Raw genomic sequence first — 288,358 nt, forward strand, 5'->3', positions numbered from 1 at the left:
GATAGATTCGAATTTGCGAGGAATGACTTCTTATGAGTCATGACAGAGCGAAACTCATGTCGATGACAGCAGCGAGACATCCCTTACTCACGCACAACCCATTTCTGACGACAGGGAGAAGGAGAGGTTGAAGTGAGGAAAACACGCTATTCTTGTTGCCCAAACCGGGAGCACGGCCCAGCGTCATTTCCGAAGAAACGAAGAGAGCTCGAGCGCGCTTCTCTTCACCTCGATTCGACTTCCCTTCCCCTTAACTCATCGCTCGCCTCCAAGTGCGGCGGCACGCGACACGAACCTAGCTCGTGTAAAGTGGGTGTGCTAACGAAGCCCGCCATGCATGGCGCAACCTTTCACGTGCACCTCGCCTGTGACGGCTCGTGCGACCGGCTTTCCTGGTATTCGACGTGACGTGTGCTCGGCTTATCGGCCAGCGGCGCGGATCCCCATTGAGCGCTGCGAGCCGCGCGCGACCCGATCTTCCACACTTTCAACAAAGCCCCGCGCAGTGACGCTGTGGCCCGTTCCAGTATTCTTTCGATTCAATCTTTTCTGGACCCATAGTTCTGGGGTTGTCTGACCTTGATCATCGAGTTTCCTATAAGTACATTAGGGGGAACTCTGCTCTGGTGTCTATGAGAGCTGCAACGCAAGGAAGGCACTTCAGCTATAGCATGGGAATGATGGGTAGTACACAAACTTATTTGATCTTTTTTGCACCTCACTCTCTTGACAAGCTCACCACTTCAAATCAGGTCACAAAGTTCACTATGGTTAGTTTTTTTTATTATTCGAAACAAAACCAAAACACAGTAATAAACAAAGACGCAAGTGCGTTTGAAGCAGCAAACACGAAGGCTAGGCAAATCCTTGTACTACCCATCATTCCCATGGTGGATGAACGATCGCAGTGCCAGAGTGCCCTGTAGGTAATTTTAGGAAACGCTATGACCTTGACCTCCACTACGGCTGAAAGCGCCACAATCTAGCATTTGCCGCTGCTGCGAAGCGACTGGCTTTACCAAATATGGCCATTTGCGAGTGCAATTCACGAACACTTACCCAAGTATTGTGTTGAAAAGACGGCTTCCCGATGTGCAACTTTCATATTGTAGGTGCGAGGAAGTTGCACGCCAGCTGCAAAAGGTCCTGTTAGGTCAGTTTATGTTCGCTGACTGTCATACTAGAGCGGGGATCGAAAAGTTGCTGAATAGCATGACAGCGTGACGCAAAGCCCATTGCAGCACCTCTGTTATGCAGCTGTAATAGTGTCTTCCCGTTCCGATATCGCGTTATTTCTCCCGTATTGGGTCCATATTGCCACATGGTTTGCTTGGGCGAGATCGAGGTGTGAAAGAAGACAAAGACGATCTCTCTGAGCCGCTGCTTGAGTAGTCAACTAAACGAGCCCATTTTTTATCACATTTGTCAAGAGTAACGTGACAAGACTGGTGGAGGTGCTGGGTACAACGTCTCACAATCCACCCGATGCCCAAGACCGCGTCCAGCAGCCGGAACACAAGCCCTGCACCCGTGGACACTCCTGTTCATAGAGTAAGCCGCCGCCAACGAGGCCTACCGCCTGAGACACCAACCACTGACGCAGCAACTATGACTTCGATACAAGATCCCATGCAAGCTCCGACACCTTCCACGCCGATCTACTGCACCGTCCAGAACCCGCTGATGCCTAGCCCCTTTCACGGAGAGCAGCTTGAAGATGTTGACGACTGGCTGAGTGAGTTCGAACGTGTCGCAGCGATCAATTACTGGGATGATGCCGCGAAGCTCCGGAACGTGTACACTTGCCTGAAGGACGGTGCCAAGACGTGGTTTTTGAACAGGGATGATGTTCTGACATCTTGGCGCGAGTTCCAGCGTCGCCTCCTGGAGACCTACAGGAGTCCCGACCGCCGCGAACGGGCGGAGCGTGCACTACAATCACGCATCCAGATGCCCAACGAGACCGTCTCGATGTACGTCGAGGACATGACGCGGCTTTTCAAGCGAGAGGATCCTGCTATGGCAGAAGAAAAAAAGTTGCGCCACCTCATGCGTGGTGTGAAGGAACAACTTTTTGCTGGTTTGGTGCGCAGTCCCCCCAAAAGTGTTGCTGAGTTCCTCACTGAAGCGGCAACAATGGAGCGAGTACTGCACCAACGGTCTGCCCAGTTTGACCGTCAAGTGAATGCTGCCTCAACTCCCGAAATTTTCGCCACCCCTGGGAGCAAGAGCCCCGAATGGATTCGCGAGATCATTCGATCTGTCGTCCGGGAAGAAATGGAAAAGATGTACGGGACAAGGCAAATCGATGTTGGTTCTATCACCAGTGTCATCCGCGACGAGGTCCAGCAGGTGCTGCACGCCCATCGTTTTCCGCCCACGTCGGTTGATCCGCAAACGGCTCCTGTGTCTACTGACAGTCGCCGTCGTACGTACGCGGAAGCCTTGCGATCTGCCACTCCTCTTTCGGGTCAAGGAGTTCCGATCCAGCCAGTGCCGCACGTCCCGATCCAGACAGTGCCGCAAGTCCCGATCCAGACAATGCCATACGTTCCGATCCAGACAATGATGCCGTCAGTCGCGATTCAGTCAGCGCACGCTGATTTAGACATCGATAGTCGCCGTGCACCGACGCGCAAGTCTGATCTCTGGCGTACGCCAGACAGACGACCCCTGTGCTATCATTGCGGTGAGGCTGGTCACATTTACCGCGAATGCCCATACCGGCAACTTGGACTGCGTGGATTTTCCGTCAATTCCCCTCGTCCCCGAATTGATCAAAGGCCAAGGGATATTGAAGAGTATCTCGCGCAACAGCGTGCACCCTTTACACGACGGCAATCGCGGTCACCATCTCCGAGGAGACCCACAGCCACTGGGCCACGTTTCGGGGTGACGGCACGGGAACGCTCCCCGAGCCCTCGTCGGGAAAACTGAAGGCAGCGGCCTTCGGGGGCAAGGTCGCTGGGACTCGAAGTGCGGAAGACCTCTCATCGACGCTTGCACGCAACGCCGAAGGCATTTCGTCAGAGAATAATCGCGGTGCCGAAGAAACGCCGACATCCGCATCTGAACCTAGTGACCGCGTGTCACTCGACATACCTGTGCTGGTTGACGGTCTTCAGGTCAGTGCATTGGTAGACACTGGTGCAGACTATTCGATCCTCAGCGGGAGGCTAGCGAAAGATCTCAGGAAAGTGATCACGCCGTGGAATGGAACGCGAATTCGAACAGCTGGAGGACACGTTGTAACACCGCTGGGTCGCTGTACCGCAAGAGTGAAAATTCGTGCGTCAACGTTTGTGCTCAGCTGCCTCGTTCTTCGCGACTGTTCGCGTCAGCTGATTATCGGCATGGACTTCCTTCGGGAATACGGCGCCATCATAAATCTCCGTGAGCGCATCGTTACCTTCTCGACTCAAGGCGCAACAGATCGAGACGCTGATAACTGCCGTAGACTTTCGCTGCGTGTTGCTGACGACAGTGTGACGCTGCCACCTCGAGCAACTGTTCCCATCGAAGTCACTTGTGAAGACTTCCAAGACGGCGACGTGGTGGCTGAAAGCAACTTATCACTCCTGCTGCTCCAAGGTGTATGCGCCGCCCGAAGTGTTGTGCGCGTCCGTGACGGACAGTCAACGATACTAGCTACGAACTTCAATTACGAGCACCGGCATCTTTTTCGCGGAACCACCCTAGCTTATGGAGAACCTGTTGCCGACGTCACGGAGTGCTTCGCGTCCGAGGAAACGCATGAGGATGAGGAATTTCTAGACCACATTGACATTAACTCGACGCTGTCAGACGAGAGAAAGGCTGCACTTCACGACCTTTTAAGGGAGTTTAGATCTTGCTTCGCCTCTTCTTCTAAAGTCCGTCAAACACACCTCACGAAGCATCGAATTATTACCGACGATGACGTCCGCCCCATCCGGCAGCAGCCTTATCGCGTTTCTGCCAAAGAACGTGAGGCTATTCAGACACAAGTAAAAGAGATGCTCGATGACGGGATTATTCAACCATCCAGCAGCGCTTGGTCCTCGCCAGTCGTTCTAGTGAAGAAAAAAGACGGAACGCTGCGATTCTGTATTGACTACAGGAAGCTTAATAGCGTCACAAAAAAGGACGTCTACCCGCTTCCACGGGTCGATGACTCCCTCGACAGATTACGACGTGCGAAGTATTTTTCGTCCATCGATCTAAAGAGTGGCTATTGGCAAATTGAAGTGGATGAACGAGACCGAGAAAAAACCGCGTTTGTGACTCCAGACGGACTTTACGAATTCCGAGTTCTTCCCTTCGGCCTCTGTTCTGCACCAGCCACTTTTCAGAGGATGATGGACACAGTTCTCGCTGGCTTGAAGTGGCAAAGCTGCCTTGTCTACCTCGATGATGTGGTCATCTTTTCCGAGAGCTTTGAAGAACATCTGAAGCGTCTCAGAAAGGTTCTGGAAGCCATTCGCACAGCTGAACTCACGCTGAAACCCCAAAAATGCCATTTCGGCTATGAAGAGCTGAAATTCCTGGGGCATGTCATTAGTGCGGATGGAGTGCGACCTGATCCAGACAAAACTGCTGCTGTCGCCGCCTTCCCTGTTCCATCAGATAAAAGAGCAGTACGCCGTTTCCTCGGCTTGTGCGCGTATTATCGCCGATTTATCGCCAACTTCTCTAAGATAGCTGAACCTCTTACGCGACTCACCCGAGATGACGTACCCTTTACTTGGGGCGCAGAACAAGATACAGCGTTCACAGAGTTACGACAGAGAATGCAAACAGCCCCTGTTCTTGCCCATTTTGATGAGGACGCTGCTACAGAAATTCATACAGATGCCAGCAACGTTGGACTTGGCGCTGTCCTTGTACAACGACACGGCGGCGTTGAGCATGTGATAGCTTACGCCAGTCGTACTCTTTCTCGAGCTGAGACCAACTATTCTACGTCAGAAAAAGAATGCCTCGCAGTCGTGTGGGCGACGACCAAATTTCGGCCTTACCTCTACGGTCGTCCCTTCAAAGTGGTGACTGACCACCACTCGCTCTGCTGGCTGGCAAATCTCAGAGATCCATCCGGCCGTCTCGCACGGTGGAGTTTGCGTTTGCAGGAGTTTGATATTACGATTGTGTACAGGTCAGGACGCAAACACGAAGATGCCGACGCGCTTTCTCGAGCACCTGTGGGGAACGCTGTCAGGGACTCCGAAGATGAAGATGCCTTTCTCGGAGCAGTTAGTGACTCCGAATTTATGTCAAAGCAGCGGGCAGACGATGAATTACGCCCAGTAATTGATTCCCTGGAAGGCCGCAACTCTCAGGTCCCTCAACACATTGCTCGCGAACTGCCCTCTTTTTGTCTAAGAAGAGGCATTCTTTACAAGAAAAACGCCCGTGGTAGCGACAAAGCCTTCCTACTCGTTGTTCCTACCGACATGCGTGATGAAATCCTCCTTGCGTGCCATGACGAGCCCACGTCAGGACATTTGGGCTATTCGCGAACTCTCGCCCGAGTACGCCAACAGTATTACTGGCCGCGACTATCAACTAGTGTACAGCGATATGTGAAAGGCTGCCATGAGTGCCAGCGCCGCAAGACTCCGCCTGTGAGACCCGCGGGCCTGCTCCAGCCGATCGCACCACCACGGACACCATTTGACCTCGTGGGAATGGACCTTCTCGGGCCCTTCCCTTTGTCGTCCTCTGGGAACAAATGGATTATAGTTGCGACAGATTATCTTACGCGTTATGCTGAAACAAAAGCGTTACCCCGTGGCACGGCCTCTGAAGTCGCGCAGTTCTTCGTGCACCAAATCGTCCTACGGCATGTTGCCCCGTCATGCGTGATTACGGACAGAGGGACGTCGTTTACAGCACGAATGATGGAGGACATTTTTAAACTGAGCTGCACAAGTCATCGAAAAACAACGGCTTATCATCCGCAATCCAATGGACTGACAGAGAGGCTTAACAAGACCATAGCGGACATGCTGTCAATGTATGTGGACGTACAACATAAAACCTGGGACGAGATTCTTCCATACATAACGTTTGCTTATAATACGGCAACGCAAGAAACAACGCGATTTCCGCCTTTCCGACTTGTTTACGGACGCAACGTGCGAACCATGCTCGATGCTATGCTTCCGTGCGACCAAAGCAATGAACTTGCTGAAGATGCTGAGCAATACACTCAATACGCCGAAGAAGCTCGTCAGCTAGCTCGCATAAACACCAGTCACCAACAAGATGCAGACGCACGACGTTACAACCTCCGCCATCGAAATGTCACCTACCACCCTGGGGACCGAGTGTGGGTGTGGATCCCTGTCCGGCGACCAGGCTTATCCGAAAAGCTCCTAAGTCGTTATTTTGGACCGTACAAGGTTCTTAGACGAATCACAGATCTTACCTACGAGGTATTTCCGGACGGCGCAGCGTCTTCTCGTCGACAGCTTCGGCCCGAAACCGTGCATGTCGTTCGGCTGAAGCCCTACTTCACACAGTAGCCCTTGTGGTTTCACGTGCTACGACATGCCGTGACATTGCGTTGCTGCTGCTGTTTGTGTTCTCTTGTGTTTTTATGCCTTTTCTTTTTGCGCTAGGCGCAACCGTTGGCGAAACTTCCTCATTTGCGCTGCGAGTAGTGGCACTCTCCCTCTTTTGGTTATCTATACCTGCGTGTCTATACCTTCCTTTTTTTTATTTACGAGCATCGAGTCGATGCTTTCAAAGGGAGGGACTATTGCCACATGGTTTGCTTGGGTGAGATCGAGGTGTGAAAGAAGACAAAGACGATCTCTCTGAGCCGCTGCTTGAGTAGTCAACTAAACGAGCCCATTTTTTATCACATTTGTCAAGAGTAACGTGACAATATATCCTCGCTACAACATCTAATACCTCCCCTACACACAATCTGGCTGTACTCGACGAGCCAATGGTCTGCGCCATAGACACTGCGAAAAAGGGCACATTCGTCAGCCCCGCAAAGAAAACAGAAAGGATAATAATGTAGAGAGGAAGATGTGTGTCGCAATAGGCCAGTATACTTTAGGTAAAAGATCCGAGCAAGAGCTGTAGACGCCAAGACTGTGATTCTTGTGTTAGTTTTCACCACCAGCCTTCACCGTCCGCGAACCTCCTTCTTGAGTGCTATAAGTCGCCAATAAAAGCCATTTCCACAATAATAAGTCACAGTTTTACAAGAACGGGTGTAGCAGTGAATATGACGGCAAGTTGGAATATCATACCAAATATGTGGTTAGCGGCTCACTCCTTTTGCGTGTGAACTGGTGTAACTCAACGAGAAACTTGGGGCGATGAGAACACTGCTACAGCGAGCCAAGCGAGCATCGTTCTCATTATGCCATCAACGTGGTGAGAACGCAACGTGCACAAAAGTATACGAGCAGTCTGCTGATCACTGCCAAGATACTGTGCGCACGACGGCAGTCAACTAGAGTTACTGTATATGCTCCCTACCTGAAGGTAGCATATACAGTAACTCTACAGGCGACCACGTCTGGCTGCAGCCGTTCCTGGCGGGGCCACTCATTCTCAGCTATGGTGACGACCCGTCCCACGAATCGTGGTACAGTGCCGAAGTGAAGGCGATTGCCCCGCCTTTCGCAAGAAATATAAGGATCTTCGAATATGTAACGCACTTCATACTTCAATATTACTGCTCAGCAGCACCGTGAGTTGAGGTGCATCTGGCCGGGTGTTAGCCGCAGAAACACCAAGCTATCAAAGAAGTCTGCTAGTCGCGCGGTTCACAATAGTTGCAGCCGATGCAACGTGGACGTGATCAAGGCCGGAATTCCGGTAAAGGCAAACTATAAAAGACCTGCCAGGAGTTCTGTCTGTTCTTACATTGAGCCAGAGACATTTTAAAGGAGATTCGTTCGAATTGTGATTTCGGCCTCCGCCGTTTCACGAATTGCTCCGCGTGGAACGAAGCGGCACCATCTTGCTTATGGTGACGTATAGTACGCAATCCCTCGGATCACATCACGATTTCGTCCTCCGAGTGAGTACAACGCCCAGAATCGAATGCGGCAAAAATACGCCTGCTGCTCAAATGTAAAACATAAAAGGAGCATATATATGCTACATTCATGACCGTCTGCCAAGTGTAGCGTGGCCCAGAAGCATGCTAGTAGCAAGCAACATCCTCGTGCCGAGGATCCGGCGATTCAAGCTCGCGAAATATATGAAGGGGTGTCTATAAAAGCAGGATCCATATTAAGGCGAAAGCCCTCAATATCTCATACTCGCGACCACCAGTGTCCATTCCCCTGGTACGGGGCATATTTGTGTCCTCTCCCCGCACCAGCGGGAGAATAATGAACCTTATGGGCTCTGTAACGCGGAAGGCGTCTGCATGATGCGCCAAGCGCGAGAATGCGAACGCATGCGCAATGGAGGCGGGTTCATGAGTGACTGAAATGAACTTTATTTGGTCCTGGAGAACTGGTCAGACACGCCTTCAGGGAGGTTCACCACAAGATGCTGGCCCTGGACACTGCTACATAAATCAACTTTAGCGCATGGCAACTAAACACAATTGACGTTAACCCGACGTGACGGCTGTATCAAAGGAGTACGTATGTAATATTTATAAAAATTGGGTAGGCAGCACTGCAACCGCTATTGACGTTTCACGAATATTAGTGTCTATTTGAAAAGTAGTTCTGAGACCTGGCATAGCTCTCTGGTAAAATGCTTCATTGCCACGCATAATGCTTGGGTTCGATTCCAGCTGAGACCCTGACAATTATTATTTACATTAGTCGGGTTGATGCTACAACTGTGGGGTATTTCTTAACAATCGCACGTTAAAATTACTCATGCGTGTTCTCGTTTCTCGGCAGACTTTAAGTGTCAATCACCTCTGGCACATACCCGCATACCAGCGGCACATACCCGCCCATGTGTATGTGCCACTGACTGGCGGGAAGTGTTTGACGACGTACGCGACGGAATTGTGACATTATTCATGTCTTGACCAGCGCGCCATGTTCGTCAAACCATTTTACCCTCCCCTGCTAATTTTGGCTCACGCCAAGGGGTGACCACGAGAGCACTCAAACGTAAGCGGATAGATAGATAGATAGATAGATAGATAGATAGATAGATAGATAGATAGATAGACAGACAGACAGACAGACAGACAGACAGACAGACAGACAGACAGACAGACAGACAGACAGACAGACAGACAGACAGACAGACAGATAGATAGATAGATAGATAGATAGATAGATAGATAGATAGATAGATAGATAGATAGATAGATAGATAGATAGATAGATAGATAGATAGATAGATAGATAGATAGATAGATAGATAGATAGATAGATAGATAGATAGATAGATAGATAGATAGATAGATAGATAGATAGATAGATAGATAGATAGATAGATAGATAGATAGATAGATAGATAGATAGATAGATAGATAGATAGATAGATAGATAGATAGATAGATAGATAGATAGATAGATAGATAGATAGATAGATACGCTTTGAGTCACAGAAATGTTTCGCCTTCAAAAATAAAACATGCAAATATTCCGTTTGCGTGCCATTCTACCAGAAATGTAAAAAAAGAGATGTCATAGGCAATCGAATGGCTACGATTTTTTCCGATGACACAGTTCAGATATTCTGATATATTAGCGGGGCAACCCAGCGATGTACACTGCGTGGGGTTGCACGTGCCTTTCAAGGTCTCATGTCGACCATCTCCACAGGGTGTAGGGGCTGTGATATTGTTATCACGTGTGATGCACCTTTTGTGCAGTTTTCTAACTATGTTATGCTATACGAGCAACCCGTTGAATAAGAAAGAAAAGAATATGGACCATCTCCTCTAAGAAAACCATGATGGGATGCGAAGCAGCAGCGGTGCGCACGCCGTTCACCCGGCTGAAACTGTCACTTACGTGGGTGCTGGAAGAACGGTTTGAAGCGAAACTTGGTGTAGCCTTTACTACAGTAAACGTTTCTTTGAAACGCGAAGACACGGGAGGCGGGTTGGGTTTCGTGTAACTTTCATGGCAGATAAACGCACCGAAAGAGTATTTCCGCTTGACGTTCGGTCGAGCGTTGCGGGTGGTCGAGAGGGTGAAGCGAGGGATTGTGGGGTCTTGTATCGGCGAGCGCCACGCCACGCTCTTGGAGTGAACGGACACGGCAGACACGGTAGGTACAAACCAAACAACATACATTTATTTCACTAATTTAGAACGAGGATATCGTCCGCTAAATTATTATACATCAATCGTAATTAACCCGCTAAGACATCCTTACACAATATTACCATACACTCCTTGACAAACACAATAACACGACAAACACACGATAACATGACAAACGCAATAACACACCCAAGGCGGCGTCGCCAACGCTTGGCTTACCACGAGGGCCCCCGACGCGCAGCCCGCGGCGCCACGCACCGGGGACCCACGCTAGAGACAACCGTTCGCGGCAACCGCCACGCGCAAAAGAGACTCGCTCAACTCTCGCCCGCCACCAAGGCTTGCCTTCCAACAGGGGTCACCACTGGCGCTACCACTCCACCAACCTTGATGATAGTGGTGATGGATGGATGGATGGATGGATGGATGTGGCTGTACCCTTTAGATCGGGCGGCGGCTAACGCCACCTAGCCGTAATACTTAGTGAACTAACCATTACATTTATCTTTTTTTTCCTTTAAATAATGAAGTGAGGATTCGTACTTCGCAGTGAAGGGTTTAATTTTCACTCGTGCCTTGACTTTAGCCACCAATCAGATAACCTCCTTCTAGTTAAGTCTACCCGCTTAAAGTCTATTTTGCCCTCGCTGTCCCTAAATCCCAGTGCTTTGAAAAACTCTGCGCCATCATCCTGAACTATAGGGTGAAGCCCTTTACAGAACATTATCAAGTGTTCGGCAGTTTCTTCTTCCTCTCCACACGCACTGCATACTGTGTCGACCCCTTCGTATTTGGCCCGATATGTCTTGGTTCGCAGTACTCCCGTCCTGGCCTCAAACAGTAGAGAACTACCCCGAGTATTATCATAGATCCTTTCCTTGGCAATTTCCTGCTTAAAATTTCGATAGATCTCTAGTGTGGACTTCTTAATCATGCCCATTCTCCACATGTCAGTCTCCGTTTCCTTCACTTTTTTCTTAACCGATAGTTCCTTTTGGTTTGGCCACCTGCTGTTTTCTAAGTATTTACCAGTCAACTTCCTGGTTCGCTTCCTCCATTTTGTATCGACATTCTTCATGTACAAGTAGCTGAAAACCTTCCTAGCCCAACGCTCTTCCCCCATTTCTCTCAATCGCTTCTCAAATTTTATCTTGCTGCTAGCTTCCTCGCTGCTAGGTGATCAACGTGAACACAACGCCACCTACCGCCCGGTGGTTGTAACCCGAAATGCGGCTTTTGGGCGAGACATGTGCGCTACGCGGCGCGAACAACTTTACAGGAAGTGTCAGCACCCCCACAAGGTGTGTTGCGAGCGGGTGTTGGAGGGATCCCGCAGGATGCTACGGGTGAAGGAGAGAGTGACGCCAACGCACAGCTGCGACTCGACCGACTTGACATCGTTCAAACGACTACGGTGGGAGGATCGAGACACGGACACACAGGGAGACACGCACCGGATGGACAGCGTCACACGGGCTAATCAAAGAGCTGCTTTGCATCTAAAATACAGTCGCTATGAACTTCGTTTCACCAAGTAGTGCTTGAAGTTAAAAAATTAAAATCAAGTTGCCTTCGTGTTTCACCTTCACTTATTTTTCGTCTATTGCATCTATTGGCGTTGCCTTGGCTGCTACCTTTTTCATTTATTTTCTTTCAGCATTTGCTCAAATATGGATGAGAAGATTTGTCTCGAGAGTGCCTGTTAAATGCTTGCAAATGCGCGGCTGTTCCCGTAGTAACGCTTTTGCAGAGAAGCTCAGCTGAACGCCACCATCGGCACTCCAGCTTCCTGCCTCATGCCCGAAATAGTCAGTTATACATGAAGTCAGTACATACACCTTAGAGCGGCGATGATTTGCACAAAAACTGTTAACTGCGAATGAAAACCAAGAGTACAGGGCAGGAAAACGACTATCTTCTTGTTGGATTGGATAAACATTTATTTGGTTCTCCAAAACACAGATCACTGTGTTGCGGGCAGCTCCCACGTGGGGACTGAGATGCCAAGCTCCTCAGCCGCCTCGCGGGCTTGGTGGACAGCCCAGAGCTGATCTGCCAAGAACGAGCTGCGGATTGCCGCCTCCCATCTGGCAGAGGTGATGTGCGATAAATGAGCGAATTTGGTGCACTGCCAGAGCATGTGTTCTAATGAAGCTATTTCCCAACAATGTGGACAAAGATTACTTGGGTATAGGTCAGGGTACATGATGTGTAACATTTTCAAAGTAGGGTACATCCGCGTTTGCAAAAGCCTCAATGTAAGTGCTTGCGGCCGGATTAGATTTTTGTGAGGTGGAGGGAAAATCCGTCTAGACAGGTAGAAATGTTTAGTGAGCTCGTTATATGTTGTAAGAATTTCCCGGTTATCCCCTTCACCGGTAGAACGCATCCCCGGGGAGGCGCGGTTGGAGAGTTCTCGCGCCGCCTCGTGTGCTGCTTCGTTGAGATTGGGAGGGGAATCGTTGATTTGTCCAAGGTGAGCTGGGAACCAACTCAGAAGATGATGTGTTATGTTCTTGCCTTGCAGTATTTTCAGCGTTTGTTCACAGACCGTCCCCTTGGCGAACGCCCGTAGTGCTGCCATGGAATCACTGTAGACGACTTCAATGTTATCCATCTTGAGTGCTCTGGCGATGGCCACTTGTTCCGCAATGATTGGGTCTTTCGTCCTGACCATCACTGAGTTGACGACATGACCAGCCCCATCGACTACCACTGCCACAAACGCTTTCCCATTGGCGTAGGAAGCCGCGTCAACAAATACGACCCCTCGTTCCTCGTTTGAGACTTGACGAAGTATAGTCCTGGCCCTCGCTACTCTTCTTCCGACGTTGTGTTCTAGATGCATGTTTCTCGGTATAGGAGATACCGTGATAGTCTCCCTGATGTTGTCAGGGATATCATTGTAATTGCGTCTGATTGCTATTCGGTGTTGGCCCAGCTCCTGCAGGATCATTCTCCCCGACCTTGTAGTAGATAACCTTGCAAACTGTGCTCTCTCTTGGGCTTCTGCTATTTCTTCGAGCGTGTTGTGTATGCCAAGCTCAAGCAGACGCTCGGTGCTGGTATGTATGGATAGGCCCAGGACCTTCTTGATAACTTTCCTGAGGAGCACATTCAGTGTCTCGGACTGTGCTCTTGACCGGTTGTGCATTGCTGCCTCGTATGTGAAGTGACTTAGAACAAACGCATGCATCAACCTGATGAGGTTGTCTTCCTTGATCCCATTTCTTTTGTTGGCCACTCTGCGTATGAGGTGCACCGCACTGTCTGTTTTCCGAGTTAACTTGGCTATAGATTTGCTGTTGGCGCTGGTAGACTCTATCAGCATTCCCAGGACTTTGATGGAGTCGACCCTCTGGATGGCATCCCCTTGATTTGTACGGAGGTGGATGTCTATCTGGTTTAACGGCTTCCATCCCCTGGGCTTCGGTCCCCGGCGCAGTCCGATAAAGCAAAAGTTCTGACTTACTCGAGGAGCACTTGAGCCCGGAAGGGCGAAGGTAGTCTTCTACGGTGTCAATCGCCTCTTGCAGAGCGCTCTCAATCTGCCCCTCGCTTTCACCTGTGTACCAGATGGTAATGTCATCTGCGTAGATGCTGTGCTTCAATCCTTCAATGCTCGATAATTTCTTTGACAGTCCAATCATGGCAATGTTGAACAGCATTTGTGAAATCACTGCCCCTTGTGGCGTGCCCCTTGCTTCTAGTTCGATTGCTGCGGTCTCGATATCTGCAATCTTCATCACGGCTTTCCGATCTGTAAGAAAGGACCATACGTAGTCATAGAAGGCTTTCCCTAGACCAAGCTTGGAAATTGCTTCGAGTATGAATGAGTGGTGGATGTTGTCAAACGCTTTTTCTAGATCTAGGCACAGAATAGCTGTCACGTCTCTGGTTTCATTGTCAATGACCTGGTGTTTGATAAGCTTCAATGCATCTTGTGTGAATAGCCCTGCCCTGAATCCAATCATATTGTGTGTATATATGTCGTTATCTTCCAAGTACTTGTTTATCCTGTGCAGTATGGCATGTTCTGCGACTTTGCCGATACATGATGTCAAGGATATTGGCCTCATGTTGTCCAAGTTAGGGGGCTTTCCTGGCTTAGGAATAAGGATCGTGCTGGCCAGCTTCTACTGCTCTGGCACCCTGCCTTCTTTCCATGCTGAATTGATCATATCCCTCAGGGTTTCAATTCAATCGTCATCAAGGTTACGCAGGGCCTTGTTTGATATACCGTCCGGGCCAGGGGCCGACCTGCCGTTGAGATCATGCAAGGCTCTTCTGATCTCCTCGATGTTAAAGTCGCCCTCAAGGCCTAGATTTGGCGTGCCCTGGTACTGTCTACTTGGTGGTGCCGATCCTCTTTTGATTGGGAGGTACTTATGCACGAGCTGCTGGACAACTTGCTGTTCTGTAGTGCGCCCTATCTCTTTATGCGAAATTCGAGCGATAACATGCTTTTGATTTGTTTTGGTGGTTTTTTCGTTGAGGAGATGCTTTAACATATTCCATGTCTTGCCATTGCGCATCTGACCATCGACGGAGTTGCAGATTTCGTCCCATTGCTGCCTCGATAGTGCGCGACAATGTTCCTCGACTGATCTGTTTACCTCAGCTATCTTCTTCCTCAGTCTTCGGTTCAGGCGCTGACCCTTCCAATGGTTCAGTAGTGCTTGCTTTGCCTCAAGAAGATGAGCGAGCCGGCTATCCATTCTTTCAACCGGAAAATTTGTGGTAATGGTGGAGGAGACGGATTTGATGTCATATTTAGTCTGTTTGACCCACTGCTCCAAGCCTTGTCTGTGGCCATCTTGTTCCCTTTCCGTCTTATCTTCCTGAACTTATCCCAGTCTGTGAAGTGGAATTCTCTCTGCTTTTTACGCTCCACGGAGAAGGTAGTGGCAAGAATTCAGTGGTCACTCCCTAGGTCTACAGCAAGGTTCATCCACTGGGCCTTCTTGATGTTCCTTACAAATGTAAGGTCCGGGGTGGAATCCCTGCAGCAAGATGTACCAAGCCTTGTTGGTAGGCTTGGGTCTGTGATTAGGGTGAGATCAAGTTCACTGGCACTTTGCCAAAGTCGATTTCCTTTCCCAGTGTTGTACTTGTAACCCCATGTATGATGAGGGGCGTTGAAATCACCTGCTATGACGAGTGGACATTCCCCGGCGATATTAACAGCTTTCTTTAGAACAGTCTTGAACCCTTGCTTTTGTTCCTTTGGACTGCTGTATATATTAAGAATGAAAATGCTCTGACGGTTGCTGGTACCCGGCACGATCTCTACCAAGACGTGTTCCAACCGGCCTGCTTCTATCTTGAGGTTGTGGGTTACGTGCGTTAGTTTGTTGCATACGAAGGTGCAGACTCCCCTCCCTTCAGTATCCCCTATTACAGGCCGAAATCCAGGCAACGTTGCTTGCGGTGAAAGGGTCTCTTGTAATAATATAATATGAGGCTTTTCTTGGCTGCTCCTGATATACTGCTGCAGGGTTGCCTTCTTTTTAAGGTAACCTCTACAGTTCCATTGCCAGATACGAAATGCTTCACGTAGCGCTGCCATCATGGTTATTACATGGGCGGCCAGAGCCTGATGCTGCACCTGTCGACAGGTTTGGAACCACTAGTATTGGTGGCCGAAGGGGTGAGCTTGGTGCATGAGGAGGCCTTGCTGTGTTGTGCAGATATGCTTCGACCTTTGTAATGCGCAAAGTCATATGCTCTTCCAGTGCCGCCACGCTTGATTGTAGCCTACCCATCTGCTCACTAAGATTGGCTACTACTTTGCTGAGCGTGTCAAACACCTCTTTCATATCTGACATGGTAGTTTGGTTGGCTTCCACGTGTTCTGCCATGACTGCCCTCTTTTTCGTGGTTCTCGAGTCCCCCACGTTTTCAGCCACAGGGACATCAACTGGCTGAGGCATTGGCTGTGAAGATTGCGCGCTGGTTAGCTTAGTGAGAAGAATTTTTATTTCCTTTAACTCAGCTGATAGCCTCTCATTCGATTTTGTAAGTCTCGCGTTTTCTTGCTCTAGCTGTGCAATTCTATCATGCTCTGGCAGCTTACCTGTCATCCCCTCTGCCCCGCCGTTGCGCACTCGCTCAGCCCAGCTGCCTTTCGAAGTAACTGCAGGCGTCCTCCCCGGGTGTGAAGCCGTGATCTCGAACTGAACGCCAGGCAGCTGGCCATTCGGGTGCCGCCCAGGCTGATCCCGACCCTGATGGTGACCTTAAGAACTCGAGCGCCCCCGTGATTGGGAGCGGGCCTTGGGTCTAGAACCTCTTCTGGAACGCGACCTCCCCCTGGAGTGGGGCCGCCTTTCCTGTTCTTGTGTAGTCTGGATGCTCTGGGTGCCGTAGGATGGAATAAGCTGCTGTCGTTGATGTCTGGACTCGATGTGATTGATGCGTTCCGGGCTTCTGCGGCTGCTCGCGATCTTTCCCAACGTCTGCGTCTGACGACGTATGGCACTAAGAACCTGTTCTTGCACTCCTTGTCTGCCGTGGGATGGTGACCGTCACACAGCCTGCATCTTGGATTGCACTGGTGCAGGCTATCTGGGTTCTTGATCTCGCAGCCTCTGCAGGTTGTTTCAGCTGGGTTCGGACAGACGTCAGACCGATGTCCCAGCTTTCCACAGACGTAACAAATATCGATGTTCTTGCGGTAAAGGGAGCACTGCAAAAGTGAAGGTCCATATCTCACGAATCTGGGCACCTTGTGTCCTTCGAACGCTATGATGATTGTCCCGGTGTCCTTGATTCTCTTGGCCTGCAGCGCGAGCGGGTTGTTCGTGTTCACAATCTTTCGGGTCAAAATGTCCTGAGTATCGCTTACGGGGATCCGGCGAATCACTGCTTTACAAGTATCGTGGGGTGCCGCGGCGTACGCGCTAACCTCGAAAACTTTGCCTCCAATGTCAATTTGCTTGACCTTGAGGTATCTTGAAGCTCTGTCTTGGTCCGGAGTGCTTGCCACCATAATGTTCTGCTGCAAGTTGGAACATATGATGTCCTGCATGGCCTCTTCCTCTTTGACGCCGGCCGCCAGTACTATCTGTCTGCCACGGCTCCAGTGCCAATTCTCGAGATATTTAATCCTCCACGTGGTCGTAGCACAATTTTGCTGAAGTCCTTAGGTAGTGGCGGCATGCGTCCAGCTCGCACGATTGTATGCTTGGTGTCATACCTACTACGGCTGGCTCGAGCGTCTCCTGCAACGCCAACCTTGGTTGAACCCTTGGCAGCAGGAACGCTAACCGCGGCTTGCTTATTCCTTGAGCGTCTCGTTTCGGCTTCCTTCCACCCCATGTCTTCCGTGCAATCCTCTGGAGATATTTCCTCTCCATCTACTTGGTATTCCATTCTCAGTTGCAGATACTGGAACGCGCAGAGCGTTGAGTCGCGTTGGCGCCGGGCCGGCGCATCGGCGACAATCGCCTCCTTGGTTAGGCTTAAATCCCCCGGTTGCGCAGCCGTGTAAAAATGTCCCAAAAACAGTTTAAAAGTCCACTCACCAGCACAAAGGTGGTATCTGCTGATTTCTTGAGAACTTAGGCACACGATTGGACTAAAAACTCGGCGACAAATTCGTGAATACCACAGGAAAGCATTCTTGAAAGCAGGGGCCGATCTTCGCGCGTCCGCACTGGTCGGCACCTAGAGCGTCTCCTATCTTCTTGTTCACCTGTTTGTCTTTCCTTCCTATGTTATTTATTGCGATAGCAGTTACATGGAAAGTCTCAATGGGTTCTTGCCGTCACCGTCGATATCACCATTGCCTTCGCCGTCATGCCCCGTATAAAGTCCAATAAATAAGAGCTTCAAGCACATTATGCCTTTTATTCACGGGTAATAGCGCGTGAGTGGAGGTGACGGACGTGGATGAAGCACAGATCAAACGAGCCGGCTCTTATCCGTCACTCAGACGCGCATGCGATACGATTTTATACCAGCCTTTAGACCAGTTAGACCAACCGTCAGATGCCCAAGCAGAGACGAACACCCCGCCCGTCTGAACGAGCTTGGAAAAGCATTAGTTGTTCAAGCAGCAGTTGTGAACATTGATTCTAAGGGTGCGGTCACCATCACAGGCGCGCGTGCTATCTCGCTATTTCGGCAGCCGCCAGCGGGCAGTTCGTATACCCTTCTGCCCGCTACGCTCTCAACGCGAAGAGACTGTGCGAAGAGTGTTCCTAGAGCAGCCGTATTCTTTTACAAGTAACAGCAGCATTTTGTAGAGTTGCGCGAGATCAGAACCTAAGCGTTCTCTGCCAGCCTCCCTTCGTATAACATTGCAATTTGTTGCTATTGCATTCATTGCTTCACTCTTGCGTTGAAGTGGTGACTTTTACTCTCGTAAGTGGACTCGTAGATGACAGGCTAGCATTACTGCAGTTGGGAAGCCCTGAAACATGCCTAATCATCAGCGTCATCATCAGCACTTTTTAGGGGCGAAGCTCTTTATAGCGGCACCCATTCGTCCCTCACAGCTGTTGTAGTGTGTAACAAGTATAACATTTTGACCTCCAAGGTGGTGCCGGTGAGAGATTTCTTTTGTGCGTTGTTGAACATTAAAAGATAGTGCTGAATGTAGATGCCAATGGCTGCTAAGGGGGAATGAGAGACAGGAGAGTTCGGCTTTTAGTTAACGCGCACGCTGCGAACTTTTTATTGTTCAACAACGCGCAGAAGACAAGAAAGAGTTGCTACGTTATACTCGCTGGGCGTAACTTCCTAGGTTTTAGAAAGGTTTAGCGAACGTTGGGCCGCAGTGCCATGAATACAGTGAACTAGTATGTACCATGAACTCTAGGTGGTTAAAGATAGGAAGTAGACACGAAGCGCAAGCCGTAAGAAAGCGTGCGTGTGCCACCTCTCGTTTAGTCCTTGGAATGTCCGCTGGATGGCGTACTTCTATATGGGGAATATATGATGAAAAGATGCGAGATGGTGGTACTTGGAGTGTTGAATAGATGGACGAATGGACGCACAGACAGATGCGTGGATGGACGCATGAACAGACGCAGGGGCGGATGCATGGACGAACGCAGGGACGGACGCACGAACAGACGCACGCACGGACAGGCGGATGGACGAATGGACGGTCACACAGACGGACGCATGGGCGTACGGAAGCAAGAACGAATGGGCGAACGAATGCTTCGCCCCACTCTCCATCATTCACTCCGTGGATATGCTGCCAAGTTTGTTTTTTTTTTTTCATATCCAATGCAGAAGGAAGGCCTCTTCCGATTACCTACAATTTATCCGCCCTTGCTTCAGCTGATTACATACATTTTATGCTTGATAACCTTGCCATTTCATCACCTCAGCTAACTTTCCGTCATTCTCGAGTGCGGTTCTTATCTTTTGGTATTGCGCACCGCGGAGCTTGCCCATGCTTCTATTACTTTTTCTAGTTTTGTTTTATTTACATTTTGGTTGATGTGTTATTTGGGGAGAGGGCATGAGCCCCCACGTGCACTAAGGTGACGTCCTTGTGACGGGATTTGATCGACTAAGTGTACTGTCCTTTCAGTGGACAAGCAGGCGAGGATTCGCCAAGAGTTGTGTAAGGGCGGAGTAACGAGGAAATAAGGAGAGGCCCCGGAGCTCTGCCAGGCGTTCTGAACCGGGCTTGAGGTGTTTGGCACCATCGGCTCTGCCGAATCCAGCAGGGTCTCCCTACAGAAGATGGTTCATTTCCAAGGTGTTTTTCTTTTCTTTTTTTTTGTAACGTTGATGTTCGTATTTATGTAACTTTTGTACAGTCTGTAAATACAAGTTTTTCTCAGCCTTCTAAACTTCTCCAGTGTTTCTGTTTCATCTTCAAGCGACCAGCAAGTCAATTGCTGCTATTGCATGGAACAGCGGCAGCACGTTTCGTCTCCCACTTTGCTGTACCACCTAGAGTGGTGCATGTCGGGCGCCGAGTGGTGAGAGTTGGTTTCTAGGACATCGAAAAGAACCTGGATTTTACTATAACTATCATTGATGCCTAACATCTTAAAACCAAGCTAAAGTTAACAAGGACACCATAGTAGAGCACTCCAAAAAATTTTGACTACTTAGGTTTCTTGAACGCACGCACAAATCTGCGCGTATAGACCTCTATCATTACACCTTCATCGAACTGCGGCCGAAATTCCATACTGAGACGTTCGGATCGGCAGTGAAAGTTTCGAGGAGGGTAGGAACATAGAGTTTCCTCATATACACTAGAGGCGCTAGTGTCTATGGGAGCTACAACGCACGGCGCTTCGGCGAGCATGGAAATAATGGGTAGTACACACATTTATCTAATTTTCGTACTTCTGGCCTGCTTCTGGCTCCGTGTGTGTTCGCGTCGCTTGAAGCTGTTTTTCACGAAAACATAAATTAGCAAATTTTCACCGTTTGCGCTTCACAACCTTATTCTTTTAGGCTTACCATTTTGAATCGAGTCAATAAGTTCAAAAGGGTTCGTTTTTTCTTTCAAAACAAAACCGTATAACCAGCAATAAACGAAGCCGCAAGTACGATTCGCCGCCCGCAAGTACGAAGACTAAGCAAATGTGTGTACTACCCGTCATTCCCGTGGTTGCTGAATGATCGCAGCGCCAGAGTACCCTCTAGTTAAATTTAGGAAACTCTATGGGTAGGAAGGTAAATCGTGGAGGACAATCTGACGTACGTCCGGTTTGCCATGCCAGGCACGAAAAAAAAATGGTGATGGGGGAGGGGGGAGATATTAAGCAATCAAAACTTAGAAATAAAAGACTTTAAAAAAAGCCCCTTCAGAGCGAACAGGCCAGCCCAACAAGTCTACAGTTGGCCACTGAGGTCAGTCGAATTCGCAAAGTGTAATAATGTCCGTGTCTCTACACGCACCACGCGTAGGAAGCGGTTTGATATTAAGAGATGGAGCACAAACAAGGCATTGACTGCTTGTTAGTTCCTGAACACTACATTATGCGGCGGTAGCTCTTTAAGTTGTTCCCCTAATCATTCAGCACGATTCTCTGCTAATAGGTACAAACTTTTGTGAATGTTTCGTTGTTTTAGCTGCAAGTATAGTAAGAATACTATTAACGAAACATTTGTGCGCAGACTGAGAACCAAGGGAAAAAAAACGAAGGATGCGACGAAAGTCTTTTAGCAGTATCCGATGAACTTTGCACATACCGTATGATCGATAAGCCTAGCGCAGGGCGGTGCTTAGTTGATTGAAAGAGGCCATACGAAAGAACCCTCTGTACAATAAATCTGCTTTAGTTTGCAAAGCATCCTTCCTTCTCATTTTAGCTATCAATTTCCGCCACAACTATTTCGTTAAGCTATGCACTAACTAACCCAACGTAATACTCTGCTGAAGCATACTTCTTGTACAGCGGATCCTTTCCTGCACCCTCTTTGAATCAAGCAACTACCATTCTACGTTAGTCTCATCGCTTCTACGTACATATATGCCATGCAAGGTTCATCAGCTATTGTTTGAAGACTGGCGCCTTATCCTGTCTTGTTATTGTTGTTTTTCTTTGCTTAGGCCGAACGTTCATACTACTCTAAACCAAAATATTCTATAACTCGCCGTATCTATGGCATCAACGCGGAAAAGAAAATGAAACACTGGATCTATAATAAGCCAGAAGACGTACAAACGCAACAACAAATACGAAAGATACATCACACAGGAGATTCATAAGGCAATCGCCGTGTGAAGCAGGCTCTAGAATGTTCGTCCTGCCCAAACATCCCTCTTGAAGAAGATAATCGCAAAGAGAGAGAGCAAAAGTAAGAAAATGCGGAAGGATATGCAAAACGATGACTTCTTCACGTATCGACCCCGATGCATGCACCCGATAAGGAGAGATACGCGAAGTTTGCGTCCGTCGAGTGAAGGGACCGAGTGCACGCCATACACGGTCGGCACAGCGAGCTAAGGAAGTCAAAATTTATGCAAACAGCCTATGGCCATCGTCCACTCTAGGGGGCACAAGGCAAATAAAGAAAACTCGAGACCTTTCTGGTACTTCAGAAACGTCTGGAACCAGCAGCTTTGTTGACAACGCTGGAGCTGCTTCAAAGCAGACGTACAGCATAAAAAAAATTACAATATTTTTAACTCGTGTGTCGCATATGATCCCGAGGACCAAGCAGTTGCTTGTCATTGCTGAGCTCAGGTCAGGGAAGAAGTAAAAATGACACCACAACGTTCGGTGTAGAAAGACAGCCCTTCATATTTCTCTGATCAAAAGTTGTGAAATTGGGCATCCTTCAGGGTACTCATATCTGAGGGAAGTAATAAAAGAATCAGTAAAAGTTTGCGGGTTTCATGTGTGTGCGTGTGCGTGTGTGCGTGTGTGTGTGTGTGTGTGTGTGTGTGTGTGTGTGTGTGTGTGCGTGTGTGTGTGTGTGTGTGTGTGTGTGTGTGTGTGTGTGTGTGTGTGTGTGCGCGCTCCTGTGTGTGTTTCGTGATAAAAAAAATAAGGAGACACCTGGAGGGCTTACGTGCGCATACTATCGTGACAAGGAGGCTCTCAAATAAATGCTGCGTTATCCTTCGTGGAAGTAGAATACAAGTATCAGCACTGTACATAAAGGAAGCGGTAGCTTTACGGAAGCGAAGCGACACCTGGCCCACGTGCGACTCCGCATGCGTCACCGTCGTCAACAACCGGGCGGGATAGCCTGGAATGCGTCTTCGAATGTTATCCGTGCGGGCGCTCTCCAGAACACGAAGTCATGTCAGAGTCAATCTCGAACCACGGAGGGAAGAGATGACGCTTCACGGCAGACTCTCGCCCTTCGCGTGGAGGACCCACAGACGCGTGACCCTCGGCGTTATCGGGAGCACGCAGTGTAAGCGTCGGTCAAAACAACGTCCTTAGGACCAGGAGTCGAGGACTGGAGAAGCCTCCTCTTACGTGCGCGTTGCGCGACAGCGCATTTGCGAGCGGCAGTTGACACAGTGAGCCCTCTGGTACGATCGAGACGCGAGAGATGAAACCACGTTCACAGCCGTATGCTCAAGAAGTGAACGCCTCACCGAATGCGTGGTCAATGGGCTGGCGAATGCAAACAAGCAAGCGTTTATCGTTAGGCAAACACACTCGTTCGGGTACAAATTTGGACCATCTGTGAGTGGCCCGCGAAGGCTGTTTCTGTCAAGTGCTGGAGTCGCGTGCATACAAGTGAAAAAAAAAAAAACTAACTAAACAGCGTGGTGGAGGTGTATGTTGTCTGCCTGTTATTCCCGGTGATACGCACTTGCTGCACGCGCGAGGAAAGGCTGTGAAAACAGGGGAAGAAAGGGAGAAACGAGCGATAAAAACGAGTCTTCCGTCAAAACGGGGGGGGGCAGGTCAACTCCCTCGAGCGATGCACCTTTGATGAGCTACTGCCCCCCCCCCCCTTTTTTTTTCGCACATGCGCGCCTGCAATTATGGGCCAAGATATTTACGTTGACCTGTGCTGCATTCCCGGAATATCTCGTTCCACTTAGAATTTCATCTTAATTTTCGCATACCACATAGAGCTGCTCACCAATGCACCCGAGAATCACTCCAACGCAACGACAAAAAATTGGCAGATCCCACGTACTGTGGGAATCGAGCATGTGCGAAGCATGAATGACGAAGGTTAATAGGTCACTTCGAAATCAGCGCAACGTTACGAGACGGAGGTAAGTTATGCCGTACATCACTTACATGTCATGATTATCATGTTTGGACGTTTTATTTACCTTCGTCATCTATTAACGTCACTTGATACCAACTTTGGCATATATGAAGCTAGCGAAACGGCCGCGAGCATGCTATGAGCGTAGCATGTAATCATGTTTTACATGACATCTATATCATATTTATCATGTTTGGACATGCCATTTACATTCGTCGTCCATTCACGTCATGTAATACCAAATTTAGTATATGTGGAACTAGTGAAACAGCTGCGAGAACGCTATATGAGCGTAGAATGTAGTCATATTTCCCATGAAACGCATAAGCATGATTATCAGGTTTGGACGTCTCATTTATCTTCGTCGTCTATTCACTTCCGGTAATACCAAATTTGGTACATGCGAAGCTATCGAAACGGTGGCGAGTGCGTCATGAAGGGCCCAATACAATCCGACGCAACGTTGACGAACGCGCAGGCTGGGCGCAGCGACGCCACGCTATAGCGAAACGCGAGCACTCAATAGCCTGACGCAAGGCGCGACCAGCGTCCGTCAGCGCGACCCGGGGGCAACAGGCGCGAAGTGCTACATGCTGCGTTTCGCGCCGACGACGTTACTTAGACAGCACAGCGTCTGCCCATAGAGAAATGTAAGTAGTTTTCTCTATGTTCTGCCTCACTTTGTGACGGAGGGACACTGTGCGCTCAAACGCGCATGTGTCAAAGCAATGCAGCGCAAGCCTGCAAATACATGGCAGGCAGATCCACAATGGAGGTCAGTGGGCACATTCTCTGATGTCTACTAGGGGGATATTGCCGCCTGGCGTGGCATTGCCGGCGTGACGCGATGAAACGAACGCCGCCGCGCACGCTCACCGGGTCACGTCGAAGTGTATCGGCGCCTTGAGTGGGGCGTTTATTATTGTTCTCACCTGCCACGCATCTCATGATTATCATGTTTGCACCAGTCACGTATACCTTCGTCATTCATTCACGTCCCGTTATACCAAATTTGGTATATGCAAAGCTTGCGAAACTGCCGCGAGCGCATCATGAGTGTTGCATGTAGTCATGTTGTCACATGACACGCGTGTCATGATTTGCATGTTAGTGTCTGTCGCTTGTATTCTCCATGCAGTCATCTCATACCATAGCAGTTTCGCAACATGTCATGTGAAAGAAACCACCGCAAGAGCAGCAAAATCATGAAATGTAAATCATGACATTCGTGACATCCATGTCAAGATTTTCATGTTATGACTAGTCAGATATGTTCGTCATACAGCCATGCTATGTCATACCAAGTTTCGTATCGATACCATTATCCAAACGGCCAGGAGAGCTAAAAGTCGTAAGCGGATTGATTGATTGATTGATTGATTGATTGATTGATTGATTGATTGATTGATTGATTGATTGATTGATTGATTGATTTGTGGGGTTTAACGTCCCAAAACCACCATTTGATTATGAGAGACGCCGTAGTGGAGGGCTCCAGAAATTTTGACCTCCTGGGGTTCTTTAACGTGCACCCAAATCTGAGTACACGGTCCTACAACATTTCCGCCTCCATCGGAAATGCAGCCGCCGCAGCCGGGAATCGAACCCGTGACCTGCGGGTCAGCAGCCGAGTACCTTAGCTACTAGACCACCGCGGCGGGGCAGATAGATAGATAGATAGATAGATAGATAGATAGATAGATAGATAGATAGATAGATAGATAGATAGATAGATAGATAGATAGATAGATAGATAGATAGATAGATAGATAGATAGATAGATAGATAGATAGATAGATAGATAGATAGATAGATAGATAGATAGATAGATAGATAGATAGATAGATAGATAGATAGATAGATAGATAGATAGATAGATAGATAGATAGATAGATAGATAGATAGATAGATAGATAGATAGATAGATAGATAGATAGATAGATAGATAGATAGATAGATAGATAGATAGATAGATAGATAGATACGCTCAAAGTCGCCGAAGTTCCCCCAAAAAAATGTTGTTGTTAGTGGTTCATGAGGAAAAGGAAGAAGGCACCTAATTTCTGTCTGCCTACAGGCGACACGGCGCAGTGCCTCCAAAAAATGCTTCGCATTTATTAACCCGGCTACCCCGGATGCTTCTCCTTTCCTGCGTAGCTTACATCGACGTGCCTTCCTCCAGAGCTCCGACAGCGGCACGTGTTCAACAGCTTCTGCGCACGCACAAACAATCGCGCAGCAGAAAAACGAGGTTGTCTCCCGTGTCCTTAGCGAGCCGCCGGTACACAAACGAGCCACACAAACAGGGGCACGGCTTGGCAGCTGGCCCGGAGCGAAGCGCCTTTCATAGCCTTTGAGAAGAGGACCTTCCCCTCCTTTTTGTCACCGCAGTCTCGATCTTGTCTCGGCCGACGCGTCGCACCGAGATGAGACACTCTCGGTGGGTTCCGAAGGAGACCATGGTCCAAATACCAGCCACCGAGGCCAGGAAACACCCCCTCCCCTACTCTTACCCACGTATCTCGGTTCCACTCGCTAGTCCAATCGCGTAATCTGTACGAGCAGGTGCCTTGATAAGTTTACTTTAGTTGTGCTTCGTGTTTATCCTCCGCAAGATTCACGCAGCGTCGCAGCGCACCACGCCCGTCTCATATTATCGCATCGTCGCATGGCTTCCAGGTTGCATGCGTTTATAGCAAACACCGCCCTCGCCCAGAGACCGGGCACGCGCGCGTCTAAGCCGTCGCACATTGTTTTTTTGGGGAGAGCGCGTGCGTGATTACGTAATCACGTGATACAAATATGCGCAGCACGAGGTCGATGGGAGGCCGAGAAACATACATGCGTGGAAGCTTGACGGACGGCACCGGAGCAAGTGACCGAGCTGTGCGCGCCGCCGCGACACTTGGCTCGTGCACCCTATCTCAGCTAGGATATTAGGCTACGAACAACAGATCCGTATAATATAGGAACAGATGCAAAACCTCCTAACCGTGACCTTCATTGATATGTGGGCTTCGACGTCCCAAGGAGGAAGAAAGTTAAAGCGGAAAGACAGAGAGGTTAGCCAGTTCTTAGACAGGCTGGCTAGCCTGTGCTGGGGAAACGGGTGAGGGGAATAAACGTTGTTAAAAGGAAACGTTGCGAAGAGAGAGAGAGAGAGAGATTACAAAAGAAATGCGACAGGGGAAAGGCAACATCAAAGAGTATAAGACACTAAAGTCTGTCTCTGATGACCTCCCAAAACCATCATATGATTATGCGAGACGCCATAGTGGAGGGTTTCAGAAATTTCGACCACTTTGGGTTCTTTAACGAGCACGCAAGTCTCAGCGCATGAGCCTATGGCATTTCAGCCTCCATCGGAAATGCAGCCGCCGCAGCAGGGATTCGATCCCGCGACCTGCGGGTCAGCGGCCGGGTACCTTAGCAACTACACCACCACGGAGGGGGGGGGGGGGGGAGGGTTAACCCCGACCTTCGCACTTTCAATACCTTCATCAACTTACCGTTAGCTGCAGACAACTTTGCATAACTGGCTTGCCGTTTGCTGTATGATGGTTCGAGTCACATCCATCGTGAGTTTTGTCTAAGGTGTACTATACTGAACAATTGATATTTCTGAATGGCCCAGTAAAAAGTCAGCGTATCTCGCGCTAATGTAGGAGCCGGTGATAATCACGCTTTCGCGGGTGCTAGATAGCTTTCACCCCTGTGTCCCAGGGGACACAGAAAATGCCATTTCCTTTGTAATCTCTAAAGACTTTACAGCATTTGTGTGATGCCAAACGTGCAAACCAAATGGCATTCGCCTTAATGTCATTCGTCGTCTAATACCTTCGCTAAAGCCCATTCGTCTAAGAAATGTGCACTCTCGCTGCCACAGCTTGCTAACTGCACTAACCATGAAGCATCTTAAATACCATCCAGCATGTCAAAGAGATTTTATGCATGGCTTTTAACATATGGCATGATATTTCCCAGTTACACTAAAACGAAAGGCACTTCAGAATTTCAGCTGCTTTGGTTTGACCGGCGCCGTGCGATAATGCTGGCTTCGAATGCAACTTGCAAATACACAAGGTTGATGTGATAAGTCGCAAAGTTGTGTCGCAACGTTGGACATTGTGCTAGCAAAACTAAGCGCATGTCTGAAAAAAAATAGCGGTTCAACAGCAAGTGCAGTTATTATACACGAAATACTTGTAGCTAGATATCGATATAACGTTGTCGTAGCCACTTTTGTTTTTAAACAATTCGGTGCATCGAAAGAGGAAGCTATCAGCGCCGCCCAAGTATGTAGTACACCGCTTTCATGGGTGCCTCCACCAGGACTCGCCACATTACGTGTATACGATCGGCCTAATCACACCGAGGTAAACAAATCCCGCCAGGACCCCGGCTAAGTGACCGGCGAAGGGGCAGTTATTGCCCGCCACGAGCTGGACCAGGAGAAGCCCGAGCCACACTGCATACCCTGACGGCAGGGCTACGGTGATGCCGAATATATTACGACTTTGAGCGGGATACTTGACGTTGTCGAGTAACTTGATCTCAAAGATGGCGCCAGAGAAGCCGAATATGCAGCGTTTGTAAAATATGGCGTCGACATGAGTAACTAGAAAGTAGTTGAGGCTGACTTTGAAGACGCCAGTGAGCGCGGTAAACAGGCAGACGACGCAGAAGAAAGGGACAGTGTGCATTTTTTCTTCGAGATTGATGCCCTTCCAGATGAAGCTCACCATGTTGTAGTAGAGGTGCAAGCTGTTCCCGTGCTTGATAACACCGTAGAAGATTCTTGGCCATTCTCCCGTGAATAGCGCGTTGGTGACACTGATACGGGCCTCCTCCGGCTTGAACCAGGGCAGGCTGAAGAGCCCCAGATACATGCACACTTGGACGATGACTATCAAAAACGTCGCAGGTGGAATGAAGCCCAGGCCCACTCAGAAAAATGCGTAACGCAGAAGCTTGTTGAACACCTCGTACACGCCTCTGGCACGTGTCTGTTGCGTCATACGTGCTTCTTTGAAATGCCCTGCCCACCATGCAGCGCCGATTCGGGGTCGTTATCGACGTTGATGCGCGCTCGCCAGCTGTCCGTTGAAGCGATGATGATGATGATGATGATGATGATTATGATGATTATGATGATTGATGATGATGATGATGATGATGATGATGATGATGATGATGATGATGATGATGATGATGATGATGATGATGATGATGATGGTGGTGGTGGTGGTGGTGGTGGTGGTGGTGGTGGTGGTGGTGGTGGTGGTGGTGGTGGTGGTGGTGGTGGTGGTGGTGGTGGTGGTGGTGGTGGTGGTGGTGGTGGTGGTGGTGGTGGTGGTGGTGGTGATGATGATGATGATGAAGATTCCACAGCCATGGCTCGTAATCATTCAGGGGGATCGGCCAAGAATCGATTACTTAAACAGTGATATTTTTTTAATACTCTATATTCAAACCACCCACCAGAGGAAAAAAAGGAAAATCAAAAGACACCCAAGGCAGAATGAAAGAAGTGCAATAATTGTTTGTCACTCGTTCAGATCAGACAATCATTCATTACCTTGAATAGGAATGAGCGTGATTAAACAAAGCTCCTGTTTATGTTTAAATATGTTTTTGCAGGGATAATAATCACGCAACTGAAAGCTTAATTATTTTACTTTCATTAAAGTATACTTGCAAACTGCATAGAAAACGTTCTCGTGGCTGAAGCCCAGATCGGAAGCACCAAAGAAAAGTAAATTTTCTATTTTGAAGTTCAGCCCCAGGCTAGCGAATGGAATGACTAAATGTCTTTTTCTGAGCAATTTGTATCGGTGACGTGATAAAAAATAGTGCTCTATTGTTTTTGATTTTGAACAAAAGTTGCATAGCGGTGATATCGCCAGACTAGCCCTATGTGAATAGAAATTTAACGGGGGAACACGACATCAAAATCTGGTTATTATGGCTTCCCATTGTCTTGTAGGATACCAGTTAGTTTTCCACGGAAATCTTAAGTGAGTAAATTCTGGTGTTGACATTATTGCTTCCGTAACGTCTGCACGAACGTTTTCTGTATCTTGGCGCAGTTATAGTGGCCACTTCGGGAAGGACTGATAGTGCTGGCCCTTCCAATGCTGCTCGTGTTAGAGAGTCGGCGATTTCATTTACTTCTAAGCCGCAATGACCAGGTAACCATACTAATTTCAGTAGCTGCAGCTGAGGAGGGACTAGCATAAGGAGCGTCTTAAAGGCCATCGATTTTCTTGACACCGTAATCGACGTACATACTGACAGGGAATGCGCGATGATCACCGCGCTATAGGCATTCAAAGGTAGATTCCGCAGCGCTAGAACCATTGCCAACAGTTCAGCTTCAAAAACTGGGGTGAAATCTGGTAATCTTAAGGAAAAAGACCAGTCAAGCGAATGGGAGTATATACATACACCTGTCTTTTCATCAATTACTGAAGCATCTGTGGCTATATTATTATTCGTTTCTGCGTGTGCAAGATAATGCTGCAGTCGGCTATTTAGGACCATATAGGATTGTTTTTTGGGCTTAGAGGGGGAAATCTCATCGAATTCTATCTTAAGATTCTGATTCGTAACCTGCGCCGCAATCACATCTTGAATTTTTACATTTATCCTATCTAGTTGTTTCTGGACAAAATCAATCTGAGGTGTTCGAAACCGTGGCCAATGGGCAAGAAAAAAAGGTGTCTGGGTCATTGATTAAAGCTTATTTAAATCGTCTTGGCGCATAGCTATCAAATTTCAGAAACGTCTGAATTGTTAGGATACGAAAACGACAAGGCAATGTAGGTAATCGTGCTTCCTGATACAAAACATTGTTTGCTACAAACCTAAGAAGCCTTAGACACAATCTCAATGCTTCTCGTTCAAGCATAACCAGAGGCTTTATTTTGTAAGCAGGGACACCTGAGAACAATACGACCCAAATTCTAGCATTGGTCGCATATACATTTTAAATATTACCACCATTGTGCTTCTGCGTAGACCATATCGACGGCTGCTCAGTCTACAAAGCATTCCTAAGGCGTTTTGTGCTTTAGATGCCATGCTTTCTATGTGGGGAGTCCAGTTTACGTTGGCATTATAAATTACTACCAAATATTTAAGAGATTCCACCTGCGGAATGGGCTCTTGTTTATAACATATTGAAATTGAGATGGGATCTGATAACGGGAATATCAATACTGCACTCTTATTTACAGTTAAGGTCATGCAGATTGCATCTAGCCATCTCTCCAGCATATTCACATATCTCTGTAGATTTTCATATAAAAAATATATGTCACTATGTGCCGCGAAAAATGCAATATCATCGGCATATACAAACACCTCCACGTCCAGGCAATGTGGGATTGTGCTCATTAATATGTTAAATAGAACTGGCGATAATACAGCGCCTTGGGCGACACCGCGAGTTTGTTTACACTTTGACGATGCGCAACCATCCTTAAAACAATAAAACTATCTTTCCCTCAAAAATTCCCTCACCCACTCCATTAAATATTTTGGGAGATTATAACTCTCTAATATGTCTAATACCGCGCAGGCCTGGAGTTTTTTTTTTTTTTAAGTGATTACGTTAGCAATCGCCCTACAGCATCACTACACATTACACAAAAGTTGATTGATTTGTGGGGTTTAACGTCCCAAAACCACCATATGATTATGAGAGACGCCGTAGTGGAGGGCTCCGGAAATTTTGACCACCTGGGGTTCTTTAACGTGCACCCAAATCTGAGCACACGGGCCTCGACATTTCCGCCTCCATCGGAAATGCAGCCGCCGCAGCCGGGATTTGAACCCGCGACCTGCGGGTCAGCAGCCGAGTACCTTAGCCACTAGACCACCACGGCGGGGCCATTACACAAAAGTTCGCAACTGTGTTTTCTCCATGAAGTCTAGGAGAGACCTATAATTCGGACCGTGCATCCACCACTGCACTTCGCATGTCCCGCTCATGGCGTGCTGGTCCCGCACTTTGCGTCAGGTGGCGTCAACGAGCCGCTTGTAGTAAAGTTTCACTTGCAGTCCTTAGCATGGCGCATAAAATATGGTTCAGGTCCGCTTCCGGCACCGGCGCAGGACAAAATAGACAGCTAGAGGTTGTGTTCGATGTGCGATGGGACATTTGTCGGGGCAATCCACTACTTCCTCGCTTGACTCATAGTCGATATTCGTGTAGTTTTGCGAATGCAGCCCGGTTTTTATCATATTCCTGTGACATCGTTCACACATCCAGTTTTGCAGAGTTCATTTCATTTGCGAAAACTGCCGGTGAAGATATAACTTTGCTTCGGATACACGAACTGTAGATTTCAGAGTCACGCACACCGCTAGCTATTAATGCACATGCAGAGATTAAGCGTGATTAGCCAATATGAATGCACCTTTTTCAGTGATTTTTGTAGCCAGAAGCGTCAAGACTTAGCAAGAACTTGTGGTGTGTCGGTATTTGTGTCCGTAGTGTCATTTTTTTTTTTTTTTGCGCTCGAATCGAGTCCGGCACCAACTAACCAGGAACAAGACTTTCTTTTGAGTAACTCGTTACGAGGTAAGGTGCGCAAAACCACTTCGGAAGCCTCACGTTGCGGGCAGTGTCGGCAAGTGCAAATAGTAATTAATTAAACAAGGACTTTTATTAGATACAATGTATACGTCACATTCAAAAAACCATAAAGTCACGCGGCACGGCTATATATACAACCACCTATCCGAGTACTTCTGGCGCCAAAGGGTCGCTCTTCTGACAATCGTCTATCACCCCCTATGAGGCTATCAGAGCGGCGGCTGTCCGGCCAGTCGGCCTTGGTGCTTCGAGTATCTCTTGTTCTTGACATAACCTGCGACCCAGTTGTACTTACAGCACATCCGAGACCTCACTCTCTGAGTCAGCGTTCGTCTGTATATGAGGCTCATCAGTCATCACAAAGCGTGACGGAGAAAATACTTTTGTTGTTGTTCGGTTGTTGTTATTGGCGATTGTGGCGCCTCCTATCACTCACGGAAGAAGCACGTTGACATGGTCGCAAAGTGTTGACATCTTATATAGTATGCAAATGCACTTCCGTAAATCGATCACACTTCTGAATTGACAATAAGCTATTATGTAAACTTGAGTCATTGATTAAAAAATAATAACTCGCACATGCCTTTACCGACTCGTCTATAGGACGAACGGAAGGCGAAAGTCACCATTATCTTCGAAATTAGGGAGATCACGGGAGTTTTTGTATAACAGTTCACGTTTTTCAAGGCAAGAGTCTGATGGTGAACATTAGGTTCTCCTTTTCAAAATAATTTGAAACAAAACCCAGAAACATTAAGCACGGGAAGCGACTGGTGGTTCAGTGTGGGCTCAACAATTACAGAGGGCAACGCCACACAATTCTTGTTCAACATGAACGTGAGCGATAGTTTAGTTTCGTATGCCTTCCCCACAAGAGAGCGTATATTGCTAACAAATAGCGACAAAAATATACTATTCCTCTTGTGTATAAGGCCTCCGCAGAAGATTCAACCTTAAAGGTGCACTGACACAAAAATTTCGTAGCCTCTTTTTTTTTTTTTTAATAGGTGGCGTATGACCCGCTTATCCCTGCTGCAAACCTGTACTGCGCTCTAAGTGATTATGATAGGAAAAAGAAAAGTGCCGCCCGTAACTGTGATTACACTACGCTTATTTATTTAGAGACGTTTTAGGGCGCCCAGTGTAAGTTTCGATTTCGAACACCGAGCTAGGCAGGAGCAGTTCTGGGGGCTAAGTAAACACATCACGTGACCACGCAAGACTGTGACGTGCGCGCCGCGCACGTGAGTATGCGCGAGCGGGCCAGCACAGCCAGCACAGCCGAAGCCCCAGGCACGGAGGGGGAAACGCTGTAGCGCAAAACGCGTGCCAGCGAACAAAACCTCGTGACGTAAACATAAAAGTTTGTACCTCAACTTGCCGCTTGTTGCTGAAGAAGAGGTACGCGTCGTCTGCAGCGAATTCCGTCAGTTTGTTTCCGCCATCCTGATGTAGCGACACAGCGCCGGCGAAGTGTAGGGAGAGGGCCACGCTAAGCTAGGCGGTGGCGCCCTCTTTTGCGCGGCCCTAGAGTGAGCCGTATGCTTCCGAAATGTTTTTCGCATTATTTCAGTAATTATTGCGATCACTTCATGGCTATTTCAGTTAAACATATTTTTTGCCATTGTTCGCTTACTTTAACCTGCGTTTGTTTGCGCCACAAAGCAACGCCAGTGCCTGAAATTGATAAAAAAACATGCGCAGGCGCAATGACAGTGCGAAGCACTGCGATGACACATCGATATTATTGCATGAAAGAAAGCGTAGAATCACACACAGTAGAGCGGAATCATTTGACTTGTGCATGGTGTGGTCTTGTGCTATAATAACGAAGATTTTTTTTTTTTTCAAGCTGTAACCCCCCCAGTTTACACGCCTTTTTGTAAAGAAGGTGCGATGGCTTATTTCTGAATAAAATAAGCCATCGCACCATGCAACGAGTGGTACAAACGTCAACCCATTATGAAGTTCTCAGGCATAATTGGTTATCACGATCATCAGCCAACCCACCACCGTACCACGGTGGTCTATAGTAGTTATGACGTGCTCGTTTGCTGACCCGAGGTAGAATCCCGGCCGCAGCGGCCACATTCTGATGAAGGTGAGTTGCTATAGACGCAGGGGCGGCGCCAGGGGGGGGCAAGGGTGGGCTGGAGCCCCCCCAAAATTCTCGCCTGCCCCCCCTATGCCCACCCAAGTGCCCGGAAGCATATATTGAAAACCTAGTAGGAGCAGAGCTAGCTTGCCCCCCCGGAGGAACTCACTTTTCGTGATTGCCCCCCCCCCCCCCCAGTAAAAACATCCTGGCGCCGCCCCTGTATGCCCGTGTGCTTAGAATAAGGTGAATGTTAAAAAGCACCACACGGTTAAGAATTGCCGGATCTCTCCAACACGGCTTCTTTCACAATGATATGGTTCTTCTGGAACTTTAAACACCAACAATTATCATCATCAACAGTCAGTATGAACAAAGTGCGCGGCTGCGTGGTGCACATAACATGCCTCTGGATCGAATCGGGGCTGAAAAGATGGCATAATTCAACAATTTCCACGACAGTTATCTGATGGTGGTGCTCTTTTAAGGGCGAAGCTCCTTAAAGCGGCCCCCGTTCGTCCCTCGTAGTCGTAGTCGTAGTGTGTAACAAGTGTTACATTTTGACCTGCAAGGTGGTGCCGGTGGGAGATTTCTCCTGTGCGTTGTTGAATAATAAAATGTTCGCGGCGTGCGCGTTAACTAAATGCCGAATGCTCTTATCTCTCATTCCCCATTAGAATCCATTGCCATGTACATTGCAGCACTATCTGACAAGAAAGGGATGAAAAGATGCGAGATGGTGGTACTTGGAATGTTGAATAGATGGACGAACGGACACATGGGCAGATGCATGAATGGACGCATGAACGGACGCACGAACAGACGCACGCACGGACAGTTACACAGACGGACGCATGAACGGACGGAAGCAAGAACGAATGGACGGACGAATGCTTCGCCCCACTCTCGATCATTCACTCCGTGGATATGCTGCCATTTTTTTTTTCCTATGATATAGCTCCGTTTCACGGTTTTTGTGCCAGCCAGCCCCAGGCTCGCGCAGAGTTCCCCATGGGGGAAAAACCACAAACCCCATGGGGTTTGTCCCATATGTAGAATTAAGTTATGTCGCAGCAACCACCTGTACGCAGCTGCTGCCGGCAATCGGCCTCCCGGGCCTGTTTTGTGCCCGCGGACTGCACCATCGGCCGGCGAATGCGAGCTCTCTCACGTTTCTACTGTCGGCGCTCCTCTAGAGTTGTCGGTGGTGGCGCGTACCCATGTGCAAGGTTTCGGGAGAAACTTGTGCGCGCGTGCTCGGAGCCATGGCTGTGACGGGTTGGGCGACGTCAATCACAACGCAGCCAATGGCGCGCGTTTGGGTACGACGCTGCGAACGACGTAACTGATAACGCAGCCAATGGGGAGCACTCGTGACACCGCTGCCAGACTGATTTTCGTTTCTCGTAGCCATATACAACTTCCAGTGTAAAAAAGCAAATTAATTGAGCGATAACGTGCTGATCACAGTGGCCTTCCTCTGGTCTATCGATTTCCTGAAGATGGGAAGTTCTGGGAATGCAACAGACTTTCTGCTGCCAGTATCGTTCTGAACTTGCACGATCGTATCTGAGAAGATGGATAGGGCAGGCTTTGTTTGTGCCCCACATGTTCCTCCCCAAACCTGGCCCCCTCGTACGCATTCGTACGCACCCAGCCGCGATCAATGCAAGATATTGACATATTTAATCATGCAGAACACATCGCTAGAAAGCAGTGGCCCAGAATATCATATTCCTGTGGTCAGCTTTTACCTAAGCGCCGGTGAACTGGGGATGCACGGAAACATCTCTGAGACGAGCGGAGAGAGAGAAAAAAAAGAAGAAAAAAAGACATGCACTTTGCACCTGTTTTTCCTGCGGGGACAGCCCCCAACCGCCGTCCGTCGGGTGCGTCTTATAAAACGTCGCCATGGCCGTCGCTGCCGAGATAAGGAGGGGTGGGGTGCGCCGGCGTTATCACTCCGCGAGTTCCGCGTGGCGACACGAGCAACTACTCGCTCTTAAGCCCTTATCGGCCCCGGCTCATTTGCTTTGAGGAAGCGCGCCCGGCTGCTTCCACAAGGACGGAAGGGGGCATCTAGAGCAAGATCCAGGTGCGCTATTATCGTCTGGAGTGTGTTTGACGGCCGCGCAGAGTCGACCGTCGTCGCGGCTTACCCCGACCGATGTGCGACACTACACTCGTAATACGCCGTAACAACGGTTTCGAGAAAGTATAAAAATGTCATGGCGCGTGCACGGTCTATGTCCAGAACACTCGAAGAGAGGGATGAAATCGAATTGCGTGCTGTAAAGGCGTGCATTCCAATTTAATGCTGAATTATCTTGTCTACAGTAGGATACAAATTAAAATGCTGAAGCACCTTAAAAAAGCGACATAGGAATGTGTCTAGCACAATTCCCGCTGAACTAAACAAACCGATGGGATAGTTCTAAAAAAAAGGGCGGGGGGGGGACGCAAGAAGCATTTCTTAGGCAAAAAAGTCACAGCTTTGCCACAAAGCTGAAGCAATGAATGCGACCGCACCAAATTGGAGTGTCACGCGAAGAATTACAATCAGATCAAAACGTGTCCCGTGTAGCTCACGCACGAATGGCGCACGAAACGTATACTCATAGGCAGAGATGAACACGAATAAGTGTCTCAGTTGTTACTTCACTGTGTCTGAAAAGCACGCCCTTTCCGCAACTGGAGACGGTGCAGCAAGTGCAGAGGCCTTTGTGCGCCCGGTAACTACAACAGAACGGTTCGGTGAAAGCCCAAAGCGCACGCGATTCTCTCCACCGCGAGATAAGCGCGCGCACGCGTGAGCATCTACCACCCCCTTCCCCTTCTGCGGGGCAAAGTACGGGAGGGAGACGAACGATCTGGCGGCGTGCGCTCATTGCGCCATCACGCTGGAAATGCTGAAAACACGATAGTTCCCCCCGTGATCCCCATCGGCAGCAGTAAGTAGTAGATGAAAATATCTTGCCGCTTCAATGTTGAAGGAAGTCCTCCTTTGTGGCTCAGTGCATAACCTCCTATATTTTCCTTGCCTGCCGGATGAGCGCAAAACGCCCGTCATCTATGACGGCGCCAATTCGTCCCGAGTTACTCAGCAATGCGATGTCATCAGCGAAGAGCAGGTTACTAAGGTACTCCCCATAAACTCTTATCCCTAACTGTTCCCAATCTAGGCCTCTAAAAACCTCCTGTAAGCACGCGGTAAATAGCATTGGGGAGATTGTATCCCTCTGCCTTACACCCTTCCTGATTGGTATTCTGTTGCTTTCTTTATGAAGCACTATGGTAGCAGTTAATCCCCTGTAGACTTCTTCCAGGATGTTTTTATATGCTTCATTGACGCCCTGATTCCGCACTGTCTGCATGACTGCTGACATTTCGAACTGCTACAAGGCCTGTTTTAGACTATTAAAAGCACTGGACTAGATACTAGACTGTAGGGTACTATGCTAAGTGGCTACTGTACACACGCACCACCTCTTCTTGTCCCCATCATCATCCTTCATCCCTCTTTCCTTCCTTTATCCCCTGTGTAAAGTAGCAGGCTAGAGGGAACTAGCTGAGGCCGACCTCTCTGCCCTCCAATTCTCACTCACTCACACTCACCAGTCACAATATAATATTGTTACGTACAATCCAAATGGTGTACGAATAACTGTTTATTGGGGCGAACTTGTGCCCGAAAAGTAGCGGCGTCTGTAACAGGCGATCAGCAAAAAGGGATCAATCTCCGAGAGAAAAACCCTCGAGCGGTGGTCCACTTCTTTTTCATCAAAATCCCGTGCTGAGGAAGCGCGCGCCGTCACGGCCTTTTCTTGTTTGATCATCAAGCCGCTGATCTCTTGGGGGGGCGCACGAACTAGCGCGCGTAGTTTGAATACTGCGTTCGCCTTGCGTCATTATCCCTCCTCCGAAAACGCATCGTCCCGATGCGTAAAAGCAGTGTTGCTGAGATGGTCTGAATGCGTGATTTCCAATGGAGAAATAGGTATTCCTCATAATCGGGTGTGTATAATTCGATGTTCATTGCCTGTCATAGTATGGCTTCATTCTGACTACATGCACGATATCTGTGCTCCTTCGGCATCTTGATGAGCTCACTTGTCCTTCCGGTGACACCTCGTAGTTCAAGGAGCTGACGCGACGAAGGACTCGGTAAGGGCCGAAATAGCGGCGCATGAGCTTTTCGGAAAGGCCAGGCGTCCGCACAGGAGTCCAAATCCAAACTAGGTCGCCTGGTGCGTAGTCGACTCCTCTCCGACGAAGGTTGTAACGGTTTGCATCCACGCGTTGTTGTTGTTTTATGCGATGTCGCGCCAACTGCCGTGCTTCTTCGGCTCGCTGAATGAATTCGCTGATGTCAGGCTTGTGCTCTGTATTGTCGCCTACAGGCAGCATTGCCTCTAATGGTGTGGTAACTACTCGACCATAGACTAGCTGGAATGGCGTCACTTTAGTAGTCTCCTGCACAGCAGTATTGTAAGCGAAAGTGGCGTACGGCAGTATCTTGTCCCACGCACGGTGCTCCAAGTCAACGTAAATGGACAACATATCGGTTAGAGTTCTGTTGAGTCGCTCGGTTAGCCCATTAGTTTGGGGGTGGTAAGCCGTTGTTTTCCTATGACTTGTGTGGGTAAGTTTCATAATGGACTGCGTCAGATTGGCTGTGAATGCAGTTCCTCGATCCGTGATAACCACCTTTGGGGCACCATGCCGTAGTACAATGTTAGTGACGAAAAATTCAGCTACTTCTATAGCCGTGCCCCTGGTGAGAGAGGCTGTCTCGGCATACCGGGTTAAGTAGTCTGTCGCCACTACTATCCATCGGTTGCCCATTGATGACGTGGGAAATGGACCAAGTAGATCCATTCCTACTTGTTCGAACGGAGACTCAGGTGGTTCAATTGGTTGGGGAAATCCTGCAGGTTTCAATGGAGGCGTTTTGCGTCTCTGGCAATCTCTACATGTCCTTACATAATGCTGTACAGCATCCAGTAACTTTGGCCAGTAGTGTTTTGTGCGGATGCGAGCCAATGTTCTACTCACTCCGAGGTGTCCTGCTGCTGGGTCATCGTGGCAGGCTTCCAGGATTTCGGGTCGCAAGGCCGAAGGAACGACGAGTAGGAATTTCTCCTTGCTGTGCTCGAAGTTTCTTTTGTATAAAACGTTGTTTCTCATGAGGTACGAGGACAATCCCCGGACGAAAACTCGAGGAACACGCACGGGTTGCCCTTCCAGATGCTTGATCAGTTTAAGCAACTCCGCGTCAGATCGCTGATATTCTGTCATGTCTGCGGTGCTCACGGCCCCAAGAAACGGAAAGTCGTCTCCATATTCCCAAGGTGCAGATTCCATTGGTGCGCGTGATAGGCAATCAGCATCGCTGTGCTTGCGACCCGACTTGTATACGACTGTTATGTCGTATTCTTGCAACCTGAGGCTCCATCTAGCAAGTCGCCCAGAAGGGTCCTTTAGGCCTGCGAGCCAGCACAACGAGTGATGGTCGCTCACTGCTCGAAATGGTCTACCATATAAGTACGGTCGGAATTTCTGTATGGCCCATATTACCGCCAGACATTCTTTTTCCGTCGCCGAATAATTTATTTCAGCTCTCGAAAGAGTGCGACTAGCATATGCGACCACTCTTTCCTCTCCGTTTTGCAGCTGCACAAGGACGGCGCCTAGTCCCAAATTGCTTGCGTCCGTGTGAATCTCTGTTTCGGCTTCTTCGTGGAAATGTGCCAGGACAGGGTGGTGTAGGAGTCGCTGTCGTAGCTCATTGAACGCCTCTTCTTGCTCGCTTGTCCAGGTGAAAGGCATGTCTTCTTTCGTCAGTCGGGTTAGTGGCTCCGCAATCTTCGAAAAATCTTTAACGAATCTTCTGTAATAGGCACAAAGTCCTAAGAATCGTCTCACAGCCTTTTTATCTGTCGGTCTAGGAAACTTTTCTACAGCTGCTGTCTTTTCGGGGTCAGGTCGAATGCCTTCAGAGCTAACCACATGACCGAGGAAAAGCAGTTCATGAAAACCAAAATGGCACTTTTGGGGTTTTATCGTCAGCCCTGCTGAACTAATCGCTTCGAGCACAGTACGTAGTCGTTCCACATGCTGATCGAAGGTGGCCGAAAAGATCACGACGTCATCGAGATAAACAAGGCAGGACTGCTATTTTAACCCGGACAGCACAGTATCCATCATCCGCTGAAATGTGGCGGGTGCGGAACACAGGCCAAATGGGAGTACCTTGAACTCGTATAACCCATCTGGGGTCACGAAAGCAGTTTTCTCGCGATCTCGTTCGTCCACCTCTATCTGCCAGTATCCGCTCTTGAGGTCTAGAGAGGAGAAGAATTTCGCGTCTCGTATTCTGTCAAGGGTGTCATCGATCCTTGGAAGGGGGTAGACATCCCGCTTTGTGACGACGTTCAATTTTCAGTAGTCAACGCAGAAGCGCAAGGTTTGGTCCTTTTTCTTTACCAGTACTACAGGTGAGGCCCATGGGCTGGCCGACGGTTGAATTACGTCGTCCCTGAGCATTTCTTCAACTTGGCCTCTGATGACTTCTCTCTCTTTTGGTGACACTCGGTACGGGTGCTGGCAAATAGGTCTAACAGATTGATCGACTATGATGCGGTGTTTGATGATAGATGTTCTTTGCACTTTCGATGACGTGGAAAAACATGAGGCGTACTCCCGTATAAGGCTCTCAATTTTTTGTTTCTGGTTCGGTGATAGGGCTGCTTCGATGTGGATAGATGCAAGTATGGAATTTATACCGTCAGGGTGCAGTGGTGCAGTCTCGGAAGAATTCAAATCCGTAATCGGAACGTAATCATGCAAGTGACCAACCACAGTTCCCTTCGCAAGGTGCTGCACCTCATTTCGGAAATTTGTCAGGAAGACACTCGTACACCCATCACGCAGTCGTACAATACCTCTTGCTGCACAGATCCCTTTCTCGAGTAATAGCCCAGTATTGCTTTCTGCCATTCCTTCATAGTCATTGTACACATTGCTTTTTACGGTGACAACGATGATGGATCTTGCAGGTACTGTTACATCATCACCTGCAATCTGGAGCGCATCGAATCGTTTTTCACTCTCGAAAGTCGCGATGGCGTGTTTCGTCGAGAACGAGACGCACGTTTCCTGCAAGTTTATCACTGCGCCATTGGCCTGCAAAAAGTCCATTCCGATAATTACATCTCTTGAACACTCCGACAGGACAATGAAGCTGGCGACGTAGGTGAAGCCGCGTATCCCAACTCTAGAGGTACACATGCCTGCCGGATCGATAAGGTGTCCCCCGGCGGTTCGCACTTGTGGTCCTATCCAAAGGGTCAGCACTTTTTTCAGCGTTCTGGCAAGTCCCCTGCTCATGACGGAATAGTCTGCGACTGTGTCTACTAAAGCATTCGTTTCGTAGCCGTCTATAATTACCGACAAATCAGAAGCGACGTTACCATTTCCGCACGTAGTCTCGTGTCCGTCATCACATTTTGAAATCGGCACTGGAGGTTGTTTTCTTGCGTCGGCAGCGGCCTTACCTCCCCAGGTCGCCGATTCTAGTTTTCCCGAAGCGGGCTTTGGGGAAGTCGCCTCGGAGAGTTTGAAGATGGGTGCGGACTTGGTGACCGATACCTCAGTGGCGCTGTCGACCGAGACTGATGCTGCTGCGAGGAGTGAGCCCCTTGACGCGTTGACAAGTACTCCTCGATTTCAAAAGGTCGCTCCCCATTCCGTGGACAGGCAGCGTTTACGGGAAAACCCCGAAGTCCAGCTCGGCGATATGCACACATCCGGTAAAGATGGCCAGCTTCGCCGCAGTGATAACAAAGCGGAATTCGATCAGGAGTGCGCCATATATCAGCTTTTCGGATCCTAGTCTCGGCTGGGGACGGCGTAAATCGAGGTTTCGGCAGATGCGTGCTTGCTGCGGCGAAATAACGTCCAGGGGCGGCGAAAGGAGGTCCAGGGGCGACGAAATGAGGTACAGGGGTGTTTCTCAGTACCTCGGCGTACGAGACTGCGGGCTGCATCGGAACTGACGCTTGAACAGGCTGGGCTTGTGGCTGCTGCTCACGGACTGCCTGTCTCACCTCCTCCCGAACAACTTCCCCTAAAGACGAGACCGTTGAGGGGTTGCCGTTTAGCTTCTGGAGCTCTTCTCGAACCACCGATCGAATGAGCTCTCGTAATACGTCGATGCCATTCCCGAAGGCTGCTGACACCGCGTCTACGGATGCGACGTTAACATCTCGATTGTAGTGCCTCGCTCGCTGTTGCAGAGTCTTTTCAACCGCTGTCGCCTCGGTGCGAAATTCAGCGACGTTCCGCGAAGGACATCGGAGCAAACCGGCAAAAATCTCCTGCTTCACCCCACGCATCAGGTGCCGAAGTTTCTTGTCCTCGCTCATATTTTGATCAGACCGGCGGAATAACCGGCACATGTCTTCCACATACATTGCGACGCTTTCATTGTTGCGCTGGTTTCTTGCCTGCAAGGCAGCTTCAGCTCTTTCCTTGCGGTCTGTACTCGGGTATGTGGCCAGTAGCTCTCGTCGGAAATCATCCCACGATCGAATGGTACCTTCATGGTTTTCAAACCACGTTCGTGCGCTGTCCTGCAATGCGAAATAAACTCGGCGGAGCTTCCGTTCTTCGGGCCATCCGTTGCAGTTGGCGACGCGCTCAAAACCCTCCAGCCAATCCTCGGCGTCTTCATGAGGATCGCCATGAAAAGGGTCCGGCGTCCGTGGCTCATCGACAACGACGTGCGTGGCAGCGACTGGAGACGAAACGGCGTGTGCGGCAGCGGTTGGAGACGACATTTCGGTACTCTCACCGGAGACAGTTGGAGACACTCTGGGCTCTAGTGGCAGGGGAAATTCCGGCGGCTCACCACGTAGACGACGGCTGGAGCGCTGATGAACTGGCGTGAGCTCAGTTGGTTCGACTGCTCGTGGTTCCGGGCTGCTTCCTCGAAGTCCAACTGGGTTTGGGATCATTACCCAGCACTTCCACCAGAATTGTTACGTACAATCCAAATGGTGTACGAATAACTGTTTATTGGGGCGAACTTGTGCCCGAAAAGTAGCGGCGTCTGTAACAGGCGATCAGCAAAAAGGGATCAATCTCCGAGAGAAAAACCCTCGAGCGGTGGTCCACTTCTTTTTCATCAAAATCCCGTGCTGAGGAAGCGCGCGCCGTCACGGCCTTTTCTTGTTTGATCATCAAGCCGCTGATCTCTTGGGGGGGCGCACGAACTAGCGCGCGTAGTTTGAATGCTGCGTTCGCCTTGCGTCAATATGATCAAAGGTGTGTCAACTGAAGTGCTACGAGTTCGGTTACTTTTGGCAACTTCAGCCCTCTTTCCAGCCGCTTTGCAGGCCCGGTGCACGAGACCTGGATTGGTCTTAAGGGAAAGGTAGTTGTGGGCAGCCTCCCTGTTGAACTCAATGACAAATGAGCATTTATTTAGTGCAGACATGTAATATGCTGAAAAATAAACAGAGTGTAAGTCGCAACGATTTATTTTGTGTGTCTCCCGTCAATGCACGGATACTTTGGATAACCTACAAATCCTAAGTTCGCTGCTAAAGCAACATTTTAAAGGGACACTAAAGGCAACTATTAGGTTGACGTTGATTGTTGAAATGGCGGTCCAGAAACCTGTTAGTCTTACTTTTGTGCAAAGGAAGGGCCTATCTTGAAATGAAATCACGTTTTAGTGGTCGGCATCAGGTTAGCGCACTTCAAATTACCCGCCTCAAGAAGCGGACCGACCGGATCGACTCATGTCACTGTAGTCGTGCACAACATTGCCCAGCCTTACTGCTCTAGTAGCAGCAGACTGAAAGCAGTGGGAGCTACAGCTACAACAAAAATTGATGAATTTCCCGCCATTGGCTTCAAGGTTGCAGACGTTTTTTTGTTTCAACTGTGCCCTGCTAGATGCTACAACCTGTCCCGTGTAACCACGCGGAAATAAAATTTTTGAACCACTCGCGCCATTCCCAGTATTAACATCCAGCGGTTCTTTTTTCCTTGAATCAAACAGAAATGAACAAGCAGCATTTTATTGCGTCTCTTGACGCACAGAAGGCTCTTTATTTCGTACAGTTCTCGTTATACCAGTGCACTCGTTATACCAATGTGCTGCAGCCGCTCTGCTCGCTGAATGCCTTCCACATGTATACGACGCCACTGCTTGACATGATGCTAACGGCAAGGTAAATTTACAGCCCACAGAATAGCAAGGGTGATTCATGAAGTAACAAGAGATCTAAGGACCAACAGTAATGATTTGTGGGGTTTAACGTCCCAAAACCACCATATGGTTATGAGAGACGCCGTAGTGGAGGACTCCAGAAATTTTGACCACCTGGGGTTCTTTAACGTGCACCCAAATCAAGGACCAACAGTAATACAGGATGATGAAGCTTGATTCAGAGTTACTCAATCAAATCTAGTTGCAAAACTCAGAGTTGCAAAATTCAATCTTCGACAAAGCAGTGCAGCTTAGCAAACTGATAGACACCTAGGAAGAATGACAGAAACCGACCCACATTGCTCCAGTCTTCAGTGACACTGTATCATTTATCCAAACGAGGGTTAGGAGTTGCATTGAAGAGTTTTGTGGCCGCAATATCATCTGCATAAAGTAAGCCGCAAACTTAGACACAGTGCTCGCGTCAGGAAACTTGCAGTTGTGTGGAACTGAAGTTTCCAATTGAAGACAGACAACCGATTAATGGCAGCAGTTCTTACTTTATATTTCTCGAACAAAATACGTTGTAAATAAACAACACTGCGCAAATGTATAGCAGCTGAGCCCCACAAGGCCAGCTTCACCGGCGATCTGCTTTGCCGACGCCTCTTCGGCCAGCCAGCAGGTGCTTGGGCCGGAGGCTAGGAATTGTGCGGTCGCCCTCTCCCTTTCTGGCCTGCCTGTTCATTGTCCGCTGAGCCTTCTTGTTCAGCTTCTTCACCTTTGTTCTCATCTGCAAATTCAACACCACAGCAATGATGAGAGACACGCACACACAAAGAGAAACACTACACCAGCGCACATGAGTAGCCGTGGAAAAATGACCCCAGAATTAGATGTTTATACAAATACTTGCAAGTCTCGAAATAAAAGGCTTAGAATTATCAAAAAATAAATAGTGATGCAATAAAATTGCAAATTCTGAGTAAGAAAAGTAGGAGGTGAAGATACGTGGTGGCTCTGTTGCCTTTACCTGAAAATTCATGTTCTTGTATTATTAACAAGTCAGGTTTATTTATCTTCGCACATAGCGTAACAGTTATTTTTACTACATTCGGAAGTCGATGGGTATAAAAACTGAAGGGGAGGAGGGGGGAGAGGAGACCTAATACTAAAACATATGTATATTAAGTGTTGAGTGCAGCATGAGCAAAAAAGACAAAATTTCAGGGGCGAAGCTCCTTAAGACCTCACGATGTCTGCTGTCTCCCGTCTGTCTTCATCTGTCTGACATTTCTGAACCATTTTCCATGTAACCTTCAACTTATAAGCAACAGAGGGCGTTGGTGGTAACCGTTTTGCATGTAACCTTCCACTTATAAGCAACAGAGGGCGCTTTGGTTAATTGTAGATGTGATGGCGCTGCTGTAAACGCTATATATATGACCACATTCCATACCACACACTCTCTTCTCTCATATGGATGAAGACGAACGCAGGAAAACGCGACGTGCTGAGTATCAGCGTCGCCGTTGATGGGAAGCTACCGCGGAGACAAAAGAGAAGGAAGCGGATGAAAAGCGGCGACGGCGACAACAAAGTTCTACACCACAACTAGGGCTAAGGAAGCAAAGGCTAAGCGGGAAAAACGCCAAGCTGACGCGCAGTTGAGACAACTCGAAGCGGATGCAAGGCGGCAATACCGACAAGAAAAATTCTACACCAGAGACGATAGCTAATGAAGCTGTGATTATGAAGTCAAAACGTAACCTGGAACTCGGAACATATGAGCTATAAAGAAGAATCACCGCTATATCACAATCGTTCTCGGCACTATATCCATGAATAAAAAATATATAAGTATCACAACCACAATCAGTCTCAGTACTATCTCAACTTTAATCACAATAATCACCTCCGAAAGCTTCGCCCCATATTTATCTTTAAGCAGCTTGAAATGCAGTGATTTTTTATGGAAACGTCGCAGGAAAGCTAGGCAAAATGCAAGGTTACAAAATGAAAGCAAGAAATGACATGGTACTATATAAATGAAATGATTATATGATAGCGCAAGTTGAAAAAACATGCTGGTGAAAATCTTTATCACACAGGTATCCATGAGTTTGAACAAAATGAATACAACAAAATCGAGACAAAAGTAGGCTTGTGCAAATATTCGAATGCTCCGAACACTCAAATGAATAGTACTGTAAACAAATTTGCTTCGATTCGAATTTGAATGGTTGAAAATTTTGAAGTATTCGGAATGAATGAATGTATGTTAGTGCGCATGCAAACCCCTGTGAAGGTCGTTTCACTGCAGTGAGGGAATGCTAGGCCCTGAAAGCATATAATCAAACGCGTAATAATTTGCATGCAACTTTTTGTAAAGGTGGCTTCACTGCATTAATGCAGTGCTAAGCCATGAACACCCCTCTAAAGGGGAAATCCACAGGGCCACCAAGCTTCACTTCATGGTTAGGCATGGTTAGATGAACATATTTTCCTCACATCAATTCATAATGTTTTAAGTTTAAAAGCTTGTTATTGTGGCTTATATGCTCTAAGTATAGTAAATTTTAAAACATAGCACATTTTACAGGTTGTCACTGGCATGCTAACGAAAGTCAAGTGTCCTGCTACCACTCAATTTCCAATTCTTTTGGACCAAGATATATGGCCTTGTTTCATGTATATATATATATATCTATATATATATATATTGTCGTGAGAGGAAACGATAGACAGGAACTTGAAGTGGAGGACTGTTTACTCAGCCACAGCTGCTATTCACTTCTTCTGGCCTGTGCTCGGCCGGAGCGGAGCACAGGCCAAAAGGGAGAACTTTAAATTCATAGATACCGTCCGGTGTAATAAACGCTGTTTTTTCTCGGTCCCGTTCATCTACTTCAATCTGCCAATATCCGCTACGGAGATCCATGGAAGAGAAGTAACGGGCGTGTCGCAGGGGATCCAAGGAGTCATCAATACGAGGAAGAGGATATACGTCTTTTTTCGTTATCATGTTCAGTTTGTAGTAGTCGACGCAGAATCGTAATGAACCATCTTTCTTTTTAACCAGAACAACTGGTGACGCCCAAGGACTAGTCGATGGTTGAATTACGTTGTCGTCGAGCATTTGTTTCACTTGATGACGGATAGCATCTTGCTCCTTCTGCGACACGCGGTAAGCATGTTGGCGCATGGGTTGCACGTTGGGCTCAGTGATAATTCTGTGCTTCATTAGAGGAGTCTGCCGGACTTTGGAAGTAGTGGCAAAACAGTCACTAAAGGATGAAAGGAGACTGAGGAGCCTTGCCCTCTTAGGTTCTTCCAACTGGCGATTGACGTTGAGGTGACTAGTCACGTCAGTATCGCAGCTGTTCTCAGTCGAGATCGTCGTAATCAAAGAGAAGGCGTCCAAATCATCCAATGCCTCCAAGTAAGCTATGGTTGTGCGTTTCGCAAAATGCCTGTGTTCGCCACCGAAGTTCGTAACTAAAACCGTAGTCTGGCCATTTCACAGTTGAACGAGGCTTCGAGCAATTGCCACTTCCCGATCAAGCAATAATGTCAGGTCACTTTCGGCGATGCCCGTAACCGACTGCTCCCGTGGACACTCAACAAGTACGAAGATACTACTGCGAGGTGGCAACGTGACGCAATCATCGACTACGCGTAAGGCCACGCCACGATGTTCGTTCTCGATGTCGGAATCTGGAGAAACACAGTTAACAAAACTGTTGAACAAATCACGCAGATTAATTATCGCTCCATACTCTTACAGAAAATGCATGCCCAAAATGACTGGCCGAGAACAATTGGGCAGCACAAGGAATGATGCTACAAAAGCCGACGCACAAATCTCAAGCCTGGTGGTGCACCTTCCCATAGGGGATACGAGGTGTCCTCCAGCGGTGATTAGTTGAGGGCCGTCCCACGTTGTCAGCAACTTGTGTAGACGGGCGGCCAATGAAGCACTCATCACCGAGTAATCAGCTCCCGTGTCGACAAGCACAGTCACTGGATAACAGTCGACAGAAACGGTAATGGCAGTGGACGTTCTGTTGGCGGTTTCACAAACAGGCTTTAACGGCATGTTGTAAGGCAGCGGCGGAGGGTATTTGTCGGTTCGCGTGACAGCGGCCTCACCTCCGGAGGTCGCCGTTTTCAGTTTCCCCAGCGTGGGCTTGCGCCACTGACACCAGGGGACCCAAAGGCGGGTCGGGCGCGGTGCGTTGATGTGGACGGACAGGGTAATGGTGACCGTGACTGTCGTCGTGGCAGGCCAGGAGCGTGATGACTACTTTCCAAGTAATCCGCAATTTCTTGTGGGCGCTCACCATAGCGTGGACAACGTGCATCTGGGTGGAATCCGTGTAGGCCTATTCGTCGGTAGTAACAGTCGCAGTACATGTGTCCAACTTCGCCACAATGGTAGCACAAAGGACGATTGTCGGGTGCACGCCAGACGGTGGACTTCCGCAAGCCAGGACGAAAATCGGCCTGAGAAGGCAGGCGATGGGCTGGACTTGGAAAGTGTCTTGGGGTCCCAGTAGGTGGATGAACAAAATGTGCCGTCGACGGCGTAGAGACGCGTAGGGCATCCGCGTAGGAAAGCGTGGGAGGTTTGACTTGCGATGGTGGTGCGGAGTGAACGAACTGCCTGATTTCGTCACGAACGACGTCTGTAAGAGCAGCGCTACTGGGAGGGGACGTTGCATGAAATTTCCGAAGTTCTTCGCGTACAACTTGCCGTATGAGTTCTGTGAGAACCTCCCTGTTATCACTTCCTGGTACAAGGGAGCACGCAGCGGACATGGCTGTCTGACGCTCATACTGCGACACCCGCTGCCGAAGCATGCGCTTCATAATTGTGGCCTCACGTATGAACTCGGACACAGTCGTAGGAGGGTTGCGCACAAGGCCCGCGAAAAGTTGCTTCTTAACGCCTCGCATTAGCTGGCGCACTTTCTTGTCTTCTGGCATGTGGGGGTCAGCCCGTCGAAACAATCGCGACATTTCTTCGACAAACATGGCGACGCTCTCGTTCGGCATTTGAAATCGTGAAGAAAGTGCCTGCTCTGCTCTCTCTTTCCGTTCGGGGTTACTGAACGCCTCGCGAAGCTGCCGATGGAATTCCTGCCAACTTGTGAATGAAGTTTCGTGGTTCTCATACCACACTCTTGCCGCGTCTAAGAGGGAGATATACACGTTCTTCAACTTCGGCGATTGTCCCAGTCGTTGATGGCAGCGACCCGGTCGAAATGGTCAAGCCAGTCTTCGACATCCTCACCGGCATCACCGTGGAATGGGTTGGGTGTGCGAGGCGTGTTGATGACACAGGGTACGCTAGCGAGTGGGTCATGCTCGGTTTGGGTTGCGGATGTGGCAAACATAGTCCTCACGGAACTTGCCAAGGGGCCGGGCCGTACTGTGGTGGTAGTCCTTGAAGGCGGCAGCTGCTTCGATAGATATCAGCAGATCCTGGTGCACTGGCGGTGGTTGCTTCTGGTTCAGGACCAGCAGGCATAAGGCGTTGCGGTACAGTACCCAGCACGTCCACCAGTCTGTCGCGATAGGAAACGATAGGCAGGAACTCGAAGTGGAGGACTGTTTACTCAGCCACAGCTGCTATTCACTTCTTCGCTCTCGTCTTCTGCCACCAACACAGCGTGGCAATATATATATATATATATATATATATATATATATATATATATATATATATATATAGCTCATCCCTTGACGTAGGGAGGACCCCTCCAGAAACTGTTGGAAAATAAATAGATTTGTACTTTTTGAAAACGCTTCCGTTGTGTTATACCCCATATTTTTTACGAATACAAACTGGCTTATTAGAATATTACTATCAGTGTGTGTGTGTGTGTGTATACACACACACACATACACACTAACAGGTAAACTTGGATATAACAAAATTGATGGATTTCCCCGGAAAAATTTGTTATAAAAAGGATTTTTTGTATGCAGGTTCGGTACGAAAATTCGGAAAATTAACGTGGAAATTGAACAAAAGAGGGACTGAAGGCGCAGCTAATTCAAAACACTTACTTTACAGTAGAAACTGCATTATTATTGCGATATCAATTTTATAGACAATCTCTGCAGATTTTTGCCGTCGCCGCTATGTTCCATAACAAGTCAAAGTTGATAACATGCCCCCGCACATCACAACTTTCACGAGCGGGTAAAAGTGCGCGAGCGCTCCTGAAGCAGAGATCAAATGAGTCAGCCTATCTCTATCGCCTGGAAAGTGCATAAGATAACATCTCCCGCATGTTAGAACTGCCGTCGAATGCTCACAGAAAGTGAACCACCAGTCTTGGAAACAACGCGGCAAGGAGGGGGGGGGGGAATCACTTAAGTAGCAATAATGAACTTGAATTGTAAGGGCGGTAGCGATCGCTGGCGGGCTTGCTATTTTGCGAGTATCAGTGTGGCTTGAATGCGAAGGAACTGTGTGAAAAGAGCACTTGTCCCTGGAGCGGCCACATTTGCTCACACCAGCGTATTGTAAAGGTTCCACGATATCGGATCCACAAGAATTGGCTGCCAGCCTTACTTCTTATAACATTACAATTTTTTGCAATTGCATTCATTGCATTGTATTCAACATGCCGTCGTGTTGTGAGAACTAATTGGCTAATTGCGAAAGCTACCAGCCTGCAAACTCGTGGCGTGGCACAAGACAGAAGCGCGTGACGAGTCAACTTTCGAAGATCCGTCTTCACCGTGGTCTCAGAGAGTTTATATCAGCGCCTAATCTGACATCCCTATGGAGGTGACGACACAGTTGTCCGATATTAAGAAAAGTCACAGTTTCGCTGCAAGGGCGAAGCAATAAATGCGATAGCAACAACTTGGAATGTAACACTAAGAATGGCAAGCACATCGAAACATGCAGCACGTTGCTCACACACAAATGACGCACAAAAACAACATACGCAGGATGAGAGCGAACTAAAAACATTTACCATTTCACACTCAACGCACTGTTAAGGCAAGAATGAGGCACGAAACGTAATTGCAGGTACAGATATGAGTGCGAACTAACAAGTGCCCTAGTTGTTACTTTGCTGTGTTTGTAAAGCACAACTCTTTTAGCAAACGACGCCTGTTCAGCGAGCGAAGCGATCTTTGTGTGCCCCCCGGCAAAACGCAATAGCTCCAGTGAAAGGCCGGCACATGATGCTCCCCACCGAAGGATAAGCGCGCATGCACAAGCATCTGCCCCCACCCCTCGAAGGGCAAAGTACGCGCGGGAGATAAGCGCATGTCGGCACATCGTGACGATGTGGGCTTCCAGAGCGGGCAGCTTTTTTCTTTCTTTCTTGAGTTTTCATATATATATAGATACGTTCACATATAGTACTACATATACGGTGAATGACGGCAGTGGCGGCGACGGTAAAAAACCAGCAGAGACTGTCTATATAATTGCTATCGCAATAAAAAAAAAAAGCAAAGCTGAACGTCATCGGGGGCGACACCATGTGCGAGCAGTGAAACTATGCACATGTGCATGAAACTACGCAGTGAAACTATGCACATGTGCTTAGTCCACGCCTACAGAACACGCCACACAATGCTATGCTCTTCACGCTCTGCGCTCTTCCAATAATAGCTTGCATACGGGTCCATATGCATACCATTGTTTCCTGTCCTTGTGTGGCATAAACTTTTGGACTTTGGCTAGTGTAAATGACAATGACTCTATGCAGACCCAAAAGCTTACTAGGCTGAAATGTTTTAAAGTAAACCTAATACAAGTCTGTTCTCGCCCGAATGCACGGTGCGATGCGTGGCTCCACCTCTCTGAGGAGATGCAACTTACTTGTACCGAATCTCGAGTACAGATAAACTGGTGTTAGCGTGTAAACATGAAAATCAAGTGTACAGTGCCATGTACCTGACTTTGGACATAACTGTTATTTGCCTTTGGAGTATCACTATTGAATATTGCACATAAAACATCCCAGTACGACAAGATACAGCTTTGGTGACATCGATAACGAACAAACAACCTAGAAGCAAGATAATTTAAAACTTGTTTGGGCCCTCCCATGTATAGGTAATGAGGTCCAGCAGAAAGAAAGAACACAGGCCAAATACCACAATGTTTTGAACTTTTGGCTAGATGCAAAGATGTATATGATCTCTCTCTCTTTTTTTTTCTCGTGAGAGAACCACAGTATTCTCAAATGTATTTTTCTGTGATCACGTTTGAGAGCCACAATATTTTGATTGAAATGCCCAAATAACGGAGCTGGCATTTGGTTAAAGGTCGATTGGAAGCCACAGACAACGGAAGCTAAAAGCATGTCACGCTTAACAAACAGATATAGTGTGGCATTGGTATATCATGTTCGAAATGTTTCCTAAAGTCACTCTCGCAAAATTTGACTGGCGTCATGTGGAAAAGCACATTGAGATCTGTAAAAATCTACTAACTGTCATGGAAGACAACATATTTCATTCCTTAATTACACATGCACTCCATAATAAAGTACCACTACTGTTGCTGACATTTAGAAACTAGGGACAACCAAAGGATTAAAGCAAACTCAAAGAAAATAATAATTTCACATGAAACAGTTCAAATCGCACATATCACATATTAAGAAAAATGAGCCTTCCTGTCATGACACAGCTAGCAAATTATTTTTACGAATTGGAATTAGGCATGCATGAAGGTCACTTTTTGTTTTGAAGTGGAACCAACTTTGAATGGTACCAATATCTGTACAGCAGTAAAGGTGTAAGTTGTAATTGGTGCAGCACGTCACGTTTTACAAGCTACATACCATACATAGTGCATATAAGCCTGTATAACATGTTTCTAAACTTAAAAATTTAATCTTATAATGTGGCTTTGCGACAGTACAAATTTCCATTGTATGGGTTACTTCATGGCATGTGTTCATTTCGAATACTCAGAAATTTCGAGTAATTCAAATTTGGGCCGAAGAGAATTTGAACATTGTAATATCCACTCGAACATTCACTTTTCCCTACTAAAAACCACACTGACCCTTATTCAGAGCTATAAAGAATGTTGCTCGGCCCTGTGAAACAATACTACTGCAAAGTTATGTTGCCCTGAATCCTATATATGAAAACTTCCGATAATTGTCACAAAATTTTGAGACCTCCTTGATAAGAGCCCACAATAATTTTTTTCCAGTCTGGTATGAGCCTAGTAGTTGCAGCCCTACTATGGCAAGGCTGTTGACACTTGGAAACAGAACGCATGCGGCTCACCTTGGCATCGCGGATACCCGATTGATCCCTTGGTGTCCTCGAGCTACTGCGCACACGACCTTCGCTGTCCTCCCGCTTCCTCTTCAAGGGTCTCGGTGTTCTCACTTCAGATGCAGCTCTCTTGAAGTGTGTCTGAATCGGGAAGAAAAAATGTTTATGACGCAAAGGGCTACCTACCATTAAAGAGCTCGCTTCACAGAATTTCCGTAGTCAGCGGCATCTCTGGTTGTGTGCCAAATGGCAGCATTAACAGTGAGTGAAAACACTATTAACATACACTAAAGATAGGAGCGGAATAGTGTTGGCAGTTTACGTCTCCACCAAGAAGCGATGGCTGGCTAGCGATTGGGAAGGCGTCTGCGTGCGAATAAATCAAATGTTTTAAGGAAACATCTTTTTTTTTACTTGTGCCCACTACAACTCTTGGATATGCAAGTGCGAATCCAAATGAGCACAAGAAAAAAGTTAAGAGAGAGTACAAGAAAGTTCAACTTATTTGGTCAACGTAGACTCTCTTTTATGGGTTAAATGGCTTCAAAAAAAAGTCATCCTCAGTCAAGACTAGATTCAATACAGTTCAGCAACAAACGAAAATGTCATCTTTCCAAAGATGATGAAAGCTTTAAATTAAGATTTCTATACGATGTGTACAGTCTGTCCCAGCAAAATCAGGCCAAGCTAATATTTAAAGTACTACAATGAGGCACTATGACATGACCAACAAGGTTTCTTGGTGGTGCCCTTGCAGATACTAATAAATATTCATTATCAGTGCTTAGTAATTTAAGAATATTAATTGTCAAATTAACTGCATAACTATAGACAGTTAAACATAAAATTCCAAATCGCATCAGGAAACGTCATGCTGAAAAATCACCTGTCTCCTGTGCGATTACCACAACTACTTTTTCTGTTTTTAAGTTTGTGAAGCAAAAGGCGAAAGAGGATGAGAAGTGTGTGCATGCTACCGTTGAGTGCATAAAAGGTGTTTACGCACATCACCCGCCCACACTTATCGCAGTTCGCAATGACCTATCACAGTACATTCTATGTTAACAGTGATCTTGCACTGAAGCTGCCACTTGATATTGTGTTTGAATGTGATAGCATTGAAGAGCTCATCCTGCAGAAATTCTGCTGTCAGGATCACTAACTGTGACCAAAAATTCTGAATAAATGCAAATAAACAAATATGTTCGGTTCAAGCAGGAATGTAAGCCAAGATGTTTGCATCGCAAGCAGGTGTTCTACCACAGAGCCACACCAAAGCTTGGAACTGCTTCGGAAACAATCGTTCACGAATGTCATGTAGAGAGAGGCGTCTCCTTTATGCATGTAAAAATGCACGGCAGAAGTGTAGAATCGCACCAGGTGTCACAACATGTGAAGTACGCAATGAGTGGCCAGCTGAGAGACTCGCCAGTATCAAAGCACGCAGACTTATTGATTAGTAAAGGTGAGCAAATATTCGAAAGTTTCGAATATTCATCAAAGATTGCACTTGCAATAATCGTATTCGTCTCGATAACCACATATTCGAAAATTTCGAATATTTAAACAAACTCGAATAGTCGATGTTCACAAATATTCGTTTGCATATGTCACTGTGAAAAAATCACAATTTTGTGCACTTGCAATAAGAGCCTCAATAGATCACGCAGTAATTACTACGACATCTGCGCGTGTGCGGTGATGCCTGCATGGAAATTCACGGGGGCGTGATGACGGCTATCGAAAAATGCGGCGGTACGACATTGCGACAAACCTACCAACCATAAACGTCTCAATCAATCTAAATCATGTACTGCCTTCCCGGCAGTACGTGTGGCTCGGTGATTTAGCGCACGACGTCTGCTGCCGCACCCTTGTGCGCGGGATCGCAAGTATGTATTGCTCGTGGAAACGAAGGCAACTCGCCGCGGCAGATTACTGATGACTCAGTAATCTTCACACCTTTACTGAGTTCCCTGATGCAAGCATGAATAAAAAAAAAAGTCAGTTTCACTGCAAGGGCGAAGCAATAAATGCGATACTAAAAATTAAATAACTCGGAATGTAACGCTGAGAAGGGCTAGCAGTTTTACAGCAGTGTCCTATGATCTTCTTCCACCAATATTCCGTCATATGATGGATGACGCGTCTAGAGGTTTTTAACTTCTCTTCCGCTACCCATGAAACATCATTCTTCAGGCGCAAAATGCGTAGCCAGACGTGAAGTAAGCGTACTTGTCTCCACAGTTCTGAACGCAGAATTTGGCAATACCGTATGACTCTTGCCAATCAAAAATAGTCAAGCGCGGTATTGCTATGCTCTGTCTGGGGTCTTCTCTCGAAAAATCATGCACGCACATGATGCAGACATCATTCGAGAACCAGATCCGGCGACTTGAAGCTGCGAAGTTCCCTGACTCGTGATTGACAGCTGTTTCCGAAGCGCTTTTGCTGAAAAGAAAAAGTGAAGGTACAGAGTGGCCACGGGGGAACAAGGAACTGAAACCGTAAGACCTGCAGTGATTCCTTATGTTCATAAGGTCTCCCACAACCTGAAAAAGGTAGCAGGCCGGTATGGGGTACCTGTCGCCTTTTTCGCGCCCGTAGAACTGGCTCAGCTGTGCCCGAGAACTGCTCGGGGGTTGGAGGCGAGCCGTCAGGGATGCGGCAAGAAACGTGGCACGATATACGGGAAATGTGCCAAAGGCGTTGTTTATGAGATTCCCTTTTCTTGTGGCAACTCGTACATCCGGACTACTGGGCGCTGCATTAATTAACGGGTTAGAAAGCATGAATTAAATTCAATGAAAGATGGCTTGGCGCATTTGCCTATGCATTGTAAAGCCTGCGGGTGTGCACCACGTTTTAACGAGGTTAAGATTCTAGGTGGAAAAAGGCATAAAACTGCGCGTGAGTTAATGGAAGCATATTACATTAAGAAGAAAAATGAAATTTGTATCAGCGAACCGTCGGTGACGTTGTACTTATCGGAGAAGAGATTGTTTGATAGCTGGATAGCGCAAGGCTGTGTGAAGACTGCGCATGTCTGTGTGTTGTTACTTAAGTCTGGATTTGCACCCAGTCTATTTTAGTTGGAAGTGCCGCTTGTGCTTGTAGTTTAGTGCTTCTTTACTTTGTGTGTGTTATTTTGCAGCCAAAGCATGTCAGTAAGCAAGTACCAATACACCGTCGATCAACCGAAAGCTCCGTGCCGTTCTTTTAGTTCTCCTGACAACGGGCGCATCAGGGTGCTCGAGGTGTACTGTATCGAAGGGCGAAAGGGTTTCAGGAGGATCGTGCAGCGCTCGTTGTCCCCAAGTGCTTGAGATCTGAGATTTTAAGGTACTGCCATGACGACACCACGGCAGGCCACTTAGGTGTCAAGCGCACATGGGAGAAAGTTCGTTGCCGATATTTCTGGCCGAAGATGTTCTCGTACGTAACCAAGTACATTCTCCTCACGATCGTGCTGCTATCAGCGCAACACAGCTTTCTTGATCGAAATATGGCGAGTGCACAGTCCTCGAGAAAGGAAACCGAAGCAAGTCAGATAACGAGTATTGCTGTCTAGTTAAAAAATGCTCCAAGTATTCCTATTTTTCTTAGTGGCTTGACCAGTTAAAACAGGGGAGAAAATGATCCATTAGAAACAGTGGAGAACAGGGGAGAAAAACTATAAAATTGTGGTTTTTCGAACCAATGTTGACAGTGTTGAAACCTGGATGAATTTTGATCATCTAGACTGCTTTAATAATCGCTTAGATTTAAGTAGACGGGTGTTAACTGTTACACAATCGAGCCAGTGGCCTCATACTCACTAGTCATCATGGAAGGTATGAAAGCTTTTTTTTAAGAGAAAGAAGATACAAAAGATTTGTTCAACATGTGGATTGAACCCAAGACATCATAGTTACAACCTCAACTATTACAGTCTATTGCTTTCTGGCAAGTATAGATGGTGACATTTTTTTTTTGTGAAATAACTTACTATAATAACAATTGTACTATGTATTTCCAACATAAATATATGATTGAGTGAAATATTACTGGTGAAAAAAAAAAACTTGCACCTCTTCATTATTCAATATTCGATTCAAAGCTATGTTCGTATTCGATTTGTATTAGAAAGTTTTGATATTCGCACACCCCTAACTATTAGTGATCTTTGTCAGCAACAGCTTAAACAAAGTATGCAATTCGTGGGCGCACAAGTTGCCTTTGTCGAGTTGTTAGAGGCCCTCTGCATGCCCTCTGTAACCTCGCCAGTGTTGCATACTTTCCAGTCGATGCTGAAATAAAGTTATTAATAGATGGGTGGTGCTTACTTAGCCAATTCATAAAGGAAAGAATTATAGTATAGTGAGCCCTTTGCAAATGTACTTCTAACGAGGCATTCCAGGTCAACTCGAAATGGTTAATATTACATGCACGAATAATTCTTTTCTCACAACACGGTATCAACTAAAAAGTAAAGTGGAACTAGCAATTGAAAAGGTGATGCAAAAAGGGCCCAATTATGCAATTGTGTTTTACTCAAAGAGTGTCCTCCAAGCTTTTTAACTCTGTATTGTGACCATAGTGATTTTCTATGTCATTACAGTCCACATGTTGACGTTCCAGCAGTTTATTTGCCATTCCGTGTTTTAGAACCACACGAACTTTGTCTATGCAGGCCGATGCTGTAATGAGACTATGGTGATGCAGTAATCACGTAAATAAAAAAAAAAGAGACCATTCTCCTTCGTGAAGATTTGTGACCAGTGGAGATGACAGCAGAAAGATCTCCCTTGGGAGCTGTCTAATAGACGCATAAGGATCGAATTTATAATTATGTTACGCATGACTTCTCGACACCCTCACCTTAGGCTGTGTGGGGATCTGAAGCGCGCACGCGACCATTTTGCGGGCATTCCGCCGTATGCCGCTCTCCTTTTCCCTTCCCGCGTTCTGGTAACGGCGCGTGGCGATAGGTGGCGCCACGCACAGCACGTGTTCTCGAAGGTTGCAAAAATCGGGAAACCGAGTCACGTGCGCACCGGAAAGGGTCTCTCATTTGTTGGTCTCTCCTCCCTTTGGGAACCGCTGGACTGTAGCCTGCCTGGGTGCCTTGGCATCTCCGGCAGGCGTGTTTACCTGATCTTAGCTTCGGTACCATACGCTAAGCCAACAGCAGTGCCTAGTGCTTGAAGTGGTCGCACCACACCAAGCCTCACTTGCCGTAGGCCTACGCGTACGAGGTTTGACCTAACTCTCGCGACCAGGCCCAGTGGCCATTGTGAGAGTGCGCAGCATAGCCGCGAGGGACCTTTTCCCAACCGGCGTGTCATAGCTCGCTACTGCCAGCTGCGACGTGCTCGCGGTTTCCCCTTATCGTGAATGTCCCCGTGCGGGAGCCTTTGCTCTCCGCGTCCCGGGAGCGGGCGTTGTACTGTTGTTCGGGGTGCCGCCAAAGGCAAAAAAATGTTTCGTGTATTTCTGTTAATTTAACACTGTCTGTTTTGCCATGCCACGCTAAACACTTTCTTAATGAGTAGGTGACGGAGACGCGACCCTGTGGCTCCCTAAGCCTGAACCCGCAGTGATCATCCGCTACGATGAGTAGCGAGGTCACCACAGCTGTTAGACGAATGTTTCCTTATCCTTGCTTATCGTGACATTATTTGGTAAGGTACAGAAATGTCAAATGCACCAATTCAAATGTTTTCATGTTTGGTTGACTCTCAGTAAATAGAAATCTCTTAAACTAAACTACTGCTTAAACGAAACTACTGCTTAAACGGAACTATTGCCTCTGCAGTGCTTGGTTTTGGGCTTGTATTCTGCACCCATGTTCTCCTCTCAATAAACGGAACTCCCGTTAAATGGAACATATTTTCCCAGTCCCTTCATGTTCCGTTTACTGAGAGTTTACTGTATACAGTGAAATCTCACTAGAACATACACACTTTAACGAACTTTCAAAAAATCCCACGCCGACTGCTAATAGTTTCACTTTAAAATTATTTCACTACTACGTACTTCAGAATACCGAACTTTTCAGAATAACAAGCGCTAATTTAGTTCCGCGTTATATTAACAACGCCTCAGTACTACGAACTCATGTTCTGAAATCCGTGGCGACCACCGGAGCGGTACCCAAGCAGACGACACAGCGAACGAACGCCTCGCTTCTTGGAAGACGCCGAACGCTGTGGAGGGGGAAAAAAAATGAAAGGACGATTTTCTTTTCCTTCTTTTTATTGAAATGCTGACACTGCAAGTTTACAAGCGCGGAGGAGAGGGCAACACGGGAGGGCAAGGCCAGCGAGGCAGAGGTACAGTGTACTAGAAGGAAAAGTCTGCCGTGCTGCGCCGGAAAAAGGGTCCTCCTAGAGATGATCGCTCCGCGTGCCACTAGAGAGTGCGGCTGACTAAAGGAGCGCTACGCTCGCTGCTGTGATGGCTCTGTGGTCGATTTGTGTAATGTTCAGTTTTTGTCGCAGCTTTTTATGTGATAAATGCCACTTAATGGTGAAATTCAGGCAATCTGCATAGGCACTAGCTGTTCTCTCACTATAACGAGCATACACAACAACACCCGACTACGATTCGGTGAGGTCGTTTACACCAGCCGAACTTGTTTCTTTTTGAAGCTACTAAATTTTATATGTAGTGATGTACTTTCAAATAGTGTTCGGTGAATTTCATTGTATTAACTTAAAGAGCTTAAATATATATTTTTTGCATACAAGTGTCTGTGTTTGGCCCTGTGTGTGTTGTATTTTTTTTTATTGCTTCGCATACTAAACGGCCGGGAAGTGTCGATCGAAGGCCTCTAATTCTTTCAGCTACAGTCGAGCCCGACTATATCGAATCCGTTTATATCAAATTATCCTGTATATCGAACAATTCCTAAACACGGTAAGTTTACATTTAGAATATATAGCAAAAGTTACTGTTTTATCGCACGAAAATAGCAACGACAACTGATATATCAAACTCCATGTGCCTCAAAAGTGCCCCAGCAAGTTTGCTTTCCCTCGCGGTGGCGAGGAAACCTACCGGCGCCACCCTAGAAAAAGTTGGTTAGACCCGGTTGTGCACGGGTGAACACCCCCCTCCAAGAAATGATCCTGGCCCGCTCGCAGCGCTTACAGCCAATCAGAGGCCGTCGTGCTTTCTTTGAGGCACGGAGGCGGTAGAAGTGAGCGCCATTTTTTCTTTCTTTATGCTTGTGTGCCTGCTGCTGCCGATTCAGCGTGGTCTATGGTGTTGCCCTTTGGTGCTCTGTGAACTGTATTGGCGCGCTGTCATCATGGCTCGCGCAAAAAGGCAAAATTTGCCGTTCGCCGCGAAACTCGAAATCCGCAATCGGGTTGAGCGTGGTGACAAAAAGTCCGACGTCGCCGCTGCGTACAAAATTCCAAGGAGCACCTTCAGTACTATCCTGAAGAACAAGGCAGACATCAGGGCCAAGTCGGACAAAAGGCCAGGTGCCTGTGGCGCCCGACGTGTGCGCGCTGCTGTGTACGAAGATGTTGAAGCGGCCGTTTACAAGTGGTTTGTAGACGTTCGGTTGCAAAACAACCCGGTGTCCGGCCCTATGATCGAGCAGAAAGCCAAGGACCTTGCTTTTCTGCTTGGCAGGAATGATTTCCAAGGCGGTTCAGGCTGGCTTCAGCGGTTCAAAGAATGGCACGACATCGTTGGCAAAGCTGTTACAGGTGAAAGCAGAGCGGCGAACCTGGACAGCGTAGAAAAATGGCTCGAAGAAAACAGGCGAGATATCGCAGCAAGATATAGAGCCCAAGATATCTTCAATGCGAATGAAACCGCTCTATTTTGGCAAATGTTGCCAAACAAGACACTTGCGTGTTGTGGCGACAAGACAAGCGGCGGCAAGGCAAACAAAGCTCGTGTGTCCGTACTGTTGATAGCTAATTTAGACGGATCGAAAAAGCTTCGACCTCTGGTTACCAGGAAAAGCACGGCACCGCGGTGTTTTCGAGATGCGCTGTCGCTTCCAGTTACCTACCGAGCAAACTCAAAAGCATGGATGACCGGGGAGCTTTTCAGCAGATGGCTATCGTCGTGGAATGATGATTTGGTAGGCGAAAATTGCAAGGTGTGCCTGCTCGTGGACAATTGTTCATCGCACCACTGCAGTACGACCTTCAGCAACATCGAACTGCATTTTTTGCCCCCTAACACTACGTCTGTACTGCAACCACTGGATCAAGGCGTTATACACGCAATGAAGGCCGGCTATCGGAAGCGCTTGGTGGAGAGGCTGCTGCAGAACCTTCGTGCCGGCAGGGAGCTTAAAATCGACTTGCTCGGAGCTATTTCTATATTGAGAGATCGTGGGCAGATGTCAAGATGGAGACGATCCAGAACTGCTTTAGGCAAGCTGGCTTCTGCATGCCTGGTGATGACACCCCAAATTCTGACAGCACTGAAGACACCGCAGGTGTTTTTGCCGAAGTTTGCCGAAGTTTTTGCCGAAGGAACGAGCTGGCAGAGTTCTCGAGTGCTATCGATGGATCGACATTCGACGAGTTCGTCAGTGCGGACGATGATGTCCCCATCATGGGCCAATCACAGGATGAGGATTACATTGCAAACGTCGCGCCGACCACGAGCCAGAGCGACAGCAATATGGAAATCGACGACAGCCTATTGCCTACATCTTCCAAAGTGATTAGTGCACTTGTGTTGGTCCAGTGCTATTGCTTGAATGTGGAAGGTTGCGGCCTCAGCTGCTTCGACTCGTTGGACAACGTGGAGGCGTGCGTGCTGTTGCAGGCAGCAAAATCGTTGACACAGAAAAAAATCCGGGACTATTTTGTTCCACAGTAGGGCACGCAAGTAAGCCACCATATTAATAAAGTACTTTTCTTCTAGTTTGTTATGTGTCTTTGTGTCAAAACCTATACCGAGCCTATATCGAATTATGCCATATATCGAACTAATAAACGTTTTTTGGCGAGTTCGATATACCCAGGTTCGACTGTACTGCCTCTACAGATAACTGCTCATTTTTTGCATTCATTCGACTCAAGCTAATTTTTACGCTGCTAAGCTTGGCTTTGGTTCTCAAAAGGTTACGTCGTATATTGCGACGACTTTGTTTTGTAAAGATCTTCTGAAATTGTCTTCTGGAAAGCTGATTGAGTATTAGCTTTCTCTGATATTTGCAGTGAACACAAGCGCTGAGGTTATTTAAAGCCTGCAGTTCTTCAAAGAGAACACCCCATTAAACGATGGGAATTCACCAGCTAAAGGCTCCATTCCCATGCCGGGACACAAAGTCAATTTGCTTACATTGTTTATCAGCAACTCTGCCTCTTCTCGTGCTACGAGTTCCTCTTGGTGCCTCTTCTTTCCTCTTATGAGAATTTTCAAGGGTTGCAGCACTTTCAGCAACTTGCTTATTCATCTGAATAAGCTTTTTCAATGCTACCTTGCTCTGTTCAACAGCGTCTGCTTTCAACTCGGCAAAAAGAAACGAGTCCCCAGACACACGGCAGGAAAATTTCCGACCACTCATTTGGAATCGTGAGCTTTGAAAATGACAGCCCTTGAAATTATTGGTCGCGAGCTTTATTAGCGGTACCGTCTCGGCCAACATAACTTGACATTCTTTGGCATTCCTGTTCAGGAACATCAACTGAACTGCCTTGATCAACGTCCTTCAACTCAACTTCTGACAACCTGTTGCCGTCACATCTTCGCTTCGGTTTGAGGAGAATCTCACTAAGGTTGCGATCCTTCCGTTTTTTTCGTCAGTGATATTGAAAGGTACTTGGGAGCATCAGGGAAAATTGTAGGAAAGGCATCTTTTGATAAGAGTGGTAGGTGTCTGGGGATCTCAATAACCTTAGCGTCGATAGTTGTCTTGAAAGTTCGCAGTATGAATGTTGCTTTGAAGTGTCACTCACAAACAGGGCTACTCTTGTCGAGGACTCGATCACCTCTCTTGAAGTTCCACGGCCATTCTTTCCGGCGATCAACTTCAACGGCACCCGAAATAAGGAGTGCGCTTCTTTACAGGAGCGGTAGCCGCTGTTACAATTTGGCACAAAGCAAAAGCTGTCTCGCTTGTCCCGCCATCTTCCAGCCATTTTTTCTCATTCTAGTAGACAAGTGCAAACACCACTGTAATTTCTTTACTCACGTACAGCAGAATCTTACGAGGAGCAGAGTTATTCAATGCGAGTAATATCGGCAACGACGAACTGGTCACGCCTAAACAGCCAAACTGACAGTGCAACATGTGTTGACACATGCACTCCTCTGGCTCGCAGCGTCCCCTAGCGCCTCCAGGCTGTACTCAACCTGCTTCATCGCTGCGGGAGCCCCCTCACCTCCATAGGAACATGCCTTGCACGGCACACTTCCCCTTCTAGTACACTGTAGAAGAGTGGGAGTTGCAGAGCGGGAAGCATGGGCATGGGTGCCAGAATTATGCGAGTGTGAGGATTACGCGAGTAAATACGGTAGTTTTAGCTTAAAATACTGTAGACGAGACAGCGCTAAATTTTTCACAACGAAAGCTACATGCCCCGTGAGTACTTGATAGCCGGCATTAAAGGTGGAACGCATTTTAGACTTACTTGCTAGAAGTTTTTCAATATGTCGCGAAGTCGCAACATGCGGCTGTAAAGGGTTAATGCGCATGTTTTCTCACTACATTATGTGCATTGTGTAGAAGAGTAAGAAAACCCCTTTTACTAGAGCTTTAAACCTTAGCTTTTAACCTGGATGGAACATAGAGAAAGATTACAGATTGCAGAGGGTTAAAAAGTGAGCAGTGAAACACGTGTTTGGCATAAAATTTTCACAAAGCCAGAATTTTCTTAGACGCGCGTCATTCTACATGTTAATGCTACATGTCCTGTAGATGGTTTTCATTCCTCCACCGATACGCCACCGTACAAATAGGCAGCAGCTGTGACACACTTGCCCTGACAGAGGCCAATCCATAGGCAGCTAGAGCTGTTGGTTTTGGTCTATGCGCTCAGTCTATATGGGTAGCAAGCAATCTGCTGGAAACTTAGCGTATCACAGATTTGCAGTAAAAGAAAGCAGCTTAAAAGCTTACCTTGCCCTTGTCGAGCTCCACACCAAGATCAGACATTTCCGAGCGCAGCCTGCTCACGCTACGTTCCCTCTGAAAAGAGAAAATAAGTACGGTGTAGACACTATTCTCAAGCGAGGACAAGAAGAAAAAAAAAAATGGCAGTTTACCTTCTTCATTATAGGCCTAGAAACCTTTGGTTTCGTGGTGTTGTCTATCTTCGAGTTGATTGCCAGAATGGCCTTCTTCTTTCGAATCCTGGGAAAATGTGAAAACAAGGATTCCAATGATAGGCAACATACCGTTACAAAATTGTAATGATTGACACACTGTAGATGCAACAGAATACAAAGAGATCATGCTTCAGCCCGGGAAAAAATTTTTGTCAACTGCATTCGTGCCCTACACCGTCGATGAAACATCACATAGTGGAGCCGATTTCAGATGTGCAACCACGCGTACATCATCATAAAGCTGTAAACGGTGCTGCTACTGCAAAGAAAAAGACAATGTTGTGGCTATGTTCCTCTTATTTGGCAATCTCAACACACTGCTGTGGCCACATCATTGGTCGATAACCTGCATGCACCTCTTTAAATGAATGCACAAAATATAGATAATAAATGTGTGCAATCATCAGTAATTCAGAAAGCATGCACCAATCACATCAGTGAGGAGTCATAGTAAAGCATTCAAGCAAATGTGAAAACTGCACTTAGGCATGGTCAACTGAGAGAACAGCCTTGGACTGTGTTACTGCCCCCTGATGGTCTTTCCTCACATTGTGGACTATATCTTCATGTTTGACTATAGCTTCCCTGTCTATAATACATGTTGAATTTTCACAACAGTAAAGACTCGTAAGGAGTTCTGGTTTTTTTTGGCCACATTCTAAACACCTCCATGGTTATGGCAGGTTACGGCATAACAGAGTTTCACAGAAGTGATGCCTAATGAAGTTGGCAGGCCAAAGCACCGAAAGCCAGCTAGGCTATTGGCATCATCCTCAATCTAAGAAACTACAAGCTCATGCAGGAGGATCTTGAGGCACAGGGTACCCACTCTTATCTATCATAAAAAATTCAGTCGATATACAACTATAGCTCTAAAGCTACAACGTAGAGGCACAAAAATCTGCCCATTACCAAATTTCGTTACAGCCAAACTGGCCAACAAATTGTAAAAAATTGTGCCCTTGGCGAAGTTTGCAAACAAAATCAACAGCAGAATCTCTCCCTAAGCATTCAAAGCAAACACTAAAAATTAATTCAGGTTACACGATTCAGAAAGAAATGGGGTTTAGAAGAGAAAACCACGGTGTGCTTACTGTCGAGCAAGGCTCCTGATTTCTTTCATTTCTTCATCTTCCTCGCTCTCGGGGAAGTCGTAGAAGCCTGCCTGCTCCCGTAACTCTTCCTCTGCTTCCAGTTGCTTCAGTTTCTGTCCATTGAATAACACATAACATCAAATATTAACCGAAAGAAGATACTATAAGAGCCTTTAAGTGCGACAGAAATTTTATACAGAGAGAGCTACGAGATGTGGAAAAAATGCGCTAGACACCGTAATGTGGCTTCTTGCATTTGAAGGCATTATTTAACTTATAATTGGCAGTTGTAGATGCTGAAAACAGCATCAAAAACTGACTGCAAGTCTCCACCCATAGGTCTCCATCCCTGTTTCTTTTCTTTTCCTCTCTGAAATGCTATCACTGAAGAAAAGCCTGGAAAGTGAGCGGCCTCACTCACAGCATCCTAAATGTGCGGCCGTTTATTTATTATTCATTTTACATATACTTCCAGATAGAACGGCGTGGTGGGATGAATTTTTTTTAACTAGAAGCTTTTCTTTTTCAGAAATGTGCACAGATTTCGGTGTAGCTTCTTGGTACATTTGGCTGGTTCTCTATTATCCCTTTCATAAATATGTGTTCCTATTCTATTTTGCAAACATGTTAACCTTACTAAAAATAGATATAAAAATATAGTTATATAGGAGCAAGGTTATAAAACTTCAGTGCCCACAAAGTCTCATAAAAATGAAGGAGGGGATATAAAGCTGCATCAACTGCCAGCCCAAAAGTAATTTAAAAGCTTAATAAAATACAATAAAACATGTTTGAGAAGTCTGCAACAAAATATTCATAACAAATGCATTCTAAACATCACTGTAATAAGAGATGCATGCCAGACTAAATTTCAAGCGTTCGCGCACCTCGAAAATTTCGGGATCAATGTAGTCGGCGATGTTGTGTCCTTCCCAAATCTCAGGAATGACGTCGTACTTCTCATCTTCAGGCAGGTCATATTTCTCTGGAGACGGAACAACAGACGTCAAGCATGAACAAATCCAACTCGCGAGGGCTTGCAAGAAGTACAATTTCCAATGAAACGTCCAGCCATTACTCACTCTTAAGATCCAATATGTAGTCATCCCCAAGTTCAGCCTCGATGTCTCGTTCCTAAAGAAACGAGGAAAGAAGAGCAATCGGCATAAAACACAAGATGAAGTCAACAAATTTCCAATGAATGTCTATGATTTACAAGCAATCAACAGAGGGTGAAGAAAGCCACAACTTGTAACCAACACTATGATAAGAAAATTAAATTATATATTACTTTTACACACAGAAACCTCAACTTGATCTCAAGACTATCCATAATTTTGTCTCATACCTCCACAAGGTGCACAAGGCGAGCCAAAAACTGAATTTCAATCACCAGAATTATCATTTTAATCTGCAGTGGCCAGAATCCCATAAATGCACTATGCATGCAAAACCACTAAGCTATCACATAGTGGTAACAGTTTGACAAGACGACGCACTACGTCCCTGACAACACCAAGTCTGCACTTGTCTTCATCAAAAGAATATTGGCACATACTCCTGATAATGCAGGAATCCTACCACGTGCTACTCGCATGTAAAGCATTTCATATATAGCTGATATAAGCTTACGAAACAAACATGTCTCAAGTTTTAAACAATAATGCTGGCCCTGTTATGATAGCCTGGCACCAAACACGCCATCACGCAAACCAGAATTCGCCAATGCTTGTATAGAAACGGGGCAACATATTACCTATAACTTGTCAAAAGAATTAAGAAGTAGTGTATTTACAAGGCTGTAGGTCGACCTATTTTGTCTTACTTTAAAATCCAAAGTTGGGGGGTCGACCTAGAATCGAAAACTAGTTTCGGTTGTAAGATCTTCGAAAGTGATATCAGCGTATTTCAACTAAGCTAGCTTTCCTGCATAGTTTTCAAGCACTGCCGTGAAGCCACGGCATACTAGTTCCTTTACAGGGTTAAAAAAAATAGTTTTTTTAGTGTAATGTGCTCGATTTTTGTCCCCACGCCCCCCCCCCCCCCCCCCTCGTGCGATTTAAGGTGGGTCGAGCGACATTCGAGTCGACTTACAATCGTGCAAATGTGGTAACGTGTTTTTTTTCCAGTTGTGCTCAAATGTGGCAGGCACAGCCATCTTGCAAATTAAGCAAGCCAGTGTACCTCAACGTTACATCAACCACCCAGGTATCACACCAATTTGTGAAAGCCTACATTCTAGCAAGCGACAAAGTATACTGGCGCTGGTCATTATCCTTTCAATGATTTACAAGGCTTGGACCTTATGGTAGCCTAGACAATTACAGGACAGAAATGTCACCAAAGGACAAGTACATGTTCAAATATTCGCTCCTGGTTCGGGCTTCTTTCATTCTGTCGCTGACAATCACATCATGAGTTCACATTCCCACAGACCCTTTTTCTGCTATGCATGCGAAGAAGGAGACAGTCAGTCGTACCAGTTTCTTTTTGGCTCCATCTGCCTCCATCTTCTTCTGAAGTGCCGCTTCAGGAATGAAGGGTGGTCGCTCCTGGACAGAAAGCACGCATTTTGTAGAAGAGAGAGGAACAGATTAAAGAATCCCCTACAGTGAAATTTTTGTTGGCGATTTTTTTTTACAGCAATTTTTAACCTTGTGTCTGGTAAAACCAAACTCGATTTGTAAATGCTGTGAAGTATTGCATAATTAATGTTAGTGTTGTTAACCGTGACCAATTTTAGTGTCACTTTGAAACGCTGGAGCAAGAGCACTCGAGATCCCGTGCGCTCAAGATTTCATAACGCTGAAAGAGCAGTTTTCGAATCGGAGTCTCGCATGTCGTACAGAACAACACTTATGTGGGAGCTTCATAATGAGTTGCCGTATTTACTCATGTAATCCTCGCACTTGCGTAATTCTTGCACGATCGTATTACCAAACAAAAATGAGATTTTTTTTTCAAGCGAGTGTTTATCGCACATCTCAAAATCGCAGCAGTCATGTCATCTGAGGAGGCGCCAGGCAACGCCCACAAGTTCAAATGCGGGTCACATCGGCTCCAGCTTTTTTCATGGCTGTGAAATGTCAGTTGCTTCGAGAGGCATCTGCGGATACAAAAATCTAAGGCGGGGGACACTTTCTCGAGATTTTATTGCCAAGAGTCTCTACTCCCAGCGTGTGCGAACGCTAGGCCTAGAGTCGGTGAGGACTACAGCCCTGCGCCACCGGCCGGGGCTGCGGACTGAAACTCATGTGGTGCGCATTCCCGCGATCTTCAAGTGACTCGATGGGAGTTTTAACCAAGAGGATGGAAGACATCAGACACAATGGAGACGCCAGTGAACTCGACGACAACGAAATCCCCGGCAAGGGTCCAGGCCAAGAAGACGATGATAGTACAAGCGGATGGACTTACGTTACATACAAAAAGAACAGAGACGCTGAGCGCAAGGCAAGTGATATGTACACCCAAGTCGAATTTCTCCCTGCCCAATCCATGCAAGGCGAGCCAGATGATTGCCAGCAGGATTCTGAACTCAAGTAAGATGCCCAAATTACCCGAGGGTGATGTGAGGGCAATCATAAGACTGAGAGACGGTCTGAATATCAGAGCCACACGCCCGGCCTTGTTAGATAAAGCTATCTACGAAGCAGCAGGCCTTACCAGGGATGATTGACTAACAATCTGTCCCAACCTCACGCAAAACATAGTTGTGGTCAGCACACCCGAAAGCGCTACGGCTGAAAGACTAAGAAGAATTAAGGAGATCCAAATTGAGAAAAAAACGCACGCCACGGCACCGGATGAGACTGCCAAAGGCATAATACGAAATGTGCCTCTGAAATACACACAAGAATACCTCCTCGAAGCCCTGGTTACCAATAGGAACCCATCACTGATACATGCAAAGAGACTTGGAAGTACAACGACGATTATATTCCTTTTCGACGGCTACAAGGTGCCGACATGGGTGTGTTTCAAGAGCACAATCACCAGAGTCTCTCTATATAAGAAACAGATAAATTTCTGTAGGGAGTATGGCAGACTTGGACACACACTAGACGTTTGCCCGCACCCAGAGGAAAAACTTCACGATGTGGCATGCGCGACCCAATGCAAGAGCAGGACGGCAAACCACGATGCAAACTTTGTGAAGAAGGTCACCCCACAGCATACTGGCTGTGCAGGGCTAAATTCAAGACGCCGTACATAGTGAAACAGCGTAGATGGGCAGCCAGGGCTGAAGAGAGAGATTTATCGTGTCCACCAGACGCACCCAGCCAGAAGCAACACCGCCAACAAAAAGCAGGGAAACATAAAGGTCCAGGTTCAGATCCAAAAAATATCTCTATCCAGGAGCAGACCCAGGGAGAAGATGCCTGCCAGAACCAGCCTCAGGGAGAGATTCATATCGCAAGGGGGTAGCCAGCAGCCCTGGAGAACTACCCACGGAACCGGCCTCAGGAAGAGGTCCCTCTCGCGAGGAGGGAGCCAGCGGTTTAGGAGCACAAGCAAGGATGTGAGTTTTACAACAACAAAGGTGGGCTGGTCAGATGGCAAAGTCGGGTGCGAATCGAGGCGGTCGAATCGTGGTAGAACTATAACTATCGTCATGTCATACCAACAAGCCCAATCTGCCACAAGTCCAAATCGTTTCCATGTTCAGTTAAAATGCTTGCTTTTTTTTTTTTTTTTTTTCGGTTGACGCGCCAGCAGCCATGGCCGCCGCGGACTCGCTGGTAGCGCCGGTACTGAGAGCAGCTGTGAGTGTGGTGTGTTTTGTGAATCAGATTGCTTTTGGGTTGTTTCCGAACTACTGATACCGTAAGTAAACAGTCTCGAACAAATTGCATAGACAGACTGCACACAAGACATATTTGTTTTCCGCAGCGTCACTAGCATCAGGGCTTGCTTTTTCCCGCAGATCCCGCAGCATGTTCATCACGGCTATTAAACGCATGTCAAGTTTTAATCCGGTCGGCTTATTACGCTGTTGCAGGTACAGCCGTACGTCACCGTTCATGTAATGACCAATTTCGAGGCTACCAACGGTAATGCCTACACGATCGATGCATATCGTTAGTAATTGCGAGTTTAAACAATCAAGTGCTCATAATATGCCACAGTCCGCTTTTTACCTGCAGCAAAAGTGGCGCAAAACGTGAAACAGTTGTTCAATCACTGAGTATGTCCTGTTTAACATAAACTGCCTAGTTACTTGACATTGCAGTGTCGGTTCGCAATGCCTGCCACAGATTTGCGGACTTTGTGCAGCAGTCATTCTCCAAAATACTGCACGTGTATAACTTGCAGGTGACCGTGGGTAATATTTGAAGCAAAATCAGGGAGATAGATATGGGGTAGTTGCAGTGCAAAACAAAAACCAGATTTGACAACATGTGCGTGGCTCCCAAGTGTATCACTGTGATGATACTGAGCAGCTTACTGCAATGACAAATAGAAAAAAAAAGATACATCACAGGCAGATGGTGCAAAAAAAAAAAAAAAAAAAACTGAATGTCCGTTAAGGGTGGCTTTAGTTTTCAATAAATTTCTGCAAGAGTATGTTTGTTTATGCCAAATGTTTTATTTGTATTACTTCCAAGGCCTGAGGGCACCGCAGGAGGGAGTAGAAAATTCAATGCACACAAATAAAGTAAACATTAGTAATTTCCTACTTTCCAGTGTTACCTATGTGGATGCGTGCTTCAAGGAGGATCAGGTGTTTTATTATAAGTAAGCCGGAACTAATGAATAGAGAAAGTAAAAATCCTGTGAATAATGTCACCGGGTTCCTTCTGTTGCAGCAATTTTTTTTTTATTTTTCATTGCAACCAACTCACTTTATTATTTCTCCGCTTCCGCAATAAGCCTTTCCTGTGAGTCACTCTTGCTGCCTTCATGTGGATGGCTTCAGACAAGCAACATGCATATTCACAATAAGTTTCCGGCAGTTTTTCTTAACTCTGGGTCCTGCTAATGTGATATTTTTGCAATTAAGCTCTTCCATTACTGTTTTATTAAACTTGACATATATTGACTTGAACACTCTGCGCTCAAGCGTAAACAGTGTTTTCAGAAACAGAAAGAAGAAAGTTCACCTTCATTAGTGAACTGAACTGGGCCGGTTGGTATGTACATTACAGAATGTTGGATTTAGACAAGTGGTACCAATCTGTTTAAAACTCGCAAGTACAAGCAAGCACTGAAAACTGCTGAAAACATGAACGGCAGCGTACGGCTTAGATGTGGCCATTAGAACGGGGATAAAACTATAACTATGGTGGTTAAAACTTAGGCATAAGCTAAACGCGTGTGGCAAAAAACGAGCTCCTCACGCTATGGAACCCCGCGGCTGCGGTTGTACGTCTCGCTCCAACGCGTGAATTTTGTCCGTCTACTACTCCTCGTAATGCCACGAGTGTGCAGATGCCACCTGTCCACGCAGTCAGCCCCGACACTGTTTACTTACCGTTTCAGAAGTTGGGAAGCAACGCCAAAGGCAGTCGGATCACTGGCATATTGACACAATGCAGCACCGCGATCACCCGCTCCTCACCGCGCTAGCGCGGCCGTGGTGACGGCGGCGAGCACAGACGAGGGCATCAGGCATTACGTGGAAATGACGTTTGCAGAGGCGGTAGCCAATGAGCGCCGTAGCAGACGACATGGGCGTCTCCCCTCTCTCTAGCGCGTCCTCCAGCATACGGTAGTCAAACACACATCCAAGTTCCCACACTGTCAATGTTGGTTCAAAAGACTACGATTTTATCGTTTTCTTTAATTTTCTCCCCTGTTCTCATGGGTCAAGCCACTAAGGGTATTAGGAGTACTACTTGGAGCATTTGTTTTAACTATACATAGCACAACTCGTATCTCTCTTGCTTCGGTTGGCTTTCTCGGGGACAGCCCGCTTGCCATTTTTTGATCAAAAATGCTGTGTTGCGCTGATGGCAGTGCAATCGTGACCGAGGTGTACCGGGCGCGCATTGATAATGCAAGGTAAGCGCGCGAGATAGATTATTACTGGTGTGAGATAGAAAGACGCCTCAAATACGTGTTTTTGTTAATGAAGCCACAACTCTCGGCGGCGAGGTCACTATTTTGCCGCATCGAAACCCCCTTCGACGCACTGGCTGCCGACGGCAGTAAACTGACGTTGGAAAAAGAGCAAGATTGTAGCAACAGTGTAACAGAGGGTTGATTGCAGGTGATGTTGTCATGTGAGTGCGATGTGCATATGACGGATTTTCAAAGGTGCTGTCGGAAACACAGTGGAATTACGCATTAATCTGTCCGTCACCTTTCGTGCACCGCCGTTAGCAACGGAGAACTACGTGATGATGCCATTGTAATGGTACCAAAAGTGCATGGACTTTTCTATGTTTGCCATTGCGCGGAAAACACTTCGCACGAAAGCTCATTCGCACGACCATATCTGCTACCACAAAATCATTTTGTAACTATGAAGAGAGTATACATGCTGAAGTAGTCGCACAGCTGACGGACGGCTCGTCAGGCTTCAACATGTGCGCGTACGTTTGTACGACGATCCATTAGCGAAAACTGGTGTGCCTGTACATGAAACGGGTTATCATCGTACGTCAAGCTGAGCGCGCCCCTACCTAGTTGCGCAAACTCACTCTATCAACGTCGTGCCTTGTAACGTATACGCGAGCATTTGCACCTGCGTTGAAATATTTTTATTGCGATAGCAATGATATGGACAGTCTCAGCTGATTTTTGGCGTTACCGCCATCCTGAACCATGTATGTATACGTATATATAAAAACTCCAACAAAGAAAAAAAGGTGCCGGAGCTCGGCACCCAGCTCGTCGCGATGCACCAACGCACGCTTATCTCCCACGCGTACTTTGCCCCGTGAATGGTGGCGAGAGTTAGGTGCTTGTGCGCGTGCTTGATTATCCTTTGGTGGGGAAAATTATGTGCCTTGGCCTTTCCCCGGAACGACTGCATTAGTTGCCTAGGCCACAAAGGTCACTTCGCTCGCTGGGCAGGCCTTGTTTGCAAAAAGAGCGCACTTTTCAAACACAGCGAAGTAACAACTGGGACACTCGTTAGTTTGCACTCATATCTGTATTTGTGATTAAGTTTCGTGCATCGTTCTTGTTTAAACAGCGCATTAAGCGTCGAGCTGTAAATATTTTTAGTTAGCTCTCGTCCTGTGTGTGTTGTTTTTGTGCGTCATTTGTGAGCAGCGCGCTACACGTTTGACTCTGTTAGCCATTATTAGCGTTACATTCCAAGTTATTGAATTATACTATCGCATTTATTGCGTCGCCCTTGCGGCGAAACTGACTTTTTTTTTCTTTGTGATCGGAGTACAGGACCCAGCAAAAGTGTCAAACATATTTCGTCGAGCCAATGCGACAGCGGCGAGTTGCCTTCATTTCCACGAGCGATACACACTCGTGGTCCGGCGCAAAAGGGTGCGGCAGCGGACAGTGTGCGCTTAACCACTAAGCCACACCGCTTAACCGCTAAGCCACATGCAGGCAGTACATGATTTAGATTTATTGAGATGCTTATGGTTGGTATGTTTGTCTCGATGACGTGCCGCCGCATTCGTCGGTAGCCGTCATCACGCTCCCGTGAATTTCCATGCAGGCATCATCGCACACGCGCCGAAGTCGTAATCACTGCATGATCTACCGAGGCTCTTATAGCAAATGTGCAAAATCATAAGTTCTTCACAGTGACGTATGCGAACGAATATTCCTGAACACTGAATATTCGAAATTTTGCAATATGTGGTTATTGAATCGAATACTACAAATGCAATATTAGACGAATATTCAAAACTTTCGAATATTTGCACACCCTTAATTAAGACTTATATCCACTCGGGTGCCGCTGTTATGGAATGATACTCAGCTTTCCAGTAATGTACGCTTACACTCACCACTGCATGCTGCAATAATCCCTGCCATTTTTTTGTTTCATGGATCTATGCTGCATCACAGTAAGTTGCATCACATAAAGTCGAGTTGTTGGCTTATGGCAACATAAAACACAGAAGACGAGGTGCAAGCAAGCTGTCGGCGGCCGCAACCGCACGACTCCGCTCTGAATTGTTGATACAGTACAAGTATGGTGGCACCATTTAGTGAACAAAACTACAAATTATTTTTCCACGTGCAGCAAATTACATAAATGACCATTGAGTCTTCCATAAAAGTAGTTGATATAAACATCACACAATTTCAGTTTGTTCATAATACGTGGAGACACTTGTTTATTATTAATACTGCGAGAATTGGAGTGTTTTAAACTGATATATTTAGCGGTTCTTTCAAATACTGTAATGACAACATTGACATGTTCCAAGATGTGAGTGCTTTGGTGGTTATAGATTTTCCGGCCCAGTTTTTCCTCTAGAGTCTGCATATTAACTCTATGAGCGGAATGATTCCATTCCTTCTTTCTATGCTTTTCACCGCCATTAGCTGTCTGCAATTAGTGGAAGTGAACCTGTGCTCCAACAGTGGGAAAAGCTACGCTATTGACCTATGGTTAATGCTTGCAGAGTCGTGGAAAGCGGTTACGCAACAGACCCTCCAGAACTGTTTTCGCCATGAGAGCTTCATACTGGACGCCGAGATGGCCGTCTCGCCCGGAGTGAACAGTGTGTGTGACGAACTTCTACCCACAAATGATGCCTCCGCCGATCTGCACATTGCTGGTGTTTCGATTCTAGTCGGGATAACCCTTGAGGGCTTCGCCGACGCTGACCTCGAGCTGTGTGCAGTGTTTAATCAAGCGTAGCACTACGTCAAACCGAGGAAGAAGAAGCGCCTCCTTCCACGAGGAAGTCCATGCTCACGGGCATTTGCAGCCAAGAATCAATCAAAACAGCTGAAAATAAATGTCGTTCATAATGGCCTCACTTCTTGCCAGTGAACCGTATTCCATTTTAACCAGTTTGGTGCCGAAGATCCGGGAACTGCTACGAGGGACCACGGAAGACTACGAGTGAACTGAACGCTACAGAGAGTCTTAAACCGAAGCGGACGTCGAGACAATCTCTTAAAACACCAGGATTATCAACGAGGTAAGAGCTCTTCTCGGCGATGCGACAGCCACCATCGATCAGCTTTACGCCATGTACGGACGTTTGAAGGCGAACAACGATGAGCTGCACTAAATCAACAGGGAGTTAGAGAGCCACATACCAGATGAAGTGTTTGAGGAAGAGTACGACACCATACTTGAATACGAAGACAACGCTAACAGCGTCATGAGTGAGCTTCACTCACGACGCTGTGTGTGACCGTATTGTTGCGGCCACATCATCAGCACCGGAGCTTCAGACTTCGTCCATAGCGAGTACCGCTGGAGCCTCTGGTGCCAAGCTTCCCAAGCTTACCATCGCCCCAATTGCTGGTGACCTGTGTCATTGGAATGACTTTTGGGAGCAATTTGACCAGATGATTCACCGGAATGGAAACCTCAAGGCAACGAACAAGTTCAACTACCTGAGGTTCTTCCTAAGGGGTGACGCAGCTTCAGCTATTGTGGGCCTGCCAACCACAGAAGCTTGCTACAAGGACGCCATCGACACACTCAAGAAACGCTTCGGAGACAGAACGAGACTGGAGTAGGAGTACTTCTCCAGGCTTCGTACGCTGCCTTCAGTCCATTCAAGTGACCCGACGGCTCTTCGCAAGCTGTACGACCAAGTCATCATCAGCATCAGAGGACTGGAGACCCTTGGGGTGAGCAAAATGTTCTTTTCGGCAATGTTGTGCGACGTATTGCTGCGGGCTTTACCCCACGATCTCGTTGTACAGTACCATCGGTCATGCGCCAATCGGTCAGCGAGCTACAGCAGTGATGAAGCCTCTAACACGGAGCTGGAACGCCTATTACCGTATTTACTCGATTCTACCGCGCCCTCGATTGTAACGCGCACCCGATTTCCACGACGAAAAAAAAAAAAAGTAAGACATCGATTGCAACGCGCACCCATTTTTCTCGCTGGCCCGCACGACCACACCACTCGAAAAAACGACTCCTTTCGGGAGCGTCTTCCATTTAAATATGAGGTACGGCGAAGCTTGTGCCCATCTGACGTGTAACAGAGCATTGCCGTCACTGTAGTTTTACCGTGGACCGATGTCAGCACGCGAACTTGCTTCGCCCCCTTCTTCTTGACAGTTGTGGTGCCAGGCATGTCGAAGTAAAGAGGCGTCTGATCAACATTCCCGATTTGCCCAAGCAGGTAGCCGTTGTTGTGCCGCAAGTTTAGGACGAACCTCTGAAAACTGTGAAGCTTTTCATCGTACTCCTCCGCAAAACTTTTCGCATATGCCCGGTCGCCTTCGAAGGAAAAGCTTTTCCTCTTCATAAAGTCAGTTAGCCAGCACCTGCTCGCTTTAAACTGGCTCCGCATTAGCCCTTTTTCTATTCTAAGGCTAACTGCATAGCCCGCACTTGGAGCAGTTCTGTCGCCACGGGCCGCCATGCCGCTCGCTGCTCAAGCACATACTCGCCGAGCAGCTCTTTAATTTGCGGAAACCGACCTTGTTGTGGTCGACTGAAGCCTTTGCGTGAAGCTTTGCTGTCGACAATCTTCTGCTTTTGTTTCCCCCAGTCCCGCACGCACGTTTCGGGAACTCCGAACGACCGCGATGCAGCCCGATTTACGTCCGTTTCGGCACACGCGATGACTTTTCTTTTAAAAGCGGCACCGTGGTTCACTCGTCGAGTTTTTGGAGTCGGCTCTTCCATGCCGTCGATGCTAATGCGCACCAAGATGACGAACTCCTGAGCACACGTACGAAGTGCCGCACATGGGAAACACATAGGCAGAAATGGCCGACGCACGTAGGGGGCGGCCATGGCAATAGAACGACCGTATTCATTTTTTTTTTTTTCATACTCCATTCTAACGTGCATGCGATTTATGAACTAGCTTAACCGGAAAAAAGGTGAGCGTTAGATTCGAGTAATTTTGGTAATCAGAGGTGATTGTTTGCTGTTCCTACTAGTTTACGGTAAGTTTCTTGTCTATCGAAGTGGAGAGCTTAGAGAAGAGCGAGTTCGCTAACCATCGTGGAAAAGACAGCCGTAATGAGAATGCGCAGAACAAATAACGGCGATCTCGTAGCTCAAAACCCACGTCCTCAGTTCTCCATAACAACACAAAGAAGGTACCTGAGAACTGTATGTTTTGCAAATCGAGCCAACATACCACGGAAGAGTGCTCGTTGGATCTCTCGCTACAAGAAAAGAAGCGCATTCTACCAGGGCACATGAGGTGTTTTCGATGCACAACAAAAGGTCACAGGGCATGTGATTGCAGGCGCAGGATTACGTACTCTACCTGTTAAAGGCGTCATGCCAAAAGCGTGTGTGATCCGCAGAAATTAAGCCAAAAGACACGAGAAATCGACAGGACAAATACCGTATTGACTCGATTCTACCGCGCCCTCGATTGTAACGCGCACCCGATTTCCACCGCGAAAAAAAAAAAAACGTAAGACATCGATTGCAACGCGCACCAATTTTTCTTGCTGGCCCGCACGATCACACCACTCGAAAAAACGACTCCTTTCGGGAGCGTCTTCCATTTAGATATGAGGTACGGGCGAAGCTTGTGCCCATCTGACGTGTAACAGAGCATTGCCGTCACTGTAGTTTTACCGTGGACTGATGTCAGCACGCGAACTTGCTTCGCCCCCTTCTTCTCGACGGTTGTGGTGCCAGGCATGTCGAAGTAAAGAGGCGTCTGATCGGCATTCCCGATTTGCCCAAGCAGGTAGCCGTTTTTGCGCCGCAAGTTTAGGACGAACATCTGAAAACTGTGAAGCTTTTCATCGTACTCCTCCGCAAAACTTTTCGCATATGCATGTTCCCCTTCGGAGGGAAAAGCCTTTCCTCTTCATAACGTTAGTTAGCCAGCACCTGCTCGCTTTAAACTGGCTCCACATTAGACCTTTTTCTAAGACTAATTGCATAGCCCGCACTTGGAGCAGTTCTGTCGTCACGGGCCGCTCTGCCGCTCAAGCACATACTCGCCAAGCAGCTCTTTAATTTGCGGAAACCGACCCTGCTGTGGTCCACTGAAGCCTTTGCGTGAAGCTTTGCTGTCGACAATCTTCTGCGATTGTTTCCGCCGATCCCGCACGCACGTTTCGGGACCTCCGAACGACCGCGATGCGGCCCGATTTCCGTCCGTTTCCGCACACGCGATGGCTTTTCTTTTAAAAGCGGCATCGTGGTGCACTAGTTTTTGGAGTCGGCCCTTCTACGCCATCGATGCTAATGCACTACTAGATGACGAACTCCTCAGCTCACGTACGAAGTGCCGCACATGGGAAACACATAGGCAGAAATGGCTGACGCGCCATGCCGACGCACGTAGGGGGCGGCCATTTTGGATTTGCCAATGGCAATAGATTGAACGTATTTTTTTTTTCGTACTCGATTCTAACGCGCATGCGATTTATGAACTCGCTTAACCGGAAAAAAGGTGCGCGTTAGATTCGAGTAATTACGGTACCAGAATACCGGCAAGTAAGCCAAGCACCAACACGACGGTATGTGCATCTCTAGGGAAGAAGCGACATACCCTCACAGGAGTTTATCGACGAGCGTACTTCTTCAGATGTTTCTGGCTTGGGCCGTAATAGATGTTGCATGTCGGTATGTCAGAGGTGTCATAGATGGAGGAAGTCAGCGCACAATCGTCACAGAGAGGCTATCAAAGCAGCTGAGGCTGCCATGTGTGGGATCCACTATCATTGCTCTCAACAATTTTGTAAGCAAGTCAGGTCGAGCAGCGCAAAGGCGGCGTGTTGTGCAGCTTCGATTGAAGAGTCAGTTTTCACACTTTGAAGTTACCTTGAAAGCAACAAAAATTCCGCACATATGCCAAGATATCGAAGCAAGTACAACATATTCACCATTCATCGCGAAAATACAGAGAGCTGGAAAAGACATCGCTGATCAACTACTATACGGATCTGTTGTCATGGAAGAAGGCATCAGTGTTCTCATCGATTCCGACCAAATTTGGACGGTGATGACAGGAGAGGTCACTCGATGCGCAGGCAATGACACGCTTATTGCTATGAACTCGAAGCTGGGGTGGATGTTTCAAGAAAACACCAACATGGCATAGGACGTTACACACTCACGGAGTAAGGTCTGCGTATTGAAAACCAGTGTACAAGAAAGCTGACGAATTCCTTAGTTCGTTTTGGCAACTCGAGAGCGTAGGAATAACAGATGCCGTCAACAGTGAGAGCAAGCTCAGTCCAGCACTCCAGCAATATGAACAGACTGTCTACCTTAGGAGCGGAAGATACGAGGTGACGCTGCCCTGGAAGGAAAACGTGGAGCTCTCGGACAACAAGCAAGTGGCTATGACAAGACTTTGGAAACTTCTCTCCCTACTGTCCAATAAGCAAGGACTCTTGGAGACGTATGACACAACCATACGGGAGTACCTACGAGCGGGACATGCAGAAGTTGTCGACCGGCCACCCCTGGATTCGTCAAAAGTTTATATGCCGCGTAGAGAAGTGATCCGAGAGCACGCACTCACCACAAAGGCCAGGATAGTTTTCGACACTTCCTCTCACGCAAAAGGGTGCTTTTCATTGAATGAATGCCTGAGAAAGGGTGATAACTTGTACCAGGATCTCGTGAAAGTATTATTACGTTTCGGAATGCACTGTATAGCTCTTTTTGCCGACATTGAAAAGGCATTCCTTCAAATTTCAATCGCTGAGAAAGACAGAGATGCCTTTAGGTTCCTCTGGTTTCGAGAGAAGGAAGCACTGCATTTCTCAGAGGAGGATATTCAAGAGTAGAGAATGACGAGAGTGCCATTCGGAGTGACGTCCAGTCCCTACCTACTGACAGCAACTATACTCCAACATATGAGGAGCGCGCATTCAAGCAAAACCAGAATCGCAAGACTTCTCAGTGAATCATTCTACGTGGACGATCTAGTGGCTGGAGCAGAGTCAGATGAAGAAGCACTTCAAATCTGCAGAGAAGCCAAGGAGATTACGCAGCAAGCAGGAATGACACTGAGGAAATGGACGACTAACTCGCATAAATTGATTATCGCATTAGAGCACGAGAAACAGACCGCAGGCGAGGAAATGGCTATCCTCTACGAGGCAAGTGTGAAAGTACTTAAAGTTACATGAATCCACACACAGATAATTTCACATTTTATTTGAGGGGCCTTCTCGAGTTTATGACAGAAAAATGTGATACCAAGCGGTTCGTTCTTCAAGCTGCTTCCAGAATATTCGACCCCATGGGATTTGTTGCACCATTCACCATTGCTATAAGGATCTTCTTCCAGAAGTTATGGACACGTGGAATAGCATGGGATCAGCAGCTACCTCCGGATCTTCAGGATGAGTGGCGTGAATGGGTGTATCAACTACCGCTTTTGCAGAATGTTTCCATGCCGCGTTATCTTGGCAGCGGAGCCAAATCACCCACATCACCCAGAGAGCTACAGGTGCACGTATTTTGCGACGCAAGCCCTTCGGCATACTGTGCAGCACTTTACGTCGTACCAAGCTGTTCAGCGAAGCCTGAATTGCTGATCGCAAAAGCCCGTGTAGCACCTATCAAGACAACGACACTACCACGACAAGAGCTTCTAGGAGCCTTGATTGGAGCAAGGCTACTTTGCTATGTGTCAAGTGCACTCACGGGCTTTGAGATCCACTGTATGTTGTAGTCGGATTCCACAATCACACATTCGTGGATAAAAGGCAACATGACGAAATGGAAGCAGTTTGTATCGAACAGAGTGAAAGAAATCAGGGAAAAAACAGATCCTTCTATGTGGAGGTATTGCCCTGGTCATGTGAATTGAGCAGACCTGCTCACACGTGCAGTTTCTATGGAGAAATTTTTATCCAGTAACATGTGGCGACATGGACTAGACTGGCTATGCGAATCAAAAGACCGATGGCATCAACCACCGTCAGAAGCTATCAGCATCGACGACCGGATGTCTTCTGAAATGATTGCCGTGCACATTGTGATATACAGTAAGACAACGTCGGTACCAGTCCTGGACATAAACAGTTACAGCAAAATTGAAAGGCTACTCAGGGTCACGACCTGGGTATTCAGATTCATTGAACGCTGCCGAATGAAAATCGCAGCGCACACTAGATTTCTAGTAGCTGAAGAGATTGCTGAAGCTGAAAATTATTGGATCAGGCATGTGCAGCAACAATCCTTCAGAGAAGAAATAAGCTCGATTCGGAAAGGCACAAGTGCAAAGGAGGACTCTATAATTAAAGACCTCAACCCGTTCTTGGATGACAACAGTATCCTTCGGGTAGGTGGGCGCTTGTAACACCTTGAAGCATCTTAAGAGGTAAAACACCCAGTCATCCTCCCGTACCATCACAGCTGTTGCAGATTATTGACAGTACGAGCGACACTGCGAAACTTTACATGGAGGCATGAGAGACACTTTGTCACAATTAAGAGAGCAATATTGGATCTGCCGGGCACGAACACTGGTGAAGAAAGTGATACACGGATGCTACTATATGTGCAGACACTTCAGTATAAGCCCAGGCGATGCTCCAACAGCTCCTATAGCACGCCATTGTTTGACAACGACGAACCCATTCGAAGTCACTGGAGTTGACTTTGCAGGACTGCTTTTTGTTGTGACTACAGCCGGGGTCGCAGAGGGCAAATGCTACATAGCACTTTTCGTATGTGCTACATTCAGAGCAGTCCACCTGGAACTGGTTTCGAGCTTGACTTCAGAAGCCTTCCTCATGTGTTTACGACGCTTTGTAGCATGAAGGGGTCTCCCTCACGTAATTTATTCAGACAATGCAAGAGCGTTCAGAAGACATCAAGAGACTTAGAGAAGCTCTGTCGGATGGTTTCCCAAGAGGACATATCAACATACTTGGGTTACAAGAGGATTACCTGGAAGTTTATTCTTCCCAGCGCTCCATGGTGGGGTGGATGGTGGGAGCGTCTGGTCTGGACTATCAAGCTTCCACTGAGAAAGGTTCTCGGCAAAGCTCGACTCAATGTTAAGGAGCTGACTGCTGTGCTATCGCAAGTGCAGGCGGTCGTGAACTCGAGGCCTCTCGCCTTTACTGAGTATGACAGTGGGGAACCTCGTGAGTTTACCCAAGCAGACCTCATTATTGGATGAAAACTTAAGGTGCTACCACAGGGCGGCAATGACACGCCAATGAACCAAACGCGCACGGAAGCTTTACGACGGCATGCATTTAGAAAACGGCTAAGTGAAAACTTTTGGAACCAGTGGACAAAAGAATATCTGCGTCAACTTCGATCAGCGCACTTTTCACGTTCTAGAACAACCAAATAAGTTAAAGCCCACCAAATAAGTTAAAGCAGCAGAAATCGCCATAGTCCACGAAGAAAAATTACCCCGACAAATGTGGAAAATTGCAAGGGTTCTGGAAGCCTACAGAAGAGCTGATGACCATGTCCGTTCGTGCAAGATCCAACAACAGCGAGGGGTTGTTACCACAAGGCCGATACAAATACCGTAATTACTCGAATCTAACGCGCACCTTTTTTCCGGTTAAGCGAGTTCATAAATCGCATGCGCGTTAAAATCGAGTACGAACAAAAAAATTACGGTCAATCTATTGCCATCGCAAATCCAAAATGGCCGCCCCCCTAATTGCGTCGGCATGGTGCGTCGGCTATTTCTGCCTATGTGTTTCCCATGTGCGGCACTTCGTACGTAAGCTGAGGAGTTCGTCATCTAGTAGTGCATTAGCATCGACGGCATGGAAGGGCCGACTCCAAAAACTCGAGTGCACCACGATGCCGCTTTTAAAGAAAAGTCATCGCGTGTGCAGAAACGGACGGAAATCGGGCCGCATCGCGGTCGTTCCCGAAACGTGCGTGCGGGACCGGCGGAAACAAAAGCAGAAGATTGTCGACAGCAAAGCTTCACGCAAAGGCTTCAGTGAACCACAGCAGGGTCGGTTTCCGCAAATTAAAGAGCTGCTCGGCGAGTATGTGCTTGAGCAGCGAGCGGCACAGCGGCCCGTGACGACAGAACTGCTCCAAGTGCGGGCTATGCAATTAGTCTTTGAAAAAGGTCTAATGCGGAGCCAGCTTAAAGCGAGCAGGTGCTGGCTAATTAACTATATGAAGAGGAAAGGCTCTTCCCTCTGAAGGGGAACATGCATATGCGAAAACTTTTGCGGAGAAGTACGATGAAAAGCTTTACAGTTTCCAGAGGTTCGTCCTAAACTTGCGGCGCAACAACGGCTACCTGCTTGGGCAAATCTGGAATGCAGATCAGACGCCTCTTTACTTCGACATGCCTGGCACCACAACTGTCAAGAAGAAGGGGGCGAAGCAAGTTCGCGTGCTGACATCGGTCCACGGTAAAACTACAGTGACGGCAATGCTCTGTTAGACGTCAGATGGGCACAAGCTTCGCCCGTACCTCATATTTAAATGGAAGACAATCCCGAAAGGAATCGTTTTTTCGAGTGGTGTGATCGTGCGGGCCAGCGAAAAAAAATGGGTGCGCGTTGCAATCGATGTCCTACGTTTTTTTTTTTTTTTCGCGGTGGAAATCGGGTGCGCGTTACAATCGAGGGCGCGGTAGAATCGAGTAAATACGGTACTTTACAGTCGTCTCCCGATAAATCGAAGTCGCTTAATTGGAAGTTTCGGTTAATTAGAAATGAGCAAGTGGTCCCATCAGTTTTGCATGCAATCGTATAGAAAAAAATGCTCGATAATTCGAAGTTAAAAACCCATAATATTGGTTAATTAGAAAGTTTTTCAATCGACAGTCTCGTCGCGACTGTAATTTTAAAGTAAAATGGGGAACTTTTCATATGCCAAAACATCTGCCGGACCGCGCTGGTGTCTTCGCCATCACTACTGTCCGCAGCGCCACAGATCTTGAAGCGGCAATCTTTTTAACGCTGGCGAATCGCATCGGCGGCATCGACTGACTCTTTAGTTGACTATTGTCGAGACTCGAGTGTGTCACCGCGTCACCCGCGCGCTGGGTTGATTCCACACGTGTTTCCGCGCTTCTGATTTTGAGTGTTGTGGTGGTGACGTACGTTTGATAATGGCAACTCGTGGCCCTTACCGAATGCTAGACCTAGCGACGAAAGTCGAAGTCTTGAAGGAAGTTGACCAGGGAGGCACCGCCAAACAAGACAATGAAAGAAAGTACGGCATTAAGCCTAACACGCTGTCGACTTTCATAAAGAATAAGCGCTCAATATTGGATGCGCTTGAAAGTGAAAAATTCAAGACATCGCGGAAGCGGATGCGCACCGGCGCCTACCCCGAGTTGGAGGAAGCACTGCTGATTTGGATCAGAGAGGCATGAAACAACAAACTTCCTCTCAGTGGTGAAGTCGTCACGGCAAAAGCGTCATCGCTTGCTGAAATGTTGGGCATCAACGACTTTGCTGCTTCGGATGGGTGGCTTACGCGTTTCAAACATCGCCACGACTTGATTTTTAAAAGCGTGTGTGGGGAGAAGGCGTCAGTCGATGAGGAAACGTGCCTGACATGGAAAGCGGGCAAGCTTCGCGAGTACCTCGAAGAATACCAGTCGGCAGACATTTTTAATGCAGACGAGACTGCGCTTTTTTATCGGCTGCTACCGGACAAGACCCTGACATTTAAAGACGACGACTGTTCTGGAGGCAAAAGAAGCAAAGAGAGAGTGTCAGTGCTAGTTGCGGCGAACATGACTGGCACAGAACGGTGTCGCCTGCTTGTGATCGGGAAGGCTGCCAAGCTTAGGTGCTTTAAAGGCGTGAAGACGCTTCCTGTGGATTATGCCTCGAACAGAAAGGCGTGGATGACATCCGATATATTTAAGGACTGGATCACCAAACTCGACCGCAAGTTCGCGCAATCAAGCCGTAAGGTGTTCCTTGTGGACCAATGTAGTGCTCACATGAACTTACCTGCCTTGAGTGCCATCCGTCTTGTGTACCTGCCTGCAAATACGACGTCCGTGTTGCAGCCCATGGACCAGGGCATAATAAAAAATGTGAAGGTATTGTATAGGCAGCATCTCGTCGAGCGCATGCTTTTGTGCATGGACAACTCGTCGCAATACGAGGTGAGTTTGCTTAGTGCCATCAACATGCTAGCGCGAGCTTGGACCCGCGTGAAAGAAGAAACCATCGCCAATTGTTTCCGGGCCTGTGGTTCCATGGAAAACTCGGGGGATGCTTCTCCTTGTGCGCCAGTGGAAGTGCAAACAAATAAGCTCGACGACGGTAGCTTTCGCGCCGCTCTCGGTGACGTCCGTTTTGACGAGTATGTCGCTGTGGACAGCAACGTCGAAACATGTGGTCCACTAACGGACAGCGAAATCGTGCAGATGGTTCGGCCCCATGACTGCATTCCTGAAAATGACGATGATGACGACAACATCGAAAATGAGCCACCACCGAGGGCTGCCGATGTAGCTGCGGGTCTTGCTCTTGCGCAGCGGTTTTTTATTGGAGAACACAACGCCGAAGAAGCACTTCGACACGTGTATTCCTTACAAAACTTGCTAGCCGCAGCCAGATTCGGCAAGCAGAAGAAGATGACAGACTATTTTTCCTCAAAACTGTCGCGCTTTTAAACTAATAAAAGTGCCGTTTTTAGTGCTTTTTGCTTAATTCGAAGTTCGTTTAATTCGAAGTTTTTTGCGGTTCCCGTGAACTTCGTAATAACGGGAGTCGACTGTATTTGCTCGAGCTGAACTAGCGACTTGGTGGCCGGGAGTATGTTTAATCAAGCGCAACGCCAGGTCAAACCAAGGAAGAAGCGCCTCCTTCCACGAGCAAGTCGGTGCTCACGGGCACTTGCAGCCAGGAATCGATCAAAATAGCTGAAAATAAATGTCGTTCGTAATGTTTAAGCCTCACTACTTGCCAGAGAACTGAATGCCATTTTAAACATGCAGAATTGACTGATGATGAAATTATTCGTCAAGTTATGGATGATTTTGACGAGTTCGACATCAAGATCTAAGAGGCAGCGCCTACACAATTAACGAGCTTGAAGTCGACAGCATGAGGTTAACTGAAATTGAAGTAGACGCAACCTCACTAAAACAACGAACAATAAAGCCAAGGAGCCAAGCGAGGCACAAAGGACATTATTTGTAGTATGTAACTACAGTTAAAAATTACAACATACGTGGAAAAGAAATGAGAAGGGACATATTTCCTTTTTTTTTATCAGAGAAAGAGTAGGGTGGAACTGAAGGTAGACAGGTTTCCATCCAGACAAAAAAAAAATAAAGGAAGGTGGAGAACTGTCTGACGACAACCCTTACCTTGCTGTCTCTGGGGGTGGGCATGGCAACATGCAGGCGGTTCAGTATGCCCTCAATCTTCCTGCCCTGCATCTTCACCTCCAGTCTGTGGGCTAGCAGGCGGTCGCAGGCCTCGTTGCGTACCTCGGCCACGCCTTCTTCAGTCACAGTGCTCATCTCCAGCACGGGAATGGACTCTTCAGCCAACTTCGAAAAAAGGGCCTGCAGAGAGATGCCCCGTGATGTTCCATCACTTGGAAGGAGGCAGTTGTTTTGCTCATTGTACTTAAGTAAATTAAGCCAGCAGACCAAATTTTCCTTTTAATGAAAGCTACTCCGGCTTGCACGCATTTGCAGGACCAACTTGCAGTACTCAAGAGTCCCTGCCCTTTGAGTTGCCGATGAGATTGCTTTATGTCAGCTGAGATTGTTAACCAACAGCAATGTAAATATGCTATAATCACATTTCGGACTAGCAGACTATGATGAACTAATTGTCAGCTGGGAAGACTTTGTTCAGACAAAGCCATGAAAATTTACTTAATAGTGCCACTGGGCTGAATTCGGTGGGTCACAAGGAAAATGTTGGAATTAGGAACTACATATGAGCTAGCAGATGCAGTCAAAATTTATGACATTACAGTGTTTGGTATTGCTATCAACATTTTCTTTTCATTCTTTTTTTTTGCTTACCAAACGTCTTCTTGCGGTAAGAGTGGTGTTATTGGCATTGTGAACTTGTAACTCACTAAAAAAAATGGTTTCTCTCTTAGTGCCTCTTTAAAGCTTTTTTCACCATGACTGAAAAACAAACTAGTGCCAGAAACCCAATATCTTAATCGAACATTGTTAATTTACTTGTTTATTATCACTTTGATGGTTATAATTTGCCACACTTTAATCACAAGGGGGTTTAGATGGAGTCATTACAAAGATGAGCAAGAAGGTTACACGTACCTTGGCTTCAGGCGCGAGATCAGCTGGCCTGACAATGTCAACCTTGTTGACAACTACAAGGAAAGGCTGGAAGCAAGCAAAATGAGGAAGAATGACGCTCTGTACAAAATATTCCTAATCAAAGAACTTCAGAAGTTGCACTTACCTTGTTTGCAAACAGTGGCTTGATGTTGAACAAGAGCTTCATCTGCAAACAAATGTGAAAGCACATTTTATAAAAACATAACTTGGCACTACTGATGAAGCATGGATGAAGAATGTGCAAAGCAAGAAGCGATACAGCAAATGCAGAGGAGCATAACACTGCTTAGGAACTACCGTTAAAGATACAAGAAAGGTGGCACGCTTCTGAGTGCGTTCATAACTTATTAGCATAGCAGTCTAGACAAGCAAGCATGATGGCGAAAGACACACACCTGCTCATTGCTAATGCATATGCACACAATTGCAAAGATGGCCACAGTGAATTAAAAGTGACATGCTTTTATCTGATGGCTCACTACTGTTCATTCCGGCAAGAGAAAGTGATATGTGAACCTCTACAATCCGTTCCAGCATATGGTTCACATGTTCATAAAGCTTACTATTCAATGTCGCCTACAGTCTCTCTTAACGCACTTCGGGAACCTAAAATTTACAAGGCACAAAGCTCCTAATAAGAACATATTTACTTGCAAATAGACTTTTAAAACCTGATCATTTATCATCCTTCTAAAACCTTCGCCAAAACAGACATATGCAGCTACTCTGATGACACTGAACCATCGTAATCCAGCAAAATGGATCCGTATTGTCCGAAGTCTGTAATATCCAAACCCCGTGGGAGGCGGGAAGGGGGGGTTGGTGCACGTCGCAGTGTGACGATGGCTTTGATATCACTCACCAGTATAGAAAAGGGTAGTTTCGCTGATAAAAGCTGAATATATTTGACAGCATGGTTACGAAAGACATCAGTCACCAGCAGCGGTTATTAAAGGGACACTGAAGAGATACAGTGAGTTGTTTTACGTTGATAAATCGCACTTTGAGAACTCTAATATTGTTTATAAGTTTCACTGTCATAAGTTCATTGTTAGTGGAGAAAATCAAGGTTGAAGTTTCACTTTGAAATTTCGTGTTGTCATCTTGGCGCATGATGCAAGAAATTCAACAATGTATTTTTCGTAGTTTCGCGACATTGGCTCAATAAATTTTTCTGAGACTTCTTATGCTAAGTCTTTGGCACCCACAGATTACAATATACTTCAACTTTATTGATTAGAAGCTACATAGGACCCAGTCGATTCCTTCAAAAATTGATGACGTCATAGTGTTTGGTGCAGGAATCTAAAGGTGGCGTCTCCACCCAGTTTATTTTCATGCGTTTTCTCGCTTACCAAGTGTCATGTCGTGGTAAGAGTGGTGTTTTCAGGATTGTGAAAATTGTACTCTACTAATACACGACAAAGCGTTTTACTCCTTAGTGTCCCTTCGACGAAATTGCAGTGCTAGTTCTGATCATGAGCGAGAGCCAATACAGTAGATGCAGGCACATTATGCGGCGCCTGGAGAGCAGCAAAGCTTAGCCCAATAATAAAGACTTTCCAGCAGGACTTCTGTTATCGTCTTGAATTTTCGCGGATAGGAAGGCATATTTGCTTGAATTGAGCCCCCTATTGGCCACTGGTAGCAGTTGCTTCCGCGTAGTGTCAGTGGCTCACTGAACTGCCCGAAATTAGTCTGACAGTTCTGAACTGAGTAGCACCAAGACAGTACTCACATTAATACTCTAATTTGACAGAGGAACTCACCTGCATGGAGCACCAGAACGTCTTACTTTCCAAACTTCTGTCACGATGCCTAACAACGTTATTGTAAGGAACGAAAAATGACTAACGCAAAAGACGAAAAAAAAATGTTTATTTACACTTCACTCGAAAAGAAAGTTGTGATAAGAGATTTGCCAGCACCCTTGTGCAATAATGCAATCACTTTACACCGCGTTTCAGTCAGCTGGAACACTCCAACCATTGGTATAATCAGAACACTCCAACCATTGGTATAATCAATGTCCTACACTGGCTTGGTTTGTCAGAAGCCACCAATGTTGCCAGCCACAATTTAAAACTGCCATGGCAATAGTGTGCAGACAGCAGCGTGGTGTTGCATTTGGCTGGCCACCCTTTTGCCACGGCTGCCAGAACAGAAGAAAGGCAACCGCCTCATTTTGTGGAGATAAGGAGCAACGGCAAGACGCCCTGCTGTTTCCTTGTGCTGGGCGCTGCGTGGCTGTAATTATTCTACGGGGCACCGCTGTCCTTCAGGTCTGTGCAGCGATGCGACACGTGGGGTCTTCATGCCCCGGTAAAAGCCACATTGCCGAGGTTCCGCAGATTACGGACGTCGGACCATCACGCTGTGCGTTTCTGACTGATGAGCCGCCGACGCTAAAATCAGTACCATATGTCCAGGCATGGCCCCTTGGAGGCGCCTAGACTACGACTGCCGTTCGACAAAGCATGGGTGGTCGGCCCGAGCGTTGAGAGGACAGACTCGTTTCACCCCGCTCAAGCAAGATTCGCCGAAGGAGCCAGCATCGCCGGAACCATAGACGTGTTTGGTTTGTGTATGTGTGTCAGTTGGGAGCGGTGTCCGCATAATGACACTCGTGTGTGCTGTGGGACATTTTATAGGACAGTGCCGTATGGACCTATTCCCTGATCTAGGGAGATGAGACCGTACTTATTCAGCCCTCACGGGCTGCTTAGATGGTTCACGAAGCTTGTTTAATCGAGAGCTTTTTTCAATGTAGAGCTTTCAAGGTAGAGCTGCAGGCCAGAGAGGCCGTGCCATGTAAATCATGTAAAAAACCCTCTCTACGAAGTTCAACCTCCTCCCGCCTCGACGCCTTGATCCCGAATTTCTGGTGCCGCAAACCCTAGTCCCAACAGTGGTCAAGCCTGTTGTCAGCCCACGTCAGCAGTCAACATGGTAAAGTGCGCTCCATGTGCGCAATTTCAAAGAAAGATACTACTGATTTTGTCCACTGTAGCCTACAGTCCCTTGTGTCACGGTCCATTAAAAGTGAACTTAAGTCTATTAATTGATACACAGACCAAACTCAGACTGATTAATGCTCCAGTGTATCTGAAAGTCTGTTGTACACGGGTCCGTTGTAGTGAGCATACACTGCAGTCATGACCAAATTTAGATTTTGTATGGTGTCTCACTAAATTTTTCACGCTGATCTAGACAAGTGATGTAGAAAATGTGAATGCCGCAAATGTTTCCACCATTCAGACAGCTGCGTATGCCCAACGTAGTATAGCAGGATAATTCCCCACCTCTTTCTAAAAGAAAGAAGAAAATTTACAGCATATCCACGAAGTGAATGATGATGAGTGGGGCGAAGCTTCCGCCCGTCTGCCCACTATCCTATCAAACTAAACTACACGCAAGGTGCTCCTCCACGCCCATCTAGTGATCACTTCACGTACTGCAGCAGCACAGTGCCATCTAGTAAATATTGTGAGAAGTAAGGGGTGGCTACTACAACGGAGAGACTGAGCCACAACATAAAAAGCTTCGCCCCTAAAAAAAAAAAAAAATATTCAGCAGCTGTGCATGCAAATATTGTTAGAGTCAAAAGAAACTCGCTAATACCATTGCCCAGTAACCTACCTGCTCTTCAATGGTGTGTCCGCACTGTTCCGAGAGGTCCATGAGATACAGAACACATGCCCGTATATGTGCAAGGGCTGTGATAGCCTGCATCTCAATGGTATTACGGTCTTCTAGCGGGTGGTCCAGGATTCCTGGAGTGTCAATCACCTGCCAGCGGATGTACTTGTAGTCCGTGTGTCCCACGTACAGCGACTTTGTCGTGAAGGCATAAGGCTGCACCTCTACATCAGCACGTGTGATCTGTTTGAGAGAAGGAGGAAACAAGTTTATTGGGAAACTTCCAAAGTGGGAGAAAGAGCCAGTAAGACGATCAGTCAAGTGATGGCAATAAAGGAACATTGTTTAATATTCTGGGGTCACTTATGCCTAATCCCCAATTTCCTTACGAGGCACTCTACAATGGAGAACTATGAATTACACTAAAACCTTGTTAATTCCAATGCAGTCACTTTTAAATCCCATTTAATTCGAAGGATTTCTGCAGTCCCATATGTTACTATGTAAATTTGAGTGGATAATTTGACACAAGCCCAGTCACCACAAGCCCATTCAATTAAGAAACTTTAGGTGCCATGTGTCAATTCCCAATCCCGATTTCGCCACAAATCTAGGGAAGTGACAGCCCTTAGGAGCCACAAGGCAATTCAGTGAGGCTGTACTAATGAATGACCACTGAGCCTCCCCAGCCTCTCTGCTGCCGGAAAAGATGTGCTTCATTGCAACACAGTGGTGACACGCAAGTAGAATATTGCACGCTTCTCGCCATGTCAGTGCATCACAAATTACTCATTTTTTCTGGGAAAAGAAAAAATAATAAAGGACGGACTGACTGAATTCACAATGTATGCAAACTTCTGATCGGTGCATACTCCAGCAATCTACACACTTGCACTGCTGGCATTGCTAGCAATGCCTACTTCTAAATCTTAGTTTAGGAATTTCAATAATCCTGTTTTCCAGCTAGAACAAATTTTATCACACTGACCTCTTCCTGGCAAAATAAGTTATTAATCACAACTAAGTCCCATTCTTTATTTTACCAGAAAGAACAGGCAAGTTATGGCATCACGACGCATTGACGCAATGAGGAACCGGTGACATGCTGCTCCAGTGTCACCACGGTACTGCAGTGCAGCAAGTCTTTTAAGCAGGGGTACATTTCAACTCTCTACAAGAACCCCCGTCACTTTATACAGCGAAAGGTGTTAGGAGATCCCAATAAGGGCCAACTGTGGTGCCGTAGTCGTTCACAACTGTCAGTGTCCACAACCAATATCATGTAAAATAAAAAGAAAACAAAATAATGAAAAATACTGAGGATAGAATGTGATTCAGATACGAGTTCTCTGCATGGCAGCCCAGTATTCTACCACTGAGCTATGCCATTGAAACTCCATTGCAAACTGACCCAATGCAGGCTTTAAAGAATCGCATGAACATGTGTAATAAAGTGTTTTAGAACAGTAAATTAACAACCAGATGTCGCACAATGCAAACTGCATACCGTAATTACTCGAATCTAACGCGCACCTTTTTTCCGGTTAAGCGAGTTCATAAATGGCATGCGCGTTAGAATCGAGTACGAAAAAAAAAATTATGCTGAATCTATTGCCCTCAGCATTCCCAAAATGTCCGCCCCCTACGTGCGTCGGCAATGAGGTCCTCCGTGTGCGTTGGCATGGCGCGGCATGGCGCGTGTGCGTCGGCATGGCATGTGCTTCCCATGTGCGGCACTTCGTACGTGTGCTGAGGAGTTCGTCATCTAGTAGTGCATTAGCATCGACGGCGTGGAAGGGCCGACTCCAAAAACTCGAGTGCACCACGATGCCGCTTTTAAAAGAAAAGTCATCGCGTGTGCAGAAACGGACGGAAATCGGGCCGCATCGCGGTCGTTCGGAGTTCCCGAAACGTGCGTGCGGGACCGGCGGAAACAAAAGCAGGAGATTGTCGACAGCAAAGCTTCACGCAAAGGCTTCAGTGGACCACAGCAGGGTCGGTTTCCGCAAATTAAAGAGCTGCTCGGCGAGTATGTGCTTGAGCAGCGAGCGGCATGGCGGCCCGTGACGACAGAACTGCTCCAAGTGCGGGCTATGCAGTTAGTCTTAGAAAAAGGTCTAATGCGGAGCCAGTTTAAAGTGAGCAGGTGCTGGCTAACTAACTTTATGAAGAGGAAAGGCTTTTCCCTCCGAAGGGGAACATGCACACGTGAAAAGTTTTGCGGATGAGTACGATGAAAAACTTCACAGTTTTCAGAGGTTCGTCCTAAACTTGTGGCGCAACAACGGCTACCTGCTTGGGCAAATCGGGAATGCCAATCAGACGCCTCTTTACTTCGACATGCCTGGCACCACAACCGTCGAGAAGACGGAGGGCGAAGCAAGTTCGCGTGCTGACATCTGTCCACGGTAAAACTACAGTGACGGCAATGCTCTGTTACATGTCAGAAGGGCACAAGCTTCGCCCGTACCTCATATTTAAATGGAAGACGCTCTCGAAAGGAGACGTTTTTTCGAGTGGTGTGATCGTGCGGGCCAGCGAGAAAAATGGGTGCGCGTTGCGATCGATGTCTAACATTGTTTTTTTTTCGTCGTGGAAATTGGGTGCGCGTTACAATCGAGGGCGCGGTAGAATCGAGTAAATACGGTAATTACTAGTGGGTTGTTAAATGCACCAACACATTAAAGAAACCTCGGGCATAATTTTTCATTGTCCTCTGCCACAGCATCACCAAAGTGCACGTAATGATTTACAAGTGTGCACCACGCTTCTCCAAATGACGAATAATGCCAGTTGTTGTGGACGCTTCCTTGCTATGCAAAAATTATAATGATCTACGGCGTAGTGGGTACCATGCAAGCGGGCTTGTGGTAGTTGCTTCAAGAGTAGTATTTAAAAAAAGGCTCTATAAGGGCTGCTTCTCAAGCCTCTGCTGTGAGTGTGCTGCGCCTTCCATGCTGGCATGGCAATTTCTCTCTCACTCTCTTTTTTTCTTCTTTAACTAGCAGTAGCAAGTGTTCTCGTTTCTTCAGGTTTGTGGAAAATTTAGGGAGGGGTATCGTTGAACAACATAACCCTTGTAGGCACAGCAAACAATCAGCTCTGATTACCGTAATTACTCGAATCTAACGTGCACCTTTTTTCCGGTTAAGCGAGTTCATAAATCGCATGCGCGTTAGAATTGAGTACGAAAAAAAATGAATACGGTCATTCTATTACCATCGGCATTCCAAAATGGCTGCCCCCTACGTGCGTCGGCATGGCGCGTCGGCCATTTCTGGCTATGTGTTTCCCATGTGCGGCACTTCGTACGTGTGCTGAGGAGTTCGTCATCTTGGTGTGCATTGGCATCGATGGCATGAAAGAGCTGACTCCAAAAACTCGATGATTGCACCACGATGCCGCTTTTAAAAGAAAAGTCATCGCGTGTGCCGAAACGGACGTAAATCGGGCTGCATCGTGCTCGTTCGAAGTTCCCGAAACGTGCGTGCGGGACTGGCGGAAACAAAAGCAGAATATTGTCGACAGCAAAGATTCACGCAAAGGCTTTAGCAGACCACAGCGGGGTCGGTTTCCGCAAATTTGAAGAGCTGCTCGGCGAGAATGTGATTGACCAGTGAGAGGCACAGCGGCCCGTGACGACAGAAATGCTCCATGTGCAGGCTATGCAGTTAGCCTTAGAAAAAGGGCTAATGCAGAGACAGTTTAAAGCGAGCAGGTGCTGGCTAACTAACTTTATGAAGGGGAAAGCCTTTCCCCCTGAAGGCTAACGAGCATATGCCAAAAGTTGCCGGAGGAGTACGAAGAAAAGCTTCAGTTTTCAGAGGTTCGTCCTAAACTTGCGGCACAACAACGGCTCCCTGCTTGGGCAAATCGGGAATGCCGATCAGACGCCCTTTTACTTCGACATGCCTGTCACCACAACCATCGAGAAAAGGAGGAGAAGCAAGTTCGCGTGCTGACATCGGGCCACGGTAAAACTAGAGTGACGGCAATGCTTCGCTGCACGTCAGATAGGCACAAGCTTCCCCCGTACCTCATATTTAAACGGAAGACACTCCCGAAAGGAGTCTTTTTCCCGAGTGGTGTGATTGTTTGGGCCAACGAAAAAAATGGATGCGCGTTGAAATCGATGTCTTACTTTTTTTTTCCGTCGTGGAAACCGGGTGCGCATTACAATCGAGGGCGTGGTAGAATCGAGTAAATACGGTGCTTTCAGTTAGGTATGCAAAGTTCTCTGCCCCCCATTTTTCGCATAATCATCGTCAGCCTGACTACACCCAATGCGGGGCAAAGGCCTCTCTCCTATGATCCGCCAATCGACTTGATCTTGTGCTTTCTGCTGCCACATTATACCTGCGATCTTATAATCTCATCGGCACACCTAACTTTTTGTCTCCCCCTCACCAACTTACCTTCTCTGGGAATCCAGTCAGTTACCCTTAATGACCAGCGGTTATCCTACCTACTGGCTACGTTCCCGGGCCATGTTCGTTTGATCTTCTCAATTTCAACTATAATATCCTTAACCCCGGTTTGTTCCCTGACCCACTCTGTTCTCTTCTTGTCTCTTAAGGTTACACCTATCATTTTCCTTTCCATTGCTCACTGCATCATCCTCAATTCAAGCTGAACCCTCTGTGTAGGCCTCCAGGTTTCTGCTCCGTAGGTAAGTACTGGCAAGATGCAGCTATTTTATACCTTCCTCATGAGGGTTTGTGGTAGATTACCATTCATAATTTGAGAACGCTTGCTGAATGGGATCTACCCAATGCATATCCTTCTAGTTATTTCACTCTCATGATTCGGCTCTGCGGTTATTACCTGTTCTATACATACACATATTCCTTTACAACTTCCAGCGTCGTTCCACCTATCACAAAGTGCTGTTTCCTGCCGAGACTGTTGTACATTACTTAAGTTTTGTGCATATTAACTTTCAGACCTACTTTTCTGCTTTCCATGTCCAGTTCAGTAATCATGAGTTGTAATTCTTCCCCTTAGTTACTCATCAATGCAATGTCATCAACAAATCGCAGGTTACTAAGATACTCTCCAGTAACTCTTATCCCTAATACTTCCCAATCTAGGGCCCTGAAAACCTTCTGTTAACACGCGGTGAATGGCATTGGAGAGATCGTGTCTTCCTGCCTCACACCCTCCTTTATTGGGATTCTGTCACTTTATTTATGGAGAACTATGGTGGCTGTTGATCCACTGTAGATGTCTTCCAGTATGCTTATGTAAGGTTCGTCGATGCCCTGATTCCGCAGTGCCTGCATTACTGCTGATGTATGTTTCATTCGAAAACCTGCTTAACTCGCGAGTTCTTCACTGTCCCAGTGACATTGAATTAACGAGGTTCTACTGTAGTTTTATCTGGTGTCCATTATGTGAATGAAAACTAATAATGCACATGTGTGAAGTCCTCACAGACAGAAATGCTACAATTTAGGGGTAATTAACATAAAAAAATACTATTGTTTCTATTGCCTTCAGTTCATGACATTAAGATGTAACTTCAACTCAACATTTACATCAGAGCCAACTTAATTTTCAGCGGCCAATTTAATAGCAACATGATGCAATTATCTCGAGCAGTTGCCAACCCCAGTCATTACACTGACTGTTTTGATGTCCCATTTAAATCTGTGAGGACAGTACAAGGTCACTAATGTCGCTGATAATGAGACAGCTAAAGACGAACCTCATCCAATAAGCGTATTTACATTGCCAACACAAAATCCTAAAGACGCTAGTAATCACATCAGCCTGCCTGCTTGCTGCTTGCACAAATGCATTTAAAAGAATTGGTAGTTGAATTTCAATGACAGCACTCAATTAGAAATCTAGCAAGAGTAAAGTCAAAAGTGGCTACATTTTACCAGCGCAAAGGTACTTTTGACTAAATGTGAATAATCATTACGGAGAGCTACATGACAAACGTGAATTACACGTTTCAAATTAGTTCTGTGCTTTACCCAACTGCAAATAAAAACATACATGATGGATGTGGTAACCAGTAGTAGTGTTTTGTGTATTTAATAGTAAACATAAATGTAGTGATCAATCAATATAATAGTTGTTGGTGTTCAAGTCCCAAAACGACAATGCGCTTACGAAAGTTGCCACAGTGGAGGGCTCAAGAAATTTTGACCATCTGGAGTTCTTTAATGTGCACCTATATACAAGCTAAGTATACAAGCATCTAGCACTTGTAGTTACTCAATAATCTGGCAACCTCAAGCTCAGCTACACAATGCTACAACACTGGGTCGCATACTATGCATTGTCCGACAACAATGCTTCATTGATCCTCACCTTGTTGATGAAGCTGGATTTGCCAACGTTGGGGAACCCACATATGAGCAGCGTCCTGGTGTTGGGATCGATGGACGGCAGACGAGAAAGGTGCTGCCTTACCTGCTCCAGGTACTGCAAGCTCTGGCTCTGTCTCTTCATGATGGTTGCCATCCTACACGAAAACCAAGTCCACTGCAGCCGCATACCACAAGAGCAGGACCAGTCTGCCACAACTTGTGATTTTGGCTGGCACAATTTTCGAGACATGTCAATCTGCTTCTTTCAGTGCACTTAAAAAGCAAAGAAAAGACCTAAGCAACTGCATGGTTAAAAGCTATTTCTAAAATTAAGTAGCAAAAATAAAAAGGCTTATCTCATACATTCATGATTTACCAGTGTGAAACCTGATAATGGCACAAAAAATTCTGACTCTTTGATTGTTTCTTCTTGCCCTTGTCTGATTGCTGGACGACTTCAAAATCCTAACAAATATTGTCACCATTTTTCGATATTTCAAAGTTGTAAGGAGCAACTCTAACATAACACTGCTTTATTTTCATTTACAGTTCTCTTTTTTTTTTGTTGCTTCTCTGAGGACTTGCAGGCTGAACAAGTAAGCAGACAACCGATAGCTGGACAAAAATAAGTATTAGCTCACCGTTCTAATTGGCTTAACAAGCCCGCAGTTTCCATAGTGTTACGAGTAACAACTAAAGTACAGTGTAACCCACGTTTCCAACATTCAAGGGGAATTCATTCAGCATTTACATGCACTGACCACCATGATTTCTATGCCAAAATGTTTGCTCACTTACCGACAATGTCACTTAAAAAGCATTCACCCCTTTTTCAACTGTTTAAGGCATGGGCACTGTGTGACGCTCTCACAAGAACATGCGGTCGAGCACTCAAGAGACCCTTTCATTAACACACCACCCAACAGTGAGCTTGTCGTCAGTTTCGATTTCACCAAGGGGTCTGGGATAGAATTCGTCATGCTTAGGGCGAGGGTACGTGACAAATCAATACATGTGCCAGTGTAATGCATGTAGCGCGTCTGCACGTGGCACCAGATGGCTGCGTCTCAGCGTCTTCGAAATCTGCGAATGAATGAAAAGTAGGGCAACTGACTTCGGCGTTGTAATGAGTGACCCGTCGACTGGGTGGACGAACAATCTGACATGGCTGCCGTACCAAGGAAGACGCTAGTCCATCCAGCTCCGACTTTAGTAGCTGGTAACGAGGAATATTGCTAGTTGAAGTAAGAGCTGCTGACGACCAGAAGTTACACCTACATAACTGTAGGAGCATTGCCAATGAAGAACACAATGGTGGCTGGCCTGCGAAACTAGGCGGGCACGCGAGACAGTAGTCTCAAGCGGCCAGTGCTGACTGCTTGCGCGTACTCAATGCCATACTACAAGGTGTAACATTGTAGAGATACTAGCGCAGACTTGGAAAAAGTGCGTTCGCACTGAAAAAACAGTTCTATGTTTTTACCGCCAGACTGTGATTTCACTTTATTTTTCTGGCTGAACAATACGTGAAGATGATTTGCTGGACAAGCACTTTATTTATAAATCCACCGCATACCTGCATGGCCTGGCGCTTTCACGACTACACTGACATCGACATATGCACTGCGCATGGATACTCGACACGTGTGTTCGCTTGCATCAGCCTTTCATACATGTATCACCATTCTTGTCGCAGTGGGGTTGTGGGTGGCATAACAAAACACAGCGCCTTCCAACTATCTTCAGTAACACCTTTCTGGCACAATTCACAATGTGCGAGCTTGCTGCCACACTACCAAAACGTCGTGCACTGGCAGTTGCAGAGGGTGGCCACCCTAAACATGGCAGCTTTGGAGTAGCTATGCTAAGGGCACTAAGGGCACCCTTTACGAAAAGGGTCTATTTCCAGCTTCACAAATATTCACTTGCAAAATTTCGCGCTAATGTTTTCGTGCAGTTCTGAATCTCGAACTTAGTGCGGATTTCCTACCACGAAACTCGAGGATTAGAGTAGTAGCACTCGGCAACCCCATGAATTCCCTGGCAATTGAGGGCTTGCCGAGACAGCTGTGGCGCCCACTTTTGATAGTGTGGGTATCAGTTGGGTCGTTTAGCGGAGTTTTTTTGCTATTGCAGGGTAAATTAGCATGATTATTATGTGGTTACTTTATTTTTTTTAGATTACATTAGACTTTGTTAGTTTATTTTGCACTGGTCTCGAGCTCTGTCTTCAACCTGTATTGACCCCTGCGGGGCCATGGGAACTGAAACACTGCATGAACAACAATTCAGGACCCTAAAGTGCTGCACACTAAAAGCCAAGTACACTAATCATTCCTATGTATCAACTCTACTCTGCCGTTTTGTTCATGCTACTGCATATTCACCTTCCGAGGGCTGCCCTCTTCAACTGCTTGCATCTGTAGAGGGAGTCGCCGTACTTGAGCAACCGTACATAATCCCTCGCAACACTGGGGGAAAAACAAAAAAAAAAGGTAGAGAGGAAAGTGGTGTCACCAACCACAAGTGCAAAAAATGTCATTTTATAATGAACACTTTTCATTTCACCATCAAGAGTTGTTATATAACTGAGAACAACATATAAACTTAAATGAAGGCAGTCTTGTTTTGATGCAAACTTTATGCAAACACTGCCAGATAAAGGATAACATTACATTATCATTGAGTTAAAATAAAAACTGGGTCCATATCTAGTATGGCTATATGCAGAGTAATGGAAAGCAAAAGCAGAGATTTTTTTGTGATTTCACGTATGAGTGCTGACATTCTACTAACTCAGTATGTGAGTGGGTGAAAGAAAAGAAAAACATACATTTAAAATGAACTATTGAACTTCGTAATACTTACTGGTGAAATCTTACGTTATTGTTAAATGCCACTCAACTATAGTCACGGCATACTCAGCGCGATCATGCGTTGATTTATCCTTACTTCTTACATTACATTCACTGAACTGTAGCTCACACGACTGACATGCATAACCAACTAGTGAAAACACATGCAACAGTAAGAAAACAACGAAACGGCATACTTGTCGATCAGGTGAAGCGCCGTGTTTATTTGGCCCAACGAAAGCTTGTAGTGATCCTTGTCATACAAGACGTTCATCAGGTCAGCGTAAAACGGATGAATGTCCTATGGAAAAAAAAGGACAAAAAAAATTAGATGATCAACTCGTTGCTCAACACGAACAAAACACACGGAAGTCACGAGTAATGTTGCACACAGAAGCTAACCTCCAGCTTGGGGAAGTCCGAGAGCAGCTTGCTCATGCGGTCATGAAAGTTTTGCTGAGTGAACTTCACTTTGCGCATGTAGAATTGTCGGATACGGGATATCTTGTAGTGCCGGTGAACGACAGTGGGGGTCTTTCTCTGTGTCTTTGACAAAGTGATGTCTATAAAATCCTGATGGAAAGAAATCGAAACACAATATTAGCAGCTAGACTTTGAAGGCCTTGTGACATGGCACAAGACGGGCTAGAGACATGCGTTACGAAGGCCCAAGGCAACGCAGTCGGGCTGTTAGGAAAATTATTTGTTCACTTACCTTGGCGGTTGGGACCACCCCGATCTTCTTAAAGTTATACTGCGCCATTTTCGAGAAAATATGGGGCCCACGTGCACTTTAACGCCGAGCACGACGCAGGACCCCCGGAAAAGAGAACACATAAACAGCGCAATGACGTCATACACAACGATTGTGATGGCGATTCAGCTATATTTTTTAGATGGAGTCACCTGCACATAATTCAAGCTTAATCTACATTGTTGTTTGAACCATGACCTACTACACTCCTGACCTGTTCAGATAGCGGGGTTCCTATGGGAGCGCGTGTCCCCGCTCTCGTTCAATCGCTCGCCGTAGGTGGCGCTACCTATAACCTGTTCGTCTGCTACTGTGCGGCCGGCAGGAGGGCGACGGACTGATACCATGCGTCTGCTTCTGTGACAAACTGCCTATACGTGTGATTGTTTTTTGCTGAAAAGGCTAACGTGTGCTATGTGTTACATTTTAGTAGTTAGGCTATACTGGTTGATTGACTTCTAAAGCTGTATATTTGCGTAGAAATGTCTTGCTGCATGGTTGTTTTTGCCATTCCAGCCTAAAAAAACTTCAATTTAGTATTCATAAAGCTTTTGACTAATAATGTACTCATTGGTAATAGAATATCAAACTGATTTTAGGTTGTTTAGGACGCGTCAGGTGAAACGCAGTGCCCCTGTTGAGCACTTACCTTGGACACTCGCCCTGGACAGGTGTTACACTTGTAGTCAATTGATAGAAGAGAATAATGCACATACGCCCACGGACGCATATCAAGGAGAGACACAGGAATTGAAGCTTTAACTCTTACTGTGACCTACACAACAAAAATTGTGCGTCAAATTTCGCTACGGGAGTTTGTCTGCTGGAACGGGGAGCGCTGGCCGATGCGCGTTTCTATGATTTTATATGTCCGTGCGATGAGACGATATGGTAAAGGCAGTGATGTGCCTATCGAGGGCAACACATTGCGACCCCAATAAAGTTTTTATCGTCATCATTATCATCATCTTGTCGAGCATAGTTAATAATAATAATAATAATAATAATAATAATAATAATAATAATAATAATAATAATAATAATAATAATAATAATAATAATAATAATAATAATAATAATAATAATAATAATGTTTTATTTTTCATCAATAGTTTGATGAAGGACAGCGGCAGGTAAAAGCTGCTCTTCGAAAGAGGCAGCTTGACATAGGCCCACAGACGCCTTTAGCACGACAGCACTGGCAAACAGTTAGCAATGTTATCTAAGCAACAATTACAAAAATATCAAGTTCAAAAATTCAGCCTTCTTGTCGTTCTCGTCCAGCATTTCCTGATGATGAAAGGGCAGTTGAAATGCGTAAATCACGCGCAAGATAACATACTGGAAGAAAGCGGAAGTGCAGGGGAGAATGGAAGCTTGACCCGCTGAAACATCGTAGAGCAGGGAATGCCGGCGCATCCAACAATTCGACATTTACGTACTGGACTTGCCCTTGTCAAGACAAGTTTAGATGTTGTGGGAGAGTGAGCAAACGTTCACACACACGCTACTAAAGGAGGCTGTTGCTGTCCTGACAAAGAATAGTGCACCTGATTGTCGAAACCTTGCATTTGGCATCATTCCTTATTCAACAATTCATAATCGCGAGAAAAGATATGCGTTTACTCTTAAGACAATAATAGATGTTTCATGTCACCACGTGGACATTCAATTGCAGCTATGCTACATTAATGAATTGCGCAACTTCAGACTTGCGTCATGTTCAGTAACCGGCCACCGACTCACACATACGGACTAGCGGAAACTGTTCACTTACACTTTCCAAACCATTCCTTCCTTTTTGAATGCAATGCTGCTCGCTCAAGTTTATAAGGCAGACATCACATGTGCGTCAAGCGTGGCTTCCTGTACGAGCATAAACCGATCGGCCCATAGCACCAACACAACACAGCTTGCAAATTACTGTCTTTCCAGTTGTCAGTCCAATGTCCCTAATTGTTTGCGACGACAGAAATTTGAACTCGTTGTTCGCAGGATAAAGGAATAAACTCGGGGTGCGCCAATCACGCAAGGGGGTACACACCGACCTTCGTATCTTAAACACTTGCTCATGTGCGCGCTTACCCACCAACCTTCTTTTATTCCGTGTCCTTATGTCAGGCCTACACCTTCGTATGACCAGAAAGATTGCCAGCATCGGCGTACACTAAAATGTCACGTAAATTTATATGAAGAAGAAAATCTATAAACAGAGTTTCTCTCGAGCAGACATCATGACAGCGGACTTGTCATCCTTAAGGCTATAATTGTATTTCAGTCTTTCAGAAAACAAGCCTGCTTGTCGAAACGCCGCCTCGAAACAACTTTGCTAAAACTACTGATTAAGCGAGTTGGTTCATGATTATTTTCAGTGTTTGTGTGTGTGTAAACAGCGATTAAAGAATGGGAACAACCCCTGTTCACAGGTTTTTTACTGCAAGCTTCCATCCTCCCCTTTCTGACGTTTCTTACAAAAAAGTATAGGGACACTAAGTTAATAGACTGATAAATGAGTACCTGATAATTCTCTATCGTTCCTGTTCCGATCATACGACTATTAGAACAGAAAAAATTAAGACTAGGTTTAATGTTCTGAGTTTGGCGAACAATCTTCGACACGTGCACGTCGCTTTATGTTGCGTCGCTCCTTGTGTACTTGGCCGCATTGGCTGAGAACATTTCTTTGAAACTTGCTACTTCAGACCTTGCATCTACTAACACAGCAGTCTTAGACATTACCTGAGGCCGTCAAAGTATGACGTCACTGCTAGCCGATGCGCGAGAACTTAAGGGTAGCATCGCCACCTTTACAATCTCTTATAGTTTCGAGAATTCCTTCGCTCACCGGACGTCCTCTCGTAGTACGGGTGATGTTGATAGAATTGACTTACTCCTAAATTGTTATTATGTTCAGAGTCATTTAAAATTAAGTGCGAATATAAAAGGATTAATATAACATTCGTCCACTGACGTAACTGCGTACCTGCAGCGTTAGAGCGCCATTCGCCTCGGCGAGGGCTTTCATCTCGAAAAAATCTTTCTTTAGCTTCTCTAGCTGTGAATGCAAATTACTGTTCATTTCTTTCAGCCTGCTGCACTTCCGCCGCAACGTCTTAGTTGCCGCGACCAGGGAGCGCATCTTCTTCAAACCGATCGACGTTTGCGACGTCATGGAGCGCCGCACTGGCCTCTTCTGGTGTTCCCCTTGTATAACTGAACTACAGTCCTCCATGTTGTCCTGACTTGATGGAAAATGCAACCACTCGGCCTCTTGTGCAGTTTCAATTGGGTTTTCAGAACTATATACTTCCCCAGGCTCCGCTGATGCTCGCTCTTCTTGAGAAGAATCTGCGTTGGACGTTCCCCTGTTAAGCCGAAAAAATAGCGAAGCATGACAGATATATTGTCCCGCTAAACGCATAAGGGAATACTGCTAACATTATTCTTATCCGTTGTTGTGTTAGACTTCAAGTTTTACTTACAGTATTTTTACTTGTATGGGTGCCAGCGTTGTTTCCCCCTGCGTTCGTTTTAGCCGCTTTTTCCGCGGCATTGGATCTTGCCCACGTGGATCAGGAGAAGCGGGAAATAAGGAAGGCACGGCTGTGGGCTTCAACATCTTCCTTTTCGTCACTGTTCTGTAATCTTCAGCGGTAAAATGCAGGCTGCATACCTTCGACCGGTCGCTGGGCTCCCAGCGATGCTTTCCTGAACCTTCATCAAAGGTAAAGGCGTATACGCATGGCTAGCAAGATTGCAAAATAACAGTCCATAACACCTTTTTTGTAATTAATTTTTCCAAAATGTAACAAGCCAAATGGGGAGGTTAAGAAAAAGCATAGCCACGATTTTATTCTGGGGAAGTACCTGTATACCCATTTAGTGCATTTTCATATTTTCTCGCAGCCTTTGTAAATGTCTTTTTAGATGACTACATTCGTCGATTGATGTTTAGTGATGGTACGTGGTCGAGTCCAGTGGCATACTTGAAGCCCTTTATTCGAAGAGCTCATTGGCTATACAAGGTTTCATAACAAAGCTGAATTTCCTAATGGCTGCTCAGTAACGAAGCGCGACCCAATACGACAGAGCCGAAACCGAGGCGCACTTGAGCGCCTTGGTCTTGGTTTAGAGCGCAAACCTCTAACCTGTACAATGACTCCGCCGTTGACGACGATGACTTCAGTGGTTTTTGTTCTTTTGCATTCTCCAAAACGAATCTTTGTCATGCATGATGTAATCTCAGATGCAGCACGCACATAAATAGAGTATCTGTCGCTGATTATTCCAGGTTCCTCATTTCGGTTTCACCGGCTGGGTCTCTTAACCCTCACAGAGCCGATGGGCTCATTGCACGAAGGACTTCAATTATGTCATTATACCCGACCGCCTGCCAGCCCTATATAGAGTGAACAGTTAATCGCCACATTTCGTTACCGGCGTAACGTTTCTAATTACCTTAAGTAAGCTTATACAGAAACGAACAAAGCTGTATGGGAAGATAGAGGTTTGAGATGAGAAATACATTTGACCAAATTCGGTCGCTAACTTCAGTGACACCCAGTGTTCAAGAGTTGTCCATCGCTAAACACACACACACACACACACACACACACACACACACACACACACACACACACAGAGAGACAAACTGTGGAGGCAGCACGTAAATATTTCATATCATTAATTTTTTTATGGATTTCGGCGGCATTTGTTGAGGCAGCCTTCGGGAAGGGTGCTCGAACCCCTCGCAACCCACCGCTACGCATTTTTACATAATTTACAGATTTCGTATATTTACTTTTTTCTTGTGTGCTATATTTAAATTTCTTGGCACTATTTGTGGAGCCTGCCATATTAGCCGCGGTACTTTAAAAAAGCTTTCATGTTTTTTAGCTCAGTGAATTAGCATAACACACGGAAATAAAGTTTACTAAAGCACCCTGGTGCTTCTTGCTAGCTTGCAACTCGTTCTGAATTGAAACGACTCTCAAAAACACAAGACTCACCTTTTCTTCCAATTGCCTCGATCCATTCTTCCCGTATGTCTGTGGCAGGAAACTCGTGAAAACTTACTTTACTTTGTTTGCCTTGTTCCGATTTGCAATATGGCACGCAGCAATACACCATACTTACATTTGAGGTGTCAGCTCATCTAAAAAAAAAAAACTGCACGCGGCCACTATTAGAGCTGACTACTGCAGCTATCTGCCGTCTGCAAGTTTCTGCACACGACCTACTGTGTTTCTGCGTATCTTCTGCAATTTGTGTATGCGTATCGTCTGGAACCATCGTGATTCAGTGTGAACAATGAATGCCTAACAATAGTTTTTTTATCTCGTTGGACTACGTTTTCATTCAAGAAATATTTTCATAATAAATTTTCCTTCATTTGTAGAAAAGTTCCCGTCTGCTTGCCACTGTGACCCTTTGTGTGCTTTTTTTACGGTTCTATTTCTGCTTCAAACGTCCACACGAATGCAGCCAACTCTGACGAGGAATCATATCGCTTTATTTGCCATATTTTACACATTCATACACAATTCATGCACAATAAGAACGATTTGCACTGCCACAGCGATGGCTGAAGCAGACGACAGCGAACAGGTGCTGCCTAGCGCCACGCCGCTCGTAGGTGACGGCCCTAGCGGCAGAAGGTATGAACTAGAACGTGGGCGCTGGAAGAGGTGCTCTCTGGGCAGGTCAGGAGTGTAGTAGGTCATGGTTTGAACAATACCAAAAAAAAACACTGAACACACAATCACACACTCTAAAAAATTGTCTAAAATATAAAAATTTTATAATAATAATGAAAAAAGTATTGATGTTGATTAGGGTTTTGTCGTGCCAAAACCATAAACTTTATGAAAAAAATCATGTCTAAAACAAATTTTTAAGCAAATAAAGCAGAACTTAAAATAATTTTGTTTAAGAATAAAAATAGTGAAGCAATTATGATTAGCATGGCACGTTTTTTTTTTCTATATATTACTGAAGTGATCGCTTTCGGCATATTTAGTCACATAGTTGTGTGCAGCAAGCTCTACCACAGTCTACGCTATAGAGCGTGCCTCCGGCGATCTTTAAACATGTTTTAATGATCGCTAAGACAAAACCAGTGGACAAAACAGAAGTGCTGAAACACGTAGCCTTAGGGGATACTTATAGGTAACGGCTGTTTCGAGTCCCGACTGTTGAAAGAGTTCCAAGTATTTGCTGGTTTACCTCCGTGTCGGCGCAGCAACCAGAGCATCCTGACTCAGTAAATTGCTTGAATAATGCATACTGCGAAGTGCTACGCATCTGTATCGAATGCGATAACGTGTACCGTAACCAGTATGAATCATGAACGGGAACGTATAGAGCTGTACATCACCTTTCTAAGGCATTGAATTTTTTCGCCCTGAAGAAGGGACCAAATCAGTCCCAAAACGCAGGGCTCCCTACAAACTTGAAGCCATTTCGACCTCCTAAACTTACCCAGCCAGACTTCTTTAAACAGGTCCATAGCGGCCCAAGAAACAGGACATCGCTAACAAATGCAGCTCGAGTTAGCACGTGTTCCGGAAGGCAGGAGAGCCCAAATCTTTCTGAATAGAACCTCCCCGCGGTATTTCGCGAGCGACTCGAGTGTCGAAGCACTTAACATTCAGCTCAAACTGTTCAGGGAGTCTGATTAGCGAAGTACGCAATCAAGCTATTATATAAATATATTACATCAACCCGACAACGCCCACTGCAGGGCCCCATGGGAAAACATCTCATTATTCGTCAATCAAAACGATAGTTGTAGCGCGGGAACAGAATGACAACTAAGAGGACACTAAGTGTGTTCTCGCGCTGTAACTATCATGTCATACCAACTAGCCCAAGCTGCCACACCACGGCAATCAACCAGGGCTTGTGCTTTCTGCTACTACGTTCTCACTAAACTCAAGTGAGTCTCCCCTATGTTGTTTCTTTTGTAGATGGGCTTTAGCCTTCAGCTTTTTTGCCCGACGAAGCGGCTAGAAAACGCTAACCGTCGACCTGGAACTTATATATCCCATAAATGCACAGCTGCTTGGTGCCACCAAACTACATTGACACAAAGGAGCCGAACTTTAAGGTTGTTCTAGATTTTTTATTAAAACAAATATGTACACATGCACTTAATGCATTATATTTATATATACCACGTGGAATGCCTAAGAAACAGGCAGGTTAACACAAAAAAACTTTATTTTGGTCAAACAAACACTGAAAAGTAAATGAAAGTTTTTAGACATGTACAAGTGGGTGAACACTTTTTTTTTTTTTAAACTTAGTCAACCTCCTCAATCGTTGGCCCACTTCCGGCACCTCCACCCGGTGCAGCACCAGCACCACCAGCTGCTCCTGCACCTGGGAATCCACCAGCAGGCATGCCACCAGCCTGGTACAACTTTGTGATGATTGGGTTGCAGATCTGCTCCAACTCCTTCTGCCGATGCTCGTATTCTTCCTTTTCGGCCAGCTGTAGTAATTGAGAAAGAAAAGGAGCGAAGTGGTCAGCCAGAACGTCCTACAAGCAACTACACAAGCTTTTAGATATTCAAACCTACCTGGTTGGAGTCCAGCCATTTGATGGTCTCCTGCACCTTGTCAAGGATCTTCTGTCTGTCTTCGTCGGAGATCTTGTCCTTGAGCTTCTCATCCTCAACTGTAGACTTGACGTTGAAAGAGTAGCTCTCCAGGGCGTTCTTGGCGGCAATCCTCGTCTTCTGCTTGTCGTCCTCATCCTTGTACTTCTCTGCATCCTTGACCATCCTCTCGATCTCCTCCTTCGACAGACGTCCCTTGTCATTTGTGATGGTGATCTTGTTCTCCTTGCCAGTGCTCTTGTCCACAGCAGACACATTTAGGATGCCGTTTGCGTCAATGTCAAAGGTGACCTCGATTTGCGGCACACCACGTGGTGCGGGAGGAATGCCTGTGAGTTCGAACTTGCCGAGGAGGTTGTTATCCTTGGTCATAGCCCGTTCGCCCTCGAATACCTGGATGAGCACACCAGGCTGGTTGTCAGAATAGGTTGTGAAGGTCTGTGTCTGGCGAGTGGGAATGGTTGTGTTGCGCTTGATGAGGACAGTCATGACTCCACCGGCAGTTTCAATGCCAAGCGACAAAGGTGTGACGTCCAGCAGCAGCAGATCCTGGACCTGTTCAGACTTGTCACCAATGAGGATTGCGGCCTGGACTGCGGCACCGTACGCCACAGCCTCGTCGGGGTTGATGGACTTGTTCAGCTCCTTGCCATTGAAGAAGTCCTGCAGGAGCTTCTGGATCTTGGGGATACGGGTGGAGCCGCCGACAAGGACAATGTCGTGAACCTGGGACTTGTCAAGCTTGGCATCGCGCAGAGCCTTCTCTACGGGCTCGAGGGTGCTTCGGAAGAGGTCGGCATTGAGCTCCTCAAAGCGGGCACGAGTGATGGTAGAGTAGAAGTCTACACCCTCGAACAAGGAGTCTATCTCAATGCTGTAAATAAAAAGCAGCACAATTAGAAAAGCAGGACAGGGCTATTAGCTTCAAGTGTACAAGTACCAGACATGTTTCTATAGACATAATCAAGGTCTCAATAGCATTTCCAGCTTGCTATGTCTAGAAATGAAGAGTTTTAGAACCGAGTAAACAAAAAGTGCAACGAACTAGGAGATGAAGGTAACACACGGTGCCAACTTTCAACAAATCAGCACTGTATGTGACGATTTATGTGCATCAATGTTCAGGCATATGTCGTATCAACTTGCTTAAGCTTACACACTGCATAGCTGTTAGAAATGTCAGCACCTTCTGGCAATTGCGTAATGGTCACAGGTGCCACAATGTCAACACAGCATGCTTAATGCAGTTGATTACCCTATATTGAGAAATGCAGCCTCCTATGCTATGTCACTGTCAAGGCGAGTGGGCTAGCATTAACTCCACACCAAGCTCTCATGCAGTCCACTACAGAACACGAACAGGAACATTTGGACCATTTAAACTAGTTTGGGAAGGTTGCGTCCAGCAAGTGTTGCTGCGGTATGTTACGCCAGACTCCACCCCTTTAATTATTACGCAATAACTCACACAGAACACTTATGCAAGACGGCCCTAGACAGAGGTGCAAGGGCACTCCAGCCTAACGCAGTAAAGAAAAAAAAAAAAAAAAGGAAACGCCAGCAACGTACCTGGCCTGTGTGCTCGACGAGAGCGTCCTCTTAGCCCTCTCACAGGAGGTCCTGAGACGCCGCAGGGCCCGCTTGTTCACAGTGAGGTCCTTCTTGTGCTTGCGCTTGAACTCTTGGACGAAGTGGTTCACCATGCGGTTATCAAAGTCCTCGCCGCCAAGGTGGGTGTCGCCGGCCGTGGACTTGACCTCAAAGATGCCGTCTTCGATGGTAAGGATGGACACATCGAACGTGCCACCGCCCAAGTCGAAGATGAGCACGTTGCGCTCGCCCGTTCCCTTCTTGTCGAGGCCGTAGGCAATGGCAGCCGCGGTAGGCTCATTGATGATTCGGAGGACATTCAGGCCGGCGATGGTTCCGGCGTCCTTCGTAGCCTGGCGCTGCGAATCGTTGAAGTAGGCGGGTACGGTGACCACGGCGTTGGTGACGGTCTTGCCAAGATAGGCCTCGGCAATTTCCTTCATCTTGATGAGCACCATGGACGAGATCTCCTCGGGGAAAAACGTCTTACTCTCGCCCTTGTACTCAACCTGGATCTTTGGTTTGCCTCCATCGCTGATCACCTCGAACGGCCAGTGCTTCATGTCGCTCTGGACGGCAGGGTCGTCAAAGCGTCGCCCAATCAGACGTTTGGCGTCTGCAAAATAAAACGATTATTGTAAGCGTCATAGCATGTGCGACAGGGTCGGCTCAAAAGACGTTACGAAAAATTGCGAAAGCACTGCCATGGGTAAAATTGAACGGGCGCGATTCAACGTTAACGGCGAAGAGGAAACAAGAAAAAAAGAAAATTGAACAATGCTTGTTTGAAGGCCGACTGGCAAAATGGTTATGAATGAACCATGCTGCTAATTATTCCTCCGCATGATGTAGCACACGGCGAGCGGCTCTGTATGAAGAACAGGCATACAGGCTTGCCACGCGGTGGTGTGCACAAAAGGCTGCCGGCACCACGGCGGGAGCGCCGCGCTAAGCCTATCTGCTCGTTTCGCCGGTCGGGCGGCCGAATCTCTCTAGGACTAGCGTCAAACAACCAGCATGACCAGAACTGTCAACGTAGACATTATTTTGTGACAATTTATGTTAAAGGAGAGGTGACTCACCGAACACTGTGTTGTTGGGATTCATCGCCACTTGGTTCTTGGCGGCGTCTCCAATAAGTCGCTCCGTATCCGTGAACGCGACATAGCTCGGCGTGGTACGATTTCCTTGGTCGTTGGCGATAATTTCGACTTTCCCGTGCTGGAAGACTCCAACGCAGGAATAGGTCGTTCCAAGATCAATACCAATAGCGGGCACCTTCGCCATGCCTGTAACGATGGGCGACACACAGGAAGAACACTGTTAAGGGCGTTTCCAAGATAAACTTCAACGAGCAAGGCCGAAACGGCGCGTAATCTCGTTCTACGACACGGGAACAACGACAGTTACCCACCTGTGTCCGAAATCCGCACTCAAGAATAAATATATTTACAACTGAGCTCGATGGACAAACTCGCTATCTCGTCTGCACGAGCAATTCTCACTACACAAAAAAGGCGACCAGTCAGTTTTATGCGGCTGGGATGTGACGTCATAAAAGAACCTTCTAGACGGTTCTTGCTCGACCAATGGAAACTTGCCGTGTCTCTGGCCGCATGGCGGGGAAAATGGTCTCACTTACCCGTTATGTTTAGTAGATCCACTCAGACCGCGCGAAAAACTACTATCACGTGATTCTTTAGCCGCCCTCAGTAACGTTGGTAGTGGCGGCGCAGCAGTCGTCGTTGTCAAGAGGCAAAGTGACTCACTAGCTTTTTTCGCGGTACACGGCAACGTTTGTGGCGTTTCTCGAAACGGTTAGAACCTTCCAGAAGCAGCCGTACAGCTTTGTTCGAGCGGTTTATTAATTTTTTTTCTTATGACATCTGCCTCAAGGCCGCTAACCGTATCGTCGAGAGAAACGCATGTGTGTGAAGGAAAGGTGCAACGCGATTAAAGACAGTTTCGAACGGTGCTTCATACGTGAAGAGCCGATCTGTTGATTTGCCGGCCGGTGTGGTCGCGCGTGTTCATTTTTTTTTTTCCCCTTTCTGGGGCGTCCACAGCTCGGCTTACGGTACGTGCTTTTCGCGTCTCGTGCGCGGCCTGCGAGGCTTAACCCGGTTATACGGCAGACGAGGAACTCTTTTTTACTATTTAGTTGTATGCGCGTATGCATGCATACTTACCCTTACATAACAGGTCGCGCCACCGCCATTGAGCTAGGGGGGTAGGTAACTGTTTGCTACCACGTGGCTAGTCGCTAAATGATCGGCATTTCTCCTGCAACTCCAAATTCTGGCGCGTGCTATTTCGGGCGAAACCGAGCCGTCTATGACGTGAGCGATTATGAGTGCTCCGACTGACTGGCTCGGTTTACGCGCTAGACGTCACAAAATGTCATTTTTGTTTTTCTTTTTTTCTTCACTCGCACACACTTTATTCAGACTTATCAGACACATCTTGTGACAAAGATACAGAAAAACGAGACAGATGGTGACGCTGGTATGAGTCATGAAGAAGTCAGTTGGCTGTGACAGAAAGACAAAAAAAAAAAAAAAGGTCAGGTGGAGGTAGGGAATAATTCTAATATCCGAAGTGACTGGCCAGAATTCTTCTTTTTCTCGAATCCTCTTCATCCTGCGAGAATACAACAGGAACATGATTCACAAACGAAACATAAACCCCACAGGGCCCATTCACCTTACAGGGAACACTTTTTATCATAAACAAAGGGACAAGGCATGCCAATAGTAAAACTGCCTTTGTAAAAATAAAGCAACACAGAATTGTTTATTCATGCACACATGTTGGACAAAAAATACTGTAAGGAAAGATCACATTTTTTGGTTTATGTAGAAGAGACAACTACAAATAACTTGTCTTCTGGTGGGCAAATAACTTTCTTCAAGCCTGCGATAAGCAGGTTGGGGTCCCTTACATTGAGGCAAACGTATTTTCAGCCTTTGTGTCAACTACTAGGTGAACTTCATGATTCAAGTACTGTTCTGTGCACTTATTAATATCATTTATGCAATACTGCAGGCCATCACAAGCATGAACAAGGTTTACAACAGCAAAAGAAAGTTTACTTTGCTAAATATCTAGTCGAATTCTGTGTTTCTGCACTGTGCGCCCACTCTGTGAAAAATCTGTTATCTTCGGTGTTCAGAGGTCGAAAGCAGGAATATATCTCTCCCCAGTCTTGTGCATATCATCAGCAGTGTTATCTTCACAATTTGCTTGCTTCTTCGGTCACAGCTGCCTGATATGTGGGCCACAAGAAACCTGTATGTACTAAATTAGTGGAAAATCGTACAGCCAATTTTTATTGAGAAGGGACACATTTCGTGATTCCAGCAACACAACAACAACCACACATCTTTTTTCCCCCCTATGCTGAAGTATGTTATCAAAAGTGCCATATCAACTCTGACCTGATTAAGTAAAGTTACGAATTGCAATCACACTGACCTGCCTGAAATCCGATGTCACAACTGGGGTAGGTTGAGTATATTACCTAAGATTAAGTTTGACCAGCATTTCATTCTGTGCATAAGCACACTGTCTTAATAAAATGTTAATTACACATAGAAAGAAGATAGCTTTTACACTTTTATTATATCTCTGTGTGCCTTGAAAACTTACCCTCCAAATGCAAAAAAAATTCAAATCCTTTCAACTGGTTCAGCAATCATCTAACGACAGAATTTCTGCATTTTCAATATTCACTTGTATAAAAAAAGATGGCTCCAGGGCTAAGTCACCTATTGAAATACAACCAATCAAGGTGTCAGACAAGCCTGGTGTAAGATGACTGATGCAATAGGTAACCAGGGCTGCAATCTTATAACAGTGTGAACATACCCTTGTGTCATAGGCTTACACATGTGTGTGTGTGGGGGGTTGGGGGGCAGAAGGGCCATCCCCCTTTTAGTCACCTAAATGGAGGGGGGGCACAAAGTCAGCCCCAGAAATTGACATAGTAGAGAGGAGGAGCTGCAATGAACTTTCCTCTCCTCCTCCCCCCACCACATTGAAGGGAGACCTATGCATTGCGTGATTGGTCAGAATTCAGACAAAAGCGTGACGCCAACGAAACGAACAGTTCACTTTCCAAACTGTTATAACATCGAACCCCAGCAGACTATTATAGTGGAACTGACAAGACGATAGTCAAGGGTTAAAGACGGGTGTATTCGGGTGCATCACGCGATTGGTGAGATGTAGAAATTTGCAGGTGCAGGGTTGGGAATGGATGGCAGTGGGCAAGGTGATAGAGGGGCAACGAGAGAGGCTTCTTGTCCTGTCGTAGACTTAATCGTTTGAACTGAAGGTGATGGTTATGATGAAGAATGATTGACGCTCACGTACAATTAAAGGAGCGTTGACGCTTACTGTGTTCTTGCAGCGCTTAAAGGTGCATGCGTTGCTGCTCCTACTGCAAGGAAAAAGGTGCGCCGGCAAGAGAGTAAACAAAAAAGGCATCAGTTTCAAGCTCACACATTCCTGTTAGTGAAAAAAAAAAAAAAAAAAGGGTGTGCAAAGGCGCCAATGCAATACACACACACACAGGGTGCATTTGAAGAAATGGGAAAATATAAAAAAAAAACAAAAGATTGAATTGCGCAAGTGTTGCTCCATATAATTTTGTCATATAATGCAGAAATACTGTGCAATTTCGATCTTGTAGCTTTAACTTACAGCTATGTGCATCAAGAGACGTATATTGTACTAGCTGTCAATATGTTAGTATTTTATGCTCAACTAATACGTCTCTTTCCAGGTAGCTTCTCACACAGCGAGACATCACTTTCAGACATTAACTTTTACTGTACAGGTCACATGCTAGCATTTTATATGGTGAGCCAGCACTGTGGGTTAGTCCTGCTAACGTGCAAAACAACCAGCTTTAAAGAAAGTGCAGCGCGCTAAAAAAGTTAGGGCGTGTGCCCACACAGCCCACATGCAGCATGCAAGAAAAAGTGTTCCTTAGAAGCTTGTGCGTCTCTCACTATTACCATTATCATCGAAGTACTTACAAGGAAATGCACACATCAGAACTTTAGGTAACATGCAGCAGCACCATGTTCGAAACAAAATGTGCTGCAATGTCCTTTTGTTATGTAATGTAACTCAGCCACAAATAGTATTAGGAAGTTAGAATCACCGCAATAATGCACCTGTATTCTGTTGATATACATAGGCATAACAGCAGAAACTTCAATTTTTTCTGACGACCTCGATGATTTAAGAGTAGTAATGGAGGAATCAAGAACGGTATTAACTGTGCACACCAACAATACACAAAAGATAATGCAAATCATGCAAGGGAAGGTTAACCCAGTGAATCACAGCAACGAAAACATTCGCAAGGATGAGCTCAGCTACGATCATAACTAAGGATTACTTTTGGTGCAAATTGAACGAGGAGACATAACACAAAAGAACAGGACAAGTGCCCATCTTGTTCTTTTGTGTTGGGTATCTTCAAATGCGAACCAGTACCAGCCAGCTCGAAACTAATTCTACTCTGCTGTCTTCTATCCCAACAGACGAACACCACTGCGCAAAGTAAACCAGTAATGTCAGTCTCACGACAGTGCATGAACAGCATCATCGGGCGAAGTTTGCCATCGGCCTGCAGAAGAATCAAAGAAACACCTGCACGGAAACTACAAAAAGCCAATCCAGAATGATTTCTGAAAAATGTCTTGTTTCTGCACACACGAATCGCCTTAAAAGCGATGAATAAATCAGAGTTACGCGACATGCTAGCCATTCAGCTAGATCACTTCAGCAGATCCGCTACTTTAAAGGGGTACTGACACGAATTTTTAAAGCCGACATTGCTCGTCAATACAAATGTGCAGTACAGTAAACACCTGTAATTCGAACTCGGTTCATTCAAACCAGCGGCTTGGTGCTGGTACAGCACTGTGTACTTCTATGAAGGGAACCTCCTGACGATTCGAATGCGCTGGCAACGTGGAGCCCCTGGTTTTCGTCAGTGCTCGCAGAAGTCGACCCAGAGTGATCACAATATGTTGCATGGCCAAACCAAACTAAATTTACTAGAGTCGCGAAACAATGAAACAGCACCATATATCAGCAGGTATGAATTCCGATGCTGCACTCGAGCTCTACGGGAAGCTGCGAATGATGCTCGTGCAGTCACGACACAAAAAACGCAAGCATTTGCAACTTACCAAATACATTTAACTTTGATTGCTCGAACTCTGCCATGAAAACAAGCATATTTTGGAGCATAAATAGCATTATATATTTTGACATTAACGCTCAATGCTGACATAAATGCATGTTGGTGCTTGGTTATGTTGTATCGCTAATTAATTATGCATGCTGTTTAATCTCCATGAAGTTAATTCACGAAATCACCTGCCACAAATGTATTGTAATGTCTAGTTCAAGATAACGAGTACTGATGTAGTTTTGTGGGGTTCTGCCTGGGCAGTAAAGAACAACATCTACTTCTTCTAGAACCTGCCTACTAAATCAGACGGGCAATTTTAAGGATTTCTTTGAGTATGAATTAATGATCTTTAATTGTAAAGAGAGACAGCTCTGAGAATGTGGGAGGCTCAGGAAATATTGATAACACAGTTAACTTGACATTAATGTCCATTTTTGCATGTCACACCTACTAACATTGATGTTGGCATGACATCAGGCTACAGTATCAAGCTAAACATTAATTCTGGTGACTTCACACACCAGCTGCGATGATGTCTAGTTGTGAGGTTAGTTGTGATGATGTCAGGTATCAAAACAGTAGGCTTGAGCGAAAAGTGAATTTCAGGTTCAAAGCGCATTTGAAGCAAATAGTGAATTTGGTCGCATAATTTCGAATCAAGTTCAAATAGTATGTATCACACATAAGAAATGGGAATATTTATTATGACCTAACTACACTGCACAATATATTTTTTTTAATTGAAATAGAGGCTCTGTGCAAATGTAATTTTTTTTTTTCAAAGTAAGTTAAAACAACCTTGAGTAGTAGCGGGATTTGAGTTTCGGTAGAATGCTCGCGATAAAAATATGCAACATATCAAAATTTATTGTCCCTAGAGCATGCAAGCCGTCATAACAAGCTCTTAACTGCAATAATACGATGAATTGCTTTGAGAGTAACATGTTCATTTAAAGGGGCCCTGCAACACTTCAAGTAGTCATGGAGCCACTAAGAAACTTTATTGCTTCACCACCGCAAAATCATTAGAATCAGTCCAGTATGAGCGGATTTGTCACACACTGCAATCGCATTCTATCTTCTCGTCCCAAAGAAAGAGCTTGAAGCTAAGCAGCGAGGGCTGGCATAGGGAAAGGAAAAACCTCACGCTCATCTCGTGACCTTGAGCACTTTATCTCTCTTTTATTTTTTTCTTCGAATACGCGGCCTTTCAGTGCAATTGCGTACGTATGCGTGGACAAGCGGCGGCCTTCCGGGGAGGCCCCAGTAACGATCAAACGCGCCATGCTTAATTCACCCAATGGCTGTGACAAGTGATTTTTGAGCTTGAAGTGTCAATTGCTCAGAAAAAAGAGGAATTTTCAGCTGACTTTGAGAATTTATTGTGAATTTCAGGGCTCGTCCTGCCCTATAACATTTGCCATGCGCGTTCTCAGTAGCCTCAACTACCGATTATCAGCCTTTTCTGACCATGCTCAGTAAGTGTTGCAGGGCCTTTTTAAATTTGAAGGGGGACTATGCAGCTGAGCGTATTTCCCCTGGATAGCTACTTTCACAGCTTAGCACCTCTAAACTGCAGAAAAACCCACCTTTACAGACGGTTACATGTAGACTAATATACATTTATTCGTTCATTGCGAATACTTTACTATTTGTTCAAACATTCAAAGCATTCGAATATTTGCACAAGCCTATAAAGCATACGAAATGGCCACTTGTTTGTCACAAAAAGAGTCACGGAGTGGAGAAGCCGTGCAAACGTCCCTCATGATATTTTGCACATGCGTGTGATGAGAAGCTCATAACTAGAGACCTGATTTTAGGCAAATGCCTGTTTTTCTTCTCGCATTCCTATCGCTCCAATTTGAATTTGAGCGTACTCCAAAATTTTTACGTTACTATGCAATATTGACTGTTTGGAACTCTATGGAGTTCAACCTAGTTTTTTTGTCTAACCAACTTAGGTAAAACAGGAAAAAATGTGCGGGTTTCACTTTGTTTGTAATCTATACTTCTTAAAAAAGTGTTCACCATTTGGACAGAAATTGACACTATGCAATTAGACCCTGCTAACACGTGGAATCTCTGTCCTCTGGTCTTTTAACGGCTTGGCTATCTGCTCCTCTGCCTGTCCCTCTCATCCATGGACGAATAGGTGGATGAAAGAACTCCATTAGAGTCCAATAGATCACACTAATGTACTAGCTTGAAGCGAGCCACTCTGACGTTGGGACCGAAACACCAAGCTCTTCGCTGCTTCGCGGGCCTGTTGGAGTTGCCATATCAAAAAGAAAGACACTAAGAGTGTGTTGATTCGACAATGAACGCTTGATTCGCTATGCCAGCTAATGAAAAAAAAAGAGCGTGTCTCGCGAACTCTGCACGAATAAGGACCATCTTCACCTTTTACCAAGTTTGCCCCATCATAAAATGTTTCTTGCTTTGCTGTCGTGAATACAGGTCACGTGTGTTTTATTTTTTTAATTATATGCATTTATTTAAAATTTTATTGTGCCCACATGTGTCATACTGGAGGCTTAAAACATGTTCTGTCTGCCTATTTATGGTGCCTAAATCCTTGTTTGTTCCGCCTGCCTATGTTTAACACCTAAAACACGATTTTTATTGCCTATAAATCCCGCCTCTACTTATAACATGTTGTGATGTCAAGGTACAGTAGGAACCAAGCTAGCATTCAAAAACATGTTGTAATTAATTTTTCGTAGCACACTCATGCTTACGAGTACATTTTCTAGGCTTATGAGGTCCTGGCCTTTGATTTCATGCAAAAAAAAAAAAAACAGGAAATTTTCATGTCAGTACACCTTTAATCTGGCAGTGGTTCCAGTTGTTTACCCTCAACAATGCAAAATTATCTTATTGATAAAGAGCTTGTTTTTATCAGATTCCTTCTCCCTACACAATTCTGCTACAAGGACGCATATGCCAAATTACCTTTTCTTAAAAATTTACCAAAAGTGCCTCTAAATTTTGGGTTTCAGCAGAAGTCATGTAGCTGGGAAGCAACGCACATGCTTTGACGAAGTGCAGGTTTCTTAAAGCAGCAGCTGATGTAGCGGTGAGTAGCAGTTCACAATGGCAGCGAAATAGGATTCCAGTGGCCACCACCCAAGCCGAGCTTACCGATGAGTTGCACTCTTCACAGTTCCAGGTGTAACCGCGCTGCTTCGGGCTCTTCCGCACGGGCGGATACAGGCAGAGGAAGTGGTATCCTTTCTTGCACTCATCACAGCTGCATCAGACAATACACACACACAGAGAAAACAGCAGATGTTAAAAGGCTCCTCATCTGGTAGTAGGGCTGCCCTAATGACTTCTTCAGCATGTATCACATTTTGGCAATGGAATACAGCAGACTCTCAGTAAACGGAACCTGAAGGGACCGGGAAAATATGTTCCATTTAACAGGACTTGCGTTTACTGAGAGGTGAACATGAATGCAAAATACAAGCCCAAAACCAAGCATTCCAGAGGCAATAGTTCCGTTTAACAGATTTCCATTTACAGAGTCTACTGTAATCTGTGATTACACTGCCATTTTAGATTGTTCCGTGAAGCAATTCGTTATGCTATTGTTTGTTACTGCAAAATTTCATTGGATATATCGAACTGCTTCGCACAAAAATCGGCAATAAGTGCACGCTCTACACCCCCCACCCACCCGCCTGACAAATAAATTAGTACGTACAGTGGCACATCATTATTACATTCCCATTTCATATGATTTCTCAGTGCCAACATTCAAGATATTGCTATCGAGCAAAAATGCGCAGTGTTTTATTCAATTCACATTCTATATTTTCCCCGATAGTACATGTTTCATAGTGTTTGCTTATTTTTTTCTTTTTTTAAATAACGTGCGAGAAACGTTCAACTGTACACACAAACAGCCCATGTTGGATGGGGCCAGCCCTTCAGCAATGTTTGCCCCCACCTCCCCTTTAACTTTAGAAAAGGAACGATGTCATTCGCAGCTTATTTTCGGCCTTTCTATTTCGACGAATGCAACTGTATCTCAAAACAGAAGACATAGCCTGACCCACTGCAAACGGCCAATTAAATCTTTGCAAGGTTCACACAAAATAACCAATTTTTTTTTTTTTTTTCGGTAATTCTCAGACTAGACAGGCTACTCATTTAAAGGGACCCTGAAATGTTTTTTTGAAGTTTTGTCAGCGTTTAGGCTAGAGGATCATCAAATGATTCACACCACAAATTTAGCAGCACACTGTGTAAGAAGGCTGCTACGAACAATTTTATCATGCCCTCCTTCGCCCTTCTGCCTTGCCACCTCTACTCATGAGAAACGGTCGCATCGCTGGCGATCACAAAGCTCTCGTGAGCCCGCTCGGCAATTTGAGCTTCGACCAGTCTAGACCTCCGAGATCGCTTGCCGACCGACAAGTTGCGTGCAGTCTCGGAAGGCTTATCGCACGGTGTGCCCGACAGCATGCATGTCATCTAGCATCAGGGACAAAGATCGCAAAGTGGTTGACGTCTGCTCCGATAAGGGCCGCCATCCTACCATATGATGTTACTTCCACGCATTCTACAGCCAAATCAGATCAGCAGCCTCACGACGTTGCGTTACCGGAGCATGTCATTCTGTGAATGGGCAGTTGAAAACGCGTTTGGCCAAGTCGAAGCGACTCGTAGCTTCAAAGCGTTCCAATAAATTGCACATTTTACGAAGGGAGCTCAAATCAGTCGGTAAATGACTTTTAGAACTTGGTCTACCGGCGCAATGTGTTTGTACAAAATCATCAAAACCATTTCAAGGTCCCTTGAAGCTGGTATTTAGAAGCCTATCCGCTTGTTCATAAAACTTCATCTGGCACAATTCATCAAGATCTGTCAGCTGGGCTGGAAAATGACAGCTTGCAACGTCTAGAACCTTGGAGAATCAACAATACCACCACACAATGTGGCAAAAGGTTGTGGCATGAAGAAAGCAAACTTTGATCATGACTGCGTAGGGGATGCGAATGAAATCACTTACACAACAAGATTCGTGCAGTCGCCCGGATTGCCACACCGTTTGCATTCCACCCTCAGGTCTTTGTCCAGCGGAGTTCTCTTCACCGGCATGCGAATCCCAGACACACCAGGGACGGCCTCGATGTACTGCGCAGCAACGCAAAGGCAACATATATCCAGCAAATAAGGAATGACACCTTAGGACCCTGTGTGTAATTGATTTATGGATAGTGACAGCCTGCGGAAGGGTGAAAGGGAACCAGCCGCCTCCTCCTAAAATTTTGATTTACTCTTTTGTCCCACTGATGGACCCATAAGCTGAACATAAAGCTAGTTTCTTCAAGTTTGTCCTGACCTCCCTAAAAAAGTTCTCCCAACACGACAGGCCAGCCCCGGCCTCCGACTACCTCTCTTTTTTAAGGGACACTAAAGAGAAATAACAAATTAGAATAATAAATTCTATGCAAGGACTTAATGTCGTTGATTTCATCATTGTAGATTTATCAAAAGAGGAGGAGTTTGAAGTTTCATTTTTAAGTTTCATGTCTTCAAGCGCGTCATCATTGATTTTCAAGTGCAGTGGTCGTATTTCGGTGTCACTGACTACAAAATTTTCTGAAACTTTGTATGTCAAGTCTCTGGCCCTCTTCAGAGGACAATGTAGTTGATTTTACCGATTAGTAACTAACGCAAGCCCTAGTAGGCGCAGTGAAAATATGTGACGCCACGGAAATGGCAAAATTTCAATGTGGTGCCGCCACCCACAGTTTCTAGGCTAGTGCGAATAGTGAATTTTAGGTTCGAAGCCAATTTTAAGCAAATAGAGATTTTGATCGAATAGTTTCGAATCGAATTCGAATGGTATGTATGACATGTAAAAAAAGGAATATTTATCATGACCTAACTAACCTGCACAATATTTCTTTTTAATTAAAATAGGAACTCTATGCAAATGCCTTTTTTTTTTTCATTCAAAGAAAGACAAGACAACCTTGAGTAGTAGTTTCAGTAGGATGCGAGTGATAATCTCTAAGATACTTAACGTTGTAAGATTTTATATACTTGGAGCATATAGGCTGTCATAACAAGCTTAATAAAATGAAGAATTGATTTGAGGGTAACATGTTCCTTTAAAGGGGCCCTGCAACACTTTTTCAAGTAGCCATGGAGCCAGTAATCATGCTTGTTGCCTCACAAATTTACCGCCACAAAGTTTCTAGAATCAGTCCAGTACGAGCGGAGTTCCAAAAATGTGTTGCACGCTGCAATTGCATTCTGCCTTTTCGTTCCGACAAAGAAGCTGGAAGTTAAGCAGGGAGGAATGGCAGGCCAAAGAAAATACGTCACATGCACCTTGTGGCCTTGAGCCTCTCTTTATTTTTTTTTTCTTCGAATACGCGGCTTTTCAGTGCGATCGCGCAAGTACCCGTGGACAAGCCTCGGGTAACGACGAGCGCGCCATGCTCAAATCAGCCAATGCCTGTGACCAGAGCTGTATATGCCTTCTTGGCTGTGACAAGTGATTTTTGAGCTTGCAGTGTCATTTCCTGAGGGAAGAAAGCACTTTTTAGCTTTGAAAATTTATTGTGAATTACAGGCCGCGTGCTGCGCTATATTTGCCTCGCGTGTTCTCGGTAGCCTCGACTACTGATCAGCAGCGTTTTCTGACCATGTTCAGTAAGTGTTGAGGGCCCTTTTAAATTTGAAAAGGGGCTTCGCGACAAAACGAATTTCCCTGGATGGGTGCTTTCACAGCTTAGCAATACTACATTGCAGTGAAACCACCTTTACAAGCAGTCGCATGCGGATTAATATACCGTAGTACACCTATTCGTTCATTGCGAATACGTCGAAAATATTCGATAATTTAAGTTCTAATTGAAGCAGATTCGAATACTCAACTATTCATTTGAATATTCGAACCATTCGAATATTCACACAAGCCTAACATTTTCTTTTGTACATTTTCTCACTTAGTAAGTGTCGATGCAAGCCTGGCAATTTTAAGATTGTGAAAGAGTTGTTTACTAATACAAGACAAACCATTTTGCTCTTTAGTGTCCCTTTACAGAGAATAATCCTGGTGACAGCTGTGTTTTCCTTGCATGCAAGCCAGAAAAATTAACTTATAAACGTTGATAAACAAGTTAGGCCACGGTACCTTCACAAAGTCTGCCAAACAAAAAGTTATCTCATGGTGAGTACTCTACGCGCCATAAAGGCAGTTGTAACAAACAAAATATCGTATGAATCTCGAATACGAAAGCAGCCGCCCACAGTTCATAAGTGGGCCTCATTGCTGCTCTGTCATGGACGCAGCACTCCCTGCCTGGTACAATTTCTTCTAGGTAGGGTTGCAAGTGTGCGGTAGGAGAGGGGAAGGTGCAGGTGAGTACTTGTCTCCCTTAGCTTACAGTTATGGTATGGGCTCCTGTGTGTTCTAGACAGTGCGGCTATGCCCTAACTTGCAAGTGAACTGCAACAGGTGTACAGTAAGGTGAGCCAAGATTGCAGTAGATTCCGGCTTTTGAAGAGACAGCAAACATGCTAGTTGGCACGCAAACTGGTGCATCTGTTATCCCTCACGAAGAGACAGTTGCTCTTGCGAGTTAAACACATTGGTACATTCCTAAAGCACTTGTTTCTAGCCCCTTGTTTATCTTCTTATATTTTGTTTTTTTTACTCTGCCCTAGGCCAGACCACGTGACAGATGGGCATATATATACATATGCTTTCTTTTCCAACAAATCACAGATGCGAGTCAGCGCACGTGCTGTTTGCATCTTTCTTATAGTGCCTGTGTTTGTGCGCATGCCATATCCTGTCAAAATAACACAATTCACAGTCAGAAAAACAACAGCACTGACCGTCATACTAATAGCAGCCACTCCTGCCCTTGATGGCTCTGATGGGACTGTAATCTTTGGCTGGCTCTTGCCATGCTTTGAGTGCATATCCAAGCTGACTCTACTAGCGCTGCATCTGTCTGATTTAACATACTCAGTAGTTATAAAAGGAGACACTTTGCAACAACCACACGAGCAAATAAGATCAGCCAGGGTCTACATAAATGGAACACCACATTCGTTAAATCTTCCTCTTCGGCTAAGTTGTTTGAGCCGTTTATGAAAATACAGAGCGCCAACACGTCCAGCATTTGGTTCCTTTAAAGACACCTACCGGTGTGGAGGGTTCACTTTTTGGAACCGGAGGAGCAGGTGTTGTCACAGGTGGCACTGGTGCCACGACCGCAGGTGCGGACTTGCGTTTGACTCGCTTTGCTTTGCGGTACGCCTGCATTTCGGGGGCCAGGCGACGGCGAGGGCGCTTCCCTGGACCCGTCGAGCTTCGCTGTTGCTTCATAGCGGAGTTCTGGGAGACCACGTCTGGAGGCTCTGTTGAATTTGCCAATGACTCGTCACCAACAGCTGCCGGGGTTTGTGTAGCGGGAGTTGCCATCGTTGTTGTGGTGGAAGTACAAGGGACGGTAACCGGAGGGGTGAGGGTAGCAGCAGCAGCCGCAACGGGGGTCGCTAATGTGGGAGTGGTGGCCTTCGGAGAGTCTGGCACAATGCAGGTTTGTGACTGTCGCACACGACGGCTCAGACGACTGGGCTGCAACTGCAATGCGACAACATGCATTCTAACAGCAAACCAGATGACTTGCAGTTCAGGGAGAATTCGGGAGAGCTTGTGCACCCAGCACAGACGCGCCCAGATGCATGAACTCTTCACAGTTCATAATTTCAAGTTTGGCAGACATATGCGAGGTGGGTTTTAAGTAAGCAAGAACATGAAAACTTTTGCACAAACGATTTCATAATGGCAGAACGCATCTACTGAACTGGATTCAAATCAAAGGCAGCAGTCACGCTACCACACAAGCTTACCAGGAGTCTCATGAATTGCAGCACAAGACCGCATTAACTGGCACTTCAGAAACACATATTTAAGACATTTAAGAACAGTTCCTGAGAAATGAAAAAAAACAAAAGAGCAAGCATTTTTTAAAGAACGACTGGCATCTATCTGACGGTTACACTATGCTAGGAAGTGAACTAGGTGGCCCATAATATAGTTCGTCTTTCTGTTACCAATGCATCAAAAAAGGATTACAGAAGAATGCCAGTCTAAAGTAGGCTTTTGTAACTGTTCACTTACATGAACAATATGTAAACTAACAGCAAAAATGTGTTCTGATGTTTTGGAAAATTCAGCAGCTGTCACACTCTTTTAACGCAAGAAGGTTAAGACCTGGGGTGCTATTCTGGACACTGCCGAATCCACCATATTGTCAACTGTTGTAATGGTGCCATTTTAGGCCAATCAGAGAGGTCTTAGCAGTCCACTGGGCCAATCAGCATCAATCAATGGCCGAATGTAACAACAAGGCGGAATTCGAGAGTGTCCAGAATAACGCCCCTGACTACAACCACATAAAACACAGCCACTCCTGTTCACATTCACGTCATATCCTCAAGTACAATGAACTGAGAATGCAGCCTTCACCTGTGCGCTCGTGCCTTTTTATTTTTTTTTTCTCAGATTTAGATGATCTATCTTTTCTTGACTTGCACTACGAAAGGCACAGAAGCTAATATGCATAACAATAACTGACTCTGTACCCTTTCCACAAAGATACAACAGTTCAAGTGTATAAAAGTTTGCAGCATGCAGCATGGGTTTATGAAGACAAAGGTACAATGATAAAAAAAAACATGAAACGCTCAATTCACAAGTCAAAAGAAAAGAAATTTAATGATACCTTTTAATACTTCTAATACTGAAGAGCTTGCTGTATAAAGTACAAGAAATCAGTTTCCAATATGAGAAGCATCGATTTAACCATACAACGAATAACACAATAGCAGTAAACTCAGTAAATGAAAATCTCTTAAAATGGCACCTGTACGAGACAACTTGCTCTGATATGATTGGTTTCATGCCTAAATGATACAACCTAGTTCATCTCTCAGTAGATAAAACTTCTGTTAAACAAGATATATTTTCTTGGTCCCTTCAGGTTCTGTTTTAACAAGAGTCTACTGCACATGAAAAAGACACTCCGTAAAAATACAGTATAGACCAACTATTATGTAACTGCTTATAGTACAAGACCGGTTACAATGCAGTTTTTTTCTACCGCTATTCAGCCTCCTTAGAATCATTTGTATACCACTTAAAATGCAGTCCCCCAAGAAGAAAAACTGGTAATAATGCAGTTGCCAGAAAATCACTGAGACAAATGCGGTAGCGAATGTAGCAAAACCATAGTGAAACAAAGTAGCGACAACAAAAGGAGACGTGCTGGTTGTGCCGCTGGGGAACCAGCGACGAGGTCATTGCAATGAGGAAGGGACAAACAGATTGAATTGAATGAACGAAGGGCTGTGGGAGCAAAAATAAAAAAAGACCGTGGCACGCTGCGTGCACTCGCCAAGTAAGAGAAAACGGCAATTGCCCAGGAAGCCTTTGTGCCGGCACCGATGCGGCTACGGTGTACTAGCGCCGCTAGCGTGGCTCCAGCCACTGGCTGCTGGCTCCACGCGGCTCAATGTATGCATGTGCAATCCCTTCCTTATCAACTGCGCTTAAGAGTCCCCTGTTAGGAAAAGCGTCGTCATTATGGAGCTCGCTACAGATATCACATTGGCTACCTGGTCCGTAAATAAATATGAGTTTTCACGGCTTTATCACGCAAGCTTTCATCTTTGCTGCCAGCCAGTGTGCCGTCTCGCATAAGCTTGGCAAGTTTTCTTCGTCGCTCTTCCGGCCGCGAACGCAAACTTCGTCTCACGCACGCTGTTCTTGGTTCAGTACATGAGTGTGATCGTTTCGACGCCTGATCTTTATGTCTTGGGAAAGCTTCCTGCAACAGCACACGGAACGGCAGGCTAGGCCTAGTAAGTGTAGGTTGCATTTCGGTAGTGGTCGCGTGCTACCTTGGCGGTTTGGCTCAGAATCAACGAAACTCTTTACGGTGGCTGCACTTGAAGGGAAGGGATACATATCTTTAACAAAAATGAGGGTGACACGTGCACCACTCACATGATGGTTTGGAATTCGATTGTAATGTCTTAAAATAGGGTGCACGCCCGTGAAATTAAATGATTGGCATCTTTCAGCACGTGATATTTCTGGCATGATTCAACATAGTTTCTGTGTAATGCATATAATCGAGGCAGTCAGAGAAATAGTCGCCAAATTGATTGATTGATATGCGCGGTTTAACGTCCCATAACCACCAATAGCCGCCAAATTTCCGCGATGTTGCTTTCTTAACTTTGATACACCTCCCCCCCCCCCCCCCCCTTTTCGCGGTCATTTCGTTGGCAAGTAATTCTTTGGGAATTTGAACGGTTGTAAACACCACGCATCGCAATCTTCTATTTCCGCACACACGAGGCTGCATGCTCAGCACATTTTGCCATTTTGCACAACTGCGGCCCTTGAAAAAGGTTGCTTTGGTTATAGTGCGGTACCGCTTATAGTGCAGGTATTCGCAAAACCCACGGTTAACGTTACAAGCGGTCTATACTGTACTATAGATGTAGCAACAACAAAAAATAGAAAAGGTGAACTAAAGAGCAAGTAAATGCACATCAATGGCGTTCTGTACAAATGAACTTATACTAGTTACATAGCGTTCAAGCAAAGTACCTTTCTGGGGCTCTCAATGAACGGGAAGTCCTCATAGCGGAGTGTGCCACGGGGCTGATCTCGCAAACGCCGTGGTGCATTGGGGTCGCAATGCCTCTCCTTGTCCTCATCAGAGTTCTTGTTGCATCCGCTACACTGCCTGCACAGACACCAAAAATCAGAGTTCTGGTGACAGTGAACACACCTGCAAAATGCTCTGAGCTCGATTAAAGCAGCACATAATAAGTTAATGAAATAATAGTTGGAATTCTGCATTTCAAAATCAGAACATTATGAAAGACAAACTAGTGAGCAGCTTTGGAAATTTCGACCACCTGGGGTTCCGTAATGTGCCCCTAAATCTAAATACACAGACCTCCGGCCTTTCGCCTCCATTGAAATGCAGCTGCCATGGCCGGGATTCGATCCCAAGACCTTCGGGTCTATGGTGAAGTACCGCAACCACTAGACCAATGCAGCGATGCCCAACATTTTCTACAGCATGGCAATGAGTAATGTTATCGGAATTTGCAATTTGGTGACAGTGGTAGACGTGTGCATACAGTAAATTTTCGGTTTCAAGCTAGCAGTGATGTCGTCAAATAACATCAAGTCGGATTTGAATAGTGTATATCACATATTATAAAGAAAAAATAGCATATCTGTCATGACCCAACAAACCTGCACAATATTTCATAAAAATTAAAACAAAGCATGTGCAAATTTCATTATTTTTTGTTCAAAAAAAAGTGGAAGACACTTTCGGTTTGGACTTTCAGTAGAATGCAATAACCTGTAAAATCTGTTATATTTTTAAGTTTACTATATGTTGAGCATACAAACCGGCATAACATACTTTTAAACTTTAAAAAATGTGAATCGATGTGAGGGTAATATGTTCATTTAACCTTGAAGTGGAATTTCGCAGCAGTGCGACTTCCTTTAGTTAAGTGTATTCATGGCATAGCACTCCTTCATTGCAGTGGAACCACCTTCACAGGAGGTTACATGCAGACTAACGTGCATATATTCGTTCATTTCAATTACCTCAAAATTTCCAATAATTTAAAATTCAGATCAAAGCGAATTCGAATACAGTAGTACTCGCTCCAATATTCGAAGGGCTCGAATATTCACACAAAACTAGATAGTGGCCATGAAAACACGAAAAATATTAGGAATGATTAGAGGGCAGTTGCTTTTCAATTTCTATGCTTCAGAGCAATGTCTGTTTCAACTCACTCACGCTAGCAACTTCTTTCATGAAATTAACATCTTCAGCAAAAAAAAAAAAGAATTAGCTTTTTGTTTCAATATTAACAGGCACACATAAAAGTGATCACCTGAATTCTGAAAAAAAAAAAAAACTAACAAATTTAACATATAACATTTCATCATAAAAAGAGGACTAATGCAGTAAAGCATGAGAGAGAATGGTATCAGTAGATTACGATTCCTGCAATGGAAAAGCGGCCAATATTTTTGAAACACAGATGCAGAGAACAGATCATCTGTAAAAGTTGTAGCACAGGTACGAATTAAACAAAAATGTAGGATAGGACGCAAGAGAACTACATGAAGTGATGAGCTTAGGAAATTACTTGGCATAAAATAAAGCTGACGCAACGAAAACAGGGGATTGCTGTGAGGGCTTTGTTCTGCAGTGAACATAAAATATGAAGATGAAGTTAACGATGATGATAATTTGATCATTTTTTACAAGAATGATAAAAGTGAGCATTTTTGAAAAAAACAATGTCGTGCAGTGCACGGTTATCGGAGTCGACAGTTATTGAGAGATGATGAGATTTCAGCTTAAACGCACCATCCCATTGACTTGGTCTTCTTTGGCATCCTGGTGAGTGGTGGGTCAAGGCAGTAGAGGTGGTAGTGTAGCTGGCACTTGTCGCACTTGGCAAGCTGATGCTGGTCCTGAGATTTCTTGCAAACACCGCATCTGCAGAGGAGGACGCACAAAGATGCAAAGAATTGTTTTATTCTTCATTCAACACATGGATTTGGGCTAGCTGGGGGGTGTAGAACTTGTGCATCCAAGCAAGCGCAGCGGAACAAATACAAAAGAAAAAGACGCAAAAGCAGGATGGGCACTAGAAATCAGCTAGAAGTTTACCGAGATAACACGAAGAAAATGTATGGACATGCGTAGGAACCACACATAGGTGCAGATGGCACTGCTAACGCAGATATCTGCAGCGTCGCTTTAGATATGCCATTTCTTTCGCATGCAGCAAACTTTTAGTTGATGTCTAGCGCTCGTCCTGTTTGCATGTCTCTTTCTTTTGTATTTGTTCCGCTGCGCTTGCTAAGATGCACAAATCATTTACCGTAACTACTCGAATCTAACACACACCTTCTTTCCGGTTAAGCGAGTTCATAAATTACATGCACGTTAGAATCGAGTATGAAAAAAAAAATGAATACGGTCATTCTATTGCCATCGGCATTTCCAAAATGGCCGCCCCCTAAGTGCGTCGGCATTGCGCGTCGGCCATTTCTGTCTACGTGTTTCCATGAACGGCACTTTGTACGTGTGCTAAGGAGTCCGTCATCTTGTAGTGCATTAGCATCCACGACATGGAAGGGCCGACTTTAAAAACTCGATGAGTGCACCACGATGACGCTTTTAAAAAAAAAGTCATCGCGTGTGCCAAAACGGACAGAAATCGGGCCGCATTGCGGTCGTTCGGAGTTCCCGAAACGTGTGTGCGGGACTGGCGGAAACAAAAGCAGAAGATTGTCGACAGCAAACATTCATGCAAAGGCTTCAGTGGACCACAGCAAGGTCGGTTTCCGCAAATTGAACAGCTGCTCGGCGAGTATGTGATTGAGCGGTGAGCGGCACAGCGGCCCGTGACGACAGAAATGCTCCATGTGCAGGCTATGCAGTTAGCCTTAGAAAAAGGGCTAATGCGGAGCCAGTTTGAGGCGAGCAGGTGCTGGGTAACTAACTTTATGAAGAGGAAAGGCTTTTCCCTCCGAAGACGAACGGGCATATGCGAAAAGTTGCCGGAGGCGTACAAAGAAAAGCTTCACAGCTTTCAGAGGTTCGTCCTAAACTTGCGGCACAACGACGGCTACCTGCATGGGCGAATCGGGAATGCCGATCAGACGCCTCTTTACTTCGACATGCCTGTCACCACAACCGTCGAGAAAAAGGGGGCGAAGCAAGTTCGCATGCTGACATCGGGCCACGGTAAAACTAGAGTGACAGCAATGCTTCGTTGCACGTCAGATAGGCACAAGCTTCCCCCGTACTTCATATTTAAACGGAAGACGCTCCCGAAAGGAGTCGTCTTCCCTAGTGGTGTGATCATGCGGGCCAATGAAAAAAATAGGTGCGCGTTGCGATCGATGTCTTTTTTTTTTTTTTTCGTCGTGAAAACCGGGTGCGCGGTACAATCGAGGGCGCGGTAGAATCGAGTAAATACGGTATTAGGCCTAGGGGCAGAGTACGGAGTCTCTTGATGAACAGTGACGATGAAGGAAATGCAAAAAAAATGCTCGTATAGAAGCTATTTAATATTGAAAGTTATAAAGAATGTGCACAGTGAACTTCACGAATATGTAGAGAGTGTAAGGTAAATGCGGGCCATCAAATAGCAGGACTATAGTGTGATTTGATTCATGATTGTGAGCAAGTTTCTACAGTACGAAACAGACTAACACAGAAAAACAGAGAAACAGAGACAGTGCATGTCTGTAGAAACAGAGACAGCGCATGTCTGTGTCTTTTTGTTTCTTGGTCTTTCATCCTCGTGTGTTTCACACAGAAAAATCTTGCTCAGGACAAGGTACTGATAATGAGATGCTTGTAATGCTGCGTAAAATGAATGTGCGTTTGCATTACAAAGAATCATATCAAGCCCAGTGTAAAAAAAAGTAGAAAAACACAGTACAGGAGAATAGCTTACTCAAAAAGGAATGATGACCCGGAATCGGACCTCCGGCTAGTTCGGCTGGCTGGCTTGGCTGCTGGCTTCCTAACTTCAAGTACTTCTGGCATAGGAAGCTTCTGCAAGCAGATTGATGAAAGTGTCATTGTCGCTTGATGACTTCTAGGACCCGCGGCCGTGCTCGTCGGTCGACAACTTTTTCCGACCAGTGACCATGCTCATCGCACATAGATGAAATGCCATCAGTAACTGCCAGTATAATTCAAGCTCGCTTGGAGCCTCGTTACATATTGCCACAAGCCTCTCTTGAGCACACAGAGACAGTGAAAGCCTCGCTCAAATCCGTTTTGGCAACTGAGCGAAAAATGAAGCTTCTTGGAGAATGAGCAATGCACTGATGTGGAGCTGGCAGAAGAATTTTGCTTGTACAGCTAGCAGCAATAAATGCCTTATATAAAGATGTTTTGTGCCAAAAATGCTTTCAGTGTAAGCTCAGTCTTCATTTGGGAACAAGGCATGGTTCAGCAACATGAATGATATTGAACTGCAATAGCTGTGGCATTGTGTCCAACGAGTGGTAATCGTCAAGAATGGAGGGGAGCAAGGCTTTTGATGTGAATATGCGTGCTATGCAAGCCATCAAGACAAGACCACTGGCAAAAGTGCAACCCGTCTAAATAACTTCTGGTCTATAATGAACGTGTCGCATAGGAGCCTAGAACGCAAAACTTTTCAAAAACATTTGAAATCAAAGTTCAAATCTGCCGGTAAAATGGCTGCAGCAAGTGTTTTTGCAGATTCTGTGACAGCTGTGCGCTCTGTTTACTGCCAAATGGAGCAGACATTTACAAAAAATGTCACAGTAGTGTATGATGGGACATGGATGACACGTGATCATGCATCTCACATCGGTGTAGGCACAGTTATCGAGTTCTACACTGCTTTGGTGCTTGACTGTGTTGTTCTCTCCAACAGATGCCATGGCTGCACACTTGGACCAAAAGAAAATGATGAGGGCTATAACGATTGGAAAGAGGCCAATGTTTGTCAAAAAAACACCAACGTAAGTTCAGGCCGAATGGAGGTCGAGGCTGCACTAATTTTGTTCAGAAGGTCGCTGCAGAAGAATGACCTCTGGTATACATCCATTGTTTGCGATGGCGACAGTCGTACTTTCTTGGCTCTTTCTGAAGAAAGAACAAAGGGCTTCATTCCATTCGCAAAAGAAGATTGCATAAATCATGTAAAAAACAGGATGGGTTCAGCTCTGCGAACACTTGTAGCAAGAAGTAAGAAAAATCAACCCATTGGAGGAAAGGGCGGCCTGACTCAAGAACTGATTAAAAGACTAACGAATTATTATAGGATGGTCATCCGTGAGAAAACTCAAGTTGATGACATGCAAAGAGCCATAATGACGACGTTTCATCACATCACCTCGAGAGATGAAGAGCCGCACCATAAATTGTGTCCGCCTGGACCACTGAGCTGGTGCAAGTACCGTGCTGCAGAAGCTGAAGGCAAGGCTCCACCACCGCACAAGTATAAACTGGCAGCACATGTTGCAGCTGCATTGCTGCCAGTCCACCAACACCTTTCTGACACTCAGCTGCTAAGTCGTTGCCAAGGCAAGAAAACCCAAAATGCAGCTGAGAGTCTCCATTGAGAAATTTGGTCTATTCTTCCTAAAGAACAAAATGCTTTGTTTGTTGCCGCTGAAACCGCTGTGAATGAGGCCATCTGCAAGTACAACTCTGGCACTCTCCATTCTTATCGAGAGTTTTGTGCATCGCTGGGCCTGGAACCTGAAAAGCACTCCATTCACAGAGCTACGGAAAAAAAGAAGCATCAAAAGCGCACCAAAGCAAGCATCAAATGCCTAAGAGGCCCCACATCACAAAGGACACCAAAAACTATGATCCTGGTGCATTTTAGATAAGTGGAGGCAAAGAAAAACTTCTCGAGCCGTTTTCTCAAAAGTATTTTTTTTTGTCTACCTGCCGAGATTGCACAGCCATTTTTTTCTTAACCATTTGGCCTATCTTGACTCTGTTTTTTTTTTTTTTCCATATTCCTTGGACTTCAATGTATGTTGTGACATACATTCTTTCTTAGTTTGACTATTTGCAATTTTACGATGTGACTACTTGTTCATGCCCAGAGTGTGCCTAGTGAGAAGGTTTCAAAAAGAATCGCAATACAATAATTTTGTGTAGCAAAAAAAATTAAAGCAGGCATGTCATGACACTCAGTGTGCATTCAGCTGTACAGCAAATATTCTTTTTGTCTTCTAGTGTATTTTTTAAACTTTCCAGGCACTGTGCAAAGTGCTAAGGACTGCAAATAGTAAATATAAACAAAAAGTTCTGAAGATACTTCTTTTGAAACTTTTGTGGAAGCATTAGGAAGATAAGCTGAATATTTGTGCCAATTTTCATCAACATCTGCTAAGTTTTGAGAAAGTAGGTTTTCCAAAGCCACATCCCCTCTTAAGAAAACTCAATGAGCTATAAGGATCTAACACACAATATGCCATGCATCAAATTTTGTGAACACGGCTTATCAGGGACAAGAAAATAGCATGCAGGCTTCCACCAAGGTATAAGCTTTTCCAGACATTTTCTAATAATTTGTGTGAGAAAGATTCCTCTTGATCCATGAACGATTACATTTGTGGGGTAGACAAAATGGCATATTCATTCAAGTGTCAAATTATGAGTGCTTTAGACGTGTCATTTAAAAATAGCCTTAGCTGTTGCAAATTTTCAGAGTCTACAATACTTTTCTTTCGAGCAGGGAGGGGTGTGTGTGTTGACATTTTGTTAGGCAACACAATAAACGTCGTGAAGTCACTTCTCCGAATGTCAACAAGAAACAAGAACGAGAATAACCAAAGTTTCTCCAATTTTTTTGCCGAAATGCAAAGTTCCCTCAGAACGCCAATTTTTTCTTGAATATCAGAAACACTGGCATAGGCTTAATCACAAAAATAGAGAGAATAAAATGAGAGAAAGGCAGGAAGGTTAACCAGAAATTGTGGCAATCAGAATCGCGATCACAAAACTTAATCCCAGAAACATGATCTAAAGCTAACACAAACTAAGCAGGAGAGTTCCATCTTTTTCTATAATCTTTTAAGTGTGAATCAAAAAGAGCAAGCTGATGTCAGACACCTACAGGTTCACCAGAAATACAAGGCTTCTGACATAGCTGCCTCTATTAAACACCAGATAAGTGATAGACGTACCTTGTTGGTTATGTCACACAGCATCTTCCAGTACTGCACGCCTAGCTCGTGCATGTGATTGTGCTCCTTCTTCAACTCCTCCAGTTGGACAATCGCCTGCAGCACCAAGAGAATCATTGTAACAAGATGACGTCGTAACAAGCTGGCAAGAATTTAAGAAATCTGAAAGCGCAATGAAGATTGTTTTAAATTTTCCTTTTCCCACTGAGCTAGAGCCTCTACACAGAAGATGACACGCTAAATCACAGTGACGCAAGCAATTAAAGCTTTAATTTAAAACAGGTAGTATTCCTCTGACTGTTGTCTTCAATAGCATACTTCATGCAATATGTAGCATTTTTACAAATCTTCATAGAAAACACAGTGGTCAGACACCTATTCTAAGACATCAATGTATCATATCAATTCCACTTCTCTGGTACCCATTACCCTGGGGTTTCTCTTCCTCGTCTTGGGGAGGTCTTAATTAATACGTTTAGCCTACACAAAATCTACACCCGTCTAGGCTGCTTTACAATTTTTGGTGAACTAGTTAACGTCACTAAGGGCATTGTGATTCTTTATGCAGCATTATCTCAAAGAAGCGTTAAAAAGAAACACTACAACAACTTTTACTAATCAACCAAACCTCCCAAACTATATCTTCATTTACTTACCCTTCAAAGGTTGATAAACAAAAGAAGGTATGGCGGTAATCAGGCCGACTTTCTTGGCACCGCGGAAGAGCAGTTTACTGATGCAACTTTTTTAGTGTCTTTTTTAAGAGTTGTTTCGCTCTCCCTCTCTCAAAGAAAAGTGACTTCAGGAACACCGATCACACCATGAAGAATGAAAACAGCCTAACTCTATCGTTCCAGTGAAGTGGTGTCATTCCTTGGTTTCAATACTGCACCATGACAATTTGTTGTCCACTAGGGCTTCATTCAAACAATTATCTAACTCCCGACCACATTACCTACACATAAAAAAATATAAAGCGCACACAACAAAGCTGTGTACAAATGGGTAGCAGTAGAGGTGACATCGACAGCAGTCGCGTTCTCGTGTTGGCTAACCGGCTTGGCCAGACTCTCCCCAAACACAGATTTATCCGTACTTGACATGCCACTGAAAACATATACGCAAACAGTACAAAGGACTTGAACACAACTGGAACACTTGTGCAGCCTGCCTGTTCCAGCTCATGCTTCGCAAAATGGGCATTTTCAACAGCGGCTTTGCAACTTTCGATTGGTCTGTTTTGCAGAAATGGAGCTTCATCGCAATGCCAGTGACGGTGGCATGGAGCCTTGAGTACATTGCTGACAACTCATTTTCAAGAAGACAAAAATTAAAAAACCATTTCTCTTCTAAAGACCACTGCCATAACGGTGAATTGTGTTTGGTCACTGCGTTGATGAGGCTTAAAAAGGTTTTTTTCTCGAGAAACCGTACAATTTCCTTAAAGAACATACATACATACATTTATATATTTATATATATATATATATATGTATATATATATTGGTTCTAATAACTTCCCCTACACATTCCTTGGCATTATTGTCTATAGATCTCATTATTATTGTGTCAAAACACGGAAAAACGAGCCCTTAGGTATACCGTAATTACTCGAATCTAACGCGCACCTTTTTTCCGGTTAAGCGAGTTTATAAATCGCATGCGCGTTAGAATCGAGTACGAACAAAAAATTACGGTCAATCTATTGCCATCGCAAATCCAAAATGGCCGCCCCCTACGTGCGTCGGCTATTTCTGCCTATGTGTTTACCATGTGCGGCACTTCGTACGTGTGCTGAGGAGTTCGTCATCTAGTAGTGCGTTAGCATCGACGACGTGAAAGGGCCGACTGCAAAAACTCAAGTGCACCACGATGCCGCTTTTAAAAGAAAAGTCATCGCGTGTGCAGAAACGGACGGAAGTCTGGCCGCATCGCGGTCGTTCCCGAAACGTGCGTGCGGGACCGGCGGAAACAAAAGCAGAAGATTGTCGACAGCAAAGCTTCACGCAAAGGCTTCAGTGAACCACAGCAGGGTCGGTTTCCGCAAATTAAAGAGCTGCTCCGCGAGTATGTGCTTGAGGAGCGAGCGGCACAGCGGCCCGTGACGACAGAACTGCTCCAAGTGCGGGCTATGCAATTAGTCTTAGAAAAAAGTCTAATGCGGAGTCAGTTTAAAGCGAGCAGGTGCTGGCTAATTAACTATATGAAAAGGAAAGGCTCTTCCCTTCGAAGGGGAACATGCATATGCGAAAACTTTTGCGGAGAAGTACGATGAAAAGCTTTACAGTTTTCAAAGGTTCGTCCTAAACTTGCTGCGCAACAACGGCTACCTGCTTGGGCAAATCTGGAATGCCGATCAGACGCCTCTTTACTTCGACATGCCTGGCACCACAACTGTCGAGAAGAAGGGGGCGAAGCAAGTTCGCGTGCTGACATCGGTCCACGGTAAAACTACAGTGACGGCAATGCTCTGTTACACGTCAGATGGGCACAAGCTTCGCCCGTACCTCATATTTAGATGGAAGACAATCCCGAAAGGAATCGTTTTTTCGAGTGGTGTGATCGTGCGGGCCAGCGAAAAAAAATGGGTGCGCGTTGCAATCGATGTCTTACGTTTTTTTTTTTTTTCGCGGTGGAAATCGGGTGCGCGTTACAATCGAGGGCGCGGTAGAATCGAGTAAATACGGTACACTTCTTTCCCTTTATATATTTATATATATATATATATATATATGAGAGAGAGATGCTGATACTACCAACCTGGTCATACTTTCGCCTGAGCCCCTGCTCCTGGTCTTGAAGCTCCGAGTTCTGCTGCAAAAGCTCGTCCAAGTGCCGCCTCATGGTTGACATACGAATGTCGCGATCTGCACGAACGATAAATAGTTGTATCTTGCAAAGGCAAAAACAAGCTTTGCACGAACGCAGCTGCCACGAGCAATAGTCTATGCATAGGCAAATACAAAAAGAAAATGTTAGGAAATATGGCACAAAAAGTAGTCTCCACAGGGGTACTATTCTTGACAAGTCCACCTTGTGTACCGTCCATTTAGGCTGCCGTTGATCAGCAGTAAGCCCCGTTTCCAGTTCTTCTTCCACAACATTATTTTGAGGTGATAAAGATTTCCCAACAGTATACAAACGATAGGGACAAAATGTGCTGCAACGCTACAAACACAGGCTCCAGAGATACACTTTTGGGCGCACATCTCACAGGCCATGCATGAACTCTAATCAAGCTCTTGAAAAATGTTTAACATTGTCACCCGTGTAAAGCACTTTTGAAGGTTGGTGCGCATACCCTGCCTCGTTTTTAAACATCTGGGACTCATTAAAGTTCAGACTTGTCAAGTTCATTTAGGTGTCCTGTCGCTGCTAATTTTGTCTACTATCTGAATCCCCCCCCCCTCCTGGACTGACACGTGTGCACATCAGTATTGGCAGCACTGTGTAAATCCCTCGTATTGCGATATTCTCACTCATTCTAGTCCTCAGAGAATCGTGATGCTTACCAATGCAGGCGTGCAGAGCGCTCTCGGTGATTTAAACTTTCTTTTATTTTTATCCTTTAAAGTATCAGAACTAGAGTTGAGAGATGGCACAGCGCTGCCAAACTGGATGTGCAGGCTTGTCAACGGTAATGGCGAGATGGCAAGCACTATACCATTGCTAATGCCTGCCAGTGTCTGAACGTCATTTGAAGCCGATAGTACGTCAACTTACCCAGGTAGTAACTGACAAACTCGAGGCTGAAGGCGGGCGGCACATGCCACTTGCGGCGGGCATCCGCCACCCCTTCGGCTGCCAGGTGACCCGGCTGCGACACGCCCATGAGTTGGGCCTTGCGCAACAGCTGTCGGCATGCCCACGGACTGCTCGTCAGCAGGCGCGCCATCTTCTGTGTCGGCACCCAAGGTGGGGGCCGTTCGGCGCGATGGCGTTGGTAGCGCTCGCGATGCCACGCCAGCTTGCGTTCCACACGTGCCTGCACAGTTGGCAGTTCGGGATTAATCAGCAACACGCAGCTGTAGCCTTCACGTCATAATCGCGAAAATTAAAAATGAAATTGTGGTGCGGTAATGTGCATGTTACGGAATCAACAAGTGCATACCATGTGCGTGCACGGTGTTCGAGACATTTGCATTTTGTTATTTTTACGTTAGATGGCTTTCATACTCTCGACCATTCGAAAGCGGCACAAATGCAACCTTTCGGATCGCCTTTGAAAACAAAACTGCTTACATCACACTAATTATTAAATGTAGTGTTAATTGATTCATTATGTTTGTATATGCAAACCAAACCCGCTCTATGAGCAATCGATTTCCGTGCTCTCCAAACTTGCTTTGTCTGATTTTGATGACAGGCTCTCCCACAGTTTTTACTTTTATGAGCCTCCTTCTGAAGATGTTGAACCTACATATAATCATTGAATTTTACGATTTTATGAATAAACTTGAGGCTTGGAATGATTAATTATGTTTTAATATGACCAGTTCAAAACATCTACCATGTGCAGCATAGCTTTTGCTGCCGTAGAAAGAACTATTCACATCGCCAAAGCACGATTCCATGATTTTATCCATGGCATGCATACCAACTTACTTATGACAACACTGCCACAAACAAGTCCACTGAGCCATCAAAGATGCATAAGAAAAGAGCATGCCACCTACCTCGCACTTTAAGAGAAGTGCAACTCAAAGAAAAATATGATAGCTTTCGGTGAAACAAGCCTTTAACCACCCACAAGCCATTTTTGATACAATACAATAGACCCTTCCGCTTTCAGTGAATACATGTGATTATTGGTTGCACAATGTTAAGTAACCCAAAAATCATGCATATCAGGCACCCTTAATCCCCAGACAGATACGCACCTTCTCCCTAGCATCTTGAGGTCCAGCGGCTTGATTCCTGTTGCGTGACTGCAGCGCAAGCCAGTTCCTTCGTTTGCTTCGAACAATCATCTTGTCAGCATGCAGCTTGCAGTAGGCGAAGAAAGGATCTGCAATCTGCAACACGGAGCCATATAATTTCATGTTTCCCAGTTTACGCTTGGTTATAGATCATGACACATTATTTATTGTAATAAGCATAATTTACCATGAGAAGTGATGCTAGACACATCATACGAACCGTCAAAGTCCCGTTATCATCACCGGCATTTTTTTTTTTTTCCAGATCCCTCTGTGGGCTTTTGTGATGCTTGCTTTTTAGTAACATCATAACAAATTTCAAATGATTGAGTTGCTTTTCTTCTTTAAGGGGAGGGGCGGTATGGTGCTGGCAATCTTTAACAGGCATATGGGGGATGATACGGAAGTTAACGAAATTCTAAAAATCTTCATTGCACTAGAACCACACATTGTTCATGAGAACCTAATCCCCATTGCTGAATAAGTGTGGTATTCAGGTAACATCTGGCATCAGTATGTACAGTCTTTCTTAAAGGGCCAGTCACCAGGCCGCAACAATTTTAGTTAGACCATAGAAGCTGATAGGTGTCCGGTGAGGAACATTTTGCTACAAAAATTTTTTTAATCAGTTCATTACGGGCTGACAAAACTGTTTTTTGAAACAGCGCGAAACGAGAATTAAAGGAGGTGAGCTCAAAACCCTTGCCGTTGCTCCGCGTAGCCTTCGCAAGCCAAATCTTTTCCCCACCTTCTCCAACATCTGATCAAGAGATCACTTCACACGACGTGCCCAAACAAGCCCAGAACCGGTGCAGGTGAGTGGTGTTTTTTTTTTTTTTTACCACGTTGTTTTGAGCCCTACTACCTGTTTCTGTGGGATGGTTTCGAAACACTGGCTTAGACCCGGTAGAATAGACAGAGGAGGCACTGGAATAGATGAGCACAATGAGTGTGTGAACGCGTAGGAGCATCCAATGGCTGTCGTCTGCTCGATGCGCTGACCGCGGAATCGCAAGGACACGAACGCATTCGAAATGGCGGCACATTAGCCCCACATTTCGTAGCAATTCACGGAAAGAAAAATGAAAAAAAAAAAAAAAAAGTACACTTACATTTTCTTATTGCATCTCATTATTTATCTGGAGATTTATTTATTAATCTCTTCAAGCAACAAATACATAAACTACGCATGTCATGTTAAATCATTTTCGCCATGTCACGTGCCACTGTTGGCAACGTCAGAATATAGTCGTCTATGCAAAGGACTGACGTCACTGCATTGCTGTGTACGTAGGGCCATTCATACGCGCACGTCGTGCCTTCATTCTCTGGGCACGCGCCTGCAAAAGAAAGGAAGAGCAGCGTTCATCTTGAAGTTTGACCATTTTCCACGGCACCTAGCATTGCAAAATTTGGCAGACTTGATCATTAACGTCTCATCTACGCATTGCGCTTGTCAGCTCATAATTGTGAAACCTGGTGAGCAGCCCTTTAGCATTAACAGGAATTCAACATCTTCAGTCTAGTTGCTCATGTTTTTAGGAATAGCTAAACGATATGTCATGCATCTGATGTTGCACTTAAGTTGAGATTTTGGGGCACTATAATCAGTCTAATTTACTCAACCTGATATGTATGGTATAGCCATATATATTCTTGTAAGGGAAACACTGAACCAAGAATACTGGGTAGGGTAACAGGGTAAATTCAGGGAACCCGGTAGATTGTTGCCTGAGAACAAGCCTAAAGACTACGCCACTGCTGTTCATTTATTACAATAGACAACACTGTACCTCCTCCATTGAAGCTTCGGAAAGCAAGCCTTCCCTCTGGGCACTGCAAAAAAAAAAGAAAGGTGAGAAAGCAAGGACACCCTTAGACAATAAAGATTTATACAGTCTGAAAAAGCTACAAAGCCAGAAGGTAAAATCTCCAAAAAGTTATTGGCGAGAAATGAATATGCAAATCATGCCTCTTGTAAGCGATGGCTCCTAGTGAATTCAAACAAAGCACATCAAACAAATTACACTGCAATGCCTTTAAGCAAGACCAAGAATCCGACTTTTCCATTTTCCTGTGCAGCCCTCTGGCGTTTCAGTAGGGTTTTGTAGGGGCCAAGAGAACTGGCGTCGCTGGAAGAAAGGCCTCCGAGACCAAGAGTCGTTTCGCGACTTTTCCGCTAGGGAAGGGCACGTGCGCCACGGCATCGTGGAAAAGGCGGATTAAGAAACAGCCAGTGATATAGCCAAAAATATGTTACGAGTTACTTAAACCATAAAACTGTAGTACAAATGGTAATCTGCTGGTTACATGTTTACTATAACTTACCCATTACTAGCTGAACATTACATCCTTGTGCAAGCTTTTTAATGCATCATTCAATATCTGCCAGTAACTTTGGCAGCAATCTCCACTAGCTCTCAGTGTAGGGTCACAAGCAAGACTTCATACCTAGACAACCTACCTACCTTTAACTTATCTCTCTTTTATCATCAATGTAATATAATATTGCAATAAATAAGGCAAACCTAGCACGAAATGATGCAAGGCTTAAAACAGCGAAATTGGAAGATTCTGAAGACTAATGGTTGATTCCAGTTTGCTGCTAGGCCTTAGTTAGGTGATGCAGGTTCTGGGTTGCTTCTAGGTTGTTGCTAGGGTTTAGCTAGATGATGCTAGATTGTTCCTACATTGATTCTCAGAGCATAGAGGTTTGAAGTAAAGCACAAACAGTCACAAATGTGACACAATTATCTAAACTCTAGAGACAGAAGCACACCCTGATTCTAAGCATTCACACCATAGAGTTTTCCTAAATATACACTGAAGGGAACTCTGGCAGTAGTATCTATGGGAAATGCAACGCACGGCGTTTGAGCGAGAATGGGAATGATGGGTACTACACGGATTCGTCTAATCATCGTGGTTCTGGCTCCGTGTGTGCCTGTGTGGCTTGAAGCTGTTTTCTCACGAAACGAAAATCAGCAAATGTTCAGTGCTCTCTAAGGCTTCTATTTCAAATCGGGTCATAGAGTTCAAAAGGGTTCCTTCTTTCCTTTGACACAAAACCAAAACACAACAATAAATGAAGCTACAAGTGCGATTCGCCGCCCTGAAGTACGAAGCCTAGGCAAAGCCCTGTACTACCCATCATTCCCATGGTCGCTGAACGATTGCAGCGCCCGAGCTCCCTTTATTCAATTTTAGGAAACTCTACGATTCCCACTAAGCATTGATCCTGTGTCCTTCTTCTTGTGTGCTACGTATTTCGTGCCCCCCTCAGTTATCGTTCTCACCTCTTATCGCAGCCGCCATTGCCTTTCCTATTCCCTAGCATTCTCTCATACGTATTTACGGTTTTCGGCTCACTGTTGTCGCTTTGCAGCCTTTGGTTAGGCTATCTGGTGCCTTCCTCACTTTTATTGGACGAGTGGTGTGTACAAAGGATTAACCCAATTTCAGCAGCACATACCCATATGATGATGGCAGTTTTCTGGCAGATGGCACAAACTACTGCTAGCCTAAGCAGCTTCACTGCTAAAAGCAATTCCGATTCCCAGGTTACCAACACCCCACATGTGGGGGAGCTCACCAGGTCACATGGAACGACGCTTTGCACATGCCGGCATCGCACGTGATGCACACTCCAGTGCGGCTGAGGCGCTCGTCTTCACACAGCACACATGACTGCATAGAGATAGCAGTTGGAGAGTTACCACTAAAGCTAGTAACATGTTCCTTTGAAATCTTGTTATCCCGTTTTTTATACTCATGCTCACTTTTTTCATCAAAGCATCGGTAAAGTAACACACCAAGTACAGTAGAACATTCTACATGGACTGGAAATTTATTCTAATGGTGCCCATGCCATAAAAAAAGGAGTTCAAAATAACTATCAGGAATTTTTCAAGGGCTATAATTAACAAGCATTTTGCTCTATTCAGCTGCATACAACCTAATACACACATAAAGCCTAAGTACTTATGCAGAGTGTGCTTTTGCTCTGAACTGACCTTGGCGCCCCATCGTGAGTAGGGCATCTCGAACAGAGTCACAGGAGTGAGCTTCTCCACATTGCCAAAGGCTACCCCTGGGATGTACAATGCACAAACCAGGTGCACCCACCTGCAAAAGAAGGATGTTGCATGTGATTTCGCAAAACGTGAGAAGGGGTTCCGTTGGCATTCCTTATTAAGTAAACAGAAGCAACAAGACGGATGTGTTGATCTGTAGGTTTCTCTATCGCAAAGCTTCATCTAGGTTGCAATGGCAGAAACCACAAAACTGTTTGACATCTACTTCAACAACTGTTCTTTCGATTGAACGAATGCAAGAATGAATGAATGAAACCACTGGTTATGTAAAGTTGATCTGACACACACATCAGTACCACGTTTTTCAATCTTTACGGTGAAAGAAGATTGATGAGGAAAAATAATAAATTGTAACTGACCCGCACTTGCCAATACAATTCAACGTGTCATTCAAATCGGCCAACTTCCACAATCTGACTTTCTTTTTGGCTCAAGCAACATAGGAACCACCTTGCGACTTGATGATTCCTATATTTTTGGTGTCAGGATTGATTTCTGGATCACGATGCATTTTTCTTAACTGCAAATGTTTTTTTCTCTTGGGAGCCTTTATAGCTTTCCACGCAGTTTAGCTGTGCTTCTGAATGGTTCAAAAATCCTTCATTCCCAGAAAGATATTATCAGGCATTTCACATATTCATTCTACAGGAGCCACAGGTGCAGGCAAGGGAGACTACTGATATGGCCGAGCATGAGCAGTGGTATTTTATCTGACTTATCTATCAACTATCAATAAAATATTGGCCAAACTGAAACGGCAAAACTGGGTGAGTTGGTAACTGAACGAAATTTGCTCAGTGGGCAGCGGAGGATAAGGAAGAACAACCACAACCCAAGCGCCAGACTCCACTCCTCTCCTCAATAACAACATAGTCTTTATCATTGCTGTCATCGTTGGTGCTTTCACAATTCGTGAAGTTCGGTAGAAAAATTATCGCCCTCATCTTTAAGCCCCGTTGCTAAGGACAACCTGGTTTCCTCCTTTGAGAGACCTTGATAATTGCCAATCACTGCATTAACAAAGATTGAAACGTGAACAAACTCATAGAGCCTTTTCTTATAGCCAGTTGTTTTTAAAACAGTGGACATGTATCTCCATCTAAGTTCCAACAGGACCAAGCCAAGAAAAACGCACGCAGTGTGCTGCAACTCATCAAAAATGTACAAAAACAAACGCTTTCTAGTTTGCCAGTGCAGCGCTGGCCGTGAAAGCAAATGAGTCGAGACATTTCCAACAGGCATGAAAGACGCAGAGGTGCTGTTTCAGCTGGCAAAGTGCCATTCGCCAAAACCCACAAGGCAAAGAAAGATTCGTGATGATTCAGCCTCCCTTCCACACTTGTAGCACCACAATGTAGCACGACCGGCATTGGTATATGCAACTGGCAAATGCACTAGGGAATATTCTATCAAAGATCATGAAGGCTTGCACTCCAACATACTTGCCAACGTCCGTTTCTTTGAATATGCCTCCACTGTTCGGGCAGAGTTCACAAATCTGGCAAATAGAGAAGAGAAGGGTACATCTTATGGTGCTGAGAAGAGCCCAGATATTGGCTAGGAAAATAGATGAGAGCCTCACATTGATAAATGAGAAGGTTCCGAGCAGCTCATTAAAACACCTGAACAATTTTGTGTAGGCAAACCTCCACAAGTTTCTGAGTTAGATTTGCTTCAAATCATCAGTACTTCTCGTGTGCTGTGGAAAACAATATAGTTAGACTGCACTGCGAGTTTAAAGCTAAATGTGCTTATACATACTTCCCGATCGGCGATAGGGGATAGCAACATTTAAATGGAATGCACTTAGTTGTTCCCCACCCTATGCTAGGGGATGAACACGTGGAGTGACCTCCCTTGAATTCGCTCAGTATTTCACTTGAGAAAACAACTCTGACTGCAGTGCCGCCACAACTGTCGCGAGGCGAATATGTTTGTCATTGCGTACTCTGCTACTATCTCAATCAGAAGAGCACTAGTCAAACACGTCGACTGCTAGAGCCTTCCTCAGCATGCTTTTGGCAAAACATGTTAAAAAAAAAATTTCAGAAATTTGAAGAGCAGACCAGCAGAAAAAGCTAAGAGTAAATAAAGAGCGACACACACACGTACATAACAAGCGCCTGCATGTTTGATGCTCTACCTTTAGTTAAGTTTTTGTGTGCTGTTAAATATCAGGATGAACCAATACCAACATACCTGAATTACTGACTTAGGAGACTCGACCGAGAGACAAAAATCTGCTTTATGTGCAAAATTTTAACAAACATGCGAGTTGCTGAAGCGTAAATTAAAGAGCCACTCACCACGCCCCATACCAATTCCCATGGCCCCATACTGTAAGAGTTGTTGGGTGCCCGATAAGAAACATTTTGCCACAAAAAATTTTTGAATCTGTTCATTACGAGCTGAGAAAACTGTTTTTTGAAGCGGTGCAAAACGAGGATGAGAGGAGGCGAGCTCGAAACCCTTGCCGCTCCTCCGTGTAGCCTTCGCAAGCCAAATCTCTTCCCTACCCTCTCCGGCATCCGACCAAGAGGTCACGTGCGCATGACGTGCCCGAACAAGACCAACCTCGTGCACGCGAGCAGTGTTTTTTTTGTTCTTGTTGTTGCTGACCAGGGTTGTTTGGAGGTCTACTGCCTGTTTCTGCGAGATGGTTTGGAAACGCTGGCTTAGACGCGGTAGAATAGATAAGCACAATGAGTGCGCGAACGCGTAGGAGCATCCAACGGCTGTTGTCCACTCGATGCGCTGACCGCCGAACCGCAGGGACACGAACGCACACGAAATGCTGGCACATTAGCCCCACATTTCATAGCAATTCGCGCGGAGAGAAATGAAAAAAAAAAAAAGACTCATTATTTATCTGGAGATTTATTAATCTCTTCAAGCAACAAATACATAAACTACGCATGTCGTGTTAAATCATTTTCGCCATGTCACGTGCCACTGTTGGCAACGTCAGAGCATAGTTGTCTACGTAGAGGACCAACGTCACTGCATTGCCGTGTACGTAGGGCCATATATACGCGCACGTCATGGCCTCATTCTCTGGGCGCGCGCCCGCGAAAGGAAGGGAGAGCAGCGTTCATCTTGAAATTTAACCTATTTCCGCGGCACGTAGCATTGCGAATTTTGGCAGACGTGATCATGAACGCCTCATTTACGCATTGCGCTTGTCAGCTCAAAATTGTGAAACCTGGTGAATGGCCCTCTAAAGCAGAGTTTTACTCACAGGCTCTTTCTGCCCAGCTCGGCAAGCATCACAAAACCACGGCTCTGTCGAACTGGAGGAGCCCGTGCTCATGACCGAGTCGCTGTCCGTAATACCGTAGCATCCTATCAAAGAAAACACACACACGTATCGTTCAGTGAAAATTGTCACATGAAGAGCAAGCACAGCTCTCTAATGACTTTATTATGGGCAAAGGACCATATCGTATGATCTCCATTTAAGGTGTCCCTTATTTGTTTGCTACGGCCCCCTGTAAAAATAACTTCAAATACATGCCAGGCATACACAAGTCTACAAACAGTAAACTGCACGATGCTGTTTACAGTCTGTAGAAAGGGGAGCCTACTCTGTTCGACTTTGTCACCGACATACACCAAACATTTTGACACAGTAAATCCGCTATAAGTTTGCTGTAATTATGCTCACAAGCTCAGAGCCACATTTCAAACATGCGAGACAGGTGGCCATGTTTTCTGTCCATGGGCGTGGCCTTGTTTTACAGCTTGTCATACTTCTTAATGAAGGAATGGCCACATCCAACAGATTAGTTGCATCCAATTTGTTAATGTGACCAACATACAATATGTCACATTCAACACAGTGTAACCAGTAATAGTTCACGTCAAACACATTCAAAGTGACCTATCACTACTTAGCTCTGACGTATATTGGCTGCTTTTATAGATTAAAATACATTCATCGCACTGCTGCTTTCTTCTCACTCACCTTCATGAACAGACACACCACAGCAATCGCACTCGACAATTTCATCGTCTTCTATGCTGTAAACACAAAACAAGGTCATGCTCACACTTAGTTGCCCACTCATGTCTTTTATGTAGTCTAACGCTATTGAACAGTTAACTTCTGCACATCAATCATACCGAGTTTGAGAATGAGGAAAAACAGGTATGCAACCCATGCATATATCAGAAGTCATCACGTTCACAGATACGTCTAGACGTAAAAGTGCCAAACAGAAAAGAAGACAGTTCTCCTGCACATGTTCTCAACAGCAACACAATCACAGACTTCATCCCTTTTTAGAAAAGTTGTTTGAATAAATTTCATCTACCTTGTTCACGGTTACACAAATTACAAAACGTGTTTACCTTATATCACCAAGGCAGACAGCACAGATAGTGATTTTCAGCTTCAGGGAAGATTCGCCTTCGCCTGATATCTGCAAAGTAAGCGATAAGTATAGCTACACAACAATCATAAGAGAAACGTAAGCATAAACTAAATGCTTCAAGACACTACAACGAAGCCCATATTTCTGTGATTTCGTTTTGATGGTCACTGTTCACCAGGTTAGTTTTTTGGCTTTGCCGGCCAGTTCTGATCAGTTTTCAGTGTTCACGCATAACAAATTGGTCCCCATAAAGCCAACAGTCGGTTAGATCATCTGCCATCATCACATCATGTGGCCAGTTGCAATGAGATTAGTATGTGCACCCGTCTCTGAGCATCGTTTAGGTCTGGGGGTTTCTTTCTAAACAACTAGGCACGTGCAAATAGTAAATTTTAGGTTCGAAGTGATTTCGAGGTGAATAGTGATTGTGTGAAGTGCTGTATTTTTCTGCAGCTCCTTTGCTGACTGTGCCGGCTTGGTACGGTCATGTACGTGCATACTAGCAGCTGAGAAGATAGAGCATTTAGGCGTAGGCGCCGTACCCGCCTTACTAACGTGGTGTGTTTTGCCAAGATGCAACCCTTAATATTTATCCAGCTTTACTAAAAAAAAATTTACTCGCATATTCGGCGCCCCATGACCTGCCCAAGCCAGCTCGCAGGCGCGTGCACGAAGAGAATTTGGATTTTTGGATGCTTTCGACGGAGATACGCACTTTGAGACAGGGTGAAAGTAACACGCATGGACGCCCCACATTACAGGTGCCCCTAGGAACTTCACTGATTATGGTTAAATGCAGTAAATGCAGAGGGTGCAATTTCGCTAGGGCAGGTCAGTCTGAAGATACAGGAGAAGAAAAAGGAGAAGGGGTATATTGCAGGTGATTACACTAGGGATAATGCAGGGAAAGTATGTCACTAAAGCCGGGTGAAGTGAGAGTGTGCGACAGTACCTCCACCTTCCTGGTGCTATGGTAACAGGGCGTTTCGTTCGTAAGTTCTTTGACCTTCTCTAACATTATCAAAGAAATGTGAAAGCATTGTTGCTAAATAGAATGCCCTTAGAGAGGCATGTTATAAATCTTCCTATGTAATTTAATCAAGAGATGAAAAAATTATCGATGGAGCCCACACTTTAACAAGCGTTCTTGTCTTAGAGATAAACTGGCTACCTAAGTGTAGGTTTACTCGATTCACCCGCATTTAATGGAACCAGTTCACGGTGGTGCCTGACGTGTTCAGAACTTGTGCAGAACGAATTCAGTCCTGCAGGAACAGTGTGACACCACAAATAAATTATGAGGTGCTGCTGTAGTACAGGCCTTATTCCTTTTTGTTTACTTTAGCCATCCTCCAAACATTGACCGATAGCAAACCGCACATGTGTTCAGTTTATGAGACGCAAACATCTTGGCAAAACACACCACGTTAGTAAGGCGGGTACGGCGCCTACGCCTAAATGCTCTATCTTCTCAGCTGCTAGTATGCACGTACATGACCGTACCAAGCCGGCACAGACAGCAAAGGAGCTGCAGAAAAATTGCGAGCCTGTGCTGCGCTACTACTGCCCCTTTTAACATGAATGGCGAGGTTCAAAGGTCACCATTGCTGCACCGCTGAAACTAATGGCATGGTGCAGCATCTCGTGAACCGATTCAGGTGGTGCAGGCAATTTGAACAGACCCTGAATGTACGTGTATGCTGCAGTGACACACCACGTTCCACTAAATTTTTCTATTCCAGCTTGCCTCTTCTCCAGAACTCCCGCCTTACTCGTATGTAACCAAGAAATTTGCAATGACACATGGTGACGAGTAGTTTAAAGGGCACTAAAGAGCCAAATGGTTTTTGTCGTATTAGTAAATTATCCTTTCACAGTACCCAAATCCCCAAGATTGCCATGCTAAGACGTTTACTAAGCGAGAAAATGCGCAACAAAAAAATGTGGGTGGTGACACCCACTTGAGGTTCCCATGCCCCATCACAATTTTTCATGGTGTCTACTACAGCCCACGTAGTTCTCAATCAGTAGAAACTGTGTACATTGTCCTCTAAGAAGGCTGGACACCTAGCATATTAAGTTTTAGAAAAATTCCTTGAGCCAGTGTGGATGAAATATATATAAAAAGACATTTTAAAATTTGCGCCATGATATGCAGAGATTTCAGCACGAAATTTTAAAGAAAATGAAGTTCTAACCTTAATTTTCTCTACTAAACTGAGCCTACAATGGTGAAATTAACGAGAATGAACTTTTTAAGGCATAATTTATCAGTTTCACTGGTTCGCTATTTCACTTTAGAATCCCTTTATGGTGAGGTATAACAGTACCCACGAAGCCCAGCCTAAGAAACTGACAGCTGCTAAACTAGTTTGTAAACATATCTTATCTTACTCGCTGTCGTGCTTGACTTTGCCTTTGCCTTGCCCTCTCAATGAGGTCACCGACGATAAGCTTGGGGACTTTCTTAGTTTCATTAGGCTCGGCAACACCGTTGGCCACCTCAGCAGGAGAAAATTTCTCTTCCTCTTCCGAGGCTGTTCCAGAAGACTCATCGTCATCGTCAACATTTTCCGACGAATCACCTTGATCATCAGATTCCAGGTCTGTAAAATGTAAACATATGCAAACATTCCATGTTGTCACAACGTGATGCTAGACACTTGAAAATTTTCATTTACTATAGGTAACAATGAACCGAGTGAGCTGAGTTTTCATAATGAAGCGCTGTATTATAGATATTTTTTAAATGCGAGACATTTCTTTGCGTACTGCAAGCACTTTAGGTGTTTGTTGGTCTGTCTGTCAGTCTTTATGTCTAGCCACCTATGTCTGGATATACTTTTTAAATAGACCCTAAAGTTCATATAATGTAAATTGTGGTTGCAGTACTGGCTATCCGATTTTATAAACATTACATATGTACTCCTATGATACAGCCCTCATGTTGGATTAATGCAAATTGTAGTCAGGCGCCATCCACTGAAGTTGATTCGTGTAGTGGTGTTGAGGGCTACCACCCTCACGTGCTGCACAAACACCAGTGCTTCATGTCATCATATCACTTCTGGTATTGCTAATATCCATGCTGTTGTTGGCATCATTACGTAGCTGTAAACAACTGCCAATATAAAATATGTACGGCTGTTTAATGTATGTGTGAGCATGGATTTGTACATATATTTAGCGCCGCTTCATAACTTCTCGTTCAATAAAGAAACAATAAAATAAATCACATTCACCTTCCATCTGCACGCTTCGCATACCATCGATTCCCAAGGTACGTAGGATCAGGCAAATTTTTTTGTTATGATATCAATTGCAGGTAGCTTCAAGTGCACTGAAGCAACTAGTTTGAAAAAGAATTGCACGGCAACCATCCTCACTCTGATAAATGAAACTTGGTTGACCAGTGAACAGTCGCATGTCTACAAATAGGGTTTGCTCGCTGGCATGCGCGGAGGTTGTGCGCTGGCATGCGCACATATCATGAAAATCTGAACGTCACCAATAATTAAGTGCACGTTACAAAATAGGCAGCTCTTTTATTGCATACCTGCACTGTATTGTGCTTCAACTTTTCAAGACATGAATAAAGAAATGCTAGCAATAACGTCGGTCGTAAATCATGTCAACTTGCATGGCACAGCCCCGAAACCACTGGTTTCAGTGACTCGCGAACGGTTTCTAGGCTGTCTTTGATTGCGAAACAAAACCGTCAATCAACCCGATATCCTGGAAATGAATAAACGCATAAACACTTCGAGAAAGCAAAACGCACTTGCTTAGATTCAGAGGGTTCGTCGCAAGTTTGATCGAGGCTGTTTTAATGGGCAATTTCGATGAGCCACACGCACTCAATCGGCAACATCTGACAACCACGTTTTCGCAAGGCCATAGCTGCGCGGTCAACTTGCCAGTGTTTGCCTTTTTCTGTGCGACTGGTGGAACGTTAGAAACGCGGAGAAAAATTGAACCACAACCCACCTTTTTCGTGATCATCTATTTGAAAGTCGCTGTCATCAGAACTGTCACCATAGTCGGCAAAATCGAGCAGTTGCAGGTGATTTTCGACAGGCTTCACTCTCCGCTTGCTGGGATCTCTTTCCACTTTTTGCAAAAAAAAAAAAAAAGGAGAACGCTACAGTCAAGTCGTCTTACGCATTCGCAAGACCAGAATGATATACGAACACGCTAGAGCGCGTTTTGTGAACGCTTTGTACGCGATCAGTTGCTTCTTATTAGATTAAACATCTTACCCATAGTGCGGTACAGAAAACCAACATTTTCGACGTATCCATCTTTGTCAGTCATGTTTAAGGTAATCTGTACAGTTCTTATCACAGGGAAGCCGTCTTCTCCCTACGAAATGCCAGCGGCAATCACACTCGAAAGTACACAGTTTCGCTCGCCATTAACACAATCAACCCGGCGCAAAAACAAAATTTTGCGAGGCTCACGAGCGAGGAGCAGTGGCGCTAGTTACCGGATTTTTGAGCTGCTCGTAGTGAACATTTGACACAATAAAAAACGACAAACATAATGACAAAATATTTTTATGACGTTGTTTTAAATTTTACTTATTTTTTTGAAATGTTAGGTGCGCGATGAAGATGTTTTTTTTAATCCACAGTTGAAGCGCCGCTGGCGCCGCAGAACGGCGTCGTTGTCGCTGGAAGCCGTCATCCTTTCGCTGCCCACCGCCGTTTTTTGAAACACTTCGCCGACGACGCGCTCAAATGCTCGTGAACGCCGCGCTCCTGCTCGCGCTCCTGCTAGCACGAAGTCATCACTTTGCAGGTCGCCTTTTTGATCACCATTTTCTTGTCGACTACAGGGAGGAATAGAAGTGAGCCCTGCTCTGCATGCCAGTGCTGTGCTGCTGCTGTGCCTAACGCATTTTCGCCGAAATTTGCTCGGAGTCGTGTATTACACTGAATGGGGTATCGTAAGCGTTTTCGCCTACTAGCATTTGCTTTAGAATAACAGAGAAGTGAGCTCCTCCGCGGTGGTCCCTCCGGCTAAGGTACTCGGCTGCTGACCCGCAGGTCGCGGGATCGAATCCCGGCCGGCTGCGGCGGCTGCATTTCCGATAGAGGCGGAAATGTTGTAGGCCCTTGTGCTCAGATTTGGGCGCACTTTAAAGAACCTCAGGTGGTCGAAATTTGCGGATTCCTCCACTCCTCCACTCCCCCCCCCCCCCCCCCATATCAATCAATTCAGAGAGAAGTGAACTAGTCTGTACGAATTCGTGTTAGACTGACCATGCAAATACGAGCACCACGAACACCGTCTTGACGCCTCTCTCGTGTTCGTGTTTGCACGGCCAGTTTTCTAGCACGAGGAGCCAGTCCATTACCACGAGGATTTATGTTTGATGCCGCCATTCGAGAGAAAAAAAAAAAAAATGGGTGAGGGACGCGCGCTTCAAGGAATCTGGACATCTCACCTAGACCCGCGCAAATTTGGTACACTGTTGCGAGTCATTTAACATTTCAGTAACGTAATCCTCGCTGACTATTACAAAGTATTAGTTCTTTTTTTTTTTTTGGTTAGATCAAACATTCCTGCTTTCATCTTTTTCCTGCTTCGCGTACCTGTTTGTTTCTCGTTGGATAAAACATTGCCTTCTCCGAGAAAATATAGGCGTGTGTGTGACCATTGATTTGCAAAAGAACTTCCCAGAAAGAATTCGCCAAAACGTAGCCCCAGTGCAGAGAGATTGCAATGCTTTTGCAGAATGTAGCTAGGAGCATGACTGCCGCACAAACTTTAACGATACCTGTGTGGTTAACATCAGAGATAATCTCTCGAACTGGCGCATACCACGCCGAGAAACCTTAACAAGCACGTGAGAACGCTTCCTAGCGTATATGTGCCCTGCCTTTGAACAGTCGCCACTAAAGAAGAGGGTGAATTAGATGGGAGAGGTTGCAACTAAGAAGTATACTTAGTTTCAGTAATTGTACATCTGTCTCATGTTACTGAATTAAGACATGCAACTTAGCTGTATCATATGCTCACAGGCGATTTACTGATGACATCCTCAACGTGCATCACAAATCTGACAGTGTTGCCACTTCTACAGAAGCAACAAGCACAAATTGTCAAGTCTCAAATGCAGGCATCGCATGGATGCAAAGCTAGAGGTGGTGTACCCGGTTTCAAAGCTTTGTTTACTATATATGAAGCTTCAGAAATAATTTAGTCTCTTTACACTGTGCATTTAGTAACCTAACAAAAATTGCTGTTTTATTGTCAAGTCCTAACCAAATCATGCCCTACCTAACCAACTCTCCTCTGCCGTATATGGTCAGCTAAGAATATTAGTGGCACTGAAAACATCCTGTCAAATCCACTTGGTTACTAATTTTTATATTGCCTGCTGTACCATCACCATTCACTTAAATTTTGACCACTGCATTGCAGGTCTGTAATGCGAGATGGCTGGGCAACTTATTATTAAGAAGCTCAAGGCTGGCGCCTTTGAAGGGCTCTCAAATGATGTAAAGGTAAGGAACTTTTCTGCTTGTCCCAAGGTTTGCCTGCTTTGCACTGCAAGCTGCGAACATCCTTATTTTTGTTTTGTTTTTTCAGAGTTGCATAGCCTCTACATGCAACGACCCGCACAAGTGTGGAGACTTCATCAAAGATTTGTTCTCGCAAATCGTCAAGTCCCACGATTCTGGTGCCCCGCGCAAGATCCCACAGGAAATTTTAAAGTCTATAGAACTGGGCCTGCATACTCTGAACAATGTCCTGAGAACGTGCGACATCACTGACCATCTCAACATTTCATACCACATCTTTACCTTACTCCTAAAAGAGGTACAGAGCATGCTTGTATTAGTAAAGAATCTGGTGGAAAAAAAGCCATGACCCATTGTAACAGACTAACCGTAGAATAATTTAAATAAATGAAGCCCCTTACAGCATTATATTTTTACTTAGTGTTGCACAACTGCAACTTAAAGTATGGGGAAAGATTTGGGCATGGCAGATTTTATTTTTGAGAAATGCCTAATGTGATTAGCACGAGGTTTATTAAAACATCACTAAATATATTTGAAATGTTGTAATAGTTAAGGTAACCTGTAGTAGTTTGTAAAAATGCAAAAAATTTCTGAAATGCTATCTAATGTTCTTTTAGATATTTAGATGCTTAAAAAATCTCACTCAGTTCAACTTTTCAATTAATTAAAGTCGTGGCAGGCAAAGTAAAAAATAGTTTGTAGCAACTTTACAAATGTCTAAAAACATTTTGAGTAGACAGATAATACAAATCTGAGCAGCATTAATTGTGCATTATGCCGTGACATCACATTTTCAAATGTGTAAAAGTAATGTTTCATGGTTACAGATAACTGATAACATGATGTTTGCATAGTTCAGGATTGGACCACCATGCATAGCTAGTGTCTTGTGGTAGTTTAAGCTTACACTGTCACGCTTCACTAATGGTTTCACTCTAGGTTAATTTGGAATACCTCTATTTATCATAATTTTTATTCATAATGCCATTGTGAAAAATCTTCCATCACTTTTGTAAAACCTTGTGCTATGTATAAATACATGAAATGCCATCTGATGGTGTGAACTGGACTATTTAATGAGATAAGAAATGGAATGTCTAGTAGCACTTGACTGTACATCAAATACAATTCAGCACTAATACTATTCATGTGACATATACACTATTAAGGCCAAGTGTTATTATGAGCGGAGTTCCAGTTAATAATTCGCAACCCCCCCTTTTTTTTTCCCTCTTTCCTGATGTCAGGAACAACTTTGGCAGGCATTAACAGCGGCCCAAGTAATGCTGTCTCTGCTCGAAACAATGGACTGCCAGAGCCCCAAGGCTTCAATCGTGATTTCCAATGCATATGTGCAGCTGTGGAATACTGCGCTCGAATTGCGTCAGAAAGGAGTGCAGGATGATCACGCGATTGCCTTCGAACTGCTGCTGCATGCTTTGAACTTCCTCTGCCTCAAGGGCGAAATCGTGGCCGTCGCCGAGAAGCACAGCATCGCTGCGAGTTGGTGTGCCATCAAATTGAAAAATGAACCGTGGCTAGAACGGCTACGTCGATGCGTCTTGCCCGCCATTTCTGCACTTCTCAAGCGCACGCCCTCGAATCTGCGAGCGTGCGTGCCGGTTGTTGTTGACATGCTCCTTGACCAGCATAAAATGAGCTTCAAGCTGGGCAAGAACTTCAGCCTCGTGGCTGAATGGCAAAGCGTCGCGAACGAAGCGTTGTTTGGCCACGAGGTTTCTCTCTACCACCACGTAACTTCTTTGCTGAGTGTCGTGGATCAGGTGTCTGTCGTGAGCCTGTGCGTGACCGAAGGGAACAGTCCAGTACCCAACATCAAGCTTCCCAAGAATGTCCTGTGGTGGGAGTGTCGGCCCTGTGCCGAGGAGTTCGTTTGCGTTGCCTCCTGCATGCAGGTGGTCCTGATGCGACTGCATGCCGCAGAGCTGTTCATTCAAGGCGCCTCCAGCCGGCAAGAGTTTGTGGCTGCCATCACTGCAATCCTGGGTCTCAGACCTTTCGTCAAGCAGTATCTAAGCTGCCTTGGCGACATTAAGGCAGATCTATCGCACGTCTTGGTGGCCTTACGAATGCTCAGGGCCTTGCTCATACTACAGACCTACTTCATCCAAGAGACAAAAGGCAAAGTATTTCAGTGTACTTTGCTCTGCCAGTATTACACTTTGTTGCATATCAATAATGTGCCGACATCATTGATGTTATATTTTCCAGCATTGTTAAATCAAACAAAGCGGAGTATACTTAACACACCCTGCCAGCGGGTAAATATGCCTGGACACAGAGGCTCTTAAGGTATTAGTTGTGTGTATAATCAGTTTCTCTTCCGCTGAGGGATTTCACTTCTATACTTTGATTAATCACCATGTATTTGGCCAGGGCTGCTACAATTAAAGCTTTGAAGTGGGGATAACATTTTTAGAGCTGTTCTAGAAGCCCCGCCACGGTGGTATAGTGGTTAAGGTACTCGGCTGCTGACCCGCAGGTCGCGGGTTCAAATCCCGGCTGTGGCGGCTGCATTTCTGATGGAGGCGGAAATGTTGTAGGCCCGTGTACTCAGATTTGGGTGCACGTTAAAGAACCCCAGGTGCACGGTCAAAATTTCCGGAGCCCTCCACTAGGGCGTCTCTCATAATCAAATAGTGGTTTTGAGACGTTAAACCCCACAAATCAAGCTGTTCTAGAAATCGGATTTTTATTTAAATCTTGCCACCTGTAAACTTTTGCATGCATGTGCGAGTTGTCATAGGAAATTAGATATACACGAGTGTATTAAACGCAGTATTTGCTTTACAGCTTCAACGTTGCAATTTATGCACTGTTGTCTCAGCAGAAATTGTATGAAAATGTGAATGTTGTGTACCAGTCAACATTGCCTAGTTTTGTCTGCCGCGGTGGATGAGTGGCTAAGGTACTCGGCTGCTGACCAGCAGGTCATGGGATCGAATCTCGGCTGCGGCGGCTGCATTTTTAATGGAGGCGAAAATGCTGTAGGCCCGTTTGCTCAGATTTGGATGCACGTTAAGAAAACCCTAGGTGGTCATAATTTCCGGAGTCCTCCGCTACGGTGTCTCTCGTAATTATATGGTGGTATTGGGACGTGAAACCCCACAATCAATCGGTGGCTAAGGTGCTCGGCTGTTGACCCAAAGGTCGTGGGTTCGATCTCGGCCACAGCAGTCACATTTCGATAGAGGTGAAATGGTCAAGCCCCGTGTACTGTGTGATATCAGCGCACGTAAAAGAACATGATATGTTCAATATTTCCAGAGCCCTGCACTACAGCCTTTCTGATAACCATATCGAGGTTTTTGGGATGTTAAACCCTAGATATTATTATTATTACTATTATTATTATTATTTAAATTACCTAGTTTTCTATACATTATCGATTTTGAAATATTCAATTTCACATACGTCGCTAAATTTTAAAAGTGCATTCTGTTTGTGGAGAAGGTCTATATGTGCTAAAATAAAGCACTACAACAGATTTTCAAAAATATATTAGTACGAAAAAGAAACTATAGTTAGCACCATCTTCTCGTAGCTGTGAAGCACCGTTGGTGTATGTGCTTCTAGAACTTCTTGAAAATTTTGCTGCGCAAGCAAAATCGGCAACAGCGTAGTCGCTGAATGCTTCACTGTGACTTGGAAATGACACGTTGCTTTGGCTTCTGTGACATTTCTCATTTGAAGCTCCTTGAATGCTGCTTTTAAAGACTACTTGCCATACACAGTCTATGTATAATGCAAAATTTGGCGGCTCAAGACAAAAAAGAGTGGCCTATATTATTGCCTTTTTCTTCGTCACATTCATGCGATGTTTACAAATTTTTATGCCGATAGGTTGGAAGGATATGTCGTAAGACACATTAGTGTTTAAAGCACCTGTCTATGGAAAATACTGCAGGGCACGAAGCATGAAGTTTTGTGTTTCTTCAAGTACTTTTTTTGTTTAAGACCAACACTTGCAGAAAATCGCTTCAGGCATAGTGTACACATCTGCACCGGTGACACGTTTTTGGCAGCTGTAGCGAGAGAATGCTACAAATAAATTGAAGGCCTTGTATGTCCTGCATAAGTTTCATTTAGTTAGCCTTAGTTTTAGTTTTATTCACGCAATATACTTTGATGACAATACCTTGCTGGGAGGGAAATTAAACATGACTCATTTGGGTATGGCTGGTAACTTGCTATTCGTATTTGTAGTTTTAGCTCCTGAACAACTACATTGTTATGGTATTAAAATAACCACGTTGATTGCACACCAAATAGACATAAAACCGCATGGCATACATCAATCCTATGTGAAAACAGCTATGTTACAATGCATTAACCAAGTACAATAATTTTGCATCAATTGAGTGTGCAACAGTTGGAGTGAAATTGCATAACTTCGACACTTTTTCGGCAACTCGTATTTTGTAACTGATGAAGTTATGCAAATTCTGTTTCATTTCAGACAAGGATGAATGTGCAAAGGTGCTGACTTTCCCAGAAAAGTTCTGCCCATCATCGCTCCTCAAGATTGCAGAAGCATCTGTTGCTGAAACGACTGAAATAGGCCTTCTCAGTATGAATTGCTGCATTTCTCATTTGTGCAGTCAATGTGTAGTGACAGCATGTTTGTTTAGACTATTCTCCAATATAACTCCTTTTGTCCCATGGGTCAAGTTCTTCATCACTGGCTTACGTGTCACCAGATTCCCTAAAATTGTCTGAATCAAATTAGTGTAAAGGAAAAAAAGTGGAACCAAGGGTAGCAGTATTGTTAGTGAAAAAATGTGAAGCTGGCAGACAATGTAGACCAAGAAGAAAATAAGAAGAATCGTTTGCCTTATGTTTATTTCAATAAAGATCTATTAAGGTAGACAGAATTGAATTTTCTTGAAAGTACATCCCATCTATGCTTCAGTCTCAAAATCCTAGTTCATGTCTTTTATTCCTTTATTGGTCTCGAATATCATCGCTAGAGAATAGACCTAGAAGAATTCAATTCGTAGCCTTAGCGCCTGCATCTTAATAAAATGAAATGCAGAAGCACTCAAATAACTAGCGGCGTTTCTCATAATCACATGATGGTTTTGGGACATTAAACCCCATATATCAATCAATCAACCCGAACAACTAGGTTTAGGTGCATGTAAACAACCCAGAGTACTGAAAATTCAGTATTCAACGACGTTGTGTTTCACAAGGATATCTGTTTTGTCATGCAAGACCACAAAAGTTAATTTTTTTTGAATATTTGTTTTCACAGGTAGGACATTTTACGCTTTGGCATACAACTGCTTCCAAAAAAAGGCCAACAAACATGTTGCCTTCTACACCAAGATCAGCGTGGAGCTGGCTGTCCTGCATGTATCTCGCCACCCAGAGGACAACACTGTGAATTTTCAGGTGTGCAAAGAAACTTTTTGAGTTCCTCAACATTACTGTGCTGTATGTTTGTGGCCTTCACCAAAGCCGATGCATTCACGTCTTATGGTATTTTTTTAATCGGACCCTTTTTATGTTTGGGCATTGAAAAGAAACAAGTGCAATGCGTAGACCCTATGTTTACAATTGTGTGCGTGATGTATCAAACCAGCACGCTGCACCAATATTAGCTTGTCTCGAGAGAGCTACACTTAAGGCCTGATAATTAAAGTAATGCACAATCTCTTTAGTGTTTGATGTGCGGCATGTTTGGAATGTTACCTTGGTGAATTAATTCAGCGCAGAATTCGTGAGTTTCGTTGTAAAAGTTAAAAGTGATTCGTAGAGGTTTGGCACGTGCTCCAATAGAGCAAGCAACATGTAAGAATTCTTTTTAAAGAAAGTCGTTTTGCAGCTTCCAGCAAGTAATGACACAAGTTAATGCTAAGGCTGCCTTTGGAATTAGTAGTTTTGCCACAGGCGAAGGTAGAACTTGAGTCATTTTTTTCTTTTCAAGAACAGACAAGTATTTCTCAAACCGAGTCCACGAAACACTTTCTGCAACATTTCAGGCAGAACAGAGCAGTGGTAAGCGCGAAATAATTTTTCTAAGGCTTTGGGCAGTGATCGTAAAAAGGTAATGTCTCCCATTTCAATGTGCTGCTTTTTTCTTGTTATGGGGATGGCTTGAACAGCCGCACAAATCTTCAGCTAGCGTGCACGAGCAGCGGCTTTTCTCCACTTTGGTGCCATATAATGGTGCCAGGTTGCAAACAGGGTAAGGTTAAGCGCGTGTTCACAAAGTGCACCAAGCTGAACCCGTCGTTTGCAAGGCAGGTTTTTCTTGAGGATATCACCCCACAAAAGCCCATTTCAGGTGAAGCATGTTTTTCAGCTCGTCTCGCTAGTATGAGGGGCTCTGTGGCATATTCTTTAGTTTGCATTTGTTCCATTGCTCGCTGCAATGTTTACGTTCATAACAAAATACGAGCGATACCATCCACCTACTTGCACTGCCTGTTCGTTGGAGGTTCACTAATATGGTGCGACGTCCTTTAAGAAAGAGCAGCATGGCAGGTCACGGTAGTTCACCGCAGTGCATTTGTTGGGCATGCATTTACCCTCACCCTGTTTTCAGCTTGGCACCATTATGTGGCACTGATGCACCGAAAAGTCCTCTCGCACACAATAGTTAGAGATGAGTGTGGCTGTGCAACCAGAGTGCTTTATAACACCTAGCACTTCAGATGCCTAATATACCATCACTGAATAGCGCCCCACCCCGGTGGTCTTGTGGTTAAGGCTGCTGTCCCGCAGGTCAAAGGGTGGAATCCTGGCTGTGGCGGCTGCATTTTCGATGGAGGCGAAAATGCTGTGGGCCTGTATGCTCAAGCTTGGGTGCACGTTAAAGAACACCAGGTGGTTGAAATTTCCGGAGCCCTCCACTACGACGTGTCTCATAATCACATGGTGGTTTTGGGATGTTAAACTCCACATATTGTCACTGAGTAGCATCTTTGCTGAAATCGAGTCTCGACGAGAAGACATGGAAGCGGGCATTTTTGTGTAAGCATGGTAATGGGCAATTTTGTTGGCTGTTTAGGGAAACATCAGAATTTGTGGTGTCGGTCTGTAATATTAAAAAGGCTCGCAATGTTATACCGGTGTTGCATGAACACTTTATGGTGATCAGTGCCAATAGGGATCAAGACCATCGCGATCTGGCTCCGATTTTGATTGGGCTGATGTGTGATAAACTCTATCTGAATTTAGGTTGTACTGTACAGCAGTGACCTATTTTATCTGAATTTAGGTTGTACTGTACAGCAAAGACCTATTTGTCATCATGAGCGAAATTGCAATTGCGATCAAGTGTCCGTGTGACGCCAGTATTACTGTGTAGTTGTAACTCTCCTCTTCTTGTAAAAAAAAAATAAATAAAATTTCCAGAAGGACTTCTGGAAGCGGTGTGAGCTGCTGCTGTGGCAGTACAGGCAAGAGAAGCAATACGCTGAGGCACTGCTCATCACGGGAAAAGTCGTGAACTTGGGTACCGAGCTGCGTTCCCAGGCCTTGGTTCGCTGGGTCAGGATCCGAAAGGAAATGGACGCCTTGCCCAAGTTCCGAGGGTACGTTTATTTGGGGCTGCAAAAGCGCAGATGCATCCTACTGGTACTACACTTGGTTTCAACCTAATAAAAAAAAAAAGTAAGCTCCACCTAAGGTGTCACAGCATGCCTCCTCTTTGCCTCTGAAGGACAGCCATGCTAGCTGGTTTCTGCCCGAACTGTAAACACATTTTCTCAGTTAATATGAATAATACTACGCTCATTTAAGGGTCTGCAACACATTTACAAGTAACCATCAAATAGCTTCATTGAAATTGCGGTGGTCAATTTGCCTTGCAAATCGACCACCTCAAACAAATTTTATAATCTGTCAAATTGAAATGGAGACCGAAGTTTGTCGCATATCCTAAACACTTTTTTTCTTCTCTCGTACAAACGTAGTGCTTAAAGCAAAGTGGGGAGGAATGGCATGAAGGAAAGAAGTTACGTCGTGCACGCACCATGATGTTGAGCATGTTTTTTTCTTTGAACGGGCAGCTAACTTTCAGCGAGATCGTGAGTGCACGAGTGGGCACATAGCCACTTCTCACGGCAGGCGCAGTAAACATTCAGCTCGAATCAGCCAATAGCTGTAAATATGGACATGTGGCCCAGTCATTGGAGTCTATGGCATCATTTGTAGAGAAATGAGGGGGTGATTTTTAATAGACATTAAGGACTACCTAACTGTTAAGTTCCAGGCTGTGTGCTGCGCTAATGCTTGGCGTACATGTACTGAGAAGCCTAGACTACCGACCGGCAACATTTCCTGACCATGGTAAAAGCATTGCAGGGCCCTATTAAGGGCTGAAGATTCATGGATGGCAATGTCTGTTAGCAGAGCTGACATTTTTTCATAAGTTGCAACAAGCTATAGCAAATGGGCCAGAAATTAGGTTTATAATCAAGCTACCAAGCTTGCGAGGAAGTCTGGGACTGCATAGCAAGCATTGGAACGAAAAATGTTAAAGGGACACTAAAGGTAAATATTAAGGGAGCGCATGGGCCTTGTGTGAAACATCTATTGCTACTGCTGCTAGAGTAATGAAACTTGCGGGTAATATGTAATTTAATGTGCTGATTACAAATATACTAGTTTTTGTGTGTCTTATGCAGAAAATAATTATACAGTTTTTTCTGTTTTTTACTTCTGGGATGACTGGCAATAAATGTACTTTAATAAGAAAGCTAAATGTTACATTTGTGTATTCCTGAATGCTCAATGAATGCAAGAAGCATAATTTCATGTTTCTACACTTATTTTATCCCAAATTACGAAAGTTGAAACATTAAACGTGAAACATGCATTTGCTGTCTATCGTGTGCCCAGATTTTCAAAATTTTTCCCGGTGAAGAAACATTGTACTACAGGCATTTTGCGCTCTTTGGAAGCCTAGGTATCAGATTAAAAAAAAATCCTATCAGAATTGGGTGATTAGAAGGGTAACAACAGCCCCCCACAAGAGCGGAGACAACCCAAAAAAGTGTTCTGAGAAAAATGGAAAAAACTAATGACCATGTGAAAAAAGCTCTTTATCTTCTGGATGAGCACAATTACAACTGCCAGTGGCTCAGAAGGCTCCTGGAAAATAATCTGGGTGTGGCTTTTCCCTCTGCCTCTGCTTAGCAGCTGCCTGAAAGGCTACTGAAGACCCCCTCTTTCTCTCTGCATCGACAGTTATGGCATTTTCTGTGAGTGAAAGTTGATAGTTCGCAAAGTAAATATTCTCTCCTGGCAGAACTGAACATTCTACAAGCCTAGAATTTTGTGAGAACATGCAGGAAGATGTCCTGAATGCAGTACCAACAAAATTGAAAAATCTTTTTTTTCGCTATTTTTTTCGCTTTCAAGACCCATGTGCCCCCTTAAGTCTACGTTGATTGTTGAAAGAGTGGTCCAGAAACCTTGTAGTGTCAATTTTGTGCCAAGGAAGTGCTTATTTTGAAATTAAATCATCGCGTTGGCACACTTCAAAACACCCGCGCGTGAGAGCGGACTCTAAGACATCACAGTTTTCGTTTCCAACATTGCCTGGCTTTACTATGCGGCTACCGACACTAGTAGCAGCAGACTGAAAGTAGCGGGATCCACATTAGAAACAACAACCATTGAAAAATTTTCTGCAGTTTCGAAGGCCAAGATTCTGCTTGCTTGGTACAACTGAGACCCGCTAGATGGCCCCACCTATCCACCCTAACCAGCGAAAAACTGAACGATTGAAGTACTCACGATATTCCTCATAGTAACACCAGGTAGTCTTTTTTTACAGCGAAAGCTGTTATGAGATCAATTTTCGGGTCACGCGCAGTTGTTGTCCGCCGCTCCTGCCGGTGTTCCTAATCACATTGCGCGAAATTAGAAAAAAAAAAAAAAAACCTTGCACCAATGACGCAGTGGCGCTTGAACCCAGGTCCGCTGAGTGCAAGCTTAATATTCTACCACTGAGTTATGCCGATGCTTATAAATTGTTGTCAAACTTGCCTTAGGCAGGCATGACCTAACACCAATGGCACAGTGAGGCTCTAACTAGGGTTCACTGGGTGCCAGCCCAATATTCTACCACTGAGCTGCACCGGTGTTTGTGACTTGTTGTCAAACTTGCCTTAGGCAGGCTTGATGTCAAAAAAGCAATTGTGTTAATATGACTTGTAAAGCGTTTTACAACAACAAAGAACAACTGGTCATCTCGTAATGCGAATAGCATAACGAGTGGGCCGTTCAATGCTCCTACCCACCACAAAAGCCTATTCTTGTTCCTCTATTAACTGTGACGCATACTTACTTCAGCCATAATTTTTCATCGTTGTCAGCCACTGCATGAGCGATTGGCACAAAATTCCTTGCAAGTGTTTAGCGAATACCATGCTTCTCAGAAGAATGACAAAAAATAACATAGCGAATGCTTGCCTACTATCCAAATAAATTTATTAATAATTACCTAGTGGGTATCAAGCAAGTGTGCTTGCAGTAGTTACCCAATGAGTGTTTAGAAAAGGCTGGGAAAGGCCACTGTTCTAGCTTTCGCTGTGACTGTGCTGCGCCTTCAGCGCAGGCCTGGCGTTCCTTTTATAAATCAAACATAAGCAGACAAGCAGCATTTTATACATCTCTTGATGCACGGAAAGTTTTTTATTGTAGCTAGTTTGATTACTAGCAACTAATTGCAGGTGGACACTCTCGCATCATCGGGATCATTTCGCAAATGTCCCACTGATGGCGCACGTCGTGTGACACACGTAGATTAATCTTTTCGCAAGTAAGGCTTTGCTGTTGATAATATGACCATTTTGGACCTCATACATTGGGTTTTTACTCCGACATAAATTGTCTTTAGCCTTTAGTGTCCCTTTAAGCATGGCATAAAGAGGTGGAAAGTAAACAATGCAGATTAGTGAATATACGTGGTCATCATTCTTGTTGACATTGCGTGGAACTGCTTGTAGGGCATCTAATGCCCCTGTCACACGTGGCACTTTGAGCGAGTGTACTTACGCTTACAAAGTGTCATTTTGGCGGTTTGCTGCTACACGAGAAACCGAAATGTACTTTGGAAATGATGGCAGTGGCAATTGGCAGGTTTGTAGCGCAACATATATTTTTGCGCCCCTGTCTCATCGTCGGAGCATGATCTCTTCATGGAGGTAGCAGCAGTGGCACACGCCATCGCAAACGACTAGAAAACGACTGACCTACTTATGTGAAAGTGTGCCTAGAAGTAAAAAATGTGGCGGACGCAGTCATTGCACAGGATGTGCTGCCGCAACCCCCTATCGGATGTGGCCGCAAACTGCCCAAGGGTGAGAGTAGTGAGGTATTTTGTAGTATTATGACTTGTTTTTATAAATAGCAGTATTCCTTATATTGAACACAATATTTTAAACTTAGTATGAGCGCCGCTTTAGGCAACAGTGCATTTCTGTGCAAGTCGCTGGTATCGAGGCTACGTATTTCGCCGCAGCGAGGTTGGGGAATACACTTGCCGGCAAGTGTTCAATGCAACGAGTGACACTAAAGTCTCTCATGTGGCAATGCGCAAATGACACTTGCGGCAAAGTGTATTCGCTCAAAGTTCACTCAAGTTGCCCCGTGCGACAGGGGTATAACAACTGTACTATATTAATCTATTAGAATGACAACAGCAAAGGGGTAGGTGGTGTGATGAAATTGTAAAACTTGCAATTGTAGGGTTGTTGGCTTGACGAACGAGTGTGGTAAATGAAAATGGAAATTGCTTGTTCAGGCATTTATTTTGAAGCGGATATGAAATACACGATTTGCAATTTTACGTCACCAGTGTCAATAACCTGAGTCATCTCTGAAGTGGAATGTGCCTAACCCTTTTTGAGAAAGGGGAGGGGGGATCTGCTGATATTTTTTTTTTTTTCATAGCCACATGTGCAGGCCACTCTATCAAGGCTGTTCACTACCGTCCGATTGCAGCAAAGGCTGCTGCATTAAATGCCCATGACATTAACCTCTAGGTTCGCAAGGCAATCGCTGTAAAGTTATTTTGTTATTGCATTCTCGTCACTAGCATCAAAGCAGACAAGATCTGCCAAATATAAAAGTTGTGCTCTTTTCCTGAATTATTTAAACATGCTCACTGCCACTACTGCAAGTAACTTGATGAGCTATGTGGATAATTGGAAATTCTCTCAGAATGTGCGTTGGTACTTTTTGTTTTACAATCAGATGTAATGCATACATTTCCTGCACATTTCTTTTCCCACATACTACCGCATAGGATGCTTCAAGGTGAGCTTTCCTTCACCATTGTAATTTGATGCCAGCCACACTGTCGGTAAACAGGCACGCCATTTCATCCAATTATTGCGATTTTACAGGAGCCTTCTAAAACTGCTGGAGGTGCACGGCGCTCCTCGGGAAATGACTGTAGAGGACAGATTTATGTTCCTGATTTTTGAGTTGAACATCTCCGTGAAAGAAGGGTGAGTGATGTTTGCTCTGACTACAAATATAGGCGGGAAATGGGCTCTTGGGTCAATTGCTCGACGAGATTTGTGTGCAGGCTGTCAGCCAGTGGATTTAAAGGAGAGGGCGTAATCCTAATTTTAATTGTATGCATGTATAGAACTGTATATTTTGTGTGTGTGTGCATGTGTGTGTGTGTGTGTGTGTGTGTGTGTTTATGTGCTTCGTTGCTGCTACCTTCATGGGAGTGGGAACTTCATCAAGTGGATTGTCACTTTTCCTCCCCCCACCTCCTCTATCATAGTTTGTACTGATAAAAAATAAACATTATTATTATTTTTATTAGTATTATTGTTGTTTTTATTATTAATAGCTATGTCTTTGATTTGCATAAGTGCACCCAATTCGTATGATTTAGTGCTCTAGACATTAAAATTAACTACCATATTTACTCAAAAATTGGTTGGCCATGAACATAGGTGGACCCGATGTATTGCGTTCTCCAAGCAATTGAAAAAAAAAAAAATGAATGTACAGTGTCATCTTGACCAAGCGTGATGACACAGTAAAAGATCACCGTGCGAAATCTTCGTGAAATATCACCGGTACAAGCTAATGCAACAAGCTTTGGAGGAAGCGCTCGCTCGGTTGTATGTTCTCGTGCTTCCCTGAATATTCAAGCATTCACTTCGTATCAACTTTCTTTGGTTGAATAAAGGGCGAATGAAACAATGAAAATGGTGCGATGAGAGGGTGGTTATTTTTGCTCAGTAACTGGCGCATCTCCTCAAAAAGAGAAGTGGTGCTTGCTCGGGATTTTTTGGTAAGTCTGCTGGTATCTTTTCAGAAATGGAAAGAACCTACATGGCACACCTTCATGTACAATGAGCACAATGTTCATATTTACAATAAGCACACAAAAAACCTATAATGTTTTTTTGCAAGCAAAAGCGTGGTGTTGAGGATATGCATTATCCCTCCTAATGGGGTGAGGGTGACAACACAATCGCATAGTGATGGCTCTGTGGATGATGCCATTCTTTTACGGTTTTGTCAGTAGTGTACAAAAGATATTGACTGAGTACACCAGCATGTGAAGCTACTGTGGCTGAGTCAGAACTGCAATTGGCAGCATTTACTACGATCTCCGAATACATATATATATTTTTTTGTTGAATCTGTACCATTCTCAATTTTTACTTTAGTGGTGTCAGTTTACTGCAAATAAGGTACCCATGTAGTTGGCACTGCCACACTGGTGGGTGGGACAGTATAACTCCATTAGCTCAGTGTTTCTGCTCGCTTTGATCTCGATCAAATGAAAGTCCACTTTCATTTGTCACTAGTAAAAGTTGATGAGTGATTATTGATTAATATTTTTTAACAAAAAAGTAAACTTACGAGATGTGTTAGAAAAGTAATGAGACTGGCACGCTGCAGGTGATCTAGCAATGTTGTGTCCAATAGTCTGTGCTAGACCAATTTGTTTCTTTCCAACTTCCTCAGAGTTGCAACACCGTACAGCTAATCCAGTAGTTGTGACAGTGCCATAAGTGAAGTTTAGTCTGTTACGAAAGTGATTGTCATAATTTACAGCACTGTTGTGCCTCAAAGGTTTGTGTTAAACTTAGTGAATTCGCAAGTGTGACTTTTGAAAAGTTGAAACAAGCCTTTGGAGAACATTGTTTACCAAGAGCACAATTATTCCACTGGCATAGATCATTTTTGGAAAGCTGAGAATTGTTGAAGGTGAACCTTGCTCTGCAAGACCTGCAACTTCGAAAACTTACAAAAGTGTTGAATGTGTGAGGGCTCTTGTGAGATGAAACTGTGGCATATCATAAGGATGATGTCTGAGGAGTTAAATTTAAACTATCTCACCGTACATCGAATTTCAACAGACGATTTGAACATGCAAAAGATTTATGCCAAAGTGGTAACAAAAAACCTTGCAACCGAACAGGACAGTTGAAAAAAATGTGTGCATTAATTTTCTTCAGAGTATTGCCAATTATCAAGCCTTTCTCAATGGTGAGATCGCAGGTGATGAATTCTGGATATTTGAGCACGACCCTGAAACAAAGCGGCAAAGCAAAGAGTCACTGACTCGATCATCTCCTCAGCCTAAGAAATGTCGAAAGAGCGAATCAAAGATCAAGATCATGCTGATTTGTGAAACTGCAACAGTTGTTACGAACTCCTTGTCCTGGATAAAAGCTTGCTACCGTGTGCCAAATCTTTCAGATTTCTTGCAATGTTTAAGAACTTCGGCTGTGCATAGTTAGACAGGCGTTAAATGAACTTTTGATGTTCTCAATGCTTCAAATAAGAAAAGAAGGTACAAGTTCAAATAAGAAAAGAAATTAAAAACAGCTTTCACTAAAAAGGACTTGAGAAGACGAAGCACCAATGTGCTGGAAATCATTGCCTTATGCGGACTTGGAGAAAGTAAAAGCTTATTTTAACAGTTAATAGTCATCAACGATTGTAAAGACACGATTGCCGCTACATTTTTCGCTGATGGTGAATACGTACACGTGATGTACTTAAAAACAGCAGTACGCAAGCTACAAAAACTAACATTGGAAGCTTTTAAGTGTGAGTAGTATTAATTCATGTACAGCCATGGCCACATCTGTGTAGGGCACGTGACCAGCCTGTTTTCGTTCTGCGGAGTGACACCCTGAGGCAGTTTCTGGCTCTGACGTGGTCAACCCGACTACTAGGCTACGCATGTTCTTGACACACTAAGTCAGAGCACAAAACTGCCTCAAGGTGTCGCTTCGCAGAGCAAAAACCGGCTGCTCATGTGCTCAACACGGACGCGGCCGAGGCTGTACTCGATGTGGTCATGTTTGCGTGAAAGCACCGTACAAAAATTCGCTATCTTTCGATAGGACATCGTTTACTTTTTTAGCTGCTGCATTGGCTCAGTAGCTGTGTCGTTCACACTGCAAAGCATAAACTTGCATGTTTGATTCCTAGGTTTAGTGGTTTTATTTTTATTACCTCTTTCATTACTGCACCTGTTCAAATCAATCATCGATGATCGACGCACTGAACCATTTATTTTGGCATGTTAAATTTGTTTCTCATGCAACCAGAACACTCTAGTAGTTAGTCCAGACACTCTACTTTCATAATGAATGTGAAGTTTCTCGTTTCGGCTATATAGTGATTTTCGAGAGACCTTTACGCGAACCAATGTGCATATGTTGTTGGGAAAATGCACTTGGCTGGTGAACTTGACAGAAGTTCATGCCCCTCGTGATTATGCTACAGTAATATCGAAGTTCTGTAATGAAAAGAACCTTTGCAAGCCAAATATCGAATTAAAGTGCCAGCTTTGCAATTTAACAGTGTTGATCATTATTAATTGCCAGAAAGTTATGTCAGCTATTTAATAGAGAGTTGTTGCTAAGAGTCACTTAAAGTTTATTCCACAAAAAATATTTGCAACGGTTCGCCGCATGTTTCCAGTATCGAGGTGGCCTTCTCAGTCATTTCCCAGCAGTTTTGGTTTTGCTTGTATTGTTAAATCAGGCACAGGGTCGCATCTACTGTCTCTATTCGCTCTTACGGCGTTGTCGTCATGCGAGCATGGGTGTGCACCAGCACTGCAAAACACGCACGCCGCTTGAAACTGTCTTGCGACCGCACCTGAATTAAATAAGGACAAGCATAGAGTCCGAGTATAACAGCACTCTAGCCTCAAGTTTTATGGCGACGATGTTATGCGTCAGCCTGAGACATCCATAGTCGTTCATGGGTTTGGTTTGTTTACAGCCTCAAGTTGTCTCCTACACCGCAAGTGCGTAGCTGCTAATCTTTGTGGTTATAGCTACTCTGGTTACGCGTGAGGTCCACACGTCACTGGGGTGCAGTGTGCTGGTGCCGGCTGCAAGCTTCACCTAACGACAAAAAGGCCACCGGAGCACATCTTGGCCCTTACTACGGAGCAGCGCAAAACGTTTTAGAACTGCCCGCAATATTGTTCTTTCTTCAATACAATGTGCCAAATGCTAAGAAATATGCTTGGATGTATATATAGGAACGCTTATTCCGAGTGAGTTTGGCTCATGGAAAGTGGTGACGCTAGACGAAAGAGCAAAGTTTATTAGACATCTGATTTACAAAGGCAGTTTTCACATCATGGGCATCCATCTCTAATGGAACACCTGGAGGCTCTTATTGCAAAAGAAGATTGCTGAGAAAAGTCGTTTTCCTTGGGTCTCGCGAAAAACCAAGCAATGCTTCAACGCATGGCAGGAGCAACTAAGCAGCACCTCGGTCTTTATTTTCTTTGTCTATGTCAATGGAAATATGTTGTAGAACATTTATTATTTCTTATTTTGTTCCAGGGTCATTTGTCTTGAATATGGATTTGTATTCTGAATTTGCATTGTTTTGAATATTTTTATTAGTGTTTTTTATTGCTCTGTTTACCAGCTTGTAACCATGAATTACACGCTTTTCAAATTTTATTCATTCGAAAATATTTTTGTTGCTCCCCAATATATATTTTTGGAAAGAGCATTTTGTCGTGCAAAATTTGGTGTGCTGCATTGCGTGCTGGAGTACTTTTCAAGGTGGCAAAAACGATCTCTCCAATACATATGAAAAATAACCATTTTTGCCTGGTAACCAAAGAGTTAAGCGAGATGAAATAAAGAAGTGCTTATCTGACATGCTGCATGTAACTATGGAGGACTCATTAATAACACCTACATTGCAAGCACAAGTTTCGTGCAGTGGTGTTAGTTATTGTGTTTCCGGAGAGTCTGCATGTATGCATTAACGCTGTGCTTATCAGAAGTTCACAACTGTTATCATGGCTCTTTCAGGCTGTCTGCAGATGTATGTGTGGACTTGTTCCACGAGCTGAAAGAGCTTGCACCGCAGGTCAACAGCAAGCTGGCACGCAGCTGCGTCCTTGTTGAGAGCACCCTGCTCCTGTACCGCTATCCGTTCATGGATTTCAACCTTGAATGGTATGTGGAAGCGGGGTTTTCTTCCCTCCAAATCAATGTGCACATTTCTAGGTTTGTCTGAACAATAAATTTTAGGTTCAATGTAAATATTGATTAGGTATAATGATGGCGAATTGAATTCTAATGCTATATATCAAATATATAGAAAAATGAGCGAATTTGTAATGATTCAACTAAATTAACTGTGATGATCCAACTAGCGTGTTGGGACTAATTGTTGTTGCACGCTATTTCATGTGTGTTCTTAAAATATTTGTGTTATTTGCGCACGCTCTGTTCAAAGCCACGCAAAAAAATGTGCAAATTATTCTTTGAATTTAAATTACTATAAACCATGCATTATTAAGACAAATTGACATATCTGTCATGACCCAACTAATTTGTGCAATATTATTTAAATTTAAACAAGGTGTGTGCAAATGTCGTTCTTTTTGGTTCAAAGGAAGTGGAAGCAACTTCGAATGAATATAGCAGCATTTAATTTACAGTAGTAATATGTCGAGTGTACAGTTTACTATATCAAGAGAATATCAGCTGGTATAACAAGCTTTTAAATTTAAAAAGTGAACCGACATGAGAAAATATGTTCATTTAAGCTTGAAGTCTGGCTTCGTGGCAGTGCAGATTCTCCTCAGTTAGGTATATTCATGGTATAGCACTTTTTCAATGCAGTGAAATAACCCTTACAGGGATTACACGTGCATTGACAGACATCTATTTATTTCGAATAATTCAAAATTTTATGTAATTTAAATATGAATCAATATGAATTCAAATACTGTAATCTTATTTGAATATTCAAACTGCTCAAATACTCAGACTATACATATTGCTTGAAAGTTTATGGACCCTGAGGTGCAAAAAAAAAGAACCAGTATTTCTGCAGCCTGGGCTCACACTAATTAAGCACCTGTTGAAGAATTTTATGAATAAAAATTAGATAAGTAATAAGTTTTTGTCATGTGCTAGCTATAATTACAGGCAGTTTTGTGTTGCATATTGAGAGAGTGATTGCATATTTATGATGATTCAAGTTATGAATCGCCAACAAAATGCCTCAAGCAGCCTTTTCCACATTAAAAGAAGTGAGTTTTGTCTTATGCTCGGCAGAGAAGATTATGTGCAAAATTTCTTTTCAAATTTTATTTTTCATTAAAATTCGGGGTTTGTTGCACTGTTTGCTGTACTGTTGTGAGCTTGTACACGACTACTCAACTGCAGCTTAAGCTGTGTGTACAACGTTTCAGCACTCTGAGCGCATATTTTGACTTAGCATTGTAGTAAATGCAACGTAGGACTTCACACAGTGCAGTGCTGCCCTTTCTCCAGTCTTCTTCGACAAGAAACCTTCATTGCTTTACTCCTGCAGCACATTCGACGAGAGTTTCGAGAAAGCCCTGAGCAGTGTAGAGGATCTGCTGAAGACCAACAACAAGACAACTGCTGACATAGCGAGGCTACTGAACGCTGCCTGCCTCTTCTGGCTAAACATGAGCAAAGTTGAAATGTTGCGAAAGTTTGCTCCCGTAAGTATTCTGGCGGTGCCCAATACCTTGTTCATTTCACGCTTTCGACAGCAGATCCTGCTGCTTTAGCTGCTTGGAAGCTCTCCTCAATAACTAAGTCTTGCATGTTAAAAACCAATGGTGGCAGGTTTTCAATATCGGTATAACAAATGTTTATGATCTATAAGAGGACTAATCTGGGCTTGCCAGTCTATGATCTGCTGAAGTGTAGTATTACTTTAGTTACGCACCACCGATGAAATCAATAAACTAAGAAAACAATAGGGCACATTACTTGTTTTAACTGTAGTGTAATGATTATGACCCAGGTTGAAAAAAAACAAGCGCCCTTCTTATCGGTGGTATCAGAACCCATAATCTTGAATAGTCGGGGTTTCGGATCTTGCCAACAAAAAAAGTGCTTCTTCGTCCACTTCAATTCCCTTCAGTGTAAGTCGTAATCTATTACGTTACAGTTGAAAACAATGTCCCCCATGCTTTCTTTGTCTTAATTGCCTATTGGTGCGCTTAGTTGTGTCTGACAAGGAAGCGTGCCCCTCAAACTCTTTCAATAGCATTTTCATTATCTTACATAATTGTAACGTAGTAAAGGCTCTACATTGCGAGTGTTTGAACCGTTGTACTATGCGTAGTTGGTCAAGTTCTCATAACCTTCAGTAATCATGCATTTCCCTGCAGAAGGATCTGGCAGAAGCAGCTGTGGATCCTGTGGAGATCAAGTGCGATGACCCCATTCTGAGCCAAGCATTGGCCGAAGACAAAGACTACTCTTGTGATGCCACTCAGAATTACCGACACATCAATGTAGGTTACGAACTCTCAGCCCAGAAGAACTTGGACCAGGTAATCAATAGTATTTGTTACAAATATCTCGTTTCACCGATCTAATCAAGATAAAAGTAACAATTTCTTAAGCCGTTGTGAAATTATGACTTATCTGGGTTTAATTTGGATTGACTGGTGCAAATGATTAAAGAACACAGGACGTAGACAAATGCACAGAAGTACCGTATCTACTTGCGTAATGAATGCACTTTTTTTCCTCGAAAAATTTGTGCAAAGTTGGGGTGTGTTAGGGTAAATTTTATGAAAACTTTTTCTGGAGGAGCAAAAAATGCGGTAATGCAAGAAAAGTTAGGTTGTTTAGCTTTTCATACGTGACATACGTACGCGTATGTCAAGTATGAACATCTTGCAAATATGACTACGCACCAACTAGCCCAAGCTTCCACTCTTATGCCTACACTGTTCGGAAACGGCTTCTTCGTTGCACTTTACTCCTCTTCGGTGGTTGATGGCGCTATGTTCTCCAAGCTGTCTTCAGGCCATCTGCGCACGCCATAAAAGCATTTTGCGGCTATCTTTTCTCGTGTTCGTATAACCGCAATATCTGCTGTGATCTCAAGGGGCGCCCAAAAGCGTGCGCTACAACTCTACGACGCACTTTGCCAACTTCGCGGAACCTCGCACGACGACCGTGATGCCGCCGTTAACACTGTAGCAAGTAACCAGCATAGCAGCAAGCTATTCCCGAAGCATCAAAACAAACCGTCGATAACAAGATTAACTACAAAATACGGCCCCCGCCTCGCTTCTACATGAGACGTTCCTCTACGCGTGGATAACAAGAAAAGCGAGAATCGGGGGTGCTACCAAGTTGCAAAAATTGTCACAATCTTTTCTGGACAAGCTATTTTTTCCGGGTTTTCCAGAAACCTGTGATGCAATAGCTACGAATGACCCTTCGCAACATTAAATCCTGTCGTCGTCGCTCGAAAGTCACATGCGCATGTTTGGGCTTCTTCGTATTTGCAGGAAGCGATCGTTGGTTGGTGCAGGCAGCTTCCTGACCTTCGCTCACTGCGTGCTTATCAGCTGCGATGTCTACACTAGCACCGTTCATGAACCCAGCTGTGGCACACAGATGATACAGGGGACGTTCGGTGCACAGATAAAAAACAATACGGCACGTGGAAACAGGCAAAGGGGGGGAGCGAGCCGAGGTGGGAGGGGGGTCGGCAGAATAAGAAACTGAAGAGATCCAACAGGTGAGGCGGCGCCAGGTGTCGGTTAGCGGGACTGCTGCGGATGAATCATGTGGGGGAAAAAAATCCTAAATTTGATGACTGAAGTTGGGGTGCGTTTATTATGTAAGTCCTTTCATTATGCGAGTAAATACGGTATATATAGATTTTATTCTTTGAGGAACTCTAATTCACAACATTCAAGCATGTGTATACAACCAAAGAGCGTAAAATAACATGATTTCTAGGAACACCACATAATGAAATTCTATCAACCAGAAAGCTATGCTCATTGTGATAAATGTGGTCATGGGAGGAATGCCGATACAATCACCGAATTTCAGTATGTACATAGGCCCAAGCCACTTTTTCCTTTTTTACTCTTCCACAAAATGCATGTGTTGTACAACAATGGTTCACTCGTGTGCATCCTTGCATGATATGGCAAATGAGATCCTGTCCCATTACTAATAGATGAGACATGTTTTGCTAAGCACTTATTATCTGGGCATGATCATTGAAAATGTAGCTAAAAGAAAAAGTCCGGCATTTGAAATGAACTTTTTGGGATGTGTCAATTTACAAAATTAAAAGAGGCACTAAAGAAATACCACTTCACTTCATACTCGCAAAGTGTTCTTTTGATCATTTGGTCGACATACGTTGTTTACCGAGTATAAAGACCCCGCGTTTTTTTTTTCTCTATATCTCCTCTTTCCCCAAGCTCAGAACTTAGTTCCGACGCATCAATGTGATGTCTCAGATTTTTTTTTTCTCTTCATCGTTACTATAGAAGGTTGCAAAGTCGTAAAATGGTTTGTGACACCTCCTTTGAATAGTTAACATACTGGCAGCATATCAATGTCTTGTATCAGTGTACATGAAGTTAGCATAGTCAATAAATCTAAAACAAAAAAGTGCCAGAGGTCGGCTTATGTTTTTTATTCAGTCTCTCTTTTTTCTTTTGTTGTGCGCTTGATGAATATGCTCATGGACTAAAGGAACAGCAGTGTGAACAGATGATACTGGCATATGTCATTTAATAAAACTTTTTATTAGGCTAGTCGGTACGTGCTTACTGAAATGCAAAAGGATGCATACCATCGAGGAAGAAAATTGACAGGACAGAACAGAAAGGGCATCCTTTCTGTTTTGTCTTCAATTTTCTTCCTTGATGGTACGCGTCTTTGCATTTCAGCGACATGTGTCAGTTCGGTACTAGCACCTAATGGCTGTCTTTGATGGTGAAATGAAATTTTTTAGTCTTGTTTCAGTTCAGCTCACTTGAATGCTTGTGTCTCTGACAATTGGTACAATTATTAACATAACAGTGCTTCGATGCTGCACGTATGTCAACCCTACACAAGTGGAGAGGTGATGCCAGTTAGCGTAACATTAAAAAATGTGGATGGCTCATACCTAAGTGCAATATAAACTTAATTAAAAACTTGCAAGGTCTTTTATGCTTTTGCTTAAGATGACCAAATGCGAAAGCCATTTTGTTTTCCTTCTGAGTCTATATATTGTGATGTGATGTATTTAGGCTTGTGCGAATAGTGAACTTTTGGTTCGAAGCGAATTCAAAGCAAATGGTGATTGTGGTCGAATAATTTCGAATCGAATAGTATAAATGACATATTAACCTGCACTATTTTTAAAAATTGAAATAGGGCCTCTATGCAAATGCCTTTTTTTTTTAATTCAAAAGAAGTCTGGACAACTTTGAGTAGTAGCAGTATCCGACTGTCCGTATGATGTGAGTGATAACCCGTAAAAGGCGTAACATTTGAATATTTATTATACTTAAGAGCACATAAACTGTCATAGCAAGCTTTTAAGCTTAATAAAATAATGAATTTATCTGGCAATATGTTTATTTAAAGCTCTACAGCAGTATTTAAACTAGCCTTTGAATGTATTCATTAAAGAAGCTCATTGCTTCTTGAATAAGCCGACGACGAAGGAGCTGGAAGCTAAGCAGAGAGGGATGGCACAGGGAAAGAAAATGCGTCACATGCGCCTCGTGACCTTGAGCACTTTTTCTCTTTTTTTTTTTTTTTTTTGAAAACGCTACTTTTTCAGTGCGATCGTGCACGTACGCGTTGACAAGTGGCGACCTCCCGCGGTGGTTCCAGTAACGACCGAGCGCCCCATGTTCAAATCAGCCAATGGCTTATACAATGGCTGTGACGAGTGATTTTTGAGCATGTAGAATCATTTTCTGAGAGATGGGAGCAATTTTCAGCTGACTTTGTGAATTTCAGCGTGGTGCGCTATAATGTTTATTTGACTTGTGATCTCGATCGCCTGGACTAATGTTCGGCAGCGTTTTCTGACCATGCTTAAAGAGACACTAAAGGCAACTATTAAGTCGACGTTAGTTGTTGAAATAGCGGTTCAGAAACCTCGTAGTGTTACTTTTGTGCCAAAGAAAGACCTTTTTTGAAATGAAATCAATATTTAGTGGTCCGCATCGGGTTAGCACACTTCAAATTACCCGCTTCAAGAAGCGGATCGACAGGACCGACTCACATTACTGTTGCCATGCACAACGTTGCCCGGCTTTACTGTGCTAGTAGCAGCAGACCGAAAGCAGTGGGAGCCACAGCTGCAACATGGCCATTGACCAATTTCCCATCATCTGCTTCGAGATTGCAGATGTTTATTGGTTCAACTGCGCCCCGTTAGATGGCACCACCTGTCCCGTGTAACCATGCGAAAATTGAATTTTTGAACCACTCGCACCATTTCCCATAGTAACGTCCGGCGGTGCTTTTTTTTCATGAATCAAACAGAAACGAATAGGCAGGATTTTATTTCGTCTCTTGATGTACAGAAGGTTTTTTTATTTAGTGCAGCTAGATCGATTGCTAGTGACTAATTGTGGACAGTGTGTCTGATGTCATCAGGATAATTTTGAAAACGTCCTACTGCGGCGCATGTGTTCTTGTGCATTTACATTAATTTCTCGGTAAGCAGGGCACTGTTTTTGATAATATTGTCATTTTAGATGTCATACATTGAGCTTTCGCTCTGACATAAATTGTTATTTGACTTTAGTGTTCCCTTCAAGTGTTGCAGGGCCCCTTTAAATTTGAAGAAGAGCTTCGCGGCAAAGACGATTTTTTTATAGGTGTTTTCACGTCTTAGCACTCATACACTGCAGTGAAACCACCTTTACAAGCGGTTACATGCGGATTTATAATGAACACCTATTCGTTCATAGCGAATACTTCGAAATTCTCAATAATTTAAGTTCGAGTCAAAGTGAATTCGAATACTCTACTATACATTCGAAGCTTTCGAATATTCTCGCAAGCCTAGATGTATTGTATATGTGAGGACATCTGGTGATGTCAGATGATTTTTTACAACACTCTTGATGCTACCGACCCAGGCCGCAGACACCCCTGACAAGCAATTTTCATGTTTAATGAGGCATGTGGGGCTTTCGGCTGAAATGGCTGAAAGTTAGACAATTCAGGACACTCAGACCTCATATCATAGTTGCGTCTTACAAGAAAATAGGTTTGTTATATGCGAAAATTCATTATATACATATATTTCTAACACCATGTTTATTGCAAGACTGTTCTTCATTTGTTTCGGTATAACCCATATTTTGTTATATTCAAATTCATTATCTCAAGGTTTGAGTGTGCTTTATTTCATTATTGTTCTTAACACAACAGAACGATTAATGTATTAGAAAAAGGTTGTTTGCTTTTGCACATGCATGTGGTGTGATGCATCACAGTGGCACGCATTCTACCTCTTGCTGTTCTAGGTTCTGGAAATGTGGTGCACAGCTTTTGAACGGCCTTCTTCTGAATGGAGCCTCATGTTTCGTGATCTAGTGGAATGCTGGTTCTTTGAGCATGTCAAGGTGGTCTGTGAAGTGTACGCTTCATCATTCAGAGTGAGATCCTTTCTCTTGTTTTCTCGTTAATTTTTGAAACATCAATTTTTTTTATCCCAACAATGCCTTGCAGGAAGGTTGGGTACTTTTTACTACAAAATATGCCTGGAATTAGTTCGCCAAAATGTAAAGCTTTGAAATAATCGTATATTTTGGTAAAAAAATAATGGGCAATAGTTCAGTCACTGCTTGAAAAAAAAAAAAAATTTGGTTATTGAACATAAAGTTAAGTCTAAATGTGATCACAATATAACTGAGAATGAGTTGGTTTCTGAACATTTGGTTCAATCTAAATATGATCATAATGAACTTGAAATTGAATCTGCCCCGATGACACTGACGGCATCTTTGGGAGCTAGAATGTTGTTGCTATTTATTTATGCTTGATTTTAGCGTACATCTTGGCTTTGCCAATCAGGTTAGGTTTGGTGGTTATTGGAAAATCTCCACCATGTTTATACACCAGTCATCCAGAGGACTTTGCGTATGGTGTCTAGCACGTTTCCCTTGTGCAAAATGTCTCTCATGTTTCGTGCCTCCTGGACAGGCCATGCTTGCGTGGTTAAGGGGCCCTTAAAGTGAAACGACTTTTTTCGTATCAATGAATTACTTTTCATGACATCAAAAGCACCATGCATGCTTGTTGCGAGAAGATGCTTGGGAAGCGATAAAGCGCACTACAAGTAAATGCAGTAACCAACGTCACTCTAACGCTCCCGCACCAAGTCGCAGTGATGTCGTCGATTTTGACGGCATCTACCAGGAAATGCATAATTCCTGGTTGGTAAAAAGTAAGTTCACATTCTTCTGATCAAGACATAAACTTAGCAAAGTTTCGGGAAAATTTGTTGAACTAGTGTGGCCAAAGTAAGAAAAGACATTTTGAAATCTGTGACGTCGCCATCCGAGATTTTGGTGGAAAACACCAGTGCAACTTCTGACATTGACTTTCTGGTCTGGTATTTATAAACCTATGGTTTTTGAAGTTGACACGACAGTTTTTAGAGTATAATTTATCAGTCTAAGCCACCATATATTTACACGATTGAAGGTAGGGTCATTTTATCTAAATTTGAAACCAGGAATCGGGGACCCAGCTTACAATAGAAAATGAAACTAGTCTTGGTTCTAAGGTTTACTTAAAGCTGAAACAAACAAAAAATCTGGCATGCTGTCACATGGTTACGTTATGTTTGCATTCGGCTTGAACAGAACTTTCTAAAAATTACCGCCGCGTATTTACACAAAACTGCTTTGAGGCACTGCCATAGAGACACCTTTGTACACTAAAATTAGTTTTTTTGCAGCGACATCGTATGCGAATTTTTTTTTATGGAATGAGCTCGTGCTTCTTTTGTTTTTGTTGTGTGATTTTAAAGATTTGACTGACAATCGTGTAATTTATTGTTTCACTTTAGTGTTGTTTTAATTTTCTACTGTACAGTAGAATTAGAAGTTGAAAATTGTGGTGTTTTCCTGGCCATGCAAACCAGTTCTTGGAGGAAATCAAGGCTGCAACACTGTGGTACAGCGTGGCCACGGATCGGAACATGAACCAGGAGACCGTGCTGGCTGCCTCTTACCTCATAAATGCCCTGATCAAGGTGGGCCTGGTGGACGCAGCTGCCGACGTGGCCCATCAGACCGAGGCTGTGGCCAATCAACTGGACGAAGGCCTGCCAAGACTTCGGTTCGTGTTGGCAAGGGCACACCTGCTCTACAATCAAGAAAAGGTATCGTTGACAGCAAAGCTGTCTTAGACTACTCTGTGTCTTTGGCTTCATCCTCGTAGTAGTAGTAGGAGTCGTCATGCCGGTCACACGACCAAAAAGTAGAGCAATTGAAGGGGCACTGACACAACACTTTGTGGCAAATACAGCCTGAGGGATAGATTTTCGTATACATGCATATATCAGCTACCAAATCTTAACAGTGGATACAGCTTGGAAGGTAATTTATATAAATATTGAAGTTCGCTTGCCCAATCCAGCGCTATACACTGAACATCACATCACTGACATCATACAAGGTGACCTGAAGGTGACCCTGAATTTCTGTAGCGTCACCAGTGCGGCCGAGCTCCGAGATGCCCAGTTAAATTGGAGTCATAGTCGCCATTGTGTTTTTGCCACGCTTGCTCCAGCAGGCTACTATTTGGTGGTTGCTTGCGAATCCGTGCCCACAGCAAACATGTGGAAGCCTCAAGAAAGTCTTTGCCACCCTGTGATGATGATAAATATTACGATGATGATGATGATGGCAGCAACATCATCGCACTGCGCATGCCACATCCCAAAGAATGCAAGCAGACGATGCAGGCAGCACAAAAGTGCATCACAGTTGTGTGTTATTTGACACGCTAGATGACATTGATTGCACATGGAGGCTCGTCGTTCTCGGCACTCTCACAAACCAAAACTGTGACAGATTGGTAATAAACAGGCTAATTATCTGTCGCACGGTGCAACATGTGATGCGGTGTGTTATGGGAACTTAGCCCCGTCGCGGTGGTCTAGTGGCTATGGTACTCGGCTGCTGACCCGCAGGTCGCGGGTTCGAATCCCGGCTGCGGCGGCTGCATTTCCGATGGAAGCAGAAATGTTGCAGGTCCGTGTGCTCAGGTTTGGGTGCACGTTAAAGAACCCCAGGTGGTCGAAATTTCCGGAGCCCTCCACTACGGCGTCTCTCATAATCATATGGTGGTTTTGGGACGTTAAACCCCACAAATCAATCAATCATCAATCATTCGTTATGGGAACTTATAGCAACACGCAGCAAAAAAATGCCACACCAACATTTTGTGTGTTGGTACCCCTTGAATGCTTTCACTATCGTTAACAAGTATAGTAATCATGAAATGGTCTAACCAAATTACCAGCGACGACTTACTATTGGTCATCAAGAAAAATTGGTCCCTCACGGAACCATTGAAGACTCACAAAGTTGAACCCCTCTATAAGAGACATGCACAGTTCACGATTCGTGCCCCTTATATGAGATGTCCCTTATAAGCAGGGTGCATTTTCTTATCAACCCTTCCTTTAATCTAGGCACACTGGTGTCTGTTATTCCCATTTGTCGATTACTTCAGTGTGTCCCGTAAAGGGGTTTGACTGTACCCGTCATTTTTCATTGTATTGCCATGCGATGAAGTCACCTTCAAAATATCTTTATTTTTTTACATGATTAGTGACATACAGGAACTCCTGTAAATTGAAAGAATAGTATTGTTTTAGTCTGAAAAAAAAAAACAAGCTATACAAATTGAGCAAAAAAAGTTTTTCATTAATTTTGGCATGCTTTTCAGCTTTTCCTAACAATAGTGAGGGTAAAATAAATGTTTAAAAATGACCATACTCGAAATTATTGTTTTTCTTTTATTAAATGAAATAAAAGTATAATGAGAGTGCTCAAATTGAGGATTTTTTTTTTACTGCGTCACCATTATCATATCATTACACTTTCGCTGTGAGATTTTTTTCATGGCATGGAACTGGCAGAATTTTTTTTTTCTGACTCTTCAATTGAAACCGCTAATCTTTAGCTAGATTCAATTCATGTCTTCCTCCTGTTAGCCTGCATTTCGTACAAACAAAAAGTCATTGGATGGGAGCGGAAAGCTAACGTTAAGATTTGAAAGACCTTTCCCATAATCCTTATATTGCTCACTTGTGAAGTGGATTTAGTACCTCGATTTTAACATATCTACAATCTCCAAAGTGCCTAACATCTGAAAGCAGGTTGTCAAATCTACGATCTGCAAAATGCCTAACATCTAGAAGCAGATTGTCAAATATAGTTGTTTCAGGGTTAAGTGTCAACACATAATAACCGTACCGGGTGCCGCACGAAAAAGAAATACATTATACCAGTCATGCCTCTGTAGCTAATGAATATGCTTATTAAGAAAATTTAAAATTTAGGGGGTGAAGACACTTCCGCGCTGGCCAGCCACTGCGAGAGGTCTGTGGGCTGCATGTTTGAGACTTTCGGTGTAAAGGGTTGCAACCCTCTGAATACCATGAAATTCTGGCTAATGCCCTGGTGACTGCCACTGTGTAGGCCGTTTATACTTTCCATCGCACGAGTTATGCCTGCAGAAGCAATAGCTCGACATCTGTACTTCAGCAAAAGTTGCAAGATGGGCTCATTGGTGCAGAATATTTGGACAACAATGGTACTAGTGCGAAGAAATGGGACACAACAAGGCAAGACAGACACACACAGTAGCACTGTGTGTCTCTTTGTTGCCTTCTGGTGTCCCGTTTTCTTTGTGCTACCATTGTTACATGAATCGGTACTTGATTTTCTTCCGCAGTGCTATTGACATACTGCATCATTTTTATATGTCTTAACTTCAGCGCGCCTACATTTCGCCCCCCAAAAAACATGTCCCCCGTTTTGTTCCACCCAGTACGACGAAGGTTTCCAACTACTGGATCAGCTTCTCAATCACCCACTGCTCCAGAAGAACAACAAGTCATCCCTGCTGTTCGTGGCCGAGGTGAAGCTTCTGGTCTGCAGGTACTCACTCCTGCCGGCCCCAATAAGTGCACCATTCCATGCCAAGGGGCAGCTCGAGTGCAACACTCCCATCATCCTTGCCCAGGAGTCCTTGAGGCTATCGCAGGGTGTTATGCAACACTTCTCTGAAAACACCGTAGCCGAGCCTTGTGAGTGTTTGCCTCCTGGCTATTCTTTTTAGGAACAGTTCTGTGTGGTGTTGCTCAGGGGCTGTACGCGTTTGTGCAGCTGCCAGCTGTGGCGGATTTTCCTCGGTGTCTGCAGGTTCTGGCTCAATCTGTATATTGCAAATGTAACGACAGGCTTTGTAAAAAAAATTTGGAGGATCCTTAAGCTTCACCTTTATGGGTTGATCGCGCGAGCGATATCCTGCTCCTAGTGTGCACTTCAATCACTTAGTGCATACTTGTTATCATATGATGTTACCACAAAATATGAAGAAATAAAAATAAAAGTAAAAATTGCATATTGCTTTCGAGACACACGTTTTGCACCGAAGGTCACGTACAACCCACACTTTGACTCTAGCTCTAAAATTTTGTTATTTTGTGCAGTTAAAAGTGAAAAATATAGTACTTGCTTCTGGTATGCTTATTTAGACAAGTTTCTGCAGCAGGCAAAATTTAGTGATATAAAAACAACTTGTTTAACACTCAACACACGTTAACATACCTTAGTGCATAAATTACTGTGACACAGGTTGCCAGAGGGTACCTTGTAGGCTTACAGCAGCAATCTGGCTTGATTGTGTATTGAGCAGCTCTGCGATCCTCTTCACCGCAGGTGATCTTTTTACTACGTGGACCCTGGAACGAATGTTGCTAGACTCTGCAGCTCTTCTAGGACAGCTCTACTCTAACATTGGGGCCGCTAAGGAGGCTTACGCTTTCCTCAAGGAATACCTTCGTAGGGCTCAAGGAATGGTGTCGGCGACAAGGTATGAATACTGGCTGCTGGACTTTGGATCTTAGTGTTGCCTTGCATTAGGGTGCTCGCTGGTATAGTGGCTTGAAAATTTTGGTGGCATTCAATTTCTTGAGGTACTCTGCCTGGTACAGCAGTTCGCTGGGCTAATTGGAATACTGAGCTCCGATGCATGTCTGGCACTTAAGAGAAATATAAAGCACACAGGCACAGCAACACAAAGCCACCATTCTTACTGTTCTCTTATTTTTAGTAGGTACTTGTACATAGTGCTTGTACCTAATAGTTGTGTTGATGCATTCGTGGTTGTACAGTTCTGAAGCTTACATATGAGTAGACCACTGTCTAGCTGAAGGCTTTGTTTCTGACAGGGCATTTGTGGGAAACTGCAGTATGGCTCTTGTGCTCGCAAACTGCTTGCGCACTTTCGGATGATGCCTATGTGCCAACTGCAAGTACATTCTAAAACTTTACGACTACTGTATAGTTTCTCATGCTCAATGCAGGGCATTATCTAGATAATGTCTCTGACCTAGATGGCTCTACACCAAATGGTCTGTGAATAACTTGTTCTATTGCTACGTTGCACAGACATGACTGTCGCAGTGATGGCATGTACTGTAGCATCAGAAGGGCAATGGCATTCCACCCTGAAATAAAGCCTGCCCCCCCAACATGTCTTCAGATATGCCGGCTGTGTCCTTCTGGAATAAATAGCTTTGCTTTGTATCTTCATGCTAATTGAAGCATCATTTATCTAAATACACTTAACCATTACGATTGTTTTTCATATGTAATTTCAATACAGAGCTGTCTTATTACTTTGAAAGTTTCTTTCTCAAGTGCCGAAATGTATTTCTCAAGTGCCGAAATGTATTCAGCCAGAAATATTTTAATGTCATTTTCCAGCTTATTCTTCTCTAGTGCTTTTATGTAGAGAAATGCTTAGGCTGCAGAGAAGATAAGCACTGCTTGGAGAAGCAGTGTGTTCCAGTTGTGTGCTTTGCCTGTGACTTGCTAGTTGCTACCACTGCTTCCGAACTCCTAACCAATGGTACTGCTTCCAAAGGCCCTGTTTTTAAGGTGTCTGTTTGGTTATGCTTAGTCGCCAGTGCATTATCAACACATCTGCTCGTACAAGATTTTATAAAAAGCACCATCACAACGTCCCCTTGTTACAGATGTGCTAGGCTTGTCCTGCTCATTGCAAACTTGGATCTGCTTTGCGAGAAGCTGTACGACGTCAGAAGCAAGCTCTCCAGCGTCGAATTCATGCTGCACCTGAAAAACTTCAGCTGCCCAACAAGGCTCGAAGGCGAGGAAGGGGTCACCGTGACAAATCTGGACGTCACGGGATGTTCGGACATGGAGGAAAAGACATACGACAAGTACTCGTGCCCCGCTCGCAGCTACTCCATGGCCGTGGTCCTCTTCCTCAAGCAGGAGAGTGCGCTCAAGTCTCCGCCATCAATCCCCAGCCTGGACAAGATTCACGACGCCGACTGCAGCTGCCAGCTGTGCGAGTTCTATGCGACCAGGCAGTTGTGGATCGAGCGCGACCTGCTCAAGTGCTTGCTGTACATCACAGTTGGAGACGTCACCGCAGCCATAGGCGGTCTGCAGACATTGCTCGAACTTGTGGGCTCGCTGCACCAGAAGCTGTCGAAGGAAGCGACCTCCGCAGCGTCCTTCCTCAAGCGCCGCCTCTCGAAGACCTTCCTCTGCGGCCAGAACAGGGCGGTGGGCGCCTGGGGTGAGCTACTGACCCTGCAGACCACGATTCTCCTGCACCTCTCCGAGGCCCATCTGCAGAGAAAGAGCTACCGGACGTCGCTCGAGAAAGCAGACGAGGGTCTCAAGGTCATCTCGCTAAATGGCTGTGGCAATAAGAGCCACTGGAAAATGTTTGCCAGCCTGGCGCATCAGAAGGTAAGGGTGCTGGTCACCATGTCTCGCAAGAGCAGGGACTCTTCCGGAGACCTCAAGGGCAGCCCCCTCTGGATTGGCAACACTTGCGAGCACGCCTCTGCGACGAACACTGCCGATGCGAATGCTGCATCGCCTCCGAGGCGCTCCGAGAGGCGTACGGCGCCGCTCACTGCCCCGAAAGCTCCGAAGGCACGTCGAGACGCACCCATAGACTTGTATCTGAAGAGCTTGGGCCGTGTTGAGGCAAAGAGTGTTGCAAAAAAGGTGAAGGATGACGGAGCTGCGTTTGTCGTTTTTGACGAGTCAGTTGAGGACTGCGTTGGTAAGGAGAAACCCAGTGTTGCCAGAGCTAGCAGGAAAGCGAGTGCCCGAACGAGGGCTGCTGCCACTACTGCAGGTGCTGGGGATGCGAATGATGACATTGACAAGCCAGAAGTACCACGCCTGCCAAAAAAGCAGGTAAGTTAATCATGTTTGTTTTTGTTTGTGTGTGTGTGTGCATGCGTAGGTGCAGAGAGAGAGAAGTGATTCTTAAGAGAGAAAGGAAGAGAAAAGTGAGCCCCGTAACTGTCTGCTTCAGTGAGCGACACCTCAACAGTAGCTCACAAGGGATGGGGGTGAGGAGGGATAAAAGGGTAGGAGTAAAGGTGTAGAAAAGAGGAAGATATGTGAGGTGTTAAGCCAGAGCGAGCGACAACAAACTGAGGGAATAAAAGAGATAGGACAGATGGGAGCATGGCCACTGGAGTCCGAGGACGGGGCACACCTGCGAGAGCTCTTGTCGGCGTCGGTAGATGACGTAGAGCAAGTCCAGTCGCTCAGAGCTACACTGTCGTCGAAGGTCATCGGCGTCAGGAGGCGTCGTAGGGCGAGCCTAGCCGGCCAGAGCTACGCTGACGCCGGAGATCGCGGCGCGGGCGCGCACAATTGGTCGGCACGGAATCCAGCAAGCGAGTCTGCGCGTAGGTGCAGGTTCAGCAGAAATACCCGTACTGAACTGCATTGTGCAAAATGTGGCACTAATATCCAACTTCGTGTACACAGCGAAAATTGAGATTCAATTTATATTGCCGCGGTGAACTGCTTACGTTGAACCGCGACAATATTTAACAGGACAGAAAAACGTGCTCTCAGTATTTCCCATCGACATTTTGACTCTAAATATTAAAAGAATATTTTCAGCTGAATATAATTGACAGACTACAGAGCTCAAATAAGTACTTACTGTGCAATCGATTTGTACCTTGAGACTTGGACCTTGCGTGTTCTTCTTCCTGAACTTATGCAACCTTTAGATTCAGTGCGAAACGCTTGAAAAAAGTGTCAATCGAAACAGTGCCATTTTGTGAGCACAAATATATTTTATGGTGACAGCGATTGTAGGCAATTAGGGAGAAGCATGCTTGCAGGGGTCATTTAACACATATTATGAAACATCTACTTTAGGCACAACTAGGTGGCCGTTATTTTGTCCTCCGGTTGTAACTGCCGTTGTTATTCTGTCCTCTGCGGTATTTGCATTTGCTGTCATTTTGTGTTTTGGCGCGTCACAATTTCTCACCTAACGTGCAGCCTTCAGTACATAACTGCAGCCAGTGAATACACTACAAGCCAATACTATTTGAAGTTAGCGCTGGTCCTTATCAGTTTTGTTGTCAATAATACAGTAAAAGGTTGTTAATTCTCTGTTACGTGACTGGCAAAAATGGCCAAAATAACTATATCCAGAAGTGTCAAAAGCCCCGCCACGGTGGTCTAGTGGCAAAGGTACTCTGCTACTGACCCGCACGTCGTGGGATCGTATCTTGGCTGCGGTGGCTGCGTTTCCGATGAAGGCAGAAATCTTGTAGGCCCGTGTGCTCAGATTTGGGTGCACGCTAAAGAACCCCAGGTGGTTGAAATTTCCGGAGCCCTCCACTACGGCGCCTCTCATAACCATATGGTGATTTTGGGACGTTAAACCCCACATATCAATCAATCCATCAAAAGCATCCAGAAAACAAACAAATGTCTGTTCCATCAACGCATTTTCATTTTCTTGTGAATAAATAAATTCTGTACTTACTTTTGCATAGAAGCAGTGTAAAAGCCGCAGTTTTTGTCATCCTGCGACTTCGTTTACATTGGGACCCCTTTGAAAAACTGTCTTTAATTAGCCTGAAACCTTCTCTGAATACTTACTTTATAGTGTGTTATAGGCACCAACACCACAACACGTGTGATGAGTTTTTTTGCCTATAAGATGGCTGGCAACAAATCATTCAACAATTTTTGTTTAGCAAGTGAGTTTTGTGACAGCATGTGAACTGATGCATAAAGCTCTCATCTTCAACGGCTTTCACAGAGTCAAGTTTTGGGACATTGTGCTTGCATTGCATCAAGTCAAAACGAAGTCGCTGAGGGATAGATCTAGATAGATGTGCAGACAGCGCAGTCTCATTTGAGTTGTCTGTGAATGCCGCTTTTTTGCTCTGTTGTGTAGCAAATCTGCGGTGATTCACCCTCCATGCGTGCTCTGAGTTGACTAGCTTTACTGTATATTCGTCTAAGCTCAAGCTGCTCTTGCATCATGAAGTAAAATGAACTAACCTCACATACTTACTTTATACGCTCCATTAAGGACCTATGGGGGACGCCTTGAAAGCCCCGAACAGCACCATTTGTGCGGAGAGCGTGCAACGTCGGGAATGTTAGAAGACATCAGCGTCTCACTGCTTTGATAGCTAGTCTGGCGCAAGTGCCCATGGCCAACACGTTAGTGCTTTGAGCAGGATTTGAAGACATCGTAGAGAGACATTCTTCTGCAATGCCACCATGAGTAAATGGGAAAAAAAAGCGCCCACGTTTTCCACGTGAGTGAGTGCCTTGCTACTTGTCATCAGTACTAACGGCTAAATGCGTGCGTCAGGTGTGTATAATGCGAGATGCTTACTTCATAATAGTCGCAATACTGCCATTCCTTCACACTTAATATAATACTGGTGTGTGTCCACTACCTGCGTACACTCAAACCTCATTATAATGTAATGGGATAAAATGAAAGAATGGATATAACGAAGTAAATGAAATTCCCCTTGAAAGCTTCATTGAGAACCATGCATTTTAAACCTCATTTTAACTAAGTAAAATTGACTGGTAAATGAACATAACGAACTAAATTAGTCTATAAAAAAACGACCATTGTGTGTTAAGTATATCGTTATCTGCGGAGCTTGACGCTCGTTCGGCGCGGCTCTTTCAAAACTCCCGCGCCGACCTTACAGCCACGCCACGCTCGTTCGGGAAAGCCCTCCGCCTCACACAGCCAGCGGAGGGGATTGAGAAAGCGCTCAGCGGGTCACATGACCGAGAAGCGGTGCCACGGTGCAAAGCGATTTGCCTCTCACTTATAAGAACACACGATGGGGAAGCTTCAGAAGACTTACATTTATTCACAAATCAGAGCACATCTGTCATTAATTGAAGTAATCGTTGATGCGCGTCTGCACACGTTTGCTTTGGAGCGAGTCGATCAATTTCGCACATGGTTTGCAAAACATAGTAGCGCGCGGCTAAGTCCAAGGCCAACACTCTCTAAAGACAACGGCAATGACTGCATTTCCGCTGCTACCCTCTGTATTGAGAAAGGAGGACTCTCCTTGCCAGCTTTCTTTTTTTTCCTCTCTCTCCGTGTGCGGCCTTGAAAGGAGAAGGGTCTCTACGCGCAGAGATAGAAAAGGGAGAAGCGTGGCACAGGCGCATCGCAGATCGGCATTTGAGAGAGGGCAAACAATCCGCCACAGTCTTTTTCTCTTTTTTTTTTTTTTTTTTTCATTTTAAGTACGCAGCGTTGAGAGGTGCCGCCGCGGGATCGGGCATGATGCTAAGAGCATTTTCGGAGCACGGTATGTTCGAATTAACTGTTGTAAGTGCTTGCGCGTTTGAATTGCAGGGCGTTTTCCCCTGTTGGAATGCACATAGCTTTGACGGGACCACAGCGCGAGTTCGAATTGAGCGTGTTCAAATTAATGAGACTCGACTGTGTTTATTTTCTGTCGCTTGCATGGTCGCGTCGCGGTACATCAGGCTGCGAGGCGGTTTCCTTCTTTGCATGCTTATAGGTGTGCGCCAATCTGAGCATACATTGGCACAAACTGTTATAATTGATATAACAAAATAATGGATATAACGAAATAATTGTGGCTCCCCTTCAACTTCATTATAATGAGGTATGAGTGTACTTGCGAAATGCTCAGAGCATTTAGAAATATCAATTGCTCCACGGACACTCGCCGTGGAAATCATGGTGAGTGGCCAGGTGGCATGCTCGTTTGTTGAGGCTTCGTGCCACGGCGATTTTCAGCCACTGAGTCTTGTGAAGTGCTCTGCTTGAAATCATTGCAGCATCATCATCACTCATGACCATGGTCTTAAACCTCTGTGATCACGCAGCTCATGCTAAGAACTTGAGGCATGATCGAGGGAGAGAAGGCGCTACGATTTCAGCCAAAGAGGACGCCACAGCCCCGTTTCGTCTTTCGCTTCACCTTGTAAAGCGTTGAATGCAACGGCACGGCTCTCTCAATCACTACAACCACTTGCGTTGTTTTATGTTGCTTTTCGGAAACATTGACATGCGCATCTATCGCTACAGTATTCTTGAAGCTTTGTTTTTACCCTGTATTTCTTCTACTTTATGCCCCGTATCATTTCTTTCTACCATGGAGATTGTTTACCAATCAAAGAAAAAGACTTCTGTACGAACCACTCCGAATGATGGGATTCAATTAATCACTTCCAGTGGTTCTCGCCTTTGAGGTTACAGAGTTGGGCTTTAGCCACAGGAGCGTTTCCAATGTCGTATGCGATTTACTACACGAGACAAAACAAATCAAATGCTAAGACTATTTAAATCAAGCTTATCCTTTAACAACATCAGTCTTCTTTTTTTGTGAATTGAACTAATTGTTTATTTCAAAAATGATCTATTGCTAAACATTTCAATGTTATAGACGAATTTATTTATGTAAGAAGGCACCGCCCATTCTATGGCCGATCCCCCATGGTAAGTTTCGCCAGTTAAATAAGGGTCAACCAACCAACCAACGCCTTAGCTTGATCCTACTGAGTGAACATTGCTCTGCTGCGCAGCTAGTTGTGTTTACGGTAATGTTCTACGTAACTCAGTTCGCCCCTTAACTGATTGTCCTATCAACCCAGCAACGCACTAATTGATCTCTCATTGCATTCCCCAAAGCTGTGAAAGATAGATGGCAAGTTAATAGTTAAAGCCCATTAAAATGGTTTATCAGCCTTGAGCTGAAATAAAATGCCTTGCATACGTTTCTTTTTTTTTCCTGAGCTCTATGGCAGCAGGAACAGCATGCAAGACCTTTGCATCTGCAGAGGTGGTGTCTCAGACCAATTCAAGCAAACAGTGGTAGTATGCGGACACGCAGAGGGAGAAGGAACCAAACACTTTTTATGTCATACAGTTGTGATCCACTTATTTCGCTGTTCTCTAAAGCAGGGACAAGTCGAGAAACTGCAAAACGGCCTTCCCACTAGACACGGCATGTACCTGTTGATACAATTGACTGCACAGCAATTCATGACTCCAATAAACTGTGTGCTAGTGAGCATTAGGTTCTGCTTGAGCTCTCAATGACTGTCTGCTTTGAATTGAAGGCCATGCGATGGGGCACCAGTCCCAGTGCACGAAGGGTATACATCAAGTTGGGGTTGAATAAAAGCTCAATATAATTTGTTCAATGTTGCTGTAATTTTACACGGGTCTTTTGAGGATATCTCACAAGTATTTGATGGAACAAATAATCTGATGTTTTCGCATCATGTATTTCGCATCAAGCTCAAGTATTTGTGTCCTTTCGTTCATCTCTTTCAATAATTTGCAAGGTTCGTGCCCAGCGTAAAGCTGCAAAGACTGATCTGGTGTCCACGAGCAGCAGCAAAGATGCGGAGACGAGAGCCAGCGATGAAAGTGCAAGTGAACAGGCACCGACGAACAGTGTGCCAGGTGCTTCCACGGCTTTGCTCAACACAATTGATGAGGAAGAGGAGGCAGTTGCCTCGATTGCACGGTTCTCGCTGCAAGAGAGACAACCGAGATTGGTTGAGGACGTTCCGTACGTGGAGCACAACTCACCGTTCACTGAAGAGCAGCTAGCATCTTGCAAACCTCAAGGTATGCATGTGATTTTGGTAGCGCGGTACTTGTATAAAGTCGAACTGCCCGCCTTGGCAATTTAACGACGACGACATTCCACTGAGCAAAGAAGTCGGGGTTCCATTTCCGCTCTCCATGGTCTCATTTCGACAGGACCAAAGTTCAAAACTCATGCATTCAGATATCATCTTCAGCCTGACTACGCCCACTACAAGGCAAAGGCCTCTGCCATGCTTCATTAATTAGCCAGGTCTTGTTCTTGCTGCTAATGACACAGTGAGACATAGAAAAGAAAATGGTACATCTAACCTTCAGTGAAATGAAGAGAGCAGGGTGGGGCAGGGAACATGTGAAGGACGTCTTAATCAAAATATGCAATAAATGGACATGGAGTGTAGCGCTGATCATTAAACTTTTTCAGTCCCAATTCTTTTTTCCCACCGCTCTGAGGTAGCCTATTGGTTTTTACAATTGTAGATGTGTGTGATCATTGTAGTCTAAAGAGGGGAAAAAAATTTGTGGTCAATTTTTAATCAAAAGTAATTTGTGGCCAAATTAATTTGGTAATTTTGTAAAATTCACATACTTCTTTCATTTTTCTTTTAAAAAATTGTTTCAGTGAGACAGCATAAAACCTAACAGCCGAAACCAAAGTTTTCTGCGCAATAGTAAAATAAGTACCCCGCTTACGCGCAAGTGCACAATAGTGCAAAGAGAGCAATTGCTTTTTTTTTTTTTTTCACATGTGACCCACTTGTTTTGTGTACTTGGTTGGTACCATGTGTAGAGCCCATGCTAAATATGAGCTCTTCAAGAGGAACAATGCTTTATCTTTACCTGATGTCTGCTGACTAGCCTACAAAATTTATCTTTCAAATTGAGATCACTAGGCCTAAAAGGGTTGAGAGTAACAAACTGGATTTCAAAATAAGGCAAGCATATGAGGGGAAGACAGGCAGCTAGGTGGGCGGATGAGATTAAGAAGTTAGCACTAAGATTTAGGTGAGCATTTTTCAACTCCAGATGGTGAAAATAATCTGGAGTCTCTCGCCGTGGCATGCCTTGTAATCGTGTGGGCTCGTTTCAGTACGAGAAAACCCTAAACTTCCCTTACAACTATGGCATGTCACCCGTCCCTAGGCCCTTGGCTGTGCCACTGCGAAGCTCCAGGGGCCAGGAGGAAGCTCCCTCAAAATTCTTGCCTGCCGCACCCCCTGCTCGCCATCCCGAGGACAAGGAGGGTCAAAACACGATGCATAAGTTCACAGACTCCCTGCCCCTCTTGAAGGCACTCATTAGTCATTGGTGCTTCTCATTCTGCCAGTAAAAAAGTCTGGTGCAGCCCCTGCGAAGCTCTTGTCAAAGGACAAGTACCTGGTAGTCAGAGGTGCTAGTTAGTGGTTGCTTTTGAAATATTACCAGTGCACTATAAGATGCTAAAATTGCAGCTTCATGCTAGGATTTGACTTTGACTGAACTGGCACATTTTGCACTTGTTTGCTTGTATATCTTTTGAGCACGCACTGATATTTTTTCTCCTGTATGGTGTTTCAGCACTTGATGACATGGTGTCACTGCTCGACAAAGCCTTTGAGCTAATCATTCATTTTCCGCCATTCCCTCTGTATGCCGAGATGAGCAGAACAATGATGCATCTACTGGACCTTCAGGCAAGCGCTGACAATTTTATCCGCATAACCAACTCGTTGCGTCGTAGGTTGTTTTGTCCTATCGTATATTCATGATTCGCTGTGTGCCACATCCTGTCTGGCATTCACATCATGCCTGGACTGCACCAACTTGGATGATTGAATTGCAAGCCGACGTCATAATTACTCTGACTGATATTAAAATTTTTTCAGCCTAGTCAGACAATGAAAATGCATGTTTGTCGGCGAACCAAGGACAGTAGGGAAACGTGATTGAGGAAAGTCTCGTGGGTTACAGAAATTTAATAACTGTTGATGGCAGATTTATGATTATTTACATGTTTTTGAGCTTTTGCTTTAATCAAACTGAGATTGAAGCAGAATATGTGTGAAAAACACAGGGAGGGCAAAAAAGGTGCACTTTGGATCTGTGTCCAGCGATGACTGAAATATTTTGCCATGAGGGTTGGGAATATGAAAGGGCAGGAAAGAGAATACTTAGGTTATCTAGATTTTAAGGAATATATCAGTGTTTTTTAGGTTTGTGCGACTATAAAACGAATATTACAGTGTTTGAATTTGCTAGGACAAGATCTTAAATTACGAAATTTTGAAGTATTCGAAACAACCACACAAACTGTATGTGGCCCCCCTGTAAAGGTGGTTTCACTGCAGTGGAGGGTTGCTATACTTTGAATGCACTTATCCAGGGGAAATCCGCAATGCCACGAACCCCCATTTCAAGGCAAAATGAACACATTGCCCTCACCTTGATGAACCTGATTATTTAAGTTTCAAAGCTTGTTATGCCGGCTTATATGCTCAAATTACAGTAAATATTACACGTAAACTATTTTACAGGTCATCACTTGCTTTGAACTGAGGGTGAAATGCTGCTGCTACTATTAAAACTTGCTTCCAGTTCCCTTTGAAAAAAAAAGAATTGCGTCTGCACACGACTTGTTTCAATTTTGAAAAACGTTGTTGAGGTTAGTTAGGTCATCACATTTATGCTCATTTTTCTTCAGAATTTGCGATAAATAATACACTATTTGAATTCAGTTCAAAATTATTCATCCAGACTACTATTTGCTTTGGATGTAAATTGTACTATTTGCACGATCCCAGTGTTTTCCTACTCCTCTATTTTTGTTCGTGTGTGTTTTTTCTGAAGCTTGCTTATGCTGCACACGTGTCCACAGGAAAGGCACAGCAAGGACCACAAGACTGCCTCTCTTTGGTACGTTAGTCAGACATCCTCAGTGACTCTGCAACACATTGGTCTCAACTGCCTCTACAAGAAGCTCAAGTTAGTGCAATAATAAATATTTATTCTATTAGCATTGGCACAACTGCAAGTCATGTCCAGTTCTGAACTTCAACTAAGCCAATTTCCAAAATTTTGTATCAATATTGTGTAGAGTCCATTGCTGTGCACTAACAATATCACCAAGTTACTGGCTCTTGAGAAATTTTTGTTTGATGCTACACAGATCTGAATTAGCTATGTGCCTCTTTCCCATTTTTTTTTTCCTCTTCAGAATCGCAACTCTAGAAAGGGCGGGCAGTGAAGCTTTACAGCTGTAGTTCCATAAAAATCTCCTGGATGGAAATCTGGTGCCACTGCCTTGAAAGATTTCTGTTTTACCTTAAGATAAAAATTTGTCAAAATTTTAAACACTCACACACCCATGCAGTGGCATGGGTGTGCGAGCGTTTACAATTTTGACTTTCATTTTATTTTTTGTGAATGAACTTCTGATTGCTACTATATCGACAATAAAGTTATCAAATAACAACTTTTCCATTTAAAACAATTTAGTTTCACTTTAGTGCATCATATTAAAGGAGAGTAAACTACAGTGACTGGCTTTTCGGTAATATCAGTTTAATAGCAGAAGGAAAAGGCAGTTGATACTTCGACTAGTGAAATTCAAACTTCTGATGGTGTTAATGGTCATACGGTTTCTTTGCTCGCAGTTTTTACGTGCAAGTAGACTACTTTAAACTCGATCTTACAAAACCAGCTTTTACATAGTTTCTCATTTAACAAAAAAATTTCAATTCCCCAGCATACACCCATAGGGCTCAACGTTATCGACCAATTTAAACCAACTGGATTAATTAAAAAACACAATAAACGAAGTTTTTCCGAAAGTACCGAACTAAAAAAAAAAAGTGATTTTCTTGCAATTTTGCAGACAGGCTTTTCTTCAAGCAAGCTCTAACATCATTTCATTAAGATGTCTAGACGCTCTTCTCATTCTCATGGCCCTAGATTGTTTGTTCAGGCCGCATGTAGCACTCATGCATGGAGCATTGAGCGATGGACTTGACTGTCGACGGCACTTTTAAGTACCGGATGGTGCTACGGGTGGTAGTAATTGGCATCATGATTTTGTGACACTAATTATCTACTTGCAACTTTCTGGATTTGTCTGCTTGCATAATCTATTCATTCTGTGTCTCTATATATCATTTGCTTGTCATTACTTCACCTGAGTTTCTGGCCTGCATCGGCCAGGCACGATGCCCTTATGTCCGGTCACATGAACAGCTCCATGGCAGGGACGTCTTCGTGGACTTTTCACCCACACAGGAGTAGATTGCTGGCAAGAACAATGACCCAGTAGCTTTTGGTTGTTGCAACGTTACATTTTTAAATTTCGAAGAGATAAAAGTTTTTTTCATTTTCACAGACTTGTCAATTTAACAAAATGGCTCAAGTGTCCCAATTGCTTCGTTTAATTGAGGTTCAACTGTATATCAATATAAAATAGATGTTGATGCAAAAATTCAAGTGTGGTCCTAACAGTGATCTATACACTACAGTTAGAGAGCTGCATTGCTGATACTGTGCACGTTTTTTTTCTAGAAAGCAGAAGGCTGCTGCATTGAATGATGCAGTTCAAGACTTCGCATTCAGCGAGGAGGATGTCATCAAGGCAGAAGCTCTCAGTTTCAGATTGCTGTCTGAGCTCAAAACCACGCAGCTCGCTGATATCTATGAGCTTCTACCGGCTGGTGAGCAGCAATCGTTTATGATGCAGGCACTCTGACAGTTTTTCTATAGACATTCAAACCTACATGCTGACACAGCAAATGTCGCATCAAATGGTTGTTTAGTGTGCAGAAATTGACAGGTGGAGCTTTATTGCTATTCTGCAGCTCCATTGTTTTTATATCAATGCTATGCAATTTGGAATCCATTTGATCCTATAAGGCTGTGGTATGTTGTGAAATAGTGGAGCCTCATATGTACTGTTGTTGTAAAGGACCAGATGCACAGATGAGTATGTGCTTTGAAAGAGGACGGAAAGACCCGCATTCTGATTGCGCGAGAGCCTTTGCCACCTTTGTCAGCCTTGCACAGTGTTACTGTACAGTCCTTTTTCGTCGGGACCTCATTGCGAATTAGTTACATTAATAAAACTCGTCTCATTTGGTGGAGGTGCTGGGCAGTGACTGCGTTGGTCATGTTGTCCGGTGTTCTCTTGGGCAACTTGCAAGAGCGGAGCTTCAGGTCTGTTTGGGGGAACTTATCAACCAAATCAAATGCAAATGCCAAAACAAAATTGAAAATATGCTAGTACATCTCTGAAATGTTTGCAGCCTTAAAAAGAATTTAGAGGGTACTTTCCTTGTGCACTATTGTCAAATCATCTCTGCAGTCTTCAATTAAAGGTTGAGAAGATAATAGCACCGGGCACACCGTACCTCAAAGCACACTGTTCACTGATGTTGTTGCATTTCTCATGTGTTAAGCTTACGAGTTCAGGCTGTTAATTCATTGCAATGATAAACGACCCGACTACGTTCACTTCAGGGCAAGGTGCTCTATCATGTTTTTTCAGTTAATACTGTCCTGTACTTCCCGCGGCTATGTTATGCCCGCAGACTTCTGAACTCATCAGCCCACCTAACATTCTGCCTCACCCTGGTGCGCCTTCCCTTCCTCCAATGTTCACTCTGATTAGTGTTAATGACAAGCAGTTATCTTGGTTTCTTACATCGCATTCCCTGCTCATGTACATGTTCTCTTGCTTTTAGCCAGAGTCCTTCGAAAAATGCCTTTACTGGTCATGAAGCTCCGCCGTAACTCTATGGGAGAGCTTTGTGCGCAGCATGGGGTGGCTGCGGCACGGCGCTGCATCCCCACGGAGGGCATCGGATAGACGGCGGTCGCACCACAGCACCGTTTTCATTTTATGTTTGGTTTTATGTTTGGTGTTGTGCGCATTGTGCTTGAAGATAGAAAAGGATGCCGCATACAAGAGTCACACATGGTTGTCGATTTGGTTGCAAGGGAAATAATGGAAAGGTGTCTATGTTCTGGCTGCCTAGACAGCAAACAGCGGAAAAAGTGCAAGTATCCTATACCGTGACACGAAACTGGTGGTTTCACATTTTCTGACAAGTGAGTGTGTGTGAAAAGCACTTCGATGAGAGTGAGATCTTAGGTGTGCACAAGTGGCTAATCGGAGGAGTCGTGAAGACGCCGCACGATGTTCCAAAACTTTTGCCAGAGGCTGTACCAAAAATTTTCTACGGTCTCCCAACATATTTGTCTAGTGCAGAAAGGTTCAGAGCTCACCCGCCTATCAAATGTCGCCGGGAACCCTCAGCTGAGCTGAAGACTGTTGAGGCTGCATCAACGCTGTGCATGAGTCGCTTTGACAAAGCTGCCATGGATAATGACGCTGTTAAAGAAAGTGAGCGTCCTGGCCGCCTCTTCTTTGTTGCAAGCCAGTTATAGAGAAGCTCGATTGATGAGTGAAATGCTCGCTGTGTTTTTTTTTTTTTTTTTTGAACAGGCACTGAGATGACCAAAGTGTAGAAGTGGCATACCAAACAGACGGGGCTATATGCAGCTCCACACAGCTGAAAAATCCAAAGCACACATCTGTTGCTTGGAAAGGTGACTTCAGCGCTACCAGTTGAAGCTTTTTATGGTGACAGCACAAGAGAGGATGCACCAAAAAACTGTACAAAACTTGCGCAAGCTGTAAAAGTGCAAAAAGATAATTTTCGATATCAATGCGTCATGAGCAGGAGAAGATAATTTTTTGCGTCACATTACAAGGGCGCCGGAACGAGACGCAGTGGGTCAATTTTCACGGTTGAGAAGGCATGTAAAGCTTTTGCCTTAAACGTAAAAACAATAAAGAAAGACGAGGAAAACACAGCATCAGTAAGCTACTCAGCAAAGTAAAGGACTGGGAAAACAAAACACGAAAACCTGGGAAAAGCCGTATGAAGTATTGTTTTTTCCTCATCAGTGATCACTTGCTAAATTAAAAGCACTGATTCATTCAAACTAGCTATTGTTTCGATTAATATGAGGCTGTTCTAAGATATGTATCTTATATACTAACACCGAATGTATATAGCCTGAGAAATTGGATATGTGCTGTCAAGGGTTGCAACCACTGCACTTCCGTGACACATTAAGACCCACCAGAGTCTCTGGATTGTCCACAAATTTTCCTGAGATGCATCAGGAAAAAGATAAGCATGCTTTTATAGTGGTAGCATATCTTGCAGTGGAAACAGCATGCATTTGTGGCCGTCAAATTTCTACCTTCAAGGTCCCATTCGATGCTCAATTTCCCTGTATTAGAGCTTTGCCGAATTTCCTTCACTCTGAAGACATAAACAACCTTCAAGGGTGCATTTAATAACATTTCGCAGTTTCGGCACGTGCTGTACAATTGCAGCGCCGAGGCCGCTTCGATGCCTTGTCGTGGGCGAGGGCGCCCCTAGCAATTGTTCCTGTCCCTTTACCAAACTTTTGCCGGAGATTCATGACTAGAAAAAGTATTGAAGGACTCTAACTTATGCTAAGATGTCCTTAATGCGCATTTGTTCTGTGACCCACTGTTGGTCACGCACAACTTTGCCTTCTTTTATTGTCAAACTTATTCTCACACCAAGCTGTTGATTGCCTTTGCATATTTCAGATTGGACTGTAGTGCAGGTGACAGCTGCCGAGTCTCTCACAAAGGGCCCCGGTGGTGTCACCCTGACACCCGATTTGTTTGTCTGCCAGTGTAGGAAGGGAAAGGCACCGATCATGGTCAAGCTCAGTGGCTCATCCGATCAGCAGGTACATACACAGCTGCTTGCAGGTGCAGTTTGATGTTATGGGAGGGTACACATTATTCACCCGCTGTGTTTACATGTTGCATTCACACAGGTGTAAAGCATCCACAATCTGTGAAATGCTGTGCAAATTTCAGGAGACAAGAGCATACTTACACGCAATACAGGCGCTGAAAAGACCCACCAGTACTCAAGCATGCGACACGTAAATTTGGAGGATGACAGAGGAACTTTTTTCACATTAAGAACCGCAAAGCATGCATTGGAACAAAATATGAAAGGCATAATAAGAGATGGATCTGGGCTGGCAACATGAGACATAGAACAATCAACCAGTGGTCAATTAGAGCAACGAAACGGTTACCAAAGGAATAGGATACTCTGTCTTGGAGCAGCGAATTAAACTGAGAGATAATTTAAGTTTGCAGGCATAAAATGGAATCTGGTCACTCAAGATCAGAGTCTTTCAGTCATATGAATTGGGAAACTCCCCATTGGCCCAATGTATTAGAATTCAAACACACTTTTGACTGAAGTCACTAGTCTGTGCCGATTGTCGTGTCATCTGTTGATGAAAAAATAATCTATAAAACGCTCGGGACAACGCCACTGCTGCACGCAGCATTGCGCAGCTTGTGAGAAACACATTCAGTGGCGTTGGCACGGCAATCATTTCGTATTGCTGCTCCTAGGTGATGTGACAATCTGGAGGCTCCTGCATAGTCGCCACGAGAATGTCTGGGTTTCGGAACACAGTTTTGCAACTAGTATGATTGAACATAAGGTCATTGAGAGAGGCATTCTTCCTGCAGTGGCCACAATACATTACCAGTTAAACTGAAAAAAAAAAAAAAACGTTGACAGAGGAAGAAACTAATAACACAAGCGAGTTTTTTCCAACATCGTTTTTCACGCAGTTTAATTCATAATGGATTACCGACTCCCCCAAAAGTCTGTTCTTCTAAGACAATACAGTTGAACACACACACACTGAATCTAAAGGGGATCATGAAAGATTTCTATTCGATCTACAAAATTATTTTATGTGTATATATACGGGTTTGACTGAAGCACAAGCCTATGATGGCAACTGTCTAACAGAGGTAATGTCTAGGATCGTGCAATATATGAAACAGAAAACTTGACAGCCTGAATGTGAGCCATTAATTTTGGAGCAAATAAAGCTGCGTGTAATTGCACGTTCGAACTGCTGCAACTGTCAATGTGCCAATAAGCACCAGTGGAGTCGGTCTTTTGAACTTTTCTTCTGTCCGTGCAGTTCCACACTGTCCTCTTCAAAGAATTCAAGGGAATCTTGGATGAAAGCACAGCCACCATGAAAATGACGGAGCCACCTCTGTGGTGGTCTGTTCGACGTGCCTTAGACAAGAGAATGAAGGTGAATCTCTTGTGCTCTTATGGCCTGGCCCCCAACCCCTTCCACCTTCCATTATTTTTTAATCAGCTTTTACAGAATATGCTCAACGCAAAATCAAAGCTTTATTTCAGTACATAAACATTAACTGTCTCTTCAAAGTGATTTTCACAATGGCTATCCACTTTATACAGCGTAACCGACTTTAATGGGAAATGAGTCATTTTTTGTGTTCTCTAAAGTGCCATATGTTTTATAAACTGTGCCCACATAAAAAATGTAATTCTTAAGATACCTAGTCTGCAAGCTTTTATTGAAAATTTGAGCTAGCGTGAGCACTTGATACTAAACCTTTGCAAAAAGTTTTTTAAACTTTGTTTGCATTGTGTTTAGGGATGTATAAATAGTAAATTTTTGGTGTGAAGTGAATAGTGAAATGTTCAAATAATTCCAAATTGAATGGTTCGAATAGTATGTATATCGCATGTTATAAAGAAAAACGTGCGTATTTGTCGTGACTCAACTAACCTGCACAATACTTTCTTGAAGCTAAAAACAAGGTATGTGTGAATGTCATTCTTTGTCAACAGTAACAGGATTTGAATTTCAGTATACAGTACTAGTGATCACTAGTAAAATACACAAGCTTTAAAATGCATGTTGCACGGAGCATATGAGCCCATACGACAAGGTTTTAAAAAACGATAAATCGATAATTAATCATTCATTTATGTTTGAAGTGGGGCTTTGCAGCAGTGCTGATTTATGTTAGATGCATGTCTTCACGGAACACCATGCCTAAGCTGCAGTGAAAGCACTTTTTCAGGAGGTTGCATGCAATCTAATATACGTCTGTTTGATCATTTCAAATACTTGGAAATTTCTAATAATCGGCTGCTGCATTTTTTATAGAGGCGAAAACGCTGTATGCCCGTGTGCGCAGATTTGGGTGCACGTTAAAGAAGCCCGGGTGGTTGAAATTTCCGGAACCCTCCACTATGGCGTCTCTCATAAACATGTAGTGGTTTTCGGATGTTAAGCCCCACATATCAATCAATAGTCAATAAATTGAAATTTCTAGTACAGTAAAACCTCGTTAATTCAAACTCGGTTATTTCAAAATCCTGCTTAATTTGAAGGATTTCTGCGGTCCCGTATTTTCCTATGTAAGTTAGAGTGGATAATTTGAAGCGGTGGCAGGCACCAGTCCGGTTAATTCAAAAACTTTGTGTGCCATGTGCCAGTTCCAGATCCCAATTTCGCCGTAAATCCGCAGAAACGACGGCCATTAATTGCCACAAGGCAATGCAACGTATCGATACTAATGAGTGGCAGCTGAAGCACCTCAGTCTCGCTACTTCTAGCGCAAAAAAAAAAAGAAGAAAAAAACGGTCTCGTGGTCAACCAAAACGTGCGCCTGCGGAAAACAAGCAGTGTTTCACTGCAACATAGTGGTGACACGCGGGCAGCTTATTGCATGCTTCTCGCACTGTCAGCGAGTCATGGTTTACCTATTCTTTCTGTGATTGTAAACAAATTAATAAAGAACAGTTTAGCGGAAAACGCGATGTATGCGAACCTCCGATTGCCGGTTGACTCGTGTCTTTGCACTGCTAGAGGAGTTCTTGCAAGCAACACCTACTTCGAAAACTAAGTTCGAAAGTTTCAAAGATCATTTTTTCCTGCCAAAACACATTGTGAGCTTCATCGTACTGGCCATTATTAAATTTATATTTGTAATAGAAAGAATGTGCGAATTGTCGCATCATGATGTGCTGACGCAGCGAAGAGCAGGCGACATGCTGCCCGTGTATCACTACTGTGTTAGTCGGCACAGCAAACGACGAGCACTGATTAGTTTGAATAGTTCCAAGTTCCTTGCATCCCATTTTTTGTATGTTCTGTTAATTCAAAAACACTCTTAATTCGAAGCTTTCTCGCGGCCACAGTCACTTTGAATTAATGAGGTTTTACTATAATTTGATTTCATATCAAAGCGAGTTCAAATACAGTAAAAGCTCATTCATTCGAACTTATGGTCCATTAGAACTGACACCATCGTCCTGGCAAAGCACTGTGTATTTATATGGGGGGAAAACTTCAGATAATTTGAAAGCATTGGTATCCGCAATGGTTAATTTTAACAGGGTTTTTGGCATTCACGCAGAAGTTGGCCCGGAGTGATCACAATTGGTTGCAAAATCAAACCGAACCAAATTTTTTTAGACATGCAAAACAGCAGCATTTCTCCGCAGATGAAATTTTAGATGCTGCACTGGAGCTCTAGAGCCAGCTGCAAACAATCCCCATGAAGTTGTTACAGAGAAAGAAGCACAAGCAAATGATTGCACTGTCATGCATATCGTGTTTTGGAGCACAAGTAGTCTTATATTACAACATTAAGACTCACTGCACAGACGTGCATTCATGCCAACCTGAGTGCATGCCTGTGCTTGTTTCTGGTATATCACTGACTGATCAAATAATTCTGTTCGCTGTTAGAGGTCCGTGAACTTAAGTTACAAAATCAAGCACGACAAATGTGTAGTGGCGCTTGATTCACGATAACGAGTCTACAGCTGACTTCATTGTGTTCCGCCCATACAGTGTGGCACAGTGTGTGTTTATTTAAGCAGCCACCTACTAATTTGAACTCCACTTAACTCGAACTGTTACTGTACTGCAATATTTGTTTGAATATTTGAACTGCTAGAATGTTTGCATGCACCTAGCTTTATTGTGTTCATTGCATACAGTTTGCTTGTGAATTCCATTGAATCAATTCCACCTAGTGAATTCCGCCAACCAAATCAAACGAGAGTTCCAACAGTTTTTCTTTCATTGTCATTTGTGTGTTGCATAACAGAGCATTTCTTGTAATGCTGAACAGGACGTACTGAATAGCATCGAGAACGTCTGGATGGGCTGCTGGAAGGGAGTCTTTCATGGCAAGATTGTCGATGCCGGTGCGTACAAGGACCTGAGAGACGCCGTAGTCCAAGTGGTGTCCAAGGCGACGAAACACAAGTTGGAGTGCTCCAGCAACCGACTACTCGAAGTGAGCTTGTGGCCATTGTTGCCGTCCTTTGTCCGCGCTCTGTTCTCTGAGTCCTCACAAGTGGTTATGGCATTCTGCTTCGTACTACAGCGCGGCAGGTTAATGTAAATATTTTCAAGAAATCTAATTAAACAGCTGTGATAGTGCGCAGGCTAAGGACCAGCATCGGGTGACACGTACTGAGCTGAGTGATAATTTTGCAGGCTCGTGCCTAGCACAGATGATATCGACCAAAATTACATGCATTTTGTGAGGAAAAGTGTGTTCTTGTGTTTACCAAAAAAAAAAAATCCAGGGAAGGATTTCGTGGCCTGCAAGAATGGCATTGTGCAAAAAGCTCGTATGCATGGCATTTGCCAATGAAAGCAGCATCATGGTATATTCAGCGACCAGATAGAAGGTACCATTAAACTGCTTATGACTATGCATGAATCATAAGCAAAATGTGCCTTTGACTGAGTATTTTTGCCTGCACAATATTACACTACGCAAGCCAGTCGAATTGTTTAGGCTATGCAAACGCTGCCTCTTCCTGCACACACCGTTTTTTTTTTTTACCGTTTTTATTGTTTTTTTATTTTCATCAAAAGCAGCATTGATTTCAGTGCTGGTTTGGTCAGTTTGGACTAGCTATGCCTAATGGATTAAGCAGTTTTATTTGAATGCATATAAAACATTCTGTACAGGCTGAATTACTGTGAATAGTTTCAATAATCAAAGTAACAAGCTACTATACAAAGTTCGAACTGTCGCCATGTTGTTCACAAATTCGAATTCTATATAGGCGGTGATCGACTCGGCCGCAGACCTCACGGATTACCAGCTGTCCATCGCGGTGTGCCAGCTGTTCGGGATCCGTAGCTCACATGCTGTTCACAATGTTCTCTGCAACCTCATCAAATCCAAAGCAAGCCCAGACACTCCACGACATCCGGTTATTCTCATCTTGGACAAGGCAAGCTTTATCACCCTCTGTAGTCATTTCACTGATCACTGTAATTGGATTAGTTATAATGAAATGTCCTATAAAATCTCGTACGATAATGCAGTCGCATGTAAAGACGATAGCACCTTCATTAAAAGCACCTGCTGTGATGGCTTAATGTCTAGGGGCTGTGCTACTATGCCAGAATTGGGGCCAAAATTTGATTCCCAGTAGCTATGTTTCGATGGCAGGCATATTTTAAAACACTCGTGTTCATCTGGAATTTTTTTATTGGTTGTACTTCAGCTGTAGTTGATCAGCCTCCTCATTAGCTCAGACAGAACTGCCTTGAAAAAGCATTTGTGCCAGCTTTAAATTATGGGTTAGCACGAATTTTCGTTCATTTACGAAGCTGTTTTAAAAAAAAACCTTCTACATGAGTTTTCTTTTGGCTTCACGCTAAGGACGGGTGTTTCACTTTGCCCATTTATGAAGATGTCATAATTTTGCAGGCTTCCACAGAACTCATCTGTCATTATGAATGAGGAGACGCTATCCAATGAAAGCAACAGGTAATGAAGCTACAAAACAGTATAGGGGGAAATTTCGTGTATGATTTACATGCTATAGTATTATTATTACATAAATGGAAAAGGAATTGTGGTGGTTGAAGAATGAACTTGCCTAATGTAGGGAAGAAGCCCACAACCTTTTGACAACGCGCTCAATGCTCTACAATAAAGAGCATCGTCCTCGATGAATTCCTCCTTTTTCGTTCAATGTATAACTCGATGCATCTATGCATTGGCCCACACATATGAGACTACAACTCTACTACTGTGCTACATATTGCAGGCCGTACAAGCGCTGCCGTGGGAGAGCACGCCAATCCTGCTGAAGAACTCCGTGAGCAGGGTGCCGTCACTCAACTACCTGCGTGCCCAGCTTCTGCAGTACCACTACGTGGCTGAGAATGTCTACACCCAACACGTGGACACCACCAAGACGTACTACATTCTAAACCCAACGAACGACATACCAAGGACACAGGCCCAGTTCCAGGACATCTTCACAGGGCAAGTACCAGTTATAAGCATCCTTAAAACAAGTGGTAACAGGTGGGGCAGTAACTTCATGCTAATGAAGAAATTTGAGTAGTTAAGGATAGCGCCCAGTTTTATTATTAAAGGGCCACTAAACAGGCTCAGACTCCCTTAAATGAGCTCGCTCATTCGTACAGTAGACCATGGCAATCGTATTTTACAAATATTGCAGCGCTGCGCACCACACTGACCCTCCATTCCAAAAAGCATTCCCGCACTTCTTTTCTTCGACTATCCAATCGTCCTTGTGTGCGCAGTGACTAAATCTTGCCCATGGGCACCATAATGCACTCCTAGGCTTGTCGATTGGTCCTTTGTCTTATGAAACAGTGCCTTGGTTCTGCGGGGATGCAGTTTTGCTCAAACAGTTCACATTTTCGTTTTTCTGTGCTGCCCTCTGTCGTATTGTAAAGCCTTAGACTACTGGAAGAAGCGAATTTGCCAGAACGAAAGCGTCCAAGACTAGGGGAGGGTGCTGTAAGGAAGCTGACCCACTATGGGCTGGTTTCCCTTGCAACCTCTCTGTCAGCGTAATAAATGTTTACCACCACCACCACCTCGCACCTTGCTTCTCCTCACACTGCTGGCACATGCTTATGCAGGTGTAGTTTCCTAAAATTAACTATAGGGGGCTGTGGCACTGTGATCGTTTAGCCACCATGGGAATTATGAGTAATACACAAAATTTGCCTAGTCTTCGTGCTTGTGGGCTTCAAATGCACTTGTCGCTTTGTTTATTGCTGTTTTGGTTTTGTTTCAACTAAAAGAATGAACTGTTGAGAACTTTGTGACCCGATTTCAGTTGGTGAGCTTAAAATGTTGACGTGGTGAGGTGGAACTGCTGAACATTTCCTGATTGTCGTCTCTTGACAAAACGGCTGCAGGCCATTCGAAGCCAAATGAAGCCGAAAGAAAGAAGATTAGACAAATTTGCATACTGCCCATCATTCCCATGCTGGCTGAAGCGCCGCGCTTTGCAGCTCCCACAGACACTAGCACCAAAATTCGAGTTCCCTCTAGTGCATCCATACGAAACTCTATGCGTGTGGAAAAAGCCCCCGCTTGATCGTTGGCTGTGTGCCAATGACATATCACTGATGTGTTAGGTTGAGAAAGTGGGCGTGGTCGCGACAAAAAGCTACGCCTACCCCTCTCTGCTGGGAGAAGGTAGGAAGGATGAAGGAGAAACCGAAACCAGCCAAAGCTGGTTGTCCTAAGCCCTGTAACTTTCTTATTACAGCACTTATTGCTGAACCTATTTGTTTCTCTAAGTCTCTTCACAAAAAAGAAAAAAAACTGATTAGTCCTTTTTCAGTGATTGCCAGTCTATGTATTAGTATGTCAAGTTCCACACTGACACCAGTGGCCATTTAAATTGGGGCCTACAGGCCACTGAAGCAACGTTAATAGTGCAGATCTAGAAGTGCTATCGCCCCTTTCGCCCCCTCATTTACCTTATGCTAAAGTACATCAGTGTAAAAGAGAATGCTGGGGATTCTGTGGCGCTTAGGATAAGCTGTGTACGCTCCACACAACTTGAAGACATCTGCCATACACTGTGGAAAGTCCTTTGTTTCCTCTCTATTTTTTTAGCTGTGATGCATGTAGTAGTTCTCATGATAGTTTTCTTTTCAGCTTGGGTTGGCAGGGAGTGACAGGCAAGCCCCCCAGTAAAGAAGAATTTCAGGCAGCCCTCATTGGCAAGGATCTCATTGTGTAAGAGAGATCTTTTTTTTTTTCATTGTTTTGTTCTTCACTGTTTTGAGTTTATAGGTTAAAGCAAAAAAAAAAAGTGAAATGCTCTCATCACACAGGCTTGCTTTGAATGCTCCTTATGCTATCGATAGCCATGAATCACCGTACAGGTTGCTGCAGTGTGCCATAAGTAAACAGCATGTATCTACATGTTTGTCTGCACTCCATTACTGAATCTGTTGAGTGAACTGAGCAACATTAAATATATTCTATTCTCCTCTGTTCTAAATCTCGGAAACATAGTCATCAACCACACAGCATGTAAAGTTTGTTGCTGTACAGTTATCAGTGACGTAAAATGAAAGCAGAGGAATATAAAGCAAAAATATAGATTCCAGCATACCAAGCACTCGAAATACTGATGTATGTGTATACTTCGTTATAGCAGTACGATGCAGAGACCTTTCTCAAAGTGGTAATATTGAGAAGGACAAAGCAATGGAATTTTACTGTCTATTTCAGCAAGCACACTGTACACATTCAAAAAAATTTTTTTCACCTAGTGGCCATTCACTGATTGACATAACTCCCTTTTAAAAAAACACAAAAGACATTAAGGATAACACTCACGCTGTCAATCAGCGGTACTTCTTGCCGATTTGTATATTGGGTACACTTTTCGGCAGCAGCCATGTCTAGATATAGTGTGTATGCATGTCTTGGGCACCTATTACAGTTAAACCTGGATAGTATAACGAAACTGACAAACTTCCAAAAAAATTTGTTATAAAGAGGAGTTCGTTATGTGCAGGTTAGGTACAAAAATTTTAAAAATAAATGCACAAATTAAACAAAGGAGAACTGAAGGCAGAGCTCACTCAAAACACTTATTCAGAGGTAAAAACTACGTTATTTACTGCGATGGCAATTATAAGGACGCCCTCAACAGGTTTTTGCTGTTGCCACCGTGTTCCGTAACAAGTCCAAGTTCATAACATGCCCCTGTGCATCGTAACTTTTACAAGCGAGTAAAAGTGCACGACCGCTGCTGAAGTAGAAATCAATACAAGCCGGCCCATCTCTATCCCCTGGAGGACGCATACGATAACATCGTCCCGCGTGTTAGAATTGCCATCGAATGCTCAAACAGAAAGGAAACCACCCGTCATGAATGATCATGAACAAACGCAAGGGGCTGGGGTGAATCACTTGAGCTGCAACAGTGAACTTTGATTTTAAGGGCACGGTCATGATCGCTGGCGCACGTGCTATCTCGGCATGCATCAGTCCGCTTTCAATGTGAAGAAATTGTGTGAAACAAACATTTCTCCCTGGAGCAGCCATATTTACTTACACGGGCGTTTTTTAAGAGTTCTGCGATATCGAATCCGAAGGAGTCGGCTGCCAGCCTTACTTCGTATAACATTTCAGTTCGTGGCTGTTGCATTTATTGCATTGAATTCTAGGTGCCGTCTTGTTGCCAGAGCTAATCGGATAATCACGAGGGTCCCGTAAACTCGCCGCACGGCAAAGAGGGCGAAGCGTATGACAGTCAGCCTCTGAAATGAACCGCTGTGGTCACAGAGGCTAATCTAACATCTCCTGTGTAGTAACAATGTGGTTTTTTGCGTTGAAAAGAAAGGGGGGGGGGCTGAACGTCATCCTAGGCCACTCCATTTGCATGCTGTAAATCTATGCACATGTGCGCGGTGACAAAAATGAAGAGCCAACTACGCGGATACTGCGGAGAACTAATTGGTGAAGCGCTCTCCATATGGAGCGTGGCCCCACATATGTGATGCTAACTGAAAGCGTAACAATGCGAAGTGGCTTCACCTGTGAAGTGCAGTTCACACCAGACTTCTGCAGCACTCAAACAGTGGCACTTCCAACACAGACTTAGTTTTCTCTCTTTCTTATTCGGGAGAGGGAGAAGAAGGGCACATGTGCGTATGCGCCCGCGACGACACCGAGTTCATAGGTGCAGGCCTATCTCGCGCACACCCACATGCAACAATTAACTCAAGCGCTTGCTTTCACCTGAGAGCCACCGGGGCCATGAGAGCACTGCTGTTGCTTCACGCTTAGTTGGCAGCAGGGCAACCTCGGAAAATGCATGCCTGGGCCAAAGTAACAAAATCGGTGGCGAAATTCCTAGGTTGTTCGTGGCAGAAATTCGTTATGTCAAGGATGTCTCCTGCTGTTCTATGTTACATAGAGGTCACAAATACATGTGCTTTTATGAAGTTACTCAGGAAATAAAAAAACTTCGTAATATTTTGGGAATTCGTTATATTTAGGTTTGTTTTAGGCAAGTTTAACTATATTCACTTTCATTGTTGTTTCTTGAGAAGCATTTCATTGACTGTGCTATCGCAGCTACTGTGGCCATGGATCAGGGCGCGAATACCTCGTGAGTGAAGTCATTGAGCAAATGCGCTGTCATGCCTGCCCGATCCTGATGGGCTGTGGCAGTGGTCGTCTCAAGGTGTTCGGGCAAAAGATAGAGCCTTTTGGAGTGGTCCTCCAGTACTGGATTGGAGGCAGGTCAGTAAAAAGCCATGCAAAATGGAATTTGCAATTTTTTGCTTATAAGTACATGTCTCAAAGTACTCAAGTCATTCCTATACCCCAGTAACTGGTAAATTAGGGCAATTTTATGGGAGTGAACTTGTGCCCCTAGAATGTCACTCTGGCAATGTGCTACTACGGAAAAAAGGGAAATCTACTTTATAAGTGATAACAGATATGTTATTTCAGGCAATGTTTCTTAATTAAGTGCTGGGTTGGTGCCCGGCAGCTGTGGCTGCAGATTGCCTAAGAATGGGAATAGAAAAGTAGTTTTTGGTGGTCTAGTATGTTTTAGTGCATAATATCTTTAATAATATAAAAGAGAGTTAAAGAAATAGTGATAACAGTCTCGGATAATAACATGCATAGCTGAGCCACTGCTGTCGAGGTTGGACACTCCATCACAGCGAAGAGAGCTTGGCAAATGCACTCGCCAGCAAGTGCGCTTTGCAGCACGTGTCACTGATACCCCTGTCATACTTGCAAGTTTAATCTCATTGTTAGTGAGTGCACTTATGTTCGCAAAGTGTCAGTTGGGCAGCATGCTTAGACACGAGAAAGATAAGTGTCCTCTGTACATAATGGAAGCGGCAATCGGGGAGTTAGTAGCGTATCATATATTTGCTGTATTAGGCAATGCTTGGTAAGTAATAATTTATCATAGGCATGAACATAATTTGGAATAAACATAATAAGGCATTAATGAAGTAAATCTTGCAACCGAATAATATCATCGGTCATCGCATATCTTCCTCACACGCATACTGTTGCCCCGATATCGTGTAAATTAGATTTCTGCTTACTTTAACAACCGTGTGCAATTCAGTGTAGCTGATAGTTGCTCTTCTAGTGATCTTTCTGAAACTTCTGGTATTCCCCAAGAAAGTGATCTAGGACTGTTATTCTTATTTAACATATATATTAATGACATTGTTGGCACCAATACTCATATTGAACAAATAAGTCTATTTACCATTGACATTTGACTTTCAATTGAATTTCCTGCCAGCGAGATAAATTCACCCTGAACTCTAACCTTCATAATATACTAGTTTGGTTCTTGCGTTGTGACATGGAGCTTAAGATTAATAGAACAGTATTTATGAACAGTTGTTTACCTATAATCTTGCATCTATGCCACTTACAGAGACCGATCAATACAAGTACATCGGCGTTATAAATAATAATCTCAGCTTGAAGTCTCACATCTCTCACTTTTGCGACGCAGGTTTCAAAAAGGTTTGCTAATACCTCATATGCATATGAAAACGCACTCCTTCAGGGATCTGTTCAATCACTTATACCTGTTCTGTTCTCGCTAATCTTGAATACGAAGCTATCGCATGGGATCCTTACACTAAGCTAAAATCAACGCTCTAGAGAGGATTCAGTGTAAGGCAGTAAGGTTCATCTATAAATATCAGATACTCAACGGTGTTTGCTGTTAGACCGATGGCAGCTGTAGCAATTAAGAAACCAGCTGCAAGAAACCATGGTGCAGGTTGTTGAACACTACAGGGTGGGCATGATGAATGTTATACAATGTCACAAGGAGGCCTTAGTGGCCAGTTTAAGGTGCACTAGCAGTATGCAGGGCACTAAAGCACGATTTTTCTTTCAGACTGAGCATTTCCTTAGCACGAAGCAAGCGCTGTGGTGTTTCTGGAACACTATTTTGGCAATCCATATTGACTTTGCATTTTCATTTAGTGTCTCTTTGAAGGACAGCAGCCTGTCAAAATTAACCTGGAGGTTTCTCACTACAGCGCACGTCACCGGCGTATCACTGTTTTTGCAAGAAAAAAAAAAAGAAAATATAACTAAATGATGCACCTCTTGTGCTGTCCTTCCAGCCCCTCCATAGTTGCCAACCTGTGGGATGTCACTGACAAGGACATTGACAGGTTCACAGAGACATTCCTCAGGCACTGGGTCCCTCAGCTGGGCTCGGACAGCCACATCTCGGACATCACCACCGCTGTCCGGCTCGCCAGGAAAAGCTGCAGACTGCAGTACCTCGTTGGTGCTGCTCCCGTTGTTTACGGACTACCCATACAGAGCAAGAGAGTTCACTGATTCTAGCACATTCTCCTTTCGCAAAATAAACACTGCGTACGTGCAGTACTAGAAGATTTCAAGCCCTTCGTGTAAATATGTACCGCACTCACTGAACAAGACCAAGTCAGCGCTATGAATTGTAGTTAAGTGGCTTGTAGTCACTGTGCAAGATCCTGATCTCACTGGGACTTTGCTTGTAAGAGCATTTGCTTCACACCGCCACCCTTTTTAATTAGGCCTCTGCTAGTGTACAATTCAGTTTTTTTTTAAGGGTATACTTTGCATTATGTAAACAGTGGTAAAATATGTTAGCGAATAAAAATCATGAAGACACTTGTGCTGCAGTAGGGGCCACGTGATTTGCGGGATGTTCAATACTAACCATAAGTTTCCTTTTTTTTTTAACTTTATATGCAAAGTAACTGTGTCAGCTCCTTCACTCACTTTTCCTCACACCTGGCGTATGAACTTCTGCCTCGACAACGCCCCGTGGTCTTGAAGTCATCAGCCAGCCCGGGTGGATGTGTCGAAATCCTGCTACCACCATTTCAATGTTTCTGTGGTTAAAATTCTTTTGGAGAGAGAGAAAATATCCGAAGTAAAAGCCTTTAGGTTTGCCACACCTTCTAACAGAGCTTGGGGATCAACTTTTTACAGGCGATATATTTTTTCTAGGCCCTATTTATTTACGAAAGCATTCTTGTGTGCTTTATTTTTATTATTGACTTGAAAACTGTAATTTTTTTTGTCACATTAGTTTTGCTGTGATTTTGCTGCACATGATGCCACTTAGAATGTGTTTTAAATGATGCCGTTTCTAGCATGCCATATTTCTAAGACTGTAAATGTCATTAGTCAAAAATGGATTACTGTGCTGTAGAAGTTCGAAGGAACCTGACAAGGCTGCTGCGATATTTTTGTTTTCACATTATACTTTCACAGTGTTCTAGTATACAACAAATGTGAATCCTGATATGTACCATTTCTGCTCATTTTTTTTATTTTTAGCTTGGACAAGTAATTTTCTTTGTTATACAAGCACAATAACAAAGTTTTTGAGTGCATTCTTATGCAGGTTTTCCGTTTTATTTTACTTCTCTCATTATTGCTACTGAAATACGTGCAAATAATACTGCAAAATACATACAGAAACAAAGCTTCTGTAAATGTTTGTAGACAGCTTTAGAAGTCATTATGTTAACCAAGCTTGAAAGGCGATGGAACTACATATAAAAAAGTAGTTGACTGTAACGTACGGTACTTGTGTGGAATATTGGTGAAAAAGAACAGTTTAAGTGTTGCTGCTGATTACAGACATGGATTTGATGAATTGTAAAATTTAGCGAGTAAATTTTGTAAGAGCGAATTCTAGCCCAAATCGGTGTAGGATATTCAGTGTTACATGGTTGTGTGTGTCTGCCCAATCCTGTCAGAAAGTTATGCACCGAATAAGAGTACATTTGTAACTTCAAACGACAGGGAACATAGCTATTGCTTTTCAACATTCCTCGCAACTAAATGCTTCCTCCACATAACTTATCAGCCCAGGTGGTCAAAATTTCCAAAGCCCTCCACTATGGCGTCTCTCATAATCATATGGCTGTTTTGAGACGTTGGACCCCGCATATTATCACATAACTGTCTGGCCAGTATGAAGTGCTGCAGAAACTAAAAGATAAATGCCTACTAGCTCAGTTTTTAGCTCTGCTGCCTCTTGTCACGGTGATCTAGTGATTATGGTGCGCGATAGCCCACCGAAGGTCTAGAAATCGAATCCCAGTGGCTGTGGGCGAATGTTGATTGAAGGGAAATGCTTGCCTGTGTAGCGCAAAATGTTTGTGCACGTTAAAGACAAACCACATGGCCAACATTGCTGGAGCTCTCTACTATGACATCTCTCATAATACTGTTTTGGGACTTGTAATGCTCAGCAGTTCTTATAATTATTTCTGATGCTATTGGTATTTATGGCACAGGTATCATTTCAGTGATGATGATGATGGTGGATTTTAGTGGCGCAAGGGCAACTCAGGCCAAAGAGCGCCAAACACGGTTTTTGGTCGATTTGATTATAAAATGTCTACTCAGGGTGGCAAGAATAAAAGAGTAGTGTATAGAACTTAAACTTAGGTGTAGTGACTATGTGTGATGGGTTTAAAACAGGCTATGCTTATGAGTTTTACAAAGTCATGCCGTGTCGTCAACAGCCCTTGTCAAGACAAGGAGTGCGTGCTGCATGACATTTGATAAAAAAAAAAGTCTCAGCGGTTCCCTCAGGATTGAGAGGAGGCTGAGATTAGTGAGAATATGTTATGGAATGTAGGAAGCCTACACTTTCTAAAAACTTTAACACTACTTTTGGGGGAAACAAGGGATCGTCTCCAAGAAAAAAGGTATCATTTCAAGTAAGAAAGCAATTAAAAAACAAGGTGTTGCAGATCAGTATCTTGGCTCTTGACAAGAAAACATACGTGACAAGTAGCCAACAATTAAATTGTAGTGTAAATACTAGGATGTGATCTTAAAACATACTGAACGTTTAGCTGAGGTGACAACTTCACCATGAAAGCTTATTGGGCTAATGTCTCTGTGCAGGCCCACTTGTTTTTTTTTTTTGTTTTTTAGGAGAAATCACAGCTTTGATGTCTGTTCTTGGGCCACTTCCAAAGAACATGATGAATTTTTGAAGCCTTAAATTATCGGTACCAAAATAAGGTTGGCGAAGTAACATTCTGCCTGAAATAGCGGCCATATATCAAAACTATGTCCTTATTAGCTGCTAAAAGGAAATTGGAGCATCGCCTCATTTAATATTGAGCGCCTGGATTGCTTGACCTCAATCACTAACAAAATACTTTCAGTAACAAATGCGAAAGAGCGATTGAATGTGGCGTGGCAGTATATGCCACCTTGACACTTCCGATTGTCAAGCTAGTACGCATAGGCTAAACGTACGCGTCATCCCGGTCCCCCCCCCCCCCCCCCCTTTTTTTTTTTTTAGCTCACGTTACATTCCGGACACCGAACGCGACATGAAACGTCTTCAGTTGTGAGATCGACACTTGACAAACGGAGGGAGCCTGCTTATAACTACTTCTAACTACTACTAACTTTGCTGATAAGGCATTAGCAGTACAGTAGAGTTGTGGTACGCGAAACCAAAACAAAACCTAATGCACCAGTCACGCGACATGAAACGTCTTCAGTTGTGAGACCGAAACTTGACAAACGGAGGGAACCTGCTTATAACTACTACTAAGGGTTACTTATAACTACTACTAACTTTGCTGATAAGGCATTAGCAGTACAGTAGAGTTGTGGTACGCGAAACCAAACCAAAACCTAATGCACCAGAGTCACGCACTTCTGGGGCCGGTGGTAACGGTACTGCCGGTACCGGCTACCACTAACGGGTTGTGTTCCTCCGCGTTGTATCCACAACAGTAGGGTCGTAGTGGCTCGTAGCTCGCTAATTTTGTTCTTCGTTTTCTTTTTTTTTTTGACAGAGGAAACAGCTTAATTAAACATGATAGTGATAGCAAAAATTTAGCTGTGAGGTACTCGCGCACACGTACGTTATGACATCGCGGAAGTGTTTAGGAACTTGAGGGTGTGCACAGTCGGTGCTCTCTGACAAGTGTACCGCCGTAAATGGCGAAGCGGTGTTTACGTGTGCCGTGCCGATGTAGTAGACATTTCACGAAGTGGCCGTGTTGTCAAGGCAATGCAGAGGGCTGTGTTTATCTTCGCCCTAGCAATGCGGACTAAATTCCTAATGAACATTGTCTCTGCGGTAAGCGCGTGAAATTGTTCGACGGTGTGGTGTAGCCTTCGTGCGATGACTGCCAGTCGGTCACCGTGTCCGTGTTCATTGCCTAACATGGTATACACAAGGCCGTTAATCGAAAATCGCCTCGCTGTTGGACCAGCGGACATTATTCGGCGCCTACTCGTGTAGTGGCGCCGTGCATTGGGTGGCTTACCGGGTGCCTTCGGCTATGGTCGTCAGCGTCAAGGTAGTCTAGGATTATCGAGACCTGTTGATGATCTAGAAGGTAAGAAATTCGGGATAGCTGTTTTCGCGTGCCTGTTTTACCTTCCGTAAAGCAGCGTCCTTTCGACGTTGTTTGTAGGAGCCACGGGAAGAGATCGGCAATGAGTGTGCTCACGGAAAATTGCGTTCTGTCGCGAACGCGAGCTCAGGATCTGAAGAGCGTTCGGAAACTAAACTGCTGGTAAGTTCGACCTGTCAAGTCAGTGCGCTAGTTTTGTCTAACATCTGGAGATCGATTTTTAGGGGGAGCGAGCTGGAGGATGTCAGCATCGTGCGAAAGATGTCTCACGTGGAAGTCCTTTCGTTAAGGTGCGTTTCCTTCGAGAAAATGTACAATAAGTTGCGCTGGGGCTTGTGTGCCCCAGTTTAATGTCGTCGGCTTTCTGTGCTCCCGTTTCGCCTCTTATCTGTTTCTTTTATTCCAGCGTCAACAATATCAGCACACTGGCAGACTTCGCACACTGTAAGAATCTCCAGGAGCTTTACATACGAAAGAACAACATTGGAGACCTGAACGAGGTTCTCTACCTGAAAGATCTTCCTAAACTTAAAAATCTTTGGCTGGCCGACAACCCGTGCGCGGAAAGTGACAACTACAGAATGACGGTGTTGAGGCATCTGCCCAATTTGCAGAAACTCGACAATCAGAGTGAGTTTTTTTCGCTTTTTCACCTGGATCAAATTAAAAGCGTGCGCATACATACTGCACGTAGCTAGCTTAGATTTGGTGAATGTTGATCTGACAGTGAAATAATTAGGAAAAATCCGCACATGTTGGAACTTGGCATGTAACAGTAGAACTGAACATGTAAATAAGTGATTCACAGGAAGAATATAGCGCCAATTCACTTCATATCTCTTATCTGTGACGGCTCTGACATGTATCAAAAAGGTCTTTTATGGCGCACACGGCAAATTTAGAAACAATGCTTCTAATTAATGTGCAATGCATAATATATTCACTTCGGTCATCTTTGTGTATAAGATTCATCTATTTTACTTAGTGCTATGGATGTGGCATTTAGCAAAGCATGTGCTTATGCATTTTTTTTATTCCCCCACTGTTTTCTAAACCCAAGAAAAAATAAAGAGTCGTAATGGTGAAGAATAGAACATCTGAACTAATTTTAAAATTTGGAAGGACACCACTTCAGCTCTGAACTCTGCTATGCACACACATTATTAGGATAGTGTAACATTATCCGCAACAGTTTCGTGAAGTTTCAGTGAAAGTCAAAGTATATGGAATACTACAATTTTACTGGCATTCATTTGCAAGATTGTGAGGTGTAGTGCTTGGATTGCGTAAATATAAAAGGCTTGGCAGTGTGTACATAATCAACCTATAAATGAATGGATTATGCGCAACAGTTTCGTGAAGTTTCAGTGAAAGTCATAGTATGTGGAATACTGCAATTTTACTGGCATTCATTGGCAAGATTGTGAGGTGTAGTGCTTGGATTACGTAAATATAAAAGGCTTGGCAGTGTGTACATAATCAACCTATAAATGAAAGGTAACAATCTTGCGAGCCACATAAAATGCTACTTTTGCCCAGTAAATTTGGCATGTTTACAAGTTACTTCACTAAAGCACTAACATTAAGTAGGTGTTCAACTAGAATATGAATAAATTGTAAAGAAACTCTAAAGAAGTGGTCCATACTTCTTTTTGTTTGACTGGTAAATGCATATATGCACAGGACAACATTCCGCTTGCTCCTCTAAAGGTTGAGACTGCAACATAGTTCTCATGAAAATGCACGCAAGACTGATTCTAGATGTTCATGTATGGCTTCAGTTTTGAACAGCATTTACCTGATGGGTGGTATGCAGTGCAGATGTGGTGCAGTCGAAATCAAGCTAATTATTTTGTTCAACAATGCTGAATATTTGCTTTAAATTGAGGGAAGCAAATGCTTAATATCCAGCATTGTCACATGAACACTTTGAACTGCTGTCATGTGCGATTCTAGTTGTGCCAGTCAAAAACCAGGCAAATGACTGCAAAGGCATACTTTCTACTAATGTACATGAGCAACTGATTTTGATATCAATTAATTATAGAATAGTACGCCAGCAAATCTACATACGTTGCACAGTGTACGAGTAAGTGAGAAGTGTTAATCTTAGTGGGGTATGTTGAACTTTCTGTGCTGAGATTGGCTTCCATTAAGGGTTGTAGAGATAGCATCTTTTCCTCTTCCCAACCTCTATACTCCCATTGGGCCTTCATGCTGAATAAGGCATGTATAATAAGTTGTGAATCCTGTTGGGTATTCTAGTTCAAAGCATTTGCGCCTCCCAATTCATATTGTTTCATTTGCCTCGTTTGTTTGTTGCCAGCTGTTCAGAGTCACGAGGTGGAGCGAGCGCAAGTGCAAGGAGCCGTGCTTATTCTTCCGACCCTCGACACTGCTGCAGTCGAAGAGAAGGCGCCGCCGACGGCACCCAGTAGTAATCACAACAATCGTCAGCAGTCCAGTGTCAACCAGCCGTCGACTAAGTTCAGCCCACCACAGGCGCATCAGAATGGCTCGGAGGACGGACACCACAAGTACAGCAATGTTTCGCGACCGAGGGAGCTTGAAGTGGAAATGCCGGCCACAGAAGCCAATGTGCCAAACAGGGCAGCCGCCTTCCAGAGCCCTCAAGTAACCAGGTACAACTGGTAGTTAATCTACTAATATATAGGAGGTGATTGGAAGAGAACTATTTAAATGCATTTAAATATTACGAAGAATTCAATCCTGTGAGGACCACTTCAGGTCAATGCCTGATACAACGTTGCACTGAAGCTGGGCAAGAGGAGGGAAGGGACATCCTGCACCATCCTCTTAACTGATGTCTCTCACCTCTGTAATTTTGCTACCATTATTTCTAGGTTTTCTGTACTTCCACAGCGAAGCAATTGTTAGTTTTGTGGCAGCGTCTTGGTCCAAGTATTGTACAAAAGGTGAAGAGCTCCAAGAATCCTGCATCGTTACACTTCAGCTCATGTCGGAGTAGAGCCATTGCAGTTAGTAAATAGTATAGTCCCACCATGTCACTCCAAACAAACTGTAGACGCACTGTATTCAGTAGCCATTCATTGCTCCCTTGTGTAAGATGTGAATGGATCAGAGTAAACCGTAACTTTTTTGTCTTGACACTGATGCTTCTACATAACATTCAGTGCAAAAAAGTCTGTTCATTGCACTTACTGTCTATGTGTTTAAACTTATTAAAGCCTGCATAATTGGGTCACCATGCTCATCACATGTCAGTTTACAAATGGAAAAATGGTTTAGAAATGTTATTGCTATATTTGTACACTAGCATTCATCACACATACTGGTCAGATTTCAATTATGTTCTGAATATCTAAAAGATGTGACCACAGGCATTTTGTTATCTCTTATCCCCCTCCAGCTTCTGTAATCATATCAGCTGCCTGGGGAATGAGGGGGGATGGGGTGGTGACTTGTGTGTTTAAGAATGTGCACTCGCCATATCGTTGTGGCATATAGCCTGCAGCAGTGCACATGCTGTGAGCAAATGTGCTTCCATATTTAGCGTAAGTTTTTTTTTTATTATTATAGCAAAATGCATTGCACAGATCATGCTATACTTGCACATTGCAAACATTTTTTTACTCTTGTTTTCTGTAGACAGAGGTGCGGTTTATACATTATCTGCTTCATTGTGTGACTTGTAATGCTTGCAGTGTACACTCATAAATGTTTGTCTGTGTGTAATGTGTACATAGATGTGGCAGGTAAATTTGTGGCTGGGGAGCACACACATACAACTAAACATGTGTGTGCATGCCAAGCGCACTCACACCCTGACGTGTGCATATGTAATAAATATAAGCACAGAGGTCGCCACGGTTTTCTAGAACAGTGGTGCAGTGTGATCTGGACTATAAAAATAGTGCCTGCCAAGAATGCGTATGGTTTGAAGTAGCCTCAAATTTACACAGGCACTACACCGATGATGCATGATTAGATGTGCGCTGTGTCAAACAAGGTGCAGTTGGTGTACATTGCCAACACAGTTCGGACTGCAAGACTTGTGCATTCTAAATTAGCCTGTTGTGCTCTGTATGAAAGATGTCAAAGAGAATACTGGCAGAAAAAAAGGGGACGAACCTTCTCAGAGTATGTCCTACAGGTGGTCCCAGAGTGGGTCAGGGAATAAACAGGTGTTAAGAACATCATAGTTGAAATCTAGAGAAAGAAATGGACATGGGCCAGGCAAGTGGCACGTTGGCAGTATAACTGCTGTTCATCAAGGTTAACTGACTGAATTCTGAGCGAAGGAAAATGCACAAGGGGTAGACAGAAAGCGAGGTAGACAGATGAGATTAAAAAGTTTGCCAGTATGTCGTGGCAGCAGCAAACACAGGACAGGGTTGATTAGAGGAACATGGGAGAGGCCTATGCCCTGTAGTGGGCACAGTCAAGTCGATGGTGGTGATGAAACCTCTCCCTGGCTTTATCACTGATGGTTGGCACATGTAATTATTTTCTATATTGTGCAGCCCACTTTGCAAAGATCCCCCCAGGCTTGCCGAAGCTGCCTGCTCTCCTGTGCTCCCCAACATGCCTCAGGATGGCCACGCCTCGTGCCAGGGCATGTCGCCTGCCGAGCAGCATGCATTTCACGCAAGGGTCCAGACGTTGATAGATCACTCAGGCCGAAGGTCAGTCACATTTTTCAGTTACACGGATTTAATTGGCAGTAAAGACACCATTGAGCACTTCTTTGGGCAGTTCTCATTATGATTGGTCACAAATTGTCTCATCGCTGGTGAAAATGCAAGCTACAGCTAAGCTGTCGCAGTGGCAAAAAGACACCCTTTCGTGTTGCTATCTGATAAGAATGCCATATAAACCGGACTATAGGTCGAGTGGGACTATATGTCTACCCCCCAAGTTCAAGTTATCGAAAAAAAAAAAAAGGAAAACAACCCAAAATTGCCGAATGACATTTATTTGCGAATTGGGCGCACCACACCCCGATTGTCAGAGCTCCCCTCAACCACCATCGCAACTGTTCTTATTCGTCAGATGAAGCACCACTGTCTTTGAAGACGAGAGTTTGTCGCTGGCCGCCTCCCGCAGTGCGTTGTCTTCCATGCCATACTGCGAGTTGCTGATGAACCGTTTCATAAAAGCATTTTCCACCATGGAATCTGGCAAGGAACGCCAAGTGGAAAGCACCCAGCCACAAACAGTCGCAAGCGGAGGCCTCTGTAGGCGGCCCGTCGGTGACTGCGTTGTCGCCGGACATCCACTTTTGGTACTCCAGCCGCACTCTGTCCTTAAACGGCTTGTTTAGCACAACGTTTATCGGTTGTAGGGTGGACGTCATGCCACCTGGTATAACGGCGAGGTCCATTTTTCCATCGCCCAGTGCGTGCTTTACAGCGTCGGTTAAGTGACCACAAAACACATCTAACACCAGCATGCTGCAAAGACGTAGCAGTGCACCTGGCTAACGGTTTCAGACTACTCGTATCTATTGGAGCATCATGGCCTCGTCCATGCATCTCTTTTTGTTGACGCGAACGACAACACCGGGCGGGAACACTTCCTTCGGCATTGCCTTACGTTTGAAAATGATGAAGGGTGGAAGCTTTCTACCATCTGCCATGCATGCCAGCATGACGGTGAAGCGCGAGTGCTCGTTGCCAGTGCGCAACAGCTTCATATCCTTGGCGCCACGCTGCATGATCATGGTCGATGAAGGCATGTCAAACCACACGGGGGTCTCACCAGCATTGTCAATCTGCCCCATCATGTAGTTGTTCTGCTCCCGAATCCGGTTCACAAAGCCCTGAAAGTTTATAAGCTTGTTCTCGAACTCGTCTGGAAACTTCTGACAAATGAATGTGCGTCACCGGAAAGAAAATTCCTTGCGTCTCATGAATCGACGCACCCAAGAGTTTGGTGCACGAAACTCTTCTCTCGTGAGCCCAGGTTCTCGAGCGAGTTTCACAGCTTTCTTGCGAATGGTATCCACGGTCACTGGCAGCGAGCATGCATGAGCTTCTCACACAAAGTTCCCTAGCGTATCTTCCAGCTGCAGATGAACCGCTCTTCGCCCACGAAAGGACATTTTCCGAGGATTGCACATCTGCAGCTTCCCTTTTTGCGCCCTCCAATAGCGCATGCTTTTTTCTGATGCACCAAAGCGGCACTGAGCAGCCATATTCCCATTCGCTTCTGCGAACTCAACAACCTCTAGCTTAAACGCAGCTGAGTACTGCCTCCTCGTCTCGCTACTTATATTCAGTGAACGAAAAAAAGACCATTAAAATGAAACACAATGTCAAGCGGAGCGAGAACTTAGAACAGATCGGAGGGAAATCACAAACATAAAAAAGTAGACAAGAGAGAAAAAAAACAACAACCTGCTATTGGATTTCACTGGGAATATGGCAGTGTCCAGCTTCTCATCCACATGCAAGCCACATGTTGCCAGACAGCGGTGCTCTGTCGGCTAGACACCGCTATATAAGAGGAGGGGCGACTTTAGCTCATTGTTTTATTGAAAAGATCTCGACTTATATTCCGGTTTCCCGGTATGCTTAGGAATTCTCTCTAACTTTCTTTTCTAAAATCTTGCTTTAAAGTATTCAAAAAGTACTCAAGAAATATTTGAAAAATGTTGTATTTGGTTCGCACTCACACTTCAGTGTTCAAATTCGGCTCTCATTCATAATTTTTCTATTCGGACAGCTTTACATTTAACTAAAGTATCATAAATCTTACTAAGCAAAATGGGGTTGCCATACAATGACTACTGAGAATATTGGGAAACATTTCCATCGAGTACCGGCAAGCTTAAATTTACAGCAAAAAATCACCCCTGTATAGCTGATTTGGGTTGCACCACTAGATTAGGGTAAGCATAGATACATCCAAATATTCTTTTTAGAACATCTTCACGTGCGAAATGTGCCAATAGTTTTATGTAAAAGCTGAGGGAATATGGAGGCGTTGACTCTTAGAAAAAGCTATGCCTGGAACATCGTTCTCTTTTCTATTGGGAGCTTCCTGCTAGTGTGCAATCTCTGAAGCCATGCCTCCTCTCGCGTGTTGCGACCGGCTCCCGCGTGCAACTGCTCGCCTCCGTACCGCCTAGTCATGTGACATTACCGTTCCTCTCTGTCACGTGAAATCACAGCTGCTCATTTATTTCACTGTCAGAGCATTGCTATGTCTGCAGGGGGCAGCAGTCAAAGGCGTTCGGCTTCGTACAGAGGGGGGGGGGTAAATTCGGGTAAAATCAGGCGGTAGGGCAGCATGTTCGCAGCTCATGTTCCAAGCGTGGTTTTTTTCTAAGAGGCATTAATCGAGCAGGCCACGGGTGCACATAGCATACGCTAACTCCTAGCAATGCTGGGACAATGTACGTAAGGTCATTTGTTTTCATACAGGCTGCGCAAGAGTGCAGAAATCACCTGCGATCCAGTGGCACTTTTTGAAGGTGATGATTCCGCAGCTGCAAGGCAGTCCAACGCCCAATTGGGCGACACTCGGCGGTAAGGCTTTTTCTACCTTTCACTCCTTCCCATTCTTCCCTCTTTTTCGTAAATTTAGTATGGGGGACTCATTTATTTCACTGAAGCTGAAGCTGCATCAAGAACAATGGTAGTGAAAGGTTTTGCAAAAAATTTGTCTCATCATTTTGTGTGCTGAAAATGGGGCAAAATAAATGCACAGATGTGTAAAGGAAATGTTTGTGGCCTAAACAATAGAATGTTAGCTAGTTGGTAGGTATTGGTTGCAGACGTGTGCCGTGTGTGCAAATGCTTACACAAGGGTAGAGGAAGAAACAACATAAACACTATCAACTGATTTATTGGAGTCCTTGGAATAGGTGTACATGTTCTCACTGCCACCCTTTTGTATTGTTAGTATGTAACCTAATGAATAAATCCAATAGAACATCTTGTTGGCATTAGTTTTCTTTTTGTTCTGTGTTGCTGATTCCTTGCTTGCACCTACGTGCCTTTACAGTGTTGTCTCAATGTTTAGATGTGGGCACTGTTCAGTTTTCTTAGTGGTTTCATGTGCACTGCATACCTACTGGCTGCAACAGCATAAGCAGTACTACTACATTACATGTGTACCATCAGCATGTGCTTCGATACCGAGCTGTCGTGAAGTGTGTTCATAAATTCTGATACCATGCTTGCTCAGCGATGCCCATTGCTGCAGCCGAGCACATGGCTGAACATTACATCACATATGTGTGATCGGTATCGAGTACTGCCGTAAGTGTTCAGTTAAAAATGGGCTTCCATTTTTAAGGTGACAGAGCTGTTTTTGTGCTGTGCTGAAAGTGGAATATATTCTCTTGCTTCTCTCTTACTACCAACAACATAATGTCTGGCCAAAAAGGTTTTCATCCGTGGAATACCTGCACACACACTCCTTGGAATCGGATGCACTTATGTCCCCACCGCCAGCCGACAGCAGTGTGCGAGGTGGCGCCACGATGTATGCCGAGGTGCACAGGTCGCACAAGGCTGAGAAGGGCTCTCCAACTCGCCTGCTGCCCAAAGGGGGCAAGAACAGGGTCAGTGGTATCAAACGTTCTCATAACTTTGTTGGAGGGTCTTGGTATTTGCAGCGAGTGTGTGGTAAGAGAGTTGTTACTATAGGCATGCGTAGGGTTCCCTTTCAGGTGGAGGGGGAGGGACAAAAGTCCATAGCAGCACACCCCCTTCCTATTAAGCCAATGTATGGAGCAGACTTTGCATCCTCCCTTCCCCTTCCTAGGTGGCTGTGGTGGGGTTGGGTGGCAGCCTCCACCCCACCCATGCGCACGCCTATGGCAGTGACGATCTGCTGCAGCAGGCATGCTGCTTAAATGATCGGTCCAGGCATAAATGCATCTTCCCAGTAAACCATTTGCTCATTCACACATCAGGTTGAGGCGGCATATTTCTTAAGTCCATTTCGTTCAATTTCACATTCCGTTGCAGTGCCTGTGTGTTCTGTGCGGAACGTAACGGTATTTAGACTCGCATGCAGAGCCAATATTGTGAGCCCATTAAAGATTTTTATGCACCCCGTTTCAAACAACAAAACTTAGCCCTCACATCTTAGAATGACTTATAAAATAGTATTTGTAGAAGTCTATATTTGTGAGGTGCTTGTGTATTGTGTTTAACTATTGCTTTTCTTTGTATTGTAAATCATGTACAGTCGACTCTCGTTAATTCTAACTCGAAGGGACCTCTGAATTTTGTTTGAATTATCAAGGAGTTTCAATTATCAGAAGTTCTCAGATAGATGACTATGGGTGAGGCGACACCACACATTATGATTTGGCAATGATTTTATCACATTTAAAATTTTTCAGGTATTTTTAAACCCTAACTGTACGCAGTGAACAGAAAGCATAGGTGTAAGGTTCCCAAGTTTATTGGCAATTTACTGCTTATCACACCTTTTAAAGAAATCGTGAATTGCCAACTGCTTCTTTGCCATAGGTATGTGCCTTCAACACAAAGCTCTCTATACCAGTTGAGAAGCATCACGGATTACCATGCATGTGCTTTGTTTCAAACATTTGGTTACTAGCAAATCCTTTTTTTTAGGCCTGAGGTGCTTACTTTTCATTTTTAGACTGTTAGGATTATATAAGCACGCAAATTTTTTAAATAGTAGTGGGAAAGCAGAAGATATTTTCTGGTATGTAACTGCAAAAGGTATGAATTAACTGAATGATGGAGTTTGAATTAAGATACATTGAAAGAATAAAGGGCCAACCAAAAAATTGGAATTTTGTTTGAATAAACCGAAAGTATGAATTATCAGAGTTTTAATTATCGAGAGTCTAGTGTATATGTACAGTCTCAATATTTACGAAAGGGAACACGGCGACGCGTGGCCTGCGCGCTCCGGCGGCTGCTGGCAGCATGTTCAAGCGGGAGTGGGAGCAATCACAGTCTCTATTTGCGTCATCTCGCGGTGAGCGAAACAACCATTCATTGCTGATATATGTTGGCAAGATTCCAACTCCTCCCCCTTGAAGCAGATTACCGGCTCTCGCGTGATTGCCTTGAAGGGGGAGGGGGTCACAATCTGGCCGCTGGTTCCATATCAGTAACGAATAGTTGTTTTCCTCGCCGCGAGATAACGCGGAAAGAGACTGTGGTTGCTCCCACTCCCGCTTGAACATGCTGCCAGCAGCTGCCAGAGCGCGCAGGCCACGCGTTCCCGTGTTCCCTTTCATAAAAATTGAGACTGTACATACATGCCAAACACACACATAAAAGTAAGACCTCCGGTCAGGCTGCCCAGCCGTTAGCTCTCGATCTCTTTTTTTGTGTGAGAAAGAAGGAAACAAACTTTGAATTCTAATAATGTACAGGCTGATAGGAAAATGGTGTGATACATTACAATACTACTTAAATGGTGTACCTATGGGGCTTATTTTGCTGAGATGTTTACATTTTCATTGCTGCTATTTCTGCCATTTTATTGAACGTTTCTCGTTTTGCCCGCACAGAATGCAAACATACTTTCAGCCGTGCTGTGCCTCATCAAAGAACTTGACTATGCCAGCCTGGAGGTTGTGGAGACAGCTATTCATTGCAGGATGGAAGAAATGGATGGTTAGGATCCATGCTTTGAGCACCTTGCATCGCTAGCAAACTGCATTTATATGTAAATTCTGCACTGCGTACTTGTAACACTGTGCCACTTATGAAAAGCAACGAAGCGAAGGTGGCTATTCTCACTTATTTATTGATCTATGTTGCCAAGAGTTTGAAGGTGGTGGTCATGGCGCCTACTTGCCGAGTACGTCTATATGTATGATTCACAGGTTTCTGCTGGCTTCATATATCTGTGTCTTGGAAATATTGATAGTGAAGTTGATACTGTGATGTGCAAAGTGGGGTCAATTGAAGCACTACCATGCCAGTTTACTGAAATCCTTACTGTAGAAATTTATGCGGAAGTAGTTTGATTTAACCATTCTGATTAGATATGTGTGTTTGATATTGCAGTGCAACTGCCCTCTCATTTGAACAAATTCACTGGTAGGATTTGTGATCTGATAGGTTATTGTGCCAACCGAGGCCGTGGTGTCGCAGGTTAGTTGGCATCCTCTGAATAAAGACAACATGAATGATGCTGTGTGAATGTGAGAAAAAAGGCTCTGCTGTAAATTGCCTTCTGTAACTTCTAGCAGAACTTGTGCATAATCATCGTAATGTATTCGCACATATATGTACTGTTGTGGGTAGTGGTGTAAACAGGCTTAGGCTACCCGAGCACAGTTTTAATTTCCAGTCCTTGAGAACTCTATTTGCACTGCATTATGTAATGACATTCCTATACACTGCATTTTTTTTTGCCTTGTATGTAACATGCATCACAATCTCTTTGCCCTGGATTTTACTTGTGTTTGTTTAACTATCTGCTGTGAAAGATATCTATGTGATCTATTTATTTTTACATTTGTGTTACACTAATATAAATCAAAACACTATTTTTACACCAACGAGCTTCACAAACGAATGAGATACATAATGTGTGCTACTTACTGCAGATGATCACCTGCAAGAACAGACATTGAAGTCAGTCCTTCATGCCAAAGTATGTCCTTGCTGTGCGAGCCAGATATGGTTTGCTGTTCAATATGCATTTTTGCGTGCAGCTACCTTTTTACAACTTTTTCATTTTATCAGTGGTGTTTTTTTTTATTATACAGGTGTGCTTATCTATCAAGCAGTATCTAATGATTTTTGCGTATCCAAGATACTCGCACAACACTGGCAACAGCCTTTTCTTGACAGGGTGTTATGTGATATATTCCTTTTATAATGTCCCCGTCACATGGCTGCTGTTTATGGCATCTCAGCAACATTGCCAAGCCATACAGGAGCTTTGGACTTCTTGTTAGCTTGGCATGTCCTGTAGCTCAAGAGTTCACAGTTCACATTAGGCAATAATGGAAAGTATCAGGCCAGGCTAGATTGTTACTGTATGCAGGCCCTCTTGGCATGCCCAAGCCCTTCTGAAAAAAAAACAAAAAAAAAATTCCCCATAGAAAGAGGCTATGCTCATCATACTTTCCTTATAACCTACGATTTGAATGGATAATCCATCACAAAGTTCCTCACACATTTTTTTAGTCTATTCGATATAGTAATTCTACATAACTTGCAATCTTGAGTACTTTCATTTTGTATAATCATTCTTACATTCTTATATTCTTATAATCATTCTTATAGTTGGAGAAGCAATTTAAGCTTTAAAGAAAACAAAATGTTCTTGGAAGGCTGCATTCTCTGAATACATGTGTCGGCCATCTCGGTTTGTTGCATCAATATGGAATTGCAAATAGATAGTGCTAAACAGTATGGATGAGCATATAGGGCTAGGCACTACTCTGTACAGTCCAACTTGCATAGTGCTTTCACAGCTAGTAGAGTGGAAGGATCTGCATCTTGAATTAACAGGACTCGTCTTTGGCAAGCGTGTCTTTAATCATAATGCTAAAAACTTGAGTTAACAAGCCCTAATCAATCGAACCACACTTACGTTACAGTGTGCTGGAGCAGGAATATCCAGGACCAGGTCTTCTATATATCTTATTGTGCCATTAAAAGTGTCTGTTTAGAAGTCTCATACATCTGGTCTACTAGTGGTGCATCTACTAGTTTCAGGCATCTGGTGGTGCCAAACCTGTGTTCCTTTAATTAATAAAGATTGTTAATGGAATGCAGTCCTCGCAAGATGCTACTTGGAAAAAACATAGTGGTTACAGTTTCTTTTGTACTTATAAATAAATGCAACGTGGTAGTGTAATTCACCCATCGACCACAGAAATTATGGGATGTACGTTGTTTTTGTTGATTTAACTTAACTTTCCCAAGATACTACTAGCTGATTGCTTTATTCTGCTGAGGTAAAACTTAGTTTTTAGTTGAAGAAAAAACATTCCTTCACAGCAGCTCAAGAAGAAACCATGGAAGCTAATCTAAGTGGTCACAATATTGGCATTACTTCAATTATAACTGATGGTATATATCAGTTGACAGTTTTAATTATTTGCTGTGCGTGAGAATGGGTATGTGTGGTGCAGCATTGAGAACTCTAAGCTCTATGAGCAAGCACAAGCTATGTCAAAGTATCACTAGCTCCTATTAGCTAGTACTAGCGACTATCCGAATTGAACTTCCCACAAAGAACGCGATATGTGGCATGGATTTTTGAAGCTTAGCATGATTATAGGGCATTCATCTCTAACAGTTTCATTAGTTAATAATTACCTTATTGAGAGATTTTGTCTATATTGACGCCAAGTTCACATCCTGTGATTTCTGCATGAGACTGCACAAAACAACTGCTCGGCATTACCATGTGACGGGGACGTGTGCGGGTGCTGAAGCAAGTCATTCTGAGAGCGCTAGGTGGATACAGTGAGACTAGCAGTCTGTGAAGTTGTGTGTCTGAACTTGTGTTTGTGGCACTCTTGAACCTTTCAGAGATGATTGAGCAGACAGCTGTTCAAGAGAGATGCGAAAGCAATAATCATGCAGACGCTGATGAAGGCCACTGTGGATCTAGTAGCGTCTTAGAGGACTTCTTTACGGCCGTGAGAAATCTCCTGATAGCTTTTCAATAGCACTTTTTTCTTTCTTTTTGAGAATGCAAAATACAGCTTTATGTAAGCCTGCTCATCTCACTTCTCTATGCATTAAATTATTGTCTCGCAATCTGGAGCAGCTCTGTGCAAGTTGTGCAAGACATAAATGATTTTCAGTAGTCCAAACAGTGGATGGCCTCAACTGTTGCCTCGCTTCATGACGCGGTACCTTGCGTACCTGGGTGAGGCTTAATGTGTGATGAATTCCCAATGGAGTGCTCCATTCAAGTAGGATGGTCAAACAGCATGAAACGCCAGTCTTCTTCGCTACAAAGACACAAAGAGTCACTTTGTAATGCAACGATGTGCAAACTTTTAGTTGGTGCGAGGTGGCTGTCAAGTGGTTGGATGATCGCCTTTCTTTTCTTTTTATTCATTGATTGCTTCAATGTACAATGCACACTTTACTATTACTACCTACTTAATCACCACTGAGTTACCATGTCACTTACTTTTGGGCCTGTGTGCTTTGCCTAAGTTTAGCTCAAACCATGGAGATAATGTTAGCTCTTTTTTACAAAGGAAACAAACACACCACTTGTAGGTTATAGTTTTGTCAGTTGGCTTCAAGAAAGTCTGCATGTGCTCAACGAGACATTTTGTCTCTTGATTTTAGTTTTGTCCTTTATTTTTAGTGTCAGTTGGTACAGTAGTTAATTTTAAACTGGGAGGGACATTATCGAATGATGATACTTGCCTCTCTGTGTAGAGCATGCATAGACACATAATAGAGAAACAAATGGCTGGCATTTTCCTTACCAGCTATTGCAAGCACTGGTAACAAGTGGTTGTGATTGTTAATGCTCAGTTTTTTTCCTTTTTATTGTCTTTTTATGCTGATTTGCATCATCTCAGGAAGACTTGGCACAGCAACATGTGTACGCGTTTCTAAGTGCCAGTGCACTTTCAAAGATGTGCGAGCTTGTTTTTGGCTACTTTTTCTTTTTTTTGTTCTACCTGAGCCACTGCTTGGATGAAGCTGTGAAGTGTTACTGTGATTTTGTTATACTTTAATAGTTTCTTTCACAATGAATAAATATGGGGCTTTGAAAATTTTGAAAACATTAGGAAGCCAATGCCTTAAGGCTCTTGAGTTCTTTATTATTTTTTTCTGAAACTTTGGCATGTTACTATGTATGTTTGTAAACACATCATTTTCACAAATTTGTCACTACAAATTGTGCCCCCAGACAAATCACATATGCATACTTTTGTGTTTTAATAGAAGAGACTGTTCCATTCCTACATTTTGTTACCAAAAGGTCATTTGCTTTGTCATTCACATGATAGCATCCAGGGAACGAACTTGGAGATCTTTTGATCAGTGTTGGATGTATAACAGAATAAGCTATCCACACTTCTTGCAAATCATTGTCCAAGTATGTAGAACTTATTCAATGGTTTGATGCTTACTCCTTTGAACCTTTTGATACCAGTTTGGTGAAGTATGCTCATTCATAAAACCAGTCTTTCCCACTCTCTGGCAAAAGTACTAGTACTAGATGCAAAATGCTGCACAGGCGGTGGTACAGGAAGAAAAAGTAATGTGCCTCTTGAACAAAATTGTCCAGAGTATCGATGTACATTTTTGGACACCTAGATAGTGACTGGCTGGCTCAAAGGATGGTAATCACCCATCTGATAAATGAAGAGAACTAGAGTAATGAGAGGGCTGCAAGACGTTCTGAAAGGTTATGTAGAGAGCAGCTTTCATCCCTACTTTACAAATAGGACGGTTATGGCAACTGCCTATCAAGATCACGTGGCAAAAATGAAACTACTGCTTGACGCCTATCTAGGATCATAAACTTGCATGTCATTTGTTGTGTTCAAAGAATCTCTGAACAACTTTCCTATGTCTTGGGAATTGTAAGCTGTGTAGAGGGGCCCTCTACTTTTTCTCACACACGGTAAACCAACCTGTTTTGGCTTGTATACAACAGTGTCGCGAGTCCTAGAACCAATGGTCATTATTAGCATGGTAAAACGCATGAATATTAAAACTTAAGTTCACGAACTTGTGCCAGTTTACAAAAAGCATAAGCAGATCTAGCAAAAAAATTCTAGGGCTAAATTGATTTCTGCATGCATTGTTGATGTGCTCAAGTTTCCAGTGATTCAAAAACTATCTGTTGGAAATCTCCAACTTTTTCCATGCGCTGCTTAGCAATCTGACGAATCTGTCGTCCAACTCTGCAAGACCCTCGCAAAGCTTTGCCGCAATACACCTTTTCATCAGTTTCTGGTGATCTATCGAAGGTTGTCTACAAGTTGCTGCTACAAAAGTGTGAAAAGGTTCCTTGAATAGTTCACACTACCACATGTATACATGCCACATGATAAAAAAACGATGTTTTCAGAGAGTATTGTAAGGCCCCTCAGAGCAACTTTCTAGCAAGAGTTGGGTGTTCAGCACAATACCCAAAAATGAGCCAATCAGCAACAGTATATCAAGTCTTGTCTTTACGTGAAAAGTAGCATTGTCTTGATAGCACTTTGGCACATAAAAAACTGAAGATATTGGGTGTCACACCTTTTGCAATGTATTGCTTCCAACAATATGACTTGTTCTGATAAACAAAAACTTTCTTTTTGCATTGTGGTTTGCACTCCATTGTAAATTTGACATGCTGTAATGAGATTATTGTGCAGAGTGCTGGAGCAATCGACTGATAATTTTTTAATTGCTGGGCTTGATGGGCTGAAGAAATATACTGATAATTTTAATTGCTAGGCTTGATGGGCTTACATTATCATATACCATAATGTTGGCGTGTGCATGTTAAAAAAGTAGCTGGGCAATATGTTGTTTTCGGGAAAGGCTGATATCAAGCCACCTTAGCCAGTGATCAGCATTATCGTACGTTTTCTACTTTTTCATGATGCACCTTTATGGTGTCTATTTGCTAGATTTCTGTTAACTATCTTGAGCTGAAGTGAGTAGTATGTGCTAAACTAAAGGTGAATAAGTTGTGCATAGTTTACAGAATAAACACTGAACACAATTATGTCTCTATATTTATTCATTAGTGAACTTGTTCCCATCCCTTTTCGTTTAGTGCCTAAATTTTTTTCAAGTGCCTGCAAAAAGCATTTCTGATGATGTATTCTCAATCCCTTTCAGTGACTTCACTTTTTCGTTTGTTACAAATGCTTACCTGCAGAGATGTAACTATCACCACTTGTGAGCACTTTATCCAGAAAAATGTCATTTTTCATCCTTTTGCACTACAGAAGAATTTCTGTTTGTGGCTCATGCCTTCAGACAAAGAGGTATCAAGGGTACTTGCTGATGCAGTATGGTTAAGCGTAAGACTGCAGCTCGAAAAATTTTCATTCCCAGCCCTAAATGGCAAGGTATTTGTACCTCTGACGTCGTCAATAAAACGTGAAGCGGAATAGCACTACTTGAAGGCGCTTAATATGAGCACTTCACAATATTGGAAGTGATTGTCAGAGACAGTAATAAAGATTTTATTTAGCAATGTAGCAATTTACCCACAATGGCAGTAGTGCAGCCAGAATTTCTTTTTTTGGTTGGAGGGAGTCGGGGCTAAATTATACTTAATGAATGTTTGTGTATGCTTCTGTATTTGTGTGTGTGTATGCGTTAATGAAAATTTCCAAAGTGGTGGGGGGTTGAATGTCCTCTGGCTATGCCAGTGCACAGTAGTCGCCGAAGTACAAGTTTATTTTTTGTAACCTAATGGCTAGGGTGTTGTACTGACAAACGTGAAAATGTGCATTTGATTTCTGGCTACAGCGACTACATTCAGTGAAAACTAAAAAATATATATATAATAAATAACCTGTGTGCTTGTACTACTTACTGTAAAATTGCAAGAATGCACCCCCCGCCCTTTGTATTGCTAGATTTGACATGTGTGCCAATAGCCTAGCAAGTGCCCCCCCCCCCCCCCCTCAGCCATTTTCTTTCAACCTGTTCTCTGCTACAGAATCCTGCAACAGCAGTTCATAAGAACTCAAGTTCTGAGAGTCTTTATAGATATGCATTTCCTAGTACACTTACAATGTGCTACCATGGGGTTGCACTCAGAGTTGTCACAAATGATCGGAACATTTGAAGAATATCTTTCCTCTTTGCCGCAACACATGACATTAATTAAATTTCGCACAATAATTATTCCTTTTGGTTTATTTATTTTATTCATGATACCTCACAGGTTCCACGTGGGTAATGAAATTTCGCACAATAATTATTCCCTTTGGTTTATTTATTTTATTCATGATACCTCACAGGTTTCACATGGGAAATTACATGAAGGGTGGGCAAACAAAAAACTAGCAGGTCAGGTTATATTTCATGACATTGAAAGATGGTCTTCTACGGAAGCCTCACTAAGGTACTTGGCTGCTGACCCGCAGGTCCTGGTATTGAATCCCTGCTGCAATGGCTGCATTTTCGGTGGAGGCAAAAATGCTGTAGGCCCGTGTGCTCAGACTTCGTTTCTGGAATGCTCCAATACGGCACCTTTTATTTGGTGGTTTTGGGACGTTAAACCCCACATATTAATCAATCAATTCGTCGGCAGCCTTGAATTTAACAATGTCAGTGATGAGGGTGATATGTGAAGGAAGGGCATTCCATTCTCCGGCAGTATGTAGAAAAATGGAACGTTGGTAAGTGGTCGTGTGTGCACGTGGGCGATGCATAGCACTGCAATGCAAGTGATGAGAGGAACATGCAGGAATGATGATTAAACTAAAAGTAAAAAAATGTGTGCAGATTCAATAAAGAATTTAGTTATAAGCACACATGTGAATTCTTCTATAAATTCACAATTTTTCTTCGTCATCAAGAGATGGCGGAGAGAGGGCACTTGCTTGGTATTCTATGGTAGGTAAACAACAAAAAAAAACTAGGTGATCAAGAATTATTTAGTCTTTCACCCCATATCAATGCAAAAAATTCTTATGGATTGTTGCTGGTACCCGAGTTTTCAGCAAATGGACTTTGTCGTCATCAAGGCAATGAATACAAGTCCACTATTCAAAACATTGGCTCTAGTGAACATTTTCCTGTTCAGGAATTTTTTCTTTTTCATTTCAAGTATCCCATGTTTCCCTGCAATACTACAATTTCATTTTTGTGTTTTGGCATTCAAAACCAGACTTTTGTCATGGTTCAGACTGCATGAAAATGCCACTGTAAAAAGGTGGGTTACCATGATCAGAAAAATATTGTTTAACCGCTTAATGGATACCCTGGGAAATACTAATTCCTTCATAAGAGACAAATGGGTATAAAAGGCACAATTGTGCCCGAGGTAAAATACGGGGCTATAGGAAAATGCATACGAGACACCCTACTTATAAGAGACATCTCGTAAAAGACAAGAATTGCAGCTGAGAGCATGCCCCTTATAAAAGGGTTCAACTGTAGTGCCAGCTTTCTGTACTGAACAGCGTGGGTCAGTATAGAATAGTTTACGTGGGAGCTGCCCGCAACACAGTGATCTGTGTTTTGGAGGACCAAATAAAAGTTTATCCAATCCAATCCAACCTGGGAAAACTGCTGCTTTCAAACTTATGAAGATATTCATTAATCAGTATTGCTAACCTAGGTGTTGGAAAACATTTGTAGGTATACTACTAGCCCACTTCCTAGTTATAGGGGCCATGACAGTCGATTTTTTATCATCTGTGTTATTTAAGCATTCCCAAATAAGCTGTCGAAATCTTAGCGAATTCGGTCGAGCACATAATTTATAAATTGAATATTTTTATGAATGTGCGAGTGGCTTGAGATTCTGGCAACAGTGGGGCCCTCTTGAACCATGGCGTAACAAGCAGACGGCCGTGCAAGCGTCCGCATTCCAGCGAAATAAAATTATATTTTTCTGAGGCCAGTTTTGGGTGAAATAGGGATTAAATTAAAAGCTTTCATTTGCTTGGCACTGAAAATGAATGATCCGTATCTGCTGAAACTACGGTAGGAGATGATTGTATTGCTCCTTGCTGCATGCGACGCCACGAAAAAATAGCGGTCACCAGCACTGAGCGAGATTTACAGCCAACGACTTCTAGGGCTCATTATGAAATATTCTTTTACACTCCATTTTTCATTTATCTCCAGGCACAATGGACTTCCTACTTCTATTTTGTGCTAGAACTGGAATTTGTTGGGCGTTTGGGTCATGGTTCCTTAAAGGCATGTCCCAAAATATGCTGCGAGAAGTTGTCGCATAACAGTAACAGGCCCAGAAGGATTGAGTTTCACTGCAAGCTTTACTTGTAACGGACTGCAGTTTTTTATTTACCTTGTGCTTTTCCGCTGTTCTTGCAGCCAGCGGCAATGACGTAAACAAAAATAGAGATGTACGGAAGTGCCACCTGTCCCGTCCAGTTTTTTTAATGGTCCTGATAGTTATTCCCCACAAAAATTTGTCAAGGGTATCTCTGAAAGTGGTTGATCAAGGATGCAAACCCCCATGCGATTTCATAACTTGGGGCTTGTTTTACAAGCTTTTCAGCCTGTAAAAACTGTCTTGTCACTGACTGGGGTGCAGCGTTTTACTTTCATGAGCCATTACTGTGCGAAAATTTCTCTGGGTCCAGCACTTTAAATTTCCATTTACACCCCGCAACCGCATAAAAAAACGAGAACTTGCGCACTATTTGTAGGTTGTGTGCATTTGTTATTGATGAAATAAATAAGTGGCCTGTGTCCTTTCCGAGTGCTTGGTCATTTTTTCTTTTTCTGGCCGCCACGTTTCTGGTTTGAGGGTGGTGGCAGTTCCTCGCCCAAGACTGCAGCGAGCTGTTTCTTGAGGTCCAAGAGGCGTGCAACTTCTTTGTCGATTGCTGCCTTGTCTGCCTTGGCGGCCTTGAGTTCCCTGACTTTGTTGCCCTGCAGACGCAAAAAAAACACTGCTGTAAAAAAATGCACGGGTTTTTTTTTTTTTTAATGATAAAGCTGAGATAGCAACAACTTGTCTCCTTTAACTTCTTCCATGTTTTCAATGCACTGTCCAGACACTGTTGGTTGCTGTGCCATTCAATGCAACAGTTCTGCATTTAGTTTGCAGAACTGCAGTGCCTTTCATTTAGCTGCCAGTGAGTGTGTTTTGTTGCATTGCATTGCAAATATTTGGACTAGACTTCCAAATACCTATAAGAACTTTATGCCCGGGTTATTGATAAAATTTAACAGTTGGTACCATGCTATGAAAGCACTCGCATATATTTAAATTCAGTTTTCTCTGCCATTCTATTGAGTAAAACTCCACGCCTTGTTCCATTTACACATGGCCATCTTCTGTCATTACATGCTAATGTAAAATCATGGTGTAAAGACACAATATCTTTCCTCCGTATGTGCTGTCGGGCAAAAAAGTTTGCAGGGTCTGAAACAATCAGGCAACACAAAACTGCATTAGTGTGCCACCTACCGTCACACGGCGGCATATTGGGGCTATCAGCTGTGGCCTCTGCGATTAGTTTTAGCAACTGTGTATTTACGGAGCTAATCACGGAGTCCATGAATGTTAGCCTTAATGCCATGTCATGTGACGAGGTGGAGCTGCAATGCAGTTTTTCATCGCTCCACCACGTGCTCCTGACCTACAAACTTTTGTGGCCACCAGCAGCACATTGCAGCACATTGCATTGCAGCACACCAGCAGCACATTGCATGCCAAGCTGTGAACGTAGCTAGTTTGCACTCATTCTAAGTGTTTCTTTTTGTGCATTTTTTCATCTTGAGTAGCACGCTGCACAATTCGATCTGATTGCCGTTCTTTGTGCGACATTTCGATTGGTTGCTATCGCATTCATTGCTTTGCCCTTGCAGTGAAATTGCGACTTTTTTTAGCTCTATCATCATTGCACCAGCACCATGTGGGAAAATTGGATTTTTCAAGCATTGTTGTAGACAAATGACACAAGAGCTGATGTCACCTGAACAGTTCAATCTTACAGGAAATTTAAGGTAGCGTGGTATATAGATAACTACTTAATACCGTTCGTTTGTCACTAGCTTCCTGGAAAGCCAGTGTTGGATGATATGCAGCATTAACAGAATCATAGGTCTTTCTAAACAATTATGTGTAATTGAATAGCCAGACACATGTTCATCTTTGTAAAGACGCTCTTTTGAGTTACCTTCAACGCAGGCAAGTAGTGCTTACCTGAACTTGCACTTGATGTGTGAGCTCCTCTGCATTCAAGCTGGTGTCTCCAGAAGCATGGCTGTTCACAGAATTGACAGTAGTGTCCTTGTGGCCATTCAGGACCTGAGGACGGCAGATGCACATTGTTTTCACCAAACCAAATCATTCACCCACAGAAAGCTTTCAATATTGCTGCAATGCATTTATTTATTTCTTAAGTACCTTTTTTTGCACTGGCAATCCTTCAAACTCAACTCAACAATTCAATACAACTTGATTGATTGATATGTGGCGTTTAACATCTCAAAACCACCATATGATCATGAGAGACGCCGTAGTGGAGGGCTCCAGAAATTTTGACCACCTGGGTTTCTCTAACGTGCACCCAAATCTGAGCACACGGGCCTACAACATTTCCGCAGCCGGGATTCGATCCCACGACCTGCGGGTCAGCAGCCAAGTACCTTAGCCACTAGACCGCCGCGGCAGGGCAATTCAATACAACTCTTCATGCAAAAAGAAAGACAGGAAATAAAGAAAATCGAGCTGCTGCTACCCTCTGTGCTTTTCCACTACGATATGTAATTCCTCGAAGCCAACAATAACACCGCTTTCACCAGCTGTGAAATCACAAAAGACAAGTTAATGTAACTGACTAGTGTACGTATGCAAATTTCTCTTCTAAGTTTGATAATGGTACATTTTCTTCTGAAATGCATAACTGAAAAAGCAGTATGCTCAAAAGCACAAGACAGCAGGCTTCGGTTTCTACTTCACAAGGGAAGCACAGGGTGGGAAGGGAGGGGTGCAGAATTTTGCGATGCTACAAGTTCAACTATACCTTTGCAGGACTAGGCGTTTTGCCTTCAAACCGTTTTTTCAGGGTATCTATCGTCTCCTGCTCAATCTTCTTGAAAAGAGGCAGAGGCTGCGGAGGAGAAGGAACTTTCAGTCATTTGATGCAACACGGAACACTAGTGTGCATGATGCAAGTTTGGAGGGAATGCAAGCACGAGCCCTGCAGTAAGCAATATATCAATGAGTTATATTTTGCAAGTGTTCTTGAGCCACACTTTCTAGTGGCCAACAAAAAGCAGACATTGTGCTGAGAAAGACCTATGGCGTGCTACAGACCTTGGCAGAATGAACTGCAAGTCTCATTCAAGTTGCCGAGAGTATCTTCTGTGCGTAACACGCAGTCCCAGCCAGAACATGTGTACTTCATAATTGTACAGCTCTACTTCATGTTATGTTATATTATTGCACTAATTTTTCTTAAAAAGAACACTACTCACTCAGTTTGCTGGCTTTACATACTTGAGAAGCTAACCTTTGCAAGGTTTCTGCAATGGTATAAATGATCCACGTAGGCCTAGTATTAGAGTAGCTCTTAATGAATGCAGGTAGCCAAACTGGCCACCTGAGTTCAGACAAACTGTCAATGTGTGGCAACACAGGCTGTCATCCTGGCAACCAGCACTGTTTTTCTCTGAGCCTAAGCGCTCCACAAACTTCTGCTGTGGACAAAGGTGGCATAAAGGCAGCACACGCTCACTTTGTTCATCTTGTGGCCCGCCTTCAAGAGTGGCGCAAAGTGAGCTTCCAGCTTGAACACGGGCACATTCAGCTGCTGTCTCAGGGCTTCGCTGGTTTCAGGCATGAATGGCTGCAGCAGCCCAGCCAGCAGGCAGGCCACATTGGCACACAGTGCCATTATGCTTGCCGACCGAAACCTGCAATAAAAGTGTTTCTGTAACATCCAGCAGAAACAGTACACAAGAACCACCACACATCTCAGTATTTTAAAAGCCAGCTGTAGCGTTCCCTTATCCCCGAGACAATGCCAATGCGCTGCACATTCTATGTTATGCCCTTGTCATTCGAGGCTTCTGGCGAGTGGTGATGACACTACTGCTTAAGTTTAGTGTGTTAAAAAGCCTCATTAATTCAGATTTCACATAGCTGGAGAAATCTCCGAATAATTTGAATTTCAAGTTTAAACGGGTACCAAGAAAATGATACACAAATGCCAGCTATATCAGAACACTTTTGTTTATTGAGCGAATCCTCAAATTTTTTTTCTGCTTTTCCAAGAAAGCAATGTGCAAGCTGCAATCACATCACTACTTTCTTCACCTATGCATGTCTCATACGGTGGTCCACATCATCTGAGACCCGCATTTCACACGCCCCCGTCATACTTTTCCCAACCAGCACATGATAGCATTGTTTGCCAGTGATCTGGCCACCAACAGTTCATCCATACATCGCAATTGAGCCGTTGGGTTTGATTCTGTCATGCGAGCCAAGATAGAATTGCCCTTTATCCTTCATAGCTTCTGCCATATACGTGACAATGCATGCCAATCGCACCACCAAAACGAAACTACGGAGTGCCACATTCACAGTGGACTAAACTGTGTTTGCTAGTGATGAAATCGCAGATGGCGTCGACACATTTGTTTAAAGCTCATGCACATGTTTTCCTGTGGTTACCGTATGGTCCGCGCTGATGCCTCGGCAACGCGGACTGGACATTTCAGTAGGATATTGGCATTGTTTTGTTTTTTCACGTACACAGAACTTAACACACAGGGCACATTGAAAAATATCTTAATTGACTGAGTATGGCCAGGTATGTCCTGATTTATGCGAGTTTGAATCCACTTGATGCCACATGTTAGCTGGGGCCAGAAGACAAGAACAAATCATCTGATTTTTCCAAATGAGGGTATGAGATTTTACTGCATGTTTTATATTTTTTTGATGCTCCCACTTGTATTTTCAGCATTAAATTTTGGGCGGAGATATGAAGTGAGGCTTCTTATGAGGTCTAGCATTTCACTGCACATTTAAGGTTCGAGGACAGAACTGCACAGCTACCACTCCCTCACATCTTCCTTGTTTGAAATGTGGCAATGGCTTTGTAGCCTCCGCACAAGCTTTCTGAAAGGTTATGTTCAAATGCAAGACCTTTCTGAATCAAGTTAGATTTCATACAATAAATCAGGTTGTGGGGGCAATTTGGCTTCATCTGCCAGGGTGGCCTAGCAGCTCTAGTGTTGTGACACCGAAAATGAGGGCAGAGGTTTGCTTTCTGGGCATGGCGTCCACATTTCGATTGGGCCTAAACACAAAATTCCACATGTACGCACGATAGGTGCGCATTACACCAGGCGAGCGTATAAGTGGTATGAAGTTTTTCACAATGGTGTGCCTCGTAACTGTATCATCGTTTTGGCACGAATAACGCTATAATTTAACTTCTTTTCAACAACTCGGCTTCAGAACTTATAATCTAGCATCTCAGCAGGCCAGCAAAGAAAACATAGAATGTAAAAGCAGCAAAAAGCAGAATTTACTGCAGTGGTCTGTAAAGGGTCGAGTTATCTCAACTAAAGGAAAAGTCGGAATAAGGAGTAGGGTAACAATACTGTTGGACGCAGCATGCGGAATGGGAACTTACTTTTGCTCTGGTGTGCCTTTCACAAGTTCCCAAGGTTTGTGGAACTGGATGTACTGGTTGCCTATTCTACTGATGCTCAATATGCACCGAATCGAGTCGCGAAGCCTAGAACGAAGAAAACGAAACCAAGTGTAGCTACAGAAATGCGCACTGCCAGTGACCGTTGCTCACTGGTAAACTTTTGTGGAACTCATTTCGTACTGACTGGCACATTCAAAGAAAAAGATGAAAGGAGTCGTGCCCATACCTGACTTTGTCCATAAAATTAATGTAGTGCCCCAGTTGTGCTGAGAGCTTAGCAATGACCACTTTGTCTTCTTCGAGAATGTTGAGTTCAGGCACCACGCCGCCAAAGTTATTGAACAGAAATGTTAGAGCCCTGTTCACAAAGTTTCCAAGGTTGTTTAACAACTCAGAGTTGTTCTTCAGTTGCAAGTCACTCCAGCAGAAACTCGTGTCCTACATTAAGGAACAACATGTGAACTAGAATCAACGAGTGAATCACTCAAATTTTAGTGCTAAAATGAAACGCCATGCTGGATAGGCATACAGAATGAAATTCTACACTGTGGATGAAGAATGAAGCCCTAGTCCACTGGCAAGAACAGTTACTGTGAGTGCCTTTGAGCTGTAGAGCACTACAATAGCAAAGACAGCATTTTTGAGACAATCGTATAAGTGTCGCTGCAACATGCAGTGACATTCACTGCACTTGTCTGCAAACACATTTACTTGTGATCTCTGTGCAACAGTTGATATAACGTGCTAGTGCGTGCAACTCAATATTGTACAGTACACAACAGGTCACAAAACGGTTTCGCGCAAGTACACTATAGTTACGCCAGTGAAGCATGGCCCCTCCCAGTTATAATGTCAGAGAAGCACTACCCTCACTGTGTGACGAGCTTGCTTATCACGACCATACAGCATCTTCCAGATGTCACATTTCAATCTTGCCTGCAAAGTTTCCACACAAAAGTACGCCAGTGAACGGTGTATTTTTTTGCACCCAGTGTTTACCAATTCTTCATTCGTCAAAAAAGGAAGTATGTGCAACACACTGTACACACACTGTGTGTATAAGGATTTCATTCATATTGGAACCAATATAGGGAAATGAAATAACTCATTGTACTGTGGTATAGTAAGTATATCAAGGTTCAGCTGTTATAGTTCCTACTTTAAATGACAGAGCTAAAATGTCAATGAAACTGCTATACTGCTACTAGAAAGACGTTAAATTTTAATGGGTCGCAGAGAAATAAAGCAGTACCTGGTTTTCAGGGCGCTGGTACATGAGATAGAACCTCCAAACATCAGCAGGAATACCAGTATCCTGGGCATCATTCCCAAATACACCAACTCCTCTACTTTTTGAAAACTTGGCATCTTCATAATTTAGGTACTCTGGTATAGAAAAAAAAGTGAAGTCTTGCTTTATCAGATGAAAAAACAGGCATAACCAGGAGAAACAGCGGTACACCTATGCCTGACTTCCAGCATGCTGTTCATGAAAGAACAGTTCTATACAAGAAAATTTGTGCAACAAGACAATAAGCTCTGAAACTGCTGCTGTCAGAAAACTTGCCAGTCAAACTTACAATACTTGAAGATTACAATAACGTTACTGCAAACGGAGACATTACCTTTGTAATAACACTTTGGTAACACTTTTGATAACACTTTGAGTGCAAGGTTAGCCTACAAGTGTTAACAGAAACCTTAGGCTTGTGAGTGATACTTGATCAGTAACTTTTTAATTTTTTTTTTCATTGTCTTAGATGACATGAAGCAATGCACAGTGTTACAATGTTTTTCCAGCAAAGAACACTCGACCCCATTCCAACTCTAGTCCTCTCTTTCAGTGGTACTCGCAAGTCATTATGATAGTGATAACTGTTCTTAAGGACAGTGGCAAGAAAATCATAAAACTGTCATAAGTCCTAGAATGTCACTGAAGCGAGTGACCATAGAGTTCAGAGTATGCTTGTGGTTTCAGGTAATCGCACTCTCACCTACAGCCATCAGATGGTCAACCGACGTGTAGGTTTGGTGTGTGCCCAGCTGTGTCATAGGGAAAACGATAGCATGAAAAGGTACATTGTCCTTGGCCATGAACTGGTACAACTTCACTTGGTCGGGCTGCTTCCACCAAAGCTCCCAGTCACTAGTGTAGTTGGCCGTGATGGAGAGGTAGCCAATAGGTGCATCAAACCACACATAGAACACCTGCAGCATGAACACACACAAGTAACTACTGTTAAATATTTGCTAACATTAATTGCCGTTTTGTGAGCCCAGCTATTATCAATTAAAAGAGCAGTTCAAAACACTAATAAGTGCTAGAAGAAGCACTGCAATATAGTAATTCATATGTACAGGCACTGCAAGCCGAAATGCCGTTCACTTGCCTACAAAGCTGTAATTTCAAGTTTCAAACAAATTCCTTTATGATACCATCAAAATAATGAATTACCAGTGACCACCAACATTGATCATAGAATTCTTTGCGTACCATTCCCCACAGGCTGACTCACAAGAAGAGCGGCAGAACGAGACCAATGACATAATGCAAAATTTCTGCGCCGCTCTGTAAGGCCACATGCGACAAAGATGCAAAATGGATGGCTAGTTAACGTTCTGTACCCAGCTGTTATTCTCTGTGCAGATACACAACTTATTTCAAGAGAACGGAGGCCTTTAGCTTCTCGGAGCACAATCAGTTCCTCTGACTGAAGTTTATGATCCTCTTTATGTGGGCGCCCTTTGTTTTTATACAGCTATGTAAACAACTATACAGACGTAGTACACTTCTCTGCAACTGTTCTCTGTAAATCATGTCTACCTGGGACTTCCACTGTATTGACATCACAAAGAAAATGTAAGCAAGTCTTTGCTATTCTACACTTACTTTGTCCTTATAGTTCTGCAGCGGAACGGGTGTGCCCCACTTCAGGTCTCTTGTGATGCACCGAGGCTTTAGGCCATCTCTGAGCCAGGAACTCGCTATCACTTTGGCTGTCTGTGTCCACTGGTCCTCTGAAGTCTTCTTTTTGAACCACTCCATAAAAGCAGGCTCAATCTATCAAAAAAAAAATTAAAAAGGAATCATGGCTGCTCATGATGTGAAAAACTCTACACATGGCTCCTGAAACCACATGAGTTGCTCTGTGTTTATCCAAGCAAAATGACAAATGAGGCTGACAGGCCCAAGTGCGATCACTGATTTACAAGCAGGGATCTTTACGCACATCTAGCAACCACACCTGTGCACTCTTAAGCTGTTCTCCAGAACATAGATAAGAAAAGGAATAAGGGTATGCAATCTAAGAAAATAAATGTGAATGCACAAAATGCTCCAAGACTAAATAGGTACTTAGATCTAAACTGCTGCATATAAGAATACATGCATAGAACCAGGCATTCATATAAATATAATGGAAAGGTTACAATCCAGAAGGAGAACCTCATTCACATGTGCAACACACATTAGAAAAAAACGTAGCAAAATGGTCAATGCAGTCACTCTTAATGAGTGTAATCTTGGTACCTTGGGGAGGTCAATGAAAAGGTGTCCTGATGATTTCAGCACCGGATGCTCTTTGCACAATTTACACCGTGCTTCTTTGAGCTCTGTTGGATTAATTAGCTTAGAGCAGAGGTCGCACTGATCTCCCCTTGCATCCTCGTACCCACAAAATGGGCAGGTGCCTTCGACAAACCTGTCGGCAAGGAACCTGCATACAAATAATCGAGACGGTCAACAGAAAACTCAATTGCAGTTTTATTTCGAGCACAGATAAAACAATAATACTTAGGTTAAATAATTATATAAACATGCACCACACATTTAAACCTCGTATAGTTTACATAGTTCTCAGGTACAAAAAAGTACATCTAAAAGTTCTCGTGACAAAGCCTGCGTTGTGATCCATATAAATAGTAATGAAGGTATCTTCATGACTGACATGGTTTATTTATAACAGTATTAGAAAGTACTACATACCCTTTATGAGAATTAATAGAACACTTTAACAGCAAGCCAGCTATCACAGCAAGTCATAGCAAACATGAAATATATGAATGTGTAAAGGTTTAAACCACTAAGCCTTGCTCCAGTACAGCAATATCAAATAGAATTCCAAAATAGCATTGAATGAAAAATCACTTCTTGTTCACAAAGGCCACTTGTAATATCAGAAGCCCATTACAAGGTGCATCTGGTTACGACTTGTAACGATGAAATAACGCAACTGCAAAACTAAGGTCCCTATCACCAGCAACTACGAGATGCCAGTAGTTGCATGCTATAAAGCATGCTTGATTACATAACAATTACATGTGTTCTAAGCTCAACTGCTAATATAGGACGTCAACTAGTAGATATTGACAGTCATTTTGGAATCTTTCCACAGGAATGTGCCATAGTTTACCTTTCACAATGGCTGCAATAGAGCTGCTCCACCACTTCTTCACGCAGATATCCATTTTTGTGAAGTTCTAGAAAGATCTCTTGTGCAATTCTGAAAAAAAAAAAAAAAACAGGTGCAAATATGTAAGGAGTAGTAAGAAGACAGAAAAAAGTAACCTGCCTTGATGCCAAACAATTTCAAGTTCACACTAAAGAATTGAGCAACCACACAGAAATTGCACATTTCGTCGTCTTTTGGTAAAGCTACCTGAAATCCACTGCAATGAACATCGTTAGTTTAGTCCCAATTACTCGAGTAAATAATATCTTGGCACACCTTTTAGTTCACACATTAACACAATAAAGGTATGACATGCAGCCCTTACTTTCGCAATAAAAACAAAGAAAGCAGTTTTCTTCCAAATACTTGTTTGTAGACTGATTCTAGCACAAAAATATCTTAATGAAAATCAACAGACAATCAAGTCAAGGAAAGTATAGAGGACATCATTTGTAGTAGTTAATACATATTAAATGTGTACAAATGAAAGTGCACGAAAAGGCAAACTTCTCACTAAGGTGGTCTCTAATAAAGAAAAGAAAGAATCCTTACATTCCCCTTCTTGAACCCGGCACATAAACACTACCACACAGATTTTGTTACCAACACTGCCCCAAGGACAAAGATGAAGCAAAGCAGTGTGCTAGTCTCCCATATTAATCTGTTGCAGCTAGCATTGGCCTAAAGCTGACGCTGAAACGGCAGCTAGGCCCACTCAAGTCTTGGCGCAGACATGACCCTCCACACGTATCACTGCCAGCCAATGCTATGAGCTGAAAGTTAATAAACGTAAACATGGCCATGATCATGTTTAACAATCTTACTTTGTCTGTTGTTCAGTTGTGGTCCTTCCAAAATGATCGAAAGAGATGTTAAACCATCGGTAGATGTCACTGTGGATCTTGTTGAACCGGTCGCAGATCTCACGAGGAGTGCTTCCCAGCTCCAATGCCTTGGTTTCTGTGGCCGTGCCGTACTCATCAGTGCCGCATACATACAATGTGTTCCAGTCTCTGATCCGACAATACCTAATGCATGGAACAACAGTCAGGTTATTTTCTGGAGTGCAGAGCAGTTGGTAGCATCACTGGTTGGGAACTTCTTACCTTGCAAACACGTCGGCACTCAATACAGACCCAACAATGTTTCCCAGATGAGGTACATTGTTGACGTACGGCAACGCACTTGTGATGAGGATGTTTTTCTCGCCCTTCTTGGGAAGTCTGAAACACCATGAAAAAATGAAGTGCTTCTTTACACATTCAGCACCAGATGTATAAGCAACATGTACCTCAAACAAATAAAAGCATTTAGTGTGTCATCGCAAGCATTTAGTGTGCAGATGCTGCATATGCCCACACTAAGAGCAAATTTATAAAAGCATACAATACAATGATAGCAGCAAATCAAAAGCAATGCAGGCTGAGAAACAAGCCATAGGACAAACTCCGAGTAGCCCAAGCACAAGCAGAAACAAAGGCTCACATGTAACAAAACGATTATTTGTGCTCAAATGATCGTCGATCTTTAGTTCATTTTTTTTTTATTAACAATGACCACCAGGATTTAAGGTGCACCTTAACCACAGTGCAATATTTCGGCATTTCCTTTCCTATAAGAAAGACACTACACATGCCGGGACTCTAACTTGCAACCTTGTGTTCAGCAAAATAACTTGGCCACTTAGAAACTGTGTTCGCAATATATCAAAAAGCTATGTAAATTTGTGAAACCATCTACAGTCACAGCGATCAGATTTCTTTTTCAGCTTGCTTAATGGCATTAACAATTGACTGCACTGCTGTGCAAGCAAAATTTGCGAACTCGAAAAAATCACATACACAGGCACAGTCCGCTTCTTTAGTTCTGTAGCCTTGTTCCGAGGGTCTGTCCATATTTGAAAGGCCCTGTCGATTTCTTCAGAGCTTAATGTGTGTTCCCTCTCTTCCTGAAAGGTCACAAAGTGGAGCACAGATTAGAATTAAAAGCACCAAAGGCTACACTTCCCGTGAAAATACTAATGTTACCGACCACTGATGTTTGGGTGCAACTGAGGCTTGGCCTCAGGGGGACAGTGTCGGCTGCCTTTGGTGTGGCAATTAGGGAATGCTGTGGTGCAAAAGCCGAGAGAGATTCCTGGAAGAATGAGAATAATATCAATGTTCTGTAAATTTGACACAGTAATGGAATGAAAGGCTAGAACATTAAACTGACCAGCAGTGCAAAAGGAGCTGTTAAATCAACAAAAATGATTACAAACATAAATTAGAGCTCCAACTCGTGCCTAGAAGTGGGCCGAACCAATTCTCGACTTTTTAACTCGACATAATTTCACATTTTCACCTTTGATCAACTAATAAACAAAAGAAGGTGACAATTAACCAGGACTTTACCATGAACCAATGAATTTCTTAAGTCCTCCAGAACACAACTATAAAACCGTTGGTTGCATAATTAAAAGTATTTGGCAGACACTTCACCTTCATTGTACCTGCATGACAAAGGTTGTCTTTAGCAGCCTACACATATTTCACAACAGATTCACTGTGATTACAAATCATATGAAGAGAACAGTAATTGTGTAGTGAGAATATTAGTGGTGTACTTATGTGAGCATCAATCGGGAGCACGGAGCTTGCAGATGCTGCTGGTCAAGGACCGTCCCATTAAAGTTAAATGAAGATTGTAAATTTTATTATGAAGAGGTAATAAGGAGCACATGCTATAAATGAACAACTGACCTTAAATTCCTTGCAGCCGTCCTTTGGAAGAACCGACTTCAGCGCTTTTTGAAGACTTTCATCCTCTTCTAAGTGACGGAACCATTTAGTGAGAGACTTGAAAGGAACTACTAGACCTGTGCCAAAATTACAACAACGCAAATAAGAACCTCCAAACACTAAATTAGAGAAAATAATGTGGCATGTTCTCTGCTCAGATTACCTGTAAATAAGCTGTCGACAGTTCTAAGCGGCAGTATGGAAGACCAAACAATGACGTCGGCAAAGCCAAGACCCTGCACATGAATTGCAAGAAATATTTTGTCACAAGCATAGATAGCGTAAAGCAGGCTGTAAATACTGATGATGTGCAAGCTGCACCACCTTGCCTATGCAAGATTAAAAAAATTACATATATGCGTACCTAAAGAAACGAAGTATTGCAACAGGCTGCTACAACTTTTGTCATGCTCTTCAATGAACTTTTTATTGTTTCCATTGAGCCCAGGTCCTGTACTTAATAGTACGTTCGTGCATGAAAGGATCAAAATGTGGATGTCTTGACTGCCCTTTAATTTCTATAATGTGCTAGCAGAGTACGGGTGTTTACCCCCCACCCCTTCTCCTATATTAAGCGTTAGCTATAAGAGATACCATAAGCTACCTACCCTCTACAGAGAAATTCCCATGCATTGAGTACCAGGTTAAAAATGCCTAATTGTTGTGAAAGGAGCTTACTTGCGCATTCTTACTTAACGTGGAACGTTGCGATATGAGACTATCTAGGTGCCTCAGGAGAGCTTTCAGTGCGGCCTGTATGTCGTTGTCAATCTTTCCATGTTGTATATGCTCCAAGAGGGCGGCTGCCACGACAGGCTGCAAAAAAATAAAAATGAACACTAGGGCAGGGTCGTGCTGCAGGCATATCTCGTTTTATGTGCAAGAAAACAAGAGCTACCTGTAGTTTCACGGCTTCCCATTCGCACCATTCTTCATCTTCAATCAGAACTGAATTTTCTCCAGACTTCTCCCACAGAAACCTGGAAGTGATCACCGGAAACATTTATCGCCTTTTTTCGCACTTTATGCTTTCGAGAAACTTAGGGTGATGTGGGGAACGTATACCTGCATATCGCATTCGCATTGAACAACGTGGTACCGTCTGCAAGCTTTAGCACTGGGAGCTTTGGACGGCTGAGGTAAGGCGCGACCTTGTCTGCAATAAAACACGACGCACCATCAGTTTTAATAGATAATACCTGCAGTAAAAGTGACGTAGGAGGCAGCACGAAAAATCAGCCAAGCTGCCAGTCAAATAAATACCGGAGTGTTGCGTTTAATTAACGATGCAGGCAACCTTAATGATTTATTTTACGCTGTGTCATTGCCAGTCATATATATTGTTGCTCCAGGACACTTTCTGTTGTTGCCTAAGAAAACTTGCGCTACCGGCGAACGTCTTTCTTTTCCTGGCAGCTCGCGTGACAGGCATTTGCGGGATGCTACGTTGCAGCTCGAGCGGAAAACTTCAAAGCGCAAGCGAAACTACTGCGGGTGCCACCAGCGAGGACAAATTTCTTCATAAATGAGGCCTCGTGAGTACGTTTAAGACTAGCAACAATCCGTGTTTCGTGCTACATGGGTTCAATACGAGCGTTGCACGTGTCAAGGAAGTCGCAACGAATGAATGAGTCAAATGTTACATCACTTCTCAGTTTCAGTTCTCCCAAGTGATCCACCACTAGATACAATACGGCGGTACGTCTCGGTGACTGCGTTTACGTAGCCTGTTTAAAAATTGGTCGGGCTACGTTCATTGACAAATGTTAGGCGGCTTTTGATAAACAACTAGGTCAGCGTATTCCCGGGTCACAGCGAAGCGATACGCGGCGGCTGATTTCGCTTACCTTTGAGGCTGGCAGTCACTCTCGGCACAGGTCCGCCAGTAATCTCGAGGAATATCGCTGTTTTGATGCCGTAAAAATTGTGGTTACAGTCGTGTAACATCATTTTGCAACGGAAGACAGCGACGTGCGCGTGTACGTTGTACGAGCACGGCTCGAAAAAGGGACGGGGAAAGAGAACGTAGCGCCCTCTAAACTCCGCATACGGAGTTGTGGAGACCGCTAAACGTGGAGGAAGGAAAAACATGCCGCCAAAAGCCTCGCTCGTGGAGGTGTGGCAATGTCAAGTGAACACACAATCTCCTCAGCGTCATCCTCACTATTTTGCCTAAACGCGGGTGACAAAATCGCGCCGTCGGACACGTCAACGTGACGCAGAGTGCTATCGCGTTCTTGTTGACCGAAATGTTGTAAGAAACCTCCCGTGCGCACCTCTATGGAGATACAGCGAGGATGAAAAGAAACGCGAACGTCGCGGCGCGCTGGTTTCATGGCGCTATGACATTGGCGGCATCGGCGGCAATGCAGAGATGCTGCAATAATGGCTGTTCATTGTATTATGTACGACTCTATTTGCCATACAGGCTAGTACCGTTTGAAGAGAAATGCGTTACAGGTGCGAATTATGCCGCACTGTTCGCGTTTCTTTCTATATCGCCTTGTGCTAATCAGGACGAATTATATACAGTGATTGTTGGAGGAAGAAAAAAAGGCACTAATTTCTGTCTGCCTATTGGCGACACGGCTAAGTAAGTGCCTTGTAGGGGTGGGGGGAAGGAGGGCTAAAAAGATTGGTGGAAAGATTTGGAGAAATAAATACGACGAGGAAAGCGACAGAAACAGAAGGAGATAAGAAAGTTGGCAGCCGGTCGAAGAAGTTCACGGATGGGGCGCCACTAGGCGAGAGCTTCTAAAGCCCCTAGAACTTCAGAGCTTCAAGGCGTCAGGAGACCGGGGAGGGCGAACCAAGGAGGTTTTAAAAAATGCTGGAGTAGAAATTCTGGCCCACGAGTGAAGCTGTGCCAACCGTAAGAAAGCGGCTGCGGCAGCCATCTTACTAGGGGCATGTTGAGCTGTTGGCGTTCGGTGATTCAGCAGGAGCGTTTTCCTCTCACCCCCAACGAGTTTAACGTAGCAACCTTCTTGGTCGGATAGTGCTCAAAGTGCATCTATGTGTTGCTAGTTTTCTTTAGAAATTCTTCGGAACCAACTATCTTTTATAAATTTTATCTTTTTAATTTATAATTAACGTAGCCTTTAGGCTAACAAATCAAAGCCACTTGATGTCTAAGTGGGCGCCACCAGAAAAGAGCATGTTTCTGAAATCCCTGGAGGGCAAAACCTGGCTTCACTACTGCTGGCAAAGCATTGCGGGAGCTTCCCCCCTGCAACTTTTTTAAACCTCCTTTTTAAACCAAACGGCGGGAGCTACGCTGGCGTCGTAGGTCGCGGGGGCACAACCGTTGAGCATTAAATCCTCCGAGATATCACATTGGTGCAGCCAGTGGGGAAGGAGGACGTTCCCCTAAATAAAGAAGTGCTCTTGAATTTCTGTATGACCACGCATATACAAGCATATACGCACGAGCATGCGAAATGTTGAGCGGGAAACATACATACTCATTTTGTGGCCAAGCTACGAAAAAGTGAGTGCCAGCGCGCTCTACCAGAGAAGTGATTCTTCATTTGTATATGGAAATGTGCCACAAGTAAGAGTCATCATTCGCGCATAAAAAGGAAGTACCACGTCTCTGGTGGAGTGCGATTCACTTTTGCCCAAACCAGGCTCACGAGCTCCGTTTTGCTTTTGGAACATCTGTGCACTATTTACAGCAAAAGTTCCCATAGTGCATATGTACGTGAACACGGAATTATTAATGAAATAAGTAGTGTCCAAATATTACTTCTCAGTTGAATTTTTTTCGTTCGTTTTCTCGCTAATGTGTGCTTGGGTGCGCAATAAGTTTGTAATACCTTGACAACTAAACATCAATCAACGGGCAGTCATGCATCACTTTTATATTTATTTTAGGGTGACAATTGGGCCACGTGTCGGATATTATAATAGTCTGCGGTTTCCCGCCCCGAAACGGCGATATAATTATAAGGGACGCCGTAGTGGGGGGCTCTGGCATTGCACAATACGCGGGTCTCAATCATTTCGCCTCCATCAAAATGCGACCGCCGTAACCTGGTTCAAACCCGCGACCTTCGAGTCAGAAGTCAAGCACCTTAGCCACTGACCTACCATGACAGACCGTAGCGTGTCTCACAGGAGGAGGCGTCAGTATGAAATAGTACGGTGTTCATCGCAGCTCAGTAGCCGCACATATGGCTGCGAATATAATAAATGTTTAACAATTGCGTTCCGATCATATTTCAGTGCATCTTATCTTTGTCGGAGTCTTGGCACCGCTCTGCTCAGCATCTTCCAGTGCGGTAACCAAGCGAAGCATGCGGGTTTCCGAGAGATCGCTCGGTAAGGATCGAGTCCACTTTTATTTGTCAAGCTGCATTTGTTCGTGTGGTGTTATTATCATTTTTCAGGGGGAAGGGATTTTAAATGAAAACAAGAGAAAAGTGAGCCCCGCAACTGTCTCTCAGGGGGAGGACACCTCAACAGTAGCTCAGGAGGGGTGGGGTGGGGGGTAAAGGAGGGATTAAAAAGGATAGGATTAAAAGGTTAAGAGAGAGAGGAAGGAGAGAGGGAGGCGCAGGGACAGCGAACGACGGACGTGAGGAGAAGATGGGAAACATGGAGATGGTCGCATGAGTCCGAGGACGGGGCACGACAGGCGAGAGCTCTTGTCGGCTTCAGGAGATGGCGTAGAGCGAGTCCAGTCGGCCAGAGCTACGCTGTCGTCGGGGTCGGCGTCAGGAGATGGCGTAGGGCTAGCCTAGTAGGCCAGAGCTGGGCCGTCGTCGGAGATCGCGAGGGCACAACCGGTCGGCTCGGAAACCAACGAGCGAGTCCAATTTTTAGAGACGAAGCTCCTTATAGCGGCACCCGTTCGTCCCTCGCAGTCGTAGTAGTAGTCATAGTGTGTAACCAGTCTTACATTTTGACCTCCAAGGTGGTGCTGGTGAGAAATTTCTTCTGTGCGTTGTTGAACAATAACAAAATTCGCAGCGTGCGCGTTAACTAAAAGCCGAATTCTCCTGTCTCTCATTCCCCCTTAGCAGCCTTTGGCATGTACATTGAGCACTACTAGAAAGGGTTGCTACGTTATACTCGCTGGGCATAACCTCCTTGGTTTTAGAAAGGTTTAGCGAGCGTCGGGCCGCAGTGCCATGAATACAGTGAACTAGTATATACCATGAACTTGAGGTGGCTAAAGGTGGGAAGTAGACCCGAAGCGCAAGCCGTAAGAAAGTGTGCGTGTGCCACCTCTCGTTTAGTCCTTGGAATGTGCGCTGGATGGCGGTGCATATGCGGAATATTTGATGGAAAGATGCGAGATGGTGGTACTTGGAGTGTTGAATAGATGGACGAACGAACACACAGACAGATGCATGGACGGACTCACAGATGGCTGCACCGACGGACGGACGCAGGGGCGGATGCATGGACGAACGCAGGGACGGACGCACGCACGGACGCTCACACAGACGGACGCATGGACGGACGGAAGCAAGAACGAATGGACGGACGGATGCTTCGCCTCACTCTGCATCATTCACTCCGTGGATATGCTGCCATTTTTGTTAAGGGCGAAGCACCTTGAAGGACATAAACTGGTCATCTACTCTCACTCTCCGCTAATAATTGCTGGGGTACTGTGACGGTCCAGTTTTTCGTCCTCAACTTTGCAGCGCAGCCTTTTCCTGCAGTGCCATATTATTATGAGGGACTCTGTAGTGGAGGGCTCCGGATATTTCGGCCATGCACCTGGAGTACTTTAACGTGCGCCTAATTTTAAGCACACGGGCTTTGTAGTTACTGTATATAATCTACCTAAAGGTTGATTATACACTGTAACTCTAACATTAACATATACTCTAGCATATACAGTAACTCTAACGGCCCTCAAGCATTTTCGCCTCAATCGGAAATGCGGCCGCTAGACCACCGTGGCGGGTCGGTCCGCCGTCGCTGTAAATGGAAAACCGGGGCTATAATCGATACATAGGTGTGTATACGTTGCGATCACGATTACGATTATGAACACTCATATAAAAGTCATACGCAGAATTCAAAACACCTCTGAATATCTTAACAAAAATGTAGTCTAATAATAACTAAAGGCACTGCGTTGTCGAAATCAACAAATGTGGCTATCACAATTCTGAAGGTTATGCACTTCGACGTGGAAGGTGTCATTCCTGACAGTTGGTCTCCGACAAAAAACCATGGTAAAATGGTTAGCACTGACCCCCGGGACGGCTTTATGCTCTCCCATAGTAGAGTACCTAGTACCCTTAATCGTTAATCACTTTTTTTTAAACGCACGTTGGCTCGATGTGGTATGACAGTTGTTCCCTTCAAAGCGCACGGGACGGCCCAGTGCTCTCCCATAGTAAAGTATCAAGTACTCGAAACCGTTCACCACTTTTTCTAAACACACGTTGGCATAACGTTATAGTAGTACTGTCGATCCGTTGGTGGCAATTGTCAGGGCATAATTTTTGTCAACAGGGTTTCTTCAAGTGTGAGGCCCACGGATCGGCTTTATGTTCTCCCATAGTAGATTACCCATAGTGCTTTAATTCGTTACCCACTTTTTCTAAACACAACAGGTTATCCACCGTATATGTGAGCCGAAAGCTGATGTTCTAGGCTTCCACGGTGTAAGTTTTGTCGACACGGCCTCATCAAGCGTGAGGCCCTCTGGATGGCTTTATGCACTTTCATAGTAAGGTATACCATACTCTAAGTCGTTGATCAATTTTTTTTCTAAACAAACCTCGTATTTTATGTCGCGATGCTCGTGTTGTGGCGTCAGAGCTGCTTAGCCGAAACAGGCCAACTACCACAACGAGCTTCATATCCAGTGCTACAGAAGATTAGTATGATCATGGTCTGGTACCTCACCGAACAGATAGAAACGCAAGGTGAAGAAGCGTTCGTCAGAGAGTAGCATACACGATTTTTCGGGGTGAGAAATGGGAATATCGAATTTCGTGTACTCCCGTTTTAAAAGTGACTGGTAGGGGAAAAAAATATTGCTTTTATTCACAAGCATAATATGTGATTCTGTTCGAGCTTACTGACTTTTTGGGTCCTCTTTTCGTTTTGTTTCCTTCAGTGATCCGTGATCTGCGATAGTATCACTGAGCTGTAAGTTATAATCATGCCTGAGCTTCCGTGTTTGTAGGTTCCACTCAAGTCACCGTTACACGAAGCTGTTGTACGACCCCAAATGCTGTTACTAGTATGTAATAGACTAGCTGGTTTCAAGACCTTCGCTCGGAGACGACTTTAGAATACTGCGGCAAGTTCCTCCTCAAAGACGAAAGATATATGTGTGTAACCATCCACACCTTTCGGCACCTGAGACGCACACCAGCGGGCCATACTTACACCCGCCAAATGTACTTTCGCTCGAGGTCCTTTCCATGGTCCACGCCATGCAGTCATTTTCCTCCCTCCCTTCTCTCCCCGAGTACACGATTTACTCCGACTCTCACTCCGCCATCCGTCACATACAGAACAACACGTTGCCCCCTGCTCTTCAACAGGAGGTCGAGCGAGTGGCCTCTGCTCTTCAACCCTCCACTGTCTTCCTCCGCTGGGTTCCATTCGGGTATTAACGGCAATGAGCTAGCTCATCAGCTTGCCCGCGATATATTGCACCGGGCACCGTTCATTCCCTGGCCCACACCTTCGGAAGACAGTGAGAGCTCCGCGAATAACGATGGGCAGAGCTCCTTGCGTCACACTATCAAGGAGGTATATCTCCAGCTCCGGATCGACAAGCGTCTTTACCCTCCCCCTCATCCATCACTCACGGCGCTCGAGGCTCGAACTCTACGGCACATCCAAATGAACTGCTTGATAACCCCCTCTCGCCTTTTCCTTTATAAATATAGGTCTAACCCCTGCTGTCCTAATTGTCCCTCCCCATACGCTGACCTGTCACACTGCCTGTTTTACTGCCCAACTGCTCATCAATCCAGCTATTACCCTCCCTCATCCCTTTCCATCACCTCCTGGCTCGACTGGATCGGCGCCGAAGGGGAAGAAGAACAGCGTCGACTGATCGCACAGGCGGTCGAAATGCTCGGCCTGTAAATTTGGCTGAATAAAAGTCTATTACTACTACTACTATGTGTGTATGTTGCGATACGATTGCGAAACAAAGTACAAGCACTGACCCCCTTTATACTACAACACGGTGACTACAACGTAGATATTGTGGACTGCGACTGTATCATGCAGTATATATGATGTCTCGATACGTTCTACGATGCATTTCATATGCTGGAAACAACCAACAACCACCCGAGGAACATGCATAGATTTGCCAACTTTAGGTGAGATCCACTAAAAAAAAGTTTCTCCATTTAACAGAACACAAAGCACTAATACTGAAACGAAAATGGAATACAGAACTCAAGGCGATATGCGAATTGTAACAAAAGGGTGAAAACAGAAGTTACTTAAATAGGAACCAAAATAACATGCTTCTCCATAACAAGGGAAAAAAGGAGCACGGAATCAGGCGTTGTTGAAAGCAGCACAGACAAATGTCGTTTCAACATACGCATATGTGCCTCACTGACATTTTGATAATTATAGGCTAGTTAATCGTAGTGTGCGAATACGTAGGATTCACACGGTTAGCAATGTGTTGCTATAGGGTGCAACTATATATAACACGGTCATGGGCTTCACGTTCATTTTAACAGCGATGGGGCGGGCGGCCACGTCTCTGAAACTTCGAATACCAGTATGTTATGAAGATCGCTGATTTAGTCTGAGGTGTGACGTGGCAGAACGGAAATTTAGTTTCTTTTTTTTTTTTTAGCCATCAAGGGTCACTCGAGTTGTCAGGCGCAAAACGTATACATGCCACCGCCACACGAGGGGACGTACGAGTGCGATTGTATCTATCATTTCATATAGGTACACCTCCTCGAGGTATACCTATATTTTATATACTAACTATACTAAACATAGTATACTTCCTCAAGGTCCCACTAATAAATTATGCGTTCAAAGCAGTATCCATCTCATTTCATTTATTACACCTCGTGGACTGAAGGCATTGCATAAGGTGAGAGGAAAGCACAAACAGCTTTCGAAACTGAACAGTAGACACAATTGGTAGCACCGTAGCAGTTCAAAAAAAAAGAGAGAACAAACAAAAGCATCGGGTATATCTTTTGCATAGTTGTTTTCCCGGCCACGGTGGTTCCATTTCGATCGGGAGCGTAACGATAGAAGCCCGTTTACTGTGCGAAGCCAGTGCACAAGAACACCAGGTGTTCAAAATTACCGAAGCCCTCCATTACGGCGTCTCTCATAATCATATATTTGTTCTTATATTACATCATTATTGTATATTCGTTACAAAGGTATGTTGCTGATTTTCTTAAACTTGCTCATCCATGCTCCTGGGGTTCTTTAACGTGCACCTAAATTTAAGCACACGGGCGTCAAGCGTTTTCGCCTCCATCCAAAATGCGGCCGCCGAGGGCGGGATTCGATACCGCGACCTGCGGGTCAGTAGCCGGGCCACTATACTCTCCCTGTCCGCTGTCGCGGTATAGAGAAAACCGTGGTTATAGTAAAAAAAAGTGTGTATGTTGCGATTACCATTACAGTTATAAAGCCGCAGATAAAAGTCATGTGCAGCACTCAAAGCACCTCTGATATATATTTTAGAAAATGAAGTCGAATACTAATTGAGTGCACTGTGTTCTCAAAATCAACACATCTGACTATACCACGATGGATGTAAAAGATGTCACTCCGAACAATTCGTTCGACAGTAGTCTCAATATTATCGGTAAAGGTGTGAGGCCCATCGGTACACGGCCAGTACAAGTACGTGTTCTTATTTAGGGACTGCTTACTGCTCTCCCATAGTTGAGTACCAAGTACTCAAAATCGTTAAACATATTTTACCCCCCACCCCCAAGGGACCGCTTTCGGCTCTTCCATAGTAGAGTATACCGAGTACTCTAACTCGTTAAGCACGTTTTCTTAACACACAGGTGAACTTAAGCTCTCCCATTGTAGAGTACCGAGTACTCTATATCGTTAACCACTTTTTTTCTAAACACAACACAAACATGTGCTCCTTGAGCGATGGCGGTTCGGCAGTGCTGTATAGCCCCATTTTGGTCGATGTGGCCTCATCAAGTGTGAGGTCCGCGGGTGGCTTTCGGCTCAGGCTCCCATTATAGTAGAGTATATACCAAGTGCCCTGAATCGTTTAACATTCTTATATAAACACACATGTACCGTTCAGTCGATTGCTAGCGAGTGCATGGCTGCGTGAACGAGCTCACGCAGCAATTTTTTTTCAATAGGGCCTCATCAAGTGTGAGGCCCACGGGGCGGCTTTTAGCTCAGGCTCCCATTATAGTAGAGTACCAAGTGCCCTGAATCGTTTAACATTCTTATATAAACACACATGTACCGTTCAGTCGATTGCTAGCGAGTGCATGGCTGCGTGAACGAGCTCACGCAGCAATTTTTTTTCAATAGGGCCTCATCAAGTGTGAGGCCCACGGGGCGGCTTTTAGCTCAGGCTCCCATTATAGTAGAGTACCAAGTGCCCTGAATCGTTTAACATTCTTATATAAACACACATGTACCGTTCAGTCGATTGCTAGCGAGTGCATGGCTGCGTGAACGAGCTCACGCAGCAATTTTTTTTCAATAGGGCCTCATCAAGTGTGAGGCCCACGGGGCGGCTTTTAGCTCAGGCTCCCATTATAGTAGAGTACCAAGTGCCCTGAATCGTTTAACATTCTTATATAAACACACATGTACCGTTCAGTCGATTGCTAGCGAGTGCATGGCTGCGTGAACGAGCTCACGCAGCAATTTTTTTCAATAGGGCCTCATCAAGTGTGAGACCCACGGGACGGCTCTCCCATTCGGTCATTCCAGCGACGCAGGCGGCGCCACGTAGCCACCGTGCTCCGAAGCTGTCACACCGTGATAAAACTGCGACGCAGTTCGGTCTCTCAGTAGTCATGAACCAATGAACGCGTCTTCACGCTCTGCGACGCTGACGTGCACGCTCGTGACATCACCGTCTCGGCCGCCATTTCGACGTACCGTTGCGCCACCTATAGTGACTGCAATGGTCGAATAGTAGAGTACCAAGTACTCAAAATCGTAAACAACTTTTTCTGAACACAAATCGTTAACCAGATTTTCTAAGCACGCATGGTCATTATATCAACCTGCTATCGGTACTTCGAAATATATATCTATACCCCAGCGCTATCAGTTTCTCGGCTTAAAGTTTCCCATAACCAGCGTTCCAAAAGCTACACAAGCAGATGAGTTCCGTACTCATGTACGGGAAGACTAATATGACTTTATACGGCTAGTCACCCTCGTAACATTTTTAATGCTGGTAGCTTCCGGAAAAAAATTTACGGCTTCTTTTTTTTGTCAAAGTGATGCTCCATAGACTGATGTATTACATATTGTTCTTGTTGCATTTTTCGTTACCTACGTGCAACTACGTTCGTTAAATAAGATTTCACAATAGCCAAATTATGTCGCGCTCGTTCTTTATTTCTAATGTTCCTATTTCGCTGCGTCATATTTTAGTGCTTTTTGAGCTGTCGCTGGCAAACGTGTTCTTTCGTTTGCCTGTTTAATTTTTTGTGCGCATGTTCCTCAAACATTTCTATTCTCCTTTTCACTGCTCTGTTGTATACGTGTGTTGCTTCACTGCTTTTTCTGTCTTTCTTCTAATTATTGTGAATCGAAAATGTTTTTTATTGTATCGTCCCTCTTTACGCAGTTCATTTAGGGGTATGTGTAAAGTATCATTAAATAGATCAATAGATCAATAAATCAATATGATAAATAATATTTTTTACCGCAGTCGGGTGGGTTGAGAGTGGAGAGGGGGTCCAAATGCCCCGACCTCTCCCTTATTTCTTGAACATATATCCCGAAGAAGACCTTTCAGGTTCTCCCATAAGCTGTTGCCCCATCGCATCCTCCGAAAAAATTATGTATTTCTCCCTAGTTCTCATGTAAGATTTCATTATCTATTACAGCGTAAACGCACGCCCGTGTGATTGCGCGATGCAGGAATTCCAGTACGCGAGGGGGAGATTCCTCTGGAGGCGATGAAGTTCATTGCCCCCTACATGAACACCTGGCCAACTCCAGCCGACTGCTGCGCTAACGGCGGCACCTGCACTCATGCAGAAAACGGTAAAACATATAGCTGTAGTAATGTGAGATTACCTTTACGCTTCGTAGCGCTCCTGCTTTGCATAAGCCGGATTGCGTCACAAACTAATAACTGACATACATGGCGGATATTTAAGGGAGTAGAAAAAAAGCCCCATGGTCCAAAGCTTACATTGAACCATAAGACCTTCTTTGTAGAATATACAGTTTAAGGGAGGTGATGAACAGTAAAAGAGTTCTTTGGCTCTTTGTTGTGACTCCTGTCTTGCCATGTATATATATGACTATGGCGTATATGACAAGCCTGTGAGCGTATGCATCAACTGACCATGGCGAAGGCACCACGAGGTGTCTGTGTCCTGCTGCCTTCTCGGGTCCGGCGTGCCTCGACGACGTTGATGAATGCCTGCTTCGAAAGCCGTGTGGTCGCTTTAGCGTGTGCATCAATCTGTACGGATCCTTCCGCTGCGACTGCATGCCCGGATTCCAGCGGCAGGCGCACCTATGCGTCCGTGAGTATGGCCCGTTTACCACCACATAGGCGTGCACAGGCTTCTCCAATTGGGGGGGGGGGGGGGGGTAGAGGTAAAGCTTTCTTCCCCAACCATTTTAGTCGAGTTTGGAAAAAGTCAAGGGTCATAGTACAGGTGCATAGATGAAAATGAAACTTTAACGTACCTCTCACAATGGACTGCATCTGGTCCTCGGCTTTCCGGGGGCATTAAACTCATCTTGGAATACTACTCAGGTGTCATTAGACTCATTACCGTCAGAATCCGGCGTGGCCTTAACGTGTACGTTACATAATCACTGGTCAGGTCCGTATGAATGAAGGCAAGGGGCAGCCCAAACCACACGTACGCGTTACAACGCGTCAGCGCGTCGCATGTGGATATGGAGAGAGCATGAAGCTACACGAAGTGTCGCGCCCTCTCTCTCCATTAGGAGAGGGCGCGGCGACGAGTCCACGCGCTCCGCGCTGACATGTCGTGACGCGTATGTGCGGTTAGGGCTGCAGGGTTGCGGTCCTACCCGCGCACCACTACGTTTACTACAACAATGCCTTCTTTATTTTAAAGACGATAGTCTTCCTTGGGGTACTTCGACGCAAAAATCTTGGTTTACCTAGTACATGTGTCTGTTAACGGCCAACCCCATCCGCAGCGCCCACCAATATTGCTCAAGATTCAGCGTTCGTACGTGTGCGATTGTCAACTAAAACGCAATTATTGCGCATATCTGAGGCACCATAACAACACGTAGATATTTTGTATGTGTGTCTTTTACTAGAAAAGGCGCACATACATAATTCTAAGAACCGTAGTGTTTATCACGCTGCGCTGACCATGCAACGATTGCACGAAAAGGCAAGTGTTTCCAACGCTTCGCTAAGACGACACGGTGGTGGTAACTGCTCGTCGCTTTGCGTTCTACACCTTATCGCCTCCGAGACAGGCGCGCCCGCTTTCCTTCGTTTTCGAAGATAACTACCAGATGGCGCTCGTGTCTAACGTGCCTCGATGCGCTCGTTGCCTTCGCTGCACGGATCGAGACAATATAACGCAGCGCCTCCAGAATACAATTCACAAATTTTCTCGCGCAGAACATCAAATAAACGTTTTGTTCACTCACTCCCGACGCAGGACTATCGTCTTTCGACGACATTTGCAGTGAAACATGTAGATACGGGGCCAATGTTTTTTCTCGAACGGTGTCACGTCCATCTCTCCCGCCTTATAAGCTGCCCCAAAGACAACGTACAAATATTAAAATTCGACTGATCAAACAGACAATGTAACACGAAATCGGGTAGAATAGACAGAGTACGAAAATATGAGATTTGGTGTGTTGAATTTGATCCGAAGACGCATATGCAGGCCAATCTTGGAATCGGAGCACTCAGAGGCGTGAATATAGGACGGCCTTCATGTGGCTATCTCAATACAGTCGAATATGATCATACAGCGGATCCACGCAGGTGTCATAATTACGTTTGTGGTTAAAGGGTAAATATTCAGAAAGTATTTGGTCAGTCTAGACTGAAAAAAATATTCTTTCTGAACTCTATTGTTATTAATTTCGCCACCGTACCATAATTAATAGGAGGGTAAATGATGGTCAAAGTGTCATTTTTGATTTAGTGTTGAAACTTGAGCACTTAATAACGATGAAATATTTTGTAGGTCTTATCAGACGCATTCAATATCTATGACGGCACGGAAGAAACTGGCGCGGTAACGTCAACCTAGCTTCCCCGCCTGTACTTTCTATTTTCTGGTTTTCTGGCTTACCATAGATGCAAGCATCTTCTCGCGATGACACTTGTGTTTCTGGTATTTTTGAAATGTATAGTTCACTAATACGGGGAAATTCGCATGCAGTAAAGGGCAGGGATGAACCAATTACAACTATGACGCATTATATAATATAGCTGCCAATGGGCGTACAGATGGAGAAAAACATGCTTTATCGAAGAAAGCACCCGCGAGTTTGCTGGCCCACTGCAGACTCAAGCCAACCAGCGGGAAGGTAAGGGATCACCTTCCCACTGCTGCCCTTGCTCACTGGATTACCCACACTTGATCGTGTATATTGTCACGAGGTCGTGACATGGACGAAGAGAGCAAACTATAGATCGTTATAGATGTTAAACTATAGCTTTACGCAGCAGTGACCAACGATCAACATGAAGTAACACAACTGCCAACACTACGCTCGATGAAAGCTGTACCGTAGGCATCAAAATTTTTAACATAGCAGTCGGGAACTATTTCAACAGCACGTATAATTATTTGAAATTATGTCAAAGCATACCTGCCCTTATCAACCGACAAAAATTAAGTTAATGACACTTGAACATGTCTACATGGAAGAATAAAAGTCCATTACCATGTCACGATACTTCTTTGTGATATGACTTTTTCACGTGCGTGAGTTTCTGTAATCTCGACTATATAGATGCGATATTTGAAATAGCGATATTTAAAATATAATTTAAGTGACAATCTTGCAGAGATAATCTTTCGTATGCACACGTGTAGTTAAATACCCGGTTTATGCATGCGATGCAGGAGAGGTGTCTTGCGAGGAAGGTCCCTGCCTGAACGGCGGCACCTGCGTCACTCGCGATGACCTCACAGATGTGTGCTACTGCAAGATTGGCTTCAGAGGTCGACTCTGCGAAACAGGTATGTACGAGTGTGCGCTTTGTGTATTGTCCTAACACGCTTTCTCTGTATAGAAAGGGAACAGCCTGAGTGTAGATTACTTTCGAAACATCGTCGCTGTGCGTTCAAAATGGTCACGCAATAAGCAATTATTACGGCGGAAGCCTTGGATTCCTCGTCGAATGCAAAAACAAAAACAAAAAACGGCGTAGGAGCTTTCGAAGTTCGGCGAGAAAGCTTCACGAGAACAGCATCGGTGTCAACGCGAATGATCCGGAAAAAAAAATCCTTATACGTCAGCATGATGTCACAAGTCGCAAAAATGTCACTCCACCATTACGTCAACGTGGCATCACTATGACGCCATATATGATCCCACATGGTCAAATCATAGCGAGAATAAAAGCAGCATTAAGGCAGCGTGACTAGCTCGTGATACTTAAAAAGAAGTGACTCAGCAGCAACGGCACGCAAATAAAAAAATGAAGCAGAAAGCAAAACCATTGCATGATCTAAACGTGAAAAGGATACATGTATATTTGTTATAAATAGCGGTCAATCAATTACTCGCAGCTGTGCCCGAGTGTTCGTTGGGAACTTGCCCTGGCGGGACTTTCTGCGTGAGCACCCGGCGCGGATTTCGTTGTCTGCGAAGCCTACGCGATCTTCGTCCGGGATACCGATTGCCCTGGAAGTAAACGTGAACGCAAGTTCCATGCTTACGTCACTCGGCGTTCTGGGTGTTGACTTGGTGTGTATGGCCTTCACGCCTGTCGGTAAAAGCTTGTAACCGAGTGAGCAGTGTTTCTTAGCCTGTCCGGTATTCCGATAACGCAAATGCGCAGCGTGATGCCGGATAGCGTGTGCTGCAGCTCCCGCCCCGTCAAGTCAACTCAAGTTTATTGAATAGTTCAGTTTTACAGCAGGAGGTACCAAAGTTTTAGAGAAACTGACAGGGGGACCTCCTATGGCTACATGGATGGGGTAATTACAAAAAAATAAAAAAAATACAGCAATAGTATACGGACATGTGAGTAATAATGAATAAGCTTGATTATCAATAAAAGTGCAGCCATGAAGGAAAAAAAAACTAACAACGTTAATAGAACTAGTCGCATAATGAAGGCAAGGAAGCTATAGCGGACCTACCGTTCTTTAGGTGTTCTTTCCTACTGTTCTTTAGGTGTATCGTAACAAATGTGATAAAGAGGTGAGGTTGGAGATGTGAAGTGCGAAAAAAAAATCGAAAAAAAAAAGGTTTTTTCTTTCGTTTTTTTTTTTTCGCGTATTTGGATCGGGTAAAACGTAGCGAACTAAAGCTTAGGCAACACTCAGCGTTGAACGTGAAACCAAACATCGCGCATAATACCAAAACACCAAACGATCAACATCACATAAAGCCAGCTTCAGCATCCGCTTAACTTGTCTTAATGTATATACACATCTTCGTCGTTCGGGTGGGGTCATGTTGGGAGTGGTTTCTGGTGTTTTGGTACCCGCTATTGTTCAGCTTCAAGTTTCCCTCGAACACTTCTGCGACCTGTGGCGGAAGTCTGCGTATAAAGCCGTGTGCAAGCAGATTCTGCAATGGTTGGGTTGATTTCTGGTGTGGATCTACTTCACAGTCGAGGAGACCGGTGGCGGGAAACGGGTACTCGCTGTCTGTAAGCATTGCAACAGCAGCTACGTTATTCCCAACGCGACATGTTAACATGATCTTAACAAGAAATCTATATGAAGCTAGTGATGCTGACTCTGAAAAGGAGTTTGCACTTCTTCTTTTTACCATCTTGTAATTAATGTTTCCATAGTCGAAGCCATGACGAAACAGACATTTCTGAGTTCTTTGTTCTTTCAGTCGTAACAATTATGGGAAGCCGCACCCATTCACATAGTGCTGAATGAGTTAGTGGGTATGCTTCTGGCCTGCTCTTGATCTGTTAAAGGGGCCCTGCAACACTTTTTGAGCATGGTCAGAAAACGCTGCCGATCGTAGAGGCTCCCGACAACACGCGAGCCATATATTATAGCGCAGCACGTGGTTTGGAATTCACAATGAATTATCAAAGCCAGCTAAAAATTGTTTTCTTTTCTATCGACAAATGACGCAAGATGCTCAAAAATCACTCGTAAAAAGTCCATCTATCAGCCATTGGCTGACTTGAACATGGCGCGCTCAGTCGTTAGAGATATCGCCGCAGGAGGCCGCCACTTGTCCACGCGTGCGCGCATGATCACACTAAAGAAGCCGCGCATTCCAAGGAAAAAAAAAAGTAAAATTGCTCAAGTTCACGAAGCGCAGGTGACGTATTTTTAGATGCGGAGCATCTTATACTCGCGCCTTGTAGTGCGCCGTCCGCACCGCTTCTCGAACATTCGACAGCTGACGCGCGCGCATGCGCCGTCGCGCCGTCGCCCACTCTTCCACCATCTGTGCATCCCTTCCTCCTCTACACACCGCGCGCGCTTCACTCCTCCACCATCTGTGCACCCTTCCTCCTCTACACACCGCGTTCGACATCTACAATTCTCCTGATTCTCCAGTGGACGCGCATGTGGCGTCGCGCTTCGAGAACATTCAACAGCTGACAGTGCATGCGCCGTCGTGCTGTATATATACTCAAGGTCGGCGCTTGCTCGATCAGTTGCCGCTCGTCGGTTGGTTTGTACGGCGCGTCGACGTCCAAGGTCGCGGTGAAATGAATTCCAACGAATCCACAAACACAATGATCGACGTCCCTTCGACCAGCGCCGCCCTTTCGCATACGTGTGTACGTGTTCACTCATTTAACACCCCCTCCTACAACCACGTTAACCAATTTAGCCATCGACCCAAGTAAGTCGCAATTTAACACCCCATTTCACAACCACGTTAACCAATTTAGCCATCGACCCAAGTAAGTCGCACTTTAACACCCCGTTAACCAATTATATGGTCCGCATCCTCCTCAGTGTTCCCCCGAGGGAAGCTGCGGGCAATTTTTTTTTTTTTTTGCGCTTGCCATTCCTCTCTGCTTAGCTTTCAGCGCTTTCATCGAGACGAGAGAAGAGAGAATGCAATCGCAGCATGCGACAAATATTTGTAACTCCACTCGCACTGGACGGATCCTTGAAATTTTTGCGGCGTTCAGTTCGTGAGGCAATCAGCTCTTCCAGTAAATTCATTCCATAGTTACTTGAAAAAGTGTTTCAGGGCCCCTTTAAGGGGATACTGAAGGCAACTATTAAGTCCACGTTCATTGTTGAAATAGCGGTCCAGAAACCTCGTAGTGTTACCTTTGTGCCAATAAAGGGCGTACTTTGAAATAAATTCACGTTTTAGTGGTCCGCATCGCGTTAGCGCACTTCAAATTACCCGCCTCAAGAAGCGGACTGACAGGACTGACTCACGACTGGATCGACTGACGTCACTGTTGCGTGCACAACGTTGCCCGACTTTACTACGCTAGTAGCAGCAGGCTGAAAGCAGCGGGAGCCACAGCAGCAACAGCAACCAATTATCGATTTCCTGCCATTGACTTCGATATTGCAAACGTTGTTTGTTTCATTTGCGCCCCACTAGATGGCACTACCTGTCGCGTGCTTACAACCATGCGAGAATTGAATTTTTGAACGACTCGCGCCATTCCCCATAGTAACGTCCGGTGTTTTTTTTTTTTCCTGAATCAAACATAAACGAACAAACAGCATTTTATTGCGTCTCTTGATGCACGGAAGGCTCTTTATTTAGTGCAGTTAGACCGATTACTAGTTATTAATTGTAGGCGGTCCGTCTGATGTCATCGGGTTCATTTTGAAAATGTCCTACTGCGGCACTTGTGTTCTTGTGCATTTACCTTCATTACTCGGTAAGTAGGGCACTGTTGTTCATAATATTGTCGTTTTAGACGTTGTCATACATTTAGCTTTCTCTCTGACGTAAATTGTGATTTCACTTTAATGTCCCTTTAAATGCTGTAATCGTTCGTCAAATGAGAGAAAGCATTCCTCACTTTTGTTATTTGCATAATAGAAGTTTTTTTTATTTTGACAATTGACAATAAACTAATACCATATGACTAAAACTATTGGCATATGTCAAATAAAATTTGCTATTTTCCATTTTTCTCAAAATTTCGAAAAAAACACGTAAACAACTGTTTTTTTTTCGGCTGAACATTATTTCCGGAAATTTAGCATCTCTAGATGAGGTCCTGCATTCCAGCCGCATGTTGTGTTTTTTTGGTCGGCTTTACTTTTTTCACCTCTACATTAAAATTGTTACGTTACGCTTAAAAACAGTGCAATTAACGACCGCTATACCTTTCTTGACTTCATTATCTGTTGGTTTCCATTAACGTTGCGTCAAACAAAGATGGGAGCCGTCAAAAAGTTTATTCCGTCTAAAGAAACGTATAATCTATGTCCTCTGAGGTTCCAGGAGCTCCCTTATCGCCACTCGCTATGCACCATCGATCTTTTGAGTATGACTCTCGAAAACGGTGACGAATCGACACGATTAATTTGCTGTCGAAGCTTCAAGGTGTGAATCTGAAGCGAATGAAAGCATCATTGCGGAGTAAACAAGCTATAGAGCGCACGGCGACCATTTATTACATATATAACTGAGGTGGGCGGCAACCATTTCTGGCGGTGTGGCCATATTTCCCGGGGGTGCACGTGCACTTCGCATCCGGTATTCCATGCAAATAATTTTGCCTATACCAAATCACTGGACAGTACAAAACATTATAGTGAGTGTGTGTGTTCAAATAAAATGGAAGCGGATGAAAATCATTGGAGAAAGCAAAGGGGCAGGGGAAGAATGAGCAGAAAGATTTAAAAGCTAAACTTCATGATCATCATCATTAGCCTGAATGCGCCTACTGCAGGGCAAATGCCCATGATCCACCAATCAATCCGGTCTTGGGCTTTTTAATCTCATCGGCCCACATAACTTTCTGTCTCCCCCTTGTGCGTTTGCCTTCTCTAGGAATCTAGTGAGTTACCCTTAATGACCAGCGGTTATCCTGCCTACGCGCTACATGCCCGGCCCATGTCCATTTCCTCTTCTTGATTTCAACTAAGATATCATTAACCCCCGTTTGTTCCCTAATCCACTCTGCTCTCTTCTTGTCTCTTAAGGTTACACCTACCATTTTTCTTTCCATTGCTCGCTGCGTCGTCCTCAATTTAAGCTGAACCCTCTTTGTAAGTCTCCAGGTTTCTGCTCCGTAGCTAAGTACCGGCAAGATACAGCTGTTATATACCTTCCTCTTCAGGGTTAGTAGTAGATTGCCATTCATTGTTTCAGAATGATTGCCGGATGTGACCCACCCCATCCTTATTCTCCTAGTTATTTCACTCTCATGAATCGGCTCCGTGGTTACCAGTTGTCCTAGGTAGACAAATGTCGCTACAACTTACAGCGTCTCTCCACCTATCGCAAAGTGTTGTTTTCTGCCGAGCCTGCATGTTACACATTACTTAGTTTTATACATATGAATTTTCAGGCCTACGTTTCTGCTTTTCGAGTCCAGTTCTACAATCATGAGCTGTAATTGGTCTCCTGAGTTACTCATCAAAGCAATGTCATCCGCGAATCACAGTTTACTAAGATACTTTCTATTAACTTTTATCCCCAACTCTTCCCAATCTAGGGCCCTTAAAACCTCCTGTGCACACATGGTGAATAGCATTGGAAAGATCGCGTCTCCCTGCCTTACACTTCCCATGAAATTACCAATATAACCCTCGGCCCTCGGTCCCCAGTGGCGGCGAAGTAAGTGTCCAATGTGGTGGTAGGAACTGCAACGCAATGGAGGGTGCTAAGAATTTCTGGGTCCGGGCAGGCTGCCACTGAAATCTGAACTTGGGTATACGTTTAACGATAGAACGCTATGTAGTGAGGTTAGTCTAGCTTGCTATTAGAGTGTTAGGTGGGATGTAGTAGGGCTCGGTGAAATAAGAACACATGAAGTTTATAGAGTGCTTACGAATGGACACGTACAGTGCTACCGTGGGCTATAGTTGGCAGAATAGAACGTTTGGAGAGGGGTTTCTAATTCACAAGAATATCACTAGAAACATAGGGGAATACTATAGCATCAATGAGAGGGGGACAAGTATCAAAATTAAGCTTAAGAAAAGGTACAGGATTAAGGTGGCACAGGCCTACGCGCCTACATCAAGCCATGATGATCATTTGGTTGAACGCTTTTATGAAGACGTAGAGTCAGCCATGACTAAAGACACAGTATGTTATTCTTATGGGCGACTTTAATGCCAAAGTAGGCAAGAAACAGGCTAGATACCATGCAGTGGGGGAATATGGCATCAGATGTAGAAATGCCAGAGGGTAGTTATTAGTCTAGAGTGCGCAGAACGCAATAATTTACGGATTATGAATACCTTCTTCAGAAAACGAGCTTACCGTAAGTGGACGTGGCGAAGTCCTAATGGCGAAACTAAAAATGAAATTGACTTCATTTCGTGTGCACACTTAGACATTGCACAGGATGTAGAAGTAGTTGGCAAGATTAGATGCAGTGACCATAGAAGGGTAAGAGCTTGTATACTCCTAGATTTAAACAAAGCAAAGACAAAAACTGATACGCAACAAGCCAATTAATGGACTAGCATTGAGAGGGAAAGTACAAGAATTCACAGTTTCGCTTCAGAATAGATCCGTGGCTCTAAACGAGGTAACTTACGTTAGCGTTGACACAATGAACAACAATCCGATTATTATCATAAAATAGTGGGCAATCAAAGTTGGAGGTGCAGTCAATAGGCAGGACAATGGCAAATTATCCCAGGAGACGAAAAATCTCATTAAGAGACGAAAAAAAAAACGAGTACCTCAAGTGCAACGAACAAAATAGAGCTAGCAGAGCTTTCGAAGTTAAACATTGGCGTAATTTAGCCGGCATAAGAAGGTATCATATGAAGATAATCGAACATGCAGTAAATATCGGCAAAAGCCTGAAAGCTGCGAAGGCAAGCTTGTGCATAGGCAAAAATTGGATGTATCCTATTAATGACAAAGAAGTGAATGTCATAGGATAGTTGAGGTGGCGGAGGAATTCTACAGAGAGATGCACAGAAGCCAAAGCAATCATGACTATATCGTAAGAAGCAATAATAGCCCAGAACAATTTGACATCCTGCCATAACGACAAGGGAAGTAATGAAAGCTCTAGAAGGAATACAAAGAGGCAACGCCACCTGTGAGGATGAGGTAACAACGGACCTGCAGAAAGATGGTGGAGAGATTGTGTCAGCGAAACTGGCCACCTTATACGAAGTGTCTCCTGACGAGACGGGTACCAGAATCTTGGAAAAACGCCAACATCATCTTAATCTATGAAAGAAAAAAAAAACGAGACGTTAAGGACTTCAAAAATTACCGACTGATCAGCTTACTGCCCGGTCTCTACGGGGCATATACAAAAATAATAGCAAATAGAAGTAGGGTGACAGTAGAATTCAATTCAATCAACCAAAAGACCGAGCAGGATTTCGTACAGGCTACTTCACAATACACTATATTATTACTATCAATCAGGTTATAGAGAAATGCGCGGTATACAACCAACCCCTATATATTGCCTTCATAGATTACGAGAAGGCGTTAGACTCAGTCGAGACATCAGCAGTGATGTAGGCACTACAGAATCAGGGCATCGACGAACACTACATAAACACATTGGAAAAAAAAAATTGTGGGGGATCCACAGCTATCTTCCATGAAGAAAGCGACAGAATGTGTAATTCAGAGAGAAGCTAAACTTTCCCACGTAGTATTCATGTACTTTATAAGTTAATCTGTAGTGTCCTACAGCACTTTTTAAGAGATTTTTTTTAGATAGATAGATATACATTTATTTATTCAGTACAATACAGTGCAAGTAAAAAGTTGATATAATACAGAAGGAGGTCCCAAAGTAAAAACTGTCAGGGGGACCTCCTGTGAATTTATGTATAAAACTATAGAACAAAGATTGGCAACTAAGGAAAAAACAGCAAGCGATTAAACAAAATGAACGTAATGAAAATTATTATTGAAACTTATGGTAGTTCAAAATATTTACATGTAAGTAATAAAACAGGAGATAACTAATTGGATTAAATGACTATAACATAACGCATACATATCACTCACTAATACAGTGTCACTTCAGAACCTATACACGTACACATAAATGCATATATAACCGTATTTATACACACACATATATACACATACATATATATTCAGGTGTCGCATGTTGTTAGTAAGAACTGTTTTAGATGCCGCCGGAAACAATGTAATGAGGGGCTTGATTTAATAATTGATGGTAGTGAGTTCTAGAAAGAAATTACGGAAAACAAGTCTGTCATTTTGCCGTAGTTAGTGCTTACTTTTGGAAGCAGAAGGTTACTAGTTTAAGAAAACCGTGTGTTATTAGTATTGTGGAGATGTGTGAGGGGAAGTATGTCATTGGGAATGTCACCGACTGTACTTCTGAATAATAAAATTCCATGTTTGAGTTGAAAGGTGGAAATGAACGGTATAATTTCGAGAGTGCTAAGAGAGCTTACGTGGGCATTATATTTTAACAATCGGTGCAGCAGGATAGGACACAAATACAGAAGAGATCAGCGACTGCGGACTCACAGCTTAATCTGTCCTGTCCTGTGTTGTGTCCTATAGTCCTGCTGCGCACTAAGAAGTCTCCGTACCAACTCTCCCAACAATAAACAGTAGTTGCGAGGCTGTATACGGTGTATAATCACATTGTGGTTTCGGGATGTTAAATTTCATATGTTAATTTCATATTATTATTATTATTATTATTATTATTATTATTATTATTATTATTATTATTATTATTATTATTATTATTATTATTATTATTATTATTATTATTATGTGCTTGTTCGTAAGTCGCCTCACTATTCAGCGCATACTGAACTAACATATTCAGCACTCAAATCCACATGTAGTCACACTCAGCCATCACATTCGACAGTAACATTCAAAGAAAATAAATTGCATTGGGGCAGTGTGTGCAGTACCAAGATGCGGTCACAGGGTTGTTGAAAGCAGACACTGTCTTCCGTTTATTTTTCACTTGTCTTTCGTGAACTTGAGTCGCGTCGGCGATTATGAAGAAGTTTCCTATAAAATTTAGTGCTCCAGTTTTTCTAACATCTTTCGTAAATTGATACTTCGTCCTTTAATGCGATACGTGACATTAGAAGCCCTTGGCACATCCCTAACCATGCTGTTATTTGATTAGCGGGTGGCACACTCGTATGTATTGCCCATTGCCACCGATGTTCAACACTTGATCAGCTTGTATACTTTCCTTCTGAAAACTATATACACGCCCACGCAAGTCCAAAGGTACAAAGAGATGTCTAGCGCAATATTTTAGCGTGTATTACCCTACTAAATTTATCACCGTCGCCATTTCCCCAAGAAAAGCTAACCTGACATAACCAGCGCGAGTACGCCCCCTCCGTTGCTGTGTCTCTCCTACCCGCGGAAAGGGCACTTTTACAAACCCTACCCCAAGTTTACATAAAATGTGTAACATTGGCTTTTAAGGTCTTGCTTGTGTTTCTGGAGGACAATACACGGCGTTCTAAATAGAGTTTTATATCAAAATTATATATGAAAGCACAATACTCACAGATCGTGCATGCATATACTGGCCGTGGTGGTAGTAGATGTCTTTTTATAACTTGGGGTTATACATATATGGCAAATATGGGAAGTTTTTGATACTTCGAGAAGTATTGTCAAATAAGGAGGGAGCATATAGATCACGGAAATCACACGAAGCCTGAAATGAGGTGGGATTACACGGACTTTTAAAGACCCCTGACCGGGCGCTGCAGCAACGTTTGGTTAATCTCTGAAAGTATGGAAAGCGTTTAAATGAAACATTTTTTTTTCTAATTCGGTTTTAGCTGTTGGCCACTGTAGAAGAAATTGGGCTAACAGTCACCATACCGCTAGAAGGCGAGCTTCACTGCTAGAGCGCAAATCATACCTCATTGCTTCTACTAATGTTCTCAAACAAAGTGGCATAGCCCCCTTGCGGTCTTATCAGGTACCATATTTCTCGGAGCATTTGCAGCATTGGTGCCATTGCGCGCTCCAAATTGAATGAAGAACCGAAGTCCTGTGACGCGATTAGTGATATTTCGTGAGCGGAGAGCCTTGCTGGCGTCCGACCTTGCAAATGGTTTATTATGTACGTACTTTCCCCGTAAAAGTGGGCCATCTTATCTGCTGAGCTGTTGGTGGAGCACATTACTTTTAACAAGTGTCTCTGACGCAATCATGGCACCTAGCCTTCTACGGACTATAGAAAAACGAACCATTCTCGGCAACGCCAAACCAAACAAACAACAGAAAGCTTACGGTCGATGGCATTTAGAATCCTGCATGACAACTTGTGGTGAAAAAGAGAGAAAAGGAAGGATAAGAAGACAATAAGTTGGTTGAAGCGCCCGAATCGAAGAATGCGCAGTGTATAAGATGCCCTTCTAGAAGTTCTGGCTATAACGTCTCCGGCGGCAGGCAATGACGTCAATCTCAGCGCAGCCAATGAACGTATACGACTTATCCGCCGTGCGGTTGAGTCTTCCACGCTTCGCCTGTGAGGCCGTATACACCCAAGACGCAGTCGCCTGCGCAGTCAATATATCCGCGAAGCCTCCAAGGGCCGCAAAGGACCTTCTGCGCCGCTGGCACAGGCTAGAAACTCAATTTTGGCTCTAACGCTCCGGCAGTCTTCTTTTACAGCTTCTCCCGAGACCGCTGGAGCTACATAGAAGCGGTGAGAATATCCCCGTTCTTCGAAATAAATAAATAAACAAATAAAAGGAGGAATAAAAAGGTCGAGAACAAGAAAGAAAAGCTCCATCTTCTCAGTCATGGGCAAGCGTCACGTAAACAAAAAAAAAAAAAAAACGCGGTGGCACTGAATGCGTGCAGCCTTGCGGACGATAGCGTCGACGTTGGCAGGATTCGGGACTCGGTTTATGCGAAACTGCCGGCGACGGATAGCTGTGTGAGCCGCGACGGCTGCACTCGTGCGGCGCGGCCAATCTCGAATCTGTTTTCGTGCTTTTCAACACCCCCGTTTATTGTTTGTGACACCCTCCGTTCTTGCTTCGTTGTTTCTCAACACCCGACTCCTGTTATATAGCCATCAAGTCGGCTGCGCAGTTTCAAAGAGGTAAAAGGCTAAACTTCTGTCGTGTTTACCATGTCTTGTTTCCTTTTTCTGTAAGGCTTGCATGACAGTAGAAGAAGCCGACTTTATCATCAAGAATAAACGGAAGTGGAAAGCGAGCAAAGAGATTGAAATAAAAGTTGCTCCTCGCGTTGAAGAGAAGGACATGTCTCGAAGGAAGCTATGCAGGAAGCCAGAAGGGGAGGTATTGAGGAGAGTGAGGCTTAAGGTGTCTGCCCTGTACGGTGTTGTCTGAACGCCTCGCGTTGCCCCGGACGGACGTTTATATTGGCTGCCGGCTCAGCGATGTCTGCAACGGAATGGGATCACGCGCGCTCACCAAATCCCTTCGCGGCGGCGCAATCCACGTTGTTGGCGCCTATATTAATGTCAGCATGAGCACGGCTTGGCGGCGGCGGCGCGCTGTCCTAATGAAAAGTGTCAGAGGCTCCCGCTCGGCTCTCGTATGATGGATGCTGAGGCGACGCTGTGAGGGTAGGAAGAAGAGGGAGACCCCGGACTAACAGGACCCACCCTTTGGACTCCGCGTTTCGCTCTCAGTTGAGGGGCTACGTGGCAGCTCGGAATGGCAGTACGCCCACGGAAACGCTGGGAGCCATGATTGTTCGTATTGTAAGGATGCAAACATAAAGCGCACACATAAGACGTGCCATGCCAGTGCTTGTCTGACAATGTTTTATTGTATAAGATTGTGCGAGGTTATAGGCTAATACGGTTATAACATGTTGGCTAGTTGGTTCAACGTCTTGATTTAGGAAACAGCTCGAAAAAAAAAATGAAAATGAGGCAAAGGCACGAACACACACATGAAGTGCTATCAACTGGACTACAAGTTGATAGCGCTTTGTGTGGTGTATTGTTCGGGTCTTGGCGCCGTCTTCGTTTATTTACTTTTTTCTCGTGTTCTTCTCTAAATTAAGAGGTTATAAAGTACTGCATAAATCGTTGTCGTGTATCACCGCAGTTTGCTCTGCGGTGCATTCATTTCTAAAAGATAGCGCGTAAATGCTTTATTTGGTGATTCAGCACTTGACGTAAAATAAATCTACCGCAGCCTGCACAGTGGTGACCACGACGGCTGATGGACGCATCCTTTATTAAGATCTGCGTCTCTCTAGTGCGTCACGTTGGCTGGGTCCGCGCAATGTTTTCTTTCTTTCTTTCTTTCTTTCTTTCTTTCTTTCTTTCTTTCTTTCTTTCTTTCTTTCTTTCTTTCTTTCTTTCTTTCTTTCCTTCTTTCTTTCTTTCTTTCTTTCTCTCTCTCTCTCTCTTTCTTTCTTTCTTTCTTTCTTTCTTTCTTATACAGATACTGCAATTGAAACAATGGCAGTACAGGGGGTGTTTTAGTCAAAGGTACAGCAAACGCAGCCATCCTCACCTATTTTCAGACACACGTAGTTCAACCTGATGACAGACAGGTTTCTTTGTATTAATTTTGGCTGGAGTGAAATTCCTCCTTCGACTCGCGCTGACGGCGTTGTGTGTGTGCGTGATTAAATTACTACACTACCACAAAGACAGCTGTTATCATTCAAGAGACGTCACTGTATACATGATCAAAAAGGACAGATTATCACTATGTTTTTTTTTCTGTCTTGTGTGTATGCCACAGAGGGTCTCTTACGATAAAGAAGAAGATCATGAATTACTATAAGTGTAGCATTTAATTTCTTCCATTTAAGATGTTTGTCGCATGCGCCACAGAGCTACGTGCAAGTTGTTTTGCGATGTCTAGCAGGCCACTCTCCCGGCATTTCGCAGGAGTTCGCTCCGTTTACGGAGGCCTTGTCTTCTCATTCGGGTTTTCCTCGGCAGCCGCAAGGAGAGGCGGGCAACCTTGATTGAGAAAGAGGGGAAGGGCGGTCGTCCCTATAATGCCGGCGCGTCCTTTCTCATTACGTTCTCGTTACACCCGTCAGGGGCCGGCCGCGCGCTCCCGTGAACAGGTGCAATTTGCGCCTGGCTCCGAATAAGCGGCACCGCCTTTTATTGGCTGTTCTATCACGGCATATTGCCTGCGCGGCAGCTAGGGGAGAGGATGAAACGCGAGGGAGTAGGGGAGAGGAGGGAGGCCCAACGAAATCCGCTCCAGTGCGAGGGCATGCTGTCTTCGATCCACGGAAGCCCGACTCCCTGCTGCGAGAACCTTCTCTCACTCAGATCTTTCCAGCCTTCGTTTTCTCTCGTCTCGTCTTTCATTGGTTTCTCTGTTCGTGGCGAACTATATACGATGTGTTCAAACGGAGTTGGGTGTACAGCGTGAGCAAGGTGTCGAGTAGGTACAGTCTGGGGCGTCGTTATAGGGGTGTGCTAAAGGGGCACGTGCCACATCATCACTGTGCACCCCACCCAAACCTCCATTTCACCTCCATCAAAATGTGACCGTCGCAACCAGAATCGAACCGGCCACTTACGTGTCAGCAAAGAAGTGTACACCTGCACGGACACTTATCGAACATGAACGCTCTGCCATGATAATCGTTCATGTAGGTCTATATACTCTTCTTGGGCTGACGTCACCTAAAGCATCACCTACTTAGTGCTTGTTGCTGCCTACCGTTTCGCATTGTCGTTTTGGGAGCGACCTTTTTACGACCCTTTTTGACAAGAATTTCTATCTCACATTTAACCTTCACTTTTAACTTCATTTTCGAAATTTTCTGGCGTTTCTTCTCGGCGCTTTACTTCTTTAAGTTGAAAGAAGCCACTTGTTACGCAATTTAAATTGTGTGACGGAATGTATTGTAGTGCATTGTCGTTCCTTTTGCATGGCCATGCAGTGGTGAAGCAAACTTGTGGCTTACAAAAAAAAAAAAAAAAACCCTTTTCCAGGCCTGTGCGGGAGGCGCAGCACATTCACGGGGAAGCTAGAAGAGCGGCCTTTCAGAGCCTTTCAAAACACTCGTTGGGTTGGGTACCTTCTGCAAGCGCACTTGCTTGATACCCACTAGGGCATTAATAATATTTTTTTGGGGGGTAGCAGGCTGGCATTTGCTATGCAATTTTTTTGTAATTTTTCTGAGAAGCATGGTATCCGCTCAATACTTGCAAGGGATTTTGCGCCAATGATTCATGCAGTGGCTGACGGTGAGGAATTATGGCTCAAGTGGGTATGCGCCACAGTTAATAGGGGAACAAGAACAAGCTTTTCTAGTGGGTTGCAGCATTGGGCGACCCACTCGTTACGCTATTCGCATTGTGGAACGACTGGTTGTTCTTTGGCTGTTTTAAAAAGCTTTATAAGTCATATTAGCGCGATTGCTTTCCCGACATCAAGCTTGCCTAAGGCAAGTTTGCCAGCAAGTACCAAGCGCCGGTGTGGCTCAGTGATGGAATACAGAGCTGGTACCAAGCGGACTCGGGTTCGAGCTCCACTGTGTCATTGGTCCTACGTGTTTTAAATACGAGGCATTTCTTAGCGAACTTTGGCGACATTGAGCGTACCTATCTATCTATCTATCTATCTATCTATCTATCTATCTATCTATCTATCTATCTATCTATCTATCTATCTATCTATCTATCTATCTATCTATCTATCTATCTATCTATCTATCTATCTATCTATCTATCTATCTATCTATCTATCTATCTATCTATCTATCTATCTATCTATCTATCTATCTATCTATCTATCTATCTATCTATCTATCTATCTATCTATCTATCTATCTATCTATCTATCTATCTATCTATCTATCTATCTATCTACCTATCTATCTATCTATCTATCTATCTATCTATCTATCTATCTATGTATCTATCTATCTATCTATCTATCTATCTATCTATCTATCTATCTATCTATCTATCTATCTATCTATCTATCTATCTATCTATCTATCTATCTATCTATCTATCCGTTCACGTTCGGGTGCTCTCGTAGTCACACCCTTAACTTGGCGTGAACAAAATTAGCATGGGAGGGTAAGATGGTTTGATGAACATGACGCGCTGGTCAATACATAAATAATGTCACGATCCCGTCGCGTACGTCGTCAAACACTTCCCGCCAGACATTGACACATACCCATCGCCGGGTATGTGCCACAGGTGATTGACACTTAGTATCTACCAACGAACGACGAGAACACACAAGGGCAATTTTAACGCACGAGCGTTACAAAATACCGGACATCAGTAGCGTCTACTCGACGAATGCAAAAAATAAACGTCAGGATCCCAGTTGGAATCGAACCTAATTGTTTTGCGTGGCCAAGAAGCATTTTACCAAAGAGCTACGCCAGGTCTCGAAACTACTTTTCAAATAGATGCCAATATTCGTGAAACGTCAATAGTGGTTGCAGTGCTGCCTACCCAATTTTATAAACATTATCTATGTACTCTTTTGATACAGCCGTCTTGTTGGATTAACGTCAAATGTGGTTAGTTGCCATGCGATGAAGTTGATTTATATAGCGGTGTCCAGGGCCAGCATCCTCCCGAGCATTAGTGCTTCATATCAGCTTCTGGCATTGCTAATACGTATGTTCCAGTTGGCATCGTTGGGCAAGTGCAAACAACTGGTTATATAAACATCTGCAACCCTTCAACGCATGTCTCTGCGTGCAACATTTGTACATATATTAGGCGTCATTTCATGGCGTGTCAATAAAAAAATCCCAACACGGTCGCCTTAATTCCTTTCGGATGCTTCGAATAACGTCGATTCCCAGGTACGTGGGATCTGCCGATTTTTTTTTTCTGATTTCGCGCGATGTGGTTACGGACACCGGCGGCACCGGCGGCGGACAACTGCGTGTGACCCGAGTTGTCATCTCACAACAGCTTTCACTGTAAAAGCAATCCCTTCGCACATGCATTTCTATGCAAGTTATCTTTTCGCAACTTAGAATGTGCTTGCTTTACTTTTCGATTAAAATAAACAAATAAACATACTTTTTTTTATCTGCTTCACTCCAACCATGGTGACACTCCCGACGAAAGTGGTCCACCTGTATTAATTTAATTGCTCGACGTCAATGCGGCGGCGGCTCAGTATACGTACAGCTCCTTTGTTATATATATATATATATATATATATATATATATATATATATATATATATATATATATATATATATATATATATATATATATATATATATATATATATATATATATATATATATATATATATATATATATATATGATAGAAACGCACAAATAAGTCACCGTCTACTCTTTATCTCTCATCTGGAACGAGCATATAACTTTAGAAACAACGTACAAACAGCAGTACACGAAACATACACACATGAGCTCACGTGTATAAAAACACACTCGTGCATATCTCAAATGATACTGTTGTATCGTTAAAGAAAATTTCCCAAAGGCAATTACCCCCTTTCAGCCCTGGATTTTTTAAATTTTGGCTAGATGATATTTTTGTGTGTGTTTTCTGATTAAGACTAGGGGTGTGCGAATATTCGAAAATTACGAGTGACGAATCGAATAGCGTTTTATTCAAATCGGACATGAATCAAACAGCGCATCATTCAGAATAGCGAATATTTCTGAATAGTTTTTGAATAATCGGCAACGACGAAAAACTCTGAATGAACGAGACGTCGAGCTGGGAGCGGTTGCTTTTCTTGTTTTAATCGACCGACTACCCAGATGCATGCAGACCACGTATACGGCTGCATCGAGGACATCACAGGATGCACGCGTTTTGCTTGCAACTCCGGTGTCGCCAAAGCAACGGTGTCAGCAATCAACTATCTTTACTGTGAAACTCATGACGTTAACTCATGAAAATTGCTTAATATTTAGCTATCAGTTTTACTTAAAAGCTTTGGACTATGTACCGCCTTTAGTATTGTAATCGCTGCTATATTTTAGCCTGCAGCTACAAAATACTTCGAAGGCTCTACAGTTGCTGCCCCGCAGAGGCGTCTGCTTACGCAGGCGTTTGGTGTGTAGTGACACCACGGACCCGAGCTAACGGGGAGGGGGTGGGGGTTCGACTCCCTCCCACGCCTACCTGTGTGTGGCTAAGCCGTGTCCGGGGAAAAGGGAATCTTGAGTGTTATGCTGACGCTGGGTGCTTGGACCTTTAAGGCAGAGGCAACACACTTTGGCCCCGGCTTCACGTAGGCGGCACCCCTGGGCTGACCAGCTCAGGAGAAATCGGCAGTCGCCTTTTCATATCTCTCTCTACCTACATTTTCGTCTTTAGCTCTCACTTTTTATCGCTCCTGTCATCTTCTCATTTCCCTTTGCTTAAAATTTCCTGCCGGCGAGGGTGAACCCTGTGTAGTTAACCAACCTTGCGTACTTAAATTTGGTTATAGCGGCGATGCATGGCTGGCCTCTCCAAGTGTTTACTATTCAACCTTGTAGCGTCCCCTTGTTGGGCTCGGTGGTGGGTGGCCACCATCGCCGCCGAACTGTACGCAATCTGTACGGCCAACTCCCTCGCCCCCTCTCCCTGATCGCAACCCGAAAAGTTGGCCCACCAAAAAACCGTTTCTTTTTTTCCAAACCAAAGCAATCTTTCCTCAAGTTTCATGTCGTGCATAGCCAGAAAGAGAACAAAACAGTCAGAGCAATCTCACCTTTTCTTGTCTCTAAAACACTCATCGAAGCAATCGGCCCGGTATATCGTGCAACCAAGTTGTGAAGCGGTGACCTCCTTTTGGAGGTTCGTGACAAGCTCAAATACGACAACTTACCTAAACTGGGAGCGTATGGGGAAGTCCCAGTTTCAGTGGGCCCACACATGTCAGTGAATACGGTGCGCGGTGTGGTCTCTGATGACGACCTGCTTGGACTGTCTGAAAGTGAATTATTGGAAGGCTGGTAAGACCAGAATGTAGTCAAGGTCCAAAGAATAATTATACGACAAGACAAAGAGGAAACACCCTCAAAACACATAATCATCATCTTTGGTACCAGTGACTTACCTGATTCAATTGAAACTGGCTACAGCAAGCTCCGTGTCAGGCCCAATGTGCCAAACCCTCGCAGATGTTTCAATTGCCAGCGCTTTGGACATGCGTCACAAAGCTGCAGAGGGCGCATTACTTGCGCAAAATTTGCATCCAACGAGCACGCATCAGATACGTGTACCTCAACCACATCATGCTGTGTTAACTGTGAAGGAGACCATGCTGCCTACTTGAGATCGTGCCAAATCTGGAAGAAAAAAAAACAAATCCTTGAGAATAAAGTGAAGTTCAATCTGTCCTTTCAAAAAGCACGTAAACGGTTCTCCATCCATCAGTCCAGTTCCTTCTTCGCCGATGTGACGCGTCGGGGCACTGCGCCGCATCTTTCCGTGCTCGCGAAAGCCGCACAGGGTGAGACTGCGGGCGCGCCACCAGCGCCCCCGGCTGGAGCACCAGTAATCCCCCGCCACCTGACAAACAGGACCAGCAGAGTCCCCAGTTTGCCGGACCCCGGGCCACTGCAGGCACAGTGAGGTCCGAAAGCACCGTGAATGTGTCTGTCGGGCTGGCACCACCCGCCACCTCATAGGAGGCGATGGATACAAGTCCCACTCCTCCGGCCCCCGAGACGCCGAATGAGAGGCGCAGCTTTTTGGAGCATGATTGAAAAAGAAAGTCTACGCGTTACAGGGCCTCCTAAAGACACTGTAACCTAGGTCAACACTTTTGTGCACACAGCTACACACACATATTAAAAATAACACAAATAATACAGTGGAACGTCAGAGTATACTGCTGGAAAACCTCGACGATATTCATGAACTCAGTTACACAAACATACACCAAAAGTGCTGTTTGTACAAGAGACACGATTGAAACCGAAACACACGAACTATCTACGTTATTACGTTATGTTTCGAAAGGATCGGAAAGATGCAGTCGCGTCATCCGGTGGTGTTGCCATTTTTGTGAATCCAGGAACTGCCTGTGCACATTTAACACTTCAGACGTCCCTTGGGGCAGTAGCCGTCCGAGCCGTTATCTTGAACAAACTGGTCCCACTTTGCTCTATTTAGATACCTTTTCAGCACCAACTTGTTAAACAAGAACTCCATGTGGTAATTGATTAACTTCCAGAACCGTGTCTTTTCCTTGGAGATTTTAACGCACATGGGGTGACTCGCGCTGCGATGCACGAGGTCGTCTGATTCAGTTTCTTTTCTCCTCTAGCACGTGTCTCCTCAATAGGAAAGAGGTAACATATTACAGTCTTGCCAACAATACCTACTCGTCAATCGACCTAAGCATTGTATCTCCATCGCTTCTTCCCCTACTTCACTGAAAAGTCATTAATAGTCTTCTTGGAAGTGACCACTATCCTGTAGTTCTGAGCTCAGCAGTACCAAATGAATGCCCTCCACAAGTTCCCAAATGACTGATAGAAAAAGCCGATTGGGACCAGTTTTACAAGGCTGCTAGCTTAAGTTGAACTGACATATGTGGTTCTAGCCTAGATACAGCTATACAATACTTTACTGCTTTTCTTATTGAAGCTGCAGCTAAGTTCATTCCGTAAGCACCTGGACTGGGCGGCAAACGACGAGTCCCCTGGTGGGACAGTGAGTACCGCAATGCTCGCAAACAACAAAACAAAACATGGAGTCTGCTTCGAGACTCACCGACCACCAAAAATCTTGTCAATTTTAAAAGCATCAAGTCTCAAGGCAGGAGAACGCGTCGATGGGCCAGGAGGGAGAGCCGGCAGAGGTTTTTATCTGGAATCAACTCATATACACATGAAGAAAAAGTCCGGAGCATTGTCGGTAGGGTAGTAGGACGAGAGCCACATCCTCTTCTTTTAGCAAACACACAAGGCAATGGTTTTGAAGAGCAAGCGAACTCCCTCGGTGCACTCTTCGATCAGGTCTCCAGCTCAGTCCAGTGTTTCAACTATACAAAGCAAGAATAGAAAAACATGAATGATAGAACGCAAATCCTCAAGCATTGAGGCATACAATGAAACTTTCGTCTCAGCTAAGTTAAAAGCATCTTTAAACTGCTGTAACAGGACCGCCCCAGGCTCCGACCGTATATAATACGAAATGCTCAAACGCCTGCCTCCCTAAACCCCAAAATCTCTCCTTTCTTTGTATAATGCCGTTTGGTAGTCCGGTGAGATCCGTTCCACCTAAAAAGAAGCAGTCATTATTCCGATTTTTAAACAGGGCAAGGAGCCATCTTCAGCATCAAGCTACAGGCCCATAGCATTGACGAGTTGCCTTTGCAATGTCTTTGAAAAAATGGTAAACAGATGACTGATGCATTTCCTTAAAACAAATAGCCTGCTTGACCCATACAAGTGCGCGTTTTCAGAAGCCAAGTCCACTACTGACCACCTTTTTCGTATCGAGGCACAAATTCGTGATGCTTTCATTCATAACTTGACAATCCTTTCGGTCAGTGTTTTTCGATATGGAGAAAGCCTATATCACTACGTGGCGCTTTGGGATACTCCGAGACCTGTCACACCTAGGTGTGCGGGGCAGAATGTTGGTAATAATCGAAAGCTACCTGTCGAATTGGACATTCCGTGTTCGAATGGGCACTGTGTTGTCCTGTACATTTGTTCAAGAAACATTAGTGCCGCAAGGAGGGGTATTGAGTTGTACAGCCAAAATGAACTCCTTGCGCCTCGTTATCCCACGAAATATGTTTTACTGTACATATGCTGACGACGTGCAGGTCTGTTTTAAGTCCTGTAACCTCTCAGTGTGTGAACGTCAGGTTCAATTAGGTTTGAACAAGGTATCTCAATGGGCAGATGAGAATGGTTTTAAACTG

General features: G+C 44.5%; 8 protein-coding genes and 1 long non-coding RNA gene across 16 annotated transcripts; 4 read left to right on the forward strand and 5 right to left on the reverse strand.

Moving 5' to 3' along the window:
- Window positions 1-28,210: 28,210 nt before the first annotated feature.
- LOC119172784 (rhomboid-related protein 4) lies at window positions 28,211-28,853 on the reverse strand. The gene has a single exon (XM_037423929.2). The coding sequence runs from the start codon at window positions 28,754-28,756 to the stop codon at window positions 28,211-28,213; it is 546 nt and encodes a 181-aa protein (XP_037279826.2). The 5' UTR covers window positions 28,757-28,853.
- Window positions 28,854-45,323: 16,470 nt separating this feature from the next.
- On the reverse strand, window positions 45,324-102,434 carry Non1 (nucleolar GTP-binding protein 1). Its single transcript, XM_037423221.2, has 17 exons — window positions 102,276-102,434; window positions 101,963-102,133; window positions 101,758-101,861; window positions 101,093-101,176; window positions 98,707-98,860; window positions 92,386-92,628; window positions 88,871-88,912; window positions 88,726-88,791; window positions 87,790-87,990; window positions 68,926-68,997; window positions 67,528-67,579; window positions 67,333-67,430; window positions 66,446-66,558; window positions 65,289-65,376; window positions 65,143-65,211; window positions 54,069-54,200; window positions 45,324-45,576 (listed from the first exon to the last, which is right to left on the reverse strand). The coding sequence occupies exons 1-17, from the start codon at window positions 102,321-102,323 to the stop codon at window positions 45,424-45,426; spliced, it is 1,890 nt and encodes a 629-aa protein (XP_037279118.2). The 5' UTR covers window positions 102,324-102,434; the 3' UTR covers window positions 45,324-45,423.
- Window positions 102,435-109,416: 6,982 nt separating this feature from the next.
- LOC119172195 (Heat shock protein 70 cognate 4) lies at window positions 109,417-113,080 on the reverse strand. The gene is made up of 5 exons (XM_037423224.2): window positions 112,941-113,080; window positions 112,609-112,815; window positions 111,506-112,142; window positions 109,898-110,810; window positions 109,417-109,809 (listed from the first exon to the last, which is right to left on the reverse strand). Exons 2-5 carry the CDS (start codon window positions 112,811-112,813, stop codon window positions 109,618-109,620), a joined length of 1,947 nt encoding a protein of 648 aa, XP_037279121.1. The 5' UTR covers window positions 112,814-112,815; window positions 112,941-113,080; the 3' UTR covers window positions 109,417-109,617.
- Window positions 113,081-113,462: 382 nt separating this feature from the next.
- Window positions 113,463-117,296, forward strand: LOC119172196 (uncharacterized). The gene is made up of 2 exons (XR_005109927.2): window positions 113,463-113,603; window positions 117,082-117,296. It is a non-coding gene; the product is annotated as an uncharacterized LOC119172196 (long non-coding RNA).
- On the reverse strand, window positions 113,930-154,354 carry LOC119172194 (PHD finger protein 14). Of its 6 annotated transcripts, none has more exons than XM_075893292.1 (22): window positions 154,185-154,354; window positions 153,913-154,035; window positions 152,320-152,531; window positions 149,903-149,973; window positions 149,517-149,572; window positions 148,791-148,894; window positions 146,995-147,050; window positions 145,472-145,583; window positions 145,051-145,145; window positions 143,252-143,294; window positions 141,420-141,554; window positions 140,263-140,524; window positions 139,300-139,406; window positions 136,540-136,635; window positions 133,311-133,411; window positions 131,204-131,335; window positions 129,400-129,538; window positions 125,920-126,360; window positions 122,761-122,885; window positions 120,885-120,993; window positions 115,925-116,035; window positions 113,930-114,166 (listed from the first exon to the last, which is right to left on the reverse strand). In XM_075893292.1, the coding sequence occupies exons 1-22, from the start codon at window positions 154,237-154,239 to the stop codon at window positions 114,113-114,115; spliced, it is 2,739 nt and encodes a 912-aa protein (XP_075749407.1). In that variant the 5' UTR covers window positions 154,240-154,354; the 3' UTR covers window positions 113,930-114,112. The 6 variants fall into 6 exon arrangements, 5 of the variants coding, with proteins under 5 accessions (XP_075749407.1, XP_075749406.1, XP_037279119.2 ...); XM_075893291.1 differs by having other exon boundaries at window positions 115,901-116,035; XR_005109926.2 differs by having other exon boundaries at window positions 114,026-114,166; window positions 115,901-115,967.
- Window positions 154,355-154,593: 239 nt separating this feature from the next.
- On the forward strand, window positions 154,594-217,562 carry Sse (extra spindle pole bodies like 1, separase). 2 transcript variants are annotated; one of them, XM_075893296.1, is made up of 28 exons: window positions 154,594-154,725; window positions 156,355-156,437; window positions 156,523-156,753; window positions 157,706-158,605; window positions 160,944-161,049; window positions 161,737-161,876; window positions 163,845-164,023; window positions 168,848-168,952; window positions 173,780-173,926; window positions 175,296-175,452; window positions 176,131-176,295; window positions 181,264-181,395; window positions 182,889-183,128; window positions 185,810-186,068; window positions 186,703-186,856; window positions 188,025-189,231; window positions 194,668-194,956; window positions 196,493-196,608; window positions 197,790-197,896; window positions 199,463-199,611; window positions 202,548-202,693; window positions 203,969-204,088; window positions 206,955-207,122; window positions 207,907-208,077; window positions 208,903-209,123; window positions 210,786-210,866; window positions 213,225-213,392; window positions 215,270-217,562. In XM_075893296.1, the coding sequence occupies exons 2-28, from the start codon at window positions 156,369-156,371 to the stop codon at window positions 215,490-215,492; spliced, it is 6,150 nt and encodes a 2,049-aa protein (XP_075749411.1). In that variant the 5' UTR covers window positions 154,594-154,725; window positions 156,355-156,368; the 3' UTR covers window positions 215,493-217,562. The 2 variants fall into 2 exon arrangements, with proteins under 2 accessions (XP_075749411.1, XP_075749409.1); XM_075893294.1 differs by having other exon boundaries at window positions 154,611-154,774.
- A 1,636-nt stretch (window positions 217,563-219,198) lies between these two features.
- On the forward strand, window positions 219,199-230,408 carry LOC119172197 (uncharacterized). Of its 2 annotated transcripts, none has more exons than XM_037423225.2 (9): window positions 219,199-219,529; window positions 219,608-219,709; window positions 219,772-219,837; window positions 219,954-220,177; window positions 221,874-222,189; window positions 224,053-224,214; window positions 226,957-227,061; window positions 227,924-228,101; window positions 230,043-230,408. In XM_037423225.2, the coding sequence occupies exons 2-9, from the start codon at window positions 219,630-219,632 to the stop codon at window positions 230,151-230,153; spliced, it is 1,242 nt and encodes a 413-aa protein (XP_037279122.1). In that variant the 5' UTR covers window positions 219,199-219,529; window positions 219,608-219,629; the 3' UTR covers window positions 230,154-230,408. The 2 variants fall into 2 exon arrangements, with proteins under 2 accessions (XP_037279122.1, XP_037279123.1); XM_037423226.2 differs by having other exon boundaries at window positions 219,404-219,529; window positions 219,582-219,709.
- Window positions 230,409-239,830: 9,422 nt separating this feature from the next.
- On the reverse strand, window positions 239,831-254,099 carry MetRS (methionyl-tRNA synthetase 1). The gene is made up of 21 exons (XM_037423227.2): window positions 253,890-254,099; window positions 253,108-253,198; window positions 252,941-253,022; window positions 252,721-252,858; window positions 252,206-252,278; window positions 252,004-252,119; window positions 251,294-251,398; window positions 251,104-251,210; window positions 250,369-250,485; window positions 250,087-250,290; window positions 249,224-249,313; window positions 248,341-248,527; window positions 247,702-247,872; window positions 246,806-247,019; window positions 246,064-246,197; window positions 245,038-245,249; window positions 244,791-244,895; window positions 242,880-243,057; window positions 242,166-242,252; window positions 241,343-241,447; window positions 239,831-240,063 (listed from the first exon to the last, which is right to left on the reverse strand). The coding sequence occupies exons 1-21, from the start codon at window positions 253,990-253,992 to the stop codon at window positions 239,899-239,901; spliced, it is 2,784 nt and encodes a 927-aa protein (XP_037279124.2). The 5' UTR covers window positions 253,993-254,099; the 3' UTR covers window positions 239,831-239,898.
- On the forward strand, window positions 253,442-268,116 carry LOC119172200 (hepatocyte growth factor activator serine proteases-like). Its single transcript, XM_075893297.1, has 6 exons — window positions 253,442-253,577; window positions 256,270-256,365; window positions 264,118-264,243; window positions 264,561-264,734; window positions 267,294-267,410; window positions 267,963-268,116. Exons 1-6 carry the CDS (start codon window positions 253,568-253,570, stop codon window positions 268,085-268,087), a joined length of 648 nt encoding a protein of 215 aa, XP_075749412.1. The 5' UTR covers window positions 253,442-253,567; the 3' UTR covers window positions 268,088-268,116.
- Window positions 268,117-288,358: the final 20,242 nt, after the last annotated feature.

Source organism: Rhipicephalus microplus, chromosome 4, assembly GCF_043290135.1.
Source record: "Rhipicephalus microplus isolate Deutch F79 chromosome 4, USDA_Rmic, whole genome shotgun sequence".
NCBI lineage: Eukaryota > Metazoa > Arthropoda > Arachnida > Ixodida > Ixodidae > Rhipicephalus > Rhipicephalus microplus.

Excerpts from the sequence above, each read along its gene's own strand:
- LOC119172200 (XM_075893297.1), top strand. Across the intron at positions 256,366-264,117 it reads GGTTTCCGAGAGATCGCTCG|GAATTCCAGTACGCGAGGGG; the intron begins GTAAGGATCGAG and ends TGCGCGATGCAG. Across the intron at positions 264,244-264,560 it reads CTGCACTCATGCAGAAAACG|GCACCACGAGGTGTCTGTGT; the intron begins GTAAAACATATA and ends ACCATGGCGAAG.
- LOC119172784 (XM_037423929.2), bottom strand. The coding sequence starts at position 28,756 with ATGTATCTGGGGCTCTTCAGCCTGCCCTGGTTCAAGCCGGAGGAGGCC.
- MetRS (XM_037423227.2), bottom strand. The coding sequence starts at position 253,992 with ATGATGTTACACGACTGTAACCACAATTTTTACGGCATCAAAACAGCG. Across the intron at positions 252,120-252,205 it reads TGTCGACAGCTTATTTACAG|GTCTAGTAGTTCCTTTCAAG; the intron begins GTAATCTGAGCA and ends ATTTTGGCACAG. Across the intron at positions 250,291-250,368 it reads AGTGCCGACGTGTTTGCAAG|GTATTGTCGGATCAGAGACT; the intron begins GTAAGAAGTTCC and ends TCCATGCATTAG.
- Sse (XM_075893296.1), top strand. The coding sequence starts at position 156,369 with ATGGCTGGGCAACTTATTATTAAGAAGCTCAAGGCTGGCGCCTTTGAA. Across the intron at positions 168,953-173,779 it reads AACATCTCCGTGAAAGAAGG|GCTGTCTGCAGATGTATGTG; the intron begins GTGAGTGATGTT and ends TGGCTCTTTCAG. Across the intron at positions 199,612-202,547 it reads CTATGAGCTTCTACCGGCTG|ATTGGACTGTAGTGCAGGTG; the intron begins GTGAGCAGCAAT and ends TGCATATTTCAG.
- LOC119172195 (XM_037423224.2), bottom strand. The coding sequence starts at position 112,813 with ATGGCGAAGGTGCCCGCTATTGGTATTGATCTTGGAACGACCTATTCC. Across the intron at positions 110,811-111,505 it reads TCGTCGAGCACACAGGCCAG|CATTGAGATAGACTCCTTGT; the intron begins GTACGTTGCTGG and ends TTTTATTTACAG. Across the intron at positions 109,810-109,897 it reads AATGGCTGGACTCCAACCAG|CTGGCCGAAAAGGAAGAATA; the intron begins GTAGGTTTGAAT and ends CAATTACTACAG.
- LOC119172197 (XM_037423225.2), top strand. The coding sequence starts at position 219,630 with ATGAGTGTGCTCACGGAAAATTGCGTTCTGTCGCGAACGCGAGCTCAG. Across the intron at positions 220,178-221,873 it reads GCAGAAACTCGACAATCAGA|CTGTTCAGAGTCACGAGGTG; the intron begins GTGAGTTTTTTT and ends GTTTGTTGCCAG. Across the intron at positions 224,215-226,956 it reads ATAGATCACTCAGGCCGAAG|GCTGCGCAAGAGTGCAGAAA; the intron begins GTCAGTCACATT and ends GTTTTCATACAG.
- LOC119172194 (XM_075893291.1), bottom strand. The coding sequence starts at position 154,239 with ATGACTGACAAAGATGGATACGTCGAAAATGTTGGTTTTCTGTACCGC. Across the intron at positions 154,036-154,184 it reads TTTTCTGTACCGCACTATGG|TGGAAAGAGATCCCAGCAAG; the intron begins GTAAGATGTTTA and ends TTTTGCAAAAAG. Across the intron at positions 149,974-152,319 it reads AAAGTCAAGCACGACAGCGA|ATATCAGGCGAAGGCGAATC; the intron begins GTAAGATAAGAT and ends CTTACTTTGCAG.
- Non1 (XM_037423221.2), bottom strand. The coding sequence starts at position 102,323 with ATGGCGCAGTATAACTTTAAGAAGATCGGGGTGGTCCCAACCGCCAAG. Across the intron at positions 101,862-101,962 it reads CGGACTTCCCCAAGCTGGAG|GACATTCATCCGTTTTACGC; the intron begins GTTAGCTTCTGT and ends TTTTTTCCATAG. Across the intron at positions 67,431-67,527 it reads CTACATATTGGATCTTAAGA|AGAAATATGACCTGCCTGAA; the intron begins GTGAGTAATGGC and ends TTCCGTCTCCAG.